Below are 283,544 nucleotides of genomic sequence, written 5' to 3' on the forward strand. Positions count from 1 at the left end.
TCTCTCTCTCTCTCTCTCCTTTTTTTCTCTCGCGCTTTTCGTCTGCTCGTTTCTGCCCTCCATTTTTTTTTTCATTCTCCCTCCCTCCCTCTGTCTCTCTGCAGCAGCCGCATGGCTCTTGGATTGGCTCCAAGGCCTAATCTGGTTAAGGGCTGCAGATTGGGCCGGCATTATCTCTCAGCGCTGGGTTAACTCCTGGGATGGGTCTGCTCTCTGGTCCTCCCCTCCAACCTCGCAACAGATGGGGCCTTGTCTCGCAAGCCCTCGCGCCAAGGGAGCCCGTGGCAGCACGCCAGTGCCCACCCCAGACTCTCCCGGCTCCGACGCTAGTGCCCGCTTACCTAACTCTGCCACACACAAGCCGGCCCCCTCGCAGCCTGGCTATGGGCACACAGCTAAAGAGGGAGGGAGGTAGGGAGGGAGAGAGAGAGGGCAGCCATTACGGAAAGATCCAGTCCAGGGAGCAGAAGCATGCTTGGTTGTCCACTGTGCACTTCACTTTGACTAAAAGCTACCATTCCCTGCAACGATTTGTAAAAAATCTAATATTGTGAATAGTATGTAATATTCCATATGCAATGAAAGTGGTTTGGAAATGGATTTGTGAATGATTAGGAATGGTCATATCACTCTATGTAAAAGCTACTAGCCTAGAATGCATAATTTGGCTCATGACAAGATTTTGGTTTAAGCTCCCATAATTCACAAAATGGTCTGTAAAGATGTTGAAAAAGTTCCTCTAACTCCTGGCCTACTCTTTCCTGTCTGAAATACAGAGGGAATTCAGATCTGTAGCTGGTCTGGTTTTGATCCTGCAGCAGCGTTGTGGGAGGGGGAAGCCTTGGAGAGGCCACACTGCTGCTGCACTACACCATTAAATGAGAGAATATGGGGCGGCTCTGACGTGCTCAGTATTTCTGGCTGCCACAGTCAAAGCCAGTCAAATGTATGTTGTGTGTCTGGCTGGTAGACATTTCAGTTTTTTTCCCCCTCCTATGAATTCCTGTGAAATTGCACGAATTCTGCAAAATGGTGTGATAAAATGAAAGAAAATTCATTTTCACTGTTCCCTCAGAAAACAAAAAGCATTATTACACCAGAAATAGCCTATTGTTTCACTTCTTGACGTCGAAAGCTGCGGCAAAGCTGCCTGTGAGGAAGGGGGGGGGGGGACCATTTCAACATGCAACGCGGCATTTACTACCAAACAAAAGCAGGCCTTTAGAAGGCTTTGAGTTTTACTACCTTTTTTTGTCCGTGTTGAGTGGAGCCTGAGCTGAGGCCCACTCTCCGAGCTGTGCTTCCCCCCAACCCCCCTCTCAGTTTGGGCAGACTTCCAGCCATCTCCTCCCTCCATCTGGGGTTTAGGGGCCGTTGGAGAGCCGCAAAGGTGTGGTGGTGAGCGTGTGTGTGGATGTGTGTGAAAGGTGAGAGGGAAATGGTGTCATGTCTGCCCTCTCAGCTCACACAGAGAACCGAGTGTGTGTGTGTGTGTGTGAGTGTGTGTGTGTGCGCGGCAGGGAGAGAGAGAGAGAACGAACTTTCGAGCTCCATGTCTCAGACGCTCTGTCCTCTCCATGCCCTCACCAGCACAAAGGCTCCTCTCACAACCAGCAAACTGCAGGCCTAGCATAACCCCTGTGAGTGTGTGTGTGTGTGTGCATACGTTTATGTGCGCTCACATCTGTGATTCTTCATGTGTGTGTTTACGTGCATGTGTGTGTATATGAGTATGCATTTGATGATTGTACGTGTGTGTATGCGTTTCTCTATGTGTTTGTGAGAGCATGTGTGAGCATATAGTCAGCCCATGTGTGTCTGTGTGCATGTGTGTGCGTATTGGTGTGTACCACAATGCATACCTCTCTTGCGTGTTTGGTGTGCCAAGTGAGCGAGTCGGTGATGGTGGTGGTGGTGGTGGGGAGGGTGGGGGCACACTGGTGAACAAGCCCTCTTTGAGTGTGCCCAGCCCATCTGGTTTGTGGAGTGGGGGGGTTGGGATGGTCGGGTCTGGGATGGCGTGGTGTCGTGTGGTGCGCGGGTTCCTGAGTTCAGTCAGAGGGCCGAGGCCAACCGTGTCTGCCCTGCTGGCATGGGCCACCGGCTGGCGGTGCAGACGAACAAAAAGCTTTTTATTGCCATCCGAGAACATTGCAAAACACACACACACACACACACACACACACACACACACACACACACACACACACACACACACACACAAAGTGAAAGACCGTGCGAGCGATGGATGGACAGATAACATCACACTCTCTTCATGTCATGGCAAAAGCCCTGAGCTTCAGCTTGGGGTGTCGACACGGATGAGAAATGCTTAGAGGAAAAGGAGGAAGGACTACAGAGGGGGCTGAGGAAGAGGAGGAATGGTCTCTGAAGATTTGTGGCACTCTTGTTGTTTATCAGTGTATCTGTTTCGGTGTTGTTTTGGTCGTTGTGTTGTTTGGTGCGGGGCGAGACGGGACTGCGTGTACCTTTTTCTTTCGGAGAGCGACCGAGTCGGCAGACGAGAGAGGAGGGAGGGTTACTGATGTGTTACGAAAATGCGAGCCAAAGTTTTCTGGCTTTCTCTCCCCTGAGTGCGAGTTCACCTTAGGTTTTCCCTTCGCTTTACTCACTCGCTGCACTGCGCTGTGTGCTGCATCCACAGCCAACCCTATGCTGTTGCTAAACCCCCCTCCCGGAAAATGTTTGGGACAACAGATATTTGGAACAACATGTTATCACATTCTTGTGGATTAGCCAATTACGTCATTTTGCAACTGAGACAGGACTAGGCCACGACTTCTCTCTCTCTCCCTCTCTCTCTCTCTCTCTCTCTCTCTCTCTCTCTCTCTCTCTCTCTCTCTCTCTCTCTCTCTCTCTTTCTCTGATGCCCTCTGGTGGCCAGTGGTGTATTACTGCACATCCACTCACTGTCTGCCACTGATGTATATATTTCATCCATGATTTAACACTGACATCTGTTTACATGTGAGTCGTGGATACATATTTATGATCTCTCTGGCTCTTCTCTCTTTGTGTTGCAGCTGAACTGGAGTTTCAGATAATAATCATAATTGTGGTGATGACCGTGATGGTAGTTGTGATCATCTGCTTGCTGAACCACTACAGGCTCTCAGCCTGGGCCTTCTTCACACGACAGAGTCAGGCCCGACGCCGGGAAGAGGCAATGCAGCCGGTAAGACAAAGTCATAAACATTTTCATCTGGTAACAGTCCTCCTATTTGTATGCATGTGTGCATCTCTGGGTTTAGCCCTTAGCTTTACATAATAAGATTTAACTGAGGCAGTTAGATGATGACCAAGAGGAAGTCCGTTCTTGGTGCCTACTGCACATTTCTCCCATGGTCCAGTTAACTGCAAATGTGCACATCCATCCATATATGCATGTGCAGAAACATTTGCCAGTGTTAGTGCCAATGTGGGCGAGTTTTTTATTTATTTATTTTAACCTATGCTTAATGTGTAAGCATCTGTGCTCGTGTATTTTTGTGTTAGAGTGAGGAAGGGGAGCATGTGTTATGTCTGTGTTTATATGTGCTGTGTGTATAATATGTTCTCGTGTGTGTGTGTGTGTGTGTGTGTGTGTGTGTCTGTGTACATGTCCATATGTTATGTGGAAAATGCCCCTTTGCATATGCTTTGGGTATGGTTTCTTTCTATGTGTATGTGTGTTATACATGTGTGCATACGCAATGTGTAATATGTATACATATGTGTGTATTTGTGTTTTCAACTGTGTGTGTGTGTGTTGTCTAATGTGTGCATCTGTGTGATGTTATGCTCCTGCGCCAGCTGCTCTCTGTAACTATCGCCAGCACTCTTCGTCTCTCTCTCCCTCCCTCCCTCCCTTTCTCCGTCTCTCTCTCTCTCTCTCTCTCTCTCTCTCTCTCTCTCTCTCCTTCCTCTGCCTCATCTCTGTCTAGACGCTCAGACCATTACCTTCCCCCACAGAGATGCATCATGGGAAAGAGACACCGCGCCAGGCGCAGTCTCTGCTCTCATGTTTATTGATGAGCTCTGTGTCTCTGTGTGTAAGTGTGTGTGTGTGTGTGTGTGTGTTTGTGTGGGGGTGTCTTAGATGTATGGGGGGAGCTGCAAGACCTTTCACCTTCATTATATACACAAACATACACATTTGAGAGACAGTGACTCTTGACACACACACACACACCCACCCCTCCTCCTCCACCTCCCCATGCCTGAGGTCTCATTGTGCAAGTCAGACACATTAACACTTTCAGAAAATAGCCTTTTTAATGAGACAGTCTGTCTTTTATTGTCAGTAAGCTAATATCCTTTTAAAATAAAAAGCCACTCTGTAACTCTGCTACATCCTGGTTGTCTGGTGATGGAAATATTTAATGTTGTCTGGTTTCCTGCACATACACCCCCAACCCCCCACCACCATCTCCACACGGCAGGATGTCTGATGTCTGCTATTGTCAAGCCCAGGGCAGTGTGGCTGTTGAATATTATAATTTTCATCAAGGTCTTGGTTTTCATACTCGTTTTTTTAACATACTTTGAACAAAGAAGCTAACTTTCTCTCCCATCTCTCTCTCTCTCTCTCTCTCTCTCTCTCTCTCTCCTTGCTCCCTCATTCTTTTCCTCAGGAGGGGTGCTCATGGCCGACGGACAGTCTGGTGGCACAACAAGGAGCCACTGAGGTGAGTTGAGACGATAGAAGGGAAGGAGACCTGGGTGTTAAAATGTTGCTTTACACAGAACTCAGGACTCCGAGTGTAGCAGCAGTGTGAATTAACATGAGAAAGTGTGCACCAAGATGGACAGAAATTGTGCTGTTTTCTTAAAAATTTTAAAAATATTTTAGAAATGTTTCATATTCAGCAGTGTCCCTGCTGTAATAGCAAGATTCTGTTTAATTTCAGTGAAAGTTATATTTATACATTTTTAGCTTATGTGATGTTTTATCAGTGTTGATCCAATTTCATTAACATTTATAGAAAGTTTATCTATTGGTCGATATTTGAAGTGAAAAATAAATATGAGAACATGGAGACACTGGTAGAAATGTAATCAGATATCAGTTTGTGTAGTAGTGAATTTTGCCCTGCTGCACCTCATATCGATTTACCGTTAAACTTATGAATGCAGCATAGTACTGTGACCGCCCGCATCTCATCAGCACTTTAGATTCCTGGGATTCATGGGATTCTAGACCCATGAACTGGTACCCACCTGAGCCTGACTCACCCAGCAGCTGAGAGATGGGAGGACATTTTGCCTCTGTTTATCCAGGCAGTGCTGACTGAGCACACTGTCTGTTAGCGCAGCAGCATCTTTACACTGCATAGCATAATAAATTGGCCATTGTCCAGCCACAAGGCCTCAAAATGCTAATGGTGGCAGAGTGGAATCTAACCAATGTGTGCTTGTTTTTCCTTGTCCTCTTTCTTTCTCGCTCTCTCTCTCTCTCTCTCTCTCTCTCTCTCTCTCTCTCTCTCTCTCTCTCTCTCTCTTTCTCTCTCCGCTTTCTGTCTCTTTTCTGTAGGTGATGTACGGGCCGCGTACGCAGGAGCGCTTCAACCCGCCCTCCTTTATGCAAAGGGACCGATTCTGCCGCTTCCAGCCCACCTACCCCTACCTGCAGCAGGACATCGACCTGCCGCCCACCATCTGTCTGTCGGACGGCGAGGAGCTGCCTCCCTACAAGGGGCCCTGCACCCTGCAGCTGCGTGACCCCGAGCAGCAGCTGGAGCTGAGCCGAGCCTCGGTGCGCGCGCCCCCCAACCGGACCATTTTCGACAGCGACCTCATAGACGTTTACGTGCACGGTGGAGGCGGGGGCACGGGCCCGCGGCCCCCCAGCAGCAACTCGGGCAAGAGCGCCTCCAGCGCCCGCATGGAGGGTCCGCCGCCCACCTACAGCGAGGTCATGGGTCAGATGCAAGGTCAAGGGTCGTCCGCCTTCCTCCACCAGCACAGCAATAACGCGCCGCCCTCCGCCCAGCGAAACGCCACCACGCCCACGCCACAGCCTCCGCCGCCGGCGGTTGTGGGCATCCGAGTCGGGCACCAGCAGACTGGTAGCAGCAGCGTAAGCACAACGGTGCCCGGCAAGGCAAAGGATAGCCAACGGGACTGATCCCTTCCTTTCACTCCCACAAACAAACAAACAGACAAAACAAACAAACAAACACACACGCACGCATATATACTCCCATACAAACATGTGGCGGTGAGAGACACAGGGAGGCAGAGAGAGTGGGGAAAAACTGAGAAAGAAAAATGAAAGCGAGAGAGCGAGGGAGACTGAAGGAGAGAGAGCGAGCGAGCAAGACGTGGCACTCTCTAAGACTGCCCCCTCCCCAGCGCTCCCCCTTGCACAATATGAACAGAATCGAGGAACCAAGCTTACAAATTATTATTTTTTGTATGTTTCTCTTTTTTTGCTAGAAACTGTGGGCCTTGTGTGGATGTTTTTTGGCTTAATAGCTATTTTTTTCTGTTTGTTGTCTGTTTTTTTTGTATGCTTACTTTTGTTTATTTAAAAGAGAAAAAAAAAAAGATTGTTGGCACAGACTTTTGCTTGAACGGCCACATGGGCCATAGGATTGAGGATCTGTCTTTCGTTTGTATTTTTTTTCTTCCTTTGTTCTCCTTTTTTTTTTTTCGCTTTTGGGATCTGGGCACAGACAATTACCCGAGTTCCAAAATTTGAGTGCCATGATTCACGCAGGAGTGAAACCACCAGGGGGACGTGAGGGGACAAAAAACCCGTAAATATTAAGTTGCACTAACTTAACTGTTTAAAGAGAAGAGCATAAGGCTACCTTTCATTTGGTTGTTCTCGTGCATCGCTCCCCTAAATGTGTTTTTTTAAAAAGCAACTAAGCATTTTGCGTTTCTTTTTCTCTTCTTTCTGTTATCTATTAAAAATACAGAGGGGATAGAGAACTTTGATCCAGCCTAAATCTATACACAACTGAACTGCAAAATGGCACTTAAGGGGTTAATGAAATCTGTTCAAATGTCCATTTCTCTTTCCTCTGAACAACTGAATTATACTAGCACGGAGTCTTTTGGATGGAAGTCATGATACACACACATATATCGCTTTCATCCTGTCAAGTAGCACTTTATACTTCCTGTCACCTCAGAGTTGTCGTTGGGTCCAAGAGCAGGGGACTTGTGGGAAATGTAGTCTTATGCACACCCATTCACTCACTGTCATGAGTGTGCATCTCCCCCACCACTATCCAGTAGATTATACACAAATCTTTTTCAGTTTTGTCCACCTATTACTTTCCGTTAGGCAGTCCTCTTGCTTACTTGTGTTGCGTTAAGTGATCATCTAGAGAGGTGTATGAAAGATGGCTATTACCTGTGTAAGGTTTGATCGAGGGACTGTGCCCCGAAATGGTGTCACCACAAATCGTGCATCAGACACATTCCCTTGTTGCTTTTCTGTCTGTCTGTCTGTAGTCTGTAGATTATTTGTCATTTTTAGCATTGCACCCGGAAAGAACCATCTAGAGACACAGACGGGGGGGAAAAAAGCAACAAAACTGAAAAGACCAACATACTTGTTTATGATTGTTAAGACTAGGTGATTATTGTGGACCCAAGGCTGGATGGTGTGGATATGTGACCTAATGATTAGAGAAGGACAAATCTGAGTTGACTCGAAAAAGGAACAAGAATATTTCAAAGAACAAACATTTACCCAGAACACATACAATGAAAGTTATGTGTGTCCCATCCAATGCCAAGAGAAAGTGTGTGTGTGTGTGTGTGTGTGTGTGTGTGTGTTTTTCCCCCCTCTGTCTTGAGTTTGTCTGACTTGTTTCTATTGTTTGTTTTTCATAGTCCCGCATATGCCCATGTCTATCAACCACATTCAGAATGCTTTCAGACGCGCTGATTGTTTTTGATCTGTACTTTGAGAACCACTGGTCTTGGGCTTCCAATCGATAAAAAAAGGCCCACAGAAAAAAAAAAAAGTTTTATCAAAGCTGAAGGTATTTATTTTGTTATGAAGTATTTATTTGTATGTACAACCTTTTGAGACAAGTGTTTTTTCTCTTTCCCCTTTCTTCCCCTACCAATGGCAAAGCCACTTTTGGTATATGGCTGTAGGCATAGACAACAATACAAGCTCCTGCATTGTTTTAAAAAAAACAAAAAATCCATATTTTGATGAGTGATGTTCCCATTTTTTCCCCTTACCACCATCATTGACAAAAACACCGATCATCTTATCCCCCACCTTTTTAAAAGTCATACTTAGGAAAGCCTGGTTTTGCTCCGTAAACTGACTGACTCCTCATTGGTTCTCCTTCCTGTCACTCATTCTGAGCGCACAGTCTGAGTTTTTTTGTCTGTTTTGTGTGTTTCGCTGCTGCTCTGCGCTGCTACTGCTGCTGCTGTGGTCAGATGTCCCATGTGTAGCCCTCTGTCCGCCTTTTCGCACCCCGCTGCCCCAAGCCCACACACACGTACACACACACCTCTTTAAGTATTTTACTCTATACCTTATTTAGAACGAGAACTAGCTCTCACGTATGTTTGTCTTTTCTTCTTTCTTTTCCACATTTATCTTTCTTTTATATGTTCCCTCATGGCTCTCTCCTCCCACTGTCGTAGCTTAGACCAGACGGGGAGTGTGTAATTATAATTTTTTTCTTCCTACAATTTTTTTTTATGTTTGTCGACCCGAGATGATTGCATGTTGTCGTCATTGATAGAATTACGTGAGCAAATTCCGTGCCTAATGGTCAAGTTTGAGCAGACATAGGAACCCACTTGCACTCAAAAAAGCCCCCACCTTCGTTGTGCCTCACTTTCAACGGTGCTTTTTTCAGTAGTTTGACTCTGTTTATTTGTACGGTGCTGTATATAACTTGAATATATTATGCACATATCCTACCCAATGGGTAGACAACCACAAGAGAACATGTTAATACTGTAATATAATGTATAGATGATATTAAAAAGAAAAATTTAACACGGTGGCATCGAGTTTTGTGAATGCCCTACAATTGTGCTTTGTCTTTTTGTAAAAACAGAGTAAAGTTTGCAAAAATAATGCTACGATATGGTCACATAATGAATACGAAAAATACTTCTTATATTTTTTCCTATACAGTAAATGCAAATCTGTTATGTGATGAAAACAAATATTCTGATATAAGGCAGTTGTACACAGGATAAATAGCTGCTGCTTTTGTTACTTCCAGAGAATAATTATCGATGCCAGCGCTTGCCATTTATTTATTTGACCTTTTTTGTGACTGCTAGCTGTTTGGACTTGTATTAACCACGCTCGAACTACAGCAAAAAGACAAAAAAAGAAGAAAAAAAATAACACAAAATCTATGAATGAATTGTACCATAGCTGATGGAATCTAAAATCTTTATAAAAAGGACATGACATGGGATTGAGGAAGGACTTCTTGTGAGATGGTGGACAATATCATAAATAGTTCCGAGGGCTGGTTTCACCCCTTTTTTGGGTCTTAATGGATTTTTGAACCAGCCCCTCCACAAAAAAGGGATTTAGATGATGCAAGACATACTACAGTAGTCAACAAGTTTTTAAAATTTTTATTTTCTATTTTATTTTACACATAATCAAGTCATGTGTGATGTGTAAACAAGCACTGCGATTACCTTTTGTGCGAATGATCCACAGTCCATTATTGATACTGTGCATGCTGATTTGTTCATTTCCTCTGAATCATTTTTTTTTGTTTTGTTTTTTGTTGTTGCAACCTTTCAGCATCAAAGGTTTCTTTTGTTATCTTTTTTTCTAATGCCAGGCTGTTGCATTTCCTTTATACAAGCTTGAATGAACGACACAGGCTGTCTGAATGGTGTGGTTCTTCTCTCAATTCCATGGATCAAAAGATTTTTTTTCCCGGAAACAAAAACAAACTGAAAGTCACAGTGCTGTGTTTTTATCTATTTGCCTTCATCATCATCATCATCATCATTATCACCACCATCATCATCGGTCATCATCTCTCACCACAGGACTGTATCCAACCTGGACTGAAAATAAAAACATGTCTGCTTTCTCTGCCAGAAGGAAACCAGTGACTGAGGAGCCACTGCAGTGTTCTTATGCCTTTTATTATTAATATTGATGATTATTATTATTAATTATTATTTAAGCAATTGTGATGTCATCCGTTTGCAGCCTGAGGTTTGTCACTGCAATACTTTTACAGGAAAAGGTGACTTTAAAAAAATACGAAAAAAATGGAGAGAAAAAAAATAAAACTGTTGCTCAAAGTACTGTTGTAGTCCTTCATGAAACAATTCCATGCTTGTTCTTTCGCTGTGATAAAATGGCTAGAGAGCGATTAAAGTTGGGGAAAAAAGAACTATTAGAATGGGTGTCTTTTGTGCTTTTGTGTGTGTGTCAACAATTTTGTTTGAGCCATAGCAGCATAATACTGTATATCAGCTTCACTGGACCTGTGCCCAAAGTTTTCAGCTCATGGCTGTTTCTTTGAGCTATAAGTACCTGACAAGAAGTGAACATTGGAATGTATGTAGCACATGACATTTAGATCACAAAAAGAAATGATTGTGGCATAACTAAAACCTTCAAATTGTGAAAAAGTCTTCAGGATAAATAAACATATGTGATTTAAGTGTCCCAATTCCTTTCACAGGGTATTCTCCTGAAGGGTTTGAAAAACTTAAATTCATATGACTGAAAGGGACAGAAATACTTACTGCTCTAGTACTTTCTAAACAAATTGTTTGTGTCTATGTCAAGGGCATTACTTCTGTTGTCCTCAAAGTCTAATATTAGGTTGTTGCTCTTTGCTTTGACAAGCAGCCTGCTGACATATTATGTTGGGGCTACATAATAGAATGATTTGTGCTTTTAACTTGACACAGTCATTAGGTAGGCATGTTATACTTGGTCTTAAGTGACATTTGTGAATACCCATCTTCACTTGTCTTCTCAAGCAGGCAGTTTCTGTTAGTAAAAAATAAAGAGGCAGGTAAGGAATAATATTAAAAACACTCCTGCATTTCAGTCTACTCCATTGGCTGATGTATTTCTTTCAGGTCTTTTATGCATTTATGCACCTAGACCTGAAGTAATACATGTGCTTTAATATCTGAGCCAGAGAAGCAACTGCCAGAGTAGTTTTTGAATTAAATTATTCATTAGAACAAATTTCTCTTTATGTCTATAAATTGTTTTATATTTAGACATACAAAACACCATCTCCACCTTTAGCTGCAGCAAGGCCATTCAGCTGGTAAATACAGCAAGGCCACAGATCAGTTAAAATGAGTAATATTCACACATTATTAAATGTTATGTGACTAGAGAAATTAATTCAGAACCCCAGTACATGTAGGTACTTTATCTCCAGAACTTTGTTAAACTCTGGTTTTCCTCTGGCTCAATGCAGCTTTCACAAACTCCCGTGGCCCACAACAGGTGTTCATTTGTGGCTCCTCTCGCCCATTTACCGTGCCAGTCATTGCTCCTTGGACTCAAATGAATAAAGGCTTTAGAAAAGGACCATCAGGCAGTGATAAAGTCTTACTATTGATTGAATTGTCGCCTGGGACATTCTTCTGTGGCCATTAAGTGTGTTTGTCTTTCCCTAGTTCCCTTGTGAAACCTGTGTCCAAAAGAGGCTGCTCTTTTCACAATCTCACCTGGCCCTGTGTGTCAGCCGTCATGCATCAAGAAAGAAAACCGTGGAAGCTTTTGTGCATCGTTGATCTTTATTTAGTCAGGACAGACCACATTCACCTGAACAGATCCCTGCATGGCAACTTGTCAGCTGTATGAAACACCTGGCTGGCCAGGCCAAATCGGCCATTCGATTTAAGCCACGGCTCATTCTCTCATAGGCAAACCAGCTGGGAGGGTTGTCATAAAAATGGTAAAACTGACTAAAATAAATAATTGATTTATTTGTAAGGATGTGGAGACAAAAATCATAAACACGGATATAGAAGGCTTAGAAATTGAAGGCTAGGTAAGAAATTGAAGGCTGGGTTGCCCTGACGACCTCAGTGAAACACCGTTTTGCCACAACTAAATTAACATTTGCACTCACAAGACTTTATATGGCATCACGGACAAACAGAGTACAATTTGGGCTATGAAAGTAAACATTTGGGCTGTCCATAGTTTAAACCCTGTTAGCAGAGAATAACTGTTACAGTAAAGAAAACAAAAAATCATTATTAAACATTTAATTGGTAAATTAAGTAATTTGATAGTAATTCTGTGGTAAATGGAAACTTACTGTAACTCTTTTATAGCATTTAAGAGATACGCAATCTTGTGACTACGGCACACCATTTACTTACACTAATTCAGTACATCTGAAGTTTAATTCTGCCTTATATTATTTTCATGAGTGAGAATTCTTGAAGAACAGGACACAAATGGAGATGGATTCAATGGTTCGGACCGTCACCGCACACAAGAAAAAAACGACACCACGGTCATCGCTTAAAGTGTGCAATATGTACCATCAAAACATGGGAACATCTCACACACACACATAAACACACAAGCTATTTTAATCATCTGGTTCCAGACATTAAGTCACTCTCTTAGCTTGTTAACAAACACAAATAATAATTCTCTGCCTTTCAAATATATCTGAGGACAATCGCACTTGTTGTCTGCTCAAGAACAGGAGATCTCTGAAAATGTGGTGTGAGCACCATAACAGACCTGTTTAAACACTACAGCTGAAGTGAATAGTGACCATGAAAGCACTTCCTATGAATGAGGGTGCAGGATTGGAGGGGGAGAGAGGGGCAATCTTATCAACATGACTTCTTAGAAGCACATGTAGCAATTCCTCATAACTAACTTCAATATTCTTTCCCAAATGTGCCAAGTGAGCAGCAGTTTTGCAGTAATGTGTCTGTGTGTGTTTCTGTGTGTGTGTGTGTGTGTGTGTGTGTGTGTGTGTGTGTGTGTGTGTATGTGGTTTGACTACTGATTATGTTGAGGCATCTGATTCAATTCAGTCTTTATAGTGCAAGGTTCTATAGCCTTCAGTCATTTTTTTTTAGTATGGCCTTCCACAGACCAGCACAAGAAAAAAGACGGAGACCTACTCGGTTTTCTTACGAAAAGCCACTTTGTCTTTGGTCTCTTGCAGTCTCTCAGAGAACTTCTCCTTGGTTTCTTCCATCCGCTCGGAGAAGCGATCCTTGGTCTCCTCCATTTTCTCAGAGAACCTCTCTTTTGTTTCCTCCATCTTCTCCTGAAGGTATTCCTTGACAGGTGGAGGAGTGGACATGTAGCCTTGCATCCGCAGATACTTCACCGAGAGTGATGTTCCACCCAAAGTCACGGTGTATCTCGCTGGAGTGGCAATCTGCACCAGACATAGTAATCATTGAAAACATCAACACACAGACTGTAAGCCTTTTTTTCCTGCTACATCCAAAAAAAAAAAAAATAACATATTTCTCTCTGACACTGATGCTAAAAATAATTTTGAGCCAAGGTCACATGTGTTGGATAAACTCTTGGTTTGACGTTTGGTTTGGTTTGATTTGTGTTTACATTGCTGAGGACATCTGAGCCAGACCTATTATGGTTTGTTAACAAACCTCAGACTAGATGCCCAGGAATGCCTTACCTTGTACATTGCGTATGCAGTCAGAGCGTAGCCACTTTGAGAATTTTCTAGAAGTTTAACAAGCTTGTCGGGAAATCCGATATACTCCAGAAATGGCACTACATTCACTCCCCTGTGGATACACAACAAAGACAAAGATAAGAGGTAAATAGGCATGTAGCATTTCTTTATTCCTACATTGACACTTGTTCATAGATGTTTTTAGGATTGCATAACCACTTCCCAAAGACAGTGATAAATATTAAATATTTATTTATATATAATTTTTTCATATCCTGGCACTAAATCTCTTAGCCTTACCGAAGTTTGCATGATTGAAGACAAACATGTTTTCTATATTGTAGATTTTATCTGGCAATATTTGAGGTCTAAGTAAGTATAAGTATATATACTTTTTTGATCCTGTGAGGGAAATTTGGTCTCTGCACACAGTGAACACACAGTGAGGTGTAGCACAAACTAATCCTGGCTACAACGGCGGCGCCCGGGGAGCAGTGAGGGGTTAGGTGCCTTGCTCAAGGGCACTTCAGCCGCGGCTCACTGGTCGGGGCTTGAACCGGCAACCCTCCGGTTACAAGTCCAGAGTGCTAACCAGTGGGCCACGGTTGCCCTAAGGTCTGTTACCACCAATGGATATGAACACATGGTAACACTTTACTTGACAGTATCGACATAAGAGTGACATGACACTGTCATGAACACATGACACTGTCATGACACATGAACCCTAACCCTAATCCTAACCTTTAACCCTAATCCTAACCCTTATCCTAACCCTAAACCTAATGCTAACCCTAACTTGTTATGACAAAAACCGAATGACACACAGAAGCATTATGTCATAAATGTTTATGACTTGTTTATGACACGTTGTCACTTATGTCGACACTGTCAAGTAAAGTGTAACCGAACACATAAATAAAACAAGGCGTAGTGGAATATTTTGGTCATTTTCATAGGACCAAAATGGTGTGTGGAGTACGTAGTAGGGACATAAAAAATGTACGCCAAGTAACCATACATGAAGATATAAAGAGTTTGGTTCCAAAACGCTATATATCTCCATTTTTGAAATATTTAATTGTGTATCTCTATTTGTTAGTTTAATATTTAATTGTGTATCTCTATTTGTTAGTTTGGATTGAGTAACGATAATTCAAATAACAATAACTCAATTACAGTTCCACTAAAATTACTTGGAAAACAAAATAAATAAAAAAAGATTTCATGAAAATTCATTAAAATGGAGGATATAGCGTTTTGGAACCAAACTCATATTCATATTTCATATTTACACATACATTTTCATGTTCCTACTGGCTATCCAAACATACAATTCTGGTCCTATGAAAAATGCTAACACGCCTAGTTTTAGTCTTATATTTTCATAACCACTTGTGGTAAAGATGTCAAATATTAACTGACATAATCACTGACACAATGACCATATGGGTGAATCATAATGAGTTTCTAACTCAACATTACTCTTGTTTAGCAATTTTTAAAAGTATATTTTTTTGGCCTTTTTATGACTTTAATGATAGTGACAGTGGAGAGTGACAGGAAGCGAATGGGAGAGAGAGCAGGGGTGGGATCCGGAAAGGACCACGGGGCGGGAATCGAACCCGGGTCGCCGGCGTACGGTGCAGGTGCCCCACCCAGTTGCGCCACAGCTGGGGCCATTGTTTAGTAATTTTTGATTTTTTTTCAAAAGGTATGGTTAGGTCATACTGAGAACATGTTTGCCTTGTATCCTTTAAAGTGGTGAGGCTTGGGACAATATTTGTCAATATATTAATGTCCAAACACTGCTTCTCAGATTTGTAAAAATATAAAGTGCTGAAGAAAAAAAAGGAACTAAACAGAAATTTAATATTACACGCCTTGGTGTTGGAACCCATTCGTGATGTGATTTATGGGAACAAAATCAGAGATACCGTGCTGCAACGACCTTATCTGATCTGACATGAAATGACCCATTAGGTGCAGGAAACTACTCAGAATGCTTTACTCAGGCACTGATAAAATAGTTGCTGCCACAGAACAATATACAGATTTGCATGAAAGCATCTCTTGAAGGCTCTTAAGTGGAGTGTAAATAAGGTGTAAATGGAATTGGATAGGCTACCTCTACTGCTATTCAAAAATGTGTCATACACCTGTAGATTGAGGGCCTGTCCACCCGGAGACGCTTTTTAGGTTAAACGCAGAGGTTTTGCTTCGTCTTGGCCGAGCGTCCAAACGAATCCTGTAAACGCAATGGATTTCCAGAGAACTAACAACTAATTTCCTAGCAACTTATTTATATGGAACTGAAGTACCTCTGCAATCCCATTCATCGTGTAGCCTTCCATTATTTAAGCTGACTGTGGGCGTGGTAGCATAGTGGTTAAGGAGTTGGACTAGCATGCACTAGCCAGAAAAGTTGTGGGTTCAATTCCTGGCTTCCAATGTTGTGCCCTTGTATAGTATAAGTATATATACTTTTTGATCCTGTGAGGGAAATTTGGTCTCTGCATTTATCCCAATCCCAATGAATTAGTGAAACACACACAGCACACAGTGGACACACAGTGAGGTAAAGCACACACTAACCCGGAGCAGTGAGCTGCCTGCTACGGCGGCGCTCGGGGAGCAGTGAGGGGTTAGGTGCCTTGCTCAAGGGCACTTCAGCCGTGGATGTGGGCATGGGAGAGCAGTGCTCAACCACTTCCACCGCCCACATTTTTCCTACTGGGTCGGGGATCGAAACCGGCAACCCTTCGGTTACAAGCCCTAAGCCTTAACCAGTAGGCCACAGCTGCCCTGAGCAAGGCACTTAACCCCGAGTTGCTCTGGGAACAATGGCCCTTGTACAGTAGTATAAATGACATGTGTAAGTCGCTTCGGATAAAAAAAAGCGCCTGGGTCCATCACACTTTTGGACTGCATCGGCACAGATTTTAATGAAATTTGGACATGTAAGAAAGCCATGAAACTGAAATTGCATGTGTTTTGGATCAATATTAAGGGAGATTTGGCCTAATGAAGTTTGAATAAATTAAGGGGGGGGGGGGACTATGACTTTGACTTAATGTATCTCCCTCAATTCTGGCTTCCACCGTTGTGCCCTTGAGCAAGGCACTAAACCCCGAGTTGCTCTGGGGACAATGGCCCTTGTAATATAATTGACATGTGTAAATAAGTCGCATTGGATAAAAAAAGCGTCTGCCAAATGAATAAATGACTGTGATATAATGTATTGTGATGAAGTTGGAGCTATTACGCCAATCTGTCCTCCTTATAATATCACAGCTTTTACTGATAGGTTTACGTCTATGCTCTCTTACATAACAACCCCAGAGTGGCACCATTTATCGCAGCATAGGAAGTTAGGCCCCATAATAATAAACTTGAGCTGTCTAGAGGATTTGCTTTGACGAAAGTGTGCATTCTCAGGAAATAATTAGCTCCTCCTGTCTTCCGTTACTTTCTGAGCTTTATTCTAATTCTGGGGTCACACTCACAGCAATAAGTTCCTGTCGCATCTTCCCAGACAGTTGTGTTTTTCAAGCCTGTCTGCCCCAGATAAGCCCTGACACGATTACGGAGTCAACTTTCCACACTGTGCCAGTTACTGTATGTCACCACGCACTCAAGAAAGACATGAACAGATGAAAAAAGCCAATTAGCTACTTAAGGCCTTAGGTATCAAGAGACAGGTGAACGTTGCCTATTCACTGCCACGGCAAAGCTGTTAGGGCGTCACAATAGTCAAAGTAAAAGACAAAGCATGCTTTCTCCAAAACAGGCTCTTGTCAACTCTGAGATTAGCAATAAACCGCCTAGACTGCTTGACCCCCTTTTCTGATGGTACACAGGATCCTACTTACTTCATGGCAGCATAGTAGAATGTCCCGAACCACACAGAGGACGTCAGCAGGTGCACAGGTATCATCACCTTGCCGTACTGCTTGAAGGTCCTCTTGAACCTCTGCACCAAGCCCATGGACTTGTCATGCAGGGGGTCTGGTTCTGGTTCTGGTTCCTGCTGTTCGGGGGGTTTCTGTGGCTGCTCGGCCCCACCCGAGCTGGCTTTCTGCGGGGCTAAAGTCCAGGCCGCCGCTGTCGTGTTTACATAGCAAGGGCTGCAGATCAGCCTGGGAGGGACCCGGGGTCTGGTCAGGGATCTGCTGGCCCAGGATGGAGGCCCTAGGAGCAGGCGGTGCAGGGCAGCAGCCCGCGTCATAGCTCTAGTGCACAAGAACCTCTGCATTCTCTCCACCTGCTATTGCCTCGTCCGGTCTCGGACCTGGCCAAATCAAAAACCGAGCATGGCCAGTTACAGCCCACATGTGGCATGGGTGCTATATGTTTCATTCACAGTAACTGAAGTAAGATTGGCAAGGAAACTAGGTCATCATAGAACTGTTAAATAAGGCCACAACTTTTTTTTGGTTTATTTTTTGCCAAAATCAAAAGGATAAAAGAAACTCTTAAAAGTACTTTTCAAGCAATGATCCATATAAACAATGCAAAAACATCATCACAGTCAATGCATTTGAGTATCCATACCTTATAAACGTATGACTCAAAGATGTTTCAGAAGTTGGAAATGCGTCATCCTATGCGAGGGTTTTATCCTGCCGGACACAAGCAAACAGGAAAACTACAGTAAATTTAAGCATTCTGACTTTCGAGGAAAGATTGCTGAGCTTGAGTTACTTGCCTATTCTTACCTAAAATAGCTTAATAAGACATCCGCGCCAAATCATAACTGTAACTTCCAGCAAATAAACCAAACAACTCTACAACATGTCTGTCAAGGCTAACTATGTCTGGCTGATCAGAAAAACAACACTTAGCCAAACAAACCAAGCTAGTCTGACCCTTGCCAAAATACTGACGACAGACAAGCGACCAACGTCAAACGCTGGGTGGCCTTAAACCTGGATCTGTCATTTAGCTGACTAACGCTACCGATACAAACTAGCAATAGCTGGGCGATTAAACGACCACCGATACTTTGGCTATCAACTGGCTACGAAAAATAAACAAAATAATATCTTAACAACACATACGTGCATGAAATGAACATGCTAGGGCGGTCATTCCATTGCGGCAAACTCAAAATAACTACAGGCCATGTCCTTCTGTCATTCGAGAATTCCACACAGGACGCGAACTTATTACACATGGACCTAGGACACCCAGTGCAGATATGGAGATGTAGTGTATTTTCATCCGGAGTTTCATTGTTCGCCTTATTGCCCCACATTGTACAACTACATCTCCCAGCTGGCTTCTCAAAATGGAGACGGTAGAGCGTCTACGGCATGATCTCTGTCTATGCATGATCTACGCATGGTCACGCTCTGCTTGTGGTGTGCAAAATCTACAACTCAAACAAATCTGTCACAACACGAACAGCTGTAATTGAGTTTATAAATTGGACATATTTCAATGAATTGACCTTGGTATGTTCTGGTTGGTATCCATATGCTTTCCACCGCGACGCACGTCTTCTTTTATTTTTCTGTGTGAACATCCAAGCCAACAGAGGGAGCAAGCTTTACATCCAGTGTCTTAGAATATGCCAACAAATACGCAACAAGACTGAACTCTCCGCTCTAACGTGGGATGCGTAATGGCGGAAAACTCAAGTTGTTAGCTACGAACCCAGTATGTGAGATTAATGCTTTTATAGATAACATACACCATGCAGTGCGAACACCGATTGCGTGTACTGTTTACCCATAAGCAGCGCTGTGTACACTGTCTGTACATGATGGTAACATTGTGCTTGCTACTACGGATGCTGTAACAAATGTAGTTACTCATAGGTCAGCTGCATAATGTGACAGGTTGCTTTCTGTTTGGTAAATTTCAGACGGCAAACTTACATCTTTGTTGACGGTCTGTCACTCCAGCCGTTTATCTATCTTAGTGACCAAACATTTCTCAACCCTGTGTATTAGTTTGCACGGTTTAAATCGTATTAATTTGAGTAGGGATTAGTGCGCGTAATGTGTCAAGAATACAGTGTCCAACAAAAAGACAAGGACGATTTTAGAAGTACTGTGACGTTAATTACCTGAAGCGATACTGTCCAAATGTTTCCTAATATCCTTGTGTAGTGAATAATTTTGGATTGCAGGAATTTCTATGCATTTGTTTTATCCTCAGGGCCAGGATATGTAATCACGTGAAATACCTGTAAAGAACCCGACGAGATATATGAAGCATTTAATTTTGATTCTCATTCCTATTCAGGAAACTCTGCTAAAGTAAAAAAGAAGACTTCTCTTAACCCCAACCATTAACCAAGGCGGATACATCTACATTAGTTCAAAAAAGCAGAAATGGAGCAGTTATCAGACGCTGATCAGTGTGCAGTTGAGGAACTTTCCAAGCCATCAGAAGCAGAAGGCAGTGGCAATGGATCATGCACATCCACCGAGGGCACCGCAGGTGACCCCAGCATCAAACAGTCACCTTTGGGCAAAAGAAAGCGACCTCAGGAGGAAGAGGATGATGAGGAATCCCCCTCTAAGAAACTGGTAGGAAATGGATTTCTTTCCTTGTAAGCAAAGGCCAAGGTAGTCCTCAGTACTGGGGCGACACATACTGCATGGTCAGTTTTTATTTAATATTAACTAACATTTTTTTCCTTCTCTTTCATTCCTGTCCTTTTTCGCTCTATTCTGAAGGTCACAGAGGAGGGGCATCACAGCAAGAAAGTGGCTTCCCACTATAACTCGCTGCAGGAGTGTGGTTTAGCCGAGCGAAGTAGGAGCAGAATTGTCCACATGCGGAACTTCAACAACTGGCTGAAGAGTGTCCTCATAGGTGAGATGGACAGTTTGTGTGAAGTCCAACAGTTACAATCAAATCTCAAGTCAGTTCAAATCTAAGCTGTCATGAGCCTATATTCAGACACCCATCTGAATCAGTTTAGTCACCGCAGCTGCTGTTCTGGGGCGATCTATCTGAGTGCATCTCTCAGTCTAAACTGCTTTAATCAATGCCCACTGGCTGTCCCTGTCAGCTTAATGTCGTCTGTCTGTGTACTTCTCCATCAGGTGAGATCCTGGATAAGGTGCGTCAGCGCCAGAGAGAGGTGTCTGTGCTGGACCTGGGCTGTGGGAAAGGAGGAGACCTTCTCAAGTGGAGGAAGGGCCACATCAACCGACTCGTCTGTGCAGGTAACATTACAGCAGAACGTTGAACTTGCCTCTCCGTCACTCTACTGCTGCCTCTGTGTCTCTCGTTGTGGCGAAGTTTTGAATTTGGTCTGTTCGTCCAACATCTGCCAGACAGTGACTCTTAGAGATGTGCTGTAGTGGGGTAATTTAAAATGGGTATTAATACTTATGTAATCATGTGCTCTGCTGGTCCTTTACTGACTGGTGCTCAGGACGATGTGATTCATAGGGAGTGCCAAATGATGGTTAGATATAATTATGATAACCTGTAATTTTACCAAGTTAACTTTGGTATACACTTCACTTGGAAGTAATTATACTGCATTTGTTGGAGGGTTGTGACTGGATGGTCATTCAGACAATGGTCTTTGATAATCCCATGGAATCTGGTGAAGGTGTCCAGAATGAGATTGTATGAAGATGGCGTTGCATTTTTGACCTGGCAAAATGTACTTGTGTTACTAGCAAAATGTTGCTTGGTATTTGCACAGAAGGTCGGGCAGTGATCCGAGTATTGTCCAGTACTATAGTAGTATGAGCTGTTTACATTGACCTTTTTCAAAGCAGTTACATCATTATTCTTCTGGATATAAGGCACAGGAACACAGGAATTGTATGTGATTTTTTACATAGATCTCCGTTTCTCAAAGTCACCGAGTACTGTTAATACAAAATAATACATTTAAAACAAAATTGTTGCTAGTTAGCTGGAGTTGCTGAATATGGGGGCTCACAGACATGCCCCCAGAGTGTAGCGCTGTAGCTGCCTGGCTGCTTTAGCTGTTGGAACTAGCAACTTGAGCTAGGTAAAACAGATTGTTTTCATTTTTTTTAATACTGACAGTACTCTGTGACCTCGAGAAACAGATCTATATGAAAAATTGCCAGATTTCTCCTTTAACATAAATATCATCTGCACTTTCTCTACACAACACAGAAATGTCCTAAATATCCGTAACCAAATATCTCTGGGCTAAGATAAATCCATTCTGATCACAAAGGCATCCACACTTCTAAATACAAATTCAAATACAATATCAAGTGTCAATGGACAGTTTCAGATTTGGAATGTTTGAATACCTCTCAATGTTGTACTCCTCTGTCTGCCTGTCTCCAACTTTGTCTGTAACCCATCAAACATTACAATATCAATACCAGGTATTAAGGGATTGGAACACTTTTGAGTTTTAAAAGTCCTCACTTTCTCAAGGCCCTAGTTTTTGTACCTCACAAATAGGTGCTTTCTAGAAAAGAGCTGAGTAATACCAGTGGGTAGGGGTATTGACCAATACAAAAAGGCATACACTAGCTATGTCTAGACAGCCCTGTAGAGTTTTACTTGAGAAATGAATGCATTGAATAGTGTTAAGGTCATTCTGCATTTTGGACAGATTTTTTGTAATCTTCTTTTGTCGCTGTCGTGTCCTTCATGATTCGCGCAAAACACCTTAGCATTCCTCTGTTTCAGAACTTGGTTTGTTCGGGGGACACTGCAAGTGCTGTTGAGATGGATGTGTGACGTGTTTGTGTTCAACAGACATAGCAGCTGTGTCGGTGGAACAGTGTCAGCAGCGCTACAATGACATGAGGAGGAAGTGTCACCCCAATGAGCGAATATTCTCCGCCGAGTTCATCACAGCCGACTGCACCAAGGTGAACACCCACCCACACACACACATATATATACACACACACACGTAACAGAAATGTGTAGATGCACATAACTGTCTTGCACACATGTACATACACCTACGCAGACAGAAGCACAGTGCCTGTCTGATTAACACATGTGGGTTGAAATCACTTTAATCCACCCACTGAGTGTCAAGTGTGTACGTGTGGGGACTTTTTTCATTTGATGATTATATGTCTCCACCCACTTCACGAGCCACTAAGGCATGAAAATATAAACGCTATCATCATTAATAACTATTGCTACTCTCACTGAGATGGAACACACACCCATACTCACACACACACTCACTTTTATGCCAACGTTTCTGCTAATAACAAAGTCTTTGTTCAGGAGCTGCTGTCAGAGAAGCTGTCGGATGAGAGTCTTCAGTTTGATGTGTGTAGCTGTCAGTTTGTGTACCACTACTCATTTGAGACCCAGGAGCAAGCTAACACCATGATGCGCAATGCCTGTGAGAGGCTCCGGCCCGGGGGCTTCTTCATCGGCACCACACCCGACGCCTATGAATTGGTGTAAGTACGCTTATTCGCTCCCTCGCTCGCTCACTCACTCGCTCGCTCCGTCCAAACTGAATGTCTTTGACGTGGGGACAAAACAAGGCTTTTGAGGACATCGCTTTTGGAAACACTGATTGATATTTTTTCACCATTTTATGGACCAAACAACTGTCAAGAAAATACAGATTAATCCATTATTAAAAGTGCTAGTTGTAGTCCTAGATGCCTGTTTCTTGTCATGTAGTTCAAGGGCTTGGCATGATAAAAAAAAAAACATGTTTAGAGGATAAAACATTCAGAAGTTATGTATTAAGTTATGTACTGTAATGTTGTTTTTCTTGTTTGTTTTATTCTATTCAGAAAGCGTTTAGAAACATCCGACACCAACTCGTTCGGGAACGAGGTGTACAGAGTCACTTTCCAGAAGAAAGGAGACTACCCTCTCTTTGGCTGCCAGTATGACTTCAATCTGGAGGGTGTGGTTGATGTCCCAGAGTTCCTTGTCTATTTCCCAATGTTCGAAGAGTGAGTGTTGACATAGTAATATTTATTTGTACATTTCTACCCAGTTCTAGCCTGGTGAGCCAGACCCACATTAAAATGTAGGGTCTGGGCACTCACCGTTCGCAGTGCTCAGTCTGCGGGGCGGGATAATCAGTTGTCTTTCAAATTCCCTCTGCACGCAATAGGATATTTGTTTTCAAGTAGCAGGGAATTCAAGCCAAACCGTTGCAACTCTGCCCACCAAACGACTCTATACACAATTTCAATGACCTAATTTCAGTTTCGATTTCTGGAGCTCACAAGCCAACGGAGAGTTGCTAGACTAGCCCTGGCAGCAAATGTAATAAAACGTCTAGATTTCTAGGCTAACCCAGTTCCTCTTGTGAGAATAAACTGCACATATTTACCAGCAGAGGGCACAATAATCTAAAAAGTCACTTCTCAATGACTTATCAGTTATTCACAGCCTCAAGCAAGGAAATAACTACTGTGAACTTAGAACACTTGCCAAAATATCCCCAGGCAGTCTAGCCTCAAAGCACATGTGATTGTTTAAGTATGCACTGACTTGTTAGTGACCTTGTTAATTCACAATCCCTGTTTCAGGATGGCAAAGAAGTACAACATGAGGCTAGTGTACAAGAAGACCTTCCATGAGTTTTTCCAAGAGAAAATTCAGAACGAGCAGAATAAATCCCTGATGCAGAGGATGGGGGCACTGGAGGTTAGTTCTACACACAAACCCACATACACACACTCTCTCTCTCTCACACACACACACACACACACACACACACACACACTCTCTACTTACACTGTAACTCACTCTCACAGTCTCAATCACACACTCACTCTCTCACTCAAACACTGCTGTGTATTATCTGAATTTGGAAGTCAAACCATTATTCATTCTCTAGCTTCTACACCTGATAAGTTGTGCTTGCTGGGACACCAACTTCTGTAAACAGCTTCAGCCCTTTTATCCCTTTGAAAGCCTCCCTTTGAGCAGTGATGGTTGACATGCCTCTGGGAGTGTTCGGTCACCAGCTACTGATGTTGGCTCTGTATAATCTTGCACAGCACACAAATACATACACTCACACACACAGAAAGGAGTCACTAATTAACAATCAACAGACACTTGAAAGAGAAAAACCTGTGTCTACCTTCACCCTCACACCACGTTAGAGGATGTTCTGATTGAGGTGCAAGTCTTGCCAGTAAACGAGGTTGGACAGATTGACTAAAGTATGAAGAATTCTCATTGATTGTGTTAATGGCTGCCAACAAATCAGTCAAATCACCACGCAACATGATCTCAATACACTTTGAATTATCCAATGATTAAATATAAAGTCTGTAATTGGTTAAATAATACCCAGTGTTTGGAAGTGATAATGCGCAAAACGTCCATTGGGTGATAAAAAAAAAGTTTTAAAAAAGAACTTTGAGTGCCTTCCTTTATTCATAGTTTATTTGTTCAAATGATGAGTCAGCATGTCCCTGGGTTGGCGATGATGGTGAAGGCTCAATGCGGATGGTGGACTGATTGGTGTTCCAAAAACTAACCTGGCAACCCTCTGGCCTCCAAAAGAGCCTCATGGTCTTCCAGCAGAGCTCTGGAAGTACAGATCACTCTTAAGCAATCTCACTGACGCTGACGAGAGTCCAGTCGTGCCGGTGCAGCCCTGAGATTTTTCAGACCAGAAATTGTAAGGACTGTGCAGATCAGCAGCTTTGAGGGAGATTTGTCGCTACCAGAAGTCCAGAGTTTCGGCACCAGTCATGCTTGGTCTTGTAGCCTGACGAGCCAGACCCACATTAAAAATGTAAGGTCTGGGGACTCACCATTCGCAGTGCTCAGTCCGAGGGGCAGGATAATCGGTTGTCTTTCAAATTCTCTCTGCACGCAATAGGACTGCGCTACAACTCTTGAGTCCCATGCGTTTTCCCACCAGCGGAGCTAGTTGGCTAGTTCAAACTTTTGCCAACTTAAAAAAAGCTTAACTAGTGTCACACTGTTCGCCAACAGCAACATCCACCTTCTTTGTTTTCAAGTAGCAGGGAATTCAGGCCGAACCGTTTCAACTCTGCCATCAATCATTATGTTAAGCCTGTCTAACGACTATACACAAAGTTTAATTTTTCCAGCTCGCAAGCCAACAAAGTTGCTAGACTAGCCCGGGCAGCAAATTAAATTTGCTGCCACTAGGGTGCGTCTAGATTTCTAGGCTAGCAGTCTTGGGATCAGATGCTGGAATGACAAGTTGCAGGTTAGCAGCTTAATGGACCTCTGATAGCATCAGATGCTAGAGATATGGTGCAGCTCTGTGAAAGTGAGGCTTTTCACACCATCAGTAGCTAGGCGAGGCGGTGGTGTTCATGAAGCCTTGGTAGCTTGGCTGTAGGCTGCCTCATCCATGGAAATCTCCAGTGAAGTACCCAACCACCAGTATTAGATTGCCAGGTGTGCTAACATCAGTACGTATGATGGATGCCGTGTTACCGTTAATGTTCTCAATAGGCTGACATTCCATGTTAACCATGTTCCATGTTAATGACAGCAAAAGAAGCAAAAGAAAAGCACTACCTAAGGCAGTATCACCTAACTACTCCATTACATGTGAAATATAAAGGAAAATGTAAATAATAGATGATTCATGTTCCAAATGATGAAAAAACAAAAACAATCTAGATTGAGCCGTGTCCATGTTTGTAGGTACTTGTGGTCTCACAGTGACTTAGAAGTACTTTATCTCCTTATCTCTCTTTCTTTTCTTTTATTATTATAGCAATACCCAGGTGGTGATGGGGGTAAGCTGGCTTCTGATAGGCCAGAGGAGTATGAGCACGCCAAGATGCACTCTGAACAAGAAAACACCAGAATGCCACTGGTAGGGTGATGTAGTGCTGTAGCAACAGTATACCTAGGCCATACTTGGTTTTACACAAGCTTTGTATGTAATTACTGTTCATTATTGGCCTTGAGAATAAAAGTAACGAAAGTGTGTGTCTAGACATTTTTCAAATGGACATTTTTCAAATGGCATGCTGCTTTTTGTCCATTATTCATTACTTTGTCTGCCTGAGTTATAATGGAGAAAAAGCATGGCATTAACAGTGTAAGCACAGTAGGTATCATTGGCTAATCTGTGAGTTTGTGGACTTCCAGAGAAGAAGGACATGATGCCTAAAAGCTGTTTGATGATTTTGAACTTAGATTTTGTGTGACTGAGAACCTTTTCTCAATGGATAATGGCATTTCTTTAAATAATGCATTATCTGTGTGGGGGGTCCTGAAGGGCTTAGGTAGTGGATGAAAATTAGAACTTTTATTGTGGTGACCTAATAATAATCCATTAGATGTGATGCCAATTTCTCCTTTTCTTCACAGGGAACTTTGAGCAAGTCTGAATGGGAGGCCACAAGTAAGAAACAAATCACTGTACCTGTTCACATTCAGTCATGTAGTTCTTTAGCTGCTTGAACCACTCTTTACATGTTTTAGCCCAAAGTCATCTTACTAACATCAGACTAATCTTTTTTTTCTTTGTTCTTCGCTCACATGTGCTTTCTTTCTTACTATGTTGTTTTCAGGCATATACCTGGTGTTTGTGTTTGAGAAAATGTCCTGAAAATGGAAGAGCTCGACAAGTGGATGATGCAAGAGGACTGTACTGATTTAATTTTTCTTTTCTTTTAAAAAAAGCAGCAACTTTTCTCTTTTCTTCTTTAGTTGATGTATTTGGCTTGTACAAAGATTGTCTGCACAGTGTTTACCTCGAAGAGATGGGGTCAAAAACATTTTTGTACGAAAGCCATTGTTTTTTTGTGTTTTGGATTATGGTTAAGATCATGACATACCTCAAATGACGATAAATAGCAAATATACTGTATATGTAACTTTCGCATGTGTATGGCATATGACACACACACACACAAAAATCACACAAAATGTAACTCCTTTGAGCACCTCTATGCTACCAACATCAATGCTGTGAGTCATGTTCAGCTGATGCTCAAAGACGTAGCAAAAATCTTTTGAAATCGTTACTGATTGCGCAGTACGCGCTCTGGGCACGCCACATTAAAATCAAAGCAAACCTATATGCTTTGTTGCGAATCAGCAAATGGTAAACACACAACGTGGTGGAGTGTGAGCTGCCCTCGGCCATTTATCTCATGGTATCTCATGACCGAGTGCATTTTCCATGGTCATCATGAAGTGGCCCGTCTTCGTCAGAGCCACATATTTGTTTTCTATGTCAGGACATAAACGAGATTGTGAATAAGAAACATGTCTGGGCTTCATTTCAAAGGATGTGTTTGATGCCTCTAATGTGTTAGTTGTTTTCCAGGGTTTATTGACTGTATGTATGTGGGAAGTGGGATGACCTTGCTAACAGGTAAATTCAAAAACAGTGTTTTGTAGATGTACGTCATTAGACTGTCAAGATCCAATTAAATGACTAATGCCATTTAATATACCAGCCACATGTTCTCTGAGCAGTTTCTTGTTTCAGAAGTCTCCTGTGCATCACCAGGTAGTCACTTGCTCAACATAGTGATTTTCTTCATCTGTACTGGCCTGTTCAAATAGACTTCAGGAGACGAGGCCCTTGCCTGGTATTAAGGCTAATATCCACCCAAGCTCCACTCATCAGTTAGGCTTGAAATAGGTGCCTTGGGGCTTTGGCGCAAGCATTGATGTTTTACCTTCAGTTCCCTGAGCACAAAATCAATACTTGCTAATCTGTTGTGCCCAATGAATTTGCTCTCAAGGAATTGATGAGGGAACATTATTGATAATGGTGATGATGGAACGACAAAGGCACGAACGTGTTATAGTTAGGTCTGTATATTCTGAACCTGCCTGGTCGCCACAATCCCATCCCTGAGTAACAATGCTAAGGTTAGCTTGGACAAACTAATTTGTTTGTGTGGTCGATAAGAGTGCTCCACAGCTTTGTAGGCTGTGTGATTAGCAAGAAGTAAATAAACCAGCCTGCGCCACGGAGCTGTGAGAACAACACCTCTCTGCTAAATGACCTGAACAGTTTTTTCGCCCGTTTTGAAGCACAAAATGACACTCACCCACAGAAAACCCCACCTCCCCCCCACGACCAACCCCTGTACCTGTCCTCTGCCAGCGTGAAGAGGACACTAGCCACCATTAACCCACGCAAAGCAGCAGGCCCAGACAACATACCAGGCCGAGTGTTGAAGGACTGTGCAGAAGAGCTGAAGGATGTTTTTACAGACATTTTCAACACCTCTCTGGAGCAAGCAGTCATCCCATCACTTTTCAAAGCTGCCACCATCATACCCATGCCAAAGAAATCATCACCATCATGCTTCAATGACTACCGTCCTGTAGCACTCACGCCCATATCATGAAGTGCTTCGAACGGCTAGTCATGTCACACATCAAAGCCACCCTACCCCCCACCCTGGACCCCTTCCCGTTTGCATACCGAGCCAAACGATCCACGGAGGATGCAATCTGCTCTGCCCTCCATCCAGCCCTCACCCACTTGGATAATAAAGACTCATATGTGAGAATGCTGTTCATAGACTTCAGTTCAGCATTCAATACCATAATACCACAACAACTCATCAGCAAACTGGACAAGCTAGGATTCAGCACCTCCCTCTGCAACTGGCTGCTGGACTTCCTGTTGCAGAGACCACAAGCAGTACGTGTCGAACAACACCTCAAGCACTCTGACCCTGAGCACGGGGGCCCCGCAAGGGTGTGTGCTCAGCCCCCTGCTCTTCACATGACTGTACAACCACTCACAGCTCCAACCATCTGGTGAAGTTTGCGGACAACACAACACTGGTGGGCCTCATCACTAAGGGCGATGAGGCTCACTACAGAGAAGAAGTAGACCTGCTGGCCAAATGGTGCAAAGACAACAACCTCCTGCTGAATGTCAGCAAGACCAAGGAGATTGTTGTCAACTTTCAGAGAGGCCACAAACAACTGCCACCACTGTCCATCGACGGAGATGCTGTGGAGAGAGTGAGCAGCACAAAATTCCTGGGGGTGCACATCAGCGACGACTTCTCCTGGACCACCAACACAGCATCACTGGCAAAGAAAGCCCAGCAGCGCCTCTACTTCTTGCACAAATTGAAGAAGGCAAGTGCCACGCCTCCCGTCATGACCACATTCTACAGAGGGACAATCGAGAGCATCGTGTCCAGCTGCATCACAGTGTGGGGTGGAAGCTGCACAGATCAGAACAGGAAGACCCTCCAGCGCATTGTTAACACAGCTAAGAGGATCATTGGAGCACTACTCCCCTCCCTGCAGGACATTTACACCACCCGCCTCACCCGCAAAGCACTAATGATTGTCAAGGACACAACCCACCCTGCACACGAACTGTTCAGCCTCCTGCCCTCTGGAAAGAGGTACAGGAGCCTCCGCTCCCGCACCACCAGACTTGCAAGTAGCTTCATCCACCAAGCAATCAGGATGCTGAACACTCTACCCACTCTCCCATCACTGACAGCCCCCCCACCCACCAGCCAGCCAGGAACCTAGGAACCTAGGATCCTGTCTACCCTAACCCTAGGCTCTAAACACTAGGCTTTTTAAAGGCACACATTTTTTTTTTTTGAAAAGCGTGATTTCCGCAAGCCAGCCACTTATTAGTTCCAAAAGGGTTTTCCCAGAACACAGGAGAGTTAGCACTGGCAGTCTGAATACAGATTTACAGTTTTGGACTACCTCATTCAATGTTGCTGTTGATGATGCAATGTGATATTCTGAAACTCATTTGATGTGTCTTTGATTTCTACAGATCTATTGGAGTGTGAAAAACAGAAAAATGCTAGAGCAAAAAATGGAGCTCTGAATTGCAGATAGAGCATTAAAAAAACATGAGGTTCAAATGCCGCATTAAACCAACATGAGTGGAAGACAGAAAATCAGAAAAATGAAAGCAAAAATGTGCAGCCATTAAGTGTAAACTGCACAGACAAACCTGTCGTCCTGAGGTTCTCCTGTTTGTTGCGCTGTAATGTCTCCATTCCCCAGTGTGCGGCCTGCCCCACACTTCGAGAACCACTGCTCTAGGGTAACTTGCTCAGCTTTTTCACTTGTGGCCACTGTAGATAGCATGTTTACATGTTACAGTTCACAAAGAGTATCTATGGTAGGCTACATACAATAGGTCTTTTGCCTTTCATAACAAATGACAAATAACCCACTTAGAAAAGTAAATGAGATTTTCAACCTCAAGACAAAATATATTATACCTACATTATGGGAGAATAGATGAAAACAATGTCCTGATGGCGGTGACAGTTTGAAGGTCACTGCTGTCCAATTTGCTCCACAGAATAATAGTCCAGCAAGGTAGCTGCAGCCATTTATCTAACTTTCATCTTCACAGCAACTTTTGCATATTTGCATTATGTGTACAACAACCAGTGGTGTCCCCAGCGTCTTCATTATAGCTCTGCCAATGAGTTGAATTTAAGGCTACTACTGACATTTGTACTGATATTCCCAGGTGGCATGAACGGACCATATTTGCAACCAGAGTAGGTGAGAACGAGGAGAGAGGAAGGTGTGTGTGTGTGTGTGTGTGTGTGTGTGTGTGTGTGTGGGGGGGGGGGGATTATCAGATGATATTCATATACAAGTTATGCTTTCAAGAGGCATTTAAATGGTTTTTAACCACAAAACCCCTGAATGTGCTTTACAACAGTGTTGAATATTTTAATTTATTCTCATTGTGCAATATTAAGAGTTATGCACTATTGTAAAGACCACACGCTGCTTACAATTAACAGAAAGCTGTCCAGTCATTTTAAGTGTTTTTTTTTTCTCATTATTTAAAAAATATATATATTATTCTCAGAATTTATTGTTTTCTCTAATGAAAAGATAAACATGAAACAAGCAATAATGTCCCTAATTGCTTTGGAGCGATAAAAATATTTATTATATTTTCTTAAAGCAAATTAAAGTGGCAGTTTTTGTTTCCTAATTGGGAGTCTGCAAACAAGTATTTGCCTGTAGGGCCTGGGCTACCTTTCTGCACAGACAGTATCGTTAGAGTCAGGTTCTAATTACCCACCTGTTGTCAATTATTCTGGTTTGTAAAACTGCAGTCAAACAGCCCACTAAACAGCATGTACCATCTGATGCATAGTCAAATAGCAACATCGCACAATGGATCAGTTTACTCATACTTTTATGATGGCACCCACAAAGATATATGTGTACTTCAGTGCATAATCCTTTCGGCGAGATTATTTCATGAGAGAAATACTTCATGGAACAATGGCACTGAAGGTACATCTGGTGATCCAAGTTGAAACAGCAATGTGTTCTACATTTCAATAAGGTAGCCTATTTCTCTCATTCCAAGAGGGTGTGAGTGAGTGTCTTTTGCTTGAATTTCTTCACCAGGATGCAGCTGTCAGGTGTGTGCTGGTGTGTTTTATAAGCCTATGGCCTTGCTTCTCTTTCACTTGACAGCTCTGTTGTGTTTCCCATTTTTACCACTGAAATCCTCCTGAGTCCTGCTCAAGACACCTCAAACTAGGGTGGGAATTTGACTTCCACAAATTGATTTCACAGATATGGACAAAACCCCTTCTATTAATACACATTGTCGACACAATAACATTCTTAATCATTCACAGGATCAAACAGTGAAAAAGGTTGCTCAGATGGATTCAGATGGAATATTAATGCAAACATTTGCAGAGATCAGTCCAGAGTGTCTTGTGTAAGGGTGAGTCAGAGTTCATTTTTGGTAAGTTGCTATGCAAGTCACTGAGCAGAAAAGCCAGATTGCAGTTTTTCTGCGTTGACCTTTTTGTCCTTACTGTCACCAGTGTTCATTATTCAAATACTCACACTAAACACAGAAACTTGCAAAAATGGAATGAATGTTCTGTGGGTAATCCTGAATCCATCTGAAAAAATACTGGACATCTTTGTAAGGTAGCCTAAATTTCAGAACTTTATATAGGGTTGATATCAGGTTTAATACATCCATATCCTTAAAGGAGAATTGGCATGAAGTGTAGTGAAGTGTTGTAATAACTCTTGTGGGCGTCCTCCTGATGTTTCTCCAAATTGACACCATGTGTGGGTATTTCTTAGCCTGACGAGCCATAGCTTTCTAGGCTAGGTATTTTTAATTTCAAGTGCATATTGTGCAAGTGAAACTAATTCTGAGAATTCTACATAATACAGCACACTTTAAGGAAGAAAGGGACTTAGTCTCCACACAACTTATCTCTGCTTTGGAGAAAATGTGTGCTGTACTTGATAATCTCCTTCATGTAGAGGTTCAGATTAGGGTTAAAGAACACCTCTTTTCATATGCACATAGAGGCTTTGTACAATGATACAGCTCTTTTTCAAGGACAAAGTTTAACGGGATTCATACGATTGAATTGATTAGTATAAACTGCTATTTTTAAGTACAGAATAACCTGCTAAGAATTTAAAAATTAATTATATTATTCCCTTACTTTGAAATAATTATGCTGTTACATGTTGTGTACACATCACAGTTACAGTGAGGCTCATACGTTTCTGAGCCCATGCTAAAGTTGACTAAAAAGAGGAATATAAAATCATCTTTTGGAAATTGATCTTAATGCCTTGAGGAAAATCTGTGGATGGACTTCCACGTCCATTGCCGTTCCCCACAGAATTTGACTGAACTTGAACAATTCTGCTAGAAGAATTGGCAAATATTCCCCAATCTAGGGGGAGTGCAAAGCTACAGTAATAGAGACATATCCAAACAGATTGATGGCTGTAATTAAAGCAAAAGGAAGCTCTACAAAGTATTAAATCAGGGGGTTGAGGACTTCCAATCCTGTTATTCTAGTTTTTCATTTTTTATACATTTTCAGAACTGTTGCATTTTTTCCCATTATTTTGATGTACAGCTAAATTTGTAAATGAAACTGGGTTTTGATTTCAGGCTGTATGACAAATAAAGTAATTATTTCAAAGGGGTATGATGATTTTTATAGGCACCGTAGTGTATGGTTTTGCAGATTTGGGTTATGGTATTATTTGGGGTAATGGGGTTATAGTGGCATGTTTACTGTAAAAAGAAATATATATGCAAAGATTTTGTGTGTAAGCAGTACAAGCAGAAGAACTGTAGTGCATTTCACAATGTGGAGAGAAAAGGTCTGTTCTTATGTGTCCTGTTTGGTCAGTGTTGGTAAACGTGTTTGTATTGAGTAATATGATTCAAACATAATCAGATTATATGGATGTGTTTGTGATAAGATAGCAAAATAAGAGTTTTTATAAAAACTAGATGTACCGCATAGCGGTACAAAATATGACCGCCGCTCAGTCCTGTACATCCATTCCGCAAAAATAAATCACATTAATCAATTTGTCTCCATCTTCTACTCCATCCCCCACTCTTGAAACTTTTATGTATGCTTGTTTGGCATGTGTGTTTGCAGGCCACACAGAAAGTAGCCTACTGGCGCTGCAAAGGTGAATAGATTTGTAGCTCTTGCCAAAAAAATTGTAGCATTGTTATAAAACCTTTAAAATCTCTACATTACATTACATTTAGCAGACACTTCTTGACCAAAGTGACTTACATATGTCAGCTATATTACAAGGGATCACATTGTCCCCGGAGCAACTTGGGGTTAAGTGCCTTGCTCAAGGGCACAACGGTGGAAGCCGGGAATTGAACCGTCAACTTTCAGGCTACTGCACGCTAGCCCAGCTCCTTAACCACACTACCACCACCCCGGTGATCTCTAAACAATCACAAGTAGGGCAGTTCATCACAGTCCATCCATTACAACTGGACTGATGAAAGGTACACCTGTAGGCTACATTGTATTTGGGAAAAGCAGAAGGTAGCATTATGTATGTATGTGTATGTATGTATGTCATCTAGTTCATATGATATTCAACTTAATTGTCAATGCACAAATTAAATACCAGTAGTCTAAAACAAAATGCAGTTTTACCCAGTGGTGCAAATAACTGACTAAATAAATAAATGTCCAAAAGGGCCTTCAGGAAATGCGTCTCTAGATACACATTTTAACGGGCTGCTGCTGCTGAAGAGCTGCTGTTATTGTTTGTGCAAATATAGGCTGATTCATGTTCCCTTGCATTTTGCAACTGTGAGGTCCATTGTTAGTCTGGTTTTCGCCAGACCAAGCTCAATCTTTTAAGAAATCGCCGGCAGATCAGGTTGGGTTCACCCAGCCTAGTCCATGGTAGGCGCCCGAAATATTGTTTAATTTTGCGATTGAGATATCCACGCACTGGCGCCAGGTCTGTGAAGTCTACGGCTAAAGCAGCCATAATGAAGAAAGTGTTATCGTTGTTTGGATAGGCTACTTCACACACACATGCTTTCAGCGTCTCAGTCTCACGGTAGGCTATAGCCATAGGCAAAACTGTATCGGACCGGTGTAACGTTGGTACTAAATCATCCATCGCAAAGAATGATTTTTGTAGCACGTGCAACAAATAGGTACAGTCCTGCCCTGGATACATCTCTCAACGTGCGCTCTAAAATTTGGTTAAATTTGGTTTAATTGGACATGTAGATCGTCACGGGTGTGTTGTTGACACAAATTATTCACTTTGACGAATTTATGTTTCAGTCCAAGTTACTTTACTTTATGACTGCTTCGCTAGCTTCGCTAGCGGCGGTCATAAATAGTTTTGACTGAAGTGTTTCATTTTGCAAAAGAAAAAGGGATTCTGCTAATTGTGTGTGTTGTGTTATTTGGGTGTAGTGTTTTTTTAGTGATTTGAAAAAAAAGGGCCCTGTTTTCAAAATTGTGCTTAAGCAATCGTAAAAAAAGAGTTTTAAACTAAAACTGCTTTAGCTCAAACTGGTCACAAGTGAGTGTTCATGCCATGTTCAGGTCTAAGTGGCCACAGGGACTCAGGTTTGTGTCCTGCGGTCATTTCCGGATCCCCTCTCTCTCCCACTTGTTTCCTGTTTATCTTCACTGTACTGTCTAAATGCAAAAAGTCCAACAAATATACTTAAAAACAAAAAGAAAATTTGATTATTTTTTATGAATGCACCACTGAGACAAATAGTCACAATAAGATATGAACATTATGTAAATCTTCTGTTGTAACCTATTTACATCTTTTCCCATTTAATTGTTTTGTGCTAAGAGATTTCCATGTGTGAGTCAGTCCTGTCTGTGATTTGGCATAGAGATAAAGACAGAGAGAGAGAAAGCACTTTTGATGGCCATAACAGGCAGACAAGAGTGTCAGCACAGGATTTGAAAGCTGATACGGAGGGTTGGAAGAAAGGCATTCATCACTCGGTGCTCAGATAACAATATTTCAACCTAATTATAAACACAGCTTACCGGTATAAAAAAGTTCAAATTATCACCACCCCATTCTTATTGAAATATTGTGATGTTTTCTTCATATTGATAGCGCCCTGGGGGTGAAGGTGTTTGCTGAACATATCTCATTAAAAGAGCTCTCAGACACACTTCATCTGCCTTTGATTTCAAGTCCCTTTGATTTCAAGTTGTGTATTTTAATTACCGGTAAAGTATGTGAAGAATTTGTATTCTGTTCACGATTAAGTCCTGCAATCAAGAAAGGGGTTCAGGTGTGGAGAAATCTCTGTATATGACAATTAGGAAAATTGTTTACTTATTGCTTATTTCTCCTAGTCTTTCCTTATGAGACAAACAAATCTACAGTATGAATGTCATGTTTAGCAAACTGGCGATTTCAAATGACATTTTATTTGCTGTTGTGAAGGGTACCATCCCACTAATTACATATTAGTGACACATTCATATGGATATTGGAAATCTACACTGTTAAATATCGTGTTATTGTACAGTTATTGTGTTTTTGAAGAGTTTTAAAGCTGAAAGCAAACATCAAATCAAGAGGTTCAGCAAAGACAAGACAGTTTGATTAGCCTACTGTACATCAAAAAGGCGAAAGATAAGAGGATTTAAAAATGCTGTGTGACAGTAGGTAGTATTGTACACAAAATTATACTTAGCACACCAGCCAAACATATCATGCAACCTATGGTATCATAAGAACAGCTCTGAGATATTATTGTGTACTGTGTATTGTGTATTATTGTGTAATACTGAGTAATGACATTTGCTGTATTAATATACCAGTGGAGCACTTTCTAAGTGGGAAGAAGATTGAACGTCTGGCTCCTGATATACCCCTTACTAAAGTACAGTGTAGATTTAAATGGTCAAGTATATCTCTTCCAGGTCAGGAAGTGATTGCACTTTTGTGACCGAGCACCACAAATCTCCACACAATCTTATTACTCTGATATCATCAAATCTTCAGAGTTTGGCAGTGTAGTGTAGAGACTCAAAAATATCTTTCGCCTTCCATCAATAAACTACAAACAGCTTTCATTTGCTCTTCTATGTTATTTGTTTTGCCTGGAGCCTGAAATATGGAAATGAAATCACTCGCAAATCCTGGAGCCCTCATTATTGGCCGGCCTCTCTGAAAAGAGCTTAGAGTCAGCTGCTCCACATCCTGTTCCAGGTCTAGCAAGCCTGAGGCAGGCACGACTGACTAAAACTTCCCACCGAGTTACATTCTAGATCCCTCACCTAGGGAGAGGCGTACAAAATCCAGCAAACTAAGAATAACAATCTGACATGGTTTTTTTGTACCAAATCATATAAGATAACATGTAAAATGGTCCAGAATAATGTATATTCTTTATTTATAATAATTAAGATGAAAACAAGTAGGGGTGTCCCGATTGTCCAAATCCTCGATTCGATTTAATTTTTGATTTTAAAGTCACGATTCGATTCGATTTTCGATCTTTTTTTTAACGCATTCCTTATGTTGTTTACTTTTTTTCCCCCATTTTCCTACTCTGTTTTGGGGGTCTTTTATTTTGAAACCGCTCCAACCATGAGGTTGTAAACAGAACAAACATTAAGAACACAGAATGATAATTAGATTGTTTCAGCACACTCCGAAGAGACCCAAGGTTGGTGTTCATGGAATATGCAAGATTAAAGGGATACGCCACCATTTGGGGAAATACTCTTAAAACGAATGTGTTGTCCCTATCTGGAAACAGAGATGTGTAAAAGAAACAACACAAGTTGTGTTGTTTTCGACGCAAGTTGTGTTATATTATTTTCAACACATTTTGTGTAACAAATAAATAGGCTAAAGGAAACAACACAAACTTGTGTTGTCCCTATCTGGACACAGAGATGTTTTCAACACATTCGTTTTAATAGCGTACACTCATTTTACACCTCCCCTCGAGTTAAACAATTGAGTTTTACTTTTCTCCAGTTCATCCAGCCGTTCTCTGAGTCTGGCTATACCACTTTTAGCCCCAGCCTAGCATAGATCATTGAATCAGATTAGACCATTAGCATCTTGCCTGAAGATTTCCGGTAATTTTCCTATTTAAAACTTGTCTCTTCTCAAGTTAGATAGTGTAATAAGATTAACGGAAAAATAAAGATTTTCTAGGCTGATTTCACATGGAACTATACTCTCATTCCGGCGTAATAACCAAGGAACGTTGCAAACTTACCATGGGTTCAGCAGCACATCACACAACACCTGAAAATAGTCCCTGTAGGCTATAACTTCCAGCAGCTGCAGCAGAATTTCTGCATGCCTTAAAGGTGCCATGTGTAAGAATTGAGGTAAAAATATCCAAAAAAATGAGCTACACGCATCAAAAGAATGAGAAGAAATAAGGGTGATGATGTAATTAAAAAAAATGACAAGGTATAGTGCTGCAGAGATATCCACCTGAATTAGCATGCTAAATTACTAGCCACAGCCCGACAGGTGTATACTCTTTGGTTCAAGTATGCCCACAAGCCGTGCGAGTTATTCGTGTATGCAGTTTGGCTGGCGGTTATGTTGCCTGCATACCGCCTCCCATGGCAGAAACTGGTATTATGACACCTGTCGGGCTGTGGCTAGTAATTTAGCATGCTAATACCTCAATTTTTACACATGGCACCTTTAAGGACAGTGCAACCGGAATTTTTTCAGACCCTTTCAAGTTTTCCACATTTCTCATCAATCTACACACAATACTCCAACACTCCACAAAAAAGCAGGTGTTTTGAGTGTTTTATAAATTTATGAAAAACGACTGAAATATTCCATTTACATAAGCATTCAGACCCTTTGTTATGATGCTTGCAATTGAGCTCTGGTGCATCCTACATCTATCAATGGTCCTTGTGATGCTTCTACAACTTGATTGGAGTCCACCTGTGCCTAAATGAATTCACTGGACATATTAGGAGATATAAGGTCAAACAGTTGATGGTGTATGTCAGAGTGAAAACCAAGCCACGAGGTTGAGAGAATTGTCGGTTACACTTTACTTGACAGTATGGACATAAGAGTGACATGACAAGTGTCATTCAGTTTTTGTCATAACAAGTCAGAGTTGGGTTTAGGTTTAGGGTTAGGGTTAGGAAATTAGAATTAAAATTTATTTTGCTTTGTAGTTGTTTAAACTATTATGCACTGGCCAGTTGTTCTCGCCCCACTATTCCCATCTAAAATTCAAATAAAATAAAAGTTAAAAAAGAGTAGATATGAAAAAGACAGAGTGGTTTAAAACTTTAGTTTAATTTTTCAGTCCAGTTTCCTCTATGTACAACATGTGACAGTGAGTGCAGGTGATAACATAAACTAAATTGGGAGTGTCTAAATTTAATGGGTTAGTGGGTGCAGAACAGTGACTATGGATATTGGTGATGAATAAGTGAGGGGTGAAATGTAGGTTTTCTTTAGGGGGTGGGGGTTGTAAGTGACGGGTGAAGGTGGTGCGTATGAGGAGGTCTTTGAGGTTTTTATTGCGTCTAAATGCGGAGATGAGTGTGTGGTGTTGGAAAGTGGGGTGTGTTGTTTGGAATTCAGTATAATGTTGTTTCAGTGTGTGGTGTAGGTGTTGTATGTTGTGTGAATAGGTGCTAATAAGGGGCAGGAGATGGGGTGGGTCAGGGTTGGGGTTAGGAAGAGGGTTGGGGTTAAGGTTAGGAAAAGGGTTGGGGTTAAGGTTAGGAAAAGGGTTGGGGTTAGGGTTAGGAAAGGGGTTGAAAGAGGTGAAAGAGACACAGACAGAGTAACACAAAACACTTACACACTCACACAAACTTAGACTTAGGGTTAGGGATAGGGTTAAAGGTTAGGATTAGGAGTAGGATTAGGGTCAGGGTTAGCATTCATGCGTCATGACATTGTCTTGTGTTCATGACAGTGTCGTGTCACTCTTATGTCGATACTGTCAAGTAAAGTGTTACCGAATTGTCTGTAGACAATGCAAGACCAATGCACTGCAAGACAGGGTTGTGTGAAGACACAGATCTGGAGAAGGATACAACAACACTTCTGCAGCATTGAAAGTGCCCAAGAGCACGATAGCCTCCATCATTCTCAAATGGAAGTTTGGAACAACCAACAGCCTTCCTAGATCCGGCCACTCAGCCAAACTGAGTAATCCGGGATGAAGGGCCTTGGTCAGACAGGTAACCAAGGACCCAATGGTCACTACGAATGAGATCCAGAGTTCCTTTGAGAAGATGAGAGAAGCATAAAGAAGGACAACTATCAGTGCAGCACTCCACCAATCAGGCCTTTATGGTAAAGTGGCCAAATGGAAGCCATTTTATGCCGGGAGTTTGCCAAAAAGCAACGACTCTCAGACCATGAAAAGTAAAATCTGGTCTGATGAAACGAAGACAACTATTTGGCCACAATTCCCAACGGCGTGTGTGGAAGAAACCAGACACTGAGCTGTACTGATGGTTATCCTTCTTTACGCTTCTCTAATCTTCTCAAAGCAACTCATCTCAGGATCTAATTCATAGTGACCATTAGGTCCTTGGTTACCTATCTGACCAAGAAGCTAGTAATCAAGGATCTTTGCTATAGTCACTCGTATGGTAGCTGAGGTAGAATATTGAGAATGTGCAGAGTGCTTTGTGTTCAAATGCAGCTTTTTATAGGTGATTTGTTCCGAAATAGTGCCAATCCAACAAAACATCACTTCATCCCCCCCCCCAGATGCTTTCCTGTATAGTGTTCCCCAGATTGCCTTTAAGCTTTCTTTTCAGACAATACACTTCTCTCCTGTATGGTTTACAGTCACATGTTCAGTAAGATAGTTATGGAAATAATCAGTGGTCATATAAAGGTTTAAAATGCTTCAAATGTCAAGTTATGTTATGTCAAAGTGACCCCAGAATTAATAAATCAATAGAATGCTAACTCTATAGGCGGTCACATATTAGACGTTACCATAGTTGGTACGTTTTCTGGACATTTGCCTACCCCATTGCTATTGCCCCAGTGTGTTAGCATTTAAACAAAATGTTTCAGCCATGTGGATAATTTCATCAAGGGTAATTTCTAGCAAACTATTCAATTAAACAAACTCAAAGTATATTTTGTGAGAGCCAAGTTGGTGCAAAACTTTAGACAAAGCGTGAGCATAATAAAATGTGAATAGAGCAAAGTACATCCACATTCCCAGCAGAACGCTACTCTTTTCATCACCCAATACTATGCAATTACTTTTTCCCTGTAATCTATCCATATTTGCAATTAGCTCCTTTACAAGCTAGTGTATGAATGAATACATTTTAATCGGCCATTTATCAAACAAGAACTATGCTGGCACTGCGCGCTGGCCTTTTTAGTTTTTAAATGGCTATTTTGTTAGCATTGGTAAATAAACACTTCATTAACATTAATTATCACCCGGAGAGAAGAAATACTCTTTTGTGATTGACTGGTGGGGTGGCTATTAATTCTGAATAACGGGACACCTATGAAGTAGATCTGGTAAAAAAAAGTTTAATCACCGTTCCATATTAATGCTTATGAATGGTAATCATATGTATGGTCATACAGATGCCTCTAAGACTGATGTTACTAACATGATGACTAACAATATGTTGGAGTTACACAGTCACTAATGATCTGTCTCTCTCTCATCTTAACATAAAGCAGATGGCATAAGACAAAGCATTAAAGGACATATACTTACGTCAAAGCCCAGCTCTAGCAGGGAACACGTGGAAGGGACCCCCGCTCACTTGGTGTCTCAAGCACTCCTTCTTAAGCAAATCACAAAAGGTGAACTGAGTGCTTTCAGCTCCATTCTCACATCATCAATGCTTTTTACAGATGTGTAGTCTCCCCCCCACCCCACCCAACACACACACCCGATTCAACAACAGCTGTTTCTATAGAGCAGGTAGATGTCAGGTCTGCAAGGCCAAGTTGGCTGACCTGGCTGATCTCAACATGACAACGACAAAAGATGTGCACAGAATCTGAGACAGCATTTACAAAGGGTCTGCTCAGTTTCTTCATTCGCTGAGCGCGTCTGAGTCAGACGTAACCTGGGCTCGACAGCTGCTCTTCTGCCAGGTAGCCCTTTCATCATGTCAGATGCCTCTACAAATTAGGCCCAAAATCACATTCATGTGACCATTTTCAAGACTTTTTAAATTAAAATTAAAAATCAAACCTTTCATGACCTTATTTCTGTTTCTTTAAAAATAAAGTTGAAGTGAAGTGTGTAGGAATCACAAGTAAATGACTAATTGTATTAATCCCCCCTCACCTCACTATTTCATATTGTTGCCAGGAACACACACTGCATCTTAGTTGGGCATCACAGTTCGAGCTTCTTTTTCTCTGAACCAGTGATAAAGCTAATCTTCTACCCTAAGAAATCCCCAGGGGAGTCTTAACAGAGAGCTATTGTTTGTCAGTCTTGGCCGCCAATTGTAATAACTTCATTAAAACCAGTGTCAGAGCACGCTCTACCCTCCATTAGAACACTTAGGTTTGATAAAGAACTCGACAACAGGAAGCTCACAGTCTTGTCAGTTTGAATAATTGCCGACTTAATGTGTGTGTGTGTGTGTGTGTGTGCGTGTGCGTGTGTGTGCATGAATGTCTGCATGTGTGCCAGGGATGTGTGAGCATATGCATACCTGTGAATGTGTATTTGATATTGTGTGTGCGTGTTTCATTGCTTCATTGCATAACTATGTTGATATTTCTCTGTGAATGCTTGTGCCCCTTAAGTTGTTTTTTGAGCGTTTGTGTTTTTTTTTTTTTTTTTTTTTTTTTTTTTTTCCAAGTTTTAAGCATCAGAAGTATCATCTAAAGCATCGGAGGGCCTTGTGATCTTTAGAGGCAATTTTAAATTCAGCAAGAGCTGTGGGTTAAAGCCTCTGGAGTTATGGTAAAAATATTTCTGTGGGACAAAGAACAGTTTGCCACTGCGCTGCAGTCACGCACGGCTCTGTGCGGTGGACCGCGTGATTTCAAAATAAAAATGCGGTTTCAAAGTAAGTCTTCCAAAACAAGGAATAAAAAACTTAAGAAATATATTACAGTTTTTCTCGATTGTTTACACACATTTTTCTGAAAGCATGCCTAATACTCTCAGAACTCTGCACACAAATCAAAAAACACACACACAATGGGCAAAACCCCTCAATTCTCCTGCAAAATGAACCTTTACATTCAAAACTATGTTATTTCTTCTCAAAATGGTATTTTGTTTTCAAATGACAAACACAAACCATCATATGAATAGACATTTATAAGAACCAGTTGAACACTGACATGCTCAATGTAAAACAGTATGATGAATGGCAAACACTTCTTCTCCATTCATCATAATGGCTTAAGCCTTTTTTGTTCAGTGTTACACTTACTACAGACAGTACATACATAAGTGTGTTTTAAAATATTTAAGAATATTGTTTTTATACTCAGAACACACAAATACACTAACAAATATATTTAATTTTTCCCCACAAAAACAATGTATACAGTGTACATCCCAAACCAACATAAAGTTGCACATACAGTGGTCTACAGTATAAGTATATGTTCTCTTTTGATTCTGTGAGGGAAATCTGGTCTCTGCATTTATCCCAATCCGTGAATTGAAACACACACAGCACACAGTGAACACACAGTGAGGTGAAGCACACACTAATCCGGAGCAGTGAGCTGCCTGCTACAGCGGTGCTCGGGGAGCAGTGAGGGGTTAGGTCAGGTCAAGTCAAGTCAATTTTATTTGTATAGCGCATTTAACATGCACAGAGTGCAACCCAAAACGCTCCACACATAAGACATTGTCATCGACACATAGACTAACAAAGACAATAGATGCCGGACGGAGCGGCGTAGTCGCCAGCGTACCCGTGACACCAAGACATACATTTAAGAAAAAACAAACACAAAAAATGCCGGATGGAGAGGCGTAGTCGCCAGGGTACCCGTGACACCAAGACATACAAGACAGACAACAAACAAATTAATAAATAAAAAAAATTAGTCCAATTTCGGTAACACTTTACTTGACGGGTGAGTTCATAACACATTCATAGCAGCTGTCATAAACTGCACATAAAGCATTCATGACTGTTTCATGAGACATGACTCAACATTCATACCAAATCTTTCATGAATGTGGAAGACAGAACGACAAAAATGTGTCAAAATAAAAGTCCAACAATTGCAAAGCAGCATTGCCGTTTTTGTACCTGATCACGTCACATCTGAGTCAATGGGCTACTCCAGTGCCAAAAAGACAGAACATGGTCAAGCAAATAATTTTTGTTTCATAAAAATGTATTTGTTTTATGATACCTTTGCAGATGATTTCTCATCTTTTGCTACTGAGAATGTCCAACCGTTCCAGGTTACACAAATACGGGTCAGCTGAATGTAGGCTAGTTTACCTCCCAGTGTTAAATTCAGTGATTATATAATATAATATAAGTGACATTCGATGTAGACTTCATAAGATATTCATGAAATATTTACAAAGGCTGGAGAGAAAAACGGCAATGCTGCTTTGCGATTGTTGGACTTTTATTTTGACAAGTTGTCATCGTTCTGTCTTCCACATTCATAAAAGTTTTTTTGTCACCAGACTTAATCATATTTTCATAAATAAAATTTTTCAGTAATGAACTTGCAAAGCAAAGACACTTAAGGGAATATGATAGTGTCATACAGTGCAGTACCTATGGCTTTCATTTGTTCTTCTTGCCCCACTTCACACTATAGCTTCTTAATTAAACAATTAAAAAATGTACACATGCCTTTTCCATTCTTGGTTGACCATGGTTCTCTGCTGTCCTGCAAAGGAAAAGCCATTCAACAAGTTGCGATATGTTTCCCACCAGACCACACAATGGGTTCTTTGTTTCAGGTATATGAAACAGTCATGGGTTCTCCATACCTGATCTAATTCTGCTTTTCTGGATGTACTTGTTGTGCATGTGTTATCTTGCCTGTCCTGGAGGTCATGGCTCGCACTCTTAGAGCCATTTTCTCTGTGACCTCATGTGTATAAACGTGAATATATGAGGCACTGAAAAACCAAACAAAGTGAAGTAGCCTATTCTCACATGCTTGTCAGCTACACTAATGGTGGTCATAATTAGGCCTAATTTTTACGTTCTTCTTAAAGTGACAGGAACTCAATTAGACCTACACACCACATATGTAATGACATTACAGACAAGTGTAACTTAAAAACCAATATGAAGTATTCAAATTACTGAATATTTTTAGCTATTAGTAATTATTCAGATCATGAATACTATAAATGATTAACAAAATATATAAAGCTTAGTGCATATGAATAAAATATTAAACCTAAGAGATAAGCCATCACTTTCTGTGTGTGTGTGTGTGTGTGTGTGAGAGAGAGTGTGTGTGTTTGTGTGTGTGTGTGTGTGGGTGGGTGGGTGTTCAAAGTTTCAAAGTTTAGGATCAGCACTGCACTGATGGTGTCAAGGTGGTGGGGGCCACCAAATCAAATCAAAAAAATCTTCACTTGGTATTGGTATCGAAACAATAATTTTGGCATTGTAGCAACACTAGTAGTGTGTGTGGAGGGGGGGGGGGGGGTGGTGGGTGGGGTGGCATGTCCACACCAAAGCTGGGACCAAACCTACCTGCTTTTGATTACAGAAAACAAAGATTTAGATGTGGGAAGTAGAGCATCTGTCACATGTTGTTTATTCATGGTCACATATAAGAAACAGACAGTCTCACAATTTAATCGCACAGTGACAAATCTAGTTTAGTCTAAGTAATTGAAACCATATAATTCAAGATGGCTAGGGAGGCAAAATGTAATTCTGAAGAGATTCTTCCTTAGAGCATTTCTATTTTTAACCAGAATTCTACCATAATCATTATGACCGCCGCTAGCGAAGCGGTCATATAGGGATTGTCAAAGTTTTTTGAACCGTGGCACTGAGGATGAAGAATCTTTTATGGTATGTTGGTCTCAAGGGCCCACATCAATCTGGCCCATAATCAGTCATTTGTGATTTGCACCCCGATTGTTCACAAAAGTTTGTGAAAACATGCACATCAGAGTACTGCTTAACTAATGTAAAATATAACTAGATGTACCGCATTTAGTGACGTACACCAACAAGGATTCCCGGGACACTGAAAGACCGGGGTACACGAAACTTGGTGGGCATGTAACCCCACATGGATAGCATGGAACCATCGTTTTTCGTTTTGATCTGTAGCCCCCCCCCCCCGCTGGACTGCACCCCCCGAAAGGAGGGTAGGGCAGACACAGTTTTCTGTGAATATCTCGAGAACCGTAGGGTTTAGAGGACCATTTTTTTTTTGTATGTTGATCTCAAGGGGCCATGTCAACCCATTCCATAACCACTCATTTCATGTATAGCGCCACCTAGTTAAAAATTAAAAAGCAAAAAATTAGGTGTTTTCATCACAATATCTCTGGCTGACACCCTACACACTAATCGCAAAACACCAATCCAACAAAACATTATAAATTACAATACTTGCAAAACTCTTCAGACTTACGCTCACTCCTCACATGTGCAAACACTAATTTCTTTACTGAACATCAATCAATCATATAGTCTAGGCTTACATAGAAATAAGCCCCCCCCCCCAAACACACACGTATGGAAATATATATAGAGGCTATGAAAGATAGAAGAGCTTTAGGTTTAGAGCAGCAGTGTACATTGGGAAAACACTTATTCAAAATGCAAAACATATCTGTAATTGAAAATACCCACACACATAGCTGAAAGCACAGAAAACTGAACACAAATCAGTTTGAGTCTTACACTTTTTGCCCATTGCTTACACACTAAAATAAAATGCTTAGACCAAAGCCTCAATACCTAAACGTCTTGTAGCATACTTTAAACACGGTGTAACCATACCACATTTTTTGCTTTGCACATTGTTTGCAATTCTGCAACACACTTATTGCGAAACACTACACACAATTCCTTACATTAGACATTTTGTTCAAAAGTGAAATCTCCTGTTATCATTGAGAAAACACTTACTGAGAACACTGAACACCAATCAGTCTGAGGCTTAGCACTACAAATAGACTTCAGGTATATTATATTGTACTGGTTCAAGTGTGCACTTTTACCGTCTTTTACGTTGAATACCCGTTTACAGTTCTGTATTTGCCCCTTTACTCCCCATTTCTAACACCTATCAAAGAATTATTTTCACTGGGCCAATGAAAAGTGTGACCACTAACCACAAACCTGTATGCCTCTTTTGCAAGCAATGGCAGAGACATTGAGGTGGGGTTGCTGATTGCTTTTTTTAACTTTTGTTTTGTTGCTTTTTGTTTTGTTTAGAGTTTATTCACTTACTGTATTGCATTGGTTAGTCTGATCCTTTTTCCTTTATTTCTGTAAGAATGTTTGTTTTTTGTAAAACCTTTTGTTGCAAAAAATGTCAGTTGATTACTGCAGAAATTGCTTTTGAGTTGCACAGAAGACTGAGTCTGAGAAAATGACAATAACAATAGAAACACAAAGACTAAGTATATAAAGTATAAAACATATCAGTGTGTTCCTGTTGATTTGGAAGAGTAATTCAAACGGTGCATGTGTGTATGCAATAATTACATTTTTAGAAAGGATTGTTGAGTTTTGATTGCAGTGTTTCATTTTGGCATAGATGTGAGTTGTTTATTTCCAAGTGCTATGTCTTATATGTGTGTAGAGTTTTCATAGCCTAATGAGCCAAATTTTGCATTGTGTGTAAGAAGTATAGGCAAAAACTGTAATAGCCTACTAGATCTCAGGTTAGCCACAGATGTACCTGTTCAGTTACCTGTACAATGTGTAGGCCTCCCTGTACAATTTCATAGTTTTACACTTCCCCCTTAGCCCCCATGTATAAAACCTATTGAAGAATTATTTTCAGTGTGATATGACTGCCAACCACTTGCCGCGATACCTCTTCTGCAAGCAACGGAAGAGGAATGCATGGGAAGACATTGACATGGGGTCGGTTCAAGGGTGGATATAGCACACAGGGCAATATTTCCCCTGTTGCTTAGTCTGAGAGGACATTGTTTGTCATGTAGGTGTGGTTATGTGGCCAGATCAGAGGTGAAACTTGTAGGCCTATGTATCTTGTATGTGTCTTGTATGACGCCCTGGGCGACCACCCGCCTAAGCGGGTACCTGATGGCTTGACCCTTTCTTGTCCTGTGTTTATTTGGCACTCCAGAAACAAATGCACCTATCCCTCAACACAGTCAACCATTTTCAAAATGAAACCAATTACTTTTGTTGTGCAGATTCGTTTTGTAGATATCTTTTTTTTTTTTTTTTTTACTTTTTCATAATCCAGAAAAATAACAGGAAACCAATGTTATGAATGAAATGTGCTGTTTTGGAAGCAATTCGTAGTATTGACTTTAGCATTAGTTATGCGATATTCCCCGCTCCAGTAAGGAGACGTGCTCAAGAGTTGAATCCCCCGTACGGTGTTCATTTTAGGACATCCTCAGACTCAGGTGTCAGACTCAGAAAAACATCGGTCATCTTCAGACAAAACTGCCTCAGCGTCAGAAAAACCAGACTCAGGTGTCAGACCCAGAAAAACATCTGTCATTTTCAGACAAAACTGCCTCAGCGTAAGAAAAACCTAGCTGTCATCCTCAGATAAAACTGCTTCAAACTAAACTGCCTCAGAAAAACATCTCTAAGGAGTCAGGTCTCAGAAAAGTATTAAGTATTAAATAAAGACAAATGTGCTATGCCATGATGTAATACCATATGATACCATTATAAAACGTTAGCAGTTGTCATTGTCATTGCACAACAATAATAGACAGACATAAAGATAGACAGGTACTTGAAATGTAATCCCCAGGGGACAATAACTGCAGCGTTGTTGAATTCATTTGATATGAGATATTATCTTAACTTATTTAGAGAAATGTGCCTTGTTGTTGGTACCTGCTATTTCATGTATTATCATAATGGTATTATATGGTATTACATCATGACATAGCACATTTGTCTTTATGGGGGTTTAGGAATAATGATGTGATGATAATGATGCAGGTTTCTTACTGGGGTAGTGTACAACTGGGAAACGGTTAGCAAAAGTAAGAAATAATGGTCCAGGTGTCGTTCTGGACTTTCGTGGTGGAAAAATGTTTAACCCACTTTTCCCTAGCTCATTGAATGTACCGTAATCCTACGAAAAACAAATTATTTTGCTGTATGTAGTACGTAGCTTACTCCGGTATGTGCCTTACAGCTGCTGCTAATGTTACTAGCGAAGTGAGGTTAGCTAAGTTACATCCATGGATTTCCTACAATGTGTATACCATTGGATCACTTTCTACCTTTACTTATAATTTCTACATCTAACCAAGCACCAAATATAACATGCCAGTGACCAGGCTTGGAATTTCACCATTCTGGGGGCAAGGCCACTTGGCCTTCAGTTGGGCATATTTGGTGGGGGGCACAAAGGCCACATGGGCACCAAGGCCAAAGTTAACTATACAGTAGTAGGCTATAAAAATGATGTTGTATTTAGCCTATTCACAAGGATACAAGGATACAAGGAAGTTTATTGTCACATGCATATAGTTACTGGAAGTAAGAAATGCAGTGAAATTATGTCTGGTGTCAGCCTAGTAGATTAAGTGGCAAGGGCTGCATAAAAAAGGTGGGGGAGGATTGGGATTGGGTGGGGGGCACCAACAAGGAGCACCCAAGAGCAACAGGGGCAAGGAAAAACTCCCTTACCAAGGAAGAAACCTTGGGCAGATCCACGGCTCAAGGGGCTAACCCAGCTGCCAGGGGTCTTGGTGTGTGTGTTGGGTGGATGACGGGGGAGATGGGATAGTGTGCTGTGTATGTGGGGAGAGGGCAGTGTGCAATATGTGTGTTGGGGAAGCTTCCTCATGAGACAATGTGCTGTGTATTGGGGGGGGGGGGGCAGTGTGCTGTAAGTATGTTGGGGATGTGTGTTGGAGAAGCTTCCTGATGAAATAATGTGCTGTGTATGTAGGGGGGGGGGGGGGGGCAGGGACTTACTATTGCAAGCAGAGTACTGTATGTATGATGTATGTGAGTGATGACAGTGAAGATGTGTGTGTGTGTGGGCGGGAGGGGAGTGGAGCAGTGACTGTGTGTGTGTAGTGTGTAGGTGGGGGCAGTGTGCTGTAAGTATGTAGAGGATGTGTGTTGGAGAAGATCCTGAAGACAATGTGCTGTGTATGTAGGGGGGGGGGGGCAGTGTGCAGCAAGTATGTAGAGGAGGCTTACTGTAGCAAGCAGTGTGCTGTATGTATGTGAAGTGATGACAGTGATGATGTAAGTGTGTGTGTTGGGGATGGGGGTGGGGGGGGGGGGCAGAAAGGCTAGGCAATCAAGGACATGGGTAGATGGAGGAGAAATCAAAAATAATAAATAAAAAGTTCTATGGAGATGTGCAAAAGTTGGAGAAAGTCAGATATGTGTGTGTGTGTGTGTGTGTGTGTGTGTTTTGACGTGTGATGAAATAAGAAAATAAATAAAAGGTCTGTAGCATAGGGAGAGGGATGTAAAAGTGCTAAAAGTCTTGTAGGTGTGTGTGTGTGTGTGTGTGTGTGTGGGGGGGGGGGGGGGGGGGGGTCATGAGTGCTGAGTAGTGAATGAGTGCAAAGTCAGTATAGTGTGAGTTCAGAGTTGGGGAAATGTTTGAGAGTGCCGAGGAGTGAATGTGTGCAAAGTCAGTATAGTGTGAGTTCAGAGTTCGGATGGCCTGGGGATAAAAACTTCTCCTGAGTCTCTCAGTTCTGGCTTTGTGACTACATAGGCGTCTTCTTGATTTCAGCGGTAGGAATAATCCATTGTTAGGATGAGAAGAGTCCTTCAGAATCTTTTGGGCTCTTAGGAGTACTCTTCTGGAATAGATATCTTGTAGAGCAGGGAGTTGAGTTCTTATAGTACGTTCAGCTGAGCGCACTACTCTCTGCAGAGTACTACAATCTCTAACTGTGGAGTTCCCATACCAGGTGATGATGCTACCAGTTAGAACACTCTCAACCGCTGAAGTGTAGAAGGCCTTCATGATGGATGTAGAAACTTTGAATTTCCTTAGCTGACGAAGGAAGTAGAGTCGTTGTCTGGACTTTTTCAGAACATATTGAGTGTTAACAGTCCATGTTAAGTCTTCAGTAATGTGGACACCAAGGTATTTAAAACTTGTGACTCTCTCTACAGGTTGCCCGCTGATCATTAGTGGGGTGTAACTGTAGTTCTGCTGCTGCCTTCTGTAATCCACTACCATTTCCTTGGTTTTACTGATATTCAGTGTCAAGCTGTTAGATTGACACCACTGTGCCACCTCATCAACCTGATCCAAGTACAGCTGTTCATTGTTGTTACTAATCAGGCCCAAGATCACTGTGTCATCTGCAAACTTGATGATGGAGGTATGACTACTGTTGGCTTTGCAGTCATGTGTGTATATGTTGTACAGCAGTGGACTCAAAACACAGCCTTGGGGAGCACCAGTGCTGATGGTTAATGAGTCAGATGTCAGACCCCCCACTCTAACCACTTGTGAACGGTTGGTGAGGAAGTCAAATATCCAGTGACACAGGGTGGTGTTCAGTCCTAAGGCCTTCATCTTTGTGACCAAGGTGAGAGGTACTATCGTGTTGAATGCTGAACTAAAGTCAATGAACAGCATCCTCACATAATTCCCATTCCCCTCCTCCAGGTGAGTTAAGGTGGTGTGCATAAGGTTTGAGATGGCATCCTCTGTAGACCTGTTGGCTCTGTAAGCAAATTGGAGGGGATCGAAGAAGGCAGGGAGGGATGAGCAGATAATGTTTTTCACAAGCTTCGTCAGGGCTACTGGGCGGTAGTCATTCAGACATGATGGACTTCTGTTTTTCGGTACTGGAACAATAACAGACTGCTTGAGGCAAGTAGGAACTGTCTCTTGAGCCAATGATGTGTTAAAGATATAAGTGAACACAGGAGCTAACTGAGCAGCGCAGGATTGCAGTAGACCTGCATCATTGTATGAAACATTACAAAAACATGAAACATGACATATTACATATAACTGTAAATCATCTGATCATCTAATAAAAACAGATATCTAGGCTATATATAACATTTATTTTATATTTGGCCTGCTATGAAATCATGTATTGAACAATTTAAATTTAAGCACAGCTCATCTTTAAGAAACTCAAATAGCCTAGATGCATGCTTAGCATTTTGTGATCAGGCTACTTTCACAAACTCTTAGTCAGCTGTCTTCTGATTTACCAATATCTAGGCGATATTTGTAACATTTATTTTGTATTTGGCCCGTTATGAAATCATGTGGAACAATTTAAACACATTGTAAAACTTAAAGCCCAAATTTGGAGACATCAATGCATGTCGAAATTTACTGCAAATTCAAAACTGGATTACTCTGGAACGGCTAACTGTACAGGGGACTGCTTTACACTTTTATGTTCGGTAAGGTCTGCTGTTTATTCTGATATGTGGTTTGTCATGTGTTAAAAGAAGGGTTCGTAATGTATTCCACCGAGATGAATGGGTAGGGAGATCATGGACGCAAAACCTTCAGTAGAATGTATGATTAAATTGAATTATATTATTTACTTTTCTCGCGAACCGTTCAACACAGCAATTATCGGCTAACATCGTTTAAAAGCTGAGAAAAAGCTCTTCCATGTGACATCACTTGTGATGTCTGTGTGATGAATAGGCTACTTCGCGAGAAGTTCAACTGAGAAGAATGGGTGAATTTGGACGCACTTTCTTGCGATGTCACTTTCTCCACTGCGTAAAAGACTCAATTAATTTGCGCTGTGAATGCTAAGATTATTTTGACAGGCCGCAGGCTAAATAAAAATCGCTATTAGTAGGACACAAAGCAGAATAGGAAAGAAGGGGGCACCAAGGCCACCGTGGCCTGTAAACCTATGATTTTCAAAGGGGCTTCACGGCCAACGCAAGGGGCTACCACGGCCGTTGTGGCCGCCGTGAAATTCCTACCCTGCCAGTGACAGAATAACGTATGAAGCATAATATTAAACTCACCGTTCTGTATCCGTCGTCCTCTTCTGTCCCCACAATAACTTTTCATTGGAGACTTTTTCGTCTGACTCTGTTTTTTCTGACAGCGTTTTTTCTGAGACCTGATTTTCTGAGACCTGACTCCACTTTTTCTGACAGCGTTTTTTCTGAGACCTGACTCCACTTTTTTCTGATAGCGTTTTTTCTGAGACCTGACTCCACTTTTTCTGAGGCAGTTTGGTTTGAAGCAGTTTTATCTGAGGATGACAGAGGTTTTTCTTAAGCTGAGGCAGTTTTGTCTGAAGATGACAGATGTTTTTCTGAGTCTGACACCTGAGTCTGGTTTTTCTGACGCTGAGGCAGTTTTGTCTGAAGATGACAGAAGTTTTTCTGACGCTGATGCAGTTTTGTCTGAAGATGACCGATGTTTTTCTGAGTCTGACACCTGAGTCTGAGGATGTCCTAAAATGAACACCGTACCCCCGGCCGCCCCTCCTCCTTTCCCTTCTATGTGTGAGACCTCAGAAGCAAGCGATTGACGTGCAAACGAGCGATAGAAAACTGATTAGCGCAAATGAAAGCAAAATACTCCAATTTATTTTTGTAAGTGTTCGTGCCGCTCCCCATGTGTCATGAAAAAAGCTCCCATGCCAAAAACCACTACTGACACTGCCTTTACCATTCCTCCAGAGAAATCAGCTTGCACAGGTGACTCAGAAACAGCGCTGACTCGGAATTAGCCCTATGTGTCTTTTTGCCAGTGCTTTTTAAATAATTAAAAAATATATAGCCTATTTACTCTTGTGTCTGTTTCAAGTCTAATCAACTGTGTTCTTGAAAACTGGTAGGTGTAGGCTAATGTTTAATTCCTTTAGATCATTTTAGACATTCCCCTTCAGTCCTGACCCCCAATACTTCAAAGACCTGTTATTTTGCTGTCAGTTAGACAATATGCAGATTATTTTAGACTATGTTTTAATTAGACAAACTTGTATTTTTTCTCCAAGATGAATAAACCGCCTAGTCCTGACAGAAAATGTTCTTCTTTGCACTCCCACTCTTGGATAGGAATGTTTATTGTCAAAAGGATAACTGATCCGGACCTATTTTGGGACGATTACGTCGTAGAATTGATATTTCACAACACCAGAAAGGTAAATTAAACATTGTGCACCACGAACGCTTTTGCAAACTGGCCGACTTCTGTTATGTTTCACTGTTATGCGGACTATGCTGTTGGTTTATCTGTGCGAGTGTTTAATCGACTCCAAGATGCGGGAGGTGGGGTTACACACGCACTCCGCTTATATAGGCTACCAGACCTACGCAAGACCACACAGCAAAGAGGGTTCATTCCCTTGGAAGTCTAGCCTACGTTATCTTTGAGAAGCTGCTCGAATTACTGACTAGATTTCTTGCTCACGTTCCGCTCATCAACAGGTGCTGGAAACGTCTCGTTCTCGAGGGAAACGGTGAGTGCTGCCGACCGCGCGTGGCTTTTTAGGTGGCCGTTGGTCTTTGGGTAGGCTACTTAATTCTTGTTGTAAACCAATTACCTACACTTATTTTGAAATTGATGCCTAGACGGAAAATGCCATTACCTGCTGCAGTCTAATCACATGGCTTTTTCAAAATCATAGATTGGAGTGAAACCCTTACGTTAGATGAAGTGTTTAATTTATATGGGCGCTGTCCATTGTCCGGTACTGAAGTACAATACGAATTTGCAATGATGTCGGTGAACTTAGAAAACCCAATTAGGAAATGGTTTAGAAAACTAAAAGTAGAAATTCAGTTGAGAGACACCTAATCACAGACTATTTCAAAGAACGGTCTTTGACCAAATTACCTCCCTGAGACCATTAGGCTATTCTTTGTATCTTGAAAAGCTAGAAATAGCAAATGTGAAGCAATCATTCAACATTGTTTTAGTGCGTGGGCTCCTCAGTGGCATTCTATAGAATTATTGGTTGCATTCCCCATGAATGACAAAAGAGCTCCTGGGCAGTAAAAGGCATCTTCGCAGACATGAACACATTCCTCAGTTTACTTGAGAATCGGCCTACAAATATATCATTCAACTGGAACATGACATGGTTATGAAATCAAGTCAAATGTGGCTTGGAATGGCAAAGTAAACATGACTCCATCATTTAAATTCAACAGGAGGATGAAGAATGTAAGAACAACCCCCTTGGAGCCAATTCCTTCTGGACTTGTTAAAATAAGACTTGCTTTTTTCAGTCTAAGAATACCCTTTCTATCTTATCTCTATCTGTCATTTCCTGTCTAACTCTATGTACACTATGTATGTGGACATACATATTCCTACTCACATTCTTTCCCTCTTTCTTTCCCTCTTTCTTTCTCTCTCTCTTTCACACTCTCTGTCTTTAACTCCCTTTTCTTTCTGTGTATGTGTGTGATGCATTTTAATAATGTTTAACAGTTTAATTAATGAGAAGCTATGCAAATCCCTTTGCTTGGGTAAATAGCAAGTCTGTAATGGGGCTATTCTTGCAAACTACAAAAAACAGGTGCTATACTGTTTTTTGAGCAAAACAGCGTCTTGGTGGTCCTCAAGGCATGGTTTAAAACAAAATGATGATTTTCAATATAATATGTCCATTTGGACTATACATCTTGCTTCTTTGTCAGTAGTCATTTTAGTATGTGTGTTCTCTTGACTGGAATTGAGACAGCGAACAAATGCAAGAAAGGCTCAAGATCTATTGCTCCCATGGGGTTAAGGCATGGCAATTAGAGTTGCACCAGTACTGTGCTGTAGATCTATACTTAGATCTGTGCTTTTTATAAAAGGAATAGCAATGGCCCTCCTCAGCATGTCGCTAAACAGGAGGCTACCCCATGTAGCCCCAGGGCTTCTTAAACGCACGGTCCGTGTGATGCTGAATGAAGGGGAATCGTGGGTGATTTGATGCTGCTGAGAAAGACTGCTGCTACTGCTGGGGCTGCACCAGCAGTCCGGTCTGAGTCAGCCCTGTGCGGGGGCGTGAGTCAGAGCCGGCCCCTGATATGTGGAGGTGCGCCACCGCATCGCAGCCGGCAGGGCAGACAGGATTGTGCTGGAACACGACATGCCAGGGGAGTCAAAGAAGATCATAAAATAGAAAAGGACTGAGAGAGAGTGAAAGACAGGGAGGCAAAGAGAGAGATGTGAGAAAGGCAGAAAGAGAAAGAGAGAGAGAGAGGCAGACAGAGCACATATCCTTCTGGGGAGTGACCTACAATACACTAATGGAAAAGACATGAGTAACAGGAAATTGATGGAACGAATGTTAATATATGAACATGGTTGCTACTTTAGGTGATAGGTGAGCACACAGAAGGGAATAAATTGTGGCTGCAGGTGGGTGGCTAGCCTGGCCCCACCCGCCAAGTAGCTCTACTCATTTTCATCTCGCTGAGATACTAGTCTGGCTCCTGTCCATGCGTTTATGTTTCCCCAGCCAGCAGGATGGTGGGCCAATCAGTGATGAGGGGATGACATTAGTTTTGAAATTGAAAGTGGCTGTGGGCAAGGTAAAGAGTAGTAGCAACACCTGCAAATGTAAAAAAATGCAGTCAGAGGAATATGTAAATGTAAGCAGCAAATGTAAATACATTGTTCTGCTGATGCTTTATTAGCAGTTCCGCCACCTCAGATGAATTAATAATAAATATATTCTTTCATACCAACGATATAGCGTGATGATATTGTTAAAATAAATGGTGAGTTAATTTTTCGCGTGTACAGAGGTGACCAAGAAGCTAGCAATTCTTGTCCAAAAAGTATTGCTACACCACAATACTCAATATGTTGTCCAACGGTGAGTCATTTTTCCCCATCGCATCGGCACTGGGTTCTCCCACCTGCCAAATCCCACTTTAACCACTGAGAGCACCCATACACTCTTCACAAAGTGAGTGAGTCTTTTGAAATCAGGCTAGGAAGTGACAGGCAGGGGTTCAGTTATTATACAGTAATAGGGCTGGGTTTATCCTTATGGACCTTCTATAAGTAGCCTGAGAGCATGCAGGGTGACTATATCCAATCATACTGTGTATGGGCTTTCAGAATCATGATGAAAGACATGCTTATTATTAGACCCATCATAAAAGCAAAGGAAATAAAATCCTCTTAACAGGCTTGGGTGAAATAGACAGCCATATGCAACCCGGAAGCCCATGGGCCTGAAATAGCACATTGAGATCCTACATAGATTTGTCATGGAGGTATATCCTTGACAAGAAAAAAACATATATAGCATTTAATGCTTTGAAAGGTGCATGCATCTTTTCATGTTGGCCGTATATAATTTCCCATTTTTCTGACAACTTGATCTATTAAGATTGCAGATGCCTGCCTGCCATCTGGCTTGGCACTTTCGTTCATAAGATAAGTTCATAAGATTCCCCAAAAGGTGCTTTCAAATCCAGGTTCATACAGGAATGACAAAATAATCATCCTCCATTAATGAAAAGGGGCTTCAGAAATCAGAAATGAGCTTTAGCTAAAAAGCCTCTATCAGAATATGAAAGCTGCCACACAGTACACTGGGATGAAGGCTGTTCAGTCGAACACCATTGGACCTCTGTCTTCTAATGTTTCTTTAATTAGTACAGGCTTTTCATGTTGCTATGCGTGTCCCCTAGACTACCAAATCCTGCATTTATATTTTTCCTCTCTCCTTTTTATCTATCAAGGTGTAGCTTGAATGACATTAATATCGAATGTAACCCCCAGCGCCCCAAAAAAAAAAAAAGATGCAGAGTTAAACTGCACTCTGAAATCCCTTCAGCAAATATCATGGCTTTCAGAAACTCCTCTCTCTCTCTCTCTCTCTCTCTCTCTCTCTCTCTCTCTCTCTCTCTCTCTCTCTCTCTCTCTCTCTCTCTCTGTTTTTGTCCACTTTTAGAAGAGTGCGCGTTTGCTGATAATTACCTCTTGTCCCTACTGTAACTTCTGCAGAGCCTCCATCTAGATCAGTGCTAGTGGACAGACAGGAACTTTTCTATGACCAATTCATAAAGACCTTTTTTTTGTAAGAGCCACTATTCCAATTCACCATTTAAGGCGTGAGCATAATAACCAATGACAATGCTTAGATTTCAGTAGAAACTGAGGTCATATGATTGTACATAATGATGATAATCACCTTCCTTAGCGCTCTGTAAATACATTGGAATGCATCAAATCAATATGGCAGCCTTTCATACTTGCTCTAAAATGGCAAGATCTCAGAAGAAAGCTGTCTTGAGAAGGAAATGAAACAAACTCAGTTGACACTGTGTATGACTTTTTCCTGTACACACACGCACATGCACGCATACACGCACACACACAAGCACGCACGCACGCACGCAAGCAAGCACACACACACACAAATGACCACATTGAATGCACACACTTGTGGACGCACGGGTGTGCTCACATGCACCCTCATATAAACCTGCATGTTCAAAGAATTGCACTCTGTGTCCACTCAACATACCAACTCCAATCTGATTTCAATTCAGCCTCTCTACTAGAGTTGAGTAGCTTGATTGAACACAGCGGGTTGTCTTAAAGGTGCAATCAGTGATTACACATGACGTCACATTGTTTATGTTTGGTGACAGTTATGGGATTTTGGCAGATGCCAACACAAGGCAAAGCCCTGCTAATAGGTTCATCAAACTGAGCCCTTATTTTAGCAACTATTTCAATGAAAAATGTTGCAAAGTAATCTGCTGACAGTGAAGTATTTGATAGCGTTGGTGGAGGATTGAGAAGAGCTCTACTCTACCTGTGATCTTAATTCATCCGACCCAAAATTCACATCTTTATGCTCAGTTTGCAATTTAACAACACACTTCTAGCAAAACTGTACTCATTGGTGTCTATTATTTACACTAGTTGTCTTCCCATATTAAAACACTTTTAGATAATGAGTTCAACTAGCAATCAGACCAGGACCAATCTTAACAAGGACCAGGCGATTCCATGATGCCTAGCACCAGACAACATTGTATGTAATGTGGATGAGATCTTATGGCCATACCTAGACAGAAGGCCTAACTGGATATACAATTATGGATCACATGTGATGTGGTGTTGCTTGAGGGAACAGGTCATGTCCTCTGTACAGCACATCTTTTGTTTGTTCCATTTGCACCATTTTTGGCAGTGATAGAAACAGAAGCACATTGCACTCAGCACAGAAGGTGGCTGCGGCTCAGGAAAATACATCCCATGGGCTCAAAGTAGACCACACTTATCTGGACAGATATTTGGTGTTGATCTGTGAAGGATATGATGTGTCAGTGCAGTGCACTAGGAGTTGTTGTCAAAAGCCTTTTTGTTTTGTTTGGTGTTTAAAAGCAAAAGGAAAAAAAAAGAACGACCTCAGATGTCAATTCAGCATTCTCATTGCAAAATGTTTGCTGCATCACTGAAAAGAATGGTCTTTGTTTTTAAAATCTTGATTTGTTTTCATCACTCTTCAAAAGAAACTTTGGGCTAATTTAAGCGGCAATTAGGGTAACTAAAACACCCCCCTTGCGCTATGACAGAACTCCACACATCAAATACAATTAAGATTACAGGCACGGCAGGCAGCTGAGGTGGTGAGCCGGCTTGTCGATAAGGAGTTGGCATTGCTTACAGCGTGAGCGTGAGCTGCCTGTCACTCATTAAGCGGCGAGCTCTGGCGGTGGCGTGACGCTGGAAATGCAAATGAAGTCTGTTTGCGATGCGATTTACTCGAAGAGACGAGCGGCAAGGCCTCATTAGAATCATTGGCATGTGAGCTTCGGCATCAGCAAGCGATAAAGAAAAATGGCATCTGTTTTTATCCAGAGAAGAGCGGCATGGCACAGAGTGTGTGTGGGCTGTCTGGATGTCGCTGTCATGCTGTGAAGTGGCCTTGTCTTTAGGTGCTGATAACAGGAGCAGGCTGACATTGCCATGGATGTCTTTAATTTTTACAAGCAGGTTATACATATTTATATGCTGCTACTTTTAATGGGATTTTAACCTTCTCTGCATATTTCTTTCAGCTTATCTAATAGCAAATGAATATAATGTTATTATAATAAATCATAATTTAACCTACAGGGTGTTCAATCTTTTACTGCAACAGTTAGTGAATGGAAATGATTGGGAGAGAAGGAGATGGAGAAAGGCTATGATTGGGTAGGACTGTTAAATGGCCCACCATTTGCTGAAATGGAAATAAATACATAAGCAATTATCTTGTTACAACTTTGTTAGTGTAAATAATCCACTGTTAAAACATCCTGAAGACAAAAAATTTGATTATTTTTCTATGCAAGATAGTTTACCTCACTTTGAGGGTTTAAAAGTAGTAGGCCAACATAAACTGTTGTCGGAAACATAAAATAGCATATTGAGCCGGTCCGAGGTAAAAGCAAACAGTTTACTTTGACATTCACACTTGCTCCACTGGATTCCATTGTATAGCCATTTTGCACTTGACAATTGGCATTCTACCTCAATGCTAGAGATATTTTCACAGAGTTTTCGTTGCATAATGCAACTTGTTTATTGTATGATGGTGTCTTGGATGCGGTTGTACCCTCTTTCCATTCGGGTCCAAACTTCTGTCCGTTTTCTCATCCAAAATTATGTCGTTCCACCCCAGTGCAGAATCCCTGGGGTGTAATTATAGAGGGCCTGGAAAAGAAGGCACTCTGGAGCACAGGCCTCCACTAAAGCTCATCAGAAGCTATCCTCTGCTGAACAGAAGGTCCCAGGTCATTTGAAAGAAACGTTCAGCCTGCAGGGTTCCCATCCTTCTGAAAAGACAGTTTCAATCCAGAAGAGATGTGATGGGGAATGAGATTTGACAATCAATCTGTGCCATATCATTCCCCCAATAGATGAAAAGAAGTGCCCATTATCAGATCCAAATCATTACCCTTTGTTACAGGTAATTGCTAAGTAATTGCTGTAGTCATCACTTTTAGGTGAAGCCAAAAGCGTCTCCATAGGCATGCATTCAAGAGTATAGCACTGTCTAAAAAGGACTTCCAGACAGAGGAATAAAACTTTCTTCTACTTCTTCTCTTGCTATGGATTAGGTACCATGGTAACCATAGCACCATAGCTGTATGAAGCTGAAGAAAATGTATCGTAAAACCCCCAATTATCACCACTTTTGTTCAGAAATTCTAAAACAACAATGTTTTTTAACACTTCAAAATAACATTTGCTAAATGAACCTTACATTTTTCAGTAGCCATAGATGTGTAGATTTGAACAAAATCTGGTTTGGTTCTTAACAGGAGCATTTACTGCCTGAAATATCCGATTTTGTTTACCACGCTCGGAGTTATAGTGCTGGCCTGATGGGTCGCCTATTTACGCCGTTTCAACAGCACATGAACAGTTAGACCGAGAATTCTCGTCATGAAATTAAAATTCCACTGGGGCTCCAAGCCTTACAACACTGTTTACAGCTCTTCGAGTCACGGTAAAATGTCATTTTTGGTACATAGCTAATTCAGATCAACCTATCGTGGGTGGTTGCGTTTCTTTAGGAGTCCGCCGTCTTGGTTTGTATAGAAATGGATATTAAGTGACACATACACGCAAGACAGCGGAAATACGGGACCGACGGTAATAGGGGGAGTTCCGATAGTGAGCAAGTGTGCGTGAATGAGCAAAATCTGTGGAAACATAACTGTGTAGACCTACTTTTTTCCCTAAATGTAAGGTGGATTTTACAAAACAAATCATCATGATTATTAAAAGTGCTCTAAGCAATGTTGGTAACGTCACTTCTGTTGACGTTCAAACAAAACTTCCTTCCCCTCCCTCCCATGCAATGGAAACACGCATCTCGTCGGTGATGGGTTGGAACAGTTTGTTATGTTTTTGGTTGGAGGTTGGACCAGGTTGTTTTTGTTGCCATTTATTCAGTGCACAGGCAGCTAGCGGATGGTGAGGTGATGTTTGCTGTATGTGACAAAAAATGTTTTAGCTTAGAAACTGTGTAACATTGCTTAGAATACCTTTAAATAAAAATAACTATCCCAGTGATGTCATGTGACCCTTTTTTATGATGAGTTGTTAATTAGTTTAGAAGTTGTGATGTTTTAAGTGTTACAGTTGTGTCATTAAATGAATCATTTCCCTTTTTCAGTTTGCGGTTGTTCACTGGACAATGCTCTGCCTACATCAGTGAGAACTGGAGAAGAGCCCCAACGCTGTGTCTGTTCCTGTTCCCCCCCGCACTTGACCCGACCTGCGCCCGAGACGCAGGCCCAAGATGAACGCCTCCGAGATCACCACCCTCCCCCTCCCCCATTGGAGCCTGTGGCTGAATGCCAGTCCCGTGTACTCCCACCCCAACGCCACCGCCACGTCTGCGCCCATGGCCAAGCCCAAGGCGTGCGAGCAGCTCAACATCGCCACCGAGGTCTTCCTCACACTGGGCATTATTAGCCTCCTGGAGAACATCCTGGTCATCTGGGCCATCATCAAGAACAAGAACCTCCACTCGCCCATGTACTTCTTCGTGTGCAGCCTGGCCGTGGCCGACATGCTGGTCAGCGTGTCCAATGCTTGGGAGACCATCGTCATCTACCTGCTGGCCAACCGGCAGCTGGTGGTGGACGACCACTTCACGCGGCAGATGGACAACGTCTTCGACTCCATGATCTGCATCTCGGTGGTGGCGTCCATGTGCAGCCTGCTGGCCATCGCTGTGGACCGCTACGTGACCATCTTCTACGCGCTGCGCTACCACAACATCATGACGGTGCGTCGCGCCTCCTTCATCATCGCCAGCATCTGGACCTTCTGCACGGGCTGCGGCATCGTCTTCATCATCTACTCGGACTCCACGTCGGTCATCGTCTGCCTCGTGTCCATGTTCTTTGCCATGCTCGTGCTCATGGCGTCCCTCTACAGCCACATGTTCATGCTGGCTCGCTCGCACGTCAAACGCATCGCCGCGCTGCCCGGCTACAACGCCATCCACCAGCGGGCGAGCATGAAGGGCGCCATCACGCTGACCATCCTGCTGGGCATTTTCGTGGTGTGCTGGGCGCCCTTCTTCCTGCACCTCATCCTCATGATCTCCTGCCCGCGGAACATCTACTGCGTCTGCTTCATGTCGCACTTCCACATGTATCTCATCCTCATCATGTGCAACTCGGTCATCGACCCGCTCATCTACGCTTTCCGCAGCCAGGAGATGCGCAAGACCTTCAAGGAGATCATCTGCTGCTACAGCCTGCGGAATGTCTTCGAGAACGTCCTCACGCTGCCTATGACGGACCGGACGGCCAGCAACCAGGTCTACGACACGTCTCAGGCAGCAAGGAACGCCAAGCGGTCATAAGCTGGTGTAAGTCAATGCTTGGAGGATTTCATATCATGTGATAAGCTACACCTGCAGTGCCACTTGGACTCAAAGGATGGATGGATGTAAACAGGACTATTCACTATCATGACAGTCAATAAAATATTACATTCTTAAAGGTTGTCATTTGATAGATCCATCAATTCATATTCAAATACTTTTAAGAATATGGTGAAAAAGATCATTCTGCCACATCTTACAGACTATCAGTATCAACTGTAAATATCTAAAATAATGTCAACATTAAAGTTGAAAAGAGCTATCTGAAGGCATAAACTATCATAGTGTAATACTACTGTAAATGTGCTACAAGACATCAGGACTTCTTATAAATGCGTGTGGTAAACTAGTTGTAAATAAATGGTGTACATTGTTATAATATGTAGATTGTAAGATTGATATATCGTCACCTTGATATGACACTAATCTACTGTGAGCTATCTTGAATGTAACATATTTTTTCATGCATATCCATGCATGTTTATATTTCCTTCTGATCCCGTCAGACGACTCTTTCCTGGGATTTCTCTGGTCCATGTACACTTAGGTGCGCACATTGAGACCAAACTGCAAGTTTTCTTCATTTAAATAGGCTGAATGAGTGAATACAAAATCAAATACGTCTGTTTTTAGGGGTACCAACAAAGTTATATCTTTGTAATGCAAAAACAAATCACATTCTTCTTTCTTCACTTTGGCCTATTCCATAGGCATGCAGCTCTTACATGAACAAAAACATTTGAATTTCATCACTTTTAAGATAGATTTTTTAAGAAGATATAAATGAGGAAGTCTCCAAGAATCACATAATCACCTTTCCCAAAGATGACCACAAGTGTGTAAGCCCCAACCATTCCATATCCAATATCTGCCTTTTTTGTCATTGCATGACATGTGCCTATACTTACACAAATGCAGATAAATGCACAGAACTACCATTACTTGTGGGATAAAACATTTTATCAAACACTTTATCAAAGCATTATTCTCTGAGGGCAAGATAAAAGGACAAGGACAGCTCATCATGGATAACTGAGAGATGTGGGGTTTTAATGACAGCAATTAATTATATTGAATGATCCCAATGTTATTTATTCTGCAGTGTTATCACAAATAAGTGGGGAAAAGCCTATATAGCTACAGTACATATTGATAATAAATATAGTGGAAACCATTCAACGTCACCAAGAAACTACCAAAGATTTGAGTATATACCTACTATAATAGTTAATAGTTAATTAATAATAGAAAAATGATGACTGTGTCAACAACATCTTGTTTTTGGAAAATAACTTTTACAAAGTCTTGAAGTCTTAAAGTCTAAATCATATTTATAAGCTCTCTGACAGAGAGGGTTTGTACCTTAAGGGATGAATGAAATTACAGGTTGTCATTTTACCACTGCTGATGATGAGTTACTACCTTTTAACAATGAATGGCAATTTTGGTGCTTTTGATGCCAAGGAGTGTCCACTCTGGTATAAGTGGGATGGAAGCGTAGGGAGGGGGTCAAGCTCTCAAAATGTTTTTTTTAGAGAGAAAAGTGATAGCTTAAATAACGGTGCTTTGCACTCCTTGTCCAGTGGGGAAATGATTCACTCTGATTACTTTGATGCGTGTCAGAGTTGAGATGCATCTGTTTAGTGATTTCCATATTTATGAAACGTTTGAAGTGGCACTCTGCTCATTTTACCGGTCTCACATATTCACCCAATGCAACGGCCAAGACAGGAGCGGAGCTGATTGGTGCGGCTCCTGTCACAAGTCATTCATCCATACTTCCCTGAAAACATTTTGCTTGCTTACTCTCTCCAGGTTCAGCAGGTTTATATGTGCATGAGGGCTTTGCTTTGAATGTTTTTGAAAGGCGGCCACTTGTGTAGCATAAATGTCTGCTTACGCATGAGAGCATGTGAGGAGCTTGACTAATCTAAGCATGCAACGGGGAAAACACACTCTTGTGAGGGAGGATGGCTGGAAGCAGTGGCTGAACAAGAAGATGTATATATTATAAAATCAACACGAGGCAATGACTTAGCACATGAGGACAGTTGACTTATAGCTGCACAGCAGGACAGCAAAAACAGTCTGAAAACCTCATTAAGTGTATATAACGGGAGAATTATGAAACAAAGGAAAGTATGCATAAATGTATGTATTGACAAAAAGCTATACATTTTTAATATTCATGTGCAGTTTGTGCTCTTTTGGTCTGTAAATCCAAGTGCCGCATACTGCTTACTTGTGATTTGTAAAGGTTGGGTGGACTGGGCATGGTTAAAACACTTGCTATGTACAATTTTAATACGACCTTGAAAGACAACAGTGAAGAAAACAGCAGAACTGGGCTTTGCGCTCGTTATTGCTTGTTATTTGTATTGATTTACAGCTGACATTTTTATATTGCCCGTGTTTTTTGTGAGAGAGAGAGAGAGTGTGTGTGTGTGTGTGTGTGAATGTGTGTGAGTAAGTAAGAGTGTGTCTGTATGCGTGTATGCATGTGAGAGAAGGGTGAGTATGTATATATGTGTGTGTGTGTGTGTGTGTGTGTGTGTGGAATGAGGGGGGGGGGGGGGGGGGGTGAATGTCCTTCATTGGAGTCTGAACATGCTCCTGCAGCTGGGTCGCAGACCTTGTGCTTATGTTATTGCTCCTCTTCATTCTGATGAAATTGGACTTCATAAGTTCAATTCACTACGATAAAAAACAAGACCCAGACCCAAACACAGGAAAGGATAGAAATGGAATGATGGAGAGGGAGAGAGGGAGAGTGAGAGAGACTCTCAGAGGACACAGTATCTACAGTTCATCTTTCCTGACCTTCAACTGTGTTGATTGATTTGACCATCTGTACTGTGTATTAAATGTGATCTCCTGATTGTGCTTTAGTGATTTCTATTGTACCTGATATCTGTGCCTTGTATCTTCTTGCTTGTTTCAGGTGCTGGAGACAATAAAGAACATAAAAAAGCTTGTCATCACCCCTCATGTACCATGTCTTGCTTGTCAATTAACACACACATTATGGAAATCATCTGTTTTAGTATAGTAGAACTAATAGTTCTGACAGGGCATCAGGGAAATATGTCATGGTGTTCCTCCCCTAGGATCCATCTGTGCTTCTGCTTCAGTACTTTCTGGTCAAGACTTAATTGACAAGTAGAAAGCATGGTTGTTATGGAAGCAAGATTACTGAGAGCGTCCTCACTAAAACGATTTTTCAAATCACCCTCGACACACCCCACGCACCGTTATCTCCGCGCAACTAAATGAACACATAGGGGACACACATGTGACAGCTCAGAGCAACATACACATTATCTTACATAACCCACCATCTTTTAGTCTGAGGAGAACCATGTAGAAGTGAAATAGTAATTAATTTGTTTTTACATTAGCTTGTCTGATCATTGCTATATTAACAATGTAAAGAGCGTAGGCCTAAAGAGAAATTGCACACATTTTAATTACCCGGCTAAATCTATTCTGCTTGGTGCATCTATACATGTAGTATTGTATAGCATTTGTTTGGTTAATGTATGACAAACAAGTTGGGGAGTACGATGAGAAGAAGTAGGCACATTTGATTTCTGTGTTGACTTATTTTGCTATACAGCTTGTTATAATTTCCTATCATGCACCTTACCCATTTAATCATTTCTTTACAACATAGCTTGAACTAAATTTAGCTTCAGTTTTACCATTCTCACAAGGGTAACTTTTACAGTAGTTCAACTTCTTCAACTGTGAAGTTATTGGTAGCTAACCATCAGTGGACTGCCAAGCTGTCTTATTACTGAACACCCTCTTTCATGTTTGTCTTTGATAGGCTGTCTGTGTGGCTGGTGTGTCTGTGAAACCTCGTCCTATTATCCTTGGGAATAGTATTGATTCTGATAGCCGTGCATTTCACAGTGGAAATTAGCATTAAACCCGAGGAGAGTTCTATTACAGTCAATAAGCTGAGGAGGCTGTGATGTGATGTCACACCTTATCCCAACACACTGTTCTGTTATGATGATGATGCATGCTATGTAAGGTCTGTATAAAAAATGTTTATATAGTATATATAGTTTTTAGTATTTTAGTATCATGTTTATCGTCTACTGCCTCTATTGTACAGTAGAGTTTTTTAATTTTTTTATTTGTATATTACTTTTTCTGCTGTAAGTGCATGTTGTGTGTGATGTCTGTATGCTACTGAGACCTTGAATTTCCCCTTGGGGATCAATACAGTATCTATCTATCTATCTATCTACCCCTCATGCATCGCCCCCTCCCTAGGCGTGTTCAGAAAAAGCACACCTATTCACTGAGGCCTTTGGCCTCTAACCCCCCTTCCCTACCCTTCCTTTTTTGTTTTTGTAAGCAGCCTTGGGTCAAGTCAAGTCAAGTCAAGTCAAGTTTATTTATATAGCACATTTCATACACAGAGGTCATTCAATGTGCTTTACATAAACAAAACCAAACGATAATAACAAATAAAAGCATAGAAGGGCAATATAGTCAAAGAATAGTTAAAAGGTAAAGATCATAATAAAAAGAAAACATAAAACACAAGGTAAAATCATTTAAAAATAAAGAATAATTAGTAAGCAAAAACAAAGGCAAAAGTAGTAAAAAAAGTAATAAAAGACAAAGTAGAATAATTATCGAGGCAGATTCAGAATTTGTAACTCGGCACAGTTAGCAGAAAGCGTCTGAGAACAGTTTGGTCTTAAGTTTAGATTTAAAACTGGCTACAGTTGGGGCCTTTTTAATGTCATCCGAAAGTTGGTTCCACAGCTGAGCCGCATAGCAGCTAAAAGCTGCTTCACCATGTTTAGTTCTAACTGTAGGTTTTACTAGCAGGTTTTTCACCTGGGACCTGAGAGGACGAGAAGGTGTGTACTGCTGAAGCATGTCTGACAAGTATTTAGGTCCTGCTCCATTTACTGATTTATAAACAAGCAATAGTGCTTTAAAGTCAATTCTGTGACTTACTGGAAGCCAGTGCAAGGACTTAAGAATTGGAGTAATGTGGTCAGTTCTTTTAGTTTATGTTAGAGTCCTAGCTGCTGCATTTTGTATCACCTGAAGCTGTTTAATAGTCTTTTTAGGAAGGCCTGTGAACAGTCCATTGCAGTAATCAACCCTGCTGGAGATAAATGCATGAATGAGTTTTTCTAAGTCATGTTTTGACATCAGCCCTCTGAGTTTGACAATATTTTTGAGGTGGTAAAAAGCTGATTTAGTTATCGCTTTCATGTGGCTGTTGAAATTTAGATCACTGTCAATTAATACACCAAGATTTTTAACAGTATCCTTTGCCTTCAACCCTTTTGTGTCAAGGAGAGTGGCAACCCTAAGTCTTTCCTCATTTTTACCAAATATAATTACTTCAGTTTTTTCTTTGTTCAGCTGAAGAAAATTTTGAGACATCCAGGTGTTGATTTGTTCTATACACTGACACATAGATTCAAGAGGACCATAGTTGTTTGGTGATAGAGCTAAGTAAATTTGTGTGTCATCTGCATAGCTATGATATGAAATCAATTCAATTGGGTATCTTGAAAGGCGCTATATTATTATTATTATTACAGTTTTTCTCAGTTGCTTTGGTGCTTTTCTCACATCACTATTAACATTTGCACAGCAGTTAGTGCAATTCTCAAAACAATTAGTGCAAACTGCAAAACCTAGTGGATGACCTGCAAAAGCACGTCACTTGCTCAAAATGGATAGTCCATTCCTCAAAAGCAGGTATTCATGTCAATGAAACTGTCAGTGTCATCAAAATTAGAAGTCTTGACACCATCGTTTATGAACAAGATAGTCAAATGGCTTTGTCATGTTTTCATTATGACAGTTCTCTCAGTGTTTTCCAATGCAAAAAAAGGTCAGAACTCGGTGACACTACCTGAACATGCTCAAGACAGCACTATACAGCACTTGCACAGCCATTTGAAAACTACAGTAAAGTTACACATTGCTGTAGTTAGGTGAGTAAGTGAGTACAAGACACTGAATACGTACATTTTTACTGTATACTCTTTGCAATTCTAAAGCATTGTGACAGAATTTGATAACTAGTTCAAAAATGTTGTATGTAATGACTCAAGCAATGAAATGAAGACTATTAGTTTTATTTGGAACGACTATTCAGCATTCATAAGTATAGTTCATTTTGACTGACATGACATAAGCAAATGATAATGTTAAAAAACAGCAGAGAATTGTATGAAAGCAACTGATACATGTCCAAAAGTATTTGCAATTTGTTCAGAGGAAGGAGAAATTGCTACTATGATGTGCACAATTGACTAAATGTTGTGGAGGTTGAACTAATAGTTATGAGAATTTTCATTCTGATCTGAAAAAAGCACCAAAGCGACTGAGAAAAACTGTATTATTATTATTATTATTATTACGTAAATGCATAGGAATAAATATGAATGAGTAAGTATTGGCCTGTTATGTTTGCAAAGACCCCATAGCTCATAGCTCAAGCCAATCAAGCTAACCAAGTCAACATCATGCTGCCCACAACTTTCTCATGGCCACTGCAGTCTCTCTGGAATTGGCTCCCAGAGGTCTTTCTCTTCCATCCCCTGACTGAGCGATGTGCTTTCCAGAGGAGCGCGGCTCCTCGGGTGGTCTCATAGACGTAATCCATCCCAGCCCTGCCTGGTGAATCATATGTTCGCTGTTGATAAAGCGATGTGTTGTGGCTAATGCCACGCTGCTGGCTGGGTAAGCCCCACTGCCATGAGCAACGGCTGGCCCACAGTGTGCACAGTGTGTTATTTCATGTGACCGCCTGTAGCCGCGGGTGCACAATCCACTTCACATGCAAAGTTTGTGTCATTACTGGATGGTGCGTGTGGCACAGAACCAAATTGATTTCAGCAGCAAGCGCTGTTGGGTCAATACCCCCTGTGCTTCTTTCATGGGCATAAACATAGTTTTTACAAAAAAGATACAAACCCAGTTGCCAACAGTTCATTACAGTCTGCCTAGAGAGATTCTTTGTTTATTGACAAATGGTTTTCACTCAAGAACTTGTTGAACATTTACTGAATATCACCTTAACCAAACTTAAACCCTAACCTTAACCATAAATAGTTGTTAACAGTATGTCAGTACATTGTTTGTTTAGAATCTGAGCATCTATGGATAGTCTATAGGAGACCATCCAGTATGAGACTTACCTCTTAGCTCATATCCATATGCATAGGAATAAACATACCTCCCAAAAAAAATCACAATTTTTGCCAACCAATTCCTAGGCAACATTAATATCTCAGGTAGGTAGGTAGGTTTCCCTCCCCTTTTTAAAAACCAAAGTGAGTATGGGAATAGAAAACAATCTGTTTCCAGTGTAGAGCCAAAAATGTCAAAATGTTATCAGTCTGGGGGATGATAAGCAGAGAAAAATCATTTGTGGAAAACCATGTGACATCCTGCGGGCATTAATGGATGCGAGGCTCATAATCTAAACAATGCCTCTTCTCCCTGCTGTCTCGAGGAGAAGTAGGCTAAATAAAAAAATTAAAATAAAAAAATAAAATAACAGAAAAGGCTTCCGGCTCACTGAATGCATTAGTGGAGAAGCGACGTGAAATAAAACCATCTCACAGCCTGTCATGGCCCAGCAGTGCATGTGGCGTGCTATTGAGATGAGATTTTTAAAAAGGATCAGAGATATAAGCAATGTACTGTACCGGCATGATTACCCATGGTGATATTTATCATCAGTCCTGCCGGTTATTAAAAGTCCTCATCATGTGTTGGCAGAAAGTTCAGAGTGCTGGATTCAGATGCCAGCGTGAAGTGTCTAACCGGAAGCCTGCTGTGCTCTTGCTTTGTTCTGTTTAGTCTGCCTCTCTTTGACATAATGTGTTTTTATTTTCTTTTTACGTCATCATCAGTATTCTCTCTCTGTCTCTTTCTCTCTGTCACTGATGTGAGAACCACTTTTCAAAACAAATGAAGGAACTGGAAGTGGTCGAAGGAAATCGTGAAGCTCTCTGCTGCACTGTTGAAAATATAACAATTAATTATAGAACCCCGGGAAACCGGGAATATCAAGACTCTTTACACTGACACACACGCACACACACTCACACACACAGATACTCACAAATGTTCAATGTCCAACAGGTATTTCAGTGGCCTAGATTGTGTTGCCACTGTATGTAGTGAATGTCCAACATGAGTCACATCACATGAGGTGTTTATGGAAATCATGTCAATTTGTGGCAATTCAATATTGTTGCTGTCACCTTTCCTAATTGGCATCCGCATGTGCCTATGTACTGTGAATAATAACATAACATGTCAAGGCTTTGCTTATGTGTTACTGTGCAATCAGGTATTCTAGTTACAACATGCTCAGCATTGGCCCGTGGCAGGTGCTTCTGGAGCTGTCATAATTGGTGAGAGCTCTCCTGCCATTGTTGCCATGAATATTCCTCTCATCATGAAGTTCATGACATGAGAGATGCAGGGCCCATGACACAGATAGTCAGCCTCCTCACCTTGCCAGTGGCACCATTATAAATAAATCACTCCATTCGTTCATTACTGCCACCATTGCAGACTTCCTTGTTACCATTCACCATAAAAAACAACAACAACAACACTCTTTATTCAGATCAGTGTGACCCTTGGCACGGAATTACTGACTGGCTAGCTGGAGTGGCCTCATTCAAACCCATCAACCAGGTGTCAGCTGTGCACATGATATGCAGATGTCTACACACACCCAAGAGAGGGGTGAAGTCCTCCATTCCTGCCTAATGATGATCTTCACTTGACCAGAATGCCAGTATGATTTGATGGGGCCAGTGTGCGTTGTGTTCCCTTGATGATCCTCTTCAATTCAACTGGCTGACTAGTGATTTAAATGTGCAGATGAATTGGAATCTTTAATTCCACATACTTAGCATGTGAGGAATACTGTCTCTCAGTCATGCACCCATTAAAACCTCTATATAGAACCTTCACGTGAAGGGTTCTACCTACTGTAACACACAAAGGTTCTTGTGCAACTTTAACATATGAAACGAATGGCCTCAATTAAGTATAATTTTTTTTTACATCCCTGGCAAAAGTTTATAGAAGACTTCTTTTTGAATCTTGCTTTATGATTGTGTCATGAAATAGTGGTCATTTCCTCAAGCCACTGCTCTGGCTAGACTTAAAGCACAGCCTCTTGATTGATGATGACAGCTAATGCTTTAGTATATTTTAAAAGACCTGCAGGATATGCACTGATCAAATCAGAACAGCCTGTTGTGGTATATATGGCTATGGCTGACATCCTGTGGAAGAGGACATCTTTTCAAGTCTAACGTTGATGGACACATTATATCAAGATGTTTTCTTCATTTAATCACCATCATTAAAGACAAGGCATGCACTGGTTGTACAGTCCTATCAGAATGATGTCATTAAAATAACATGAAACATACAGTATGCATTGTGGATCCAGTAGGCACACAATATAGTGGCTATGCTCTTTATACCCTTTCAACAATAAAAACAAAAACAATGCTTGAACGTTCTATTTGGGCCCCAATCTACTTCCTCTGCATTAAGATAACATATGGAATGTTAAAAAGGAAGTCTTGTGGGGCCAACTATGATGCTGATAATGGAACTCTCTTGAAAGGGTCCATATGCCCTTCAGTGTGTTCATCAGGGAACTCATCATGAAAGGAAAAGTGCATTATTCTTTTTCATATTCATTACGGGAATAAATAAAACATAACACTAACGGCAACAGAGGAAATGCGAACAGAAACAATACACAGAAATACAGCATGCCAACGATTTAGTGCCACAACAGCAGTACATTCATCTCACAAGTAAACTGAATTCATAACCTCAAACAATCATTTAAAATATTGATGAAAATGTGCCACGATATGAAATAGGCAAGGACATGTATTAAAGGAACCATATGTAAGATTGTGGCCAAAACTGGTACTGCACTCACTTTCAAATTACTGTAGAGCGGTGTATCCCTTCCCCCCTGACTCGAGGTTGCCAACCCGGATGCCAAAACACTACTGACTTTAGTAGATAGGTAGAGGGTGGCGCATCAGGACAAAACACAACATGACATGACAAAACACAACATCTACTCTTAGTACTACTGTTGTCAGTGATATAAGTATTTGAAATGAACATGATTTCCTAAATCTTGATTCTGACCTCTTAGCATTAATTGGTGGTCAGCACAGCAGGCTATCATCAGAGGACCGCAGTGGGTTAGAGGGGATGTAGAGCTTGGTCATATAATTCAAGTGGTGCAGATCCAGTAGACCAGAGTGAGGGATTGGAGGGATTCAATTCTGGCTGCTATAGGAAGCCCATGAAGAGTAACTAGCAGAGGAGTCTGCTCTCTGGCTGAAAGACCAAACATGCTGCAGTATTCTGAACCAACTATAATGGTCTCACTAGATTCTGATGAAAAGCTGTTGATATTTTGAGTTCAAGAGCCAAATGTCCTGATACATGTTGATTGGCTGGAGTTGTGTATAGTCACTCAGTTCACGTCCAGAGCCAATCGTGTGAGCATGTACAAATACCATGCGACCTCACTTAAACGATGAAAAGTGCAAAGTCTTAACCCTTACGAGCCCGACCGTTCTAATTTCGTTACAAAAGTAACTATGATGACTGATTTTATTTCTGAAATCTTCCCCGTAATGCTGACAACATAAGTTGCAATTTGATATGATTGGTTAACCCTCCTGTTATCCTTGGGGTCAATTTGACCCCAAGCAACGTTTAACATCATAAAATATATGGTTCACTTTTTTTTTTTTGCTTCATGTTTCATGACTTTTCCTCAATTGAAGGGTACAACAGAGTTAGCATGAAATTTGTACAATAATATGTTTTCAATGTCCTATACAAATATTTTGTACATTGATGTTCCTTGGGGTCAGTTTGACCCCAGCTGTATGAAACATAGGATACATGAATATTTGACACATTATGGATATTATTATTTGAACATATTGTTATTATCATTATTACATACACAAGTACTTATTACATATAAGTCATTTTGGCAGGACTGTATAAGTCAAAAGGGGAAGCAACAGCAAGCATTTGGGCTGCTGACACTGGATGGGCAATATTGCCAGCCAGGGTTCCAAGGTTCATAAAGGGGGGTGGGATTGTTTTGTAGTAATAATAATAATAATAATAAAGCTTTATTTGTATAGCACCTTTCATACACAGAATGCAGCTCAAAGTGCTTTACATTTGAAGCATGTAACACAATAGTAGTCAGTCAGTCATTATCAATCACTTTTCTTTGCTGTTTATGATATGCTCAGCAACATATCAAAAATATAGAAAATGACGTCATAAGACTGGCAGCCTTAACCCTCTTACCCCCCACAAGCACGCCATATGGCAACTGTGGCAAGGAAAAACTCCCATATTCCAGGAAGAAACCTTGAGCAGAACCTGACCTAATAGGGGGAGCCCATCTGCTTCTGGCTGGCTGCGCCCTCCAATAGTAGCAGATGTAGAATAATCTGAAAATGTAGTCTACAGGATAAGATGAGTTAACTAAAAGCTTTCCTGTACAGGTATGTTTTCAGATCTTTTTTAAAAATATTTACTGAACTCGCCTGCTTGATGTACAGAGGCAGGGTGTTCCATAGTTTGGGGGCATAATGGATAAACGCAGCTTCTCCACTTTGTTTGTGGAGCACTTTGGGTACGATTAAAAGATTAGAATTGGATGATCTAAGTTTCCTTTGTGGTTGATAAGATATTAAAAGCTCAGAGATATATGAAGGTGCTATGCCATTCAGAGCTTTGTAAGTAATTAACATAACCTTAAAATCAATTCTATAGGAAATAGGGAGCCAGTGCAGTTCAGCCAACACAGGGGTGATGTGTTCTCTCTTCTTAGTCTTAGTTAAAAGTCTAGCCGCAGAGTTCTGTATGAGTGCCAATTTCTTTAGATGTTTTTTGGGAAGACCAGTGAAAAGTGCATTGCAGTAGTCTAACCTGCTAGTGATAAAGGCGTGAATTAGTTTTTCTGCATCTTGTTGAGTTAAAAAGGGCCGCACTTTGGCAATGTTTCTCAAGTGGAAATAGGCTGTCTGAGTAACTTTACTGATATGGGGCTTAAAACTTAACTCTGCATCTAAGATGACACCGAGGCTTGTTACTTTTGGTTTGACCTGGTGTGCCAAGTTCCCCAGATTACTAAGAATAATATCTCGCTTTAGTTTTGGTCCAACCAGAAGTACCTCTGTTTTGTCATCATTTAGTTTCAAAAAGTTTTTGCTCATCCACTGATTAATGGAGGTTAGGCATGCAGTGAGGGAGCAAAGGCCATCTGGGTTAGTTGGCTCAACAGAAAGATACAATTGGGTATCATCTGCGTAGCTGTGGAAGTTTACATTATGTTGACTTATGACGTTTCCCAATGGAAGCATATATAGAGAAAATAGCAGGGGACCAAGGCAGCTCCCCTGGGCCACACCAAAAGGCAAGTCATGTTTTTCAGATACATGATCTCCTAGACTGATATAAAAATCTCTGCCAGTAATGTAGGTTTGAAACCAGTTTAGAGCATTATCAGAGAGACCCACCCACTTCGCAAGGCGGTGAATTAGGATGCTATGATCAATGGTGTCAAATGCCGCACTCAAATCCAGAAGAATAAGGATTGAGACTTTGTTTGAGTCAGTAGCTAGTCTGAGATCATTGACTATTTTTACTAGAGCCGTTTCTGTGCTGTGATTTGATCTAAAACCTGATTGGAATTTTTCAAGGATACTGTTTTCGTTGAGGAAGGTATTTAACTGATTACAAACAACTTTTTCAAGTACTTTGCTCAAAAACGATAGATTTGATATAGGCCTGTAGTTGCTCAGATTGGTATGGTCAAGATTTGACTTTTTAAGTAAAGGTTTCACAACAGCGGTTTTAAAAGCAGTTGGAAATATACCTGTTTCTAATGAGGTATTTATTACCTTGAGAAAAAAGGGAGCTAAGCCATCATATACTTTTTTGAGGAATGTAGTAGGGATTGGATCTAAAACACATGTTGAGGAGCCGGTTTGAGTTATAATTTTACCAAGCTCAGATTGAGTAATAGTGCTAAAGGACCTTAATTTTGGGGGGCTGTTTTTGGGTGTACTATCAAACATATTACTTGTGTTACCAATAGCCTCCCTTATAGAAATGACTTTGTTTTTGAAGAAGTCTGCAAATTCTTCGCATCTTAGAGAGGATGCCTGACTGAGTGTATCAAAAGGTGTTTGATGCAATAGCCTATCAATGGTAGAGAACAACACCCTAGAGTTTCCACTGTTTTCAGCAATTACCTTAGAGAAGTGGTTCCTCCTCTCATTCCGAATAGCTCTATTATAATTTGCAATTTTTTCTTTTAGAATGGCACGGTGAACCTGTAACTTAGTTTTTCTCCATGTTCTCTCAGCTTTCCTACATGATCTTTTTAGATCATGGATATTTTCGTTCATCCAAGGTGTCAGTTTGCTACAGGGCCTTTTTTTAGTCTTTAAGGGTGCCACTCTGTCAAGCAGAGCGCCTAATTCACGATTGAGAGCCTCTACCATTTGATCAATGGGATGATGTAAAATATCTAAATTTATGGAGTCTATAAGAGCTATGAACTGCTGTTCTGCTCTAATGTCCAAGAGTCGCGATTTGATTGCAATTTCGGGATGAATTTTTGGAGTATGTAGTACAATATTAAAAGATACACAATGATTGTAGGGCTTTTGGTGGTGGCTATTACACTCTTGTTAAGAACCTGTCACAAAAAAACTGGGTAACAATATGAATTATAATCATTTTCTGAGGGTTTATTTAGCTGGGGTCAAATTGACCCCAAGGATAAAGAGTGTCGGTAAGATTTGAGGATAACACAAGGGTTAAGGTGTTTATGGCGCGAAATGTTTTGGATACCTGAAGATGAGTCTTGAAAAAATATTTTCACTTGAGTCGGTGCATTTGACGTGGACAGCCGGATGCCACCTGCACTTAAGTTGGAGTTTACCTCGACTGGAAACCACACAGCAGTTCTAGTTATGGTTTATCTTAATTTGAAGGGGTCTCAAACTCAAATGAGCTGGGGGCCAATTCTGCCAACGTCATCTGATTGGAGGGCCGGCTATTTCTGAAAATGCGATGTTCTTTTTTTCAAATACCACACAAAACTGCAAACAGAAAGTGCAAGTGTTTTTATCTAGTTTTAGACACCTGTGCTAGCAACCTTAGCTTATAAATAAAAATAATGATACAGTAAAATAAATATTAATACAAATTATAAAACGTCAGGGTTAAGAAAGCAACACCATTGGATTTTTATATCAAAATTTCAAAAGGCCATGGCTTGAAAGTGGTCAGAGATAAAGTCCTACTGTAAATGTAAAAATCTTTGAGTAAAACAAAAGTTTATAAAGGGGGTAAATTTACCCATCTAATTTGCCACTGGATGGCAAGCACCTCAAATTATGCACCTTTCAATAAATACTGGATGAACATATTTGAGCAGGTTTACTTTACTTTTTTCATATTACCCACATAACAAATTAACAGGAAAACACCTAAGATGTATACCAACACCTAAGATGTATATGGTTTCTAAACCACAAGGCCTACTATAAAGTATTCTGGTTAAATCAGTTCCTATCGCGGGTAATCTGAGTACCCAGAAGTTTGCATCATATTGCGGGTGACTTTGTAGTTTAGAGCCCTATTTCTACTAGCCCTGCTGTCTGTACCACGTCCATTACGGACACTATCATCACGATTACCACTGCAACCTCCAAGCTATGTTGGGCAGAGGGTCGAAATAAGCATGGTATGCTTAGTGGACACCGTCGTATACACGCAGACGCACCTCCATTCAATAGACGATCGATCATAATCTCCAAAAGGATATTCTCCTTCAGATTTAGAATAGGTGAATAACATAGCCTACCTAAGACTTCATCACACGTAAATGTTTTTCAACATTTGGTGTAGGCCTATTTCTGCTTCATTTCTGCTTCAATTTATGCAACACTATGGTCTGCATCGCTTCCGCGTCATTACAAATGCACGTCTTTGTGTTTCTCGTGTGTAATACAAGTATTTCCTAAAAACTTTGCGCAGCGATTTTGGGTTTGAATGAAGCTCTGGATGTCTAGCACATAGTGGAGCAGAGTACAAATGAGATGTCGTCACCGTACTTGGAACTATCGTCTATTTTAATCAGTATCGTTGTTTGTCACAATTAAAAAGTCTCAAGGGCCGGATTACATTATTATTTTGACATACGTTGCGGGCCGGAATTGGGCCGGACGCGGGCCGGGTGTTTGAGACCCCTGCCTTAAATCATGTTATTTGACAGTAATATGCTTTCTCATCAGCGTCAACATTATGGCTTTGGCATTATGGGGGCTAGTGCATCATCACTTAACTTTAGCTAGCTGTATAATTCTGAACTGCTTGCAATATTCTCGTTTGCTTTTGATGTCAGTTATTAGTGGGTTTGATCCAGTGCTGTGGGCTTGCGGAGAAAGCCCATTATTGTTCTTCTTAAGTTTTCTTATTATTAGTGGGTTTGATCCAGCAAGCCCACTATAATGTAATCCAAGCACATTATCGTAGGAGTCGATTGCCAAGTGTGGAGTAACACGCTCTGGAAATTCACAATTTCGTCGCCGTTTAAAAAAAAAAAAAAAAACATAGCCCAGTATTTCTTTTGAAATTGAAATGAAGTTGTATGGACTGGACTATGTTTTTTTTTTTTTTTTAAACGGCGACGAAATTGTGAATTTCGGCAATCGACTCCTACGGACTTTCCCCTAAAGATGGCAGCAAAGATGGCCAGCAAGCCCACTATTGTTTTCTTATATTTTCCTATTCACCCACTTTTTGTACCGACTACTGCTCCAAGACCGTTTGAGCTATCGACGCGGTTCGAACTCCAAAAATTCAGGCCCGAACCGGTGTAGCTTGTTTCTTACTTTCGTGTCGCTGGCCCTTGTCGTTTTCGCGTTATTCCCGTTTTTCTGCGTTTTTGGGCCCCATTGAAATGAATGGCGGAATGTTCAGGATTCTAATTTCGATTATGACATCACAGCTCTAATTGCTTAACCCTTAAAGGAGTACCGTCACACCGGTGTGACGGGAATGTTGGGAAATGAACGTTCTAAAGAATATCTGGGTTCAAATAGAATTTTAGAACCTTCAATTGTTGCGGAACTTAGAATGTTCAAAAACCTACACCCAGAGAGGGTTAAAGCGGAGCGAGAGGCGCAAATGTTCGACAATTTCCGCGTTCGATTATTGCAAGGGGGAGGGGGGAAAATCCCCCTTTATGCAGACCAGAGTAAACCCTCGCTGCACTAATGTCAATGGAGAGTTGTGGAATTTTACCAATAAATTGGTCATTATGTCTTTCTGGATTTGTTGAGGGTTTTTTGGAAAATTTTGTCATAATCTGTAAGTGTTTGGGATCATTTCAAGCCTAAAAGTGTAATTTTTTAGCGTTCGGATTTGTAATAATATAACTTAATATCAGACCATGCTGCTGCCAGTTACTGTCCGGTTGTTAGCATGCTAGCTAGCCTCTTAGCTAAGGTAACATTTTAAACGGAGAAGTGTAATTTCTTTGAAATGATAACTAGCTGAATAACATTACTGACATTAGTTAAAGTGGATAGTTTATACTCAAGTGAATTTGCAACAGTATATTAAGTTTAAGCGAAGTCCTTCAACTACTAGTCACTTGTTAGCGCATAGCTGTATTGCCATAGCTACTCCCATCCACTTGTATAGCATTTTAAGCTAGCGTTAGCTAGCTAGCTAGCTCAGTTCACATGACTAATTAAATTATTCATATCATGTCCTAAAGAATGATTCATATGTATCATACATGATTATAGACAATAATACTGTGAACACAATTATGTTTATCTGTTCTTATTGCTTATTAAGAGAGAAAGTTTATTTAGTGACGTAAGGTGACACTCCCACTTATGCAGACCAGAACTGTCCCGTTTTGCTCCCATAGTAACGAATTACGTTGCTCTATCTTGCTAGTAATCAAGGATCTTTGCTACACCTTTAAGGGTTAAGCTTGCACCTGGCAGAGTTCTAAGCCATCTGGCAATGTCTAATGGGCTGGGCTGGGCTGTCTGTGTATATGAAGGTGTGTGCATGTAACTTTTGACCCGCATATCCGATTTTCATAAATGAGGTACCGTTGGAATACTTGGATAAGGCTGAGTTCCATGCCCTTGATCAAACCCACTCTTGCAGTTCCTCGGAACCGCAATTCTAGTTTTCATTTGACAGTTTCATTTAAAAACCTGTTAGTATATAACCTGTAGGTAAGTTTGTTTTCTAGTACCAATTTGCTTGTTAGGTAAGCATTATATTGACAAGACAGTATAGCAAACCAAAGCTGAATAAATCAATGGGCGCCGCGTTTCAAGTTGCGTTACGTTCTGACATGAAATAAGTTGAGCAATATTTTTACTCCTCTCAATATGTAGTTGTAGAAAATAAGATGTGAAATCACATATTCTGTCAGAAATGTAATGAACTTTTTGCCTTTCCTCGGGTTGTTACCTGTAGTGCAGTCTGTAGTGTGAACTATTTTAGCTTGCTAACTTCTAAATGACAAACATCAGATGTGCTTGTCTCAACATTTTCTAAGATGGCATGACTTGAAATAGATGAAGCACAACTCTTCTCAATATGTAGTTATAGAAAACATGATGTGAAATCACATATTCTTTCTGAAATGTCATTATTGCATTTCAGCAGTTTGTTACTAGATGAAATGTAATCTGTCTTTATCTTGATGCCAGCCAGGCAATCAGATTTAGGGTAGCTAAACCCATGTGTTATAAAATGACTTTTCATCCTTAGAAATATTCTGAAGTATTTTCTGAGGATGCTTCAATAGTTTAGGCTACCTCTTCTTTTGTGTGCATACATGCACAAATCTGTAGTTTTGTGATTTTAATTTTTACATTAATAAAGGTATTTGTAAGATTTCGCTGTTGTTTCAGATGGAGGATGACAAGACCTACACAGACCTACTCGCAAGCCTGAAGAGGTAGCCGACTGCTCATGAGCTTGCGCTCACAATGCTGAAGACAATGAGGGGATGGAGGAAGAAGGTATAGATTTATGTGCCGTGTGTAGGATGGTGCAGACTTCCACTAAAACACTGTGTGAAATAGACTTGTTATGTTCTTTTTTACTCACATTGTTGTCCCAGGCATATGTGGTTTTACCAACCGGAAGGAATGGGAGCTTGTGCTTAGTAGGCCGTCGTATGCAAACAGTGCAGGGGCATGGGACAAAGACCTCAGAAGAGTTTCACAGGTTTCTGGGATTGATCATTTACATGGGGTTCACTTCCCTCCCTAATATCCATTGCTACTGGGGAACCAAGTCTTGGCAGGGATCAGGGGACGTTGACCAAATGATAAATATATATTGTGTACTCCAAAAAAACGCAGAATACCAGAAAGCACTTTTTCTCCATTGGCATTGCCGTTGTCAGTAGCTTCTTGTTATTTCAAGTTTGACAATGCAATGCAGAATCTGGTGTTGAACCTAGGTTTTGTAGCTACAGCCAGAAAGACTTTGGAGGAAATCTATCACAACAGCCGGCAGGCATTTCCGTTGAAATTTCAGCCTCACCTTCAGCTGCTCCAACTACTACTCTAAAGTAGCTTGTATGGCCCTGGAGTGTAACGGTAGGCGAATTTGTTTTATTGATAAACAAATTGCTGTCAGATTTGGCATTCTGCAAAAGTTGATGCGTTTAGTAATGAGTCATAGCTCTTCTGTGTTCAACCTTCAGGATCCCCACCCCACCTTTCCCTATCCTCCTCTGTAACGGCTCGTGTCCATTATCGCGGCAAAGCCCACCGCGCCGCACATAGCCCATTGATTTCCTATGGAGAGCAGCAAGGCGTGGTTTATGCTTTCGCAATGCACCTTGGGAAGGCGGTGCGCCCATTCGAACAGAGTCAAGAAGTTGGGCTCGGCTGAACTTTATGCAAATGAGAGCGGTTAACGCGAGGCGGTTAGCCAATGAAAGTACATCTTCGGTAAACAAGTTCTGTCCTTTGCTCTAGTCTTCCGGTCCGGAACAATAGCCTGCCAGAAATATTTGTTCCGCCTGATAATCGTGCTGGTTTTATGAAAATATATTAAGCTATATAGTGGCGAAGAAGTTACGTTTAGAACAAGTTCGCCACTGCACCCTATCAAAAAGACCTTGTTGGTGACTTGAACCAAGACAGAATGTGCTTTGGAGGAACATGTCAGTGATATTTATGAGTGTTTCAATAAAATAATATTTTGTATAATATTAAAATCATATTACGTTAACAGTAGTAGGCTACCTCCACTTTAGTAGCCTACGTTAGCTGGCATTGTGTAATTACAAAAAATAAAACATTACACTATACACTTTAGCCTATACACGCCCACAAGCGGCGACGGGAGAGAGGGCTAGGCGTCTGCAAGCGTCTACGCGCCGCAATAATGGACACGAGCTATAAGTGTGTGTGTATGGGTATGAGTTTGTGTGTATATGTGTGTATGTGTTTATTCTCCACAGGCTTGTTCTAAGTATGTAATCCACTTTCAAATGTTTAGAACACATTGAGTTTTGAGTGATGTTGATTGTATTCCTAGTTTTTCATAAATAATAACAAATGTATTTTATGTCTCTTTTCCAAAATGGTCTTCAACGAATACAGTATACTTACTTCCTGTATTACTGGTAAGGTACAGTATGTTTTTTTATGTCATTCTTATTGACTGTAGCATTTGCTTATATACAAATGAATGGTTTATTCTTATAGACCAAATAAATCTAAACCATTGTTTCTGACTTGATTATTAATTTTTTATGCTTACTTGCGTTGTTGGTGAGAAAGTGAATCTGAATTCTGTCAACATTCTAAATCCCGTTTCCTGCATTTTTTTTTACACTGATCACTAAAATTATCATAACTTTTGAAAGGTTGATGATATTCCAATACAGTCTTTTTTGTTAAATAGTCCACAACTTGCTGAACATTTCATACCCTCTATATTTTTCTCTATCTTGTAGAGAAATATGATGAAAATTCATTTTTATGTGAATGAAATTAAATTTTGACAAATTCCGGATATACATTTTGAGAGGATTTTCAAATACTGTTCATTACTATTTCAACATTACCATATATATTTTACATCATTTCATAGAACTGATCCTTCTGATTACAATGGTATGTATATCCCATTGATGGTATGTATTATACTCAAGAAATACGTTTTTTTTTGTGTGAGGAGGTCATCCAGCACCAAAAATGGAATGTTCGGCATGGGCATGAAAGGGTTAAGTCTAACCAAAGCTAATTTTATAAAAACAAGTTGCTTATTTAACATTGTTGGCAAGAGCTAAACAGCAAACACTGATGAGTCAGCTTAATGCTTCCTCATGCCACACAATAGCTGCAGCTCATGCACAAGAACTTTCCTTGTTAAAAGACATTGCACTCTGACCTCCATTTATTATACAGCTTTATAGAGGGTTTTCTTTTTGGCACACACACTGTCAGCAAGAGGATTGTAAGTGGTAGTTGTAGTTGTAGTGGAATTTGACAACAGGTCAGGTGTGCTGTATTAGAATCACAGACAATAATACACTTAAGTTTGAAATTCAAACCTATAACAATATTATGTTTATGCTTATAGTTCTTAGACAATTTTTTATGTCAAAAGCAACTTACAATTACATTTATAAACACATTGACACTAAATAAACAGTTTAAAAACCATAAGCCCTATAGCCTAAATAACACAAAAAAAACCCCATCAACATTAATAAAACACTCAAGAAAAAATCTAACAGAATAATAACAATAATTGCATACTTCGACCTGTAAGAATGAATTAGTTAGATACACATATGAGTCTAAGTCTGCGTGAAGATCGCAAAACTATAGTTAACAAAGAGCATTAGATAAATCATTAGACCAATGAGGAATCACTATGGCCTCTTACTGTTGATGGAAGGCAGATGGAGGGTGATATCAGACACTCATCAGAGGATCTCAGTGGGTGAGAGGGGATGTAACACTGGCTTCATGGATAGACAGGTGCAGATCCAGTGTCACTTACTTAATAATAATAATTTAGATTTACAATATGGTCTGGTCTTTAATCAGCCAAAAAAGACATGCAACTATTCTGTTACTGCAATTAGTGTCACTTACTGGATCTGCACCTGTATATCCATGAGCCAGTGCTACATCCCCTCTCGCCCAACAGGACACACACACGCACACACACACAGAGCTCTACACAAGCATTGCACACTATAAAAGAGGGCATCATGATGTTCACAGCAGGGATGGCTGCACAGTATACTGCAAGTTTTCAGGGGTTGAGGAGACCTTTTTGAGTCAGGGATTTGAATTTAATTCTGGCTGCTACAAAAAGCCATGGAGAGTAATTACAGTAACAGAGGAGTTGCATTTGTCTTTTGGCTGATTAAAGACCAGACCATATTGTAAATTAAAATTATTATTATTATTGATAATAATAATTATTATTAAAATGTATTTTAATGTGACCATAATGTGAAGATCAAAGACTGGTAGTTGCAACTGCATAGCCAGTTTCAAGCTCCTGACTCAAAAACAGCACACCGATGTGCATCACAGAGGAAGCAGTAAACATGAGAGGAGAGAAAGCCATCAGACATAAAAGGTCTCCTCAACCGCTAATAACTTGCAGTATAATGTGCAGCCATCCCTGCTGTGAACATCATGATGCCCTCTTTTATAGTGTTTGTGCAATGCTTGTGTAGAGCTTTGTGTGTGTGTGTGTCTGTGTGTGTATGTGTGTGTGTGTGCACACGCGCATGTATGTGTGTGTTTGTGTGTGTGTGACAATGCAGTGGGAGTTGAAACCCCTCCCATGATGATGATGTGTGTTCATGCAACAGTTGAATATACAGTGTAATGCTAATGCAACAGATCTGCAACACTTCATCATCACACTGCATCAGCAGCAGGAGTGAAAGGCTACTTGGGATTAAGTCAGAACCTCATTCCATAACTCTATGAAATTAGTACACTTAACTAAGGACAAACAGGAAACTACTATCAATCCTGAACTGTACTATTTGAGAGAGAGAGAGAGAGAGAGAGAGAGAGAGAGACAGAGAGAGAAAAGAAAGAGAGAGAGAGAGTGAAAAGAGAGGTGCTCTCTCTTCTGTGTAAAATACACACAGAAGTGTAATGGAATGTAACATCGAGAAGAGGGGAAAAGGCAAGACCTTCCATGGATCTTATTAGGGATGACACCTCTGGTTGCCATTGTATTGTTCAGCAGAGGTACAGAGCACATTTCTACATTACTGTTTTATCAAATTAATCAGGGATTTCAAATACAGTTTTTGCTTATTGCTTACACAGTTTTTGCAGAATTTGTCTCATTATGTCAAAACTCTACACACAAGTCAAATAAGACATAGCACTTGGACATAAACAACTCACATCTATGCCAAAACGAAACTTAACAATCCTTTCTAAAAATGTAGTTCTTGCAACAAAATGATACACATGCACCATTTGAATTACTGTTTCAAATCAGCAACAACAAACTAATGGGCTTTATACAAAACACTGCAATCTTTTCTATTTTCTATTTCAATTCAAGAATAGAAAGGCTTCAGTAATCATCTTACAGTTGTTGTTTTTTTTTTAACAATTGCAACAAAAATTATATATATAAAATTATATATATAATATAATATATATATATATATATATATATATATATATATATATATATATATATATACACTCAATGTAAAAGTACACAATTGAACATGTACACAATGGCTTACCTGAAGTCTATTTTTAGTGCTACAAATAGACTGATTGATGTTCAGTTTTCTCTGTAAGTGTTTTCAGGTATGTGTGTGGCTGTGGGTATTACCAATGACCAGATTTGCATTTTATAGAAGTGTTTTTTTCCCAATGATTAACGTTACAAGAGATTTCATTTTTGAACAAAGTGTCTAATGTAAGAAACCATGTGTAGTGTTTCGCAATGAGTGTGTTTCAGAACTGCAAAGTGCAAATCAGAACATGTGCTTATGGTATGGTTACACTGTGTTTAAGATATTCTAACAATAATTTTTAGTGTGTAAGTGTAGCGGTTGATGAATGTACTAACCCTTAGCCCCCCCCCCTTTCCTTTGTGTAGGTACCTTGTATTAGCATGCTTTATGAAGGTTTGGGATAAACTGGTATTTGGTTAATGTGGCAAAGCATTTTAGGTCAACTCCAGTCCACTAGGGTGCAATGGGGTGTGCCAGATCACACTCACCAGGGTAGGCAGGATAAGATAAGGAGTTGGGGATCTTACTTTGAACTCCATTCGCCTTATTCCCCCGGCTGCCATAACGAGGCTAAGGGGTACACTTGCCATTACACCTCAGTCCAGCAGATGGTGGCGGTAATGCACTCTGTTTGCAAACTGCCAAAAAAACCTCACAGATTAAAGAAGAAGGGTTCACTGGCCTGTTCTTCTTCTTCAGTGAATTGTTTTGTTTGTTTGTTTAGCAGTTTGCAAACGGAGTGCATTACCGCCACCATCTGCTGGACTGAGGTGTAATGGCAAGTGTACCCCTCAGACTCGTAATGGCCGCCGGGTGAATAAGGCGAATTGTCTCCATGCCTGAACACCTGCCTTCTTTGTTCTTTTCCTTTCAAGTGTAAAGAACTTGGTTTGTGCTGGCCCAAGTTCCCCTAGGCTTGAGGTCGGCTACATAAGCAACTGTATTACTTTCTACTTCGTACTTTAGCTACTTTTGTTTTCAAAACGAACAAGAGAGACTTATTTTTGACCAACTTATTGCTACAAAATATTTGCTAACTTGCGATGCATCAACAGCAAACGTGCAGTAGTGTGCTTGTGTCGTGTGCTGCATCTTGTTCTCTCGCTGATGTGGTTGTGGTGTGACTAGCCTGACTAGACTTTTTTATAGGTCAGTACTGCAGCATTATGCTCCTGGGTGCATGCTGTGACAGAGGAGTGTACAAGTGTCTATATTTGTCCACAACAAGGCACAAAATGTACGGTTACACATTTGCAGAATAACCAACAACAATAACCAATACTTTGTGAATAGAAATACGGCCATATGTTAGGCTAATATGTTATATTTCATGTCAAGAAATTATTCTAAGATGCCCTCAATTCAGTCGGGTAAACTCATTTGTCATGTTTGTAAGCATACTAGTTTTAGATAAAAATACTCTTTAATCTGCGTTATGACTTATAAGGTGACACAGTACCAACTGCATGCAATAATGTATCAGCTCATTAACATGAACGCAGTATGACCTGATGCACTGTAATGTGTCTAATTTGTGTTGCACGCAATTTGTGTTGAACGCAGTATGACCTGATGCACTGTAATGTGTCTAATTTGTGTTGCAGAGGGTTTGGGCGTGAAAGTGTTGTGAATCAGCCTCATTTCTGTAAATGAACATACTGCGTACTTCTTATGGTCATCTGTGATTTTTGTACCCATGTGTACCCTGTGTGTGTCTTTGGTCTGTATGCAAGCATCCTTTGTTTATCCTCGAGTTCAATGAAAGCCTGTCTAGAGTCCTTTGCCTATCACCAGGTGTGAAATGTTAATGTTTGTAGAACAGCATGTGTCCAGGCCTCTGAGGAACTTCCCAGGAAAGGGGGTAGATTTAGGGGCCGTGCACACGACGCAGGTTTTTGTGAAACCGGTGAGGTTTTGTTAACGGTTACGCCTTGCATGTACACGACGCCGGCAGTTTAGGAGACTGAAACCGACAGCTTTTGACACCGGCTTCCGAAGTGGGAACTTTTGAAACCGCCGGCTAACTTTCGCTGTGTAGACGCCTGTAGGTGCGAAGCCGGCAACTTTATGACGACATAGCCCCACCTCTCAACTCAGCCACGGCACTCGACCTGACATGCTTGTCAAAACAAACCAAACCATTTATTTATCATATTAAAATGTTTTTCTTTCCCCTGTCATGATTTATGTGCACAATGTAGCCTATCAGCCTTTAGTGGCTAAGTTAGAAGCACACGTGAGCTTAACTTAGTTAAACATTAGCTTACTGCATGTTAGTGTTTTCTCCAGTGGTGCTCAGACCTAATGCAATGCGTAGGCTAAGCATTTGAAATTTTACATAGCAGTCACCTACCTTGAAAATGAACTTTATTAGTTTAATAGTTGAATTGAAAACCGAATTGTCTGTAGTCTCCTTATTTCATGCGACTGCTTAACCAGAGCACTTATTAGACATTCTCTGGCTTAACAAACCATAGACATAATATACATAGACGCCGCATTGGCTGCTGGAAACAAGAAATGCGGCCGCCATCTTGGACCGGTCATACTCCTCATTGCGTTGCAGCAGAAAACACAAGATGACAGCACTGTGCAGCATGTTCCTGCTCAAATCGGCGGACCATACTCGGGGGATTTACTTTTCACAAGTAAGATTTAACATTACCGTACTATTGGTTGTATTTTGTATTTTCGAACAATGTGGCCTGTATCATAGCTACATGTATGACCTTTGCAGCAAAAAAAACCGCGTGAAAATCTGTTCGGTATTCAGTGAGATATGATTAATTAAGTGTGCTGACAGCTCATTGCACCGGCCAAACAGATTACACTGAGTGGAGTGGATGACCGGTCCAAGATGGCGGCTCCAAATCTCGTCAGCGCTAGTAGGGAGCAGCGGTCGATGCGGCGTCTATGTATATTATGTCTATGTAACAAACTGTTTCAACAATGTTTTCTTCTATGCGATTCACACGAATTTATCGTGAAGCTTCTGCACAGCGGCGCCATCGACTGGTCTGGCATATGCACTACAGCACATTTAGCCGGTTACACCTCTGTGTGTACACGCGAGGTTTTTTCTTGCCGGAGTCGTTAAAGGTGTGAAAGCGGTAAGAGAAAATCCACCCGGCGGTGTCGTGTAAACGGCCTCTAAATTAAAAGACAATAGAAGCTGACCAGACCTAGGCCTAATCCTCATCCTCCCTTTCTATTGCATATTCAAACTGGGTTGGACCTAGAGGTCACTCCTTCTCTTTGTGTGTAACTTTAAATATGGTAGACTGTTTCTGTATAGGCAGAGAAGTTAGAGAATACTGAGAATCTGGTGAAATCCATGATGGGGTGAAACAAACATGTACTTCTCTCCCTTGAGGGCCACTGGCCCCTCATTGAAAAGAATAAATGCCTGGATCCTGATCTTGCATCGTCCTGATTGAGTCTTAAGAGAAATATGGTAGTAAAAAATATACCATCAGTTATGGAGGTTCCAACCGTGAGATTAAAATTTTGGATTTAAATTGGATTAAAATTTTGCTGAGAGATCTTTAACATCGTGTTTGACGGCACACTCTTAAGGTAAGGTAATTGATATTTTCTGGTGGTGAGATATTAGGGAGCTGAATCCTAAATAGTTCTTGTCAGACTATCGGGTTCCAGCAGGGAGCTCTGTTGGGCGTTAGTAACAAGCTTGTTTCGCTCCTGTAAATGGCCCGTAAGTATCACTGAGAATACTTTCGTCTCTATGAGACTGGCGTTAGAACAATAGTTCTGGAAATAGCCATGTATGTTTTAGACAGAAACATATTCGGTCCTATGGACACAATCTGGAGCTTATCGGATTAAGCTTTTCAGGGTAGCCAGGGTCTTGGCCATTCCCCACTTTACGGCTACATTTGGGGGGACTGCTTGCCTAAGAATCTCTCACATAAAAAATGAAATTGCATAAGAGGGTTGCTGGTCATAACAGATGTATGAAACCATCTTTAGATTGTGTAACTAAGATCACAGGTTGAAGTAGCCTATAAAGATGTTGAACTGAAAGTGTAATATTACAGTTTTTCTCAGTCGCTTTGGTGCTTTTCTCACATCACTATTAAGATTTGCACAGAAGTTAGTGCAATTCTCAAAACAATTAGTGCAAACTGCAAAACCTAGTGGATGACCTGCAAAAGCACGTCACTTGCTCAAAATGGATAGTCCATTCCTCAAAAGCAGGTATTCATGTCAATGAAACTGTCAGTGTCATCAAAATGAGAAGTCTTGACACCATCGTTTATGAACAAGATAGTCAAATGGCTTTGTCATGTTTTCATTATGACAGTTCTCTCAGTGTTTTCCAATGCAAAAAAGGTCAGAACTCGGTGACACTACCTGAACATGCTCAAGACAGCACTATACAGCACTTGCACAGCCATTTGAAAACTACAGTAAAGTTACACATTGCTGTAGTTAGGTGAGTAAGTGAGTACAAGACACTGAATACGTACATTTTTACTGTATGCTCTTTGCAATTCTAAAGCATTGTGACAGAATTTCATAACTAGTTCAACAATTTCGTATGTAATGACTCAAGCAATGAAATGAAGACTATTAGTTTTATTTGGAACGACTATTCAGCATTCATAAGTATAGTTCATTTTGACTGACATGACATAAGCAAATGATAATGTTAAAAAACAGCAGAGAATCGTATGAAAGCAACTGATACATGTCCAAAAGTATTTGCAATTTGTTCAGAGGAAGGAGAAATTGCTACTATGATGTGCACAAATGACTAAATGTTGTGGAGGTTGAACTAATAGTTATGAGAATTTTCATTCTGATCTGAAAAAAGCACCAAAGCGACTGAGAAAAACTGTAATAGTTGGGCGTCGAATGACGTTTTCCACCGTTTAAAGTAAAGACATTGGAGTTGGTATATGATACTGTGTTCTTCAAATTGATAAAAGTACAACTAGTTTGAAATTGGATTGATAATGCAACTTTTAAATTATGGAGACTTATGATGGATGATTAGGATCCAAGTAATATTTGCCCCATCTGCAAAGATGGAGTTTTCTATGTTCAGTGTTATGTGTTGCAACATGATGAGTTTGTCTTGTCTTGTCTGTCTTGTCACTGCTATTGTCAACATGGGCCCTAAATAAATGAATGAATGTGTGAGTGTATGTGCTGGCCAGCATGTGTAAATGTGGAAACTTAATTCCAATGGTAATAGCTTTGTACCAAAGGGAACTTTTTATAAATGTAACACAGATTTAATTTCTTTGGTGATCTACAAGGTCATCATCATGGTCATGTTTTTATAATGTTTTGAATATTGTTTTATGAATTTCTGCCATGTCAGAGTGGCTTTGTTGTTTGCTTTTTTTACCTTTGTCTTCCACACTACATGATTGCAAGTCTCTTACTCTTTGCTTTCTTATAATATGCTTATAAGACAAATTGATTTCCAGGTTGGCTGGTGATTTCTTTAATGGTGAGCCAATGTTTAATGCAATCAAGACTGACAATTGTTGTTATTTCTGTTTGTTCTATTTTTTTATGTTGTTGTTGTTGTTTTGTTTTATTTTTATTTATTTCTTTTCATGTCTGGCATTCTGACCAGGGCAAGTCCAGATTACTGTTACTTTCCTTATCTTACTGTATTTTATTTCTATGGTTTATATGGGGAACACAATGGTAAACATTTGCAATGAGCATGTATCTAGTGTTATTGTCTGTTCCTTTACACACTTCCTTTTCCCCTCTGTAATACTAAGTTTGACTCATGATTACTTAGTTTATTTTTTCTCTAGTCACTTAAAGCTGAAGATAATAAGTTATGTACTGGTTTTTGTTGTATGCTCCGGTCTAAGAGCACTCTGTAAGTTTTTTTGTTGCTTTAAAGCACCTAGGCTATACAGATGCTGGTAGTAACTAATATCATTTCTATTTCTTTGATTTGATTCTCTTTGACTTTGAATTTTATTTTTTGTTATTCTGTTGCACCTTTATTTCTTTATGTTACGGTTTATTTCATTTGATTTCCTTTTCAGTTTGTCCTGACTAGGAATACTTGTTGCTCAGATGATATGGTTAAAGATTTCCCAATTCCATTATAGGTGCTAAGATAACAGGAGGATCATTTTTATATAATCCCCATTTAAGCCTTTCCTGGCTGTGTTGTTATTTTATTTTAATTTTATTTTTTTTCCTTGTTCTCATTGGTTTAATTTCTGATGGTCTGTTTGCTTGCTTAACTGCTGATATATTTTATTTTCATTAGAAAACCTATGGGTTGAGATTTCATTTTTTATGTTGTTTGTTTGTTTGTTGTTTTGTAATGATTTATTTCATACATTAACAAGCTTTGCTCCTAGCCACCCATCACTGGATGATATTTGATGTCTACAAGCAGAACCGTACCATGTTATTTCATACAATGACGTCTTCCTGTAGTTTGTTTTGTTATCAGTTTCGGAGGCGGATCTGGTGGACAAGGGTGTGCCACCGATCCGAAGGCGGATGGTTGATAACAATGGATGGTTGACAACAATGGTGATGTGTGTAGATAGCCTGTTACATTATACAGTAGGTTGAGGACTTGGGCTCCTCAAGAAACTTTACTTCTCAAGAACACTGTTTAATAGATTTGGACGAGATGTTTTGTTACCACTGTCATAAGAAATGTTTACATTATTACTAGGAATTATGTTCTGAGGCATCACAAGCCTCAAAGTTCATGTGCTGTATTATTTGCGTGTTTGGAGGTATAACTGAGAGGTCAAGACAGACCTCACTGCAGCTGACGTCATCTTTGAAAAATGTTGAACTCCACTGAATGATCATTTGCTTATTAGTACTGGAATGACAGCTAAAACTTCTTGCTCCAAGACATGTATTTTCAAGATCTGTTTACAGACTCTGAAGTCGCAGACCCAGAGACATCCTAACGACGCATGTCTCACTTCCCCCGCTGGCTTCTCATGGGACAGAAGTGTGATGGATGGGACAGAAGTGTGATGGTGGAAGACACAGCTTATCGAAAGGGGGACAGCCCTTTGATCTGATATCCAACACCACCCCTGAAGACCCCAGCAGCACAGTGTTCCTGGGAGAGCAGCATTTGGAAGCCTTGTGTACCATCCCACAAAAGGACCTTGGTCAGAACATCACGAGAAAGATTGGATCAATTTAGAATAGTGGACCTGCTGTGGGCAGAATAACCCCCAAAAAACAGCAAGGATCCGAAGGTTCCAGGTAGTCGACCCTGACCTTCAGACTAGAGAATTTTATTTTGTTGGTATACTTTAACTGGAGAAGGAAAGATTGAAGAAAAGAAGAGGAACACAGGGTGTGGGGGAACGCCCCCTATTAATAGAGCCAAGCGCCGCCTAAGCACATTTTGCACACACATACACATTCTAAACATTGTGCACCACATGAAAGCAACCCACCTGTGATTTTATTCTATTGCATTGTGCACCACAAGAAGAATGGAAACTGGCTTTGGTTGCATTTTCTTAGCTGTTTCTATGGTAGATGATGTCAGTCTTTCTACTGTTGTTATTTTTATTCTCCCATGATCTGTAACCTCCTTCCACACCCTAAAAGTCCTCTGTTTATTATAAGCTGATTCATATTTTATGTGAATAGTTTAATGATTCTCCGTATTTATTCTCTTTATGACTTGAAAAGGGGGATTTGAAAGTGTTGTGAATCAGCCTCATTTCTGTAAATGTACATACTGCGTACTTCTTATGGTCATCTGTGATTTTTGTACCCATGTGTACCCTGTGTGTGTCTTTGGTCTGTATGCAAGCATCCTTTGTTTATCCTTGAATTCAATGAAAGCTTGTCTAGAGGCCTTTGCCTATCACCAGGTGTGAAATGTTAATGTTTGTAGAACAGCATGTGTCCAGGCCTCTGAGGAACTTCCCAGGAAAGGGGGTAGTTTTAATTAAAAAGACAATAGAAGCTGACCAGACCTGATGAAGGCCTAATCCTCATCCTCCCTTTCTATTGCATATTCAAACTGGGTTGGACCTAGAGGTCACTCCTTCTCTTTGTGTGTAACTTTAAATATGGTAGACTGTTTCTGTATAGGCAGAGAAGTCAGAGAATACTGAGAATCTGGTGAAATCCATGATGGGGTAAAACAAACATGTACTTCTCTCCCTTGAGGGCCACTGGCCCCTCATTGAAAAGAATAAATGCCTGGATCCTGATCTTGCTTCATCCTGATTGATTCTTAAGAGAAATATGGTAGTAAAAAATATACTATCAGGCGAAAGGTGGACATTTACGTATGGCCCTACACACATCTGTGCTCTGGAGGGATCATCAGTTAACCCTCTACCCGAAAGTCACAAAATTGCGACAAACAACGTCACTGATTACAGTAAAACAGACGATAGATCCATGTACGGTGACGAATCTCACTTGTACTCGCCACCACTAGTTGGCAGACATCCAGAGCTTCGATTCAAGCTCAGAAAGTTTTAAGGAAGCACTAATATTACACGCGATTACACACAAGAAAAACACAAAGAAGACATTTCCTCCATAACGCGGAAGTGATGTGGGCCATAGTTATGCACAAATTGAAACAGAAATACACCAAATGTTGAAAAAAAAGTTCACGTGTGATGAAGTTATTCACCTATTCTGATTCTGAAGGAGAATATCTGCATTTTGGAGAATATGATCGATCGTCTATTGACAGTGATAGTCACGGTGTGTCTGTGAATGGAGGTCTTCACGTCTTTGTGACAGTGTCCACTAAGCATACCAATGTACTAAGCTTATCGACCCTCTGCCCAATATGTGTCAGCCCCCCCCCCCCACTGGAAGGAGGGTAGGGCGGACACAGTTTTCAGTGAATGTCTCGAGAATTGTAGGGCCTACATTTTTTTGTATGTTGGTCTTAAGGGGCCATGTCAACCCATCCCATAACCACTCATATCATGTATAGCGCCACCTAGTTAAAAATGAAAAAGCAAAAATTAGATGTTGTAATCACAATATCTCTGGCTGACATGGTGAAAACTGAAAACACATGTGCATAAACAGATACACAAGCACACGCATACATTCACAGTAATCATACGTATGACACATACACACACAGTAGACATATGTACGCATGCATGCACATGCACACACACACAGGCGCATACACAGGCACACACACAAGCACATGCACGCACGCGCGCACACACACACATCCACACACACACACACACACACACACACACACAAACATAAACACATACACGTACACGCACACAATTCAAGAATTTCTCAGAATTATGAACAGGCAAGATGGGGGTGGGGTTGTATAAAACGTATTTTAAATGTGAAATCTATAAACTAATCATGTGTAGGTACCTTGTTGTCTAGCAGATACCAGTGAGAATTGACTGTGCATAATGCAATTCAGTGTTACAGTTAGAATCATATATGCCTTTCACCTTTTGTTTTTAGCCAGACCAGCAGATACCCTGACTTTGCTGAATTACTGAAGCTAAGCAGGCTTAGTTAGTACTTGGATAAGAGACCTCCTTGGATCCAAATCAGTCTGGGTTCAAAAGCGGCCACTCTACTGAAACGGCTCTGCTGTCTGTAACAGAAGCCTTAAAAGAAGCCAGGGCGACCGCTCGGTCATCAGTACTCATTCTGCTTGACTTATCGGCTGCCTTCAATCACCGTATCCTTCTCTCTATACTCGCTGACATGGGAATCTCCAGTTCTGCTCTCTCCTGGTTTGAATCCTACCTCACAGGACGCTCGTTTAACGTATCATGGCTTGGTCAGCTATCTGCACCTCACCATCTCACCACAGGGGTCCCCCAGGGCTCAGTGCTGGGCCCCCTCCTCTTTGCTATCTACACCACCCTCCTTCTCATACCACTGCTATGCAGACGACACACAGCTCTATCTGTCCTTTCCACCTGATGACCCCTTGGTTTCAGCACGGATCTCGGATTGCCTTTCAGACATAGCTACATGGATGAAGGCACACCACCTCCAGCTGAACCTCTCAAAAACGGAACTGCTGGTCATCCCAGCTAAACCTACCATACACCACGACATCAACATCAAATTTGACTCCCTGTCTGTTTCACCGACCAGGACTGCAAGAAATCTAGGAGTTGTTCTCGACAACCAACTAAACTTCTCAGATCATGTTGCCTCAGTCGCCCGGTCATGCCGTTTCACACTCTACAACATACGGAAAATCAGGACTTACTTGACTCAAGATGCTACCCAACTTCTGGTTCAGGCAATAGTCATCTCACGACTCGACTACTGCAATGCCCTCCTGACAGGTCTCCCAGCCTGCGCAGTGAAACCACTTCAGATGATCCAGAACGCGGCGGCGCGCCTGGTCTACAACCAACCCAAAAGGGCACATGTTACCCCGCTGCTCATCCAGCTACACTGGCTACCTATGGCGGCCCGCATCAAATTCAAGTCTCTAACGCTTGCCTACAAAGTAGTCTCCGGTTCTGCTCCCACCTACTTGAATGCCCTCATACAGACTTACACTACCTCCAGACCGCTGCGCTCCTCTGATGAACGACGTCTAGCTCTACCACCGGTACGCTCAAGCCAATCCAAACTTTTCTCATCTGTTGTTCCTCATTGGTGGAACACACTGCCAGTTCCTACAAGGTCAGGGACATCCTTCTCCACTTTCAAAAAACTCCTGAAGACCCAGCTCTTTAGAGAACATCTACTCTCATAGCAACACTTACAACAAGTCTTACTGATCCTAGCACTCACCAGCCGTTTTAAACTGACAAGTAACTGTTAAAAACAGCACTCACCGACACACTTATTCTTACTGTACTCTAATGTTTTTTAAACTGTCCTAAAATTGTGAGAATTGTTCTAAAACTTACTGTTTACCATGTTGTTAGTCGCTTTGGTTAAAAAAGCGTCAGCCAAATGTAATGTAATGTAATGTAATGTAAAAGAGTAGGTTCCTGCTGGAAGTGGTGTTGGTGGCTGGCCAGTAGGTGGCACTCTTCCCTGTGGCCAAAAGCCACCAAACAAATATCAATCCCAATGCCCTATTGCAGTGACAGGGACACTGTACTGCAGGAGATGTTTTCCTTTGCATGAATGTTAAATTGAGGTCCTGACTCACCATGGTTGTTAAAGATCCCATGGCACTTATCGCAAAGAGTAGGTGGTTCCCTGATTTGTTTTATTTACGTACACATACATAAAGAAACACACACACATACACACACACATAAAAACACACACACAGAAAGACACGTAAACACACACACACACACTACACATGCACACACACATACATGCCCACACACACACCCTCACACATATGCACCCACACATACAAACACACCTACATACACAAACATACACACACACACCAAAAAACACACACACAAAAAAAACTAACTTACATGCAGGCACACACTCAATAAACACACACAGAAGCACACATATACACAAAAACAACCACACACTCTGCAGACACTCAATTACAAACACAAAAAAAGGAACAAAGTAGGAAATGAGCACAATTTCACAAGTGTGGCTTATTTTTGTGGAAAAAATGTGCTGGAATGGGCGGCGGTCATGTTTTGTAGTGCTCTGCGGGACATCTAGTTCAAATAATACTTACGGGCTTTTCCCAAATCACAGAAGTGACGTCGGCATAGCGGTAGCAGCAGAGCAGAGTCCTGGTGTAGGCTACTTACAAACTTTCCAATGCCTCATTTTATGAGTACAGACCCTTTTTGTACCACTGTAGAAGTTTAGTAATATTCTGGACATTATTAGTGGGGTAATTTAAGAGATACACTTCTGGTTCCAAAAGTGCTAATGCCAAGCCATTGGGCTGATACATAGACTGATAGCGCTAACTCGACCATTGTTCGACCAAGAGAAAAAAGCTTCTGGGTGTGCAATCTATCACAATCTTCACTACAGCAGTGGGTCATGTGGAGCCTCTTGTTGGAGTGTCAGTCTGTGGAGTTGTGGGTCTCCTGTGTGTCGTTTACTGGCTGAGCTGAGGAGATCACATGAGACAAATGTGGTGGTAGAAGTCGACTCCACAACAGTATACAGTCTTATGGCGTTGAAGTTGTTGAAGGATCTGACTTTTTAATACATTTTTTAAATGTAATGTTATTATTTTTTTTTTTAATGTTTAAAATATTTCAAATGTTCACACAAGGGAAACAGTAATGGGACACAAGAAGGAGACAATGAGGTGGGATGCCTCCTACTGTCAAGTAAACCACATGCTATTATGTTGTCTCAGTGGTCAGTTTCTGACAATCAGCAATACAGGTTTTGAACTCATACAGTTCTGACTTTGATGACCTATCTGTGAGGTCTGGCCAGAGAAGAGCTGCTGGTCTTCCCAGTGCTGAGACTGCAGAAGGAGCTGAGGATGATGTGCAGTACGCTAGTCTGCCACAGTGAAGGGGGGGGGGGGGGGGGGTAAATAATGCATATAGTTAAGATTGTGTATGTGTGTGCATGTGTGTGTGTGTGTATGTGTATGAGAGTGTGTGTTAGGGTGTCGTATGTGTATGGTAGGCCTATGTGGATGAATCTTCACATGTTAGATCATTTTTCTTTTTTCATTTCACATTTATCATGAGGCTCAAGAGCACTCAAATAAACTGCCAGCATCATTTCATGCTATTTCCATGGCAATTCATTTGTCAACACACTTTATCTGTCTCTCGGACTGACTTGACATGCTTATAATAAAACCATATATTACATTTCGATATATAAATTTGAACAGACTCCTTTCGTTTAAGACCTCATGATCAAGATCACAGTCCAGCTTCAAAAGCTTTTACTTTTAGTCACATCAAATAACATGTTTACTACAGAGTGTTATCTCTCTCTCACACACTTTTTCTTTTTCATTCTCTCTTCTATGTGTTATATGTCTTATGTAGTCATATTCCACCTTTCACAATCCATCTCCCCCTTCTTCTTCTTGCTCTCTCTCTCTTTCTTTCTCTCTCTCGGCGTGTTCTGCAGTGGCAGTAGCCCACTAATTAACTCTGTTGCTGCAGTCGGCGGCGGTGACAACTCCTCCTCTTTGATGTGTGGTGTGAGCACGGCAGTTGCAGGCAGCGCTTCGCAGCAGCCCCTCTGCTGGTAATTGGACATGGCCAGAGGATGTTAATGCATGCCCAGAACAATGTACTGCCCAGTGCTAGCTCGTCCAGCCCAAGTTCCAATGGCTGAGTCAGTGACTCCTAACACCACCACTTGGTCCACTGGGAGCATATGGATCATGTAGGATCCAGAAGCAAGGGTCTCTGAGACAGATACCTGGAGGTAGAGAGATGTAGGGTCTAATTCTGGATTCTCTCAGGTGTGTGTGTGTGTGTGTCTGTGTCTGTGTTTGTATGCTTTGTTGTTTTCATTTGGTCAGTTTGATTTTAACTCACGCAAGTCACCTAGGAAACTGGTGGCACCAAAAGAATTCACACATTGTGTAAAACCAGGACCCTTTGACAAGCAATGTGTTTAATCTAGTGCTGCATAAAGCACACAATGATCAAGCATAGCTTTCTTCTCACATTAATTAATTCACTGTCGAATGAACACCAACTTCATTACAGTGATAAGGCTTTTGTACACTACACAATGGCAACACCCAATGTTTTTTTTTTTTTTTTTTTAAATCTGTTTCAAAATGAAACAGCACATAATTCCAGCACATAATTGGTCCCAGGAACCAAAACACTTGTTCCTTTCAGGATTATAAATATTAAATAGAGGAATTACTGTTGTGGGTGTCTGTGTTGTCACAAACAAAAGAAAATAACAATTTGTGAAGAATGAATTTATTTACCAGCTGAAATATGTAAGCTAGTGCTTGGAGCTTCCCATTTGAATGGGCCTCTTTATCTTCTAAACAGATGTCCACAAGGATGCGTCTGCCTTGAGGTAGCCTATAAAATGTCAGATCAGTATTCATTTAACTAGATGTACCGCAGAGCGGTACAAAATATGACAGCCGCTACAGATCAAAACGAAAAACGATGGTTCCATGCTATCCATATGGGGTTACATGCCCACCAAGTTTCGTCTACCCCGGTCTTTCAGTGTCCCGGGAATCCTTGACAGAAATTTGGACATGCAAAAAAGAAAAAAAAAAGAAAAAAATCTGACTAAACCTATATGACCGCCGCGCAGCGAAGCGGCGGTCATAATAAAAAGATTGTTCAAAACTTACCCACAGTCTCTTACAGTAAGTGGACTAGCCAGTGTTCACTTATTGGGCTAACTGATGAGCTACCCTGCATGAGTCTAGCCTATTATTGACTTATTGACGACCTTGTTATCACAGGACTACAAGAAACAAGCATGCTTCCATTTCTTTTATGACTCACACAACACGTGTGATCCTCTTTGAGTCGATATAAAACAGCTTTGACGTTTACATCGATCGTGTATGTCCGTGCCAGCTTTCAGAATAGCGACATGCAATAGAATAATTACGCCCCCTGCAGGTGAAAGTCCCCCCCCCCTGCAGTTCACTGACTCATTCAAAAGGATTGTGAACTGATGCTCAGTCTGTTGGATTTTGAAATGTTCTGAAGTTGTTTAGCCCTGTTTATTTGCAAATGTTTGTAACCTTTTAAAATATTTGAAAATATCAATCTACTTTGAAACTGTTGAACAAATGTATTTCCACTTATTTCACCATTGTGGTATTTTAATGTATTAATGTATATATTTGTATATCATCTGTATAAATATAAATCCTTTTTATCCATTCCTTTGGCTTTTTGGCCTCTTTCGCCAGTCTGTCTAAGCTCATTTGTTTGTCTGTCTTCTTTTCTCTCCACTTATACAAATAATTTGTATCTACATGGCTTGTTACCAGGGGTGTAGTGATAATCTATGAAACTAGAGGTGAGTAAACTATGAATTCTGTGATCACAGTAAGGTGGACTGTGCCATTCGGTATCAGATTTTTAAAAAAAGGCATCAGAACATGTTTGATGATGGTGGAGGTTATTGTCCAATGTTTGTAAGAATACCAGTGGTATTAAATGGTTCCTAGAGTGTTGATGAGTGTACATATTGAGAATGTGGATAAAACAGTGTGATTTTTACATTTTAAAAGTTACAATTGGGGAATAAACTCTTTTGAGAGGTGGATAAACTGTAATAAGAGGTGGATAAACTATATTTCTGAAATTTCAGAGGTGGGTAAACTGTGTTTACTTGCGTTTAGCCTCCACTACATCCCTACTTGTTACCTAATGCAGTCTGCCATCCTCAATTGACAGTGTAACGTAGGGCAGCCTCATTGCGTAACAGAGTTCCCCATTAAACTGAGCCCACTTCTATCTCCTTGCTGTTTTCATTTGGATGGAGTGGAGCCCATTAGGTCTGCACACTTAGAATAAGCTACTCTAAGGTCAAAGAGCTAAATTTACTGAGTCATGAAACCAATGAGAGTAAGACCAACTTCCTTGTATCAACATAACCTCTGGTTGTTCTAATTAAGGAGTGAATAGCAGACCTGTTGACTTACAGGGGCCTCATTTATAGGCTATGGAAACCTAATGACACTTATATTTATTAACTGTGTTACAGTAAAAGTCCTGTAAATGTAGGTGGATGTTGCTGTCTGTACTTCTCATTGTATTTATAGTGGAACGAATGAAGGAAATGATGATGTTGACGCGGAAATACTCGGCCTCCGGGTGAGAACCTCAAAGAGTTTGTTTTTCTCCCCCACACTGGCCTACATGGTGCCCTCTGAGGTCAGGCCAGGGAAATGAAAATACACACAGAATGTGTGAATGGCTGTTCTGTTCCACTGGTGGCCAGCCCTTAATGGGTGTCAGTCATCTTATAATATAAACCTGTGAAAGCTCTGGGTGTTTACATCAAATTGCTGTGCCATCCAGACCACAATGAGTCTAAGGTCCAGTCTATAGTGAAAAATGTTTGCTGAAGCCCACTCATATCAGCCATCCTTAACAATTTGTATGGGCCATCCAAAATCTACAAAAAGCATGACAAATATGCAGAACATTTACTGTCATATTTTTAAATCATTATATCCCATTTTCTACAATTGGCCACCATAGCCTTTTAATGTTAATGATCTATATCTTGTACCACTTTGTTGATTTTTTTTTACAGCCAAGTAGTATACCATGTGTGCCAAGTACCACGTTTCTTTCCAAAACTACAATTTTATAGTTAAGAGCTTCCTTTGACTTATCAAACATGCAAGCCATGTCTCAAAGCCAAATCAGAGGAAGTGAGTTTGGCAGGAGTGGGGTGAGAGCGGACGATAGAATCCGGAATTCCCTGGGGATTTCTGTGGATTCACAAGTAGGAAACTACCTCAGAGCGCACATTTTGGTTCCACTCTTGCAAACTCCACGGAGGCGCGCACACACCACGGACCTCTTCAGCACTTTTCCACAAGTATGGGGTCCATGCAAGTGGTGTTCTGGGCTTTGTTCGTTTTTCATGTCTGCGGATCACAGAAAGTTAAACGACAAAAGGAGACAGAGTTCGTGGACAAGGTAAGTGGTACTTGTGTCTAATTATAATCAAACAAATGACATAGCCTACTTTTAAAGTCGGTTTTACCTGTCCCGTCATTAAAGCCCTATAGCCTCCTTTGTTTAGAAATTCACACTAAATTCAGTAACAGCCTAACAGGTAACATCTTGTCTTTTTAAAATGTCTAGTGCCATTATCTACGACATGTATAACGGTTGCCAGATGCCAGCAGTTATTGATTGCGAGGTTGAGGGTATACCGCTGCGCTGGTTATTTTATTCGACAGCAGTGACGGCCAAATCGGGTCGAAGATTGCAAGTCTTGCAGTCTGCGCGCCAGGCTTAACGGGTAACCCGTGATTGCTATCTGACTGAGTAGGCCTATGCAATTTGCGTAATGAACAGTTGAGTGTTAGGTTTAATTTTCCTGTCCTTCATTGACCCCCTCATAATCCAACTGGAAGTCTTAAAACGTCATGGACTATGCAACAATATATTCAAATAATGATGGGCAGTAGCAGTCATTCAAACTGGATTCGCCACAACATAAAGAATGTAAAATGTAAGATGTTGAATTCATATGGGAGAAATTAATATAAAATGCTCGCACGCCATTTTTCACCAAGTCCGGCAATTCTTTTCTCACAGTAGGCTCAAAAAATGCTTACATCATGCCTCGCAAGATATGATATTGTTGAACTGTTTGAATTGTATTCCTTCCAAGACCCTGATGGCATGTCTTCAACGGTGTCTGTCTGCTAACCTTCCATCGGCCCTGCGCAGATTGCATTAGATGCCATGCGTGGAAGTCGAGATTCTTTCAAGATCAGTCCATGAAGAGAATGGAATCCATGTGCTTTGGATATCACCTAGCATCTGCGAGATGAGTCCAAACATGTGTGGAGAGTTTTTGGTTATGATTTTTTCTTAAAAAGGGGGTTGGGGGTTTAGTCTGACAGTGCTAGGGCCTTTGAAGTGCCTCCGCACACAGGGTGCTGTGTGCAGAAGAGGCTTCCTGAATGAAAGAAAAAAGAAAAGAAAGGCAGCTGTGCATCATGGAGAAGGAACAGGGGCTTCTTTCATGGCTTCAGAGGAGGTCTCCTACTCTTGACAGCTAAGCCAGATGAACGTTTCCTCTTTGGGTCACGCCACCGGTAGAGACGTCTGGACGTGGAGGTTGCCCTGAGGTGTTGAAAGATACATAACTTCTGTTTGGCGCAAACCTACATTAACTAAAACCATTATGTGCAGTCCACATGGGTTGGTTTGCTAATATGCGTTTTTGCTTCACAACCCAACAAATCTGATACTGGCAGTAGCAGCATAGTATTTAAAAAAAAATAAAAAAAATTATTGCACATCCATGATCCAGTTGCTTTACTCAAACCGAGTGGGTCATTTGTAAAAAAGAAAAAAGGTTTACGTAAACAAGCCTGTGGTGTGGACTGAGTCAGCAACCCCACCAGCATGGCCACCACCACCTTTAGCTTCCATCGGAGAAGATTGCCCAGCGCCATTGGAGGTTTCGTGTCTATCCACAAAGCAATCTCCACAGACCACCGAGAGCACACAAAGCCACAAAAATGTGTGAAATGAGAAAGCACAATGTCGGGAAAGGGAGTGATGAAAGTTTCATGAGGCTTGTGCCAAGCGTACCGCAACGAGATTCATTTGGCTTCGACAGATTGTGTTCACTCTGTGGAAATCAACACTGGTTGTTGCGCTGTGTGAACTATCAAAGTATTTCAGCCTTTTAACTTACTGTAAAGAATTATATTACTGCCCATGAGACAAAGATGGCCAAAAATGGTTCAATATCTTTCCTCAGGAGGTGGAACTGGAACGGCACATAAATTGAAGATGAAAACTCCTGTCGTTCTTCAGTTCCAATTTATAATAAGTAGGCCTACATAATAATCATATTTGTATATTACTCATGATTATGGGTTTTGTACAGTATGAACATTTAACCGTTACATGTTACAGTCACAACTTTATCATTAAGACTTTCTTCTTTTTCCCCAAAAGCTTTTTCCTTTTAGGCACTGTACAGTATTACATCACTGTGCGGCTCAGTGGCAGAGTCAGGCACCACGTGAGAGAGCTGGTCTTGGCAGCCGGTTGAGAATTCTAAAACTGATGTGGTGGCGCATGGCTGAATTTCAGCGCACGCCTTTTTGCATGTCCTTTGAAATTCGGTCTGGAATTACGGCATTGTATAAGCTTTTCCATCCCTTGTGCAGGACCAAGAGATTAAGACTCTGGCTTTATCCAGATGTCTCTCCACCCTCACTCTGGCTTCCCAAACATTCAATTATGAATGTTTTTTACTTTATTTTGAAAATGTTTTCAATTAATTTCTTTTATAATACCAGCATAATAGTGGGATTCATTTCAATGATCTTGAAACAATTTATTGACTAAAACTATCTAAAATTCTTTATTCAGTCTGTCCAAGGTTGAGCATTAGTACGATTAGGGCTTTCCCTTGTACAAATTAGATGAAAGCCAACTTCCCCTCTTGTACAAAACAGCCATCAAAGTCTCCTGACTACGCCCCTCAGCCCACTGATTTCTGCTCTTAATGATGCTCACACAAGCTCCAGAACTGGTGTGTCACTGTCTACAGTGCTGGGAAGTGGTCAGGGGATTTCACCAGCTGGTCAGTCAGCGTGTGAATCAGAGCAGGCCTGCCTCGTTCCATTTCAACAAATATGAACAACGACAACCTTGCACCGTCACTGTGCTCTTTAAACCACAGGCGGACTTGGGGCTGAATCAGGAGTGTTCTTGGAGAGTCCTGACACAGCTGTTTTGAGATGAGTGATGCTCAAAAACAGGAAGTGAACAAAAAACAGGTTTACGTAGGCTAACCAAGACAAAAACAAAATGATATGGTTCGTGTGAAGGTCACACATCACAGAAGGAAGCTGTTTGTGCTCCTGAGCCACACACTCTGTTTACATTCCTCCTTTTACACAAAATGCAAATGATGAATCAAAATAAGCCATCCAGCTACAGAACTGGTTCCTAATCAACCACTGAATTCCTAAAGCAAACAACTTGTTTTGAGCAAAGTATCATCAGAACATTCAAAGTACACTATGCATTAATCACACAAACACAACCCCCTTTAGATATATTAAGTTACATTTTAGTGTCTGTTTGCATGTTATCGAGATCAACAACTGTAATGTATACTGTGTACATATGATACTGTGATATATCTTATCCTGAGAAGGACTGGACATGCTGCTTTTATTTCTATTTTAGTATGGCACGTGTCTCCAGGGCCCTCCTGGTAACCAGGGGAGGGATGGTAACCCAGGGGTGAATGGCATCCCTGGCACCCCAGGTATCCCTGGACGCGATGGCTTGAAAGGAGAGAAGGGCGAGTGTGTGAGCGAGAGGTTTGAGGATCCGTGGAGGCCAAACTTCAAGCAGTGTGCCTGGAACTCGCTGAACTATGGCATTGACCTGGGAAAAATTGCTGTGAGTAGCCAACACAACAAACAAACACACGGACAAACAAACAAAGAAGGGACAAATTGTTTCAGTACAAGTAAATCCTTGTCCAAATCCTTTGTCTGTACGCGCCCTTCCAAAATGAACATCTATAGACATACTGTGTTGCTAAGGAGTTTTAAAGAATATCTCATAAAACAGCATGGCAGTAAATAAAGAATGTATTCAGTCTCCATGAATAGGATATGACTAATAGTCTGTATGTACGGTATAAAGGCTGTTTCTACCACTGTGAGTCCAATAGCAATCACAGCTGTGTTTTTATTACTTTAATGGGAATTTTATGACACATCAACCATATGAATGAACCATTGTGGAGACAAGTCCTGAAAGACGAAGTACTCGAAATTGGTTGCACAGTTTGTGTGCGAGAGTGGAAATGTCAAATGTGGAAAATTTCATTCAAACGCAACAAAACCAATTATTTAAAGAAAAGAACTATAATTTCTAATACATCGTACTTCTAATACTACTTTGCCCAAGTAGTTTCTATGAATAATAATTAAGGGAGCATGAAGGACAGAAAGAAAACAACTTATGCAGTGCGAACTGTTGAAGTGATTTATATTTTCACATACATTTTCAAAAATCGAGTCCCATATGGCATTCCATAAAGCAGACATCAGAGCATGGCACGTCACGAGAATAACCTAAGTCAGGTCCTGGACTCAAGTGGGTTAAAGCTGCAGTTGGCAAGTCTGACAGATTGAGGGGACCAAAATTTTGAATGTTTACAACTCTCATGCCCCTCCCCCACTACCACCGAGCATCCTCTCATCGAATTTGTGCTCGTCAGTGTGCACCAGACTACACCAGACTGTGATTGACAGTCAGATCTCACACTGCCCTGCTCTGATTGGACCAGAAGAACCAGGAGCTGTGGATTTTTGCAAAACAAATAACAGGCTCTAGGTGGAGGTAGAAATGCTGTTTTAAAAAAAAAACAAACAAAAAAAAACGGCTGCTTTATGTTGTTCTGTCGGAGTATAGTGTCGGTTTCAGTGAATATGATCAAAAAAATCTTGCCAACTGCAGCTTTAAGTAGTCGTGGGATGACCTGTGGGATGCTGTGTGTCGTCTGACCATCTGTCATGGTGTGTGCCCCCTGCAGGATTGCACGTTCACCAAGCTACGTTCGGACAGTGCCCTGCGCGTGCTGTTCAGCGGCTCGCTGCGGCTCAAGTGCAGGTCGGCTTGCTGCCAGCGCTGGTACTTCACCTTCAATGGAGCCGAGTGCGCTGGACCGCTGCCCATTGAGTCCATTATCTACCTGGACCAGGGCAGCCCGGAGCTCAACTCCACCATCAACATACACCGGACGTCAGCAGGTATCCCTAACAAGAGACAGCCAATTAACTCATTCCGTTTGCATTGAAAGCTTATCCTCCTGAGAGATTGTTTTGCAGCACACAGTTGCATACTAATGCATAAACACACACTGGTCAATTATGAATAAATTAAGCATAAGAGATACATAGCTGGCATTAAAATCAGCCTTTCTTTCTCAGCACACACATTTGAATTGGCCATGAGCTGGTCCAGGGTATGGATGAAAATATTAGCCTTCCAAAATTATGAGTTGTTTTTTTGTCATCCACAGACATTCAGTTTCTCCATGGCACATTCTTTTTTAGCTTGTTTTGGCATATCACTATAATTCCATAAAAAATGTGGCTGAAGTGAAACTATTCCAAAACAAAGCTGGAGATCTCTTTGTTATTGAAACCACTGTGCAAAATATATTTGATAACATTACTGTATGAAGGGGAGAAACCCATTCAGTTTGGGCCACAGTGGACAGTAGATGGCTTTCTCAATTCTTTATCTGCATGGAAATCCAGCAAAAAACTATAACATCAAGGAATGAGATGTCGTCTTGTGTGCTTGGTACAATACAGAAGACAATAGATACATCATAAAGTTCTAGAACAAACAGCCGAATGAGCTTTGCGGCAGCAACAGGGCTGAGCATGGACACCAGAAATAGATTAATTTGCGGCTTGTAAAAAAAAATTCCATCCCTTTTGCCAAAAGGTCCACGTCCCTGACCTCCCTGATGCCTCACCATGGGGGTTATGACCGCCACATCCTGCAATTATCCGCCAGCCCCAGGGGTATTTTAGAGCTCAAGGTGGTTTTTAGACCATAGCAGGTCACGGCACTTTCTCTCAGTAATTAACACCATTTCATCACATACAGGAAAGGAGGAGAGAAAGAGAACACAGACAGAGAAAGTGACACAATATGATACACAAGAGTATGGCAAATGTTTCATTCACGTTTGCCTTCAGTATATTTAGTAATTGATCTATTTGTTTGTGTGCTTGTTGATTTATTTATTTGTTTGTTTGTTTGTTTGTTGTCTTGCAGTGGAAGGGCTTTGTGAGGGGATCCCTGCCGGCTTGGTGGATGTGGGAATTTGGGTGGGCACATGTGCAGATTATCCGAAAGGAGACGCATCGACTGGGTGGAACTCCGTCTCTAGGGTGATCATCGAGGAGCTTCCCAAATGATCCTGTCATTCCTCCACAAGTCCCTCTCACTGTCTGTGACTGTTAAGTTACAGACAGCGAGATGAGAGAGCTTAAACACCAACCAGTCTACCGACTGTATTCCAAGCTTTTCTACTTTCATGTAGAAAGGAAACTGCATTAAAGTACCTCTATAATCAGACCAAACTCACCCAATTTTAGTACACCACAATTTCCCCATTAAGAACCTCTTAAACCAAATTGTAGCCTGACTCAGCTTTGCACAGGGGACACTACGTCTCTGACTCCACGTCTCTAGGGACTAGTGGCACTTATCGCCTCCAGTCTCCTGGCAACAGAATTTGCATTTTCATTTTCAAATAGTAATAAATAGAACTATTAATGCCCTCCAGTTTCAACACTCCTGGTGTCACTGTTAGCATTGATGCCTGACCATGATCTGCTTTTCTTAAGCCTTACTGTATATCAGACTAGTCTTATGTCAGATATTTAGTCGTTTACTTTTTGTAAGGAAAGTTGAGCCACCGGAAGGGGCACCAGTGTGCCACATCTCAATGTATCTGTATATATGACTGCTCGGTCCAAATGGAACTGTGTAACACATGTTCTGTTCTGTGTAATCCGCTGGGGAGAGAGTACAGGAACACCTCCAGGGAGAGTGGCCCTCCGTGAAGGAGGGAGGAGGCGGATCTGTTTTCTTTACTCCATCCAACAGCGACTTTTATGGTGCTCAGTGATGTTTGCATGGTTTAGACAAGTGGTTGCATTGTTTTCTTTTTTCTCCTTTTTTTCTATATCTTTTGAATAGGACGACTGTTGTCGGAACTATGCAGGGGTATGCAGTAATCCATGTTTTTTTATGGGGCTTTCATTAGTTCACAGTGTTCATATCATGTCCTTAAAATTGCATGAAGGAACAAAAAGGTGAAATGAATACAACGTTAAATGTGTTCGTCTTACTTGCTGGAGGACCCGTGTTTGTCCCAACCTCTTCATTTTGTTCAGCTTGAACCGGTGACCTCTAAATCCCTGCATATGTATAACATTCCTCCGTGACCATTGTCAAAATGTTATTATAGTATTTATATGTACAGCTTTAGAAAATAAAGCCCTTTTTTTACACAACCATGACTTTGGCCTATTGAATTTGTCTTTCTACAAAAACTTTACAGTGTATTTTTCACAAACACAGAAAGGTGTTATGTTTATCCCTGATTAATACATGAGGCAGATGATAACCTTAGCTGTTCACACATCATAAAAATGTAGCGCACATACTCTTAACCCCCCATCTGTTGTGCAAAAGGAGACACTACCAGACATCGAAGGTGGGACAGACATACTTGGTATCCTGTATGACTAATGCAGGGAATGTTTCATCGAGTCCGAGAGGGTGTGCTGAGTGCTTTAACAGCTGCTGTTTAGACATATGTAGAAGTACAGATACTTCACAGCCACATTAATCAAGGCACATGGCCAGTCTTAAAGGCACAGACTCTAAATCAACACCGGAAATGAGAGTCAATGACAGTTCAGCACAAGCAAAATCAACTCCATAAAGAATGATAATATAAACCCTAGAAAGAATTTGTTTTTCTACATTCTTTATGAACCAGGTCCTGTGCACTCAAAGGCATTGACACAGTTTCTGACCAGTGGTTTGAAGGTTAAAATACCTTTGGTTCCATGAATTAGACTAATACAAAGTATGCCAGTAATACTGGTTCTGTTCAGAAGGCTTAGCAGTTATGCATAAGAAAACATTCTGTTATGAATAATGAATGCAAATGGGTGATACAACACTTTACAAAGTTAAAATACACTTTAAGCATAAAAATCACACAATGTTGTTTCCATTCAATGTCTTTAGAGCAGTTTCATCTTTAATATAATACTTCTTTATTGTGAAAAAAGTTGGACTTCAGGGATATTTTTATATCCTGGCAACATCATTACGATAAGCCTCTATTTCATTAGACAGACGAGGGAGGAAGCCAACATGGCTTTTAATTTGTGCACAAGTCTAGACACACATAAACATTTCCAATCCAAGGACAAGACTGCACCCTAGTGGTGACAAAGACATCTAGCATATGGACTTACTGTACGCTGATAATTAGAAAAATGTCATAAGCAATACTATTCGCACGTGTCAATAAAAACATAAGATGTGATTTTTTCCACTTTTTCCATGAATATGTCCTATATAGTTTTTAGAGAGCCACTTTCTTTTCAAAACTATCCGAAACATAGGATTCATGATCGTTTCCCCCCCCCCCCTGAGCAACTCTTTCTAAGACTCCTCATTTTTGGTTCACACCTATACAATCTTTTTCTTTCAGTCTCTCTTTCAGTCTTTTTTTCTCTCCTCTCCATGTGACCGTGTGTCTCCATGTGTCTTTCCTTAAGGGACGTCCAGGCTGGACTGTCTGAGCCCAACAAACTCAGCAATGGAAAGTTGCTGACGTCATCTCCTCCCTCCGCAAAGCATGAGAGGGTAGATGGGTTTGTCCACCCCTCCCCCTCGTCTCTCTTATAGGAGTCAAGTGCTTCAAATATACAGCAGTCGGGACAGTCTAATGCGGCACTCCCTCTCCCTCACACAAGTACAAGCACAAGCACGTGTGTTTAAGTTTTCCACCCGGAGAGAAAGGTCAGTGTGCGAAAAAAAACAGAGGACAAACAATGACAATGACCGAGGTGTCAAAACATTATCTTGGTTGTTCTACATGAGAGTTGTAGTTGAAAGTGTCACTTCCCCTTAACGTGGCCGTTGGCCCTAGTCCTTTCCTCCATGTTGTGTAACCTTCTCCAACAACTCATAACAGAAACTTCAACACACATTGCTTTCCACATGGTGCTACTCTAATCACTAACCAGCAACAGCAATGGTTTGGGTCGTCCCTCATCAGAGACTGAGGTGGTGTGCTGTCTTCAACCTCCAGTGAAACTATGCTGCGTGATCCCCCAAGAGTTTGTTGTGCATTGAAGTCTCCTGGGGGCCACTTGGAAAACAAACTGGCATTGCTGCCCTGCTTGTTGGCTGTCATCTCCATCCTGTTGGTCCATTTCAGTGTTCCTGAGGTGTGTGTATGGGTGATTTTGTGTCAGTGATCATATGTGTGTGTGTGTGTGTGTGTGTGTGTCGGTGTATGTGTGTGTCGGTGTATGTGTGTGTCGGTGTATGAGTGTATATATGTATGTATGTATTGGTGTGTGAGTGTGCGTATGTATGTGCGTATCGGGGGTGTATGTGTGTGTGTGTGTGTGTGTACGCGCATGTTTGGGGTTTAATGATACTCCCCCAGCAGCAAGCGAGACACGTTCTCGTACACCAAGAAGGTGATGCAGCAGGCTGGGATGACGCGCACCAGGTTGGGGACCATTCCTTTGTAGAAGCCCTCCACCCCTTCATTGCTGCAAAAGGGAACATCATATACATTCCTGACATGAAACATACTGCATCTAGTGTATATGTATATTCTATATAATCTCAAATGGCTAGCTAGACCATTCAGTCCTTAAAAACACATATGTTTAAAATGAAATTTTTGGCTAAAAATGTAGAATCAATGGAGTGTCCAGTGCTTATGGCTACCTCCATGTCCTCCTTAGCACGTCCACAAGCCCACTGTAGTTGTTGTGCTGGTCCTGTAGGCGAGCTCGGACAACCTGATACGGGTAAGTTACTGCCACAGCAAATATCTTGGAGATTGCTGCCATGGCAATGTACTCAAGTGGAGACTAGAGAGAGAGGGGGAGGGCGGCGGAGGAGGGAGAGTGGGAGGGAGGGAGAGAGGAAGGGAGAGAGAGAGGGAGAGAGAGAGGGAAGGAGGAAGTACCCACCAAGAAAGAATTACTCTCTCTCTCTCTCTCTTCAGTGAACAGAACATTCTAACTCGTGCTTTGAATTAAAGAAATGAAGACTGTACTGTTGCTGAAACTAGGTTTTTCCTAATCCATTGCGAACGGACTCTTGTGATCCAGGCGTGATACCCTGCCGCACCTGGCATCCTTATCTTAACTTCATCAGCTTTACTTTGCACAAAATCATGACACACTGAAAACTGCAAGCAGTTGCAACTTTCCAGAACAGCTTCCTCCTTTTCGCTCTATCTCTCATAATGCACGTGTAGGCGTATATTTTATGGCTTTGTTATTTTATGTTTATGAAGAGGAAGTGGTAGTGTAATTTGTATTTCTGTTTTATGCACCCTTGTGAATGAGATTGGTTCCTAGGTAGAGGGTAATCAAGGGTAACAGGAGTTAGAAGTGTGCAGACTTGCTGAATGTGTTCAATGAATAAAAGATTAAATAAAAGTAACTGTAACCGGTCTTCCTTCCAGGCCTCAGCGAGACTGGATAGACACCCATATTTACCCAAAATATTAGGGTTACACATGAGTGAAGACATTTCTGAAACGCATGAATGATCTTACCAGCAAGGCCTCTGAGGGCATCTTCCTGGACTTGTTGTAGTCTCTCTTGAGGCTCTCATAGGTCATGAATTGCAGCGCAGAGTGGGAAGTACCCACCAGACCAGGCAAAAAACCCTGCAGTGACAGTGGACATGAATCAGGAACTGGCCAACCTTACCCCTCATGAACACTGACTAAAAGATCAAACTATCAAGCTCTCTGCACAGAGAAAAAATCCATTCAGGGTGATATTATCATGTATATCAGAAGAAAAAAAAACAAGAAGATAGCATTAAGAGACAACATACGTTTACCATTACAGTTAGGTGTTGAGAGATGTGAACTGAATTGAAAGAAGTGTAGCAAGTGCTGCATGTGCTTTTGGGATGCATATTTTCCAATACAATATTTATGCCAAAGTGTTGCTAGCTCTGCTAAAGCAAATGTAATGAGGCCCTCTGGTGGCAAACCATAACAATATCATCTGGAGCAGAAACAAGCTATCGCTGCTATGCTGACTGCTATGAAGCCATTGGGACTAGCTCTAAAACTACAGTAAAATAGAGGTATGCAGAGATTTGAATTGAGCTGCAAAGATGTAGTCAAATGCAGTAGGCTATGCTCTACATAGGTGCACCCAAAACAAAGCTAAGCGTTTCAGAGAGGATTAGTTTAGATCCAAAATGTACCCTGTATAATCCTGGGATACCCTCGTGACGGTATATTTTCACGAGGGCGTCCAGCATTCCCTTGTACTGCTTCCGGGATGGGTCTGCATTGTACTGCAGGACCAGCCGGGTCTTTGTCACCCAGACCGGATTGGTCAGGCAAAGCGTCAGCATGCCTGGAAACGCAGGGGAACAGGGAGGGAAGAGGGGGTTCCAACAGCAGCAGGGCACCTTCAAAAACCTTCAAACCAACACTCTAAAGCCAAAAACAAAAAGGGCTCATCTACTGTACAGCACAACCCGGGGGGTTAGTATTTCTCTCTCCAGGCTAGTGGTTCTAACAAAAATAGAATGTTCCGGAGGCTTTTGGGAGTTCTTGCTCTGGCATAAAGCAGGCAGCAGGTTGGAGAGCTCCTGAAAGCCTCCTCGTCATCTCTGGCCCTTCCACACTGCTCTTTGGTGATGGAGGGGGCATACAGAAATGAGCAAAATCAGAGTCTCTAATATCTTGTGCGTGTGGGCCAGCCAACCAACCAACCTCCGACCCTTCAATTTCGACTCAAATTAAAAATGGAGTGTCCTGAGGGAAGTGAAGTTGAAGTTGAACTGAACCGAGGCTCTCAGTACCCCTGCTGCAGCATGTCCTCTCGTTTCCTTGCACCAAACGTGCTTCCCAAACAGCTGCAGCCAGAGTGCTGAGCAACCCCCGGAGGCCCCAAAGGGTCCAATGGCTGACAGATTATTGCCCAATCATCAAGTGCTTTTCCCTTTCCAAAATACGCCCAACACAACTGCGTCCAACCTCTTGCCACAGATATCAGCTTACACAAACACACACACACACGTTGAGGGGGGCGGGAGTGTTAAGCTAGGTCGCAAACACAAACTGACCTGCTTCGGCTGCGGACACCAGGTGCTCAAAAGCACTAAGTTCAGTCTGGCGGCCCTCCTGGGTGTACGCCTTGATGGCATTGTAACTGTAAACAGAAAAAAACCCATAGCTTAGATTACAAATACACACACACACACTCTCTCTCTCTCTTACTGACATACAGGCACAGTCTGTGGAAAAAGGCTATGAACAATCTTCATACAAATTTACTTCATATAAAATTACTTGGGGGTATTACAGGGAGTATTATATATTTGGATTACAGTCACACTTCAAATACCTAACTGATCAAAAGTATTACAATGCAGTATCAGTATGTATTAGAATCAGCTTGTGTGAGGCTCTGGCATGCTGCAACTGCTGCATGTTGCTCTTCCCTGTTGTTTTTAGCTTTGTGGTATGGGTGTGTCTTTTTCAAAAGGGGCTAGCTGTAGCCCTAGCAATAGCCTGGGCTTTTGTGCTGCACTGCATAGCTCCTCACTTAACGAAGTTGCACAATGCACACTCATAGTCTTGTGCCATTTGAGCATGTGGGCCCTGCCCTGTCTGGCATGCACAAACACGAATTGTGACAATAAATTCACCCACGCACACCAACAACAACAACAATAACAACACACTCACAATAGGAAGTAAAGGCCCCAGGACGCCCCTGCGCCCCAGATGTTTGGGGTCACTCCTTGGTAGAGACCCCGAATCCCCTCCAGCTGCCAGATGCTTCTCATGCAGTGCACCATTCCATCATACTGGGGTCTCATCTGCAACCCGTCACTCACTACAAGGCAGCACAAAGAGGGGAGGCCGTGTAGGGGGTAGGGTGAACAGACAGAAGGACAAGAAGCACCGTTAAAGCCCTGAGTCATGCCAACTACAGGCTAAACACTAATCGCCATTCACGTCTGTCATGGTTGCAGGGCACTCAAGTATGCGCCATCTGCCCTGACGTTGCTTGGTAGGATATCTGTTTTTTTGGCTCAGTGTAAATACCAAATGTAGGTCACCTAGAAATAAAGTAGCTGAAGCGCTCTCTGCAACGACCAGCTAGCTATACACCAAACAGAATGCTGTGCAGCGCAACTCATTAGTTTTTATAAACAACGCGTTACCTGCAAAGCGTATTTTCACCAGATCCAGGGGATGAAGCACCATTGTCGAGATTACTCCCCCGCTCAGTCCGGCTGCCAAATTCTCATATTTGATGTGACTAAAAAGACGCAGGAGGTTTGCAGTTAAGGAGAAAGGTGAGCCAGAAGAATCCGGGGAGACGGGGATCGCTGCGGCTGCAGTCTGGCGCTGTCTCGAAATGGTACTCATGCTTGTTTACTTGCAAGTCGGCCACACAGTCAGTGGCAGCGAGACGACACTAAAAACGCACGGCGCAGCGAAGTATAATTTATGGGTGCAGACAGCGCACTACTAACCCAGAATTTACTGCAATCAGGTGACTCGTAGCCTGCCATAAATGTTACAGCCATCGAGACACCGATCGATAACGGAGATAGTACTTCATGTGACCTCCACCAGTGCGTTCTTCGTATGTAACATAGGATAAGCGATCATGCAGAGAAGACGTTAGACAGGATCAGCGCAGCGCAGCAACTTTGCATTGACGCAGATATTTTAACTATTGAGATGTGCCCGTATATGGGCCTCGCTCCTCACAGGGACACGGTATATGATATACAGATCGGTGAAATGTACACGCCTCCACACGTTTTTGACCTCATTGAAATGACCCACAATGCATTGGCCTTTAAGCGCTCCAGAGTGAAGGGGAGCTGTTTACTGGGCTGCGATTGGTTAATAAAATCTTAACTGCGATGAGCTCAACACTTCTTTCTCTTCTCGTTAAGGATGAGCAGTAGAGAGCGGTAGTGCGTAGTGTTGCTTTAGTGAGTCAGCAGATTACTTGTTCTATCTATCTATCTATCTATCTATCTATCTATCTATCTATCTGTCTGTCTGTTTGTTTGTCTGCCTGTGTATAGCTCCTTGATTTTTACTACACAATTCTCTGTCGTATCACATATTTAAATGCACAAAATTCATTTAAAAATAATCTTTGTTGGAATAATAAAAAATGGTTGTTGCCAGTCTTTGTGTTGTGGTGTGGCGTTGTGGTGTATTCAGTTCTAAAGGCTTGTACACATGACATTAAGATTTACTTTAGGCCTAAATCATTACAGTCTCTTTTGGAGGAATGTGGAAAACATTAAATTCCAGTAATACCCTTCGCATAGCTATCATATTCAGACACTATCATATTCAGTTCAGGTAAAGATAACAAAGTAGACGTCTGCCCTGGTTGGATTGAGCAATGTACCTTTCAGTCAACATCTGGGTGAAGGTAATATGTCGATATAGGTCTAAGGCAAAAAGAGGGTAACAATGAAATACTTTGGAACGAGAATGTGGTCACAGCCTGGAGTCATATCAGCCAACATGAAACATGCCCTGCATGTGGCCTGCATGACACAGGGTGAAAAGACATGGAGTGCCGCCTAAATAAACACACACACACACACACATACACACACACACACATACACACACACACACACACACACACACACACATCACGTCACATCATGATAAAGTCCTATTTCTGTAAGTGAGTGTTTAGAGTTGTGATGGCTGTGGGGAAAAAAAAACTCTCTGCCTCTGAATCTGGATGTGCGGGTTCTGACAGACCTGTAACGCCTTTCTGAGGGGAGTAACTGAAAGTGTTTGTGGCCTGGGTGAGAGGAGACCTTGATTATGTTTTTTGCTCTGCTGAGGTAACGGGATGAGGCAATGCTGTCAAGTGTGGGCAGAGAGCAGCCAATGTTTTTTTTTTCTGCAGAGTGGATGACCCTCTGCAGGGATTTTTCTCTGTGCCACAGTGCAGTTTGCATATTCTCTGCAGTACGTCAGTATGCTCTCTATGGCAGAGCGATAAAAGGCCACCAGCAGCGCCTCTCTTAGGTTGTTTCAGGAAGTAGAGACGCTGCTATGCCCAATCTCAACCCTGTAGTGTGTCTCATCACTCTCTACTATATGACCGACGACTGTGGTGTCATCTGCGAATTTAAAGATTGTATTGGTTGGATGAGCTGGGGAACAGTCGCTGGTGCACAGGGAGTATAGCAGAGGACTGAGAACACACCCCTGCGGTACTCCTGTGCTGAGTGTGATGGTGGAAGAAAGGTGGGGGCCCAGTCGAACAACTTCTAAGCAGTTGGTGAGGAAATCACTTATCCAAGTACAGATGGGGGTGGAGGCCCAGGTGGAGCAGCTTGTTGATGAGGATGTCCAGGATGATGGTGTTGAATGCAGACCTGTAATCCACAAAGAGCATCCTCATACCATAGGTGTTGGGGTGTTCCAGGTGGTTTATCGCCGCATCGTGCGTCGTTATGGCACACCTCCGTGGACCTGTTTCACTGGTATGCAAACTGATGGGGGTCGAAAGAGGCTGGGAGGCTAGATTTTATGCACCGTAGTACCAGTTTCTCGAGGCATTTCATGACAAATTATGTCAATGCAACTGGTATCACGAGAGAGAGAGAGAGAGAGAGAGAGAGAGAGGAATGCATTCCATCCCATGCCTTGCCCATAAACTGCCTAAAAATTAAAGATGATGTCTTGAAGCGATAACATTACATTATTTTTTTCTTTGCCCATTTCATTCTTCATTGGTGAACAAAGATCAGGTGATGTTGAGTAATTCTGAAAGTACCCATCACCTATGTACAGTTCAGTTTCAGTTTATTGTCCCCTAAGGGAAACTTGTCTTGCAGCCAGGTAAACATACAGGTAGCACAACAGGTAAACACTACTTAATATACACATATACATAAATAACACAAACTACTAGTTAAAACACTGTTGCACATGTACATGTACATGTATGCACAGTTCATTGTCAAAAAAGTAAACTGTCAATAGAGATGTGCTACAGCATCATTAAAGCAACACCAAAGCACTTTTCCTCTGTCCCACGCAGGCTTTTTGTTTATCCAGCACTGGCTTTGCAAATAACGATGTCCACAGACAAGGTAGAGTATGTTGCGTGATTTTATGAAAGTATGATGTACTGCGACATCAGAAGCAAGTCAAATTTGTAGTTTCTTATGTCTCATTCCATCGAACTGAGATCCGCTACCCGATCTGGCAAACTTACATAGTGCAATTATAGCCGATAGAGGGCCGCAAAGCGAATGTAAAAGTGCCGTTCACCCTGTTACGAGTTGATGAACCACTGAAACGATTTTGGAAACATTATTTTAAGCTACAAAAAACTCTTTGGTGTTGCTTTAAGCAAGGCCGTAATCATAAATAATGATCTTAATATACTTTGAGGGGGACATGTCCCCCCAATATTCAGCTATGCTCATATGTCCTCCCATATAGATACAGATGTACATCAATTATTTAATATCAATATCAATCAGTCTGACACTCACTGCTGTCCAAAATAATCACTTGCTGCTGTAGCCTAATCACAAATTGTTAGATCTGAATTTGAATAAGTTCTATACATAACTAGCCACCAGCCCATCACATAAATTTAGGATCTGTTAATGTTGATGGGAAATTTAATGTTGTAACACCATACCAATACTAATACTTATACAATCTGTAACAAACTGTAAAAACAACACATGCAAGGTTACAAAACTGGTAAAAACAGGTGTTGTTCTTTAAAGGGACTTCATCATAACTCACACACACACACACACTCACACACACACACGCACACACACACACACACACACACACACACACACACACACACACACACATTTACAGTTGGCTTTGGGTGTTGCCATATCTGAAGAAATAAAAACACAATAACTGATTATCACACTCTGGTGCTCTGAATAGATTCCTCTGCCTTTTGCCACAGTCACAGACACTCAAGCTGACCTATCAGTCACTGGCTAATCATCTCTGTTATGTACATGAGTCAGTTATACTCTAGAACCTTCTGTTGTCACTGAGGAGATGACAGATGACAGACACAATTAAAGGATAATTCCGGTATTTAGCGCTTTGAGTCCCTTTTCTGGTTTGTTTTGGATGAACTAGGGTGGTGGACACTGAAATGTTGACGATAGGTCCTGTCTCGACTTTCTGACTCATTTTGAATCGCCTTTGACTGTTTCAGAGTGGCTGGCCATGGGCATGTACAAACATGTCCTTAAAACAACCCTTAATGTTTGTTTTTTAAAACTATGCAACTCACCGACACAACAACAAAAGCATCCACACACACACACATTTATGTTACCTGGACCAACAAAGTGTTCCAGCCAATCACCGAAAAGATGTGCGTTACCCAACATCGCTTTGAGTGCCTTTAAGATAATATTATTAATATTCTTATTTTTTAAATCAATGTTTTGAGTGACCTGTGGTACCTTCCAGAGGGCAACATGGTTAAACAATCCAGTTCAATCCAGTCCAACCAGTCCCACCATCTCCCACCTGCATGTCATGTATGAAATCACAATGTTATATAATTGACACTGGGGTGGAACCACTGATCTCATGAACACATTTTTTTTGTTTTGTTGTTTTGTTTTGTTCTTCTGAGATCAGTGGGTGAAACTGTGTGGTGACGTCTTTCTCATAGAGTGGTACTGTATATAGTGATACTTTCTTCAGAAGACAGTGGCTGCATTGGCATCAGAGCAATAAATCAGACAGCTTTTAGAGTTGACATCAGAATGGCCATCCCTGGCATAACAAACCCTACATGAAGAAACAAAGGAAGTCATATTTGCGTGTTTCATAATACATAATATCGCGGTGGTAGCCTTTGAATAGCGGAAGAGGCCCTCTCTATCTGTCTTGTTAAAATATCTCAGTTCCTCTCCGCACATTAAATGTCAGCAGACACACAGACAGTGCTTATAATCAGTGACCTGCATGTGCAAAGATAAAGTAATTCAATGTGAAAAAATACACTGTACAAACTACTTCCCTGACATTTGTGACATGCTTTCCTAAAAATTAAATCTTGACAGTGCATTTACTTTTTGCTTCATCCAGTGCTTCCTTTGTTTACGCACCCAAACCCCTCTTTTTATGTTGAGTTGAGCGCACCTATTTCTCGCCTAGAAACACTAAAAACGTGTTCTGTTCTAAAGTAGGCCTAAGTAGAACCCTCCTGATAGTGGCCTACCTAACACCAATTGGCCAATAGGGGGCGCTCATTTCACTTGTAATTCCATTTAGGACCCAGTTTATGAGTCGGCATAGAACCATTTGGGTGTGCAAAATAACTTTTGTAAAGTCAAGTGATTGAAACCCAAGTCTCCATCTCACCTGGCAACAAAATTGCTGTGGTATATATCCAATTTATGATTATGTATCTAAAAGTAAAATAATGTATAGTGTCAGCTTCAGTTTAATGATGTCCTAATTCAGCTGTGCAATACTCTGGTGCTTAAGGTCTAAACTGTTGGCATTTATCACCCTATGTATAATTTCTCCTGCATACACTATTTCTATTATTTAATGTGAGCAACTGTAACCTGATCCAAATTGCCCTCAGGCAGGCGTCAAGAAATTACTTCTGATACTGATATCCAGTAACAAAGCTTTAGTTGTCATGTTTTCCAACTTCATTAGCTCCATGGAATAGGCTAGTAGAACACCGCGTTCAACTTCATTGAAACGCAAATAAATGGTTGGAAGCAGAGCCTTATAGATATATCTCTCTTTAGGGCTCTGGTTGGAAGCATGTAGAATTACCCCAGAATTGGAAGCATAAAGAAATAGTTTTGCGTTAAAAGTGTTGGTTTGCATTTTGTTGCCAACATATTCAAATAACCCTTTGTTTCTGTAAACAATGTATGTCTGACCTGGTAATTATCTAAACTAGGCCTATATTATTTTTTACGTCTTGCTTTATTACTGGAAAAACGGTTCAAAAACGGCATTTATTTTATGAAAATATAATCTGCTGCTGTAAAACCCAAGAATTTAGAGGAACATTGCTCCATGCTGCTACATATTAATATTATAGTCCCACTAAAATTATACCATCATTATCAGGGGTCGGAGTATTTTGTTATTTCAGAAATGTTTTAGTTTTCACATTAAAATCGATATAGTAGCCTAATTCGGCTCTTTGCAACAGTGCATCTCCAGGGTCGTTTTTAGACCTGTTGCTCGATAGGTTCGGATGTTTTATAAGTCCATTGCTATCTTTATAAAGTTGGTAGCCTAATCAGCAAATTATTCATGAGGACCTGGATAATGTTGCTTATACTATGTTTGAATAGCGATAGGCAAAGATATAATCCAGTTCATGTTTTGAAAATGCTGCCGATAGGCTACCTTCTGTCAATGAACGTGCCACAGCACCGATTACTTCCGCCCCCTCCCGCTGGGAGCAGCTGATCTTTGTTCTACGCAAGATCGTTGCTCCGCCCATCCATCCTATCGGGCTTTTACCCTATTGCATCCATTTTTGAGCATTCAAGAAATCTCCAAGAATTATCCACCAGGAGAGAACCAGGGGGAGCGAGAGAGGCAAGAGGACGCAAACAACCGCCAGAAGGGAACGAGGGCCCTGCGTTTGAAGATGCGGCTGACCTCTCCCTAGAAGGACCAGCTATGGGTTAGACTGGATTTATCATGACTGCGAAATAAAAGGCAAGAATTTGATCTCTACTCCCTCTGAACCCATTCGAATGGATGGCTGTTGAGTTGTGTCATTGTAAGGCACCCAGCGGTTTGTGCATGAAACAAGGGAGCTTTTGGCTTTCAGCACCTTATATCCCGTTGTCTTGATGGGATGTATTTCCCCCCCTGAAGCCGTGCTAAGAATCGCAGACAACATCTCAGCAGCCGCTTAGCAACGTTTACCGCCTGCTGCAGCCTATCTACAGCATTGGACTACTACGATATGTCGGTGTATGATCATGTAGATTTAAGAAACTATACATCAGGCTTATCAGTCGGATGCATATTGGCTTCTGCCAATAGACGTGATAACGTTAAAATACAATGGCTACACGCATTGTGGACATTGAAGGCGAACGCTATAAAGCATTTAAACTGTACAGGTTTTATTGCATTCAGAGAACACTAAATGATAGTGGTGGAGACCGTATGCTGACAGCATAACCTGATGAAGTTGTTTGGACCATGATGCATGTGTTCTTGCTTGAATTGCCTGCTCAGATAGGGTAATGCATATATATGTGTTAACACTATAGAAATAGCTAAGAATATAAGTCTTTATGCTTAATGTTGGGTCTTTCTTTAGCAATTCCATCTAAAGATGTCTGCTCCAGTCGGGCCCCGGGGCGGCCCGACCGCTCCTCCTGCGGCGGATGCCCAGCCGGACATGCCGGACCTAAGCCATCTGACAGAGGAGGAAAGAAAGATCATCCTCTCTGTCATGGATCGACAGAAAAAAGAAGATGAGAAAGAGCAGTCTATGTTGAAGTAAGCGCCCTCAATTGCCTCAATTGTTGAATAGAGCAGACAGGGCTAGCAAGCAGCTAAGCACTGTGTGGGGCTGAGAATCGTCCGTGCTGCAGTGTGGTGCTGAAATTGGTAGCTGCATTTCAATGTGCTCATATCAATGGTGTCCATTATACACCGGTGTTATTTCAAGAATAATTGTCACTGATAAGTCAATATCAGTGCTTACGTGGGCTGTCAATATTATTGTTGAGTGAGCTGAGCAAAATATCCTGCCTAAACTTAACACAGAGGCGTGGGCGTTTCATTGAATGACAAAGCGCCTCGGTGGATTTTACCGCTTCTCTTGATAAGTCGGCAGTGCATTTACAAATGGTGCTGCGATAGTATTGTCTGTTACTATAGGGGCAATTCCCGTGCCAGCTGACAGCCGTTCCGCGCGGGCCTAGCTCTGTCGCCTTTGGGTTGGGTTAGCTACGGGCGCCATCTTCGGCTAAAAATCCCGTCAACCGCCTTTTATCACAGATTAAAGACGTTTAACTGCCCCCAGTCAGACGAAATGCACTTTGAACAGAAGACAGACATCTTTCATTTCATATCTACCTTTAGGCTTAACATTTAGATATATTCCTCATTCATGGTTTATCACGCGAATTACACGGAGGTTTAGCTGTTTCGCGCGCTGCACACTACTGTGTTTTCAGGACCACGACGCTGTCCGTCAGAATGTTAAGGTGGAGATAGATTTCGCAGCCGTCGGTCACTTCACATTAGAGCTGTCAGCGATGTCAGGAATGGCTGTGTGGCAGGCAGCGGTTTACTGATTAGCTCTAATGCTACTAACGTATCGTAAATTCAAAGTTATATTCACCTGAATTAATTTGGCTGTATTTGTCATAGCACAGCTTACTATTCATTTTACTACGACAGCAGCCGGCTGTCACAGTAGCCTATTGGCCATCTGAGCGAGTTTTAGGTTGGGTGACTCTGCTATCAGTATCGCAGTGATAAAGACTAACTAATAGATAGAGCTTTTTCAGTCGTTTTGTCTGGTAGAAGAATAAGCTACTGACAAATTAGAACTGACATTGCCAAATATGATCAAAGCCCATTCCACGTTACAAGCAAACAGCCTATAACATGGGCCCTCGTTGTCAATCCTTTTCTTTGACCTAAACTCCTCATAGCTTTTCTTGTGGACAGTTGACGTCGGAAACCATATAGTCTCAGGCAGAGCCATAGAGTGAACGTGCATCTGTTTTACATGGTGAATTGGACTGTGCAGGAAGCATAGCACACAGGGCTAGTCCTACAGCAAAGGTCATGGTAGCTGAAAGTGTCTGCCCTTGTTGGGAATCACACTTAAGCTAAAGGGCAGTTGTTTTTCCTGGGAGTTTTGAGATCTGAGATTTGAGGTTTGTCTATCATCCTTTCAAGGTGGCACGTCAAAACATGTAAACCCCCCATTCCCCATCCGCATCCCTATCCTTCCCCCTCCACCCAGCTGCCGTCTTTGTATTTGTTGTACTGTCTTGAACAAAAAGGCAGTAAGTGGGGGTGGGTGGGTTTTTGTAGTTGTTTACACCCATCTTGTGAAAACAAGTTTGTCTGCGGCTTTGAAACTTCCCTGCCACCTGCTTGTCAGTGTGATGGCGGTCTATCTGGCAGCAGCGGTATAAAGTGGCAGGCGGCGCGGCGCAGACACTCCCAGCAGATGTGTGTGTGTATGTGTGTGTGTGTGAGAGAGAGAATCAGGGAAAGGTGGCAGAACATGATGTGCCGGGATGCCTGCTTTTAATGAAAGCGGCAGCAGACAGGTGAACAAACTCATCGCCACGTTACCTGCACTGCCAGTCCTATCCTAGCAACCCACGCCCTTAATATTTACATTAACGTTAGCCATTTAACAGGTTCTTTTATCCACAGCACCATTCAGGGAATGCACACTTAGCACTGTCATGATAATGCAGGAAAGCACATAGATTAGAAGCCACACTGTAAAGATGTTAAGATCGTATAGAAGTTATATGTTTTTTAAGGTTGAGGCAAATATTTATGCCTAGTTTGTTGTTACATTGTAGTTGATGGGAAGATGAGCTCATAGCTTGCATCACTATGGCATGACTATGCCTTTACAAGGGACCAACGTTTAGTGGTGAATCTTTACTGCCTGAAAAGAACTGCCTACAGGGATTTTGCTGCTGAGGTAATTTCTTGGGAGCTGGCTGGTTTTTCTGGTTGGGGGAAAAGAAGAAAAGCTCTGACTCACCAGCCACCTGCAATAGCTGTTTTTGGTGCTATGCAGTACATGTATGACATAAGCCACCTTCTGGAGATGAGCCGTCACAAACAGGCTGACTTAGGTTGTCTCTCGCTGTCCTGTTGTCAAACTCTGAGACACTTTACGATTTGTGAAATTATGCCTGTTATTTTCATTATTATCTACTGAATTTGTGTCAGTCGGAGATTTATTGTAGTCAATGAACATTGTTGCTGAACGGAGTGAGATCAGCCAAGGCATTTTTCAGCATTCTGCCATTTCAGCATTAGATTTCAAATCATGGCATGATGGTGCACCAGTTTTGTTTAGTATGTGGACAAAGGCTTTGATCGTTGTAGCGTGTTTGTAGGTTACACTACACTACTGTGATATGAATTACATCGAACTGGAATCTGCTAGTGGGTGTCTCATCCTGAGTATAATAGGAGTACCCTGCAATTACTGTACCCCATCCTGTTTGATTTTACTGCGGTCCTACACAAACTGTTCCTGAGTCAGTCTATTTTGCTTTCTCACAGTCCCAATGTAACCATTCCTACAGTAGGCTATTTGTTGAACCTCCCAGTGCTCCTCTGTCCGAATTGCTCATATCCGTTATATTTTGTTGATATTGTGAATGTGGCCCCTAGTGGTTCAGGGTTGCTGTTGGGAGCTGTTCTGATGAGTGTGTGTGCTGTAGCCTGTGGGAGCCTGCTGGTCACACCAGCCAGCCGGCCAGGCCAGTGGTGAGAGTGGGAGGTGGCGAGCTGCAGAATGCCTGACACTCTTTATGGATCACCTCATTAACCTCGCGTCACTAGCGAGAGCCAGGGGGAACATGCAGGGGCCACGGCACCTGGGAGCAATAATGCATGTTACGTGCACTGGTCTGGTTTATACACTAAGCTAAGGTGAAATCCGTGTGTGTATATATGTGCTATACATGTGTGTTAGTGTGTGTGTGTCTGTGTGAGTGTTTGTTTGTCTGTCCTACAGCAGTTTATACCTGGGAAGGATAAAAGAATCCCACCAACAGTATGCATGGACCACACAAATTCAGGTTATTTTGTTTGAACCCCTTAATACAGGGCAATATGTGAGGTCTCTGAGGCAGCCTGTCTAGTGTATATGTGTCTTCCACCATAATTGTTTTCATGGCCCCAATCGCTGTGGGTGTGATGAGATTTGATCTGAAATGTCATGGCCCTCGTGCCAAAGAGAGGGAAACCACTGGCCCACTTCCTGTGTGATGGGCTTTCCCCGACGGCTACTGTTACAATATGCAAGCTGGATCTCCCTTCTTATGATTAATTACACCATTTTAGTTGCGGTGCCATACTTCGCTGGCTGCACTTGGCTTGCACTGGGCAGTTCTTCTGTCGTGGGAATGGAGTGTGTTTGACAGGTGTTTGTGTGTGTGTGTGTGTGTTTGTTTTCTCTCCCGCTGGAGCCTTTAAAATCACACACACACACATACACGCACAGACACACTCCGGGGCCGAGGCCACTGACAGCAGTGTCACTTTTCATGAGCCAGCCTGTCACTCTGCCATCTGAAACTTTTTACGTGGGCCGGCCAGGCTTCTGATGTCACTCGGACCAGACTGAAGTGAGGCGTTTTCTGCCGCAAAGCAGGCTTTTGTTTTGTTTTGTTTTGTTTTGTTTTTTTACCTGGTCAGCACTGTTGCCGTACATATGTCAGCGCCGATGTTTGGGTGCCTCTTTTTTTTCTCTCGCTCAAAACAACCACTTTGTCGGACTCTGTGGTTATGAAAGGCCAGTGCAATTCTTGGCTGTTACACAATGCTTCTCCGGCTGCCTAATATGGTGTGTGCCCGGCGAGGCAACAACTTGTTTATCGAAGTGAACACACACCCATACACACACACACACACACACACACACACACACACACACACACACACACACACACACACACACACACACACAAACACACACACACACGCACACACGCACAGGTTCAGCTCCGTCTCATCGCGTCTCCAACCTCATCGCATCCATTCTTACTAGAACAGTTTGGCGAATGTCACAGGTGTGAATGAGCAACACTGGGGTCGCTATCACTTTGATTTGAGCTACGTGACAGCCGTCGCATTATGAAGCACGCGAGGCCTCCTGCGCTCCGCCCGCTTGGTGTTAGACCTCCCGGGGGGGGACTATCCGTCATGTTTCTCACCCTCAGCCAGCGAGCAAGTCGCACTCCTCCAGTTTTTAACGTTTTTTTTCCCCGTTTTTTCTTCCTCCTCCTCTTCTTCCCTCCTCCCTCTTATCAAGGACATCTCCCATCTTGAGCGTGGCAGCCGTGACTCCGCACCGCTTTCATTTCACGCTGCACGCCTGTAAAGAAGAAAGCACTCTCGCAGAGTGCCAGGCAATAAATAACAAGCCCCTCCACCCCCCCCACCCCCCCCGTTACTGCTAATATTGGGATCCAAGGTGCCAGATGTAGAGACAATACAGTTTGGATGGAAACATGGAAATCTTCCTCTTTCACCCTCTCTCTCTATCTCTCTCTGTCTCTTACAAACTCTCACAAACATGCCGGTTGTTTCCTGTTGAATGGTAGGCCTATGCTACTTTTTCCATGAAGTGTACCGAAGTTCCCTTTTTTAGCCCACAGTAAACACACTGGATCAGTGTCCGTTTAGGTCACTTTGGCCAGTGCACTCAGTGTTGGCTCTGGCACTCGATACTATGGCCAGGTTGTGAGAGCAAGAGAGAGGCTCCTTGCAATACAACACCTGTTGCATGTGCCAGTCAGTGGCTTGTCCAGTCACAGTGACTGTGTAGAGGAAGATAGCACCATTCCTGGAGAGCGCTGGCTTGTGACCTCTTCATTTACCACATTACTAAGTGTTTACACGCCTCTGTGTGTGCAAGCCGGTGTGGCTTACCTGTATGCAATGCAGTTGTTGCATTTCTTTGACAGAAACTCCATGAACTGGGAATACCAACTTAAATACAGGATGACTCTACATATAGACTGGTGGACACCACTGCTTCTTTGAAACTACATTACATTACATTAAAACTAAAGCGACAAAGCGATACATAGTGACATCTTAGAATTATGGAATCATATGCTCTCTCAGTGCTGCAGAGGGTGTCAGTGTGAAATTCAGAGAGTGCTGTACATGCATACATCTGTTGTTATATTCTAAGGAGAGCTGTGGTTTCCAGAAAGATTTGTTATGAAGGTGGGACTTTTGGCTCAGTAATATCTAGGTTTTTACATTGAATAAAAGAATGTCTCTCTGATTTGCTACAGCAGTGGGGTAAAGAATCCTTGCTGTATGACCAAATCTGTGTCCCCTGTGTGTCCATGCCACCCTGTGTCATGTGCCTGAGCACTACTCACTACCTCATATGTGCTACGCTCTCTCCCTCCCCTCCTGGCTTAGAACGGGCCTCTCTTTTGGTCGCACGCAGTGACACGGTTATCTGAGGTGCCAGCCACCAGAGGCCCGGCTGTGATTTTGGCACGGCAGCGGTGCCCATCTTGCCCGGTCTCGACTGGATACCGTGGCTTATTGAAAATAGAATGGAACCGAGGCTGTGTTTGTGCTGGGGCCCGCGGCAGGTGGAGCACTGTTTTTTTTCCGAGGCCTTCTGTTGGCACGGCAGGGGTCAGCGGGCCTGGCTGCCCCGGTAACTGCCCATTCATACAGCACACACTTGGCAAGTTCACATGTCCATGCTGGACTGGGTAAAGTGGCCTCCCTGGTACTGTGCCGTATGCTGCTTAGTGAAACAGGAGAGCCCAGAGTCCCAGCGAAGGCCTGAGGAACAAACACACACACACACTGATTAGAACAGGATTGTGAAATAAAAATTCAGATTTTCATTTGCCTTTGAAGACTTAAAAGTAAAAGCATGTTGATTTCAGCCAAAAGACTTTATTAAAATGGACTGTAATTTAACTTCTGTTAGATTACTTTTTTTTGTCTGGTCAGAATCAGAATCAGAATAAGAATCAGAATCAGCTAAAATTAAAATGAAAAAATTATAAAATTGTGACTAAAATTACATTACCCCAATAGTGATTGTTCATTGTGTTGTTGGTAAATGACCATAATGACCTGTCTGCCCTCGGCATGAGGGCACTGCCCGATAGCTTTGTGTGTCTGGCGGTGAGGATAAGGATCTGGTGGAGGATCAGCAGGAGGGGGGATGGCGCTGTGATGGAGATGTCTGGGGAGGGCACTTCTGGGCATGGCCCTCCATGCCCTTACCACCACCACCACCCCTCACATACACAGATGCCAGTCGTGCCAGGCAGCCTCTTAGGTCAATGACTGTTTGTTGTTGTGGTTGAAGAGCAGGCTTTTCTGAAAACACAGAAATGTTTTAAGCGCTGTAAGGCCACACTTGGCTTGATCGGCTTGGTGAGACTAAAAAAAAAAAATGCATGTTGCATTTCAAAAAATTGAAAACACGCATGTCAAATTCCTCAACCAGACACACAACCCCACCTGCTTTCACCTTGTTTTCAGTTTTGTTTACATGGGGAATCATTTGTCAGAGACATCAGTTCATATGCAACTTTAAGGCACTGGCAGATTCACAGCCATGCCAAGTCAAATCAGAGCAGAATTCATCTCTCCATGTCTGTCATGTCTCTCTCAGTCTCTCTCTCTCTCTCTCTTTATCTCTGATTTTACGTTCTGTTGTATGCCACTTCAGGAGTCCCAGCAAGGCGAGTCAACAGTCTGTCTTTTCTTTTTGGGAGCCCTCTTGAACCTAATTAGAGCAGCAGATCCTATTAGCCCAGTGGCTTGGCTGCACTTAACTGGTGCTCAGTGGAGCCTCTGCTCATGGGACCCGAAGGCCCAGTCAGATTCGCACACTTGGACTCGGCCTGGGTAGTGGGTACTCCCATCTCTGATTACTCCGAGTTATGCTGCACCGCATTACATTCAAGGACATTTCTGCCCAAACTCATGACATGTCAAACGCTGTGCATTTAATTTTGCTCATGGTATGAACGATTCTATTGACATTTTTAACTGCAGTTACTTTCTGTGTCTGTTTTAACTGTGTGTTGATTGAGGAATATGCTTTGAAAGATTCAGTCTAGTATCTAGTATAGGTTAGCAAAAGACACCAGTGCTCTGTAGTCAGATGGTACCAGTCATTAAGAGCCCAATAGCTCTCTGTCAAATATGAAAAGTATTTCACTGCAGTCAATGAGTGACATCAAAAGATGCTGTCTGCATATTTATCTTCCCTGACTGCAAATCTATGTAAGAAAAGACCCCCCCCCCCCCCCCCCCCCCCCTCCTCCATCACACTCGTGGTCACATCTTACAGGGAAGACCTCAGGTTCCTGGGGAACAGTGGACCTTTGCCACATACAGTGCAGCTGCTGGAGCTGATGTGCATAGCAACTGCCATGTAAAAGCAAAGCAATGTACAGTATGTGAAAGCAAAGGCTGTTTGAGAATCAGCTTTAACTCAGAAACGACTGTAAGATCTCTGAGGCTGTGACAGGAAGACCACAGCAGATGCCTTCCAGTTTTAGAGGTGAGGTGAGAGATGGAGAGGGGCTGGAGGGATTGTTCCACACCCTGGTGGCTTCTTCCACGAGGAAGACTTCCCTCTCTCTCGCTCCGCAAAGCAGGTGGAACATCAGGGCCACAGGCCTCCTGGGTTTCTTCCTTCCCTTCCCTCCTTCCTACAACCCCCTCCATGCATCCACAACTCTCCTCCTCCCTCTACATCCACCCCCCTACCCTGCCCCCCCCCCCCCCCCCCCCCCAATATCGCCTCCATGTCTCTTGGTTATGTAATCATACGCATGACATACTGTCCAGGCTATGGAGCTCGAGGAAGAGCCTGTGTGGCGTGAGTAGCCCAGAGAACACAAGTGCCAGAGGAGGAGTCCTCTCTCCCTCTCTCTCTCCCTCTCCTCTCTCCCTCTCTCTCTCTCTCTCTCTCTCTCTCTCTCTGCTGGAATCGCACGAAAGGCCAAGGCTGACAAGCCCAGCAGTTTTTACAAGACCCATGTGTGTTGATGATCACGATGATATGTATACATCATGTATACATGATTGCTGTGAGTCTCTGCTAGCCTCACAACACACAGGCCGCAGTCAGTGGTATTGTAAAAGGACACCTCTTGTATGGTCAAGTGTTTTACTAGCCCTATGTAGCCCTGAGTAGAGTTATAAAGGTCAATGTCTATGGACATACTGTCTCTGGACAGTCTATGCCATAGACAGTCTTGTGTTGGGAGATGACATGTTATGGCATGAATCAATCACAAGAACAAGTAATATGGTAATTTGGCTGTTGGAAGGAACATTGAAAATACACCTGCTAGTGATGCTGGACACAAAGGAGTATTCCACAGCATGGAAATTAGCTCAAAGGAAATCGGGTCCTGGCAAAGCCTTCCTCACCCTGGCCCTCCTCCTCCTCCTCCTCTTCTCGTCCTCGCTTTGCTCTCCTCTCTGCAAATATGGGAGCAATGGGCCAGAATGGGTCCTAAGCTCCTGTGGGTTTAAGTGGCTCTCTCTGCTAACAGACAGAAGCGTCTAGATCCATATTAATTCCGTTTGGTGGTTCTGCCCAAATCCCTTGCTCACGATGCCCAGGCAGCTTCCAAAGCTCGACCAAATGTCTGCGCTTTTCAGCTGGGAAGCTGATATCTATGTGGAGTATATGTGTGCCTTTCAGATATTGATCGAATGTATGACGTGCTCATGTGTGCAGTTATGTGTGTATGTGTGTGTTTTATTTGTGCATTTGTGTTTTTAGGAAGGTGCCTCTCTCTCTGTGTGTGTGTGTGTGTGTGTGTGTGTGTGTGTGTGTGTGTGTGTGTGTGTCTGTGTATGTGTGTGTCTGTGTGTGTTTGCGTCTGTGTGTGTGTGTATCTGTGTGTGCACGCATGCTTGCAAGAGTGTGAGCATGACACAGTCCATCACTTTACTTGGTGTCCTTGCTGCTTTGTTCAGTGTTTGTCATACCTTTTATCATTCAATAAAAATGAGAAAACCGGAAACTCCTTTGAAATCCGTCATTCTGTACACAGCAGAAGGTCTCTAGAGTGTCACTGACGTCTGCTTCAAGTTCAGGAACCGTTCCGTTTGACTTTCGGCATCACTTCCTCTTCCTACATGTACTCCGAAGCCGCGTGGCTCGGATTCCGCCCTCCTCTGATCTTTGCCCTTTGCGGTTGAGGTGAGAGCAGGGTCCAGTCAGCTGAATAGACAGAGCTGAATGGCTATTCAGAGTGGCTTAATCCTCCGTTGAGTACATCTAACACTGCTCGCTGTGGCTTTTAAACTTCAGCACTACAGCGGCCTAAACGTCAAGACACCTGATCCAGCACATTGACCGCCCATTGATTTCACACCTCTATTTCAAGCTTGAAAGATTAAACACAGTTGACTGTGATGCATTCTGGGACTGTATAGTACTCCCATGCTAGGTATCTAAAGCAGGTAAAATATGAAACCTGACAATGGACACAAGCAAATGTTAACCTCACTGCAGTGCTGAATGACCACACTCAGCAATATGGTCAAGCACATGTCCATACTGTGCTTCTGATCCCAGAGTGGCCGGTACAAATAAGGCAGCCTGTTGAGTGGTGTTTAAGTCTAAGGGCATCATTGTGTAACAGGATTGTTGATTATAGTAACTAGCTCTCATTGGCTCTCGTAGCTTTCACTCATCCTCTCACACACACACACGCACACACACGCTCTCTCTCACACATGCTTGTAGATTATTCTTAGCGCCTCTACCATTGACTGTCTGTGCTTGTTGTCTCAATGTTAAATCTGTACAATCCAAACAATCAGTTTGCAGTGCTGCCCTGTTTTCGCTTGTTAAATGTGATGGCTTTGATGTGAATAGGGTGCCTTCGCCGCTGTCGTTTGTGGTTTTGCCTTTGCCCCACTGCGCTTTGATGTGAATTTGATTTAGGAAAGCGAGAGGATCTGAGGGTTCTTGACTACATCTCTTCTCAGTCGATTCTTTTTTTTATGTTGCCAGGCAGAGCTACCAGTAAAACTTACGTCATCTGTGGCTTCTGTGTTCAGTTATTACGCTGAAAGGAGAGAGGAGAGTGATAGACAATTGAATCTTTTCAAATGCATAAATAGTAAAAATATTCAGTGTGCACACACCCAATGTCTATAAAGGCCAGTTCACCTACATCTGCTGTCTTTCTACTGAGCGAGCGATGATTGGCAGCTCTCTCTTTTATGGGTCATTCCGTGCCAGATCACCTAGAAGTCTCCACACGACCCCCTCAGTTTTTCTTCAGATTTGTATCTGTGCTTCAAATATGGGCGCAAAGTTATACCCGTATATAAATACCAAAAGATAACAAATTGATGATAGTTTGAATTAAGGTACACACATATGAATTTTCCCAATGCACTCACTGTAGCACTGTAGGTTTTCACTGTAAGTATCAAGGTTTGTCCCAATCTCAGCTTAGTGTATTGGAAGATTCCACTACAAGCTTGAAAGAAGGAGTTGATTAAGATGAACCATACTTCATGTTTTTCTTAACTTTTAGTGCTGGCCTGTGCCCGTATCTGGTGTATGGGTTTACATGATACAAGTCTGGAGAAAAAACTGAGGCGGTCATGTGGACATTTCCTCAGCTTTTAGGTTATTTTAGCATAATGTAACCCTTATTCACTGTTTTGCTGTCAGTATGGTGCTAAGCTGCAAACCTGTCTTTATAGGGAAACAGAAGAACCAAAGCCCCAGACACCTCAGTAAGTAAAGAGCAGCAACTCTCAGAATGCCCTGGGCTTTGATGCTTGTAGCTGTCACTTCAGACAACGCCCTGTAACTACTGTAGTTCCCCTCTGCTCTCTGTGTTGCCTAGAGGTCCCATTTGACTCAAAACCCTCATAGAGCTCGGTGGTGGTGGTGGTGGTGGTGATGAAAGAGTAAAAGCGCCACTCTCCTCATGTGGGTCTGTGCAATAGACTGCAATATTATGTGCAATACCCTTCTAGTCTGTTTTTTGGTAGTCTTACCAAACAAAAGCTGTGTTGTCTAATTGTATAGCTGTGTTACTATGTCTAGTCATTGTAATCAGGCGAAGCAAGTGATATACTGTGATATAGATTTCCACTGGTGCAGTTTAAATATGCTCAACAGTCATATGTCATATCATTGACTCTATGAGTAGTAAGCCCTTTTAAAAACATTTACAAAAACATTGACAGTCACAATCTCTGGTAGCTTTTCAATTTCCTATGATGTACAGCTCTATGTGTGTGGTGCTGAGCTCCAAACCTGTCTTTGTAGGGAGGGAGAAGAACCAAAGCCTCAACCACCTCAGTAAGTAGACACCGTTATATATAATACCTCCATGGTAGACACCAGAGACTCCCAGTGACTCCCAGAATTCCCTGGGCTTGGGCGCTACTCGCTGTCACTCAGACACCAACTTCCTGTCACGGATGTGACACTCCCTCCCTCCCTGCTTTCTCGGTTGAAGAAAGAGGTCCTGTCCCATTCAGAACCCTGATGGTGCTAACCTAGTGGAAGCTAATTATATTGCCTCATAGCAAACCTCTTCCTAAAGCAGATGGCTCCAGAAATACACTCCCCATTTTAGGCCCTGTATGTTCATCAGATCCTGATGGAGTTGGGTACCCCCAGATTTATTTCCCCGCCAAAATTAGGAATGCATTAGAAGGTAAAGAAGTAGAATTGTAGGTGTTTGGGTTCCTTTTGCTACAGGACCACAAATGGCCCTGTGTGCTGTGTCCAGACCGGTGGCACCATCTAAACCTCCACCGTGCACACAATCCACTCCCTTTTTCATGCAGTGGAGGTGTATGACATGAAGGATCCTATGGAATTGATTTCTCTGTCTATCCAACAGAGAGGCAGAGGGAGTGCTGTATGGCTCACCCTGAATATTCATATACGTAGTTAATTTGTTGTCTCTCACTGGGGGAGATGACCCAGAACATATTGGAATCAGGAAACGCCTTTAGATCTTTTCTTCCCTGGTCTGTAAGTCATCATAAAAACAATGTGTCATGTCATCATTCAATTATTCAATAATCATGTCATGTGTATTCATTTTAGAAATTGAATTGTCGTTACTTTGTGTGTTTTACATTGCCATGCTGTTATCCTCTCCTTTATCATTTTCATTCCATTATAGAGGGCCATTTTTGGACTTTGGAATTTCATATTTGTGAATCAACAAATTTCATAATGAAACACTTCATTATTCATAACGGCTCATGAATAAATAAAAACCCCTGTGGCTTATCCCAAGTCCAGATATAGCCCATGTTGTGAGTGTCATTTTATTTAATGCAGCACCAGTGTTATGTGTTACTGTGTGGTCCTTTGTTCTGTCACCCATCTGTGTTGTCCTGAGCTGTGTGTGACCCGTGTCTTTCTAGGGAGAAAGAAGAACCAAAGCCTCAGCCATCTCAGTAAGTAAACTTAGCAGAACCTGGGCTTTGACACTGCTCTCTGTCACTCAATACTGCTGTACCTCCTGCTTCACAGTAGAGCTTCCTTCCTCCCTTTGGCTCCTTTTTCTAAAATGTAGAGAGATACAGAGGCCTGATTCCATTGACGCCGTCACATGGGCAACAAGTAGAGTCGGGCAATGTGCAAAGAGTCTCCCACATTGGTGTGTTGGAGTGTTGGACTGACCTCCTTGATGGTCTTCATGGTATTAAATTAACAAAATGATTTTACCTGGCTGTTAGATTAGCTTCAGTTTACTTTTGCTCATTGCCCTACTTTGCATATTGTCCATTAATGAAATTAAGGCCCATAGCATACAAGTGTTCTGAGTTTTAGATCTTGGGAAATAATCGGGTGTTCTAGATCAGAATTTGCAGTTCCTTTGCCTTCTCCATTACTTTCTCTGCTTCACCCTCTGCTTTCTCCAATGGTGCCGTTATGTCTTGTATTTCTCTTGGCTTTTCTATCTTTCTATCCCTAATGATATATGGGGGATGCTGTAAATGTAATTGCAGTAGCCCTAACCCACCCTTCTTGAATTTCCCCTGGGGATCAATAAAGTATCTATCTATCTATCTATCTATCTATCTATCTATCTATCTATCTATCTAGAACAGCTCAATCCTACAGTAATGCTCAGGCTTTCCTATCTGGTGGCATTTCTTCTCCCTCCCTTGTGGTACTAATTTTTGTAATTTTTGTAGTCCTAAATGGTTCCATCACTCTCCCTTCTCTGCACACTTCCTGTCCTTTGCAGCCTGTATGGTCTCATCACTAACAGACCCCCAGAGTGCTTTTTCCAACGCATACTAGCGATCTCCATGCCCTTTTACTACTTGCTGATGATCCTTCCTCCATCTTGGACTGTTCTATCTCAACACCGCCACAGTGCTGCTGTCTTTTTTCTTCATGGAGTGAATGAACTAAGAATAGAATGGAATTGCATATACTGTAGGTTGTGCTCATTGAGAGAGAGCGAAAGAATGGAGAAAGAGAGAAAGAGAGAGAGAGAGAGAAGAGTAAGAAAGAGAAAGGGGTGGAAGAGGAGGATGAAGGAAAGGAGGAGAGCGTTTCTCCTGCGGTTTTGTTCGTGGCTTGACGTGGCTGTGCCTTGTTCGAACAGATGGAACCCCTTTAGTGGGATCACTGAGCTGGTAAATAACGTCCTGCAGCCGCAGCCCCAGTCGAAGTCTACCAGCGAGGAGGAACGCAAGTCGTAAGTATGGCGGAGAGGGGATGTGGTGGAGGCGCAGGGAACGTGCACCCTGGGCTGAAGCTGTCCATGGACACAGATCCCAGATCAGTTTCAGGACTTTGGTTTATGATGTGTAACAGCTGACCGCCAGTCAAACCTTATCTTAACATTAACAAGTATCAACCCTACTGTTACTACAAAACGATTCAATCTGGATGTAGGAAAGACTGCATAGAACTGACCTGGGATCAGTATACATGTCCAACCTCAGGCTCCACCGACTCCCAGCCTGAGAGTCAAACTCCTGACTCTTTTAGCGCTGTAGTCTACTGACCTAGTGACCTCAGATTCTTCCAAAAAAACAAGACTGTTTTGCCTTTTACTCACGATACTATGAATAGGTTTACTTCCAAATTCTTATCACTTTGATTTTTTGTGATAGTGTATCTGCAGATACTGTACTGTTGGTGCTGTACAGCCATAGCAGTTGTGTGTAGTGTTAGACTGTCTATCTGCTTTGTCACTCTGGTCAGTGTGATAGACTGTGTTCTACAGATACCAGGTCCCCCTTGTGGTTGGTTTTGTGTACTGTAGGTGTCGAGGAAACCCATGTGTGAGTGAGTAGTGCATAGGTGTGTGTATGTAGGTTGTGGCTTGTCACAAAGACATTCTCGGAGTGTTAGAGAGTAGATAGAGAGTAGTAGTTGTTAATAAGAAAGTGTCTGATCTTGTGCTATATTGGATACGGCCTATATTGGATACATATCTACATGATAGTTTATTCAAAGTAACTTGATAAGTTTGATTTAGTATCACAAAACGCCTTTTATAGGTATGTTGTTTATCATTTGACTATCCTTTTAAGGAGCTTGTCTGCAATATGCCTTTTTTACCAGGTCAACCCCATCTCCAATTGATTTAGGTGTTGCGTAAGTATTTGCCCAAGTTCACATTTTGTTTGTGTTGTAGCCTACTCTTTCTAGCGATGAGTCTGAGGAATTAGTCTTAGAAGCACCGTAGTGTTGTAGAGATCCTGCTGTTCTTTAATGTGGACATCTGCTAGACCATACTCCAATGTATCTGGTGATGGACTTCAGGGACACAGGGAGAAGGGTCCTCTACACCAAAGCTGTGCAAATGTGCTCACCTCTTAAAAGGATGACATAGGATATTAATGCAGAAAAACATCAGACATTTCTGACAGGATCAACATTGATTTTCTGGACTGAACAACCTGCAAGTGATGTAAAACAGGGTCTGCCCCCCCATATTTCATCCTTCCTGCATGGGTTTCAAAAACAATGAGAAATGCCCACTGGGATCAATGAGGTCCTGATGACCATGCAGTTCTTGGCAATAGCTATTGATTGAGAGGCCCTACCCACAACTACTATGTGCTGAAGATGTTAATAACAGATGTGTGCACTACCCACCAATCTTGTATGCTATATTAAATGTGCTAACACATTGCGGCCGTGGGCCCTACTATTAACATTGTCTAAAGAACATATTAAAAAGAGGACTAATCTTTTAGACTCCTCCATTTGTAGGACTACTAATTGTGATATCATCCAGATAAGGGAAGTACCATCATCATCATTGTATCGCCATTTGTAGATGTTCTGGAGACATACCACTTAATAACATACGTATCCTCCTGGGTACAGAAATGTATGATGCTGCAATATCGAAATGAATTGAAGTGTTTCACACATGATAACTAAGACAATGAGGATTGTCCTGTAGATTGCGTGCTTCTTTTGAGCTGATGAAAGATATTGTGAGGAAAAGAAAAACTGCTGTGATGTTCTATTTCTCTGGAGTGAGAATATGAATAGGTCACATCGCTGGCAGTCAGGTCTATTGTAGGATACGGTCCCCGAAAATAGTCAAACCGACTCTCTAAAATAACTAAAAAGGGATTCAGAGTTGTTCGAATATGCACAAAATGTAGACCTTCTTGTATTAAGTCAGGAGACAAAATGTAGACCTTCTTGTAGACCAAATGTAGACAAAATGTAGACCTTCTTGTATTAATTCAGGAGACAAAATGTAGACCTTCTTGTAGACCAAATGTAGACAAAATGTAGACCTTCTTGTAGACCAAATGTAGACCTTCTTGTAGACCAAATGTAGACAAAATGTAGACCTTGTATTAATTCAGGAGACAAAATGTAGACCTTCTTGTAGACCAAATGTAGACAAAATGTAGACCTTCTTGTAGACCAAATGTAGACAAAATGTAGACCTTCTTGTATTAATTCAGGAGACAAAATGTAGACCTTCTTGTAGACCAAATGTAGACAAAATGTAGACCTTCTTGTAGACCAAATGTAGACAAAATGTAGACCTTCTTGTATTAATTCAGGAGACAAAATGTAGACCTTCTTGTATTAATGAAAGAGACATCAGTAGGGTAGGACAGAGGCAATGCAAGTTTATTTCCATGTCTGAATGAATAACCACCAAAACATCACAACACAAGGTGCAGAACGAAAACATGATAGCTCTACGAAAGACAATAGTATTGATTCTTAAATAAGATCACTTTTTGGTGTGACTGCAATGCGGTAGTATGTGGAAAGTTAATTCATTTTCATTGACCAGTTTATACCAAGGGGGTCCCTCAATTAGCCCCATGTCACCTCTGCTAAACCCTCATGCTCGCTCCGTATCCCCCCCCCCCCCCCCCCCCCCCATAGGAAGTTGCACCAGCAGTTTGAGATGTACAAGGACCAGGTGAAGAAGATCGGGGAGGAGGCCAAATCCACGACGGAGCAGAAGAGTGACTCGCCCACCTGCGGCATCTGCCACAAAACCAAGTTCGCCGACGGCTGCGGCCACGTCTGTTCTTATTGCCAAACCAAGTTCTGCGCCCGCTGTGGAGGACGAGTGTCTCTGCGTTCCAACAAGGTACCCAGAACCCCAACTCCCCAATTCCCTTCTGCATGGCTGAGTCCCAGTGTCCACTGTTCAGAATCAGAGTCAGAGTAGGTTCACACATGCAAGGAATTTGGTTCCGACTGTTGGTGTTACTCTAGCAGTGCAGTTATGTAGACAGTAGACAGGGATGGACATACAGTAGATGTGTACATACAAATACATACTACACAATATCAAGAATATAAATATGCATTAATACATACATGCATGCACACTGACATAGATACACTTACAGTAGGCTATAAATACATCACACACAACATACACACAACATTCACTGCCAGAACCATTCCAAGTCTTGTTTGCACTTATGCCTATGAAGGTATGCTTGGAATGATAATTCAATTCAAAATGTTAATATGCACTGTATATAAGAAATTTTTTGAAATGACAAGCTATTGAGGTGTTTTATTAGTCAACTGAAAGATCAGCTGAAGGCATTAAAGAACCACAAGAGGGCGCTAGCATCCAGCTGCTGTGAGCTGCAGCCCTACAGTGCAGCAGTGCCGGCAGCTTTTGAGGAAGGGAAAGGAACACAGTGTATTCAGGAACTTGCCAGGCGTCTCTCAGCCAGGAAGTCAGGAAGTGCTTGCTAGGATGCTGGAGCAGCCGCCTAAAGACAAGTGGCCTCAATAGAATTAATCTATTACGTGTGTGTGCTGGTTATTAATGTGACTTATTAGAATTCTAGGTGGCTTGTTCAATGCTACACCTAAATGTATCTTGGACAGTCCTGCTGAATTATTCTTTTGCTTGGGATATTAGTTATATGATATGTAGTGTTGCATTAGTTCTCTCTGCCACTAGAGGCAGTATATATCAGGAAACGATTCATTATTGCAAAAGATGCCTTCCAAGTAAAAAGCAATATGTGTCACCACTAATGTCATGACTCTTTCCCCTTGTTTTGTCTCTATCTGAATGTCTTTTTGCTGCTGCTGTCTGTCTCTGTCTCCTGTGCTTATTCTGTCTGTCTTTTTCCATTTTACATGTTCTTTCTTCCTCTCTTCCTTTCCCTCTATTTCTCACTCTTTCTGCATCTATCCATTTCTCACACCCATCATCTCTGCTGCTGTCTTGCTTGCATGGACTTGCCACAGAAGGACAAAGTGGTTAGCAACCTCTTTTTCTACTCGTCTCATATCTAGTAGTCTAGTAGTCTTTTTTTATGATTTTAAGTTTGTTCTTTGTTAAAATAGAGCATCATCACCACCATCAGACTGAAACAGGATACCAGCTACACAGACTATGTCAGTGGTTAAACGTCAGCTGATGCGTCTTGATACGTGAACTCACTACGTTATTGCCTAAAGCGATGTGCTACGCCCCCGGAATCCGCTGTGTCAGGTGTCAATTCTGGAATGAGCTCATGTCTACTACAACCGCAAAGACACTCTAGACGATAGTGAACATTTCTAAAACCAAAAAAGAATGAATCAAAACAGAGATGAGACAATAGCAAATTCATAATCTGAGTAATGTACAGATATCCAGCCGCATTCGTGGTTTGTTTGTTTGTCTGTATGAATATGCAGATTAATGTGTAGGAGAACTTTACCTTTGGTCAATGGTTAATCAGTGACTAATCTGCAATTCAACCTCCATGAATAATTCAGAGGATGCATCACACACACAAACACATAGGACACATCTGTGAGATAAGGCAGGCGCTAGATTTTCTCATCCTCTCCAGATGTTCCAGATATCTTCAGTGCCTGCTGCCATGGGGGATTAAGTCCAAGTCCACTGGACCACAAGGGCAATGAGTTTGTTAATCAGGGACAGTGAAGGCACTTTTTACCTTTCATTTGACTGTCTACTGACTCATTAGTTGAGCCCCCCCCCCTCCCCTCACCACCACCATCCTCCGCTTGGCCTGATGTAAAGGCCGTCCCAGGATGCACCTGGAGGCGAGGGAGGGTTGGTTGCCGTGGCGATGGGGAGGACGGGGGCCAATGTGTCTGGTTGCGGTCTGAATGGCCCGTGGTGTCTGCTGGGAGCTTGGATTGGGTTGCCCCAGCAGTGCCGGGTGACCAGATTCTTTTTCAGCACTCAGCGGGTGACGTCATGGAGCACTCACACGCATCGGTCCCTCTCTCTCTCTCTCTCTCTCTCTCATCTGCCTAGGTCATCACGCATTCTCTCTCTCACTCATTCTCTCTCTCACGCACGCACACACACACACACACACACACACACACACACACACACACACACACACAGAGGTATATAGTTCTTGATCTTGATTATTGTGTTTCAGTACTTGAAACAACTATGCCAGATATTGAAAATGTAAGATCTAAAATGCAGATAAATATCAAACATTCAGTTTACCCACATGGTTGGGTAACAGCTGTCTTAATTCAGGTGCAATTTGGTGAAGACATGCTCCGAAATTACCTGTGCTATAAATAGATTTCCCCTCTCCGTAAGCCCTGTAGGGTACCAATTTTTTTTTTTGGCCTCGTCTGTGAAGGCTCTCGCTCTAGTCTCGTGTGCGTGTTTTTCTTTTTTTGCGCGTTGCTGCTGAACATTGTGGTGCCACTGGGGACGATCTGCATTCGTAATGAAGCGGATTCAGCCTTCGCTGCTTGATCCTAGCAGCATCCATAAATAATGTAGACATAACTAGAAACGGAATTCTGCTGAATGCATTCTGCCGTTCGCCCTACTTATTTTATGATATTTTTTCTTCTTTGGCAGCGAGTGCCGCATAAAAACGGACTTAGGATGTTCAGCCTTTCACCTTCAGAGTTGAGTGGAGTTCCTTATACATTTAGATTATTCACTGACGCATGAAGTCTGTTTTGATATGTAGTTGGGCGGGGGCAACATGGACCTTTCTATAAAAGCGAACGAAACAACGATATTGTCTTTTCTGGACTAGAACTGTTCGTGGCGCTGAAAGTGGATTTTCTTTGCGCACAATCGCCTCACTGTCCCTGCGCGGGCAGGATGACTGAGCCAACGATAATGGGTAGGAAATCTATCTTTCACTATGTTTATACAATATTTAGGGTAATAACAATGTCACAATTACAATTTAGCCTACATCATGCTACATCTGTCTCCTTATGCCTGTTCTCGGCAAGTTTCACCATCTCGTTCTTGCGAAACACTTTAGTTCAGGTGAGCTTTCTGTAGGTAATCAGGAAATAAATCCACTGCATAGCTCAGAATATCGTGATTTTGAGTGAATGTCTGTCTTTACATTATTTTCTTCTCTAACCTTTGTGACATATATTCAGTACATTTTTGATGTGATTTTTACCTTAGTGAAACAGCCTATTATTTATAATCTAAAACATTTGATCAACCATGCGTAGAGTAATTAAACCTCACGTGTAAATAAATCGAAGCAACCTGCTGTTATATGTTGGGAAAATGTCCATCGCGCGTTTTTGAAATTAAATATAGCCTGCATTCTCTAATTAAGACAACGGCGATGACAAGATTATGCATCGCAACGGTTAATGCGTTTCCGTATGGGGGCGCGCCGTTATCTCCGGCTCCCGGCTCTCTCCCCCGTGGCAGGCCCACTTTGAATTCAGGGAGGCTGAAGTGAAAGCTCAGCACTGAATGTAATAGCTGAAGGCTGCGTTCCGTCTGAGCAGAGCCATTTTTTCCAGAGCCATCAAAATAAAAAAGGACAAAACGTAAAGCTGCAAACTGAGACGTATGATCTCGAAATTTTGGACTAAACTTTTAAGTGGGGGAAGAGGATTGAATATTGAATAGAAAACCGGTGCACATGGAATCGCTGAAAAGGATCGAAATTGGTAAAGACTTTATTTTTAGCTTTATTTTTAGTATCATAGTGCTTGTGCTTTATTTCTGTTTCGAATAGAAACAGAAATCTGTGTGTATTTTGTGTGTATAGATGTTTGTGCTGGGAGAAAGAGAGAGCAATCTAATATATTAAGGATTCCTCCTCAATAAATCACTCTTTTGTAGAAAATAGAGGACTCTAAATAGGCCATGCGGTATGTACACATTTCTTGTCTGCTAAGATAGCAATAAAGAATTAATCACCACTAGTTTTTTGTAAAAAGCTCCCTCTCCCTTTCTCCCTCCACCTCTCCCCTCTTTCTCTTTTCTCTCTCTCTCTCTAGCTTTCTCTTTCCCTCTCTTCAGGCTGTCACTCATTCTTTCATACAATGGTGACTCAGCAACTCCTGCTCTCTCTCTCTCCTCTCTCTCTCTCTCTCTCTCTCTCTCTCTCCTCTCTGGCGCAAGGCCGTGGTTAGTGGCCTGTATTGATTTCGCTGTGCTCCTCACTCTCCTGTGTGCTGTTGAGGCTAGGGGCTCATTGCAGGAAAGTGCTTTAGTGCAGCCAGCTTCGTGGGACTCTGAATGCTCTCAGAAAAACACCCACTTACAGCACACAAACCCATGCAAAGACGTACAAACCCATCCACCCCTCTGCACACACACACACACACACACACACACAAATACAGAAGAGGCACATTCATGTACACACAGGAGCAACACTTTAACATGTGTAAACATACTTAAAGACACACCCATTGACCCCCCCCAACATACACACGATCATACAGATGCACACACACAACAGTAACTTTGCCTACAATTGCATAAAATAAAACAGCAAAACACACATGTGAGACCATTATAAGGCAATGATTCCTGCCACCTTCTAGTTCAGAAACTTAAGCTGAGCAGTTATCTGCTCTGGTGCATTCCTAATGTGAGAAACAGGAGAATGAGGAGTGAAGGGAAATGTTTCGTATTCCTGGCACAGCAACGCCAAAACCTGAGATGTTTCACCTAGTTTGTCTGTCTTGTTTTTTCCCTCGTTTGCAGGTGATGTGGGTATGCAACCTGTGCCGAAAACAACAAGAAATCCTCACAAAGTCCGGAGCCTGGTTCTACAGCGGCCAACAGCAAGGGGGTGCTGAGGGGCACCGGTTAGGACCTCAGGTCCGACTGGGTCCTGGAGGTTACAGTCCGGACTCGCTTAGGAACGGCTCATCCATCGACAGGTGCGTCGCTGTTACTTCCTGGCGCTGGTGCAGTGTGTTCATGTCTCTCTAAGTGACCTACTCTGCTGCTGGACGTAGATGACACCCATGCTCTTTTTGGGGGGATCAGGACCTCATATGGGCTGACTTGTGTCCTAAGTGACTGGCTGTACTGGGTTGGATGGGAATATGCCATGTGCTGTATGCCTTGGTCTCACCTGGCATGATGATATTTGGGTGATGGGTGGCAGTTTTTTTTTCTGAGATTTGAAGCGAAAACTAGCATCTAGCAGGCTTGGGGATTGGGACAACAACAGCAGCAGCAGCAGCAGTATCTCCTGGCCCACCACCACACTTCCACACCATCCTCCCCCACACACCCCACCTTCCCCTGTATCTTATTATTAATCATTAGGGCTGTTTTGTGTCTGGGCCACTAATGAGGTGAGGGCTGTTCTGATGTCCGCAGGCAAAGGCCCAGACCGGGACTCTGGCTTTGCAAGGCTTTGCAAAGTGTGTGTGTGTGTGTGTGTGTCAGAGTTCAAAAGCAGAGTGCTAAAAGTGATGGTGGTGATGATGGTGATGATGATGATGGTAATGACGACAATGATGATGATGATGATGATGATGATGATGATGATGAAGTGTGTGTATAGTGATGAGTAATGGGTGGGATGGGGGTTACATGAATGCTGTTGCTAGTGGTGCATAAACCAGTAGTCACTGTGGTGGTTTTACGCCAAGTCATGATGATATTGATATTGTTGATTATGATTGTGTTTATGATGACTGATGGTTGTTGGGAAGATTATGGTATTTTGGGGACTCTGGCACAGTCATGCGGATGTTGAAGATAGTGTAGGTGGTCATATCTGACAGATGGCTGGTGGAATATGGTGAATAGTGATTATGATAGTGATTTTAGTAATGATAATCATGACATTGGATTGCAGTGAAATTGAAGATGCTAATTAAAGTAGTACCCATGAATGACTGTCAATAAAAATAGATTTAAGTGCCACAAGACTTCATATTGATGATTATAATGATGAAGAATTCTGCTGAATGTATGCTCTGTGAAATTTGAGGTCATGATGATGATGGTGCTGATGGTGGTGTTGGCGCTGATGAAGATGATCCTATTCTTGTGTGATTCTAAATTAGATAGAAACTTTATCCAGACGTGTGGGCTGCTTATGATCTGTCTCACAGTTTATACAGTAGTGCTGTATAAAGGAGAGGTGAGAGGATTTGATAGTTATGGTTTCTAACTTTGTACAAAGCAAATGGGCTCTCTCAGGAGCCTGTAATCAGGGGGGCTATTAAGGCCGGATGAAGCAGACTGTTTTTGTGGTTGTTTATCGAGCATCACAATACCAGGAAAGGAAATGGTGGGATTGCCAAAGTGGTGGTGGGGAGTCATTTTATTATCTTTCATTTTTGCTGAATGTCAATGACACTAGAAATAGCACCCCTCTTTATGATCTGTGCTTGCCAAAGCACTGATGTGTATGAATTAGTCTGCTGTGTTTATTTTTAGGATAAAGTTAAAATACCATCAGTTCATTGAACTCTCGTTCCAGACTTTTCTTGCGGTGCATACTTAAGTAGGTAGCACAGAAAAAAAGAAAAAATAGCACTGTGTTTTTGGGTCTGTGGCAAGAGTTCAAACAAGACTACCAAATGCATAACCATTATCCTTTCGAGTGATGCCTCTTATTTGGGAGAGAGAAAAACTCTCTTTTTTGGATATTGATTTATTTATTGAAGGTAGACTCAGCCCCAAAGGCATTATGTTCTTCACGGAGAGACGCTCAGAAGATGAAAAATGTTCATGTGCGTCGGCAGATTGAAGAGGCTACCATTTAGTGCTGTCTTTTTTTCTGCCTGCTTTAATGGCATGGCTTTGTTTACTGGGCTCAGGGGTGATTTTTCCCTTTAAAAGGAAAAGATGGAAGGAAGGCAAAAAAGAGAGAAAAGGGAGAGATGCGGAGAGTGAGAGTGAGAGGGAGAAATGGAGTGGTGAGAGGAAGTGTCTGAGTGTTTGTGTGTGTGTGTGTGTGTGTGTGTGTGAGAGAGAGAGAGAGAGATGGAGAGGGAGAGAGAGACTAAGAGAGGTGAAGTGTGTGTGTGAGAGAGACCAACATGCACAAAAATACAAAGTGTGAGGCGGTGCAAAAAGGGTGGGAGGGGTAGAGAGAGAGAGAGAGAGAGAGAGAGACCCAGAAAATGAGAGAATAAGAGAGAAACAGACAGAGGAATTCACACACATGCACAGTGAGCATGAGAGAGGGACAGAGATAGAGACATGCATACAGACATACATCTACATGCAGACAGAGAGAGAGAGCGAGTTAGAAATTGAGAAAGTGAGAGATAGAGAGTTAGTGTAAGAGTGATAGAGAAAGAGCAGATAGAGAGAGAGATTGACATAGATACATGCAAAGTCCGTGCATAAGAGTGAAGGAGTCAGAGAGAGAGAGAGAGAGAGAGAGAGAGAGAGAGAGAGAGAGAGAGAGAGAGATGGACAGAGAGAGGGATAGGGGTGGGGAGAGCTGAGAGCTGAGCTTGCCACTTTAGCTGCAGCCCGTTGCTGCTGTAGCTTATTTGAACTTTCCTGATGGTGTCTTCCCTGAGGGCTCCCGTGGTTTTATAGTGCTCGTGGAAGAAAAGGAGTGAGAGAAGAAAAAACGAAACGGTAAAATGGGAGCGGGTAAAGCTTGTAGTCTACTGTACACCCTGCTGGGGTGATAGAGTAATACATTAATTTGAAAAATATGTATGCCAGTATGCATGAAATTATGTCTTATTGTGTTGTGAAGATTAAGGTAGGCTTATTGGAGACCTACAATTTTGCTGAATTCTAACCACAAGGTAGGTCTAAAGTGAATGATAAGCCATCTTAAGACAAATTATTATAATAACTAAGAACTTGTAGCTGGTGAAAATATTACCTGTTCTGAAAGTGCCTCCTAAACAAAGATATTCACTAAGGCAAACATAGTCATTAATACCTTGGAGAACCTGGAAGTGTCTTGAGATATTGTATAAGATTGAATAAGTAGAGTGGCAATACAAATTTATTCTTAAAGTCATAGCTGATATGATAACTCATTATGTTTAAGATTGAACAAATTGAGAAATAATGATGATGGTGGTGGAAGTTAATTAAAATAAAATTAGGAGCATACTTGGTCTGGAGGTGATATTGATAGCTATTTTGAATGACGCCTTATTACAACTGATATGTACCCATTTTTGTTTAATCTTTTGTTGAATTGTATCGTACTGTGCTTTTACCAAGTTGCTCAAAAAAGTTTTACGATGCGTAATGGAGCTGCTGGCTAGGCTATCGGTATGTTGCGCTTGCTGTGTGATAAATGATATACGCGGTCCTCACATATTGTATTTCACCCCCAAATCGTCCCAGTTCGGTCTCCTCCCACCCATTGTTTACTGGTCCTGCTTCGCAACACTGGTGTGTTGACAGTGTATGTAGGCCTTCTACTAATGCACATGCATGCAGGCAAAAGGGAATAGACCGCTCCACACATAGTTATTTTATGAAGAACATTTTATGCGTGACTAGAAGTGTGGTGAGTGTATCTATGCTGTGTTTTAGTACGTCTCTGACTGGCGGAGGAATAGGAGTTGTGCATGGAAGCAGTCTTCGGTGTAAGTGCCGAGGCGACCGGTAAATATGCGCCGCTACTTCTGCTCCTCTCTACCTCCCACGCCACGGGCAAACTGTCAGTCGGAAATTTGCTGGTCCTCCCGGGTCTCTTTCAAGTTTGGAGCATGAGGGAGACGTCTCCGACCAACCGTCGCTCCGTGAAGCACTTCCTCTGCCGAAATCGAAGAAAATATGGGACGTGATCGATGCATCAGCGCTGAATGTAGCCGGTGGATGTAGCGGTGTTCCGTAAGGGTGGTGGACTGTCGTTTCCTAAGAAAAGGACCATTACAGTGAGACGCACAGTGAGAGGGAGAGGGGCTTCGGGGAGAGCCAGAAAATGCAGTTCGAGACATTGCGACAGTTCTGTAGCTCTGTGTTATCTCATTTTAACGGAGCTTTCACACCCCCTCACAACATCCTGCAGCCCGAGCTGTTGGAGCAGGCGCTGAACATCGGGTGAGTGGCATCCGAAAAGGGACCTAGATGTAACTCTAGTCTTCCCTGCTAGCCATATGCCGTGACAGCTATCGTGCAACGGTGCGTTAAAAGTGTGGAGATCTGGATATGTGTTGCCTATCCTAAACATTTGACATCCTAACACTGCATATGCTGTTTAAGGCGTTTTAATTATAAGATCCTTATTACACCGAAAGAGGATGCATGACAAGGAGAGCTCCTTTACTGCATCCTAAAAGATAGTAAGCACGTCCCACCCGCATAGGTAGGAAACTAACCTCTTCCTCACCGTAACAGATTATGTAAGCAACCAACATTTTTGTGCTGGATCCTATGGTTAGCTACAGGGAAGATAAAAGGTGCATATATAGGAAATGCGTTTTCTCTTTAAGCTTTACTCCCTTTAGCCACTATTTCGAGACACAGTTGATGTATTTTTAAAGATCTTTACATCACCAGTACTGGGACATAGCCTACTTGGGCTATAGAAATGGTAAGGGTACCACCCTGGCCCTTGTTGTAGCTATGACTGTGACATCCATATGCTCACTGTCTTTCAGAACATCTTCTTTCACAACAACTTCTACTACATAATTTGTGTCAGTAATAGTCTGTAGTATGTTCATTTATGACTCCGATGTTTGACTGGTTTTAATATGGTAAAAAAACAATTGTGTGTGTGTGTGTGTGTGTGTGTGTGCGCGCGCGAGCATGCTGTATATAAGTGTGTTTGAGGAGGGAAAATATGTGTGAGAGTGTTTGTGTGTTTGAGGGAGAGTGAGAGAGATGGATTAGGAAGCGGGAGGGGTCGAACAGTGGCCAAACAGCAAAAGTACAGGAGCACATTTCTCTAATGCCTACACTCAGTCATTTGCCAACTCAACAGAATTTGGAGGCCAGACTGCAACCGAATCCAGACCTGGACCTGAATGCTCCCTAAAGCAATTATCCAGGTGCCTTGGTTGGGGAGGGAGTGTGCGAGTGTGTGTGTGTGTGTGTGTGTGTGTGTGTGTGTGTGTGTGTGTATGTGTCTGTGTGTGTGTGTGTGTGTGTGGGAAGGAGGGGTGTTCTTGATACAGTCTTGGTGCCTATTTAACTCTAACATATCTGCACTACAGTTCTATCTACAGTAACTGTGATATTCATGGAGATGTTTTAGCATTGTAGGATAATGGCCATGGCGTATGGTTAAAGAGGGAGGAACACTGGACCATCCACAAATCAATATGCCTCTGTCAAAACAGGAGATGGCACAGCATCGGAGCTGTCTAACGCCGTATGCTTTGGAGTGACAAATGAACTGTCTTGGGAGAGTTTGCTGTGTATTTGTGTGTGTGTGTGTGTGTGTGTGTGTGTGTATGTGTGCGTTTGAGTGTGTGTGCTTGTGTGTGTGTGTGTGTGTTTTGCCAGTTCTTCTCATGTATTTGTGCGCATGCATGTGTGTGTGTGTGTGTTTGTCACTTCTCGGCTGTCAGCACTTCAGTTTAGCGCGTCTTTCCCTCGGCTGGCCATGTAGAAACACTCCAGATGTTTCAGACCTACACAAATGCGTTTGCTGTGCGTCTTCCCCACCACCAAGCCCAAGCTTGCACCAACACAGCAGAAGCCTGGTGCTGGACTCTCCACCGCAGGCAGAAAAAAAAGCATAGTGGGGCCTGGTGTCTTTGCACAGTGCATACACACGGACTATGCATTTAATTTGATTTTGAGAGGAGGCAGAGCATCAGCAGCCACTGCTTATTCCCCCCTCAGAGAGTGAAAGCAGCAAAGCATGTCCCTTGACCTTCCCAGAAATTACTTTTTGTAGTTTGATAACTTGGGTCATTGAAGTGTAAATAATTCCAATTGGAATTTCTCTCCTCACTCAACCCTGCTTACCAGAGAGTATTTAAGGAACACTGTGAGATGCATATAGTATGCTTTCAAATAGTATACACTATATATACTATATACATATATTATATATATGTATAGTATGCTTGCATTATGTGGGGAGTGTGGACCCTTTGTAGAAGTGTGTGTTCTTTAATGCTATTGTGCCTTTGGGTGCCAGCAAACACCATTTAATCATTAAGGGTTCAGTTTTGCAAAACTATCAGCCTTTGTCCCAAAACCATTAAAAGTAAGGTTAATTCAATATAATGATAGAGTAATTACTAATTGCTTTACCCCAAATATTTGTATAGATTAAAAAGTTAGAAGTAAATTATCCCAAATCTGAAGAATCATCACAGTAATGTCATTGTAGGGTTGTGTTCCACTTCTTGGCTAATGGGTTTGACTGTTATTACTTGTATATTGATTGCTGTCAATGGAGGGTCAAGGATTTTAGTCCTGAAGTATGGATTACTTAAAGGAGAGTTCCATGTCTGTCAATTTGTGATAATAAAGTGGTACTTACAGTCAGTCGGTTTTATGGCAGTTTCTGAGAATTGCACCAGAATTAGGTTTACTGGAAGAGTGGCAGCACTTGCGGGAGTGGTGTGGCAGTTTAGAGAGAGAAAATACACGCAAGTCAAGTTTTTGTGGAGTATTGTAAACACACATTGCCCAGTTGGATGATACATTAAGATATTCCTTGATTTATGTGATAGTTTTGTGTTGTGGAATGGTCAGTTGAGCACAATACTATTGGACAATGATACCGTGCCACTTTAAATAACAGGCCTTACCGGCCACTTGATCGTCTGGTCTCTTGGCCTTCCAGTGTTTGTTCAGAGCTAACTGAGATGCCTTTGGCATGGGCTAGTTTACCGGAACCTGACTCTTTTGGCACGACAAAGCAGTATGCTGTCTTTCCTTTTCTTCAACTTGCTTAAGCATATTTTGGTGCTGTAAACTCTCTACCTCTCTATCTCTGAAACCTAGGACATCTTTCCACAGCATTTGTGGTCTTTCTCGCTGTTGTGAATTTTCTCCAGACCAGGTGTCGGGCTAATTTGTTGTTCACTCTGCCATTTTGCGATGTGAGCTCATTTTCATGTTACCCGGGCCGGGGGGGGGGGGGGAAAGCAGTAGAGAGAGAGAAAGAAAGAAATGACAAAGTGAGAGAGAGAGAGAGAGAGAGAGAGAGAGAGAGAGAGAGAGAGTGAGCATCCACGCAAAACTGGCATTCTCCAGACGACATTCAGCGGTGTCTCTCTCAGGAAAAGCTTTTTTTCCAGGCAAAGAGTTCTATTCAGCTGTGAACCAGATGTCTCTGATAACGTTTTCAGTTTTTCTCTCTCTCACTGCAAAGGTGAAGGACGGATGAATGCAGCTTGATAATGCGTACTTCTACATGCAGTGCTCCTGACAAAAAATAGATACATTTAAATCACACATTTCATAAAGTTGGTAGCATATTAATGCTGTGGTTTGGTCACTAAAAAATCTCCAAAACAGATTCTGTTTTGTTAGCACTGATATTGGTTGAAAACACCAGTACTATCAAACTAAGGTATAAAGTAGGGCAGACCTTCTTCAGAGGATTTTTGTGGCCAATATCCACGCTTGGGTGTGTATTATGTTGGTTGGTCCACTGCTCATGTTATCCTATTTGGCAGATATATGTTACTTAGAAAGGTTGCTAAACAATTCCCTGAATGATTTAATATGTATTGCAATTTGTTTTTTAATGATTAGACAATAAATCACCTGTCCTCCATCGCCAATTCAAGAGAGAACACTGATCACTTTCCGCCAGCTGTGTATGCATTGGTTTGATAACTTTGCTGAGGTTTTGGGTTAATCTGCAATAATTTGTAGAAGTAAAAAATCTGTTAAAGCCTAACAGAATTGATCAGCTATTCACCTCAAGTACGAGGCTAATATTGTGATGCCGTTATGGATGCCTTTTTGAAAGTCTTGGCATCACTCCCTATTTCCTGCCCTTTTTCATGGCTGACACCTGATGGATGGAGATGTCCCAATTAATTACCTTCCAGAATCTTCCATCCTTCACTCACACTGATTTACATTCTACGTCCTTGATTTTTCTTTTTTTGGGGGGGGGGGGGGTTGGGGGGCTGCCTTTTCTTTAGTGTTTATTCCACTCCAAAAGGCTCTTGCTTGAAAACAACCAGCCTCATGCCAAGTCCTTTTAATGAAAATCCAAAGCAAATCGATGCAAAGTCTGACGGACTGCTCTGCTCTTCTCTTGGTCTGGCCTGAGATGTAAATGGTGGTGCTTATGCTTAACTTGAAGCAGTCTGTTCTGTGCCCTCCTACAGCCAGAGAGAGAAAGGAATAGACAGTGCTCTCAATCTGAGAAGAAAACAATACATGTAGAACAATAAGGGTGTTCAGTTGGGTAGTCTTTTTTTTTACATATTTGCATATTTGCAAAGGTTTGCTATTTGCTGAAGTTCTAATCTTGGTATTTTCAAATCTTCAAATGTTAAAATTGATTTGATTTCATCTGACAAATAGCATGGAATCTTAGCCCATTTCTCTGATGAAGATGATAATGATGACGGTGATGATGATGATGATGATGATGATGGTAATGGTGATTGGTGATTGGTGATGGTGATGGTGATGGTGATGATGATGAGACCATTGTGGTCTAATTGCAGAGTTACAGCTCTAAAACATGCTCTGGAACCAAGGACACCTAAATGGTCTGAACTACGTGTGTCAAATGATCAATTATCTCAGACCCCTCCCCAGAATTCCCCTTTACTGATGCACCATTGCACTGGTTTAATGGCTGACCAGCTGCCCCTCCTGGTTGTGGGTCACAGCCTCCAGGTCAGCAGTGGAGTTTGCCATTAGTCAGTGATAATCGGGCCCTGGGGACCTCTAACGGCCACCACATGCACAAGCTAATGGTGTGCTTATTATCAGCCTGAGTGTATGGGATTTAGATCAGTGCAGTGACTTCATTGAGTTTCATTTGACATCTATGCAATAGACAGTGGTTTGACTGGTAGGTAGGCTAGGTAGGCTACTGTTATATTCAATTATGTGGGTATTTGCTTTCAATATAGGTCATATATTTTATTTTTGAACAGTCCGAACAGCTCACTGCTAAACTGTTTTGAGCAATGGACATTCTTTAATAAGTATATTCACTAATGCACTCACTGACGTTTCAGTGTAAGGAAAGAGGCATTTTCTTCTTTCACTGTCCTGCTGTATTTTTTCCTCTCTCTCTCTCTCTCTCTCTCTCTCTCTCTCTCTCTCTCTCTCTCTCTCTCTCTCTCTCTCTCTCTCTCTCTCTCTTTCTCCGGTTTTGAGTCATGCCCCACAGAGGTGCAGTGCTGTGTGCGTCAGTGGAACTCCACCAGCCCCTCTGCAGATTCTTATTATCCCAGAGTGTGTCAGTATCAAAGGCGCAGCATGAAAAGCCCCAGTATCACCCAGCGGTGCTCGCAGATGCTGAAGCACACAGTCCACAGAAGGAGAGGGAGACGGCTAGGGGAGAGAGAGGGGATGGGGTGGAGCAGGGGGTGACGGGTGGAGGAAGGCGGGGTTGGGGGGGTCGGGGGAGTTTGGGGGGGGGGCGAGGATTCGTGAGTCAGAGCAACCCCCGAGAGTTTCATTTCATCTTACCGCTGCCGAGCTCCCACTGTTCTGATTGGCTGTCACCACTCCCCCTCAGTTCTGCTTCCAGTGTGCCTTGACAGAGCTCTACCTTTGATAAAGGGTGAAGAAAGTCACTTCAGAAGATTTTGGAGAGAGGGAGAAAGAGAATGAGGGGGAAAGAGAGGAGATAGAGAGAGAGAAAGGGCGAGTCTGAAAAAAAAAGAGAGAGATTTTGTTTAGAAGATATTCATATTCCATTCTTCTACAGTACATGAACATCTTGCTTAAACATGTGTTTGTCAACTGTATGCTTTTCTTATTGTCATTTTGTTGCATTAATTATTGATGCAAGACGGTTGTGTGTGATTCGTAACAATTGATTTCCTGCGCAGCCCTTTCATTTGGCGTCTGACTGAGGAATAAAAGATGCCAATCACCACAATCGCCAGACTACAAAGGCCCATAATGATAAGTGCTCGAGTTGTTGCTCACATCTAACACTGGGGATGTTATCGTGTTTGTCCAGGGTTAGTCACAGCTCCTCTGACTCTCTTCTTCTAGAGAATGAAAGACAGACTGTGATTTGGATGTGGCAGAGCTGAAGCACAGTGTGTGTGTGTGTGTGTGTGGGTGTGTGTGTGGGTGTGTGTGTGTGTGTGGGTGTGTGTGTGTGTGTGTGGGTGTGGGTGTGGGTGTGTGTGTGTGTGTGTGTGGGTGTGTGTGTGTGTGTGTGTGTGTGGGTGTGTGTGTGTGTGTGTGTGTGTGTGTGTGTGTCTGTGTGTGTGAGTATTTGTTGTTGTCATATGGAAGCTTGTGAGCATCAAGATAAATATAGTATGTGCACGTCCTGTGATCAGAGGGCCTGTTTACAGTATGTGCCACAGCGGCAGGCAGCCATCCAGTTGGGGCTCTCGCGGTCCCAATCCCTCTTTAGTGGGAGTCTTGGACCCATGCCAGCAGAGCAGGGCAAAGCTCAAGTGGTCTGTCATGAGCGGATCCGATTTACCCTCTATTCTTAATGTCTTGGATCTGCCTCTAAAGCCTTAAAAAGGCTGGTGAGACAACTGGGTATGTTGGATGCTTGTTGATGTTAAGTAGTTCTTCTGAAGAGAAATGATAAACCTTGAAACCTTGAATATGATGATATGATGATGTGCTAAGCAACACCTTATTTGGTCTTCTGTTTGAAAATGTTTGTTCCATAGAGTTCTATGTGATAAATTCTTATTTGGATTTTGCTCACTTAAGTGTGTCACCATGTTTTTGTCTGTAAGGAAAATGGATGAAATGTTGAATATATATGTAATCTAAACTTTCCGAGCACCTTGAGTTGAAGTTGTTTTGTCCTAGCCATGTTGGGTATTGTTATGTTTATTTGTCAAAAAGGCAGCGTCAGCCCCCCTCTCACCCATCGCATCGCGAGTGATGGAGAAGTCGACACAACACAGATATCAGACTCAAACAGGCTTCACCCAGCCCACTCAGACAGGGCTGTGACCTACTTAGCAACTTTGTACGCATTTGTTCAGTCTTTTTGCCTTATTTAAATGCAAGGAGGTCAGATGTGTTTTCGACACGACCCCACACACATCCACACACCCACACTCACACACACCCACACACACACACACACACACACACACACACACACACACACACACGCACACATACACACACACGCTCCCCCAACTCTGTCTGAGTGGGGTGGGGCTGCTGCTTGGTTGAGCTGTGTCTGTGTGGGGGCTTCTGGGTGATGTTCTCAGGGTGTGTCAGTGCCCAGGCTTCTGGAATGATCTGTGGCCTACGCCAGCGAGGGCAGGCAATGCCGGACAGAGGCTTAGTTGGTGCCAGCTGTCCCGAGACTGAACCCTTGTGCTGACGGATGCCATGTCTGTGGCTGAAGAGGTGTTTACATGACTGTGTGTGTGTGTGTGTGTGTGTGTGTGTGTGTGTGTGTGTGTGTGTGTGTGCGCGCGCTCATGTATGTATACTAAAATGCATATGTGAGTATCCACTAAACATACACCAACAAGGTGAAAATAAATAGGCCTACAGTGTAAGCTTTATGGTTTCGTTTTATTTTACATTGTTACTGATTATGACATCACACATGGTTTTCTTCCCATGTTAAACAACATAAATGTTAAACAAAAAATGAGCATTTTTAGCTGTCTCTTGTGATTGATGCAAGCAATTTGCCTTCTGGCACTTCTTTGCCTGTAGGTGGCGCTGTCCTCTCATGCATGGCAGGAGCCCTACCCCTCTTCTTTCCCCTCCTAATCTGCTCAGCCTGTCAACCATCTTCCTCTTAGCCACTCCTTTGCTGCTGATGCAGTTGCCGTTTGAAGGAGATCAGACAGGGTTACCCTCGCATGACTGATGTGGCTTGTAGATACCCCCCTTCCCTGTTGCCAACCCCCCTGACATACCACTCTCCCACCCTCAAATGCTTACCAATGCTTACCAATGCCTTATCAAGTTATCACACACATTAAAGTCTTACTCTGTTGACCTTCCAGAAAATCTAATGTCTAGCTGGTAAATTCTGCAATGGGGTATTTATGTAGAGGGAGTAGCATATGTGTGGGGAGATGGGGTGTCTGAAGGCAGGCTTGCAGCTGTTAAGTATTCAGATGAAAGGCCATGAGTGTCTCCTAGCGCAAATGCTAGCGTTACATGTGAAAAGGGCAGTTCCCAGGGCCTACATTTGGTAGGCAATAACTGCCAGGCAGTCAGTAATCAGCTAAGTACCATAATCCTCCTTGCAGGGTAAAGTCTTGCTTGACCTCCAGCTATATACAGCCTGTGTTAAAAGCATTAAATGGTAACACGCTCCACTCCCAGCAGCCCTTGCTCTCACTCGGCTGTTCGGCAATTCTCGGGCGTTTTCACGAGGAAGGGAGGGGGTGAGCTGCTGCATCTGTGTGTGTGTGTGTGTCCTGACGGCTTTGGTGTAGCACAAGTTCAGGTGAGGAAGGGCGGGGTGTGGATGGGGAGGATGAGGGAACCCACAGCATTAGATAAGGCTGTGGCTAAGCTAGGCTAAGTTAGCCTCAGCTAAGCTAGTTATGGTTGCCAAGTGCTGACTGGGCTGCAATGTGCATGCGGAGCGCTGTGATAGAGGTGTCCTCATTCCCACCACCCCTCCCCTCCCTTCTGGGAACAGACCCCTGGCGAACGTAGCCGTGGTTTTCACCGGTGCCGAGAGACCGCGCACGGGTGGATTTGGCTTGGATGCATTCGTCTGTCCAAGGGGGTCGCATAAGACCAGATGTGCTGCTACTAACTGACAGGTACTGTCCTGCTTCTTGCAAGCAATAATAGAATGCTCTGCAGGAGAAAGAAGCATGTTTACACCACACCTTTAATGTCTGTGGCTTATCATAAAGTTATATCAACTTTCAGCTGGGCATGCAATTGCACCCTTGCTGAACCCTTCCAGAGGTGCAGTTTTTTATTTTCTAATGTTATTATAGACCAAATGAGATATATAATGTTGCATGTCATTTGTTGTCATATTACATGTGATGGTGGTACATGTTGGGATCTGGGCATCACATTTCCCAGTTTGCCCTTTTTCTTTTTTTCCCAAGTGTGATTTGATTGCAATCAAGATTGTATAGGAGAGACATTGCCTTAAATTGCCCTTATGCCCTTATGCCTCCCCAAACTCATATTGGCCTAACTTGAGATAATTAGTCCCCCCTCCAATCCCACAACATACCCAGAGGAGATCTCTTTGTTGTCATTACAGCCTCAAAGAACCCAAACACAACACTGGATTTCTGCCTTACTGTACGTACGCCCCTGTACCCTTTACATGCAAAGCGGTTTCCATTCTTGAAAGATAATGAAAAACACTTTCAGTTCAAATGTTAAATTTTACCTCTATTATCCCAAAATGTCTCACTTACGTGTTCAAAGAGTAGTGCGTCCATGGAGCGCTAAGAACACCAGTGGCAGGTAAACATGCCACAATATTGGATTTGCATGCAGTACGCGTGAATGATTACAGGACGTGCCGACATTCTCATGGAGGGATTAAATGGTATCCAGTATTATAGGACTGGCAGCCCCTTGATAATCTGAATCACTTTAATTGATCGGACACAATACAATGGGGGGGATAACACCAGCAGGTCATGTAAGCTCATTGCCAATATTTACAGAATAACTTGAGAGGTGATAAGGATTATGGGCTAATGCCAGAGTGTTGAATTGCGGAGGGAAATGGAATATGATTGAATCCGGCTTTGTTCGCACAGCAGCAGCGGAAGGAGTTTTTCAATGTAATACTGGGACAGTTATTACATAAGAGTTTTTCTTGCCAGATTTGTTTGTACGGCCCTTTCTTCAGTGCAGGATAGAATGCAATTTTTTTGAAAGGTGTGACAGTTTTAAGAGCTGCATGTGCGATATTAATAATACACCATAATACATCAAATATACAGGTCCTTGGGGCTTCCACATTTAAATATACCTCTTCACACCTGAAACTGTGAACCCAGACAGTTTTACAGGTCAGGGTTAATTGTTTAAGAAAAATGATGCCAGTTGACGTAAACATTGCAAGTATGGCAAAAAACGTGGTGAACAGATTACAACCCTTCATTCTGTTTGGGTCCAAAACGTGGTGGAGAGATTACGAGCCTTCAGCTCGTTTGGGTCGGTGGAAGTGGCTCTCTTATGGCCCTCTGAGCAGCAGCTGTTCTCAAAAGGCTTAGGGGCCTTCCCTCTGGTGGACGCTCCGTTCCCAGTGGCCAGTGCATGCTGTGTGGCCTGGGGCCAGGGTTCACACCAGTTCCTGGGCTAATATTGTGATAGTGCTGGCATGGTGTCACACCACGCGGAATAATCCATCAGAAGGGCGACCGTGAGGCTGTGTTTATCTCCCCTCCGTGGTGGTGCTCATGACACAACAGCAAGACGAGATGAGGACATGAAGTGAGCTCGGTGTCAGTAGTAGGTGGGGAAGGGACACCTTCCATGCAGACTAGAGAAAATGAGACATTAATGGCAGACTAATAGCAGTCTATGAAATATGACATTGTGAATATTTTTACGAATGAGCATTTGTTGCCACTTTATAATATGTAATCTTTTAACAGTTGTATGGTGCAGCAGACTCAGTAGCTCTACTATAGTAAGGCTTGAGTGGTCAGTGCTGCACTAGTTTAGTGTGGTCCCAGTACCATTCAGATGTGTGTTGACAGTAGCTGGGAAATGGGATGCTCCCTTCCCAGAGTACCAGCCATAGACTGTACCATCTTGATTTGAATGTGAGATCAGTGAATGGTAACGGCTGAGCATGCCCTCTCTTTACAATCTCTCTCTTCCTCTCTCACGCACTTGCTCACTTGCTACATCCTCTCTTCTCTCTCTCTCTCACTCTCACTTGCTCACTTGCTACATCATCTCTCTTCTCTCTCTCTCTCTTCTCTCTCTCTCTCACTCTCACTTGCTCACTTGCTACATCATCTCTTCTCTCTCTCTCTCTCTCTCTCTCTCTCTCTCTCTTGAAACCTTGAGGGCAGGAGAGTAGCAACATCTGTTTCAAACTGATTGAGACTGGCCCGCAAGATATGACACAGTAAACGAGAGCAAGGCAGAGAGAGAGAGAGAGACACACACACACACATTTAGAGTGGGAGAGAGAGAGAGAGAGAGAGAGAGAGAGACGGAGAAAGGGAGGGATGGAGAAAAAGGGGGAAGGGTGGGATGTGGCCAGCTCCCTGTGACAGTGCTGTTCTCTGCGGCGGTGCGGCTGGCTCTCCCTCTCCCTCCGCAGAGTGCGTGCAAACGCGATGTGACACGCCCGGTCATGGTAAATCACTCTGGCAGACTGGGCGCTCTGGCCCAGAGACCCAGGGTCAACCGTCCAGGAAAAGCTCGACAGCCCCCGGGGAGTAGTGGCCTCTGCACCAAGTGGCTCTCTGTCCAGCACGGCCTCTGTGTTGCCACAGTGCCTGCTCTCAGCCCTGCACCGAGAGCTGCCACCTCTGACACCACCAGTGTCTGACAGACATCAGCCAGAGGCTAGTGTGTATGTTTGTGTGTATATGTGGGTGTGCCTGAGTGTGTGTGTGTGTGTGTATCAGAGGTAGAGAGAGAGAGAGAGAGAGAGAGAGAGAGATAGAGAGAGAGAAAGAGAGAGATAGAGAGAGAGAGAAAGAAAGAATGTGCATATGTATTTTTGTTTGTAAATGTGTGTTTGTGTGTGTGTGTGAGAGAGAGAGAGTGTGGAGAGAGAACGAATGTGTATGTATATATACGTATTTGTCGAGTGTGTGTAGGGCCGTGTGACTCCTCTCTGGCACTTGGTGTCAGTTCTGGACGGGCTCAGAGGGCAGATGGCAACAGAGCAAGAATGAGATCTCATGGCATAAAGCTCAAGGTGCCGTGAACGCCAGACACTGTCAGGGGCAGCTCTCGATGCTCTATCTCCGGCTCAAGATGTCACCCACCAACAGCGTGGTTATAGAAGGCTCTGTCGTCAGAGCCAAAAATGGCATTTTAATTCCTGTAATATAAAGATAGCAATGGCGACATTACAGCTAAGGTGTTAGTTCAATGAATTACATTAGCACGTTCCAATGTTACCATTTTAGCACATTTGGCACACAACCTTATATATTAGCATGCAGCCAAGTACATTGGCTCAGTATGGAGAAGACGTTTTTGAACGATTTGTCTCTGGATTTATCGATCTGCATTGTCCATTTGCCGTTTAAGATATTCAGTTTTTTCAAATATGTCTTGCAAGTCACTTTGGGCAAAAAAGCATCTGCCAAATACTGTACTATAACCACAATAACCAAAATCATAAGTATAACAATGTACAGAATACATTGTCTTACACTGTATGTTTTCTTTGCCCTTGTGGTCCTTCTGTCCTGCTCCTCAGGAAACGAAGCCCCTCTGCATCCAGGGACCCCAACCAGGCGTACAACCAAAGGGAGGGGGGCGAGCACCCGCAGTATGCCCCGGTGGACGGCGGCATGCCCCGATCTCCGTCCGACTACGGGCGGGACCCGCGCCGCAACCCGCGGGGCTCCAGGATGCATGACGGCACCGGGGGCTACCGCGACAGCCGTGGCCGATGGCACTCACAGGTACAGGCTGGTGCCAGTTGGCTCGGCCTTCATACCACGTACCTTAGCACACCTTTTATTTTGCACAATTAATTGGTGTAGTGTGTAACAATTAACTTACCTGTACCGGAATCCTAATCCCAATTCTAACCTTATAATCGAAGTACATAGTATCAGTGTGCTGTTGCTGTTGATAACATACAATACCCTGCATACTGTACATCTGTGTACATCTGTACCATATTCTAATAACAAATGGCACAGTAATATACTGTAATATAATATATTATACAGTAATATAAAGAGGAAACCGTGGGCCTACTGGTTAGGGCTTCGGGTTTATAACCGAAGGGTTGCTGGTTCGATCCCCGACCAATAGGAAAAATGTGGGCGGGGGAAGTGGTTGAGCACTGCTCTCCCATGCCCACATCCACGGCTGAAGTGCCCTTGAGCAAGGCACCTACCCCCTCACTGCTCCCCGAGCGCCGCTGTAGCAGGCAGCTAACTGCGTCGGGATTAGTGTGTGCTTCACCTCACTCTGCGTTCACTGTGTGCTGAGTGTATTTCACTAATTCACAGATTGGGATAAATGCAGTGACCAAATTTCCCTCACGGGATCAAAAGAATAGAATATATATTCTGTACTTATATACTTATACTTATATAAGGGGTGGTTGTTTGTCTTTGACAAAAGAAAAAAAATATTACAACTGTAGTCTCTTTACAAAGACTTATTGTGCATTACACATAAATAAAAACAGTGTGCAGCCCGTTTTGCCATTGTTTGATTTCTGTTTAATTGTGTTGTTTTGATATTTATTGATTTATTTCCTGTTTACGTCTTGTTTACTAGGACTATCCTCTGGATGCCGAATTAGACGAGTACGAGCTGCAGCGGCGGCGTGAGGAGGAGTACCAGGCCCGTTACCGCAGCGACCCAAACCTTGCACGCTACCCCGTAAAGCCACAGCCCTACGAGGAACAGATGCGCATGCACGCCGAGGTGTCGCGGGCGCGCCATGAGCGTCGCCACAGCGACGTCTCGCTCGCCTACACTGAGCTGGACGAGCCCGGCTTCGGCCGCCAGTCCCGTGCCCCATTGGCCGGAGGACCGGGCGCACGCTCCTACTCAGTGGACCGCACATCGCCGGGCCTACGGACGTCCAACCACAGCCCCCCCACGCCGCACCGGAGCCCCGTGCTGGGCGGTGAGGGAGGGGTTGGCGGCCGGCGGGGTCTCGGCGACCCACTCCGGAAACCCATGCCGCAACCGCACCACCTGGACCCCAGCTCGGCCATGCGACGGACAAGCCGCGACGGCAAGGCGGCCGACGGCATGCTGCGCAACGACTCGCTCAGCTCGGACCAGTCGGAGTCGGTGGTGCGGCCGTCGCCACCTCGGGCGCACCGCAGCAAGCACATGGGCAAGATGAGGCAGACGGGCAGCTTCAGCAGCTCTGAGGAGGAGCTGGCCACCACGCCCGAGTACACCAGCTGCGAGGACGTGGAGCTAGAAAGTGAGTTGATCTGGCAGAGAGCAGGTAGGCCTGCGGTTACCTTTGCTCACAAGCTGTACCGGTACTCACAAGCTGTACCAGTACTCACAAGCTGTACCAGTACTCTGGTGGGATGTTTAAACATTTCTTCATATCATTGTGTCTTAATTATGTAGCAAGTAAATCTAGTGAATTCTATTGTTGGATAAGTTTAGTAGTTTTTACAGTGCTAAGTATATTCAGTAAATAAATCTGGCTATATTATGCTGTGTAGAAGCTGTTAGCTTTTGTGTCTGTGCACAGACCAGAGTATGCTAAACATTATGGAAGTGAAGGAGGTAGAAGTAAGTATGCAGATAAGATAAGATTTATCACAACAAAAATGTTTGTTGCTTATGGGGTTTAATGCTGGTGATGTGATGACCTCCTTGTCCTTTTGGAGAAATTATAATGTTAAAGATAAAGGCTCTTTTGTGTGAATAGTTGCTGCAGCTAATTGATATGAGTGTCTTGTATGGTATGCTGATTGTTTACAGGAATAGCTGTCTCCTAAACCTGTGACCTTCTGTGAATATGTTGAGTTGGGTGAAAAACTGAAGCCTACTTACTATCATTTTCAAATATCACAGTCTCTGCCTCCCCCTCTGAGTGTAGTGTCACACATGTCTCTCTCTTTCTGTTTATTTCTTATTTTGTGTGAATGCTATTGATTTATATTCTTAAATTCATGTGATTTGATTGACTTTTTGTGGAGAACACTCAAAGGTTCCCTTCTGTTTCTCGCTTTAACAATTTTAGAGGATTGGATTTTGGTGCATTTAAAGTTCATGTTTGGTGATTTGGTAATTCTTTGTGTGGCCCTGCTATTAATTGATCAAGATTGAGGAAAATTGATTGATCAATTGAGAAAGTCTGATCAGAGATTGCAGTATTGGTAGTACCCATCTCCACTGTCTCTGCCCCAGCCAACCCCACCCCTTAGCCACTCCTGGTTTCCTGAGAGTGATTCCTTCATTGCCCGGAACTTTCTATTCCACACGGCTTGCCCAGCTGCATGCTCCAGTGTGTCGGATCAGCTCGGTAAATGTGTTTTTGCGGGTGGCCTGAGGCAACGTGGGTATGTGAAGCACTTTACCAGAGTGGAAAGACTCTCCGACAGCACAGAACAGCAGAGCAGCGCAACCAACCCACCCACCATGGGAACCGTGTCAGGAAACACACGACTTGTGAGACACACTGCGGCTTGACACGGGGAGTGTCAGACACAGGCTGTACAGTACTGACTATGGAGTGTTAAGTAGCTTTGCATGTGTTAAATATACAAGGGAGGTTCTTCTCAAATGTCGATTAAATATTGTGTTGTGTTAAGACCAGGCACTAGATTTGGACATTGGCCTTTTTAGTCTAGTTAAGGTTTTTTCAAAGCCTAAAACACTATGTAGATACAGTATTTGTATGTATTCAATTTGAATTAATGTAGGCCTAGTCAGTTGCCCTTTATTTAAGTCAATAGATAATCAGGCAACCAAATATGGGCATGTTACCCAAGAGCTGATGAAAAGGATTTTATTCAAATTAAGCCATTCAATCATTTGTTTATTTTTGTTTGTTTGCTGTGGCCCATCAGTGACATACTGCTGAGCTGGTACGTGTGGAGTAGTAGTATTATTAACCTTGTTTGTCTCCAGGCTCCATCCTCTTTATCCCCCTCTGCTTACTGTGCCAGAGAGAGTGATAGAGGAAGAGAAAGAGAGAGAGAGATGAGTTAAAAATCGCTTTCCCCTCATGACTGCAGATCAAAGATAATCCACCTATATAGACTTGTGTACACCGCTGGTGCTGAGGCTCAATCACATACCAGCAATTCACTGCAACCAGCCCGCCAGCCACCCAGCCAGCCAGCCAGTGAGGCAGCTTGGCGAGCCAGCAAGGACACTCCCTGTGGTCAAGTGGACTTAATTATGCAATGGTGAGCAGGCTGCAAGTCACAGATGAGTGGACCCAGCCGTGCTGAGGTGCTGGTTTGCACTCGGCTGTAATGTTGTGGACTGTGGACTAACCAGGTGGGTCAGAAACAGAGCCTCAAGAATTCCATGATCAGAATAAACGATGTGATGTTGCAGGGTGGATAAGAAGTTAGGGTATAAATAGTGTCTTGATGTGATGTGGATCATTTGAATTCAAAGAGCTGTGATGGATAACAGTGGAAACGCTTGGTTGCCTAAGGGACCAGCTGTTTTAAATATTTCACCTATTGTGTTTGTCATTTCTGGATCAGTTTAGAGTGCTGTTCACTCTGCATATCGTAAACCCACGGTTACACTTGAGATCTTTCTTACACTTTATTTTTTCATTTGATATTTTGTCTCCTTCCTTGCTAACTCTCCCTTTAACACTCTTGTCTACTCCCTCTCTCTGACTCTGTTTTCTCTCTCCCCCTCTTCCTCTCTCTTTCTCTCTTGCACCCTCTCTCTCTTCCCCACTCCTCCAGTTTAATGCATCCTCAATCAGTGTGTTCGGCTGATCTGGTTATTAACTGTTGTACCCTGCATAAGTCTCTAGCGGGCTCTCGTGGGCCTGTCAGCCTTATTCAGATGCTGCTGCCCCTGCCACTGCTGCTGGGTGGGCCACCACTGAGCTCTCGCCTCACGGTCACCCTTGTCTGACCCGGCACAGCCTCTAATCAGCCGGCACTTTGCTGTTGTTGACCTGTAGGGCGGAAACAAACAAAAAATATATCTATCAAACGGCTGTTTGTTGGTGCATCTCTGCTGCAGCGTCTGTTGTCTAGCATATTTATAGAATAAATTACGCTAGTTAATTACCCTTACACGCTGATATTTTAAATTGTGTCATAGCCCTGACATGATGTTAAATATGTATTTTATGGAATAATTATACTTTTGAACATAGTGTTGTCTTAATTGGAATAGTAAGTTGTTATTGGCATAGCTGGAGGGTCTATTGATGTCTGGTGAAAGGTGAGAAATAGAGGAAGATGACAGAATTAGTTTTAACATTGACATCCTCTTGTATCTACAGTATGGTAGCAGTTGTAGGCCCGTATGTGTTTGTTTTGACTGACCCTAAGATTCTCGGTCGTGAAGCGGATAAATTACAGCATGGCAGGCGTGGCTTGGTGTGTCCTCTGGCAAACTCTGATGCTTTTAACGAGAGCCACTCATACTGTCCAGCGCAATCCTCTCCCTCCCGAATACAACGCAGCTTGCAGCCTGGCCCTGCACGAAGGATGTGTGGTGAACCCGATTCCTTCTTTTTGACTACTACCGACGTTTTATCAGCATTTAATATGAAAAAACGTCAGGTGGTACTTTTCCAGTGTGCCTTTAGGGCTTGTGCCCTGAATAAGCTAGGGAGAGAAACACAGAGAAAAAGAGCCAGAGGGAGATGATAGAGAGAGAGAGCACCATTCAAGTTTTTATTTTTTATTTATTTATTTATTTTTGGTGACTTTGGGGACACCAGCGATGTGGGATTGGTCCAATTGGCCTGTTCACTGACAACCTTCCACTTGGCCCTATCTGACTGGTGACAAGGACTGCCTATCCCGTCCTCCCTCCCTCCCTCCATCTTCTGTGTTGTCAGAGCCTTAATTAGCTCAATTTGATAAGCCTCTTTACTCCTGTGGGTACAGGAGCTGCCTCCTCGCGAGGTCTCTCAAGAGCTGAAGAAGAAGAAGGAGGAGAGTGTTCTATCTTCCCCTCTCTCTCTCTCTCTCTGTCTTTGTTTTTTTTTCTCTGTGAAGACACTTTTTTTTCCTCCTTCCGTCTGCCACTGAGGGAGCACTGCGTGGCTCCACCACCCGTCTGTCTGCCGGGAGGTGCCAAGGAGAGAAGAGAATGGCACTAGGGGGAGGAAGCATGCGTCATGACCACTTCCTGGCCCAGCAGCTTTAAGCTCACAGGACGCGGGACAGAGGCGGGGTTCAGTGGAATGTAGGACGAAGGCTGACCCAAGGAGACTCACTTTCTCTCTTTCTCGTTGTCTCTTGGATTTCTCTTTCTCACTTTCTCTCATTTCTGTGCGTGCTCTCTCTTTCTTGTTCTCTCTTCATATACACATACACGGACACATGCATGCTTTCTTTTATTTTTCTTTTATATATTACTGTGTTGTCATTTTGACATAGTCTTGCTGATCAATGGATACAAATAATATATTAACTCTGTAAGAAATGGCTATTTTGACATATCATTTTGAAAATCATTTTTGAAATTGAATTGATATTTCTGTAATCAGTTTAATAACCTTTGTTTCTTTTTTTAGAATTATGAAAATATGATAGTAGATTTACTCTGATTATATCATATCACTATCCACACACATAGACACACACACACACACACACACACACACACACACACACACATATACACACACACTCTTTTTCACCCGCAGACACACTCTCAAGCACACACACACCTTAATTTCCTGTCTCACCTCTAAACAAGTGCACTCTCTCCCGTGCGCTCATGATGTCGGCAGACAGGAAACCAAGAGCAGTGATGTGATCTCTGACAAGCTTATCTCCCCCCGGAATCTCATTGGGAGAGGGCCAGTCTGTCACGGCTTACTGGACGCGATAGGTTTAAAGTCTCACAGCTCCCTCCTCTTGGGCGACTAGAGAACAGGTCTGTAATAAACTAATTGAAGCGGCTGAAGAAGCCTTGGGAAGTCTGCACTCTCTGTGACCAGGGGGAGAAGAAAAATATGGTGCTTCTCCGTCCACTTTCGATGCCCTGACTCCATGGATTTAAATTTGGCTTCTTTTCTGCACTTGGATTATACAATCCTGGATTACGCTCCGTGCTCAAAGAAGTGCTGCTTGTTTCGCCGCTCTGCGCGAATCTGTTCTCTCGTCGCTCTGTTTGCTTTTTCTCCTGGTCCCCTGCGAGGTTGCAACTCACCTCAGTGATCTAATCTGACCTAATCTGGAGTAGTAACGTTTTTTTGGGAATAAACTTTCATCTTCCTCACCACATCATCTTTCACTAACCAAACCGCCACCCACCCCCCCTACCCCCACCCCCCGGCGCCCATCCCCCCTCCTTCTCCAAGACGAGTGGCATGAGTGGACCTTGCTTGCTTGGGTCGCTGGAGGTTTGTCTCGGGGCGAGGGAGAGGAGCAGTGCTGCCCAGGCTGGAGGAGCTCACTGGGAGTCAGCCGTCAACCCTGGGCGTCTCAGGGGAACAGCCGGTGGTGATGTGTGGATCATGTAGGGCAGAGTGTTTGAGCAGGCTTACAAGCATAAAGGTAAGCTCATTATTCCAAGGCATGAACTCCCTCGTCTTGGCTAGGGCAAAGAGCGAGCGCCGGTTTTGCATAGAGACAGATAAAGGGGTGGTTTTGGTGGAGACTGGGTTTTGTCTTGCTGAGTTTGTTGCCCCACCTTGTTGAGGGCTTGGCCTCGTCCAATGAGTTGTTGGGTGTGGAAGTTGTACGTTTTGGCATGCATCTTGTCTGTGTGTGTGTATGTGTGTGTGTACGTTAGCCAGAGATGTTGTTTTTGTCCTCCTGGCTGCTTGGCTCATGCAAATCAGCTTTGCGGAAGTGTAGCTAACTCGCCAGGGCTTGGAATGGGGTGGTGCTGCAAAGACGGATTATCAACAATATATTTGGACCACACGGGGCGGATCCTCTTTCTTCAAGAAGCCGCATGCTGGCTGGACCTAGCTTTTTAGCAAACCCCCCTCGGCCTCCCCACCACATCATAACTCACCAATGTCTGGAAAGCATATAATTAAAGCTAGAGACTAATGCTCAAAAATCATTAGTCGCCCCGGCTTCATTACACAGGGGCTGTTAAGTATTAGAACCATAGACTGTATAAATATTAGAACACAACTACGGTTCTCTTTAGTCAGTTGTTGCAAATGTGTGCAGTACACTAGTCCCTTTACCACTCTTGTTTTCTTTTGAATATTGACATTTTCATTGTTTTGTGAGAGGATTGTGAGGCATAGGGTCAGCCAGGTTAATATGTATGTATTGTACAGTATGCATCTGTTGTCAGTCTTGCATATTTGTGCATAGCACATGTCTTTCCTTATTGTACATGTAAACTGCTCCATAGATACAATAGGTGTCGTAAGGGAAGTTCAAATGAGGTAGTGAGCAAAGGATTGCCTTAGTAAGGTCAGCTGTTGTCAACAGACTTTCTTTGCAGGCTGGTCACCACAGTCCGTTCAGGCACACATGTCTTACAGAAAAGTCAGCAGCGTTTCTCTGTTATTGGTGTTTTGATGTTTCAGATGTTGTTGATAGTGTCTGGAGGTCAGCTGTTTGATCATGACTGGTGATATTAAAGAGGAGGTGAAAGGAGGCCAGTTTCATGCATTCTCAGTGTCTGGTCTGTATCAGTGATGTGCAGGTCCACTCACAAGTGACCCGACGTCACTCAGTGCTTTATTTCAACCCTATACTGACATAATTGACATGATACCCCATCCACAGTTTGCTCTCCAAAATGTGTGGGCACATTAGTACTTATTATTGCATTAATTTGTGCCTTTTGGGATAGGCACATCTATTTTTAATGAAGATCACAATGCTCTGTCATACATTAGATAAGCCCACCTGGAGTATACTCAGCATCCTTTGGTCAAAGAAATACGGCACAAAGAGTAAACATTCTTGTGAATCTGACTACTTATCATCAAGTACTGTGTTAAAGGAATTATCCGGAGTAAAATGCACTTTAGATCAATTTACGGATGATTGGGAGTACATACGTTGAGTTGACATCCAAATCATGTCATTCGGATGTGTTTTGAGAAAGTTCGATGTTACCGTTTTTAGTCAAAACTCGTTAGCCTGGAAGTGACGCGGGCATGTCATTTTGCCATTACAAAACGCTATTTTTATACCTCTTCTACAGTTCCTAACAACATTACACTTACGTGGTAGTGAGTAGAGGGTCCCTAAAGCCAAACCCGAGGTCTTTATGTGGTCGGATAGAGAGTCCAGAATGAATTTCATCAAGCCAGTACCTTTCCGGAAATGTTGCCATCTTTGCTGCCATTTTTGCTGCCATCTTCAGGGGAAAGTCCGTAGGAGTCGATTGCCAAGTGTGGAGTAACACGCTCTGGAAATTCACAATTTTGTCACCGTTTAAAAAAAAAAAAAAAACATAGTCCAGTATTTCTTTCGAAATTGAAATTAAGTTGTATGGACTGGACTATGTTTAAAAAAAAATAAATTAAAAAAAACGGCGACGAAATTGTGAATTTCCAGAGCGTGTTACTCCACACTCAGCAATCAACTTCTACGGACTTTCCCCTGAAGAGGACAGCAAAGATGGCAACATTTCCGGAAAGGTACTGGCTTGATGAAATTCATTCTGGACTCTCTATAAATAGCGTTTTGTAGCGTCGAAATGACATGCCCGCGTCACTTCCAGGCTAACGAGTTTTGACTAAAAACGGTAACATCGAACTTTCTCAAAACACATCCGAATGACATGATTTGGATGTCAACTCAACGTATGTACTCCCAATCATCCGTAAATTGATCTAAAGTGCATTTTACTCCGCATAATTCCTTTAACACTTATTTATTTACCGTGTCCATGTCCACTTACACACAGTGGTCTAAGCTTATCCTGCAATTGAATTAGTTATTCTGACTTATGACTACACTAATCTGCCAAAATGTAATTTTAACGGACCCACCTGCAAATAAATCAAATATTATTGGAAATATATATATTTGACTCTGCACATGACGCAGGTGTCTGCAGGTGACCACAGATGTCCAGAGCACCTGCTCATTTCAGTTTGGCCCGCGCATCACTGGTCTGTATGTTTGGATCATCACATGTTGTTGGGTTTAGCTCAATGAAGTGTCAACCTTCAAGTAATTAGGCAATAGGTAGAAGTCATGGAAGGCCATGGTGCTGTGCTAAGGAGTAGTGACAGGAGTGAACCAAGCCAGCATGCTGGAAGAAAGAACTTCTGCACCAGTTTCTTCTTGTCGTCAAGCTAGAGAGTGTACAGACAATATAGACATAGGCTGCCGTGGAAAAGTCTTTGTATTTTCGTCTGTGCATTTTGCACAGCTCAGGGTGCACCATGAGGAAACGACAGCACAATAATAGTGCTAATGGATTGTAGTGCTTACACTATACAGTGTAATAAATCTAAGGGTAAGCAGAGATGTAACGCTGTTATATATCAGGACAAAAATATCATAGCCTGTGTTCTTTGTTGTAATTTATTTAGTTGAGGTACAAATTCCTCCAAATCGTTATATTTAGTCATGTACAGATCAATGAATGTATATGTCATAGTGTATCAGTGGTGTTGGTGGTGGTGATACAGTAGCTCAAGGTAGACATTAGAGTGTAACAGATGGGTATTAGTCAAGATCAGTGTGCAATGCATCCAGTAATAAAGTATTTGTGTCTTTGTAAATACTCATCAAGAGGTGTCAGTAAGGTGTGTAGAAAGGTCAGCCAAATATCACTACAGAAGTATTGCATCAGAATGCTAGAAAATGTTTGCCTTTATAGGCATTTTATAAGCAAACGATTTAGCCTATGCAAATATGTGAAAGTGTCAGAAACTCAAAACAAGCTTCCCAATTTGAACCATCATGTAACCATGCTTTTAGTACTGTATCTTCAGCATTCCTGTTACTAGCAAATATTTAAGGTTCAGCCACCTGGAGCCCCAGAGAGACAGGAATGGTGTAGCTGAGATTAGCTTTCTCCAGACAGTGGCTAGCATTAGGAGACGCAGCCTACCTCAGCACATGCAGGCCCTCTTCAGCCAGACTTAATCAGCCGCCTCTCAATTAAGCCAAGTGAGGCTAATTCAGGAACATGTCTTCCTCTTCTCTAGCCTGACGAGCCAGAGCCACATTAAAATGTAGGGTCTGGGCACTCACCGTTCGCAGTGCTCAGTCTGAGGGGCGGAATAATCGGTTGTCTTTCAAATTCTCTCTGCACGCAATAGGACAGCGCTATGAGTCCCATGCGTTTCCCTCCAGTGGAGCTAGTTGGCTAGTTCAAACTTTTGCCAACTTAATAAAAGCTTAACTCGTGTCACACTGTTCGCCAACAGCAACATTATCTTATTTGTTTTCAAGTAGCAGGGAATTCAAGCCAAACCGTTGCAACTCTGCCATTAATCATTATGTTAAGCCCGCCTAACGACTCTATACATGATTTGATTGGCCTGAGAGAAGTTTAATTTTTCGAGCTCACAAGCCAACGGAGAGTTGCTAGACTAGCCCTGGCAGCAAATTTAATTTGCTGCTGCTAGGGTGCGTCTAAATTTCTAGGCTACCTCTTCTCCATAGCTCTTATGACTTAGAACACACAGACACATACACTCACACTCACACTCACACACACACACACATATACTGTACACAAATACAGCTAAGAGCAAAATTTGACAGATGATTATGTCAAGCGGTACTATTGATAAGAAACTGCGCCGGCAGGTTACAATATATGTGAGATTTGCTCCGAAGCTGGATTACAGAACTGCCTGATTTAATTTGAGGTTGATAAAGTGCCTGTTTGTTTTCAGAACTTATTCTTATTGTGTGTTGTCAAAAGTGTGTGTGTGTGTGGCTGTGTAGGGGAGGAAGCAGGGGTGAGGCATAGAGAAAAGATCATCTTCTGCTGGTACATAAAATGTCCAATGTCTGTATTGTCATAATTTATGGCTGTGTGTGTGTGTGCGCATACATGATTAAGCTACGTTCTTGTCCTTATTTGTCCTGTGCTGTCTCTCTTTTTCTCTTATGTGTGTGTGTGTGTGTGTATGTGTGTGTTTGTGTGTACTGCTTATGTGTGCTTGTGTATGTGTGTGTGTGTGTGTGTGTGTGTGTGTGTGTGTGTGTGTGTGTGTGTGTGTGTGTGTGTGCACGTTGCAACAAGGAGATATGGATGGCCACTGGTGGGACCATGCGTCGTGGCATAGCGACGCACCCCCTATGTCTATGGTGAGACTCTTCACCATCAGCTAATTTCCTTCCATTTGACTCACCTGTGCATGTTTTCTTTTTTTTTCTTTGTTTTGTTTCGTTCTTTCTCTCTCTCTTTGTTTTTTTGCTTTGTTTGTTTGTTCATCCCACCCCCATAGGCCACAGTCAAAGGGGAAAAAGACATACAAATGAACACGAGACGTTTTTTTTGGACACAACGTACGGCCTGTGTGAGAGGCAAGCGAACATGGTGCGCTTCGGCGAGCGCTCCCTCGAAGAGGACGCAGAGTGGTGCGAGCCCCAAGTCAAAGATTCAGGCGTCGACACGTGCAGTAGCACGACGCTAAACGAGGAGCATAGCCATAACGAGAAGGTACCACGGCTTATCTTGTTTATCTCCGAGTATGCAACTCTGCCCCGTGCCTCTCCTGTCTTTTTTTTTTTTGCTCTTCTTCAACGACCTCTCTCACTAAGACTGCTCCACTTGACATTTTTTTTCGCAGCTGGCTTCCAAGCAAGCTCAGTCCCCCTCTATCTTCTGCACAACCCAGCCTCCACTCTAGAGCATCACTTTCTACACTGTCTGGATGTAGTAGACCTTCCTTCTTGCTTTCTTGCTTGCTCCTCCCTTTTGCTTCATCTGCAGAAACGATCACTTTTCAAATAGGCTAAACCTTCAAAACTCTTCTAGTGTTCGGCAGTGCTCGCTCACTCACTCTTTGCTGCATGATGGCTACTAGACTCTCTGCTTAATTGGTCACCTGACCTATAAGGGTGGGGGTTGGGGGGATAGGGTGGCTTTTGACACAACAGGCTTTGCGCACTGCCATGTGAACCCTCTCACTGTCCTTTCCCCCTTTGCTCTGGAGATTTCCAACCTCTCGCACAACGTCTTGCGTTGAAAGCCTTCGACTCGGGGGTTTTAGTGTAGTGTGGAAGTCGAACTTTTCACAAGCAGGTTTTTTTTTTTTTTTTTTTTTCTTTTTCCCCTTTCACTGTCGTGGTTCTTCGTTTCACCTCTCTCAAGCCTCTGTCCACCTCTTTCTTTTCAGTTTTTTTCTTTCTTTCACTATCGCACACCCTGTTCTTCTCCTAGCGTAGCATCCTCTCTTGTCTTCTCTTATCGAGTGCACTTGTGTGTTTTCTCTATGCAGATGAGTTCACGCTCATGTCCTGTGTGTAGTGCTGGGGTCACTGTGCTGATTATCTCTCTGCATGGATCTTTCACACATTTCTCACATTGTCCCACAACAGTGATCATGCAAACATTGTAAACATGCACCCAACTGCAGCAGACTAACTCCTCCAGCTAATCTACTGGTACTTGCCGTACAGTGTTTCAATATTTGCAAATGGACAACTGTTGGCTCTCAAGCTATTTTATTGTGAAATGCATCAAATCTGTAAATGACAAGTCACTGATTATTCAGGCTGACCAGTCATAATCAAAAATAATGGATAGACAAATGTTGTCCATCTACTGTTTGCCACTGAAAATTCAGTTATTCCGCCCCTGGAATGTGAGAACACCAACAATTTGGGCACATTATTAAAATTACCTAAAATTTGATTGGTTCCATATATGTAAACAGAGGCCTGCTTTATATGTCACAAGATTCAGCTCTGTTTGTTTAGTCCGAAACTTTTTTATCCCATCCTGCAGAACTGAAGGAGTGGTGTATTAAAAGCTTTGTGTAATCACTGTTGCAGTGAAACCACCTGCTCTGCCTCCCTCCCTCTTTCTTTCTCTCTCTCTCTCTCTCTCTCTCTCTCTCTCTCCACTACCCCTCCCCCTCCCCCTCTGCTCTCCTCCACTATGTGTACTTGTACATTCTGGGATGTGTGTGCCACAGACTTGTTATGAAACAAGAAGTGTGTTGTCACTCTGACCTCATAGCACCCGGTGACATGGCAACCGTCCAAAGATGGCGAGCGCCTAATAGGGCGGATTTTGCTAAACAAGCGGATGAAAGATGGCACCGTGCCCAGAGACACAGGGGCACTTCTGGGCCTGAAGGTAAGAGACACCATGGCACAACACCATGATATGACTTCAACCATGATCATGGGAAAAGATGGCTGCCTATACAATGTGAAATGAACATGATGTTCATTAATATGTCTATTAATTGGTCAGTGATGATGTGCTTTAGTTGCATGCTGTGGGTACGCGATCTGTGCTGCCTGCACGATCCGACATGCGCATGCGCAAAATGTTCCCGCATAATCCTGTTTTACGACGATTCACGACACTGCATGATCTGTTCCACACTTGCGCACCTTTGCTGGATTGGATTGGCAACCACGTAAACATCTCGTAATGCATAGCGTAGGCCTAAGCTACATTTAAAAACATTACAACATCCCCACACGTCACAAAATAACAATGCCTCCAAGGCGTTGTACACGGACGTTGATATGTGGTTTTGGATCAGTGACAATAAGTACTTCATTGAAATATCTTTATAAAACAAACCCGCCCTGAACTGCATAATGAATTGTAGGCTGCATAAAATGTAGCCTACAAAAATATGCCACCAGTTGTGCCACCTGGCCGTCAAGTGTTTCAACGCATGCACAATAAAAATAGTGTAGACAAACTGTCACGTTTTCTACTACATAATTATGCGCATGCGCTTTTCGGATCGTGCAGGCAGCACAGATCACGTACCAACACATAAAAGTATAACCTATGTAGCAACACAGATACTTTTTAAAATGGTTTAGATGAAAGGAAATGTTAATGTTGTCATGTTGGACTTTAATAGTTGGTGCTATGTAGATGAGTATTTAGTTGGATGTGCAAATTGTTTAGGTTGTCAGAGGTCACGGGGTAAAGCTCACTGAGGATAAATGAGTGCGTGTGTGGAGTCATAGGCCTAATTACTGTAACTGTTGTATGCGTAGCTACTGTGGAGCTTAGCTAGTATTAGTGTTAGCACTTCCAGCTTTGCTTCCACATTCAACTTTGACCCCGTTTGAGTGGACCAGAGAATATGAGAACCTCACACACACAAAAAAAGATGGGATCTCAGACTGTTGATGTGTCATATATGAAAACCACTAGGCCTATATCCCCCTGATGAGGAAACAGCACCAGCAACCCTTGTTATTGAAGGATCATACTCTGTACATTCATCTTGTCATCCACCATAGCAGGATATATACAGTAATGGATAAAGGTGCTATTATAGCCTGTTATAGCCAGGTAGCATGCAGCTCTGTAAATGTTTGTGGCCTTGCAAGGCAATGTGTGAATATTATCTGCATTTTTCTGCCGTCATTTGTTTTCACCATTTCAGATTGCTTAAGACTTCTTCTTGGAAGGTTTCTTGAATGTTTTGTGAACATGTATATTTTGTAGTGCCATGGCCAGGTCTATGTGTAAAAATGTAAATGTAAATCAGGTTTGTAGGCCAAATATACTTGCGTATACAAGGAATTTGGTCTCTGCATTTATCCCATTTGTGAATTAGTGAACACACAGAGCACACAGTGAACACACAGTGAGGTGAAGCGCACACTAACCCGGAGCAGGGAGCTGCCTTGCTACAGAGGCGCTCGGGGAGCAGTGAGGGGTTAGGTGCCTTGCTCAAGGGCACTTCAGCCGTTCCCACTGGTCGGGGATGTGGAAGGACTATTGCACAGCTCAGTAATGTAGAAACACGAGTAACAGCTACATAGTAATATTAGTCACAATAATGTATCATATTTCACTGTGCTTATGGTCAGTCAAATTGATATCAGTTGAGACATTTTTATGCCATTTGAGATGAAGTCAGTGAAGTCATGAATGAATACAAGTGTCACACCATTCCCTAGAAACGATGTGAAAGCTGTGGATGCTGTGAAGAATCTGATCAGAAGTTGCTTTGACATTCACCGAAATTCACTCCACTTCCTTTTTGACAGGTGGTTGGAGGGAAGATGACAGAATCTGGTAGACTTTGTGCTTTCATCACTAAGGTGAAGAAAGGGAGTCTAGCAGATACTGTTGGACACCTCCGACCAGGTACACCTACCTTTCATATCCACAGTAGCTCAGTATGCTGTGTTCTTTGAAAAGTTTTTATTTTGCTTTATTTAGTTTTTAATAAAATTAATTTCCAAAACTTCAACTGTTGATAGTTAAAGCTAAATATTTGTAGGTTGTGTTATATGTTTCTTTAGTATTTCATATTTTTTAAGCATATCTGTGTAATGTAACTGCTGGAAACCAAGGAATATCTTGGGTAGTTTGGGTAGTTTTGTTTTTGGACGGGGGGAGCTTAATCTCACTTTTCCCCCTCTGTCCACTCTTTTAGGTGATCAGGTTCTGGAGTGGAATGGACGGGTCTTGCAAGGCGCCACATTCAAGGAAGTTTACAATATCATTCTCGAATCCAAGCCAGAGCCCCAGGTGGAGCTGGTTGTCTCGCGGCCCATCGGGTAAGCCTCCTCGCCAGCCCGCTAACAAACGACCTCCCCCTCCTCCACGGGGGGTTTGCAGCCTGCCCTGTGGCCTGCATTCAGTCCTCAAAGGAACTTTGGGCTTCACATTAGAGAAGAGAGGTGAAATATGACCAAACCTTGAAGCTGAATGGCCCATTGAGATGGATGTGTAGTAGTGTGGTCATATACTGTAAGGAAAGATTTCTTTTTTTATGTGTCCTTTTTTTCCCCCTGCTGGCTGAAGCTATACATATACCATCCCAGCAGGGGATAAAACCTGCAGTAGCAGCTTAAATAGTTGCTGAGCACCGTATAAAACAGCCCTGTCTTGATATTACCTATCTGTCTTGATGTTACCACCTGTGAAGTAATACACGTGAACCCTCCATTTTGTAGTTGACCCATGGGACTCTAGACTATAAAAGTGTTGAGCAGCAAAGACACTAGTTTTTGGACACATTGACATTTTTGAAACCGTATGTCCTGTTGGACAATATTGAAGACAATATGTCCTGATAAGATGTTAAGATAGCACATGTAGAGGGACAATTTGTGACTGAGTGACTGTTTCTGTTTTTATAGGGATGTTTCTAGAATACCAGAGAGCACACATGGACAACTTGAATCAAGTGAGTGACTCAGAATTTCTGTTTATTCTCACTACTGGATGTAGTTGCTGTTGTTTGGCAGTACTCTGGACTCCCAGAAATTAGGTCATACAAGTAGTCAATGTTCAGGCAACCAGACAGCTGAATTCTTGTAGTATCTGCAGTGATGCTACTTTGGCCACTTGAAAAACATATAAGCGTTTAAAATAGAACTGAGATGGAGACATGTGCAAACTTCACTGGGATTTGTGTGTGATTGTGTGTGTGTGTGTGTGCATGTGTGTACATGTGTGTGCATGTGTGTGTGTGTATGTATGTGTGTGTTCATGTGTGTGTGTGTGTGTTTGTGTGTGTGTGTGTGTGTGTGTGATCCACCAGGTTCCAGTTCTTTTGAATCCCAAAAGATGGGCCCTGCCATCTCTGTCACCTCCCCCATGAGCCCTGGGATGCTCAGGGACGCCCCTCAGTACCTATCAGGACAGCTCTCAGTAAGTAGCCATGGCAACCGCCGACGGCGCTGATTGGGATGATTGTTTATGGGGTTCTATTGCTAAAAAGTGGAATTTGTATTGTTGTATTGTTTTTTTCTAATTTACTCTCATGTTGTTTTATAAAGTCAGCTATGTGGTCAGGAATTCTGTGTGTCATTTGTGTGATCTAGTGGATGCAATGGAGAGGTTTGCTTATTCAGTAACACAGATTTTTCTAAACTGTTGTTTACATGTTTCTCCACTCTCTATAGTTCAACTTGAATCACCTCTGAATCGCATCAGTTGGTTGAATGAGCTGAAGGCTAGCGTGTTAGCATACTTTAGTTAAAGCGCGCTCTGTGATGGCAAGAAAGGGAAGTCTAGCTCATTGTTTATCCCTCCTGGCTCTTGGCTTAACAAAAAAATGCACCCGACTCGGTCGGCCTCACCGCCTGTGTAGTGACACGGAGGCCTTAGACTGAATCCCCGAATGGAAAATGTATACTTAGTTTTCAAGCTCGTTACAAGATTGGCGCGAAGCTGCTGCTGGAGGAGACGTGTGACACACCGGGGAGATAAGGCCTTGGATTCTCTCCACTCGGCAAGGCTGCCTAAATTGGAGTTGGGCCCAATTTGTCACAGGGTGATATATCATGTTACCTTGTGTGTCGGTGTAATTAATTGCTTTAGGTAAAATTCACGCCTAGGGAAGCCAAACTACTGTATTGGTCGTCTTAGCTGTTGTGCCTCTCTGTGTGTGTTTGTGTGTGTGAGTACAGTTATTCTGTTCAGTGAGAGGGTATTTAGTCAACAAAATATTGAACATAAATTATAAAATTACACAGTTGTCAGTAATGTTTTTAAATTCAGTCTGTATATTTTTACATGAGAGAGGATGAGGAAAAATGCAGTGTCAAATTAAGCCACGCATGCTGTTTGGTCAGTGAATGGAACGTCGCTTGGAAATGTTTTTTCCCCTTTTGTCTGAAGACAATTCTAATTAAAATAAATTAAATTTATCCTGCAAAGAGACAGGAGAGGATAAAGTCTAGTCTTGGCAGATGTCTTTGGAGCTCTGCTGCCATTGGCTCTTGGAGGGGCCATGAGTGTGTGTGTGTGTGTGTGTGTGTGTGTCTATGTGTGTGTGTGCGTGTGTGTGTGTGTGTGTGTGTGTCTGAGGGGAGCTTTGATGATTTCACTCGATTTTTTCCTTTCTTGTAGATTTTCTTTTTGTTCCTTTTGGAATGAGGGAGATTTAATCTAAAATGCTGAAGTCTGCAGTCGTGTGTCTGCACCCGGATCAAAAGTGCGCATGTGTGTGCTGTGACGCACGCACGCATACACACACACACACACACACACACACACACACACACACACACACACACACACACATAGAGGGCTCACACACTGTTCAAAGAGGGGAATAAGACAGTTATAAGTAGGCCAACCTAGCCTATAGGGATACACAGAGACAACCTGCTTTAAATATTGCATTGCTTCACAGTAGCAGAGCAAACAGCAGACACAGGAAGAGACACTGATATACGACACTTTCACCATGACATTGGTTATACTAACAACACCAGATGCAGTGTTTTTACCGCATTTACATGCATATCAGCAGTCCTATTTGAAGCAATTTAAACAAGAAAATGAGTGAAATATCATGACATTGTATTCTAAGGGAAATTATAAAGGAATTCTCTGTTCTTGATTCTTTATTCCTGACATGGAATAAATTGATATGTAAGTAAGGAGAAAAGAAGGGATTAAAAGGGCATGAAGAGATGGAATCTCCTCTCGGTTAAGTGCTGTTTTTGGTTTGTTGTGTCACTGTGAGTTTTGGGGGTTTTGGTTTTTGGTTTATTGCATATTTTTTGTTTTCTTTGTTAATTTTGCTTACCCAGAGTCCATGCCTTAGTAGAAGAACCACGCCTTTTGTCCCTAGGGTCCAGGTAACAATCTGCCTGACAGACCTCTGTCCACTCTCCCTCTTTCTTTCTCTCTCTCTCTCTCTTTCCCTCTGTCTGTCTTTCTCTACCTCTCACACTCATTATTTTCCTCTGAACTATTTGGAAAATGCATAGTAGGAAAATGGCTCCATTTCAGTCTGACTCCCTGGCGTTATTTTTGAACTTCTTTTTTTCCCCCTCTCATTTTGTCAGACTGATTCTTATGCCCCCACTATCAATAGTATGATTTCCAACGGCCATTGCTGGCATTCCATTTGCCATTTGTTTTGTATTTCCAACGCGTTTGATGCCATCTCGCTGCGGCCTGACTTGCAGACTGCATGACTAACTGACCTGAATGGGAGTGTTTAAAGAGACAATCTGCTTGTGACACTGCTGTAAACTCTCAGTGCCATTCTTCCTTTTGTCTTTTTTCTTTTTTCAAAAGATGCTCATTCAATGCTCTGTCTCTTTAAATGTTATTTTTACACTCATCTGGGACACGAGAATTTGAATCTTCACCAGGTGATATGGACAGAGTGAAGTAAAAAAAAAAGCTACAGATTCATGTGACTGGTGATTCATCTTTTTGGGCTTTTGATGATTAATTAATGGAGGGAAATAAAACAAATAGGTAACCAAGTAAAAACAAAGGTCCTTGTTTCCCTGGAAAGATGTAAAAACTTTAATGTCCCAATTTAAAACACAAACAAACAAACAAACAAACAAACAAAAAAACGTAAATTGCATTTTCCAACAAAGGGCAGCATATCGATCATAGTGAATGCAACAAATTGTACCAATGGTGGAGTGTGTGGGCAGTTAATCAACAGGTATTAGATATTCCTCTGGAAAGATTGACTAAGAACAGCTTCTCAGTAAATCAAAGTGTATTGCATTCACTGAAAAAGTGTTTCCAAGTAATGGTGTCTTTTAGCATTTTCCTAAGTATACTGTACCTTTGTGAAGAACACCCTGTGAAACACCTTGAAAAGTAAATGTATAGCATAAGCTATAGGCTTAGGCTCTGGGAACCACAACCAAGAGAAATAAACACTTTGGGGGGAAAAGAAACTCCACCAAAAACATTTTTGAAATAGTATGGTACAATTTGTTTGGATTTAGTTCTTAGCCCATGACCGATGGGAAGTGATCTGCATTGTTCTAGTTTGCAATGAATGCCTTCTTTTGCATTGCTGCATGTGTCTCCTGTTGCCCTCAGACTAATGCTGTAGAAAAGCAGTTGGGTTAGCCTCCCTAGCCTAGTGATCTTCTGCCAAGGTTGGGCAAGAGCTTGCAAGTCCTCATTACAGTAGTATGTTTGGTGTCTGGACCACCTCAACTGCCCCGGCTTCTCAGTGGCGTCTCAGTGGCGCCCCATTGGCTTCAAGCTTTTGCCCATCCTTCCTGTTTGATTAGATCTACTAGATGTGACACTGACTGTGGTAGTCCAGTGGATCAAGCATGACAGAGATGTGCTCAAGTGGTTTTTGGGCCACGCAAATGATGAAGCCTATCCAGCTGCAACTTTTTAGACTTTCAAAGCTTTATTATTTCCTTATGATTTCCTTTTCATTTCATATGTTTTTATTTGCTGCTGTGAACATTGAAATGTAATGCTCCTTTTGAAGATTTTTTCACTTTGCTCTCAGTGGTTTTGTTTAAACCATTTCTCTACCAAACCATTTCACCCTTTCCAAACAGTATGCTTTTCTTTTAGTCATTATCTTTTCTTTTCCCATTTTGGACTGTTAGGCTTTGAAAGTGTACCATCTCTGTTTGGGTCGATCAGGAATTACATAGGGGCTCCTAGTTTGGTTGGTCTCTGCGAGTGTCATCTCCTATGCTCCTGTTATGGGGCAGAGGAGCCAGAGATGGCCTGGTGAGACCCACAGACTGACCAGGCTAAGCCTGTAGACTGCTAGACACCTGGTAGATTGCCCTAAAATGTCTTTGGCTAAATTAGTCAGTGCTGTGTATTGTTAAGAAAGTATTGCACCACCTTATAGAGTAGCTTCAATAGAATATTAAAGTTAATATTGTAGTTGTTGCATTTTGAGTCATGTTGTAGTTTAGTAGTCTATTGTGATTACATTTTTGGTCTAATTGTAGGAATTTAGCTATTTTAGGAGGACCAGTCTAAAGATAAATAGAGCAATTAAATCTAAACAGTATTTATTATTGATAGAAATGCAAATGAGCTTTGAAGATCTTTCTGTAGCATGCCAGTGGCAAGTGCCAGAGTTTAAGACTGGGACTCGTGCTATGCAGTGGAGCTTAGCTACCTGCTACTACCTGCTGCACTCCAACCTTCAGATCCTTACCACTCTGGTCTGCTTTCAGGTGAAACTCTGGTACGACAAGGTGGGCCACCAGCTCATCGTCACCATCCTAGGGGCAAAAGACCTGCCTTCAAGGGAAGACGGGCGACCCAGGAATCCCTATGTGAAAATCTACTTCCTCCCCGACAGAAGGTAATTACCATGAGCAAGTCTTGAACATCAAAGTTGACACTCATGGCCTGATTCATGGAAGAAAAGATGACAGTGACTTGTGTGGGTGATAATGCACTTAGATGCCCAATAATACAAAACAAAGTAGATTGTGAGAAAGTTCTGACATTTTCAATATCTAATTGCACCTAATGCCTTCTTGTCTTAAATCCAACTGAATATGGTGAAGGAGTACCCGGATTAGTGTGCTTAAAGTCAAGTACAGATCATCATATTACTGTACAGTTATAATCTAAAATACGTCTTTTTTTTACTTCTTCTTTTAATCGACCTCAGTGACAAGAGCAAGAGGAGGACGAAAACAGTGAAGAAGTCGCTGGAGCCCAAGTGGAGCCAGACGTTCATGTACTCGCCCGTGCACCGGCGGGAGTTCCGCGAGCGCATGCTGGAGATCACGCTGTGGGACCAGGCGCGGGTCCGGGAGGAGGAGAGCGAATTCCTGGGGGAGGCACGACATGTTCCGTTCAGACTCAGAGAGATGCTTTCTTGGATATATGGATTAAGCCTAGTCCTATAAAAAAATATTCTTTTTTTCAGTAAAAATCTTCATTAATTAAAGTTAATAAGTTACATTAATATAGTGCCTTTCTTAAATTCAAGGTTGCCTAAGTTCTCTTTAAGTCTAGGTCTTGGCTTAATCGATGTCTGGGAGAGACTAGTTTTCAGTTCAGTTCAGTTGTATACAGTGCCAAAGTTAATTCACAGTTCACAGTAGTCACAGTTCAGCTTTGGCTCAGTTCATTTGGCAAAGTTAGCTTTGGCAAAGTTAGCATTTGCAATTGTACCCCAGTCTATAATAGATAAAACTTAATTTGAACCCAGTCTATACCAGTCAACTTTAATATATTAAAATTGCACTTTGCAGGATCTTATGAGTGCCTATGATCAGACTGTGTTGAGAATCTGTCTGTCTGTGTTTGGTCAGATTCTGATTGAGCTGGAGACGGCTCTGTTGGATGACCAGCCCCACTGGTACAAGCTGCAGACGCACGACCTGTCCTCCATGCCCCTGCCCAACCCTTCCCCCTACATGCAGAGGAGGCTCCTTCAGGGGGAGAGCCCCACACGCCGGCTACAGAGTACGTGGACACACGCACACACACACACACACACAGCAACACATCTACGTGCTTTCATACATCTTGCACAGACATGCTGTAAACTCAGCTTCATGTTACTTGTACATGGCATGTCAAATGCTTTTCCAATGTGAAGCTGTGGGAGCTGTTTTATGTTTGCTAATGTCTTGACTGTTTTCATTTCATTTGACTTGGTTTCTTTGACTTCATTTACACTTCACCCAGACAAAGGCCCATATTATGCCAATTCAGGTAATGCTATATAGCTATTGGAGTTTGTGTGTGTGTTCCTGTGTGTGTGTGGCTTTACACTCTAGCTACTTTGAACCGTGTTTGACTCCCTCCTGAGCTGTCCAAAGGAGATGTGCTTTGTTGCTCAGTCCACTCTGATACCCCCCACAACCTTACGCTACCAGGCAATTCCTACTGATCTTCCAGAGATCGCATAACGATTGCATAACGATCCCCCCCTCTCTCTTTCTCTCTCTCTCTCTCTCTCTCTATATATATATATATATATTACTCTGTTCACTCAGTACTTCTTACTTTACTCTAATAGACATTCTGTCTTAGTGGGTCTTTTTCTCTCTGTCCATTAAGCCATATCAGTCTACAAACGAATAGTCTTTATTAAGCCAGTCTATTCCCAGTATTGACACACATGTGTGTTGTCACCCGTGTGATGTGTCTTCACTTGTGGAACCCATGTTGTTGTGTCTTTCTTTTATTATTAATAGCTAACTGCACATATATTGTCAATGTTACCATAATCCACTCCTTGCTACACCTGCTTGCTATATCAAAACAACACCCTTTTCCCTGGTCAGCTAAAGCCCTAACTAGCATCTGACCTGTAACTAACAGTGTGTTCTTGCATAGAGAAGGATGTAGATATTTTTGTCAGTGTGGAGTTGTTTTAAATACTATTTTTCCTTTCATAATTTTAGTTTATGAATAGTAAAGTAGCTCCTAATAGTTGTGTTGTCATGGTACACTGGTGACAAATATTCCTTTTATGAAGAAAATTTCTTTTTGTACTGCGACTTTTGCAACTTTTGCAGTTCATCTTGAGGTTGAATACTGGATGGACACTCACACTCTAGTCAGTGTGAAACGTGTTGTTCACGTTCGGTGACGCAAGTAAACCCCCCTGCTGTCTCGTGCAGAATATCCTGCCACCTGTGTTGATGCAGATTAGCAGCCCCTAGCTGAACCAGGTCTGGATTACAGTTGAGGAGGGGGTTAGAGGTCAGGGGTCGGAGGGAAAGGAAGGGCGGAGTGTTCTTAAACCACCCTGTATTCTAAACTAACCTTCATATATAATGTCTCGCTCCTTTCTCTCTTTTCTCCTCTCTCTCTCTTCTCTCTCTCTCTTTCTCTCTCTGTGGTTCTGTTCCAATAGGATCCCAGCGAATCAGCGACAGTGAGTTCTCTGATTACGACTGTGAAGACGGAATTGGTGTAATCTCAGGTAAAGTCAATGCACAGACAGAGCACAGAATTCTTTACTGATTTCTGTAGGTGATCTAAATATAGGAATTCATTTAACAGGATTAGTTTTAATTCATGCATAGTATTTTGTTGCATTTTGTAGTATTGTATAATATTAGTAAGGCCTAACAGATGACACCTCCATACCAGTATATTTATGAAATGGTAAATAGACATGTTCAATTTCCAATAATTCACAAATATCAAAACATTTCATACAGGGTCATTAAGAACTGAACACCACCTAACACAATCAAAATAAAAGTCAAAATACTTTTCTGAAAGATTCCAAGCCAGGTATTCAGTCAGAGAAGTTTCTTGCCGTTAACTTGGGTGTACATGTGTGACTGTTCAAAGAGGGTTCTAAAAAAGTTCAAAGAGAATAGGCATGCATGTGTGTAGACCCATATTTGAGTCTTGCGTATGCTCACAAGTGTGTGTGTGTGTGTGTTTCAGTGCTTATGTGTGTCTAGTTTGTACATATATACGTTCGTACGTGTGTGTGTGTGTGTGTGTGTGTGTGTGTGTGTGTGTGTGTGTGTGTGTGTGTGTGTGTGTGTGTGTTTTCACACTTCCTGACCAGCGGAGCGTCAGAGGCTCAAATCAAATTAAAGGATATTGCTAGAGAGAAGATTAGTCAGTGATGCGCCCGGGCCAGTGCAGGGGAACGGCCTCCAAAGCTGAGAGGACAGAGAAATAAAGCAGGAGAGACAGAGAGAAAGAGAGATCATCTCTTGGACTGGAAAACACAACTGAAAAGTATTATCATAAAAGTACCATATTCATCAAAAAAAAGGAATAGATACATAAACACATAAAAACATACTCTGATTCATGAGAGTCTTAACAGGCACCCATACCAATGTTTCCATAAATATGATTGATATCTGACTGAGCTGCACCTGGGGCTTGTGAGCATCATTATAATAAAGTTTTGAGACTCATCAAGTCGGGACATGAACTTAAACATTAGGTTCCTCAAGAGAGCCTGTAAAGTGCTTAGCCCTGAGTCACAGAAGAGCTTAGGCTACTTGCACTGGTTCTCCTGGGCTTTTTCAGCAGGATCCTCAGGCAGTCATTATATGCTACCTGAAGTGTTTTCCTCTTAGGTTGTATTCATTAGATGCATGTTTATATAGACTGACGTTTTTATTCTTGTCTGCACTTTGTTTCTATGTGTCTGCAGATTATAGACATAATGGCAGGGACTTCCAGAGTTCCACTCTATCGGTCCCTGAGCAGGTCATGTCCAACCACTGCTCGCGGTCGGACATGATCCGTACACGTTCACGGTCCCCCAGTGTCCCTCCACCCCAAAGGTAACCATAGCATGCTACGTCTGTGGTACAGGGTCATGGGAGTTGTATTAGCAGCGAACAACTGTATTTAAATCAGTTAGCCACTATACACATTGCAGTGTAAAGATGGTCTATGGAGCTAGTTTTTTGTTCTCTGTTGTGGTCAAAGAAAGTTGATATTTGTAAGAAGAATCATTAGAGAAGTCAAGAGGAAAAGGTTTACTTTAATCGTCTGAGTGACTTTTTGTATTTCCTCTGACTCTCTCTTTCTCTGTCTACTTCCTTCTGTCTCCCCCTATCCACTCGTATCACTCTCTCTGCCTTTGTTTCTCTTCCTCTCTCTCTCTCTCTCTCTCGCTTTCTCTCTCTCTCTCTCTCTTTCTCTCACACACACAGTCGGAGTTTGGATCATGGCGTCAGAGGGGGGCCTTCGCTATACGGCACTGGCAGGATGGACCGGCATCGCTTGTCAGAAGACCGGTACTCGCCCGACAGGTAGGGCTCACGAGCACACAGCACACCACACCTCAGACCAGTCATGACAGGGAGCACCGTGTGATCCTCCAGGAATCAGTCACAAATTAGTCAAGCACCGTCGTAGCTCCCACACAGCCATAACTGATAGTCTGGAAATGGCTAACTCTACTGTGCACAACTTTCGTAGACAACTTCAAGTTAGGCCTCCTGTTACAGTGTTAGCTTTCTATTGAACACTCTAACATAGCATATGTTGCCCAGATGTTATAGGCCATCATAGTTTGCGTGAAACTATGAAACAAAAGACGTCAGCTAGCTAACTGGCATACTAAACATGCTAGATATGGAAAAGTAAACATTATTTACTTTATTCATCCCAATTGACCACTCCTACTGGTAGCGGTACTAATACCCTTGAATTATGTACAGTACTACTGCACCTACACCAAAGACTATGTTGCTACATTTTTATTCGATTTAGTGAGATAGCCTTGAAAGGTCACATTTTAGAGCACTTAAGAACAACACCCTGATTTACACAAAAGCCAATTACAAAACTGATGTTTTAGGTGAGGTCACCATCGTGTTATGACATTTAATGGAATAGATCTTTTTGTCATCACTTTACCTGAAATGGAATTGTTAATAAAAAAGCTGTTTGGATTCTCCTGAACTGCTTAGCTTAGGTAGATTGCTTTGTTCCTATACCCGTTTCAGGTCACGTGAAAACAAAGTTATAGAGGTGCATAGGGACTTAAGAGAGTGTGATAGTGCCTTTCTTTGACTTTTACCATTGGACTATTGGCATTGCCATCATTTTGTCCCTTGTCTCTCTCTATCACTCTCCCTTGAACCTGGGGATTTGTCTCGTTTCTTTCTCTCTTCTATCTATATTTTTCTTCTCTCTCTCTCTCGCTTTCTCTCAGTGTCTCTTTTCATTTTTCATTCATCTCTTAGTCTCCTTTTCTTCATTCATCTGTCTGTTCTCTGTTCCTCTGTGGTCGCAGCCACTATCTTACCCTACCTGCTCGAACCCGACACAGACCGTCAAGCGTCGACCCTTTTTATCAGGATCCCAGGTATACTGAGCATGCCTTTGAGCATGACTGAGGACTCCCAGCATCCTTTGCGCCACCCCCCTCCTAGTTCACCAGGAGCATTGTCCTCACACATTTCCATCCACCTCTCATATCCACCCACACCCACCCATCCACCCACCCTGGCGCTTTTAGAGGCACTGTAGTCTTGCCCCACAGCAGGTGTCTGTTGACACCCTGAGTTGTCAGTATTGTCTGAGTCACACCTCAGTTGCACCCTTGTCACTCTCCAACAGACAGGGAGAATGTTCTGGAACTCTTGTCAGAACTTTGGCAACACTGTTTTTTTTTTTCTTACTTTCTTTCTTTTTTTTTTTTTTGGTCTGTCAAGCCAGGGAGACAGAGCAGGTCTCACCGTCTCCATGGATACCGACAGTCTGTGATAATTCCTCAGATCTCCGGATGTCTGTGGGGATATCAGTGGTGTGTGTGTGTGTGTGTGTGTGTGTGTGTGTGTGTGTGTGTGTGTGTGTGTGTGTGTGCTGTGCTGTGTTTGTGCTCCAAATACTCCTCTAAATATACACATGCTGACCTGACTCACACAGTTGTGTTGTGTTGCATAAGATGCTTAAATACCGGTCTGTCTGCTGTACGTAGATCTGAGCCGTTTTAACTCGATTTCAGTTTTTGGCAACAAGCAGCACATCGCATCATCTTTCTGTTATTTTTAGAGAAGTGCGCGAATCTACAGGCTGACTCACACAAACTGCATTTAAACTGAATTTGGTGAGATTGCACTAAATAGCCTGACAATCTGAGGGGCTGTAACTCGCATACTGCAATAATGACAGAGTCAAAAGTACAAAATAGTGCAAAACTCACTCCATGCTTGCTGCTTGGGGCCTGTAATATGCAATGGAAGTCATCGGTTTTGTGTGGAATGGTGCAGAATGCCATCCCCTCACTCAAAACCCTTGACATGTATGATGGGGTAAGGGCTCGTACAACCATAACGTCTCCCTTGTCCATCCAGTCACAACTCACTCTCTACTGTCCTCTTCTGTCCTCTCGTCTTTCTCTTCGGCCACAGCGGCGCATCCATGTATCCACTGTTTCGGGAGGACGCGGTCAGGTTACTGCGTTCTACTAGGATGGCCCGCGCTTATTCGGAAGGGGCGTACAATAGTATGGAAAGGTAGAGGACAATTGTGGCTAACCTCCTGTGCTCTTAAAACAAAAACCTATCCATCCCTCCTATCCAGCCCGCTCCCCTGATGTAAATGTGATCCAATCTCATAATTTTGAGAACTGTAGCTGGTGGTTCCCTTTGCTCCTCGATGCCCCAAGTGATCACGCCTGACCTTTTGAAGGAACGTTCGTAGAGCTGTCCTGAGATTTAGTGTATTGATTGGATGTTGGTGTGTTTAGCTCTTGGTTGCCTTGATGGAGAAAATGCTTGTGTTTACACCTCATGCATGACTATTCACCTGGTTGTACTCTCACCCACCACCCCCTTTCTGAGAGTATTTGTGAAATAGGTTGGATAGCTTCTGAAAGACTTTTCCCCTCATTTAAAAAAAAAAAAATAGCATGAGATTGACTTGGCTGCATGAAGCACTAGTTTCACCCGCCAGTCCAAGTATGAGTATTTCCCTGAGGAAGCCCCATTTAGCTCTGTATGTCCTTAGATGCACCCACTCTCTTCCAAACCCCACTTTGCTGTGTAATGAAATATGTCTGCTGTACAGTACTGTTCCTGTGGTGACTGAGGGGATGTGTTTGTGTTGTTTTGATGACTTGGCATATCTGCTAGCTACCCCCTCCCACCCCACCGCCCACACACACACACCCTTGTGAGCCGAGTAGCCTCGTCTTACCCCATTTTTGCCTCTCAACTCTCAGGACACCCTCTGGTACCTGTAGTTTTGTCATTTGTGAAATTACTCAGCAGTTACATAGAGCTCACATCTAGATCTGGAGCTAGATCTCGTTTTGGCATAGATTTGGTGAAACTGATTTCTTGCAGTTTCAACCAGAGCATATCTTCTGACTATCCCATATTGTACTCCCTTCATCTAGGAGGAGAATAAGGGACAGGAGAATGTCGGTTGCTCCCAATTACTCATTTGATTCTCCCGAGAGGTAAAAACAGGCTGTAGACTTAAAAAAATTAGAAAAAAATTAGACATTTGTTATCCTATACATTAACCCTCACATCACACCTCTCATGGTGTAATGTTAAGATGGTGCAATGGATTTGCACATTGTTGCCTAGACAACATTGGAAAACAAGTAAACAAGCGTTACATTTTGACTTTCCTTTGCTTTCCCGCATATGGCCATGATAAGGAATTATATGGTTTCTGGGTTGTCTTCAGTCATTGCAGATAAGAGTAAGTAAGAAGTTGTTTAGGTAGTAGCATTACGTTCTAATTTACCTCTCTTTATTGATGTCTCCCTTGTTTGATCGAAAGATATTACAATGGGCCCAGCCATGTACCCACACCCTGGCCCAATCACGTCATGAATGGTACCTGTGATGACTATAGGTAAGTCTCCTGAATAGAAAAATGATAACTTGTAGAGTAGTTGTTAACAGAGTAGTCTTGGTCAGTACAATAAGCAATGTTTTCATCATTCCACACCACTTATACATTTACTTCATTCCTCCATGTCCATTAGCCAATCACTTAACTTCAAAATGACAAAGTATCTACATTAAATATATACTTTTCCATAATGTTCCTAAATGAGGCTCTTCAAATTTAACTTACAGCAGATATTTTGATTGTGCTTCTCTGCCTCATGTTACTATAACTTAGACTTAAGATATGAAGATGGGCATATAACACTAAGGAAACCAGGAGTATTCATGGCTAAAGCATAGCTTCATGGCAGGAACATGCTATATGCTAATCATTGCCACATGTACTGTAGTATTACTCTCCCTGATCAGATGTTAACTTCAGGTTGATCTATTCAGTAGGGTCCCCAGGATAGAAATTCAGCCTTCCACAGATACAGAAAGGTATAACTGCATCAGCTAGCGCTAGCCCTTATAGGTGTGTTTGAGTAGATTCCAGAGGCTAGTGTAGTTCTTTACATTGTTAGCAATATACGAAACTCTGGACCAGTTCTCTCAGCATTGCGTCCACTCTTTTCATTCCCCCATGCAAAGAGAGGAACACATACCAGAGTTTCCCGCCTGCCCAGGGGCCTTTGAGGAGGACTTAAGGTAACATGTTAGTCCCGACAGTAGCATATATTCATAGTAGAATATAGCATAGTCAACGTGGTCAGTAGAAGTGCAATTAAATGCCAGTGCTATTAGTTGTGGAATGGTATGTTCTTTGTAGTTTTGAGAGTAGAAGTTTGTGGTTTTGCTTTCAAGGATCACTTTTACCCCATTCAACAGTTTTCTTCTCTCAGCAACAAAACAAGTCAGATCGCTCTTGGAAGGAGATGGGCTGCTTGGCTTTTTTTCCTCTTTTTTTTCAGTAGTGTTGAGCCTAGGAGTCTATGACGTGCCAAACATTCAGTCTTTTCTTATGAACCTGTTTTATGTGTTCTCACTTTTTGTTTTACTTTTTGTCTTATTGCGTTGCCTTGAATTGTATCATATTGATAGGGAAAGCCCACAGTTTTTCAACCGTCTAGGTGTGGCCTTTGAAGTGCTCTGTTGCAGAGATTCGGGGTGGACTCTGCGTCTGTGTGTTAGTCTAGCCACTGTCTAGCATACGTAATTCTTACAGGAACTACAAAAAGATTTTCCCGTCCCTGCAGTGCTGCTACAGTACATCAATCGCTCCCTCTGAATGGAGACGCAATCCCACAATTCTCCCCGGGCGCCTTCCTGGACGAGCACGTTTGACTGCTGTGTGTTTCGTTTCCTGTCTCGTCTCTCTCCTGTCCGATCCTCTCTCGATGCCTGTCTGAGTCGAGCTGTTTGACTAACGTGTTTGCAGGTATAGCCGGGGCATGGTGGACAGGCATGATTATCACAGGTCCCGCTCCGCCGACCAGCGGCCCATGATGGAGAGGCCCGTCTACACTCGCTCCCGGTCCTCGGAGCGACCCGACTCCGGCTACATGAGGTCCATGCCGTCCTTGCCTTCCGGAAGATCTGCCCCTCCCTCTCCCGCCCTATCGAGGTGACCCAGCCCAGTCGCAACGACTGACCAGCTAAAAAAACTAGAGAAATCATTAATTATACCTCAAATCACCCCCTGCCCTTCTGCCTTGCCTTTGCTGCTGCCAAGTTGCATTTTAATTTCTTTTCTCCCTTCTTGTGACAGTGCTGTATTTTTTGTGTCCATCTGTAGACATAGATGAGTAGAACCAGCAGAAACTACTAACGTCTTCTTTTTTTCTTTCTTTTCATTTTCGTTTCGTATAGACACACTATTTATATTCCCGAAATGGGATGTAATGGTGTGGGTTTTGCCATCCTTGGTTGTTGATCATTTTTTTTCTTACTAACATTATTGTTTGTTGTTTAACAGCATCCCTCCTTCTCCCCACTTTGGTTACCTTTGGTCCTTTGGGTGTTGGAGGGTGTGGGCTCTTCCTGCACTCTGACACCTAACGCTTCTCACTCTTTTCTTACAGCCTAAGCAGCAAACCACAAGCTATGCCTCTGGCTCCACCCTTCCTACAGACTTCATAATACCTTTCGAGAAGCGAATGAATGTGCCAAATTTTAATGAACCCACAAATTTTAATGAACCCCCTATTACTGTTGGTGTTTGGTAGTGAGTAATTTGTAATATATGGTGTAAACAGTCATATTTGAAGATGATTAGCCTCTATTTCGATTACTGATGAGTATTACATTTTTAAAACTAAAAATTTGTTTATGAAATAGCAGTTGGTATACCATGAAAAAGGTCATCCTCATTTAATAGACCAAAACAGTTTTACAGTAGTTGGTGACATCATAGGCTTTATTCATTCTGAATGCCCATAGTCTAAAATTCATCCGGCCAAAGAACATTTATATTCTGCATTGCTCCAAAGGTGCTATGAAGGTTGTTGTATTAAATGTTGCATGGTTAGTGTGCATTTTCAGCTTGTTACCTGGTGCTATAGCTAAAATGCACATGACCGTTACATATTTACCAATAAAATGCATGTGTTACTATGGCTAAATATGTGAAGGTGACACTTCAGTGCTGTTTTTTATGTTCAACAAAATCTCACAAAACCTGGTATGGTGTATCGGTGTATATTTGATATATATTATGTGTTGATTACCCTTTCATATGTGTTTTGTACTAACTGTCTAATTGTGCAATTAAGTACATGACAGTGTCATTAAAATTGTGAACTGTTTTCTTAATGTTGTAGTTCAACCAGCCATGTTGAAATGGAGTCATACCTCACCCCTAACTGCATGGCAAAGAGTGTGTGCCTAAGCAAAGTATTCTTCAGTGTTAGATCCTGTACAAGAGATTTACAGCACTGCAGCCTTGTGATAGCTCCACCTGCAGTTCAAATTGTAGTCACCACCAACCGGCTCAACGCCAAAAACTGACAGTTTAATGTTTCCAAGACAATTAATATTAAACATTTCAAATATTTTCTGAAATCCTAGACCTCAACTTTTGGATTTTCTTTTTTTTGTGAGGGACCGTTGTGTTTGCATAGTCATCCCTTTTGAGGCCCTCTGTTGGCCACTTCAGGCCAGGCCCTACATTAACATCTCTGTGACCTGCAGGGCGAACCCACGTGCCGGATCGGTCCAAACCAGCCCCTCAGGGACTCCGGTGTCCAGTCGGAGAGGTCGGCAGCTACCACAGGTCCCGCCAAAGGGGTCTTTAGACAGAAGTAAGTCTATTGATTCCACTCCTACTGTCTGTGTTTTTTAAGGGTTGCTCGCATGTGTGGTATTGAGGTATATTAATGTTAAGCATATACTATACATGGTGCAGCTGGAGTTATTCAAGTTGAGAAGTTCAGCTTTCAGTTTCAGTATAACCTTGAATTGACTTTAGTGAGTCATCAGCGCAACACAATTCGATGTTGCCCATCCACAATTCCCTTTTCCAGCCTTTCTCTTGCTCCTGTTCTCTCTTTAATCTAATGGCTTGGCTCCTTGTTGCCTTTTCCCCTAAAGGTGGAGAGGAAGTGATTGAGCCTTATGAAGGTGTGTTGTTAATTTTAATCGCTGTATGACGTGTCCTAGCCTGAGTCTTGCTTGCAGAGGTGGCTAGCTGCTCACAAACCGTGTGGCTTCATGTTGATGCTGTGTTTGTTTAATGTAGCGCCATTTTGTTGGTTAGCAGTCTTGCTCTGTATGTTCATTAGTAGCATTTGACTTGTGCAGTTGAGTTGTCTGGCTTTTTGCAATTATATGTGTTGTCGAGTTCTTGACTAATAGCTGGAAAGAGTTGTATAACTGTGATAATAGATTGTGTTGCAATAGTACTACTGAGATCACAAGCTTTCATGTGGTGACTTAGCTTCAAGGAAGATGGCATTTTGATGGTGCTCAGGATTTTGCCACAAATTCACAAAAAATAATAATAATAATAATAAAGAACATAAAAAATAATTGCCAGTTCTGAGAATTTCTGTTTTTTGCTGAATTTTCAGTCTCGTTTGGCCATAACAAAGCCTTGCAAAGTTCCAGGAAGGACAGATAGCTGAGCTGAAATTACATTTAAGCAAGTAAAGTATACTGTAGTTGTACCTTAATGTTATTACATTAATGATCAGATTGAGACAGACCATGCTTGTAAGATCAAGCAAGTTGATCCCAGCTAAGGCCTAAGAGCATTAACTGAGAGTTTTTCCTCTGCTGATACTGCCAGCACATTGGTCAGGCCTTTATTGGAGGCAGCAGGTTTTGGCCCAGGACCCAGTCGGTTCTGATGACAGTGTCAAAACTCTCTCCAGAGTTCTACATCACTGTCATGGAGCATAAACGCCACGTGGGTCAGTCTGATTAGCGGCACTGTTCAGGACAGACAGTACCTCAATGGAGATTTATCTGTGGAGAAAAGCAGCCGTGAGCCAGCACACTCTGCCCATGTAGGTGGCCTTGACACTCACCAGCCATCACCCAGGCTCAGTCACATACAAAAGCGTGGTGTGTGTGTGTGTGTTTTGTGGATTGAATGTGTGCTATGTAATAGCACTGAGTCACGGAGATAATGTCAATTGCTGTAATGTGAATTGTGTTTACGGCAGGTATAGTAGTTTGTCTTAGTCGTAGTCTTGCTTCTTTGTTTGTATAATGCTGTCTGGTTGTTGGCTGCAACCAGGCCTCTGTTGACGTCTCGTCTGGTCTTGTTTCTTGTCTGTGTCCACTCTCTGTCATGTGAAGCGGCCACCAGGGTGGCATCTCAGCCCCCTACGCCCCGGCCTGCACCCTATCCAACCCCCTCACCAACCCCCTCACCAGCCCCCTCACCAGCACCCCACCGAGCACCCCACCGAGCACCCCACCGAGCACCCCACCTAGCACCCCACCTACCTGTGTATCAAACCGCCACCACTACGGGTAAATTTATTATGGGAGCATAGTAAATCAACACTGCCCCTGTGTGGCACGTGCAGTAACGTTACTGCAAACGTTACTACAAACTTTAGGTCTGGAAGCCTTTAATGGTGCACTCAATGTCATGTTGAAATTTATGCAGTGAAGGTGAAAATTATTCACATCTGCTTCAGATTATTGGTGACGACGTCTAGCACTCCTCTATAGATGTTTACGATTTAGTGTTCTTGTATTTTAATAGGATAATACTATCTTTTGATCTCGCTACATTTTGACAGTGTTTTGTTTTTTGTCCTCAGGCTATGTATTGACATTCTGTTGACCACAAGGAATACCAAGAAGCTTAGATGTAGTATTAGGTCTTAGGTTAGGGGGCAATTTGGGGTTAAGGCTTGAGTGAGGTAATTGTTTGGGGTAAGGTGAGGTTATGGTGTGAATTGAGGGTTGAGGGTTAATTAAGGCAGCTGACTGGGAGTTCATATTTAGATTACTTGCTGACTGTAGAACAGTCAGTTCAGAGGTCCTACAGTATGTTTCCATGAAACATGAAGTTACCGTGCCGATTTTCAAAGGCACACATGTTCTCAACATTGGGTCTGAGAGTTTGCTAATGCAGCCTCTGGGCCCATCTTTGGCAGTCTAAAACGCATTTGTCACTGGCGAAAAGCTTACATAAATTTAGGGGTTTGTCCAGTCCACATTGGGGGTGGTTTTGTTATCAAATGTCGGGTGCCTGGTGCAAAAAGGTTGGTCTTATGTTTCTTAATCAGTCATGGGTGTGTTTTGGGCATGACATCCTTTAAACCAATGAGAATGACATCTGTCATTCCCTTTAACAGCAAGCAGCGCAACTTCAAACAGCACATCAGTATTTTGATAGTCAGTGACGCATTTGAAGGAATCTGCTTGCACGCAAGACCGTATGGAACCGGTATTCCACTAAACCATGCATCTGCACTCGTCTATTATTCAAACTCATAGGCAAAGTGAAACTAACTTCACCATGGTGTCATAGTCAGCGACAAAACAGTTATAGACAGTTAATTACTTTCACTATTGATTGACAATGGGAAAAAAGCAACACTTATCCCAATAATGTTCAAATAACTGAATAAAAAACCTAAGGACATTTATCCTGCAGAGGAGTTGCTGCTTACATCTCGTGACAGTATGTCTTCAGCTGTGCTTCATATGCACCTTTCGCTAGATCAGGACTTTCTTGGTTAGTGCCGTAATGCTTTTTAGATAATGGAAGAGAACGATTTTTAGATAATGCGCCAGACTACACCTTAGGTCGTTAATTGCCACACACCTGGGCGCATCGTGAAATAAAAGAGTTCATGCCGATAAACTCAAGTGTAAGATAGGAATACGCTTTGCGTCGTGATAACAATACACTATGCGCTGGGTTTTAGATCGCCAAGGCCCTCTGTCTTCATTTGAAATTGTAATTTAGCTGGTGATCTATTTTTTAAAATACATATAATGATGACATTTTTGTCATTTACCTTTATTATAAATTGCTATTTTTTTGTAAAATGTAATAATGATTTTCATAATTTATAAGTTAGGATCATTTAAAGTATTTGAAAATGGTCTTGTGTGAGACCACTTTCCACTTTGCTGTATATCATTTCATTTCACCATGACATTAAACAACATTGGCTTCTTGACTGGAATTTACTAATAGCTCTTTTAGAAAATTCCAAACATTAGGTAGGTAGTCTGGCTAGTTCTTATGTCTGTAATTGATGTTATGGTATGTGATTGTTGCTGACTGTGTAACAGTAGATGTTAGTAGATGACTATGGTTGCCTACAGTAGGTTCTGTGATAGAAGAGTTGGCTTTGTAGTTTAAGATGCCTTTAAAGTCCTATGGTCCTCATATCTTCACTATGTTCGCTATTTCAGTTATCTGACATCTTCAAATGGTCTTATTTGTGACTATGTTTGTCTTTTGTCATGTCTTTACTTTTTGTCATTGCTGGGTTTTTTCTCTAAGGTCTTTCTTTTTCCACTTCTTTTTTCCCTTGTTTGCTTCCTTTGGCCTTTCTCTGATGCCTGCCTTTCTTTCTTTCTTTCTTTCTTTCTTTCTTTCTCTCCTTCTTTCTTTTCTTTCTACTTTTCTTCTCTCTCCCCTATTTCTTCCTTCTTTACATCTCTGCGTCTCCTCCCATCCTAAGCAGCTGTGGTGGGAGCAGCGCCTCCTCCCGCCCCTGCCGCAGCCCCTCCCCCTGTTGCTGCTGCACCCCCACCTGTTGCTGCTGCACCCCCACCTGTTGCGGCAGCCCCTCCCCCTGTTGCTGCTGCACCCCCACCTGTTGCTGCTGCACCCCCACCTGTTGCGGCAGCCCCTCCCCCTGTCGCGACAGCCCCTCCTCCTGTTGCAACAGCCCCTCCCCCTCTCTCTTCGGTCCCACCTGCTGCAGCTGCACCTTCACCTGCACCTTCACCTGTACCACCACCTGTCATTCAAGCAGCTGCCGGTAACCACGGTGACATATCTTCAGTAGCTCGATTAGTGAAGTAGAAGTAGGAGCCAGGAACCTTAGGTCTAGATCATGATCTAGAAAAGATCTACATCATCGTAGAACAGTCTGGTCCAGTGGTAGTTTATCTGAGGTGAATTGGTAATCAGTGTAACATTGGTTGGTTGGTTAGACTAGGTGATTAGTTGGTTGATCAGTTGTTTGGTTGGTTGATTGACATCTTTGATTTCATACGATTGTATTGCCCATTGTTAAGACTTTCATGTCCTTTGTGTCATTTTGTCTTGTCTTGTCCATGTCTGCCCTTTGTCACCATACCACCATCATTTTCCATCATCATTATCATCATCCTCCTCTTCATCGTCATCATCATCTTCGTCCACATCATCGTCATTGTGGTCATCACCATCTTCCCAAAGTGGTGACAGCAGAGGAGCCTCCTGCCCCTGCCCCTCCTCCCCCGGCTGCCTCCCCTGTCCCGCCCCTGACAACACAGGCTTCTGTGCCAGGTGTGTGTCTCATAGGATCTTTAGCGTCATGATTCAGTTACCATTAACCTCAACACAGAAGTTATATGATTGTAGCCATCACAGCAGGTTGATTTGATATTGCCGCAAATAAGGGCATATGCCATTATGTTACCCCAAATCTGTTTGAAAGTGCTATCATTGTCCCTTCAAGTAGATGAAGTAGGGTGAATCCATCATGTGATTGATGTGGAAAATGGAGGGGTTTTATGGCACAGCTGCCATGGTATTTATAATTAAGTCTCAGGTTTTATGGTTAAGTATCAGTTCATCTTCAGCTATGTTCTTGTTTTTGGTGGAAGTCTGGTGTGGGGCTATACTTTAAAAAGTGCCATAAGTCCACCACAGCACAAAGAAACATAGCTGAAGATGAATTTACATACATTTCCAAGTATACTAAGCAATACAACTTGAAGCTAAATAATTAATACCATGGCTGTACATTTCTCAAAAATTGCCCAATTTGTTATGTTAGTCATGATAGATTGGCCCAGTACTTTAGTTGTTATCAGTTATGTGTGGTGTGTGTATTGAGTTTAATTCCAACATATGACGTCCTTTCCAAGGATTTATTTCAATCCAACTTTTTTTTTCCCATTTTACCTTTTATGTTAAATATCACACAAAGTGCATTGTTTTACTCTACATTATGCATTGACATTATGCATTGAGATATTTGGTTATTTGTTCAATTTCATAAATCCAGATAATTAAGGAAAACCTGTTTCCTGAACATGGCTCACTCAACTGGCAGTTTGGCCAATATGTTAAATTATATTCATCTTACCTTGATTTCACTATGTTCCCTTTTGTGTGGTGTTGTGTTGTGCATTGCCCATGTTGCGTTTTTGTGTGTGTTTGTTGCATGATCTAATATTAATGTCCATTCATCTGTCACCACTCATCATAAAAGAAACTGAGGACAAACCTGCAGCCCCACAGCCTGTCAATGGGAGAAAAGGCAAGTGTGGCCCCAGCCCTGTGTGCTAGCATGTGACACTGTGTGTGTTGGTGTGTAGCTGTGTTGGGTGTAGCTTGTAGCCTGGGATTTGACGTTGCTGTGTGTTTTAGGTTAGTGTTTTTTTTTAATTATCAAATGAAAGACAGAGAATAGACTAATGTTGCTGGCTTAATGACATTCAACGAAGTCAGTAACCTTTGCTTTTAAGATTTCTTTATTTGACCTGTCTTGTGGTAGCAATGGGCTTAGTCTAAAGATGCTGCAAGCTTTGTGAAGTTCCATTGTTGACCTATAGATGGCAGTAAGCTACTACTGATCTTGAATCTTAGTGTGAAGACGCCACTGTTCTCAGCTCTCTTTATCTCCATAATGAGTCAAGAAAAAAAAGACTGATCTTTAAAAAAAAAAACAGAAGTGGGGAGAGGAGTGCATAATTCTGTATTGATTATTTCCCCTCAATTATATATGCTGCTGATTTCTAATGAGTCGCAAAATCGCTGGAGAGAATGAATAGGGTTTCAAACAGAATAACAGAGCTGGAACAGATGCTGAACGTTGCATTTGGAGGAGAAAATAGGCTGAGAATTGGCAGTTGTATCAGTTAAATCAGTTGTATTCATCAGGACTTGCTTTCATAAGCTAATTCATGACTGACACAGCCATCTTATGTCACACGTCTTAGTGTCCTCTTCCAGTTCCCCATCACTTATAGTTGACACATTGATGTTATGCAATGCAAAGAGATGTTCATAGGCTCCAGTCAATTAGAACAGCACAAGAAAAAAAGATGCAGAGTTCTTTATGAACTTTGGTATGGCAGTTATGTCATATCAAACAAATGTATGCATTCTCTGTGTGGTAAAATATAGTTAGTGATAGAATATATTTGGTGCTATGATCCTTTGTATATAGTGCACAGAGGTTGCACATGTTTGCTTTATGGCAATTAGCTCTTGCTCCTGACAAACAGAATGATCCGCAGGTGGTATTTGTGGCTTTGAGCTCTAAGTGAGTGACTGTCTGTGTCTTCCTTTGGCCTGGCTATAGAGGTGACGTGGGAGGACCAGCAGAGAAAAGCCAATGGTATGGAGATGACCAAGGCCCCTTAGGGGCCCCCGTTTGCCTTTGGGGCCCTATATGCCCTAAACGGGCCCCTGTGTGTTTGGTTGCACTAGACTAGGTCTTCAATTTGTAGTCCTTCTAGAACACAGTATGTAGTGTCAGTGTGTTGCTGTGTGGAGTCAACTCTTCCTTGCTGACCATTGCAAAGTCCATTCATTCACACACAAGTGGAGCCGTGGCCAAGTAGCCGATAAACTCACCCGGCTTTAGTCCTGTCTGTGTGTTTGTTTTGCGGTGGTATTTTTAGACCGCCCCGGGAGCTCATATTTCCCCCGCACATGTAATCAGATGCGGAGGCCCGTCGAGCCAGCGCTACTACCCTTTCATTTAAGGGTGCTCCACACGTGTAAACAGGCTCTGATACAAAGCATGCGTCAGCCAGCGAAGAGTTTGGAGAGTGTGAGACGCCCGCTCTCTCGCTCTCTGTGTGTAGAGAGTGCTTGTTATCAGTAGTGATTATCAGTGATTATCAAAAGTTGATTGTTTTGAGCTTGATTTTCCTCTCTTAGTCTTTCTCTCTTTCTGTTTCCCTCAATCCCTCTGTGTCAGTCACGTAGATGTGTGCACACTCACACACACACAGTCACGTAGATGTAGATGTGTGCACACTCACACACACACAGTCACGTAGATGTAGATGTGTGCACACTCACACACACACAGTCACGTAGATGTGTGCACACTCACACACACACAGTCACGTAGATGTGTGCACACTCACACACACACAGTCACGTAGATGTGTGCACACTCACACACACACACAGTCACGTAGATGTAGATGTGTGCACACTCACACACACACAGTCACGTAGATGTGTGCACACTCACACACACACAGTCACGTAGATGTGTGCACACTCACACACACACAGTCACGTAGATGTAGATGTGTGCACACTCACACACACACAGTCACGTAGATGTGTGCACACTCACACACACACAGTCACGTAGATGTGTGCACACTCACACACACACAGTCACGTAGATGTAGATGTGTGCACACTCACACACACACAGTCACACTCACATTGTTTTCCTTCGCCTGACTTATTTTTCTGTGCACCAAGGAAAAACATACTTACCTGTTAATCGTTGCTGTGGTAACCTCCTCTGCGGCCCTGAAGCTTCGACAGCGACACAAACATCAGCCCACACGACCACTCACACACACACACACACACACACACATACACACACACACACACACACACACACACACACAGAGGAGGAAACTTGTTACAGCATGGCTATACAGTAAGGGACGTCGGAGGTGGGCGCAATGATGAGCTGTCAATCTGCGGGAAGTTTAGACAACAAAGTCTTAACTCTCATAAAAAGAATCTTCTAGGAGAAATAAAACAAAGTTTGATAATGGTGGTGAGTTGAGTCATGCCTATTCAAATCGTCAAGGTGGAACAGACGTGATTCTTTTTCCTTCCTGAACTGAAAAACAGGAGTAAAAAAAACTTGTGTAAGACTTGTGTAAGAAAAAAAAAACGAACCAGACGTTAGAAAAATAAGTACAGGAAATATCACATATACAGTATAATGATAGGATTTATATTGCTATTAGGCACCAAATGCTTTTTATGAGCAGACATACATTGCCAGCAGTCTCACAGAGTCCAAAACAGCATCTCCTCTGGGGAGACTCTAGTTTTACTTGCTCGCTTTAAATGTAATTGCTTTTAGGAAAATTTGAATGGGTTATTCCTTGTCAAAAGAGAAGAGGTTGTCGCATTTGTTATATATCAAAATCTGAGATGGTGCAACAACCATTTTCCCGAATTCTGTCTGATTTGACACGTAATGACCCTAATGTAGCCTTTAATAGCAATTCATTAAAGCTCTGCAACACCAAACACACTGGCGTGGCTTGTCATCATGTTGTGTATATTACACAGACAAAAATAAATCACCAATAAACCCATTCATAACAAATCAGCTCTTTGTCAAACATGGAGGAAGAAAATTAAAATCATGGGCCTCTGTGACACCTGTGTTTTGATATGTTGATTATTCTGTTCAACTGTATCCATAACAAAAAGCATCATCAAATCAACCAAGTACAAAGCTATGAATACAATACTAGGGTACTTGTTACTCTTACGCACTAATCTATTCCATCAATAATTCTCCATGTAGTCTTTGTTAGGGTACACATGTCACATCCACTTCTAAACTGACCCTCCAAGTGACCAGGTTTGCAGATTTAAATGACTGTGTAAGTGAATGAGAATATTGTTCTGGGCACCTTAGGGCTGTGCCATCCAGGGAACGGCCACATATTAGCACTACTGTAAACAGGAATGACTTGCTGTGACATTTGTCACAACATGCGCAGCCTCCAGTGCTAGGTTTCAGGGCATCTAAAGGCTTAGTGGACCAGCTTCACTTCACTGCCTTGGCCAGCACACACGCAAACACACACACACACACACACAAACACACACACAAACAAGAGAGGGAGAACCTTTACCACGTCCTGTAATCAAGCTCCTATCAGGGCTAAAATTCAGTGAGCAGAGTGACGTGAGATTACAACAGGCCATACATTCCCTGTGTCTCCTCTCTCTCTCTTTCTCTCTCTCTCTCTTTCTCTTTTTATTTTTCTATCCCATTGCTCCATCTCTCCCTTGTTCCGCGCCAGATCAGAAGTTCGCCGCAGCATATGATTTGTGATAACAAGATGAAAGCGCAGCTAATCAGGGGGAAAAGACGCACACACACGCACATGTACATACCCACGCCCCACTTCCTCCTCTTCCTCCTCCTCCTCCTCCTCCTTCGCATCCCCCAAAGCTGCACACACAAACATAGCCGCTTTCTCCCCCTCAGAAATGGCACACTGAATATGAAGTAACGGAAGTGACTAAATTAAGTGGGTAAAGGAGGTTTGTGTGTGTCGGGGGGTAGGGTATCGAGGCAGCAGGAAGCTTAGAAGTTGCCTGAAGAACAGAGTTACGCAACATCAACACACACAAACACACGTAAACTTAGGCAACAATGGCCACTCAGCTGTCCCTGGTTCAGCTCTGGAACCACTTCAGCTGAGAGCTGCAGCTTCTGTCCTGTTTACGTGTGTGTGTGTGTGTGTGTGTGTGTGTGTGTGTGTGTGTGTGTGTGTGTGTGTGTGTGTGTGTGTGTGTGTCATGACAAGCGTGTGTTGATGAGGATTCGTGTTTTTCTCATCCGTCTGGTCTGACGCTAGTGAGGCCTTATTAGCCCACAATATCCGCTCTCATCTCTGCTGTTTAGTAATCACTGTCCCCCTTTTTTCCTATGGATTCTTCTAGCCTTGCTTTGAAGCATGACCTTTTGCATTGTCTTGGGTAGCAGAGCCAGAAATGTGTGTGCCTGTGTGTGTGTGTGTGTTCATTCACATGCTCTTCCCCATTGTCTCATCAACTGGTCATTGATTTGTTGTGTTGATGTTTGTCTCATAATGTTAATATGTGTGTCACTGTTGTTTGTTTGTTTGTTTATGTCTGTCTTGTCCATCACCACGGTGTCTGACCCTCACCTCCATTTCACTGTGAAAGCAGAAGCTGCGGCTGAGAATGGGGATGCAGGTATGACATCTGGAACCTCCATCTCACCCCCGACCCCCCCCCCCCAACCCCCCCCCCCCCCCACCCTTACCATAATTACAGCCATCATTCAGTCTTTGCTGGGGAAAAAAATCCTTAATGGATGCTCCCTAGTACAAAAAAAACAAAAAAAATATGCAGTTTGAAGAAAGGCTTCTGAGTTCTGTGAGAGCATGCTGCTGTTAGATTTAGCCTTTCATGTGTTATTGTTGGTTCTCTGTGTTGTGTTCATGAAGTGGAAGATTTCTAAGAAGCTGGAGAGATTTCACCTTTGGGGAGAGTAGTTAGAACTTGAAGCTGACATGCCTGAGAGGATCTAGAATGTTCAGTGGTCAATGTCTCTGTGTTATACGGTTCGGGATTGTTCGGGATTAGAGGATCTATATGCTTCCAGTTACCTCTATCAGAAATAAATATCCCTCAAGCACGGAAGATCTTGAACGTCACCGAAGGGTCAAAATCTCAATGAATATGTCCTTGTTTTTGCCTCAATAGTTAGGAATATTTAATGTAGTATAGCACATTTGCTCTGCCTGTTGATATCTAAAGAACTAAGCTTCTGTGTAGAGGAAATTGTGTGTGTCTTGTTTTTCCTTGTCCCGTACCAACTGTGGTGTCTATCGGAACAGCTGATTGTTTTCAGTCAAGCAGTGGAATTGTCTTGCTGTAGACTGGACTTTTCAGTAATGTGTCTTCATTGTCTGGGCTTGCGTGTAAAGCTGTGTTACGTTCTGTGGTCGTCAAGGAATAGTTTTTTTGTCTGCTTCACTGTTTACACTGTCTTTGTCGCCGATAGTGGTGGAAATGTATTTTAGGCTATATGACTTTGCTTTAAACTGCTCATTTTAATGTAAATGTAATGTTTATTGATGTCATTGTAAGTCGCAAAAGTGTCTGCTAAGAATTATAAAATGCCGCCTATAGTGGATTGACTGTGTACATTGAAGGCTGCTGTTTGTATGTTATCTGTCATTCGCTTAGCTATAATTAAGTGCTTTCATACTTTTCCTACAAAGAATTACATTGCATGGTTGGCATAATAATGCTAGGCAAATTTGTATAAACACAAACTGAGATATCGCTTTCTCAGAATGCTATGGCTCTCCTTGTTTCTAACCATTCTCATTTTTTTGCATTTTCCAGGCGGCTTGAAGGATCCACAGTCCAAGGTACAGTAGACAGTCTTTCTGTTTCACCGACTACATACTAGCCTTCAGCATAGCCAGTGGTCTCAGTTGGAGCTGTAATTGCTTCGATGGTCTAATTTGAATCATCAACACGTTTCATAGTCCCTCGCAAGAAGACAGCCGTGAGGTTGGAGCATGAGTCACGTCTCTTATGTAAAAGCTTTAATGATATCACAGAAGAAAGCCGCACAGCCATGCCACATCCACTGCCCAGCAGGCGGAACTATTTTCTACGGGACTAGCAGATATCTTAGGGGATGATGGAGTGGACAGACAAAAAGAGAGAGAGAGAGAGAGAGAGAGATCCAGAAAGAGAGAGATCTGTAAAGAGAATATAGTGACAGATGCCAGCCAGAGTCATGTAGACATGATGAGAGAGAGGGAAAGAGAGAGAGAGAGAGACATGTAAGATAAGAGGAAAGAAAGAAAAGAGACTGAGATGGAGATAAAAAAAGAATAATTGGAAAAAGGTTGCGAGGTAAAAAGATTATAGGTTTGGAAGACAGAATTTGGAAAGGGGAATTCTGTGGTGTCTCTGGTTGGTCATATGCCCATGGCAATAATAAAAAGGTAACTGGAGTAGCTCTTGGAAGAACATCCCCAAAAGAACCTCCTGTAGGATTCATTTGATATGGAACAACTACAGTAGGTTTCCAGTGGTATGCATGCTATGGTACCATCTTCTCATGATGTGCAGGCTGCTCATTTTTATGGTTACATAAAACTGTGCTATGTCCTGGGCTTGTCTTAATAGTAGGGAACAATATGAGAAATGCTATATTTACCAAAGCCAGCAGTCGCACTGAGAAACCTTATGCAACACAGTCGCTATAATCGATCTTCTCCCTGCTGCTCCGTCTTGTGTCCTTCCACTGTCTCAAGGGGTTTGAGAGGAGAGGACCTCTCTTGTTTGGATTGTGAAAGAACAGTCTGGCCACAGTAAACTAGATGAATGGCATAGACTTCACAGGCCCTTAAGGCTTTACCAGTGATGTTCAGATGTAAATTTTCCATACACGGTAGGATGAGACACCAATGGCTCTTCTTCAGAGGGAGCATATAGGATGAAATATGTACATAAAGCGTCCTAGCATAGGTCGGACTCTGGGACATTAGCAATGTTACACTGTACAGGACAAAAACATAGTTCACTGCAAATGCTAGCATGAATCATTTTGAAATTCTTTTTCTTGACATTTACTGGAATGCAGATTGTGTAGGTTCAGCTAAGGAGACACCCTGCCAGAGAGGCAAGTGACCAAGGATAAATGTGGCTGGGTTTTGTTCTCTGAACTTTGACATAGTTCGTTATTAGACACCTCTATGCTACAAGGGCAAATTGTGTGAGAGAGGGGTTTCTTGTGCTGTAGCCCAGTTAAGGTGTGGGTGCGATATCACGGAAAACCAATTAGTTCGAAGCAAGAGAACAATTATGTAATGACTTTTTGACAGAGGTCAGCCGGTTGCTCTGTTGCTGTTTGTATGGTATGGAACAGGAGTAAGGGAAGGAGCACGTAAGTTTTGTCTTGCCCAGAACCTTCAGGAGTTTTCCTTTGAGCACAAGCTGTGGAGCCATTGTGTCTAAGACTGTCCAGTGTCTCGCTTGGTGATTTGTTTGGCACTAACCCTTGTCCCCCCCTCCTCTCCTTACAGCGTGGCTTAGACACCCTGTCCATGAAGTCCTCGGACAGCGATGTAAGCGACGTGTCCGCTATGTCGAGCGCGTCTCGGCTTAGCAGCACGAGCTACATGTCTGTCCAGTCTGAGCGGGCACGGGGGAACCGCAGGATCAGGTGGGACCTCCTCTCCCCCCTCTTTCTCTCTCTCTCTCTCTCTCTCTCTCTCTCTCTCTCTCTCTCTCTCTCTCTCTATCTGCTTCAGCCTGTGTCTGCTATGGTCAAATCCTATATCCACTGTCACTTTCACATTCTCTCTCTCTCTCTCTTTCACTGAATCTCTCTGTCTGTTCTTTCTGCTGTCTCTCATTTCGTGAGTTCTGGTTTGGCTCAGTCTGTTTGGGAGCCAAACCTCAGAACTTCACATCTTTGTCCAATTGTGGATTTGACCATAGCCAGAAAGGCACCCTGTTGCTTCATGTCTTTCATTTATTTATTTTTACTTGATCTGTCAATCTTTATTTATTCTATAATTTTTTCCCTTTTTTGGGGAAATGGTTGACAACTCAAAGCTGAGGTGGAGCATCGTGCCTCTGCAGTTTTAACCACCACAAGCAGAGCTTGAGTTGGGGTCTTCTCTCTCTATGTTAACTCCTTTTATGTTTTCATTGTAGCAGCACGGCACCTGTTCCGACGCGAGCCCTCTCGTTCGCCCCTTTTTTGATTCTTTCCTCAGCTCTTATTATTTCCTCTGCTCGCCTGGCACGTCGGTGTTAACGTGTGTGTGCGTGTGTTTGACTTCTCTGTCTGTGTGTGTGTGTGTGTGTGTGTGTGTTTGATGTGTGTGTAACTGCATGCCTTCTCTGGTCTTCTTCTTTTTCCTCTGTGTGTGTGTGTGTGCATGCCTCTCGTGGCTGCTGCCGCCGCCGCCGCTGCTCTCTCCGACCGTTGTGTGTGTGTGTGTGCGCGCCGCCTGCGCCTCCAGCCGCGGGGACGCGCTCCAGGGGAGCCAAGGGGACGATCTGTCCCTCTCCGAGCTGGTGGAGGAGCTCACAGGAGGAGCGGCGGGGGGAGGAGAAGGAGGAGAAGGAGCAGGAGGAGGAGGAGGAGGAGGAGGGGAGGGGGGAAGTGCGGGGGAGGAGGTGGTGGAAGAAGAGGAAGGGGCAGTGACTGAAGCCGAGAGGTAAAAACCCACCCAGTGACCCTCACACTAATGTCTAGCCTTATCCAGTCTAACTTCTATAACCTCTGTGGTGACGTAGACTTAAATAATTCATTTCAGTCCCTCCTAACTCCCTTTGAGGTTACTTTTTGGGATAGGCTCTGGTTTCCAATTCCAGAAAAGATTTGTCCAGGAATATATTTTCTCTGGCTACCGAAATGGCATGTTCAAATACACCCTTACACACTTCTTCTGAGAAGGAGCAACAAGGGCAAGGACTTTTCTTCTCAGGAATTGGAACTCTTGTCCATATCCCATAATAATGCTTCTTAGTGTAAACAGACAGGCCTGTAGTCAGCACCCTCTGGTCCTCTAGGCACTAGCTTGTTCCCGTGCATGAGCTGTAGATCTCCCCACTGCGGAGTAGTTTGGCCGTGACCCTCTGTACCAGAGTTGATACTTTCTCAGCTCTGTTAGCATCAGGTCTCACGGTGGGGGAAAGAACCCGCAAAACACGCAATGGGATTCGCAAAAAGCTTGATTTGTAAAAATATACAACAGCATTGAAGTTTACACAAGAGCCATTAAGCCTCACATTTTTATACATCTTATCAAGTGTTTTGATTACAGTGATTATGCGTGTCTCCTCATATGCCTCCCTAACGCTGTGAGTGCGAAGAGCAGGGATACGGACTCTGCTTCCCCTCATTGGGTGTAGGAGGCTGAGTAAGCACCCTTTAATGGACACACGTGAATCATGTGTGGTCTTCGTTGTTGGCCCGGTCCGAATCCCATTCCGTGTTATTACGCTGAACGGGCACTGAGTCACTTTTTGGCGCTTTCGGCGTGACGTAATGCGGCATGCAAAGTGCGCCGATCGCACCACACACACGGCTCACTCATTCACAAATGCCACTAGCGCACGAGAGTCACAATGTAAATGAGTTAGGATACATCCCCCTTCTCCTGGTCTAGCTGGAATTACATACTGTATGTAAGTAAAATATGAATGTATATTGGAATGTTTTTGCATGTTATTTGCTTGTGGTTGCTTTTGGGCGTGTGTGGAAAATAACTTTGAGACTGCATGTTCTGTGTGTGCTTTGGTGTGCAATAGAATTGTGTTTATATGAGGGTGTTTGTACTTTCTTGCTATCTATCTATCTATCTATCTATCTATTTACGTATCTATCTATCTATCTATCTATCTATTTCTCTATTTCTCTGTCTATCTGTCTATTTGTGTGTGTCTCTCTCTGTGTCTCTACCTCTCTCACTTTCTTCTGACTTTGCGTCAGCCGCCTCCTCCCTACATCCCTGATGTGCCTGTCTCTTACATAATCTGACTGTCATACTGCTCGCTTCTAAACACACACACACACCCCCTCCCCCTCCTTCCCAATTTTGTACATGTACTGGAAGGTCCGCTGTTAATCAACCTAGCCAATTAGACCAACAGCCACCCACCCCCCCCCCCCATCCCCCACACAACCCAACCCAACCCAACCCACCCCCTCAGTCTGCTCAGCCCCCTGCACATCTGTTGCAGACACACACACACACACACACACACACACACACACACACACACACATGCCTCTACGCATCCTGCTTCCAGTGATCAATCAGTCCCTTTCAGGTTCTCCTGCTGCAGTGCAGCAACTGCATAGTTATGAAACTATAATTGATCCAATTTTGTTCCATTTCAGTTTTCCTACATTTTGACATCAGTAAACTCGTATGCCGTATGCTTTCAATTCAGTTAAATTGAAAGTACTTTATTTTCCATGAGGGACTTCATTTGTGCAGTGGACATTCAAAACAGATAGAACAAATACAACACTTACAGAGTAAAGGTCAAGTAAAAGCCGATGGCCCCAAATGCATAGTGTGTCTATAGTTCCACATATGCTATTAGTACATATGGGTATTACTGGTCCAGAGACCCCTCCAGTATCTCTAGATAGTCATTAAACAGTTAAAACTGCCCCTGTCTATCTGGCTGTGTGCTCCCGCTAATGAGAGTTGACGTGCATAATTCCCAAACTACTGGGGTGAGCGTCCCGACAGATGTGGAGTCCAGACGCTGAAACCACATGTTTGCCATGAGATGATGCGATTCTCAGGCTGCAGGCAGGCCGGGCAGGCGAGAGTGGCCCGCATTCTAATATGGATCAGGTTGGACCGTTCAGACGCCAAAAATTCCCCGGCGCTTCGCTAAAGGGGACAGAGTAGATGCTCGGAGGCACAGTATTTAGTTTCCATTTGCTGGGGGAATGAGTCATTCACTTCAGATTTGAATGTCAAAAACAAAAGGTTGCCCCAGCAGATGCACTTTGGCCTACATAAATTCCCAGACCTGTTGAATTCATGAGAATACTATCCCTTTTACCACATCTAGTTCTGGTCAAATCAGAAACGGCAAGAAGTGAAAGGTTTTGGTCGCCATTCCTCCTCCGCTTGCCGGCTTCCGCTCGGTTTCCACAGAAACGGCGTATCTGGGTACTTGAGCTCTCGATTAAGTGGTAGGAGGAGAGGAGAAGAGGAGGTGGTGGTGGCGGCGGTGATTCAAAGAAACAATTAGCCATCCTCCTTGTCCTCCTCATCCTCTTCCATATCCCTCTGTACCAACCAGCTTGTGAGATGTGGCTCTTGGTGTCCATTAAGTCACTGTTCCTCTGCTCTCAATGGGCTCAAGTAGTCCCTTAGTAAATCTCCAGCCCATTAGCGTCCCATTCTGCTTGCACCAAGTGAATGAGACGTGAAGATTACGCTGAATTCATCGAAGTGTACTTTTAAGGTACAGATCATTAAAATGTGAAGCTCCTGTAAGGCAATGGTCCAATGTGAACCTAAAGTGGCATACTCTAGGTTCACGTTCCCTTGGCAACAGATGATTCTGCGCCATCATAGCTCCCTTGTTTGAAAGATGTTATCGGCAGAGGATTTTACGCCAGTAAAAATAGCGTTCAGAAGGTTTATTATTATATATTCATTTTATTATTTGAATGTTATTGAAACACCTCTCAGACAAATCCTCACTAGTGGTTTCAAAAACAGATTAAAAAAAAGTAGCCTATTCAGTTCTCATTCAGTACAGCTTGCATCCAATCCACTCTTAGAGACATCGCTTCATTAAGCAACTGTGCTGGCACAGGTGCTCTGGAGGGGAGAAAGTGAACTTAATTAAAAGCCTCCATGATGTTCACTCGTGTGGCAAGGGAACAAGTTGTCGTTATAACAGTGATTATGTAAACACTGTGATATCATGATGTGGTCCTCAAAGTTAGGAAGCAGTTGTTTTTTGTTGTGGTTTGAAATGTATCTCCCAAATGAGGACACACTGTACAGGATGGAGGAACAGGCTGGAGAAGGAGGGGCAGAGAGGAAAGAGGAGGACTGAGAGAGATGGCAGGGTAGAATACATAGTAAGAAAGAGGAAGAGGATGAGAGATGAAGAAATGCAGAGAATGAAGAAAGGAGAGAAAGAGAGAGAGAGAGAGAGAGAGAAGGAGGTCTCAGAGGAAAACATCAGTTGTTCTGTGCCATGTCTCTCAGCTCTCCAGTCCAGACAACCCAAAACTCCACAGAGGTGGTGTCTGTTGGACTGATCCTATGGCCTACACACATATACTGTATGTACACTCACTCTCTCTCTCTCACGCACACACACACACACACACACACACATACAGTACACACATACACACTTATAGGCACACACACACACACACACACACACACACACGTGGGTGCGCGTGTCCCCAGCGTGTGTTTCTCATTTGACAAGAAAAACCCTGAATCCACAGGCCCCGGTTGTGCGTTCCTCGTCGAAGCCTCAGACAGTGGCTTGTCTGGATGCCTTTTCCATGAGCAGAACCGCATCATTTCGCCTTACGTGCTGAGCTTGAGCAGTCCCCCCTTAGTGACGCACCCAAACTCCAGCCAGTGGCGGGATGGAAAGATCCCCTCTGATAGTATGGCGGGCGAGCATAAAAAGCCGCATGTCTGGAGAAGTGCATCGCGTGTAGGTTTGTTGGACGGCTTCCTACTCTACTGATACCTGAGGTCAGCCTAGAAAGCTGTTAATAACGTGTGGGAAGCCTAACTGTCATCCACCAGCAGGCTGGGACTCAAGTAGAACTGGCACAAATGTGAATGAAACTCAGTAATATATTAGATATGTGTATTATAGATACTAAATATACACATATATATTAGATATTATAGATAAGGCTTCAAAACCAGTTGGATATTTCGCCACCTTTAAAGGAGGTCTGAGCTGTCATCACGTTGATGGGAACTGTTTAGTATTGTGCAAAAAGATTGCAGGTTTGAAATAATACACTGTGGTATATCATTTACATGGGACATAGGAGTTGATGACAAAGAGAAATGCCACATTTTCCAAGCAGATAGGAGACACATAGACAGGATTTGATGTGTAACTGGAAACTGTATTCTCAGAGGAGGGGGTTTCACAGGGCTGGCCATTTTCAGTGTGGAGCTGCTCGGTATAATGTGATCTGTTTAGGGTCTGTAAGAGAGCTCAGTTGCATGTGCACTATACTTCCTGACTTACACGCTAAAAGAAGAACCAAATTGGATTCCAGGTCTTCGTGGATTTGTGCTGAAAAAAACATTATAATGGAGAAAACATCTTTGGTTTACTGCATGATTTTTTTTTCAAGCACATAAGCATATTCATAAGTGCTTATGGAGGTAGAGAGATTGGATTATGGTTGTTGGATTCCATCCTGCCTAGCTAGCGTTTTAGGACAGAGAGATAGTTTTATTGGCACACCAACACAGGTTGAGTGTTTGCTGCAATAAATGTAATTCTTTTTTTATATATGTAAACAAGTTAGTAAACCATTTTTGTTTAATAAGATTGATTTCTTTACAGAAATTGCAGATACATATGACAAGTATGTCAAGTTAGAATAAATCCAGACAAAAAAACATTTTCCTGCAATGGCTCACTGAATCCATTCACTGAGTGATTTCAATAATAAGGACCATATGGTGTTGTGAGTCTGCGTCGTGGCACTTGTGCTTCTCTCTTTCTCTCTCTGTATGTGTGTGTGTGTATTTGTCTGAGAGAACCAACAGAAAATAAGAGACCTCATCAATCAGAATTTAAAGCATGCAAATACATTACCTGCACAATGTACCCTTTTTATCATACCTAAATGCACAAAATCTGGTCTAGGTCTTTAAGAATGGGCTGAATGGGCCCTCCAAAAATGATGATCTTTACAGAATTCTACACTGTCATTAGATTCTCTCTCTCTCTCTCTCTCTCTCTTTCTCTCTCTGTACCATCATAATTTGTGCTTGTGGTTGCATGCATGTGACTCGTGTCTGTGCATTTTGTGGTGTGTATGCACACGTGCATGTGTATGGGTAGCTTAAGACGCTAAAAAAATGAGACGCAGATTTATTTTATTTTTCTTAACCACATAGCATCCTTAAATCCTCACTGAAGCTTCACAACTGCACACAACACAAGCCTGTGTGTGTATATGTGTGTGTGTACTGTCACAGGTCTTTCACTGGCGCATAGACCTCCAGTAGTTGCCACCTGCACAGTAGCATCTCCATACAGGCTAAATTAAATATAAAACCTAGTATGAGTCAGTGACCTCACTCTATTTGAGTGTGTTAGACATTGTTGACAGAAGGGCTTGGACCTGTCTCTCTAGCTTAAAGAGGTGGATGAGACAGCCAAGATCAGAGAGTGAACCTGCCAAGAAGGGAAGCAATGACAGATCAGCTCTGTGCCACACACATGACCTTGTGTAGGTGTCTCATGTGCAAACAATACAGACATTTCTAGAATGAAGTCTAAAGCCAAAGGTGAAACCTAGAATAGTACAGCAGTAATGATTCATGCCAGAAACTAGCCTGGTAATAGATGATGATAAGGCATATAGAAGCCAACACAATACACATGCGTTGTAAGTTGTTATTTCTTTATTCTGCCCTGGAACAGGAGAACCTAGTTTTTCTTAGTAAATATCTTAGAGGCAATAGTATTTTAATTCCTCCTTGTCTTTTACCCAGAAGTTTTCCTCCTTTCTTCTTTATATGTGTTTAACCAACCTGCATACTGAACTAGTGTTCCAGTAAACCCATATACTGTCCCTCTGTGTACTGTACCTGTGATTGTGTATCAGATATACCTGTATACAGACCTCATAGTCATGTATACCTTCCTCTCAGGTGTGCAGATGTATACATGTACACCTATAGCCTGTATATGCCTGTGTGTATATCATGTACACCTATAGCCTGTATATGCCTGTGTGTATATCTGTCCTCTTGACTCCCATAGCTGAGGCCTGTCCCTGTTGTCTCTCTTTCGCTATCCCTCCATCCGTTCCTCTCCTTTATTCCTCTCCCAACTCTTCCCTACTTTGTCTTCCTCTCCCCTCCGTCTCTTCCCTCTCCCTTTCTTTCTTTCTTTCTTTCTGTCTTTCTTTCTTTCTTTCTTTCTTTCTTTCTTTTTTTCTTCCTTTTTTTCTTTCTGTCGTTCTTTGTTCTTTGTTTCCTTCTTTCTGTCTTTCTTTCGTTCCTTTCTCTGTCTCTCTCATTCTCTCTCTCTGACCTGTCCATTTACCAACTGCCCGGCCGCTGCCACCGGTGCTGACAGTGAATTTACGTCCAAAATGAAAAACAGGCAAGCGGGCGCCGGCAGCAGCATGACCAAGAGCTCCAGCGTGGGCGGCGAGATGTGCTCGCTCGGCCGCAACGACGAGGACGAGGACGACAAGAAGCGCCGCTCCAGCTTCGGCGCCCGCATGGCCGCCATGGTGGGCCTGGGCAAGAAGAGTCAGAGCACGTCGCAACTGGACCCCGAGGGTAAGACACACAGGGTTTCCTAATTCTACACCTACTCAATTAGCGGACGCTTTTATCCAATGAAATGCCTCTGTTTAGAATATGCTTCCATCAGTGTGTGTACTCAGTGTGTGTTATTACACAGTGTGTGAGTGAGTGTATGACCTATGACCTCATGGTGTGTTGTTGTGTGTCTTGCTGTACAAGTTGGGTTTTGGGGGGGGGGGGGGGGGGGGGGACTCAGCTTGTCCGGTCCGGTTCCAGCACACTTCCAGTTAGTATTGCGTTAGTTGGGACTGCTCGTGCAAAGCGGCCGTAAAACACGCCGAAAGCACGACGAATGACAGGAATGTTTCTTAGTCCTGGCAAGAGTGTCAAGACGCGAGCGATGGCAGCTGAGAGAGAAAGTTGGTCAAGGTTCAAGACTCTCTTGCTCAAGGGTTGGAAGCCGGACGTGCCGCGTGAGACGCTCGATGTTAGTCAGCTGGACGGACGCGCAGCAGACTCCGAGCCACATTCCACACAGGGATAAAACACACACTCACCCACAGAGAGAGAGAGTGAGAGAGAGAGAGAGAAAGAGAGAGAGAGAGTTCTCAGGGATGAATGGCTTCTGAGCACTGAGCATCAGATAAGGTGACCAGACAAGCTAGCCTAACAAGCCCATGCTCTGTCCAGCTCTGGACACATAAATCTGTCGGCTGATAAATCTGCTGCTCCACTTCCAGCTCCAGCCTGAGTCACCCTCCTTCTGTCCGCTTGCCCAGAACTTCCCCCCACTCATTTATTTAAGTATGACCTTTCTCTCTCTCTCTCTCTCTCCCTCCATCTCTCTCTATCTCTCTCTCTCTCTCCGTCACTCTCCCAGCGGTCTCAGATATTGTGAAGTGGGTCGCGGTAAATCACCGGCGGAGAGCCATGTGAGTTCCTCCGCAGGTGTCCGCGGTGTCCACGGCCGACGCTGCTGGAGAGTAAATATGTTTTAAGCCTCCCCGCCCCTGCGTCTGCCCTCTGTGGAGGACCTCCATTTAGCTGCCTCCAGACTCGGGCGCTTGCTCTTTATGGTTCCCGGTAGGGAGGGTGTGGCGGTGTGGAACATATGCATCCATCAGATGAATAGTTAATGAATGGCTTTCACAGTCTGCCACCCGCCACACACACACATACACACACACACACACACACAGACAAATGGGCTCACACACACACATACAGTCATATATACACGAATATGCACGTGCACAAGCACAGGAACACACACACACACACACACACACACAGGAACACAAACCCACATACACACAAGAACAGACACACACATACACACACTCACAGTCTGCCACCCACAGACAGTTTGCCACCCAATACACACTGAAACACACACACACACACACACCCACACACACACCCACACACACACATTGACCACCGACGCACACACTCATAAATAGCTGAAACGTCTGCACGTGAGTTGGCTATGCATGCAAGATGCTCAGTTTACAGTGTTTGCCAAAGTCACTTTGAGACAGTTGGTCAATTCAATTTCACCAATTAAGCTAATGAACTATCGCTTGGAAAGCAGCCATTTTGAAAAGTTCTGTAATGTTGCTGAGTAGCTCGAATGCAAACCCCACTTTTTCTTTATCCAAATCCCTCAGTGCTAAAGTCCCGCACTGAGACCAAAGTGATCCACTTTTCCCATCCCAGGTCCACCTTGATGGGAAGGGAAGCGAGTATGAGAGGGGCCTGGTTTCTTAACACGTGCCTGTTGGGCTTAGAGTCTGCTAAGAGCCTATTTGCATTCTTCTCTTCACCTCAGTCTGTCGCCAGTGCATTCAAGTCATTACTCCCAGGCGCAGGTGGGGTCTGCTTTAATTAGAGATGAATAAACATGCCATCTCAGTCCCTTGCGAAGGGTAATGGATGTTCTGCACGTGAAGGACAGTCGTCCATTTATCCGTTTTTTTCCAGATACAAAATGTTTCCCTTGGTTGTTGTTGACAGCAGTGTCAATGTCACTTGTATGCAGCGGTACTGTGAGTTTAGTTTATTATGAACATGTACAGGGGTGCCTGCCACTGACATGAGCACAATAAGCCGCATTTGTTCAATGTGAGGGACATATTCCATTTTTCAAAGTGATGGGCCATGGCTGGTCATTTTAGACTGTTAATTGATACAAGCTGGGAATATGTTGTGCTCAATACATTCCTTCTAGTTCATTTTTAGCATTATTATTTTCCTTGTCCAGTTATATTCATAGTTTTCAGGACGATATTTTTCTTTCCTATTCCATCCTACCTGACTACACTTTATACTGTCTGTTGAAGGTCATTGTTATTTTTTGAACAATTTATGCTGCACGCATCTCCATAAATTGTTACATTCCAACTGGTCTGTATATTTGAATGCCCACTGCACTTCACAATCAAAGTTTTAAGAGTGAGTGAGTTGCGTTGAAGAGTGAGTGACCGCATTGACAATGTGGATTCATCTTTCTTTGTTCTCTCGACCCTGCCCTTCTCTGACCTGTCTGAGTGTTCTAGATTATTTGTCATTTCCATTCCTTCTATCTCTTTCTCTATCTTTCTTTCTTTTATCTCTCTCTCTCTCCCTTTCTGGAAAACTCTATTCTTAGTGTGTTTTTGAGGTCACTTATATAGGAGGTCAGCTAGTAGTGGTGGATGTTGGATCATGGAGGTCTATCAGGGCTTCGGCAGGGTTCCTTTGGTGCTTTTGGTGCATGGGTGGCGTGCAGAGAGGTCATCCCAGGATGGACACGGCCAGGGCTCACTCTTTGTCCGGCTCAGATGGTTGAGGCCAGACCAGACGTGGCCTACTTTTTATACAGTACATTTATAATGCCACTCCATAGGAAGCAGATTGACCAAGACACCAGCGCCCCAAGTCTTGCCCCAGATCAAGACTTCAGTTGAGATGTGCCTGTCAAGTTTTAGATTACTTACGCTTTTTAATGTTTAATGCCAAGTCCCGTCAAGGATGTCTAACAGTGGCATCTGAATATTTTGTTAAGAGTGGATTCAAGAGTGAGTTGTTCATTTAAGTGTATGTCTGTTTTCAGATTGCAGGATGCAGGGCCTTTTATAGTTGATGTTGCTGTTGGAATTGTGTTTTGGAAATTACAAAAACACATAAGAGCTGCATTTGGGATTTTGCATGCAGAAGCTACAAATGATTAAATAATAGAATAAACTGTGAGTAGTCACTGACAATATGAAAATAGCATCCAGGACAAAACATGTTAATCCAGTTTAAACCCAACTGGGTAGTGCTGTCATTGCATAATGGAAAAATAACCAAATTATGCTGATAGACAAGGCTTATTGAATATAAAAATGGAACGTCTTTATGTCACACCGACTTTGTTCATGAAAATTCATGAAATTTTAAGTTGGTTCTATTTTCCTGAAGCTCCACTGAATTGCGGCAACTGAATGAGATACAGGCACAATATATTAAGTGGTTGTGCATAAAGATCTATCAGTCATCTACCATCTACCTGCAGATTTCTATTGATGTTGTTTGATATGTTTGTTATTATGTTGTTTATCCCCTCACCAAAAATATATTATCATGAATTGTCTGTACTGGTAGATAAGTTCAGTCATCAGCTGTTGCCTGTATAGACCATAGAGAGAGAGACAGATTGCTTACTTTAAAACCTCTCAGCTCCTGCTCTGACCTCTCTAAGCACAGACACTGCCATTGAGTCTGTCCCTCTCTCTCTCTCTCTCTCTACCTCTCTGTCTTTCTCACTCTCTCTCTTTCTGCTTGGTCCGGCAGTAGTCTGGCAGTGTAGAGCTTTAATTAGCCAGCACCATGCTGATTTTTCCCCGATACGCCGTGCTCCAACTCTGCCCCGTCACGGTGGGAAGCCTGCGTCCTGCCCGGTCAAACGCAGGCAGGGGTCAGACGACATGCCGCGGCAGCCATGTCCTCGACCAGCGTCTAGCCGATCAAGATCTCAACATTTCACCCCGACCGCTGATCTCGGATCAGTAGTCTGCCGGTACCGGAGCAGGACGCCGGGCCGGCGCAGTGAGAGATTCTGTCGTGTGTGTAGAAAAACACCTCCACTAACGGACACTCTGCATCGATTTTTTTTTTACACGTCGAAGTGCGCTAATGACCTCCATCCAGCCTCGCTCCATGCAGTCATTATTGACAGACATGGCCATCCATGGTCTCCTCTACGACTCGACCTTGACTCTAACCAACAATTAGTGCCAGATAATGAAGCAGTTATGATGTTGAAGGCCGGGTTCTAGGAAATGAGATTCTAGGTATTTGAGGAGCACACATTAGGCTTTTGTGGAGGACATTTGCTTATTCACTGCTCGTTCTTTATGCTCCTTAATCCCAGTCACAGAAGAGACTTGATTAATGAGAGCTACCGATATAGCCAGTGTCATGTCCAGTTGATCATGACTGGAAGAATAATCTGTGATGTTGAGCCATTACGTGGCTGGTGTCTTTCACTGGAGGTCAGTTATGAAGCCGCAGTATGCCGAGTATAGAGGATGAGCTGATTCACTAGGAAGACTGGAGGTCCTATAGCTTTTGTGGAAGTGGGAAGGTTACGCACACATATACCACACACACACACACACCTATGTAACCCTATTACCTCAACCTATTCTAGTTTTTACATAGTTTTTATATTACCTTGTCTACACTATACATTACTCTCTTATCTGTCCATATATTTATGCTGGTTTCTAGACCTCTATCTATATATCTATCTAAAAAAGATGAAGTGCTGAAATCAGTAGATTTATCCTGATATTTTGTCTTTTGTCAATACTACCACACACGAGCGTGAGCGCACGCAGACACACACAGACACACACACACACACACACACATACAGTACACACATAGTACACACACACACACACACACACACACACACACACACACACACACACACAGACAGATAGACAGACACACACTCTGTGTGTCAGGAAATACTCCCTTCATTCAGAAGTGATAATTGAAATGGTCCTGTCAAGACATGCTGTATGTGCATATGTAGGATGAGTCATCTCAGACCTGGCGGATGGCAGGTGGAGGGAATAGTGAGTTGTATAAGAGTCCCCCATGTCTCCAGCCATGTAAGAGTGGGGTAAAGAAGAGTGGTGCAGTATGGTGTAAAAGTGTCCGTCTCACAGATGCTGCGCCACAATTGTTAGCTGACCTACATATTGCTCATGGAGCACAGTCAGGATGTGATGCTCGCTCTCTCTCTCTTTTTCTTTCTCTCTCACTCTCTCTCTTTCTTTCTTTCTCTCTCTGCCTCTGTACCTCTGTTTTTCTTTCTCTCCCTATGTCTCTCTCTGTCTCTCTCTCTCTCTCTCTGACGGTCTCCAAATGCAGATTTTTCAGTCAAATTGCGGAGTTAATGTTCTATTCAGATGTGTGTGAGTAACCGGAGAGCCGGGCGAGAACTGGGCTAACATTGGCGTGTGTGTTAGCACCTCATCTCTCACATCCGTCACACTGGCACTCATTTCCAAACGCCATAAAATGACCTCTGCAAACACTCCATAAATCCTATGCACTTCTCTACACCACCTTCTTAGAGTTCTACAGTTTCAGCCCTGTGGAAATGAATAGAAAGAAATATAGATCAATATAGACTTATGTTAATAATTCAAATCTGTTTGGAACGGTTTCTGATGTTACAGTTGCAGTTGGAAATGATTCAGTCAGTTTGAAATAATTGTAATATTATTTTAACTGTGCAAACCTTAATATTATTAGAACTGGGACTGGTCTAACTTAAGTCATTCAGCAAATGTTGGTCAACTGCCAAGGAGTGATATGGACTTTTGGAAAAGGAGTTTACCACATAGGATATGGATGCAATTAGTCTTTACATACTGCACTGGCAATATTCAGAGTGCAATGCCAGATCATTCCAAAGACTACACATTTACAGATGTATATCCACATACAAGTATTGAAGTCAGAATGATGCTATATGACACTTTAAAGTTTCAGAAGAAAAGGCCACTGACAAGAACATTTTTACATTGTGTGAGCAGTGCTGTTCATTTGCATAGTGTTGTCGTGAGTCTAAAAACGATGCTCCATAGTTGATAGCCTCATTTTTAGACGCATACCTTTTAAAAACCTCTTTAGAAGCCGTGTTGGTGAAGCTGTGCTCATTTTCTCACTGAAGGCATGTATTTGAGGTCCTGTTTTGTGTGTTGTCGCTGCCTTGGTTGACTCAGTGATAAGTCAGAGCTGGCAAACAGCAGGTTGTGTAGGTGCAGCTGTCTCAGTGGGGGTCTGGCACGGAGCTCAGTAACAAGGGAACAGCGAACGGGGAACGGGTCGGAGCGTAGAGGACAGCACGAAGACTCAACGCAGTTCTGCAGTGTGTCTGCCTCACTAATGAGCTGTGTGTGTGTGTGTGTGTGTGTGTGTGTGTGCGCAGAGTAAATGATCTAAAGATTTTCTACCTGCTGTGAATCACAAAAAAAATGAACACATCATACAAATACACACTCGCGTACTGTATATTCACACCGAAAAAAGCTAAAAATAACCCTGGCCATTGTTAGGAGAGGAGCAATCTGTAGGTGGGCGTTCGGGGGTACGTCAGCATGCTCTACTGCTACCTGCTTAAGATTATTTATATGTGAGCTCAGCTCGTAGCATGAATGGGTCTGCCTAAAATAGGGGATCGTCTCATCTCCAGAGCCCAGCACTGGGACTTGGAACCGCTTTAAACAGGCTCAATCTTGATTATATTTAACTTGAAGGATCCTTGCTTAGCTGTGTGTCTGTGCGTGTGTGTTTGTGTTTGTTTGTGTGTGTCTGTGTCTGTGCGTGTGTGTGTCTGTGTCTGTGTGTGTGCGTGTGTGTGTGTGTGCGCGCACGTGTGTGTGTGTTTCTCCTGCCGAATGACGACTTGTGCACTGGAGAGGCCCACTCACACGGCTCGCAGTGTATCTTTTGAATGCCAGTGTTTATTTGAATTGTCCTGTGGGGCTTAAAGGAGAATTCCGGTGTGATATTGACCTAAAGTGTATCGAAACATGATACCGAGTGTGAACGTATGTCTCATAGCCCATCTCGGCTTGTCCCCTGCACTCCAAAATCTGGCGCTAGTTAGCCGATGCTACCAACATCTTTTTCAATAGTGGTGCTTCGGCATCGGGCTAGCCATGCAAATAAATCACTGTTTTACACCCATTTACGAGGCTCAATGTATCTCCACACTTCATTGGTAGACTTCCGAGGGCCCTGACATTTAAAACGAGACATTGAGAACTTTGAAAAAGCACTGGTAGTTTACTTACAAGACGATTTATACAGACAGTATCTTCACGAAGTTTAGCGTTTGCAGCCATCTTGAATTTAGTCACGATAAGTCGAGCAACGAGTAAGAATGAACAGCTATGATAAGGGATCAGATTCCAAAAATAATTCAGTGGAAATGCATGGATTCCAGTTGCTGCTACTGGAAGAAACTGGAATCCATGCATTTCCACTGAATTATTTTTGGAATCTGATCCCTTATCATACCTGTTCATTCTTACTCGTTGCTCGACTTATCGTGACTAAATTCAAGATGGCTGCAAACGTTAAACTTCGTGAAGATACTGTCTGTATAAATCGTCTTGTAAGTAAACTACCAGTGCTTTTTCAAAGTTCTCAATGTCTCGTTTTAAATGTCAGGGCCCTAGGAAGTCTACTAATGAAGTGGAGATACATTGAGCCTCGTAAATGGGTGTAAAACAGTGATTTATTTGCATGGCTAGCCCGATGCCGAAGCACCACTACTGAAAAAGTTGTTGGTAGCATCGGCTAACTAGCGCCAGATTTTGGAGTGCAGGGGACAAGTCGAGATGGGCTATGAGACATACGTTCACACTCGGTATCATGTTTCAATACACTTTAGGTCAATATCACACCGGAATTCTCCTTTAAGTGGCCGGCGGAGTGTTTACCTTAGTCCCTCTGGCCTAATGCATTCCTGCCACAGGTAAATGGCTCTTGTGTGGTGGTGATTGACATGCGTGTTTGTCACTGGTAGAGCGGCTAATTCCTCCTTTTAGCTGATGTTTACACTAGTCCTTTCCTCCGGTGTCATCTCCGAGTCAGACGATTGGTCATCTTTCTCCCTCTCTCTCTCTTTTTCTTTCTCTCTCTCTCTCCCTCTCTCTAATCTAACATCACTCTGCCTAATCCCATTGGTATCGCCTGTTATCAGTCAAACAGTAATGTTTGGATCAGGCACTGATGTGTCACTGAGTTGTATGCACTAACATGTATCTAAACCTGGTTAATGGTACATGTAAATGTCTTCACAACTAGGAGTTGATAGCTTGACTGGTACATGTGATGTCTTATTCTCTCTTCTCCCTGATGCTGAATGAGCCGCTGTGGACCTGAGTTGAAGACAGTATCAGACATGTTAGACTCTGTCTAGGTTTCTATCTATCTGTCTGTCTGTCTTTTCTTGTTCTGTCTAGTCTACCACATCTTTTCCTGTAAGTGCTCTTCATTCTTTCTTTATTTCTTTCTTCTGTTACATGCTGTTCAGCTTCTCTCTCTCTCTCTCTACCTCCCTGCTATCATCATGGTGACAGTGTTGTTGAAAGAGGGCAAAGCTATAAAATGTCAACAAAGCATTACATATGTCGGCTCCCTAACTGTGAAAACACACTCACGTTTTCCCGTTATCTGGGTCAGTCAGGTGTTACCCTGATGATGTGGTAGTTGGGTGGATCTGCTAGATGGGTGGAAAAGCAACAACAAGACATTTTGTTTACTGAAAATAGTTGTTTTTTTGCTGGAGCAATTCTTTAAACAATTCCGCTTTCTGTTAAATCTATGTTTTATGTTATGTTATGCTGAATTGAATTGAATTGTAAATTATGCTGTTTGTATTTCAGTAAACTAGGCTGGAAAAACATTAAGAGGTAAAAAGGTTATTGTTAGCTAGTTTGTCGTGTTAAACAATACAATTGTTCTGAGAAACAACAAAAACTCCTATGAACTCTTTTCTTCCTATGAGGGTAGAATAGAATACTCCCTCATGGCCGAAATGAATGGAGATTGCTCTCTTCAGACGTTGTTCACATCATTGAGTGCTCCGATCTTAAGACCTTAGCGTACACGTACAACGGAACAATGCTGTTGGGAAAAAGAGCCCTTCAGTACCCAATAGCCTCCTAATGTAGCGCACAGTTTACAAGGACTTTTTTTCTGTTATCATACAGCTTCACAACCCACCACTGAATCTTTTCAATTACTGTCTCTGTGTTGAATAACCTTTTATATTCTTGAACTGGGGAAGACAGTAGTGATTGAGTAAACACACAAACATAAACACACACACACAGACGCACACACACACTTTCGCACACTTATGTAGTGATATATTGGGGGGGGGGGCGGGGGTCTGAAGATGGAGTTCAGCGCACCATAGCTGTGTAAACTCAAACAAAAGGGGAAGAGGGGCCTATGCTATGTAGTACATTAGGGCATGTTTACACCTTAGAACATAAACTAAAGCGTTCTTGACTCTGCCATAGAGGGGCATCAGTTGGCTGTAGGACTGCTCTGTTTAAGAAAGACCCCCCACTTCATTGTGTGCTGCTTCCCTCAACCACCCTCGTACCTCCCTCCACCCCCCCCCCCCCCCCTTCTGCCCCCCCCTCTGAAGAGAAAACCAGCCATTAGCTCATTCAGTGCTGAACCTTTTTGGTGCTGCTGTCAGACTCTGAGAGCCAGGACATTTGTCAGTGCAAGCTGCTGTGGTCTGCAGTGCGTTACCGGTGAGTTGGTGGTTTACATTATCAACATTTCAGAGCCAGTTAAAATATTGCCGGCACGCAACACACGTAGGATATAAATCATCCCGCGTAGACAGTGTTGTATTATAAAGCAAGAATGATAAGGTGAGTTTCTCGTGCCTGGGACTCTGGATGTTCAAGGTGAATGGGTGGCGGTTCATATGCGAAATATGGCGCCGTTCTAAACATAGAGGGGAAAGTCAAACAGTTTGGCTTGGGCGAGCTGGGATTTAGGGGTTAGTGTTTATTTTTATTTTTTAAGACAGCTCCGCACCCTTGTCCTCCAGGGAATGACCTCTCACCCACCTTAGTTTTGTTCTTTATCTCTGTGACTGTGTCTGTGTCAAACACATCCTTCCCAAAGGCCTGTGGAAGGAGGCTGCGGAGTGTCAACAGTCGAATGCCATATCAGAGTCAAGACGGATGTCAGACTGTAAACTAAGCTGCTGGATCTTCTTCAATGGACACACACAAGTTGTGCTGACTTTGCAGATTTTCCATTTGTTGCAAAATCAAAGCGAAAACCTTTGTGTGCACTAAATGCGATAGCCATGATTGATAGTAATTGGTTTTCTATTATCCTGTCCATAGCCCACTCATACAGCACATGTGTTGTCTGTAGTAGGCTACCGATTACTTTTCATTGTGTGAGTCAAACCTGAAGCTTTTTCTCTGAAAGTGCTTACACGTGCCACCATTTGGCGTGTGGATCCGACTGCTGTCTGGACAATAAAGCAGCACAAGCCAATGACGTATATTCTCAATTGGCAAAGGCTGGTGTTCGTTATTGATTAGCCATGCCACCGCTGACCAGCATTTCCTGTGCCCGAGATGCATGCATCAAGCCCCAAATGACCCCAGTGAGTGAATGTGTGCAGGAAGTCATTTAATGAGAGCTCAATTGGACACATGAACAAATGCACACACACACTCACTCTATGAAAGCAATGTGTGACAGTCACTTGGCCAGGCTTTCTTATTATCATTATCATCGTTATGATGGCTGAGCAAAGTCATTCTCCATCTCATTTTCTCTTTGGAAAAAGAAGGAAGTGAGTGTTTGGCCCATAATGCATCTGTTGTTGTGACACTTTTGGCTTTCCCGGAGATGAGCAGCGATTTGCAGTAGAAAGGCACTTGACGTCCTCCTCTCCGTGTGGTGATTTACTCCATATCCACTCATAAGGTAGCACTTCATTGGAAATCCTAAACAATGCTGCTTTTGGTAGACAGATGATAAACAAAAAATGTTAAAGGATTTGTCTGTGAATTTGAAAAGCTGGTTCAGATGAGGCAAAGCTGTAGCGTCCACAATGTGCATCAGAGTCCTCCGAAGATCAAGAAAATCACACATGCTCTCTCTATCTCAGTCTCACTCTCTCTCCCTCTCTTAGAGTCACTCTATTTTTCACACACACACCCACACACCCACAATCACATACGCATGCATTTTTTTATGCTTGACACTTGGCTACTTTTAGTCGTCCTCCCAGTCTTGTATATCAGGGCAGCGAGTACTAATCACACACACACACGCACTCTCTCTCTCTCTCTCTCTCTCTCTCTCTCTCTCTCTCTCTCTCTCTCTCTCTCTCTCTCTCTCTCTCTCTCTCTCTCTCTCTCCCCCCCTATTCTCCATCATCAACCTGTATTTCTAAAGACCTTTCTTATCAGATGAAGGCTCTGATATGGCATGAAAGCATTCATGTGGGGGTAACCATGATGACAAAGCATTTTTGAAGTACTCAGACTCTGATATTCATCTGTTTTTTTTTTTTTTTTTTTTTATCACGGCACACTGGATTTTCCCCTTAATGGAGTCAAGCTACACAACAAAACGATTCAGACGAGAGCAGGAACCCCATGAGCCAGTTGGCTTGTCCTCTGTCCAAGTGTTATGGTTCACCCCTGGCCTTACTCCGTCTGGCTCTTCCCCCCACCGAGTCCCTCGGCCTCCGGGCAGTCAGAGGCTAATGTCAGTGGTCACTGTGCACTGTTAGGCGCCCGTGACATTTGGAGAAGGTTTTAGCATGATCTCTGTGTCTTAGCAAAGGGAGCTGACTGGTTTTAGATGGGATGTGAGAGTGCTCATTGGTAGCTCTGTCTCTCTCTTTCCCTGCTTTCCTGAATGCCTGTCAGTGAAGGAGCTTGGAGCATGACCAGTCAATGGTTGTCATGAAACTGGCGGTGTTAAAGGTGATTAAGCGGTTGCACATTCACTTCAATCGACTGTTCACCTGCATGTATTAGCTTAATTTATTCCACTGCTTGGTTGAATTTCCCGTTGTCATGCGTTCTTTAGAACGTGCATTAACATATGTTATTACACGGGTGCTTCTAATTAGAGATGCACCGATAGATCGGCTGGTGACCGGAATCGGCCGATTTTCACGTGATCGGCCATGACCGGCCGGTCAGTCTGAGACATGCCGATTTTATGCCGAATACACTCAAATACACTCGTGCGCCGCAATTGTAACAACACCCATCTGAGTTTGCAAAGTTTGAAGAAGCTAGCAACCAGGCCAACACTCAGGGCTGGAAGTAGGGCTACAAAGAAAGCGCTAATAGGCTACTGAGTTTTTCTATGTGGCAAAAGCTTTACCATTGGCCTACTGCGTGGAATTTACTAAGCTGTCACTTCATTAGGCTACTTAAACATCGCTCATCACTGCCCGTCACTGCCGCTAATTGCGTGCCCACAGCTGAACCACAAGCCTGCTGAACGGAGATAAACGACTGCGACATTAAAAATAATCAAAGATGTCAACAAGCAGCGACATACAGTAGCCCTAGTAGTTATACTCCACTGAAAAAAAAAACTATGTACTGCACGTAGACTAGGGCTAGACCTATGCCTTAAAATACCCTAGTCTAGCAGATTGAGAAGTGGATGTCGTGAAAGTGAACAAACGATAGCCTATTAGAAAGGCAAACAAACGTTAAAGTTGCTTTTGACATAGTAGCCTACAATGAAGAAAACTGATGCTCTGAATACTAAATCAGTCGTCTCTGAAAGTTTGTATAGCCTAATTGATGCATTTAACCGGAATTTGGATTTAATTTTTTCACCGCAAAACAGACGTGCACTGTTTTCATATGGTGAAGCACCTAATCGCTATTAGCACTTCTCCCCTGTGTTTGCGTGATAAATTCATCAATGCGTATGAAAATATGTTACATGGTAGTATGTTCAAATGTATCATGAAAATTGTTCTTAAATCTTTAGTTGGATATTGGAGCCTTCCTTGAATTTCCCCTGGGGATCAATAAAGTATCTATCTATCTATCTATCTATCTATCTATCTGGATGTGAGAAGCATAAAATGGGTGTTCCATAACTTAACTTAATCCATAATATGATACTGCATCTGAAGTTAGACTTGAAAAAGAATCTGTCTGCTCACCGGTTCCATTTTTTTTAAACAGCAATTTCATCATTGATAAGTTGATTACACGTCTATATTAACATGTTCTATCAAAGAAAAGATAGAAAATAACTATTTGTGTGTGTGCTGTAAAATGGTTAGAAGAAATGAAATAGGAATCGGCTAAAATCGGTATCGGCAGGTCAAACTCTATGAAAAATCGGTATCGGCCCAGAAAATTGCAATCGGTGCATCTCTACTTCTAATTCACGTCTTTCATAGCACTCAGCAAGTAGTCAGTTCTTGCATTGGAACTTCATTCAAAAGTGAAAGCAGACGGTTGTGTTCTAAAGAATGTTTGATTCAAGTTCAGTGTGTGTTGTGAACTATTTGTTTCTCAGAAAAAGACAAAACGATAAAATGGTAACAAATAAATGTAGTCATATCATGTGGAGTTTATTTTGTCAAGTAGCCATGTAATAAGAGGGATAATGTATATAACACCAGTCATTATCGGAAAATAAGTCCCTTCACAGGGTGTCCGCGGGGTTGTAAAAGGTATTAAAAGGTAGTAAATGAAATTAGCCAAATTTAAGGCCATTTAAAAGTATTAAAAAGTAATAAACGTCATCTGATGAGGTTTTACATTTTGGAACCACTATGAGGTTTTCCATTTGTGTTAAGTGCAGGCCTATCTCCTAAAATTTGCCTGAATTTATTTATATTATATTCATTTTATGTGCAAGTAGGAGCTGAGCGATATGTCAGTGTGCGTTCGCAGTAAAAAACTTTTAGCGCCCCCTCAAACTGGATATACGGCTGGCTTGCTGCCAAACTTGTTGCCAAAAGTTTGCTACTATTGACGAAGTCATGGGAAAATGTAATTTTTCGGACATTTGGTTAGAGGACTCGAGATTCAAAGACTGGCTTAGGCTAGTTGGCAACAGCCAAGAGGCTTATTGCCACGTCTGTAAAAAGACAATAAATGTCACCTGGATGGGAGTGAATGCCGTCAGGTCACATATGGAGTCTACTAGCCAGCAAACAAGAATGTGCGGACGTAGTCAGAGGTGGAAGAGTCGACTGTCTGGCTCAGTGGCTCATCGGCCACGTAGGGCTACTGTCTCTCCACATAAATATGCATCATTGAGGCTTAATTAAAGCTATCAGTATATCTACTACCAGTTGTCATTATTGTCATCCAAAAAAGTAATCATTTGCTCCATCGCGTTTTCAATGACACAGGCAGAGCAGCAGACATAGCCTAAAGTAGGCCTACATACAGTATCACAATAACCCCTTTTCAAATTAAAAGTCCCCATGAAGGCAGAAGGAAATGAAAGGGGAAAAAACAAGAATATAACATGTAAACAGATGTACATGTTATAAGGGTTTATTTGCAATGAGCTAACCCTGCCTTGACCACAGAATAGAGGTTAAACATAGGCCTGACAGTGTTGCTTTGTTTAAGATAAGGTTTAGGCTATAAGATTTAACATTTTCTACCCTCAGTAAATGTCATGATAAGGCTAGTTTAACAGGTGTGACCTTTGCATTATTTAAAGGTTGCTCAGGAGCCATATGCTTACTCCCTTGATGTAGTATGTGACGAGATCAAAGTCCCAATAGACTTGCTTAAATTAGTTGAATATAACAACCTGTGTAGGTTTTTATAGGCTGTATTGTAATATGCTATCAATATATTATCATATAATATAATTGAAGGCAATTTATCAATTAGTTTCCACAAAATTCCCCAGAAGTCATTATTTTCCGTCACATTTCCCACATTCTCCAGCAGCCCAATCAATAATTAGTATTTTTGTAAAATGTGACCACCTATTTTTGAATATGATACCTTGACTGGCAAAGTATATGAGACAGCAAGGGTGTGTGTGTGTGTGTGTACTGCGTATGGTCGTGGGCCTATTTGGAAGAAAGTCCAGTAAACCTTTTCTGATTTTCATTTGTCATTTTGTCTTGATTGAGATAGAATGATAGTGAAAGAAAGAGTGTAGTGCTGGAGAAGTGGTGTGTGCTCTTCCTACACATACAGTAACAATTAAATAACTTTTTATCCTGGGTTAGGATTAAATAACAAATAATTGTGTATAGGCCAGTGTTTTTATTGAAGCAAAAAAGGAACAAAGTATCCAGTAACTGTAATAATAGATACTTGATTTGAATTGTAAGCATTGCTACACTTTCTTACTCAGAAAGTTATATAACAAAATGACAGTAATCCGTTACTTTATAATTAGTTACCCCCAACACTGAATTTCGAAAGGTTGCTGCTAGTTGCAGCTCGAAGTCGTGTTGGTATTAAAAAATATTGTGAAGGTATTAAAAAAAGGTATTAAAAGGTATTAAATTTAACTTAAGAATTTCTGTATATACCCTGCTTCAGGACGAAGCAAGACCCCTCCACTGGCGCGTCGGGGTCCTGTTATTTTCCGATAGTGACTGGCGTTATATACATTATCCCTTACTTATTTGAACATCTATGAAGTAAATCCATTTTTTTGCCCGTATCACACTCGTTGTGAATTTTAAATGAACGTTGCATGTTGCATCCAAGCTGTAAAATACAGATGTTTAGAACATAACAACATTTAGCATATGACGGTGGTGGCTTTTAGCTAGTTGGATGGCAGTAGGCTAAGTAAAATAGCGATGTTTCAAAGATAAGGTTTATCAGAATCCTGCGCGTCGGGGCCATTTTACAACCTTAACCGTGCATTAATTTCTGTTAATCGAACGCCGTGTCATCCATTATCCCTTACATAGTTTTGTGTGTACATATTTAGCTGTATATGTCTATGTGTTCATCTACGTATCTGTGGATTTCCTCTGTGTGTGCGCTTTTGTGCATGTTTATGTATACCTACAGTTTGTGTGTGTGTGTGTGTGTGTGTGTGTGTGTGTGTGTGTGTGTGTGTGTGTGTGTGAGTGTGTATGTATGTCAGTCTGTCTTTACATGTCTGCTGTGTATATGAGTGTGTGTGAAAGACTATATGTCCTCTGTGTGTATGCATGTGTGTGTTCAGTAGGAAAAACAGAAGCAGTATTATCTCTAGGTAGAGCTCCTTCAGGAGACCCATTCAGCTTGCCTCTCTGCAGCACTCTCTCTGATTGGCTACAGCTTCTGTGCGCACACACACACACACACACACACACACACACGCACGCAAGCGCTGTCTCCCCCCGCCCCTCTGTGCGGAGTGTATCTTTGAGAGATGCAGCGGAGCAGCTCAGTGTAGACAGAGACCCAGACAGAGGGAAAGAGAAAAAGAGACAGAGAGAGAAAGAGTGAAGGAGCAAGACTGTGTGAGAGAGAGGAAAGAGAGAGAGAGTCGTAAACTAGCCGACTGCCCTCCTTCATCAGTCCTCCAGAGCTGAATTCCTCCCATCGTTTAGTGAGACGTGGTAGACTGACTGAAACCCCCCCAAAAGGGTCCAGTCATTCCAGCGCTGCTGACCGGAGGTCCGTCTTCGTCTCATCTTCGCGCCGTCCGTCTGCGTCCTCTTGCGTCTCTCCATTTCTGCCGCTGCTGCCAGCATACTCTTTCCTGTACAGCTCGCAAAAAAAGAAAAAAAAGGCGGTTAGTTTCTAAAAGGTTCTATAGCGTCGGGCATTGTAAAAGCGGGCACGCCATGGGCAGACAAGGGCATGACACCAGCGCCGCCGCCACCACCCCCGGCATGCGCATCCAGCGCTCGCAGAGCAAGCTGAGCCTGTCGGCATCCTTCGAGGCGCTCGCCGTCTACTTCCCCTGCATGAACTCGTTCGACGAAGGCGGCACAGGTGAGACCACGGGCCAACGACGACACCACACCGGCATGCGGAGCCGGGCCTCTGAAGGGTGTGCGTGTGTGTTTGGGGGGGGGGGGGGTCCTGTGTGTGTGTGTGTGTCAGTGTGTGTCCGAGTTTAGAGGATTTGTCAAGGCACTGCATCAAAAAGCTGCTGAAGCTGTCGGCAGAAATATTGAATGTGGCGTTTAATGGTTTTAATGGTGTAAGAAAAATCTGCGTGGGGGGTTCGGTGGCTTCTGTGGTACTGTTGCTGGGCTATGCTTGTTTAGGATGTTAAAGATTGAATTCCACTAGGGTGAGTAGTTGACATACGCAGGCAAGCGGACACGGTTTGGCGGCTCCGGCTGGATGCGCTCTCATTTGACCTTGATGACAGATGCATCCGCGAGAATTAGAACTTGTGAAAGCAAGCATTTCATCTCTTGACTGAATCTTCAAAAATATTTCTGAAGCATTTCTGCCAGTGGTAGTTAAATAGACAGTATATTCCAAAACATACATTTTCTACAATTGAGGTTTGTTGTACATTTATGTGGCTCTGTTGTGGCTTCTGACGGACTGAGTTTATTCTGAAATATTTTTTTTACTGTGTTTAGTGCTAGTTTAGTGCTTTTCAAAAGATAAAGTAAAAACATTTACTGGTGTGGAATAATCAACCATAGTTGCAACGGGGGGGGGGATAAAAACGAAAGGAAAAAAATGAATTCTTTGAGAGCATTGTCGTGATTTCGAGCAATTAAATCTGCAGCTGCAAATGTACTTCTGATAAATGATACAAATCTGAACTGAAAAAAAGGACCTGAACACATGTGTTTTAGATCAGGTGACCTTGGCGTTAGACCAGCGACTCCCAAGATTGCTCCATGCATTATACTCACAGAGACTGTTGATATAAGCCAGAGCACAATCTGCTGATGTAAATGCTTTCACATACACCAAAAATATATGTTGGATATATAAACCACTCCAAAGACTGTACACATTTGTGCTAGATTGATATCTTTCCAATCAGTTCCTGTTCTGTGCTAAATTCAAAATGACAGCAGGAGAGTGTGAGTATCTTGAATTTCCCTACATAAAATGTTTTACCCTCCTCTGACCTGTATGTTCATATGAAGCAACTTTATTTGGATACATGCAGGTAAAAACCACACACATACACACACACACACACACACACACACACACACAAAGAGCCAGGTGTGTGTGCTTGCTACAGTCTGTCGCTCACACTGATGGGATTTAGATTAGCAGTGGGGCCGTATGGGCAAAAGCTGCCTGTCACCTCTCATCAGCCGAGGACACCACCAGCCCTGGTGTCCAGCTCCGTTTTTGCTGCCCCCTGCTGGTCTGACCACGCACATGCATAGGCTGACGCAGACAAGCAATGACCATGGTTCATTAATTAATCATGGCCAAGTAGTGATGGATGGCGTTTCCCAAAATGTTTGAGATGAAAGCATGAAATAAAAATTGCAGCACTGATTTATGTGACACCTGATACTTATATGATAAGTATTTTGATGATAACTTTCTCTCTCTCTCTCTCTCTCTCTCTCGCTCCACAGAGGAAGAAAAGAAGAAGAAGGCGATCCGTTTGCCCATCCAGAGGAGTGTGGAGACGGGGCTGGCCATCGAGTTCAAGAGCCGGATGACGAGGCAGCCCAGCGGGGAGACCAACGATGACAGCGATAAGGCCAAACCTGGAAAGTAAGAGAAGAAGAAGCTCTCTTTTTCCTCGTTTTTTTCCTCAAAGTTCTCCTCGTTCTCCTCTCCATGTTATGACAACCAGACCATATCTTAAACATACCTTGGTAGTCACTCAGTCACATGGAGAATCTGCTTTCTGTAGAGAATTTGCTTTGCTAGTAATGAAACTCAGTCTGTCTTACATATTTTCTTATTTTTACGTGCACAAAAGGGAATCAAGATCTTTGAGAGGTTTTTTTTTCTTGCTTATAAAAAGTTAACCATCTCACACAAGCCTGCAAAACGAAATGAAGGCAAAAAACATGTTGACCGTAATGGATTTACTGGCAGTAAAAGATACATGTACACACACATACATATAGATTCAGTAAAAGGGTTACAGTCAGGTCACACTTATGGCTTGTGTGTCAAGCTTTGTATGACCACAGGCTGCAGAACTAGAGGCAATTCTGTTTAAAATGACAGTAAACATATTTGTATCGTTTTGGTTGTACTAACACTTGTCTTCTGTCTCTGTGAATCTTGCCTCCGCAGCCTCATCTTTCCTGGTGTCAAGATCTCATCTGATAGCCAGTTTACAGAATTCCTGGATGGACTAGGCCCCGCCCAGCTTGCCGGGAGGCAGACTCTGGCCACACCCCCAATGGGTAGGCATCTTGGGTTTCAACCACGACCCTGAACACACAAACACTCCATAGATCTCTTAGTAGTTAGATTTTTTGTACAGTAGTTTAGACCTGATGGGAGACGTACAGACGTGTACAGTAAACAAAGCTGTGTAGAACATTCTGTCTGACATGCTGGACTTGTCCTCTCACTGCAGGTGATATCCAGATCGGCATGGTGCACAGGAAGGAGAGGCTGGACGTAGAGGTCATCCGAGCCAGAGGCCTGGTGGGCAAACCAGGCAACAAGCAAACTCCTGGTGAGTGAGGAGTGAAAACAAACAGTACAGTTAACTTGTCCCTTCAGAAATAAATACACAAGACACACACACACACACACACACACACACACACACACACACACATACACACACACACAAGTTGATCTAGTAACAATGTTGCAGTTGTTTAGAGAAGCTTTTATGTCTGTTTTTCTGTCTCTCAGGCTTTTGTCCCTTTCCCTGACCATCTAACTTTTTTCCTGGTTCAACAGCTCCCTATGTTAAAGTCTATCTGCTGGACAATGGGAAATGTATCAACAAGAAGAAGACTAGACTGGCCAGAAAAACTCTGGACCCACTGTACCAGCAACAACTTCAGTTTGAAGAAAGTCCCGAAGGGAAAGTTTTACAGGTGTGCCATCTTTATATACACTTATACCTGCCATGTGTACTGTTATTCAATGTTTATGTCTGTAAGTTCTATAAGTTGATGTGAATTAGTGATAATAAACAATTTGATGCTTATTATCACTAATATTTTGTGCTCTGCATTGACATTTATGTAGCTCACTGCCATGTGAAAGTGGCACATGTCATTTATTTTTTACCATGTAAAGCACTTTGGTCAACCACAGGTTGTTTTGAACTTATCCCTGACTTTTTTATGTTGACAGATTATCGTATGGGGAGACTATGGACGCATGGACCACAAATCCTTCATGGGCGCCGCCCAGATCCTTCTAGATGACTTAGAGTTGACCAACATGGTCATTGGCTGGTACAAACTGTTCCCGCCCACCTCGCTGGTGGACCCGACCTTGGCACCTTTGACCAGTAAAGCAGCGCTAGGAGGCGCGAAGGAAACCGGTTCCAAGGTTCGGTCGTAGCGGCGTTGCGGAGCGGGACAAAAAAAAACCGAGCGGTTTCTAGCGTCGCCGTAGTAGCAACCAGCAAAATGCGGAGAGGGGAGACAAGTCTCGGCGGGTCGCGCTCCCCCCCAACCCTGCTCACACTGCATGCTTGATGTTGTGTCTTCTGAGCCCGCGTGAGAGGAGTTTGGGAGAAGGGGGGGGGGGCCTCCCCGATGCCGAAACGGCGGGGTCTCCCACTGACGGAGACAACAAAAAATAGAGCGCCACCCCTCCCGGCCAAGCGTCCCCGCGCTAGGGGGGCACTACTCAAAACAAAAACGGAAAAAAGATGTGGGGAAGAGGCCGGCGCGCGGGAAAGTGCCGGAAAAAAATGAAGGACTCGAGAGTTGGGGGCGCTTTTGGTGGCATTCAGCGATCACTAGATTCTACATGTCTAGTCAAGAAGTCGGGGAGGGAAGTGAATAATAGAAAACAAAAAAAAGAGACACAAAATGAAACCAAGTGGAAAGAAATGACAAAAAAAAACAAACAAGCAAACAAAAAAAATACTACTGCAAAGAACTGACAAACGAATGAGTTCTACAAAAGCCCTGATTTGACAAGAAAAGGAAAGGTATCCTTTTTTTTGTCTCATGTTACTCAAAACAGGGTGTCCGTGTTCCTCACCCCACACATTTGATCCAGTGCAACCACATCTGCACGCCCAGCTGTGACTAAGACAAGAACACAATGTTCAAGGCCATGTGGACAATTCACAGAAGGAAAGCCGTGGATCAGGCAAGGAACAAAACACCCCGAGTGAAGACCCCAGCAACACAGTAACCATAACGTCCCTCTACACACACACACACACACACACACACACACACACACACACTGCCCACTGGAAAGTACAAACCTCTAGAAAAGTTGGAGCCCCTTGGAGAAGAGTCTGAGTCCAAACTTGTGGCAGTTCTGAAACAGCCATCATTCCAGTGTCATCTGAGAACAACGACTTGAAAAAAAAACAAGGATGGAACGCCAGTGTTCCACAGTGACTCTCTCTGTTGATGTACTGTATGAAATTCATAAAAAGAATTTCCTTTCTTTTTTGTTTTTCTGTTTTCTTTTCCTTTTTATTTTTTGTTTCTTTTTGCATGGATGAAAAGTTACCTGTGCTGAAAAAAAAGTATACGAAAGAATATTTTCCTTGAGGCTGCAACTTGCAAAAGAGAAAGAAAAAATGAAAAGAAAAAGAAAAAAGATGACAAAAAAAACAGCCATTTTCAGTTGTCGTTTCAATTGTTTTTAATAAAATAAGAGAATACTTCAACAGTGCATGGTTATCAAGGAGAGTGAATGCAACATGGTAAAGATGTAATTGTCATCCTTTAAACCATTCTTCTGTATTTTTACAGATATCTGTGACACTGCAGCCTGAGGATGTTTCTAACTTTTTTTTAATGACAAAAAAAAGCCTATTCATGGGGCAGAGAATAAGAAACGATAAATAAATGTACATTATATATCATGTGGCAGAGGAACAGGCCTTAAGGTGAAACATTGTGTGCAAACTGTACATTTTAATCCGTTCCTTTCAATGGCCATTTTTAAAAACAATACCTGTCACAGCCTCATGGTGAAAAAAGAAATCAGATTATCATGTTGTCCTGTGCCCCAAACTCCTTGTTCGTTTTTGGAGACACCATTCCATTCATTACAACCAAGCATGTTGAGGAAAAAAAGGGGGGTTGCAACATGGCTTGAAAAACACTTTTCCAGGTTAACTCAGCATGTTTTGATAGAGACGATGTTTGGGAAATTTTTTGCAGTTTCTTGTACAGTGCATGTGAACCTGAAGTCCTACAATCCCGCCCCTGCCCACAAACAAACACACAAATACACATATACATAAATTCATACATATATACCCACATGCATACACACAAACAGCCATATATATATATATCTGTACACACACAGACACACACACACACACACAGGTCTCCCACTCCCAAATTCTCCGATTGTAATCAACCACCGATTTAGTTGGGGTTTACATGGCTGAAGGTTCAGACATTCAACACAACATTCCACCTCCTGGTACTCATAAAGGAAAAAAGGAAAAATGAGAATAAAGAAAATTTTATATTTAATGGAGATTGACTAGGAGAAAAAATACATAAGGTTGCAAGTATATTTTATTTTAATATTGTTATAAAGAAAATTATAAAATATAAAAAAAAAGAATGGATCCCATGGTTCAGAGCCATAGAAGGACTGAGATGTGAGGAGTGAGTGGACTGGGTAGCGTTCTTTCTTGCTGTGATGTTCAAATGAACAGGCGCTGCTTGTCAAGGAAGAAACAACGCTCACTGTATGTTTCATGGGATTGAGAAAAATGCCACACAATATGAATTTTTAATTGTTTCTTGTTTTGAGAAAATAAAATACATTTACTACTTTTGTGTCCTTCCACTCTTTTATGTCTATGTTGAAAGTTTTTTTTCCCCCCCAATGTAAGTTAGCCAAAGCTTTCTGACATGTAATGCATTTACACAACCACAGGGTGGTGCTGTACATACACGTTCACATGTACACGTTTCTCTATATGTTTCAATAATTGCTAAAATGCCTCTCAGCAATGTGACTATTGTATTCATGGGCCCTTAAACATCTCAAGAAATAATTAGAGTCAATTGACTCTCAATTGAAATGATTTTGTTTTTCCATTATTTTTTTTACCATTGTTTGGGGAAAATATAACTATTTTAAATACTGCAGTACAGCAAATGCAACATGAATGAATGCTACATGCAGGGTTTATTGATTTGGAATTTGAATGACTTCTTACATTTTAAAACATGTTACCTAAAAATTATTGCCAAATTCACATGCCAAAGTTCTCTCCAAATTCCTTTCTAAAACAAAAAGTTGCATAAAGTTTAAAAACAGGGGTTCTGCATCATAGTGAAACTAGTCAAGGGAGTTGGTCAGTGTGATTGAAACACTCAGTGGACAGAGGATGTTACACAGGCTATCTCAGAAACCATGAAACCGATTCCTCCATCTGGTATAACCCAACCTGAGGTAAGTGTGGCATTTCACTGGGTTTTCACATTCAAATTCACTGAAGGATATAATTTGGGTACATTGCTCTAAATTATGTATGACAATTTAACAGGAAGTGTCCTTTCAATCTTAAATATACTGCTAAAATCTAATAAGCTGTGACAGTAGTATTGGACACTAAATCAATGTTGGTATAGAAGCAGTGGAAGTTAAAGGAAGGAGAATGTGCCTGAAGTCTTCAAATGTTTGAAGTCCTGATATATATTATAAATGATTCATTTTCAAATCTTAAATAATGGAGGCCATGCTTGAATTCTGGCAAAGTGCCTGAGAGCTCTGATAGAGGTATAGAGGTGTCTGATCGTTTTCCTTTAGTTCAACAATGACACAAACAGACCTAGATCACCAAAATAGGGCCCATTATGTCTATTTCATTGATCCAAGCACTTCAATACAAAAATGAAAAGTAACTTGTAATTTGAGTAGCTTAAAAAGTACTTTTTTACTCAAGTAGGTTTGTCCAATTGGAATATTTACTTTTACTCAAGTAGATTTTGAAGGAAGTAATGTATTTAGTATGTAAGTAATGTATGTAAGTTGTATTTGTACTTGAGTATAGATTGTCAGTACTCTACCCACCACTGGTCTTAAACCTCAAAGACCAGATATTCATTTCAGAAGGTGTCTATCTCGCTCACCACCACAGAGCTGCATTAAAGGGAGTTGCATTACATTTCTTGACCAATATAAATATCAATAATTGGCAATAGGCTGAAATTTGATGCAATATTCTGAAGCTGTCTGCAAGAAAGGACAGCAACGTCTGTACCTCCTAAGGAAGTTAAACATGTTTAATATAGACAAGGAAATTATGTCACTATTTTACAAGTGTTTTGTTAAATCTGCTCTTATTTTTTATTTTATTGCCTGATATGGAAATATGAGCATTAAAGAGAGAAACCATGTGCGCCATATTGTGGGAGTGGCTGGTAAGATCATAGGCACCCCTCAGACTCCCCTGAAGGTTATTTACGAGAGGCAGGTCCTCCGTAAAGCTATGTCCATACATAGATTTTACAAAGCTCCCCATCCATTAGTTTCAAACCCTCCCTTCAGGCCGAAGAGTCTTGTTTTGTAAGTGCAATAGGACCAAAAAATCCTCTGTTCCCAGTGCAATAAGTTTGCTAAATTTGCACACAGTGTGGCTGACCTCACAGCAGATACATTGGCTAGTGTGTGGTGATCTCATCTTGTACTGTCCTGTTGTCCACTGTTGCTTGTCGGTGTTCTGTACTGTACTGCCGTATCTTAAATATTTTTAATATATTTTGTGTAGCCTACCTGTCTGCAAGATAAGTTTACCTTTGGGATAATAAAGTTGAACTGAACTTACTGAACAAAACTGAATTACATCTCATGGAGACATGGGCGGATTATGAACTTTCGGGCCCCTGAAGGGCCCCTGGGCCCTGATGTATTAAGGGCCCCTGGGCCCTGATGTATTAAGGCCCCCTGAGCCCAGATGTATTAAGGGCCCCCCACTAATTGTCGTATATGTGGGAGGGCGGGTTTGGGGGCCCTCCCCCAGAACATTTTTAATTTGTTTGATGTGATTTCCTGTATTCTGGTGCATTTTGGGGATGGCCAATACTAAATTTAATCAGATTCATAGCCTACATCCTGATTTGTTGATACTGAGGCAATGATTCCATGCAAAGGCTTCAGAATAAAATGTGTTAAAACTGGTTGCATTTCAGAGTATGGGTTCTATACCCACACATCTGGTGAGGCTTTTCACCACTGACCACAGGACAGGCTGCAGGGACGTCTCCCTGCACTTCCTCTCCTGCCTCCTCTTCAGCCTGCTGTTGGGCTCTCTCCTCCTCCTGGGTCTCCGCTTCTCCCTCCAGTACAGCCTGTTGGTCTGCGGAGTCATCTCAGGCTGCACCGTCCTGCTCCTGACCTCGTCGCTCTTCGTCTCCCAGCGTGTGCGCTGCTTCGCGCTCCTCTTCCTCATCTCCTGCGCCCTTCAGCAGGGCTGCAACCTCCTCCTGGTGGCCGGCATGAGCATGGTGCTCCTGTGGAACGTCAGCAACACCTTCCAGAACCTCCACCGCGTGGCCCAGAGCATCGTGTGCAACCTCGAGAACCAGGTGCACCTTCCGGATGCGCCCTCCTCGCCCTTGCTGACCCAAGTGAACATGATCCGGGAGACGTGCAAGAGAATGGAAAATTTCCTTGAATTTGTTATCGTTTCATTCAAAGTGGACATTAAAGTGTCCGGTCACGCTGAGTCAGAGGCGGCTCAGGAGAAGCTCCAGGAGGCCACACAGATGCTGAACGCCACGGCAGAGAAGGCAGAGGCCATCTACGACACGGTGAGCACCATCAGAAACACGGTGGCACCGGGTATCGGTGTCCTCATCCTGGCCTTGATGACCATCCTGTTTCTCAAGATGCACAGACAAAACAAGAGGTACCTGAACTCCTACATCACCCCTGAGTTTGTGCGTTACGACGAGCAACAGAGGGCAGAGGGAAGGCCACACGTCCTGCCACTGACCAAGAAGGAGGCCAAGCGTCACCCATCCATCCCCTCCGCTAGGCCGACGCTCAGTGACGGGAGGAGCGTCCTGATATTCTTCATCCCGGTGGTCGTCCACCTTCTCACCTGGTCTGCACTCATTGGCCTGGACGCCCTGCTCTACTGGATCATCCAGACGGTCAACAGGCACATGAGACAGTTCAGGCCCATTGATGTCCCACTGAGGGTAACTCTGAATGTAAGTAGGCCAGCGAACATAAGTGCAGGGGCCCCAACACAAGGCAATGTAGATTTGTACTATAATTTTTCATGTGCACCTATTCCTTTACATTAACAACACATCTATGTGCAGTTTTTGTTAGGTATGCTATGAGGTGCATAAATGTGCACAACCAAGGCATGATTCAAAGGGAACCATTGGTAGATAGATAGATATATACTTTATTGATCCCCAAGGGGAAATTCAAGACTCAACTACTTAGTAGATCTAAAGGAAAGTTACATTATTGAACAACGCATTGAGGATCTAACGACACCCTTTTCTTTTTAGGGGTCTCCAAAGACCTTCTCCTACTCCATTGAGATGTTCAAGAAAGAGTGCCTGCCCCAGCCCACCATCCTCCTCTCTCAGTCGCTAGCTCCGCTGTCTGTCATCCTGGTTGTCCTGGCAATCATGGGCCTGCTCTCCCCCAAGTTCCTCCAAGCCAAGATACTGCTGATCGAGAGATTCTATGGTGACTCCTCAGCAGATAGGGTCCAACACCTGCATGCTAAGATTGTTCGCAAGAGGTCCAAAAAGAAACTGAAAGCCCTCAAAAGTACTCTTGTGAGCTATGCAACGAATGTAAGTGCCTTTACAGTAATTAGCTTTCACAGCAGAAGTCATCCCTAGGTTTTAAGTATTACAATTGCATTTCTCAGAAGCTTAGCAATGTATTATTAGAATTAAAGTATTGGTTAAATGTTACATTTGTGACATACAAAGGAAGGGATGAGGACAGCAGTTTAATTACACTATTGCCATTTTTACCAATTATGATGGCACTGCTTTATTTGTATATTTATTGTAATTGTTTTCATTATTGATCATTGTTATTCTATTGACATTAGTGTCATCATTACTATCCTTAATGTAACATTAACAACTTTCTATAACTGTTTATTGTTCATTTTAACTATTGCATTGTTGTAATAAGTTGCTTTGGACAAAAGCATCTGCTAAATTACATAAACATAGACATAAACAAAAACATTTCTGTCAAACGTTTTTTGTTTTTTTTGCAGGTGAAATTCTGGTTTCCCATATTTTTTCCAAAGAAAATGGATGATGGTCTTCAACTTCGTGACAATCCAAGGTCGTAGCCATGAAGTCAACATGGGGGGGACAAAATGTGCATGCCGTGTGAAATCAGTTTCTGCGATCCTATTATATGCACAGTTTCATGGGGTGATATGTTTATGTTTTCTTTTAAACAATAATGTCTAATAATACTGTTTTTCTCATTTTCATGTGCCATTATATCTTATGCCATTGAGGACTGAACAAATTACAAACAAAACGATAATCATATGAACATAACATAAATCTGTGCATTGGAATAGAGTCCAGACATTTGGTCGAAGTAGCAAATATTCAAAAACTTGGTTGTGCAACATCTGCATGTGCTTTTTGGGTCTGCTTTTGTATGGCTATATTGCCATGGTTCCATGTGATCATGTAATGCATTCAGAGCAAGGAGAAGGGGGGGGGGGGTGATGATGCCAATTGGGCAGGGATAGACAGTGGCATGCTGTGAGTAAAGGAGCAAAAATGTACTTATCTAGTTACATTTAGCTTAGTCTAGGGTGCCCTTGTTCATCTTAAATAGAGCACTGATCTAATGCTACAGAAGAGGAAGGGCGGAGAGAAAAGGCAGTGCATAATTTCTCAGAATTATTGACCTGATAATGATCTGTACATCCACTTTTGTATTCTACAACTTTCACATATGTTAAGTTATGGCTCAAAAGAGGATTATTGTGCAAGTCAAATCAGTGTTTTTCTGGTAATTCTCTGTAATCAAGTTTCTTCACTTAACCATCATCTCTCACCTCTGCATTCCGTTTCTCTGTCAGATGTTTAACCATTTTCCAGTTTGTTAACAAGTGATTATTTTGCACAACAGTGAGTGATACTACTGTAGCCTGCCAATTTATGTCTTGATATTGTGGGGGACATTTTGAGCATTTTTTAATATTGGGGAGATGTGTCCCCCTCAAAGTAGATTATGATTATGGCCTTGTGACAATCTATAGAAGATAACTGCATATGCATTTGCAATAACATTTTACATTTCTGCGTATACTTTTTGCTTATAATTCTGCATGTTATCAGTGGAAGAGTTCAGTACTAACAAACTAACTCATAAACATGTTTAACTTTGTATGACTATGCTGTCTGCATTTATTAATTTAGATAGTAAATTTAGTCCATTGTCATGCCAGAAAATTCTCACTTTTGTAATCGCATTAAACTTGACATCAATTGTCATCGTCTTCTTTGTCTCTGTATTTTATCATTTGACAAATGAAGAACTGAAATTTTAAGAAAAGAGAAGCCATATCCAAATATACATTCACCCATCTACAGAATAATGTGCATTGTCCTTCTGCTGGTGTGCTAAGGTTTCTTCTTTGAAGCATTCAGACCTGCAAGAAATTAAGCTGTAGGCCTATCCACATAATCATTGTGAAAATGACTGAATTATACGTCCGGCTATGCTGATGTTTGCTGCTATAAGAGAGACGCTTTCTAAAACTGGCAACAAAGACAATTTTGAGCGTTGGAATGATAAGCTGCCCGGTTTAGCTGCAGTGGTGTAAACGTGAGGCAATAGGTACACAGTATACACACGGTGTATCTGTGGCGAAGAAGTGTGCATCTGACACTGTTTGGCTGGCTGTGCTGGAGTGCAATCTATAGATAGATGAAAATAGTTTACTATTTTTCCTCAGCGAGTTCCTCCCATGCCGTTCCTCTTTATCCTTCAGCGAACAGCAAGATTTCCACACTGCAACATCCGTTTTTCTAAAAAAATGGACATTGAAGTTGATGATGAACAAGAACTAAAATGTGTTTAGAGGCCCACTGCGTCCAGTTGTAAGTGGTGTTATGACCTTGTTGTCTAACAGTTGATGAAAAAGGATTGCATGCACAAAGTGACACAATAATTTGCACAAGTTCACAAGTTAACTTGATTAGCTGGTCAAAACACGGAGAGTACTTCCAGATCTGAGATGAGCTTCTCCATCACACCACAGAGTGGCGTCTGTGTACCACACATCATCATGGCCGAAAAACAAGGCCCTCTAGTGTCAAATATGCACAGAACACTGTGGATGATGTGTAAAGGAGTAATATTACGTTGAAGGAAAAGTAACTCCCTCACCGTCCATGTTTCTTAAGCAAAATGTTTGCTGGAATAGTGCATTGGCTCGGTCCGAGCCACTTTCTTTCATTAGAACCTATGCATGACCACCAGGCAGACACACATACGACAGCCAGAGGAACATGAGAAGAGCTTCACTGAATATGAGGAAGTGTAGTATATTATAATCAAGGACTACACTGTTAATGTCCATTTGCTGATGGAAAAAAAAAACATGAAATATTGCAAAGTAAAGTTGGGTCAAGGTAAAAATATTCAAATTGAATCATTTGAAAACATCTTAATATCATCTAGATACCCCTAAAGGAGAATCCCACAACATAACTGATTTATGAATGCTGTTTTTATTTCCTTAGTGCAGTAAACAATTACATATATATATTTATTTATTTATATTTATTCATATTGTATCAACACCATATCACTTAACAAAAAAGCACAAGACAGTTAAAACATGCTTCTCAAGTAACCGCTACTGAAATTAAAATTAATAAGAATAATAAATATACACACACTCACACAATTGTTCTCAGTACCAAAACATTGAGGTTACCAAACAGTAACAAAAACAAACAAACAAACATAAAACAATAAATACAACGGACATCGGTGGCCATTTTGAAAACCATGTAAAGTCCTTAGAAACTGTATTTTCTCAAATTCACTTTTTTCCCTTGTAGAAACAGAAATGGCTCCACACCGTGTGATACTGCGTAGGGCAGGGCTGTCGTTACCTTTCAGGATCACGAGACAACCTCCACGACACCGAAATGTAAGACGGCGTGGTAGCACAGGGAGGCCAAGATCACACAGTGCAGTTTTCCCCCACACAGCTGCCATCTCGTACCTTGAAATACAAACCCTTACCTTTACAGTTAGAATGAAATGTGAAATAATAATTTAAAATGGGAGGGAAAAAAATAAAAGGAAAACAAAATACAGACATGTCTCCCAGGTTCAACTGTCCTAATAGTACCAACTTGAGTCGTTTTGGCTAAAATCTCTCTAAACAGTGTTAAGGACAAAATTGAAAGAGCAACACAGCCTTACCCCTCATCATACGTATCGGTCCACTTAAGGAGTTTCAAACCCACCTTGACCTAAGCTTCAAACTTTTCCGTACATAAGCTGTCATTCTCCACTCAAGAGAAAATACTCAAAAACACTCAAATATTGCACAGTGGCTTGTAGTGTTCAGGGCTAGCAGAGAGATTCTGGGAATAAGACGGTCACTGAATATGGGTAATCTATCATCTGTATCGTACCAAAAGTTCCGAAAAGACATTTAATATCCTTAATATCCTTACATTTCTTCTTAACTTTCCTATAGCTTTGTCACAAATCACTGGGCACTCTGAGCTTCTCTGACCAGTAAGCCCACTGACAATGCCCATCAAGGCATTAGGATAGGGAGAACTCAGAGAAAGATAGAAGAGCGAAGCAGAGGATTAGGGGTGGGGTGGGGTGGGGTGGGTGTACAACTGTATGGGACAGTCAGTCAGCCAGCTAAGCTGAGTTGGGGGGGTTTCAGCAGAGCAGCAGGGCCTCGTCGTCGCTGGTCTCCGTCTTGGCGGTGGCCTCCAGGCAGGCGTCGGGGATGCGGGCGGTGTGCACCATGCCGCAGTGTTCGCATGGCCCGTCCCGACCCGCCAGCGGCCGGCCTCGGAGCGTGGCCGAGGCCAGCGCCGGGGACGAGGCCAGCAGGGGGCCCACGCTGACTAGCTCGGAGGGGCTGGACAAGCCCTCCAGCAGGGGCCTTGAGCAGTCGCCGCCGCCGCCGTCCGAGAGCGCCACCGAGGGCACGTCGGCGACGGGGATGAGCAGCTCCACATCGTCCTCCTCCTCCCGCTCGCTACCGCCACCAACGGAGGTGACGGAGCCGTGCTCCAGCTGCCTCAGGGGGCTGTGGTTCGGCCCGGCGCCCCCCGACCCGCTCCGGCCAGAGCCTCCGCCACTGCCGCCGGAGGAGCGCGTGAGGGAGAAGCGAACCCAGCGCAGGCCGCGGGTCATCCTGCTGAGGGCGCTGCTGAGCTGGCTCCGGCTGCCCGGACTGCTGCCGCCGCCGCTGCTGTTGCTGCTGCCGCTACTGCCGCTGCTCATCGATGACGTCGAGATCGAACGCTGGGGCAGCGCCGATGTCGTTATCGTCCCGGAGCTCTCCGACAAACTCTCGACCAGACTGCCCTCCCGACCGGACAGCTGGGGCAGGCTGGTCGTCACGGATACGATGGCCTCCACGGCAGTGGTGGGTGGGGTTTTCTGAGGCAGGGGAGCCGCGGGTCCAGTTCCCCCTCCGCCGCCCACTGCTCCGACGGTGTCGCGGCGCTGAGTCGGGTGCTCACTCTCCGTGTCGGTGTCGTCCGAGTCGAGGGGCAGCAGGCCGCGGTGAGAGCCCAGCAGGGCTCCGGGTTCCCGGGTAGAGCCTGCACCATTGCCACTGCCACCGGTCCCGGCACCTGAGCCATCGTCCGTCTCAGCGGAGACCAGCGCCAGGGAGCCGGAGCGCCGCGAGCGCGTGAAGTTGAAGAGGCGGCGCCAGATGTTGCGGTGGCGGCCGGAGGTGGGCAGGCGGATGGAGGTGAAGCCGAGCTGCGAGCGCACGGCCAGACGCAGGTTCTCCAGGACCGAGGCCTACAGATTAACACACAACACACGTGCAGATTAACGCTAATCCCAGTCCCATACAGCACATAGATGAGAGTTGAAGAGCCGGATGATGAAGCACTCAGTTATATTTAGATACAGATCATGAGAACAGCATTTGCCACAATAAACGTTTTGTACTACAGCTAAATTTATCTGTTCTAATTTAATGCTACATTAACTTCATACCACACTCAATGATCTAGATTAATTATTGGAAAAAAGCATTTATTGTTGAAGTGGAATCTGAGCTAGAGATGTGTGTACATATAAACTCACCTGGTTGCCAGAGCAGACAGGGAAGTCCTCCACGGGTGGGATGAGCCCCTGGGCAATGAGCTGACCGTAGGACGGGGGCGCCTCTCTCCTCAGCAGCTCGGCCTCCACTCTGGACAGCTGTGTCTCAAAAGACCTGAGGGGACGACAGCTGGGTTAACCACATGCCCGACTTCCCCCACATTACTCCCATCTCTCCCTGAACGCTAAAAGCCTGAGAGCTTTTTTTGCTCATTTTTGACATTTTCCACAATCCAAAATGCCACACTACATATCCCACATGCACGCTTTCCACTTGCGCATTCATTTCAAAAAGTCTCTCACAGCCCCTCTCAAGAGTGCAGAGTCCTCTGCAAATCCATACCAGATTCTGTCATGTACAAACAGTTGTGGACTACTTTGCTATTTCCATTCGCCAAACAACCATAGCCTGTCACATCGGTCAGTGTAGCGCGTCCTCCCACCCATAGGTGCTGCATATTCCAGCTCCATCTAAGAAACCTCATAGGCTTAGGTCCAAATGGGCCAGCGACAGGCCAAACTACTTGCCTGGCATATTTGTTTTACTTGTACACGGCCATCAGGCCATTGCTTAATGCTTATGCTGCACCATGAATGTCTTCAGAACTGAAATGTCTCACCTGCGCTCGAACATGCGCAGCGAGTAGAGCTTGCAGGTGCAGCCCAGCGCGATGACCAGCAGCAGGCCGCAGATGAGGCTGCCGATGACGGCGGCGGTGATGACGCGCGTGGGCACCACCACGGGGCAGCTCTCCTCGTCGCTGCCGTCGCCACAGTCGTCCTGCGCGTCGCACACCCAACTCTCGAACACGCAGCGGTTGTTCTTGCAGTGGAAGTTGCCCGGCTGGCAGAAGAAGCAGTTCTTCTCGTCCGAGCCGTTGGGGCAGCGGTTCTGGTAGTTGCAGCGGTCCGAGCGCGGGTAGCAGGCTCCGTTGCGCGAGCACGGGAACTCGTCCTCCTGGCACGTGCTGCAGTTGAGCTCGTCGCGGCCGTTAGGGCAGTGCCAGTAGCCATCACAGCGCTGCGCCTCCGTGTAGCAGCCCCAGTTGCCCCCGCACGGGATCTCCCACGGCAGGCAGAAGCCGTCCACCTGAAGGAGGGCAAGAAAGAGAAGAGATAAAGGAGAAGATCACTATGGCTGACAACACAAAGTGTTGTAAACACAAATGCCAATACACATTATTCACATAATATGTGTTTGGGGGACAGACTAAATTCAATGCAAAAGTCAAAGTCTAATGATAACGACAGTTAAAATTACCTACATGCACATTGTGTGTTAACAAAATGCTCTACACTGCTACAGTACCTGTAAGTTAGCATAGTCAGTCAGAGAGAATTCTTGAAAATGTCTAGCCTTAACAAAAAAATGAGTTGCGAATGAGTAAGATAGCCTACTAAACATCACCCTTGGGACATGATACTATTTCCGTGAGCTCTCAGGTCCCAAATCCGTCTGCTCTCGTTCCGTCGCAGTCTGCCCCCTTTTCCCAAAAGACCAAAGCCTCACGAACCACAACCCACACACACGCTCTCAATCCTAAAACACTGGCTTATGCCTGTAGCCGTTTCTTCCCCTCACTCACCTGGTAGGTGACGTTGAAGCCGCGCGCCGCGTTGACCTTGTCCGCGTAGAAGTGTATACGGAGCTGACCTGACGACGACACCACGGAAAGCGGGGCTCGGGCGTCGAACGCCGTCAGCACGCGGAGCAACCGCCGTGGGTTCTCCTCCAGGCCGTCGTAGACCTTGACGTAGTCGCCGTAGCCCGTGCCGTCCAGCTTGAAGTCGACGAAGCGCAGCACCACTTTGCGCCGGTCGCCCGTGTCGATGAGCCACGTGCAGTTGCTGCCCGGCGGGTAGAAGTCCGGGTAGTTGGGCGAGCTGAACGCGCCGTAGAAGGTGCGCAGGCGCTCGCCGCACGCCGGCACGTCGCAGTCGATCTCGTCGCCCAGGTCCTGGCAGTCGATGCTGCCGTCGCACTTGAGCGACTCGGGCAGGCAGGTGTAGATGCGCGTGTAGCGGGACAGGCACGGGAACTGGTTGTAGGCGCACGGCTGGAAGGAGAAGAGCGCCGACGGGTCATTGGGCGCTGCGCACAGCTCCTCGTCCGAGTTGTCGCCGCACTCGTCCATGCCGTTGCACTTCCACGCCTCGGGCAGGCACTTGCCGTTAGCGCAGTGGAACTGGTCCGGCTCACACACCAGCTCCTCAGACTTCCCTGCGAGTGTGTAAAACATTGGAGTGAGGTTTAGTGGATGTGGGTGGAAAATCTAAAATTGCTTTCTTTTTTTATTAAGTCTCAATCTCCCAGGCACGTCCCAATAAAATAAATCTACAGCACTATTTCCTATTTTCCTTCCTGAATGCAAATGAAACACAATATTTCAATAACATTTGGTTTGAACTATGGTATCATTTCCATAATAGTAACATTTTTATTAGTGCACAACAGTAACCTCAATATGAAGCTCTCCAAAAGCCAGGAACACCCATGAAGAAAGAGTATGGCTTCATATTGCATTGGAGTTTAGAGCTTAATATATTGCTGTATATCAAAATTAGATTTTATTTTCTACGAAGCTCTAAGCTTCCAATTAAATTGAGTAATCTCTCTTATTTCTATTTGATCCTCAGGCTAAATCCAAAAGCCACAAACATGTTGGTTTTACAGTAAATTGTGGAACTCACTGCTATGTGAAGCTCTAAAAAAAACTGGGTGGCTTTAATAGAAAACATTCTTGCTGACTACATAAAAAAAGAAAGTTTTTTAACTCCAATTTTAATTCAACCAAAATGTCAGAGCTGTAATTGCCATAATTGCTATAAATCTGAGAGGGTAGCATTTTAAAAGCGAACTGGCATGCACACTTTTGAGAGGTCACCGAGTTTCTGCCGCCACAAAAAGTGAAAAAGTGACATTTGTTTCTTCGCATTTGAACGCATTTTGAACAAAAGCTTTATTGTGCTGCAGTTCTCAAAAAAGGTCCTTTTTCAGCTCTCTACAAGAGCATCTTTGTGGCCGCGTAATGATGATGTACAAAATATTTGTAGGCAATTATTATGTCGCGATGGGAAGAATAACACTCTAGACTGTTGTGCTAGTGGAACTGAAATAAGGAAAGGAAAAAAAAAAAAAAAAAAAAAAATCACTCAACATTTCTAATAGGCATGTTTCTGTGCACAGGCATAGCCTGTCATTATAGCAACCACAGACATGTAAAGTTACAAAAAAATTATTGGCTGTCCTGAAAACAAGCGAAAACAACTTGCTAGAGAAATATATAGTTTTACCCTTCCAGGCTTCTGTAGTTTACTGGTAGTGTGGTATCAGTAATGTAGTGGAGCGAGCTGCCAGTGACGGTTGAGTGAAGGGAGGAAGTGAGGGAAGGAGAAAGTGGGAAAAGGGATAATAAAAGAGAGTGGAACTGGAAGAGTGAAGAAAGACTGTGATCTCGGTCTCAGAGAGAGAAAGAGAGAGAGAGAGAGAGAGATGAAAGTCAATGGCATGTCTGCACTAAGAGAGGTTAGAAGGTTAGAGCAGGAGCTGAGAGATGTTGAAGTTGAAAAGCAAGGAAGGTAGCAAGAGTTAAGAGACAGCAATGTGTGTGCGTGTGTGACATAGAGAGAGAGAGAGGGAGAGAGATAGATAGAGAGAGAGAGAGAGAGAGAGAGAAAGAGAAAGAGAAAGAGAGAGAGTGAGACAGAGGGCAAAGCAGAAAAGAATGACAGAGTCAGAGAGTGAGAGAGACAGGGTGAAGTGTGGACAGGACACCAGAGGTTAGACAGTAGCAGCCACCGGCTCACGTGACCCCTGCACCGAGAGATCGCTGGCCATTAGGGACCTATAAATAGAGTCAGACTTACCTGTTATGTAAGACAGCCTGAAGCCCTTCCCGGTTAGACTGTCGTCCGAGTGGAACTTGATCCACACGTGGTCCTGAGAGGAGATGTATGGCGCCGGGATGGACGAGCCGCAGGCCCGGAAGCCGTCCAGGTTCTTGTAGGCGCCGATGGAGATCCAGTCCATTCCGCAGCGGTGGGAACTCTGGATCTCAAAGTCCTGAAAACTGGAGAGGGAAGATGGAGGGCGAGGGGCCAAATCACAATATTATGATCACATTCCCATCAACAGCATTAGTGAATAAGCATGCAATTTCAATGCAAACACCGTGTAGTGATTACATTACATTTCAATTCACCCATTCAGTTTGCCATTACTACTGTAGTCATAATATTTACCACATCCACATCATTTCAAGCTGACTAGTGAGAATATAATGTTCTGGAACAGTGGCAAACCAGACAACAAAACATGCACGACCCCAAACGTTTACTAGCATGGCTGGGTAGCAGCAGTACCATTTCACTGTGCAACATCTCAGATTTATAATTGATTAATACTACAGCCAGAGCCAAGCCCATGCCTGTTTATTCCTTCTAGTCACTCGCACTGCAAATAATCAGAGTAGTGAGCTGACGTTTAGTGTGTGTGTGTGTGTGTGTGTGGCGCTTTTTAAATGATGCATCACTGATGACAGGACTGTAAATCCACTAATGAGTTCTGTGCACTAATGGCCAGAATAGCTGAGATTGAGACGCCACGAGCGCAATCAAAACACTCCTTGTTTTCCGCTCAGTAAAGACAGTAAAGCCACAAAATAATCATGTCCTGACCAAAAAAATAAAACCAGGGATCCTATTTTTATGTCGGTAACCATGGACACTGCCTTACAACAGAGAGGGAAGGAGAGAGCAACTGAGACACAGAGACAGACAGACAAAAGGTGGAAGAATACAAGATAAAGACAAAGAAAGAAAGCAAGAAAGATAGAAAGAAAGAGAAGACAGCAGCGTCCAGGTAAATGACACTATGCTTCTATCAAACGGGAGCAAGAGCGTTATGGAAGTGAGGCACACATCCTGGAGAGCACCAGTGGCGTCACTTCCGCAAGCCCAAATAAGCCCAGGGACAGCTCCCATCATCAGAGCTCTGAGAGGCTTTTAAAAAATAGAACAGAACAGGCACAGCGGGGTGAAAACAAGCTCAATCGTCTGCGCTGAGACAGAGAGAGACAGACAGAGAGAGAGAGAAAACGATGTATTGAAAAAGAGTGCAGCAGCCAGATAAAAACCCATCCTTTCCATGTACTGTCAGGGGTTGTATGGTACATAATGCATGTTATGGCTCCAACCCAACATTGCCCGGAGGATCACAACAGTCATGTCAGCATTTGGAATAAGGCCTCGCTACTACTATGGATCTGGCTACTGAAAAAAAGACCAGCATCATCGCTAGCCGAATTCATGGACATGACAAGTCATGTTTGCAACTCATCGTTGAGTGAAATGATATTGCCTTACGTGCCATACCTTCAGGACAGAGTGGGAGGAAACCTATGTAACAGTGATTTGATAGAACCCTCAGCAAAATGCTTCCAGTAGGTTCATTAGGTATGTCCATGCCTAGTGTAATGTCAGATGCTCTTACCTGATGGTGATGATCTCTCCAGGGTTGGCCCTGATGTTCCAGCTGCAGTTGACACGGGACGGGTACTCAAACGGCCAGCCGGGACTGGTGATGACCCCGCTGGACGCTCGGATCAACTCGGCCACATCGCCACAAGCTACACACACACACACACACACACACACACAGGGAGAGAGGGATTGAGAAATACGAGTTAATACCTCAGCTGTTGTGACAAACACGTTCACAAGTCATATTCATGCAGACGTAACTGACGTAATTCTTCTAACAGAGGGGCCCCATGGTTGGGTGACTATGTTTGTCTGGACTGTCTCTCAGCACCTCTGGACAGCAACAGCTTGAGCCCACAGTCCCACTGACAGTGGAGGGGGTTGTGTCAAAACATCCCCTCCAGGGAGTGAATGTGCAGGGCTATCAATAGCACACAGCTGCAGAGAGCCAAAGCTCTTTTCTCTAGGTTAACAACAAAAAACCCATTGCTTCAGGGCTGCAAATGGATCAACAGTCACCAATTCCCAAGCTTGCCTCGCAAAAGAGTCTAACTATTCATGGGTGATAACATTATGAATCAATTAGGCATCAGATATGATGATAAAAGTTTACAAATGTACAAGTAATATAATATAATATAATATAATATAATATAATATAATATAACAATATAATAATATATGTGTGTACGAGATAGTGAACTTCATGTAAAATGAGAAAGAAAGTGGGCTCAGAATTAGATTAGATATGGATGCTACTTTATTCAACCCGAGGGAAATTAAAGCACTACCTAACAAAGGAGGGTATATGGGCAGTAATGACTGAAACAATGTGTGTGTTTAACGTACCATTTGAAATCCCTGATACATAGACGTTTTCATTGTGCTGGGAGCAAACTGCGCTTCCTGCAAAAAGCAGCAAGGTGAGAGAGAGGTGAGTGGAGAACATAACATTAAAGACTGCATTTTAGATACATTATTAAGCATTCGTTGTTTAATACAATGCACATTCTGCACAGAGCCTAATGACACGGGGCCTGGGGGATGCCGTGTGGCTTGTTAAGGAAACAGAGTGGTTAAGTTGCAGCATTTGTTACTCTGTGTTTGGACTCCACACAAAACGTCACCCAGGAGTACAGGCTGCTCTGAATCAATGAAACTTGACACTGTGTTGTGTCTTGTGAAACACATCGGCAGTTTGAGCCCTTGGGGGCGGCGGTTGAAATTTCACACGGCTTTTGAGTTGGGAGGCTCAGGAAAACCAAAGATTCGTGCGGGCACTGTAAACCCAACGAGCAGCGATAACGCTCGACACTGGGACAGTAACACTTAGGGTAGTGTCAGGATTAATACACACATCGTCAGTGTTATCATTGCTCTCTGTTTGACGCTGTGTGATAATGCTGACTTGGCTGAACCACTGTACATTGAGATCAGCAGCAATTTTCTAGAAAGCAGCTCATTTTCCAAGGGCAAATCGAACAAGGGACGGTTCCCCCGATTCATTCCAAATGGAAATTGCTTGCAGGAAATCAATGCTAAACCACGACATGTCTTAATCACTACCTGAGGCCCATCTCAAACCAGTTCTTTTAGAAAATGACTTAAAACCACCTTCCTTAATCTAGGGGGACACTTGACAGTGAACTGCCCCTGCCATAAACCCTTGCTTCTTCCTTTGCCCCTTGCCAGCCACACAGCTCTGGTTAACACACCACCAGTCCAACAACAGCATGGGTCTCACATAGGACAAGGCGTTGTGTCCCCACGGACGTGAGCTTGCACATTTCAGCTCCACGCAGGGATGTTATTTTTTTATTTATTTTTTTAAACCGGGGAGCCGCCTCTGGAGAGCCCCTGGGCAGGAATGCCGATGAGACGTGCTTCAACAAGGGGAGGAGGTTGTGTACGCTGGGTTATTGATGTGATTACACCCCATTCAGAGCAGCCACTGCACCATGCTCCATTTCGTTTTTGTCGTGCAAATCAAAGGACAGATAAGGTTGAGTCAATTACATGAATATGGCACTGATGGAAAAAATACTATTTCACAACGATTAGCCACCATTTCACTATTACCTACAGAAAGCTTTCAGTGCAAAACAGCAAAATACAAACAGTGTCTCTTGTAAGCAAGTGTGCCTGCTTGGAATCAGTTTTTATCTAGATTTTATATCAGAAGTAGCTAATGCGTTGAAAAGTTTAAAAAAAGAAGAAATAAACAACACTTTCCAATCCCACAGAAGCCATCTAATGTTGCTGTCGACTTTAAAGACCTGCGGACGGTTTCATATGTCAGGCTCAGCGGCATGAGCCTTTCAAGTCTGCACATGCCTCACTGGCTTGTGCTGCTGATTCACCACCAAGTGCGTCAGCTGCTATAATTGACACAAGCCTAGCACCACAACTCTAGGACACCTGCCCTCTTCAGGGCCGGCAGGCAGCAGGAGCCAACCAATTCAAACCAAGGGTTTCATCTCCTCCCCATTCCATTCAAAACCACAGGGTTTATCAGACCTGCTATCGACCGGCCAACAATGACTAAAAAAAAGATCTCTGGGAACATTGATTTCCTTGAAACAATTAATAGTCTGCTCACACCTTCTTCCTCTTTCACGGTCTCCTCTCACCGTGTATCGGAAACTTCCCTGTCCTGGCCCAGACTTCTCCATGCTATTGCAGCACAAAGGGGCCATGTGCAGTCTAGAGAGACTGTTGGTCAACTAGTTCAATGTGTGTCAATGTCTTGCCATTGATGCACTGACTGTGCATTGAGCACTGTATAACAGCCAATGCAACCATTCGTATTGAAAGTTGACACTGAGCATGCATTGGCTGCACCAACCCAGTGTGCTTCGTGTCTGAAGAGGATGAGTTGGGCTGATGTCTAAACATTCCTTACATGTCCTCATGCAAGTGGTTGACCATGGCCATGGTAGGTTGTTGGTGAGTGTCCAGAGTCCCAAAACACACTGAGTCGAGGGAGCTCACGGACATGGTCCAGTGCTCCAATCGAGAAGCAGCTGAGAAGGGGTTAAATTATGCATGGTAGGCGAGCGAGCGAGCTGGCGGCTGGTCAGGGGAACAGCCAGAGCGCGAGTGTCACGCTCAGCTGGTCACGACTAGGGCAGGCCCCTGCTGAGAGGATGGGAAGAATTGCGCTGTTATGCTGCCTGTGCAAGACTTTGGGAGGGAGGGAGGGAGGGAGGGGGCACAAATGGCTTCTGACATTCCGGTGAGAGCTGCTCTCAGAAGTACTTGGGGGAACATGTGTAGTGCAAGTGGCGAGGAAGAAATAGAGATTGTTTTGTGCTGAGGGCATGACTGGACTTGGAAGGGAGGGGGCAGTTGAATTGAATGAATTAATTTCCCACTGAAGTCCTAGTTACATTCATTTGTCAATTCATTTTCTCCCGAAGCAAACAGCAGTGGAGAAAAGAAGGTCTCATTTAAATCACCTAACTCAAGGTTCTATATCAAACTCTTTTCACGACAGGGACCCTCTGTCAATAAAGGATGTTGTGAAGGGGTTCTTTGTTGCTCTGAAGGGTAAATGGAGTCTTACAGCTCAAAATAGTACTTGAAGGACAGTACAAGTCCTGTAGGCTTACAGCCAAAGCACCATAAGAGCTGAGATTCTAAATAGAACATGAATTCTACAAAGCAGCCCTTATATGGGAGTTCTAGAAGGAATCATGAGGGGTTCTCAAGGGGCAGCAGAGCAACTCTAGAATTCACCAGGAATTCACCATCACAATAAAGAAAGAACCCCTCACCTGGATGGATTAAAATACCATCACACTACACCAAGTTGATAATAGCCTACAGGAAGACTACTTTGAAAAATCATACTCCATACTACTATTAAATTATATTATTATGTAGGTTATCTCAACCAGAATGAATGATCCTCCATCCCACTCTTATCCTTTTATTTGTTTTGGAAAATGATACATAATAGGATTTCTTTCTCAAAGACACACGGCCACCACCCCTGGCAAATGGGCCCCCACCCCGCACAAAAGGATTAAAGCCACGGGAGGACGGCCTCACAGTTGGAATCAACACTTGTATGACAACAGACCCAACACATGTGATGTGCCCATCAAAATTAATTTTCAACACAAGTGGACATGGAGCTTAAATGACACTTCAATCTAAGCTAATGGGTAGGACAGACAAAGTAACAAACAGAAGTGTAAATACCAGCCATATGTTGCTTGGGGGGCGGGGGGCAATGGGGGTGCTGTGAAACAATGCAGCTATGGCTTCCTTTGATTGAGTATCAGATAAAAGTGAAACCACCACTATCATATCGTATAGGAAGCGTAAGACTATGTTAAGAGTAAAGTTATATTCAATCAGAACATTAAACTAAGGAGATTCTCCACATAGGCTGTAGCCTCATATTTTGGGACAATTGGCTAGAAGTTAAAAAGGGGAAATCAAATGTTTTACTTATGGTTTTAGGGTCCCTTTCTTCTTCTACCCTATCTATCAAACAAAAGGCTTTGGCTTAAAGCCACAGTATCGTGAGTCTTTGTTTCAAGTATCCGATCAATGCTCAGAGATCAAAACACTTTCATTAGATTGTCCCAACAGACTGGAACATCTTTCATAAATGTCGGGACATCGGAGCTACTTGTGAACTTCGTAGTAGTCAAGCTAATGGACATTTCCCAAAGGTCTCCAAGTCTCTAGGCTTCCTACTGGCCATCACTTTGAGAACATTTTGTGAATCATTGTCTGGGTTTAGCTTTGTTCAGAACAGACTGAAATAAACAGAGACAAATTGTTATCTAGCGTTATCGTTGTTACCATGTTGAAGCACACATAATACAAAAAATAATCTGATAAGTTAAATCTATCACAAAATACCTTGCTTTGTCTGTCTCTATGTAAGAATGAATGATCCTCCTGAACAATTAAGGGAAAACTAATCTTAACCTAATAAAGTTTTTGACATTATATTGCAAACTTACCGACAAAAATGATGCAGACGAGAGGGTGTAGTAATATCCATGTCCAGATCTTATTTGAGCCCAAAGTGTTGGCCATAATAGCTAACATCTGTGAACTGAAATGTGTTTGTAGCTACTTTGTAGCTGATGTATTCACCATGTAATTCAGACTATCACATTTACAATCAGTTTGGTTTGCCAACAAATAACGTTAAATGGTGAAAAGCTGCACAACATTAAAGGACCAGAAAAAAAACAACGGTATGCTAGCCTGTAGACTAGAGACAAGCTCCAGCACGCAAGAGTGCTGAGTACACAACAAAGAGAAACTCGCTGGCTGTCTACTAGCTACCTAGCCTAAATGATTGAACACTAAGCTACGTTTGTCTACACATTTGAGATGAATATTAGTTATAGTTAGTAGCTGTGTTATCTTTCTAAACTTTCATTTCCATACACTGAGAGGTAAATGCCATCACTCATTCTCGTAAAAGTGAAGGCAGAGACAAAGACACTGAATTCTCATCCAGCAGTCTTTCTAGCTGCTCCTTTGTAATCACTATTACTGGTAGCTAGCTACGTTCATACATGGCTACGAAGACATACGCTTCTAACCAGTTAACGGTAAGCTAAACAGAGACCTTGAGCTTCAACGAGGAACCCACACGTCACCACACAGAAATTGTATTCTAAAATAGCCCTACACTATCTAAAATCTAAAAGCTAAGCACGCATGACTGCGCTGTCCTTTTACTGTTTTATTTGAGACGCCTACACAAGCTGCGATTCCACTACACTCCAAGCTTGCTAACACTCTGCAAAGCTAGCTAGCTAATGGTTATGCTAACGAAGCATCAAAAATAACAGTTCACGGGACAGTCTGTTCCTGAGATACTGGCCCCTCCAGTTAATACCTAACGATTCCGACACCGCCTTAAGCGAAATTGGTCCTCCTCATACAGCCATTGCCACATCGATGTAATATTCCCAAACATCTACAAGATACAAGCCCGTGATTTTCGGGCCCCAGCTGCTGCGGCCATCTCTTCGTGTATATGGCTGATACTGTGTTGTTACAGCCGGGTATCAACACCCCCCAACACTATTCTTCCACTCCCCCCTGACCGGTTGTACAACGTCAGGCACTCGCACGTTTCAGTGCATTGGGAAACGCAAGGACGTTCCATCTGTCTGGTTAACAATAGTTACAGAGGGAAAAAAAGTGTGTCGAGTAGGCTAGGCTAATATTGTTACTTCGACGGTAGGCTTTGGGTTTTCTTTCTTTTTTTTTTTCAGTTTTTCCAACCTTGTTATCTTAGTGGCCACCAAGAGATGAAAACACAAAAAAACTGTTATGTAACATTTTTGGAGTGCATCTTTACATAATATAAGCCTAAAGTCTGTGGTGAAATTAATTCATAGGCCTATTCTCAATCGGATGATGTGAGCCTAAGTGAAAGTGTCTAGAAGTGAAAAGGGATTTAGCCTACTGTAGCCTACCCTGGGAATTGGTTGCCATTAAAAACATACGGACAATGATGTCGAGTAAAGTCTATATACTTAAATATATATATATATATACTTAAATATATACTTAAAGTCAACTCATAAACAACATAAAGAAGTTTAGAACATTAAATAATTATATATTATATAGTATAGGCCTAGCCCTTTTTTATTTTTATTTTTTTTAAAAAGTGAAACAAAACAACCAGCCGAGCAAAATGATAACAATGGGCGATGTAAAAGCACACACCACATTCTCAAAAAGAATGGTCTTTCAAACGTTCATTGCCATTATTATGCAGATTGTCAAAGCCCAATTGTCGAAGTCCCTTACTGAATAACCAACAGGTCCATCTGTCCCCGCTCAACGTCCGCGCTAAGCTCCGCTATATCTTTTGGAATGATGCTTGTTGGACTCAAAAAAGCGACAGATGTTGCGTCATGTACGCATGCCCCAGCCGCTGCTGATTAATCACAGCAGAGACCGCACCGAATCCAGCAGTTAGAAAGAGAGAAAACAACTAGGCCCGTTGTCGATGTAAGGGGACTCTGGTTTCCAGAGATAGCCAGTCTTATTGTTGTTCTGTTGAGAGAGGCCCATGGCCCATATGGCTATATGGTATCGTTTAAGTAGGCAATACATACGCACTTCATATCAAAAAGTGTATTATTATCCAGAGTAGCCAAGCCTACAGAAAGTGTAAACAGTGGAACTGTTTTGTATTCATTTTTTTAGCTAGTCTTAAATAACATGTTATTTCTACTTAAGGTGTCTAATGTGTGTGTCATTAATTATTTGATTTGATCTGAGATATTTTTGAGATAGCCTATCTACTGTCCCTCATCATGTGAACACGTTGGCATAGGCTTTATTCCTATTGCAATGATACAAATACATCCAGTTAGCATTACATCTATTTTTTAAACCAGTGATTCTACTTGGTTTGTGTTATTTTATCATTATTTATTATTTACATAGTAGAATACCTGATGCATAATATCTTTTCTGAGATGATCATGCATTTGAATGTTTCCCCTAATTCTCAATGTCTACTGTCAGAGGACATTGTCTTGCACAAGGAGGTCTTTCAGCGCTGCCCTCTGTTATGGAGATGGAGGTCCAAAGACAAAGGCAAGTTACAGTTAGCATTACATCTATTTTTTAAACCAGTGATTCTACTTGGTTTGTGTTATTTTATCATTATTTATTATTTACATAGTAGAATACCTGATGCATAATATCTTTTCTGAGATGATCATGCATTTGAATGTTTCCTTCATTCTCAATGTCTACTGTTAGAGGACATTGTCTTGCAAAAGGAGGTCTTTCAGCGCTGCCCTCTGTTATGGAGATAGGGGTCCAAAGACAAAGGCAAACAAAACAAAGCAGGACTGTATAGGATTATAAAGTGTGACATGATAAATTGTGTACATCGAAAATTAGAGTAGAAAGATCTAACAGTTTTTCATACTGTAAGCACAACAACAGTCTAAATATTTAACAGAACCCAAAGCCAAAAACCTGAGCACAGAGTGGAGGAAACCAGCAAAACAAAGTTCAGAGGCAGGGGCCATCTACTTGAGGCCAACCAGGTAGAGGGAGAGATAGGGTTGTGATGTACAATGTGTAGTAGAACTTTGGATGCGGTGGGTGGGTGGTAAAGGGCAGCAGAAAGCAGGAGACTTTTGAGTTATTTATTTATAATTGCATTGCTTCTAGCTGCTGATGGTGTTTTTAGGTCTGTTTTTATAGTGGTCCTATGCAACACAATTTTCGTTCTATAATGCACTTCCTGAAGTGTTTTTTTAGAACGACAATAAATAATCTAGAATCTTGAATCTTGATTGGGAAAATGGGCTGCAATGGGAGAGGAAGGAACGAGACTAATTTAACTAATTTAAACACAAAGTGTTTAAATAGCAAAGTGTCTTGTGCATGAAAGAAAACAAGCATGTGGTGGTATGTGAGAGCTCTGATGTCTTTGACCCACTGATGTTATGCTAAGGATCTTCCTCATGGTATTAAATTAGCAAATACACTTTGCTATTACATTAGCTTAGATTTTAGCTTTTGCACTTTGCCCTTCATTTTGGCCCATGATGAGACAACGAATAAGGTATTTTAATAGATTGGTTTGTGCACGTTACCGTAAGTTATAATGATGGAGAACAGTTGTCACAGCCGTCAGCATTACAAGAAATTGTCCTAATATTGAGAGAGAAAAGACACATGTTAGATGAATTAAACATGACATTTTACCAGACATCAAAGAGATGAGAAAGAGGAGAAAGGAAGAGGACATATAGCATGAAACATGAAAGAGCAGCGTTGGCAGCCTGGGTAGGCCTAGCAGCATAACTAAAGGATGGCACAAGCTGGTCCAGCACCATCATGAAGATGGACTGGAGTTGACGATGCCGACTCCAACAGTCAGGTCAGTCAGAGAGGTGCAGCAGCTAAGACCAGTCAGACAGGCAGCCCTTGATGGCACATAAAACTACGGTAAAATGTACTGTTTACATACACAGATTCTATATTTATGTGCATATATACCATTTGCAAGTTGTTACCCCACCAATGCAGAGTCAGAATGTTCACTGATTATTATGACCCTTGACCAGGTTGACCTTTCACTTGAGCCTAAGATTTAAATTGCTACCCACCTCAATCCTCTCTGGTTCTCTTTTTCTCTCTGGTTTTCCTGTAACATTCAATCCTTTTTCACAGCTACCAAGCAACAACTAATCCAATTTACCATAAACAACAAAATCACCAGCAAAGTGAAAGAATGCTTTTATCAACATAACTAATTCCTACTACAGAACATTCTACAACATTTACAACATTCTCAACACCCCAGTGTGAGTGTCATACACATAGACATCTTAAAAGACCTGGCAATTCTTCACATAGATCTCCGTTTCTTAAGGTCACCAAGTACAGTTGGTATGAAATCAATAAAGTATCTATCTATCTATCTGAAAAAAAATGAAAACAATTGGTTTTACCTGACTCAAGTTGCTGCAGCCAACAGCTAGAGCTACCAGGCAGCTACAGTGCTACATTCTGCGGCAGCCTGATCCAGCCCTGTGGGGGGCATGGACATGGGGGCTCATGAGCATGCCCCCAGAGTGTAGCACTGTAGCTGCCTGACATTAAATGATCTTTCTAGGTCAGTGGTCATACATGGGATTATGACATAACCATTGAAGAGTCCAGAATTACAAAATAATGTAGGACCCCTAGGATTTTCTAATTGGGCTTTTCCTTCTCTCGTTATCAAATGACTGCATCATGCCAGAGCCTACCCTATACTCCCACCTGTGACATTTACATTTTTAGTTCATTAAGACAAAAGGAATTGACAACGATTTCACATTGTGTTGAATGCAGTGCATGATTCAACACAATTCTCTTTCAGAAAAACGGAAAAGAAGAGGATCAACCATGGGCCAACTGATTACTGGTCACAGATGAGTCAGCGCCAATCTGCTGCTTCACTTTATGGAAGTGCTTATGCGTGGGCGTTGCATTAAGAAAGAAAAGAAAACCCTTCATACAGGCAAGAAACATCTGCGTCTTTTTGCTACAATCACTCTGCCAAAAGACAGATTTGAGTGAGGTGTATACATTCAAAGGGTTGCATAACCTCTGCATTGCAGCTTCGCAAGTACTCTCAAAAGATATCACTTAGTCATCACAGACGGCGTAGCTTGAAATTAGAGTCCCATTCATCTCCTGATTCTCATAAACATTGTCTGTGCCAGTATTAAACGGAAATATCAGCTTTATTGACCAAAAAATCTTTAACAGTGAAATTATTTATCCACACATTTCATACTGAATGACTCAGTGATTGAACTAAGAAAAAAAGTTTCATTTGTTCTTTGCCCGACTTCACCCTGTTTTACTTATCCACAATGGAGAAGCGTATTGGCAAAATAGGTCAAAAAATGCAAACCTACCGCCCTTGATATATCTGAATGTGTTTCAGGAATTAAAACACACAGGTATCACAAATATCTGTGAGGTAAGATGGACACACACTGTAGCTGGCTAGTCTTTGCAAGTTCCAATGAATGGCTCACTGATTACACAAAGGAGAATTGCTCCATGTCAAACATTGCCAAGTTACTTGACACATCAGACAAGAAACAAAAACATTATTTGTTGTAGATGTTTGTACATGTTTGTGCGTAAGAATATTTCATAGACATATTTGTGAGATGCAGTTAGCACTAACTTTCACCAATTGAAATGTCAGGCAGAGCAGACCTAAAACCCACAGCAACAAAATAACTGGTTGTCTTGGAGACAGCTGAAATTGAGGAGGTGTGTTGGATCGAAATCATGACGCACAGATATGGACCACAAAACAGGTCACCCATTCACAGATCATGCATTATTTTGCATCCAAATGTCCTCCTGTTAGAACAGCATTTCAAGTACTTTGTTGTAATCCACAAGAAACTGTCTTAGCAGTGAATTATGTTGTAAAATGCTGGGGCATATTATCAAGAAAGGTTTTAATGCACCTTTCTTATTTAAATAGAAACTGTAAATTACTTTATCCATTTACTTCATGTTAAGGATAGACAGTGTTGAGGAAGCGTTGAAATCATATTTTACAAGTTACCAGTTACATACTGGAAGACATTGGTTGACAGCAAAGATGAATTTGAAATAAAATATACATTAAAAATATAAAATACTTAAAAGTCACATGGCAGCATGAATGCCACTCAAACATTGTTCACAAGTGCCTACTCAGTGGTCAGGATGGAAGGGAAAGGGAGCAGAGCTGGTCTGATTGAGATGAATTACTGAAGTCAAGCAATGTCGATTGTTCATTACTTTCCAACACCGAGATTAGGAAATTCATCGAGAATACATCTTTAACAACAGCAGGATAGTGGCTATAATATATAAATGATGGTGAACTTAATTAACTGAACAAATGCCCCAAGTATCCACTTGAAGAAAGTTTTCAGTGAACATGAACATGTAGGCTACTGCAACAGTTTTGCTCGGTCAACTTCATTAATGTGCCCAGGGCATTGTCTGCACTCTCCCATCTAGTGGAGACTGCGTAAGAACTGTTGTGACAGGAGACCTCTAGTGGATAGCCTCATACAACATGAAGAGGAAAAAGTGGTACCCTGGTAGGCTAGCCAGTACAAATTCAAATAAATATGGAGAATAAAAGACTTAAAATAATATTATGTGAGATGGATAACAATAATTTTAACACTTGGACATGTCCATAAACAGTCCATGCCAAAATTCATCCCAAGATACATTGGAGCAACTGTGTGCAATGAATATTAATTAGTAAGTAATACTGTGTGCAGTTATTTTCATGTCTAGTATAGACTAAGCAGCAAGGGACTTTACATAAGTGTGCAAAATGGAGTAGCCTTTTGCCTTTCTAAAAGACTTGAATTTCCCCTGGGGATCAATAAAGTATCTATCTATCTATCTATCTAGCCCACATTTGGTTATTTTTAGTTATAACAAGGTTTTTTTTTAAATGGGATGTCAGAAATGAGCTACACAAATACACATGGTAAATATCATCATATATACCTCTGTAGTAGGTAATGATGTCTGTTGATGATTAATGGTTTGTTTGAATAGATGAGGTTTTATACATAAAAATAGACAAAAATACTGGGGTTGGGGGGAAAAACATAATGAATTTCACTGCATCACTAGATGGCAGTATTGTGCAAAAAGTCAGTTACCTCTCTCCAGTGACTGCAGTGCTCAGATGTCCTCACAGACGCAGTCACCATGCAGAATGATTTATCACTGCCTTATCATCACTTACACATATGATGTGACTATTAGATAATTCCATTAGGCATACATACATCAAAGTATACCTGACAGATAGTAAAATCGTGGAAAGAATGATATTTTCTCTTATCACTCAAATTATCATGGGCATTTTCACAGCAATCTGATAACATTAGAAGGTGCTTTTCTCAAGAACCACTATCACCTTCACTTTCTTTTGTTTGTAAATGTCATTAAGAATTCCGTTTCCTTTAGAGAGAAAGGCAGAGATAAATCTGACACAGAGACCTTTTACACACAGCAAAATCTTTTGGAAAAACAAAATTTTGAGTAGTTGTGAACAAACTAACAATAGTTGACCTTTGGTGAAGGTCTTAAGGACTTGAAGGAAGGTCACCAATTAAATCACTGTTAAACTAAAATGCAATGTGACATGAGATGCCTATAAATAGGTATAATTCTAGTTACACGTCTAACTATGAAGATTTATGGGGGGAACATTTTTTATCATGTACACAATTCATATAAAAAATGCAAAGGATGAAAGATGATAAATATGGGAAAGGCTTGATCAAATATGATGTACATGTGTTGGTCCCCTCCCCCAAAAGAAGTGCTTCGAAGGATTCACAAATGTATCTTTGATAAGACTGTGAAATGCTCTCTGCATCACAGCTTCCCTTTAGACTGGTGGAGTTGCTTAAAATGTCACTTCTGTCACATCTCAATGTTTCTACATCCTTGTTAAAGACAAACGGTCTAAAAACAGTCCACCCAACACTCCACCCAGTATGACGGATATGGGAAAGCATGTTATGTGTGCACCCTGTGAGTGAGGAAAAGAGAGAACAGCGATCTGATCTGTTTGACTGTGAATCTGTGTAAGACAAACAGAACTCCACACATAAGGAACTGAGACTTGTCATGTGATATGATGTATCATATGGTTTTGTAGTATCATATGGTATTTGTATAATGTGATTTATACATATGCCATATGTGCTTCTGTTTCATTCTATGTGGCCTTTTTTGGGCACTTTACTGTTATGTCAATGCACTTTCAGTCTGTGTTTAACCTTAAACTGAGTTTGCCCTGAGATAGTAAATATTATTGTTTGCGGTGAAATTGAATGTCCTGTGTGTCAAATACAATGCAACTATACAACTGAGATGATCTCAGCGGTGTAAGATTTCATAAAGCGATAACTGACTGCTATCAAACCAGCTGATTTAAGTGATATCGCCATATCCCATCCTATCCCTCCAATTTAGAGAGAAAATGTCATGCACCACACGCAAGACTGATAAAAGTGCGACAACCTGAAGGAACTCACTCGATGAGGTTGATTGACAGGCTTGGAGTCGGCCGCCGTCAGGACATGCCTCTCCAGATGTTATGCAGCCTTCTTTCCCTTTCTATCGACAGAATGGAGGGCAGATGCTGGAAATCCTTAAAGGCATGTAGCACGTAAATGAACATGAGATGATGGGTTTGGGCAGCGTGCTGCCGTGTCCTGCCTTTCTGACAGCCATCTGTTTCGCAGTGTGGTGACAGGAGCAGAGACAGAGGAAGCCTTCTCTGAGATACCGCGCATCTCTTAATTAGGACCAATTGGTCGTTGAATATGTGCATTTCGTAAACACGAAAACGGGCTTTTCTGGCTAGTATGCATTTCTGTCTATGTTAGTTTTGTTGTTTATGCAAGGCTGTTATTATTTCACAAGGTAATTTAAAGGGGCCGGTGTGTGTGTTTTTGTGTGTGTGTGTGTGTGTGTGTGTGTGTGTGTGTGTGTGTGTGTGTGTGTGTGTGTGTGTTTGTGTGTGTTTGTGTGTGTGTGTGTGTTTAGTTTCTGTTTGTACATGTGTATGTGTAGGGGGGTAGGGAGAATGATAGAAAGATGTGTGAGCGTGTGTTTCTGTTGGTATGTGTGTGTGTCTGTGATAGGATAGGAAGAGATAGAAAGAAAGGCAGTGAAAGAGAGAGTTGGCTGAAGAAAAGAGAAGGGATTTAAAAAAAAGGGCTGAGTTGAAGATATTTCGGTACAAATTAAAAACGAGAGTCTCCCCGTCACACTTTTCAAACAACCATCACAGCCCTGTCACAGTGGAAGCTGTCAATTAAACGTCACAAGCATCGCACACACGCTGTGTGATCACTATCTCCTCCTCCATAAGACAGCGGAGAATGAAACTGCAGAATAAAAATATGATGGAGAGCATCTAATCAATGTCCCACAGGAACCACCAGCTGCCGCACTCCTCCTCCCCCTCCCTCTCCTCCTACTCTTCTTTTCTTCCCCTGATTTTTCTCCATCTCTCCTTTTTCTTCCTCCTGCATACAAACCATTTATACACAGGAATATAAACCATTATCTCTGCAGCCAAAGTATGTGGAGATTCTCCACACCGGCATTTTTTTCCCCTTTTCCCTTGTCCCTTCAGCTCGAAGATCAGAGGAGAAGGGGCTAAAGTTAGCGCAAATATTTCAGCTGTAAACGCAGGGTCCAATGTCATTCTAATTACTCTCTCTATCTGCTGATATGCAAGGACTATAATCTGTCTAGGGAAGGGGAGAAGAAAAATAACCATTTCTGATCACTGGTGTGCCACTGTGGAGCTGTTTAGGAATTCAGCGCATTTTGATCTAATCACCACATCAAAATATTCATGACACACAATGATATCTCCCAGTGGCAGGCAGACAGCCATTAACTGGAGAAACATGGGTAATTTATTAACACTTATCACAACCTGAAAAGGCCTTTCCACCGTGTGTGCCATCCGAGCGAAGGAGTGAAATAGTTTTACGTGATACCAAATGATTTATAATGGTCAGTTCGTATTTGCACAGGAAATTTAATTAAAATGTATGTCCCAATTTTGTCCGGAGATCCTCAGTTAAAAAGTCCCGGGGGAGGGAGGGACAGAGAGAGGGAGAAAGAGAGAGGAGGAGAAGGGGAGGGGAGGTGGGTGGGAAGAAAGAGAGAAAACATGTGATGTGGCTTCTTTTTAATCTACACTGGACATGCTTGCCTAGAATGGTTGCCCTCCTTTGGGAAAAGTCAACTGCAGTCAGCAAATCTGCATTGATTCAAAATGGCTTAATATTAGTTGTATTTTGAGGAGAATTTGTTTGCATGCTCTATCAAAAGCAAATATGGCAATGAGAAAAAATCCTACAGATGTCTCAAATACATCTATTTATATTTGATGTGTCCAGCTAAGCACTTACAGTTTTACATCCCACTCTATATAGAAATATGTATCACTACATATTATCATGTCCTGGCTAATACAGATACAGTATAATTACAACAAATGAAGGAAGGTTTGGCATGCAAACAGTAGTATGAGTTTCTTTGTCCTCACTGTGGCGTTCAATTAACCCAAACACCCAACAACGACGCCAAGCTCTGGGCTCTGATCTCAGCTTTGATAAGCGCAGAGCAGATCAATACGAGCATTGTAGAGGTTAAATGATGTTATGTTGTCTGTTGTTACTACACTGTGGGGTGGAATGGACACCTCACCGCCTGTGAAGCCACGTGTACCACAAAACAAGACTTCTTGGGATTCTTTGAAGTTTTTTGTGTATGAATTTATTCCCTTTTTCCGAACTGTAACTAAATCCGTCAGATTTATCCATTCCTAGTATGGGTCTTTACAGCATGGGACCTAACCGCCAAGCAATTAGTGCCAATCAACAGTCTTTTTTCCGCTTAGAAAATGGCCATTTTGAAGATTCCCAAAACCCCCACTTTGGTCTTGGAGTGGGCGTTTTTCACTGAGTGACTTGAATCCTGCAATGGCCACCGCAATCTTCTGACACAGACACACTGTGACACTTTCAAAAAACAATTAAGCCAGTGCCATCTCGGTAATTACGGTAACTAATTACCACCCCTCGCAAACAAACAGCTTAACACAACACACAGACTCCAAACAGTTTGAGGATGGACCAACTCCAACTCGCTCAAAAAAAAGAGAGAAAGAAAGAAAAAAATGCAAAAAGAAAAGCAGCAATTTCTGGGAAACTAGGAGGAGGACACAGAAAAATAGAACACTTTGTTTAACCCACACATAATTCCAGGCGTATATCATAAATATTTGCGTTCAGTTTCTTATCTCTGGATTTGCATTTGTGTCTTATCAGTGTCTGTGCCAGGCCTGCCTTGATAGGGAGAGAGCGAATGAGCAAGCAGGAGAAAGAGAGAACACCAGAGAGAGAGGGAGAGAGAGAGAGGGAGAGACAGAGAGAGACCGTATACACATAGCTAATGAATCTCCTCTCCAACTGATGTCATACTTTGGTGAGAACTTTATCACTGTCGAGGATTCAGCCTTCCGCAGAGCCCACTTTGAATTTGTCGCCTCTCATTTCTGATAGATTCTTCTTTCTGAGGGAGTTTAAAGGCGTCTTAAACACTTCAAAGGCCACCGGTGAAATATCTCGAAGGTCATATGGCAGGAGCTGCAATCATAATCCAAGAATGTCGACATTGTTGTCATACGACAGAATGTTTTAAAGTGGTGTAACTGGCTAAGTCATCAGATTTGTGATGAAGACTACTGTAGACTGCATGAAAATGGTTTGCATGTCAGCACTGGCACAGAACCACAATTTTCCTTTAAAAAACTAAGCTACAGTGTATGTGTCTCAGCAGTAGATAAATGTTTGAATGGTACAAATTAGATAACTTGTCCAACTCATTAGACCTGTAATTAATTACATACTCAAGTCTGAATCAGCCTCTAAATCCAAAATATCGTCTGCAATAAACCCAAAAGAGAGAGTCTGACTTCCAAATCTTTCATTACAGTCCAAAGAAAGACAGGACTTTTAAAACTTTTGACTGATACTGTGGCGCACATTTGGTGGTATTGAATTTGCATTTAAAGCAAGGATGTGTGAAACTTCTGGGGATGTAGGCTATAATTGGGAAGAGTTGCTCAAATGTAGAAACGTGACAGGTTTAAAATGTCCCATTGCTTCTTATTGCTTAACAAAAAATATATGCAGCTCAGCTCGTTGTTTCAGTCCTGTCAGTGATTTACTATGCTTACGGAGAAACAAAATGATTACTATTGTATTCGCGTGGGTGGGATATTTCATTGAGGAAAAGCGCAGAGACACTGGGAGGCATGTTTGCAGCCCTGCGTGGAGCCCTGGCCCACAGCCTGCCTCCTTGCTTGTGGCATGACCTTTGGGTATTTACTGCAGGTCCCATATGGCTAGGCACAGGGCTGCTGACAACAGCCTCATGCTATTTCACCCAGATAGTCTCCATCTTTATCTCCCAGACACTCTTTCTTTCTCTCTCTCTCTCTCTCTCTCTCTCTCTCTCTCACACACACACACACACACACACACACACACACACACACACACACACACACACACACACACACACACACACACACACCACCCCCCATTCCCCTTCGCCAGTCATCTTCTTTATGAAGCCTCTATGCAGACACATCCTGATAGGAAGGAGTGGGTGTAAATATAGGTATGATTGAAGGCTTTACGTGGGGGTGGGGGGTGTGGGGGGTGGAGGGGAGGGGTACAGAGAGAGGGGAGTCATACTGATGAAGCGATCGTTGCACTCATTCACCACCAAGTAGGATCCGCAGGGTTCACCCGATGACCTTATCTCTCTTTCTCTCTCTCTCTCTCTCTCTCACTCACACTCTCCCTGCATCCCCTCTGCACTCGTTTGAAAAAAAAAACTGATTCCCCATCTATCTCTCTCTCTCTCTTTCTCTCTCTCTCTCTCCTCCTCCCTCGCTCTCTCTTTTCATCACGGGGTGTCTGTCTGTTCTCCCCATCTGCCTCTGTGCGTTTCATTACCGCCGCTGATCTCGCCGAGCCAGCCCTGCTGTCACTGTCACCTCGCCGCTTGGCAGGGATTTGGAGATTAGCTTCCTCCCATATACTCCTTAAGCCTTTATCACAAACCATGGGGCCCTGTCCCTCACTCGCGAAAGGCCAGTCAGGAGAATGAGAGCTGCACGTTTTTATTTCAGCCAGGGGGCCAATTAGCAATAAGACCGATATCAATTAGGAGCCGTGGGTGGAGAAGGAGGGTTGGGGGTGGGTGGAGGGCTGATTTGATTTCTGCTCCCGTTCTACTCTGTTTGTGTCGTTGCGCTTTTGACGACAAAAAGCTATCTGCATCAGTGCATAGCGTGTGTCTTTTAGGGATTAATTTCACCCTCTGTGAATGCACGGAGCGGAGACCCTACCTAGAGAGGGGAAAAAAAGACATTGATATTTTAACTTCTCTTTATTTTCTGCTTCCAGTGAGGCGCACGAGTGCCATTTCAGGGCTGACACAAAGAATGGGGCTCACCTCAGCTGCTCACTTCGCTTCAAAGGCAACTTGTGGCGTTTATCTTTGCATCTACAAGCCTTCGGTTGACACCGTCACACAGCCGACACGAATATTGTCTGTAATTACAGTCGGGCTTAATTAGGGTGCCTCAAGTGCTGCTCCTGCCACTGTTACAAAAAGAAAAAACGCTCTCCATTGGGGGCAAGGGGGTGCTATGTGTCGGCATTTATCAGGCAGATCCAAAAAGGGGCGTGTGTGTTAGAGTCAGGGTACTGTAGATGCCACAAGATGGGGAAAGGATGACAGCCAAAACTAGTGACAGGTAACCCACTACCCCCCCCCCCCCCCCCGCCCCATGCTGCTTCATGGCATGTGAACTATTTTAACCCCTTGTTGCCCTTTTGCTCTGTCTCCTGTCTCTCTCTCTTTCTCTCTCTCTCTCTCTCTCTCTCTCTCTCTCTCTCACTCTTCTCTTTCACACAAACAGATACACACTCTCTTTTTCTCTGTATCTCCCTCTTTTACTCTCTCCTTCACTCTGCGCCCTCCTCCAGCTACGTCTGTCACAGATGGCATGATGGCAAAGAGAGGAAAGAGACACCTCCCATTCGCCAGCGGAGCCGCTCTCCTCTCCTCTCCTCTCCTCTCCTCTCTCCTCCTTTCTCTTCTGCTCTTCTCTCGTCTCTCCTCTCCTCTCCTCTCCTTCTCTCCTCTCGTCTCCTCTCTCTGTACTTTGACTGTGCTATGTTCAGTCGTTAAGGGGCTGCTGGTGTAATTGCGGGGCTTGCTGGCCCGTCCCGCAGGGACCTAATTACAGTTAGGGATCAGTCATTAGAGCCCCACCTGTCTGTCAGGAGCCTGGGTCGCCCCCCCCCCCCAACCCCCAACCCCCAACACCCCAACACCCCCACACCCCACCTAACCTGCACCTCCACCACAACCACAACCACCACCCTGCACCCTCCCAGCTGGAAATATCACTGGCAAAGGGGGGGAGGGGAGAGGAGAGAGGGAGGGAGAAAGAAGGGGTTGCTAGGCACTGCCTTAAAGACACGGCTTGGTTGTGGCAATGGAGTTTCACCATCACGCTAGAAATCATTTCGAGGGGCTGGTTTATAAACGCTTGTAGGGGTGGCTGTAAATGTTTCTCCTTGTTCTCCTTTCTTACATATACATAACATATTGTACATAGTCAGGTCATGTAATGCCATAAATCTAACTCTGTTTAGTGAAGTCTGTTGCGATATTCCGTTTGCAAGATGGACTGCTGTTCATGTCTGGGTGTGGCTCTGAGACTAGTTTTGATCTCTTTCAATATATATCTCTCACATGTCTATATTTTATTAGTCTCTAATGATGCAATTATAGAATAAATCCATACTGAATTTTGAAAAGCCACATGACTTCTGTCACCAGTGTTCACAATGATGAAAAGACTCTTGACTCTGCCTCCCTATTTGCCTTAGTTAGACTCTACAGAACAACTGGGATGCTGCAGACAGTCACTAAATACCTCATGGGAAGTCTCTAGGCTTCTTTTATGGACCCTTTCAAGAGAGTTCCATTATCAGCATCATAGTTGGCCCCACAAGACTTCCTTTTTAACATTCCATATGTTATCTTAATGTAGAGGAAGCAGATTGGGGCCCAAATAGAACGTTCAAGCATTGTTTTTGTTTTTATTGATGAAAGGGTCTATAAGACTGTGGCACTGTAGCCCAACTCACAGAGATCTTTTGTCTCTCCTTCACTCTGCCCTTCCTGTCTGTGTGTGTCCAGGTGAAAGACACGCGAGTTGTCCTACCCTCATGATTAATTGCCACATGCCAGAACAGTGGCAATACACACAATACATTCAAAGTGACACACACACACACACACCACACACACACACACACACACACACACACACACACACACACACACACACACACACATACACACACTGCATGCATGTGAACCCACTGACACACACAGAATATGCTCAAGTGCATGCACACACACCTACATGGCATGCTTATACACACACACAGAGAGAGAGAGAGAGAGAGAGAGAGAGAGAGAGAGAGAGAGAGAGAGAATACGCTCAAGTACATGCACACACACCTCCATGGCATGCTCACAGCACCCACACCCACAGCACAGACACACACACACACACACATACACACACACACACACACACACACACACACACACACACATACACACACACACACACACACACACACACACACGCCACACACTGAGCTGTCAGGATGTTTGTGTGTGATTAGCACCCCAGCCCCTGGGGGCTCATATTAATGAAGGTACACACAGAGTTAACAATTCATATCAAAATTTGTAATGCTCTCCCTGAATTAATTACGCCTTCATTTATGGGCACGCAGGAACTCCTTCCTCCTTCGAGTTTGACCTGATGAGCGCATGTTAATGATTTAGGGTAGAATTTACACAAGTAATTAACTCATATTAATGGACAGATAAATATGACACATTCTGAAAGCAGGGAAGAAGTGATGTCTTAATAAGAACAAGAAAAAAAAACGATTTTCTTACTCACTTTTCTCCACCGGGTTTTTGTGAGACGTGGTAGCTGTCTACCTGTGCTGGTGTAATGGATATGGCGAGCACCTGAAGTGAAGTCTCCTACTCCTCAACCCCCCCCTGTAATTTTTTTTCTCTCGCAGTGTTTCACAATTTCAGTGTTCCGACAACTGACTTTAAATTTGGAAAAAGCAATTGAAAAAGCCCACAACTTTTCACGACTACTCCCAATCCAAATAGGGTTCCATCCATGCATGTGTGCGTGTGCGCTGTCGCCGCAGTGGCCACTGGGGCCATTAGGAAAATGGTTTTGACAAATCACACATTTAATTGCACACAGTCTTCCGCCTGTGTCTGCCCGAAGTTTCACCCCAATGGCCGCAATATGCAAAAGGCCTCATATCACAAAGGAATAGACCCCTGTGTGTGTGTGTGTGTGTGTATTTGTGTGTGTGTCAGTGAGTGTGTGTGCATCGGTATGTGTATGTGAGTGGGTGCGTTCACATCACAGGCACTTCATTGCATGTGTGTACTGCATGCTTAAGTGTGTGTGTGTGTGTGTGTGTGTGTGCATGAACAATTGCGTACGTGTGTGCGTGTGTGTGTGTGTCTGTGTGCATGATCAAGTGTGTGCGTGTGTGTGTGTGTGCGTGTGTCTGTGTGCATGATCAAGTGCGTGCGTGCGTGCGTGTGTGTGTGTGTGTGTGTGCATGAGGGAGATGTCACCTCCACCGGTCTCTCTACCCCTGAGACTCACTCCTTCCTTTTCCATCAGCACTGGTTTTCGGGGGCCAGGCAGTAATTTCATGGCTCGTTGCGAGTGCACAGCACTTCCAGGAGCCACCACTGTTAACTTTTCCCCTTGCCTGCAGCCCTTTAATGAAGTTATTAATCCGGAAAACAGAAAGCCAACCCCCGGTCCCTCCCTGCAAGGAGGGGAGGCGCATAATTCACAGGTCCGCGCGACATCATCCCAACAACAAAACCGTGTAATGACAATTACTGTTTGTTTCCGAACAAACTTACTGGCGGGCAAGGGGACGCCACCCACACCGGTGAGTGGGACATGCCAGGCATGGGAAGAGGCCGACGTGGAGTTTGTTCTTCCCAAAACTGTTTGTGTTTATTCCCCTCCCATTCACACAGCCTTCCTCTCTCGCTCTCTCTTTCACACAGGCACACAAACTCGCGCTCTCTCTCTTACTTTCTTTCACTCTCACTCCCTCTCCCCCTCTCTCTCTCTCTCACATATATACACACAGACACACAAACTCTGCATATCTGGTTTGTTCCTTTTTTTCTCTCTTGTCTCTTATCTCATCTTTTTCACTTTCCTGTCTCCCCCTCATCTCTTCTCATCGCCTCTCTCTCTCTCTCCCCCTCTCTATCTCCCTCTCTCCTGGTCCTCCATTTTAGTTTTCCCGTGCGTGCTGTTTCCTCACCTCCATGCTCTCAAAGCCCAGCTGCTTCCTGTTTAATTGCGCTGACCCCTTTTGGAGTTTCCATGCGGCCTTGGCGCGGCTGAACATGGGGTAAGACCACAGAAGTAAACATCAGAAAGGGGGAGGGTATGTGTATGTGTGTGTGTGTGTGTGTGTGTTTGTACGTGTGTGTGTGTGTGTGTGTGTGTGTGTGTGTATGTGTGTGTGTGTGTGTGTGTGTGTGTGTGTGTGTGTGTGTGTGTGTGTGTGTGTGTGTATGTGTGTGTCTCTGAGAGGAAGCAGCCCTCGCCATTCACGCCTTATCACCAAAGTCCCACATGTACCCCCATAAATATGACTCATTTAGAAAGAGAGGGATAACATTGTCTTAATGGTGAACCTGGTCGACAGTGTGAGAGCAAAACATCCAAACGGATTTGGATTTCGCATTTGCCTGCTGTACAGTGAATTAAAGAAGGGGGGAAAAAGGGAGAGAAAGAAAAAGAAAACGGCAACAACAACATATCTCCAGCTTTGCATGTGCAGGCGCTTTAGGGAGAGAGTATCCTAAGACTACAGGGCTCGGAGAAGGTCTCTACCTTTGAGGCGAGGCTCACTCTGTGTCTTGGCTGATTGTTACGCTTGCCAAAGTAAAAAAAAAAAAAAAAAAAACACGGATAAGTGCACCTCTGGATATTCAAGGGTCGTGTCAGTCCAATTAAATTGATCTAACTTGTCTTTATAAAAAATAAGGTGGAGGAAGAAGCAAGGAAGAAGCCAAATCGCCAGTATCAATGCCACAGGCAAATAGTGAAATTAAATCATTTTGCAGGTTCCCTGCCATCCCATTTCACAGTGTAATTCTATCAGATAGTTGTTTTACAGACGCACAATGTAAGGTGTGAGTAAAGGCTTGCCCAGTCCTACTGCACAGGCTGAGATAATTCTCTGATTGGATGAAATATGTTCTTGGAAGTCAAATCAATCTCCCAGTCCAGATGGTAAATATTCTTAGAAATGTTTGGGGAAATAATTATATGCAAAAATGCATGCCATTCACAGAGATGTCTTTTGATTCTGCACATATCCTCTAGGGGTTTTTAGTGAAACTCACACACATTTCTCTAGGGTTAAAATTCCAGGCAGCACTTCAAAGTAATTTACTTAATTATCAAGGTAAAGGTTAAGAATGATGCCTTAGCATGTTCAAAATATTATAAGTCTGTGTAGAAAAATCAGTCCCTGCTTCTTGAGAAACGCCTGAACTCATTTGTGAAAGTACAAAATAAACCATCTAGAATATGGTGTCTGATCTGAAGTGTGTCCTTGGGTATGTTGCTTTTCAGCTCTTTACAACACTGTTGTTACTATATCCGTCGACATGGTCTGTAAACACATAGAAAGATAAGATGTTTATTTTTCTCGAAGATGTGGGCTACACTGTCCTACAGAGTGCTTCCTTAAATAAGGTCACCCATTCCTCGGTATTTCAAGAGCCCTAACACCTCACCACATTACTTCATAATTATGTACACCATTCCTTCTGGTGGGCTGAAGGAGATACGGGCATAATTGCATGTTACTTTTTAATTACAGTAAAAAATCGAACTTGTAAGACGATGGGCTGCAAGGTGCCATCGCATTGTTAATGTCTTATCCCAGTCCTCTGATCGTGTGAGCTGGGTTCCTTTGCTAAGTGATGATAAGCCCAATTTCCATGTTCAGCTCATAATTAATCCATCTCCGGCGCGCCCGCGATGCCAACTCGGGCGTTATCGCGCTCCCATGCTTGAATGTCGTTGGAATCCTCTCCTCAAATGGAACGTATTGATATGCCCTCCATGAAAGGAGAGGTGGAAATCCTTCAATTTTAGCCACAGATTGTGGGGTAGATTAACATTGCGGCAATCGCAGCATCTCTAATGTGGCAATACATAAAATAAATAGCGCCTTCTGCTTGCTTGCTGATCCTCAGCCCTGCGATGCTGAGGCTTTGTTGGCATGTTTTCTTTGCTACATGGCAGAAAATTGCGATCTATTTGCATTGCATTGGAGAAATGTCTTAGGATGTTTAATTCTGCCTGTATTAAAATGGATTGTGCCAACAACAATGAAAGGCTATAAAATGAGAACTATTCTGTGCCAGTTTTCCTCTATTGTTGGATATATTTTAAAATGGCGTGTTTTCACATAAAATACATTTATAATTTAATACAACAAAGAATGTATAGGCTAAGCCTATATTTAAAAAGCAAATTAAAACAACTATTTTTTGGTTTAGTTCCATTATTTCTCACTTGAATTTGATAGCCAATAAAATGCAGGTAAAATAGAGTAGCATAATATAGTCTAATGTATAGGCCTAAAACAAAGTAACGGGCCTATGCAGAGTGAGGTCATGGCATACAGCCGTCTACCTAAAAGAGGTAGGCTACTGAGGCTACTTCTCCTCTCCTGTCAGTTGTAGGCCTATAAAATAAACTTTATAGGCCTACATAATAGGTCTGTATAGCCTATTCAGATTCATCTTTTGTAAAAATCCATCAAATTGGCTACTTTAAAAGCCACTGATATTTAAACAAAGATATGTCACAAATACTATAAGTCTACTTGACATATAACTTAAAAAAAATGCCACACCGACACACACCGACCGGTCAGAATACAAATGCCTTATTATTGTAGAGGTGAAAGACTGTCAATTTAACGCCTACAGCTACGGCACAGCGAGAGGTTCAAACCTAGTGTTGCAACAAAAGCGCGACACGCTCTCATCTCCACAGTCAGTCCGCACGGATCACAGTCCGGTAAAGCTTAACCGTCAAGAAGACGAGTGATTCAAACCATATCGCGAGGACAGAATAAGACAAAAAACATCTATCGTGATTGAAGATCAGACTGCTTTCTATAGATTTCAGTTCCAGCTCAAGGCAATACATTTGTCGCCGTTTGGATGAATCAGAGGGTGTTCCTGAGAAAGTCTCAGAGCAAGATCCACTGAATCGCACAAACCAGGAATGTCCCGGAGGAAGCAGAGCAACCCGAGGCAGTTTAAACGTAAGTGTTTCGGATTGTTTTCTTCTCTGTGAGAATATTGGAAATCAGTTAATTTGATTATTCTTAAACAATTTTAAAGACAGCTGTAGCCTATAGGCTAGCCTACTTCTCCTGTCACAACGTTTATAGAATGGCAGTGGTAGCGAAATGGATGTAGGCTAAACTCCTATGTGGTTTACCAAGTTCAGTCATTGCCATGGCACATAAAGTTACAATCTGCTGGTATTCGACATCGACATTTTTTTTTTCATAAGAAAAATTGAACATTTGTAGGCATGTGACAGTTACTGTACACTGGGCAGTTCTTACAGAACTGGGAGATCACAGTTGTTTGGCGAGAGCTGTTTTGACATGTCAGTTGTACGCTATTGCTCTTTATTGTAACAGGTTTTCTGTTGTCATGCAGCCTACATTAGGCTACTATCACTTTTTACAACGTTTAATTGCTACGTTTGTAGCACATCCGTAAATGCGCAAACAAAACATTTACCTTGCACTTACTGTCACCATCAGAGATAGACACACGTGTGTACACAAACACTTAGACACACTCAGGCATAGAGAGAAAGGGAGGGAGAGACAGAGAGATTATTATTGAATGATCATTGATTTATAAGTCCTCTTACAACAGTCTCTTTGGATAGATTGGATATTTTTGTTACCATGCTGATCAAAATTGCTTTTATTTGTCTTTTGAAAAATGACTAAAGGGTGTAGGCTACTTCATCATAATAAACGTACTGTTTTGCCTATTTCTATTTCTTTTAGTAAGTTAATTGTCAGAGTGTCAGTCAGAGATGTCAGTGAAACTCATTTAAACTGGTTTGTGAAATCTGACTTTTTTATATTTGGGCATAGCCAGATAACATATAAGGCATAATCCCACACACAGTAAAGCGGTTAATGCAGAGGACAAAAAGGTTGTTATGGGTGAGGTACTTCTTTTTCCCCCTTTTTTTGTTCCCCCTTGAACACATTGCCCTGTTATCTGAACCCCATGCGATTCACAGAGTATTTTCATATTTTGCCTATTCCATTCTCTGGGGTGCCCTCTGTTGTAGAGATAAAGTGCGAATGCTGAAAGAGCTCCATTAATTTGCCCCGATGACTGAGGTGATAAGGGGTGATAATGGGGGAGATAAGCATGGGGAAGATACACCATCAGACACCCGATTATTACCATTAGAATTCCAGGCTGGCAGTCTGCAGCAGGCTGATAATCTCACTCTCTCTCTCTCTATCTTTCTCTCTCCCTCTCTCTCTCTCTCTCTCTCTCTCTCGCTTCCCTACACCCTCCCCTCACTCTAGCAACTCCGCCACCCCAACTCGCAGCCCTCTCACCCTCCACCCTCCGTTCCCCTTCTTTAGCTCTGCGGGATGATAAGACAAAAAAATAGTCACTCTGCAGTCTCTTTATTAGTCGGCCTGGATATTCCGATAATATGGTGATAAATTATGTATTTTATTCCCACTCCCATTCAGCGACCTCCCTCAACCCAACCGCCACCATCCCTCCCAACTACCCTCTCCTCACCACCACCATTGAAACATCACATTGGGTTCCTCCATCCAGTTTTTTTCTCCCCATGAAAAAAGATAAGAAAGAGAGTATTTTTAGGGTCATCTTTTTACTGTCCCCCCCACCTCCACCCTCCCTTCCTACCCCCCCCCCCCCCTTATCTAGACTCCCCCCAACCCCCCCCCCCCCCCCCCTCCACACACATACACAGACACACCCCTCTCCCACCCTACCAAAGTTCCATGTAGGCTTTTATTGTAATAAGAGTTTGATCTGCAGGCCTGATAAGCTGGGAGGAGGTGGCTGGTGGTGTGTGGGAGCACATATCAATGGTATCGGGCTCATCTCGCCACCCAGAGCTGGTAGCAGCTGTTGTTCCCCGGCCCCTTATCGCCCCCCCTGGCCGCAGTGCCAATAAATTTGCTCAGATTGGTGGCCAAACAATGGCAGGTTGGCCAAATTTATGATGGGGGGAGAGTCAAAAAATAGCGACTGATGCTCTGGGCCAGGCTTGCCTGTGTGCTTCTGTGATTGTGTGTGTGTGTGTGTGTGTGTGTGTGTGTGTGTGTGTGTGTGTGTGCATGGCTAAGAAGGGGATTGGGGGTGGTGGAGGGGTGGTTTGGTTCTTTAACTCTAAGGTCACAGGCTCTTTTGTCATCTGACCTGTCCATGTCTGGTGCGGTTAAACAGGGCGTGTTTGGGTGAGACTGGCCGAGGTTGGACACCGCAGCGCTTGGAAGGGGATTATAATAACCCTTTTCTCTCGAAACGGTACTGTTGTCCACGAGAAAGATGTAGATGACACCTGCTCCTCCACCGCATCAAAGCCCCGCGTCCCGATCTCGGGGGAAATCGAGCTAAGCTCATTACGATGGCTCCACAGGTTCAACTGTGTCACTGAGTTGTCACGATGACACTCGATTGATAGCCTCACGCCATCTCTGAGAGCACAGAAAACAACGTATTTTTTGAAAGAACTGTGACAAAAAAAATGACTAACACAGAACTTAGCTGCTGTGGAGTCACTGTCTTGAATTGGCGATTTGCCTTTTTTGTTTGTGAAATCTCGGGTAATTTATTTGGTGGCTGTCACGCTGGTTGTCGCCCCGCTAATGCGATGCCGTCAAAATATGATAATTTTTTGTTATTATACCCTATCAAGGATGTCAGATTTGTTGCCTCTCTTTTATTCTTTTTTTTCTCAATCCGTTTTGATTAACTTCATCTGCCAACTGTCAGAGCGAGGCTTCGCTCAGATTGCCTGCTATCTTCACAGATCAATGCAATATGAAGAGGGGTTATTGTGTGCCAACTTTCTCTGCAGCATCTGTTCCCCGCTAATTAGATATGAAGAGCTGATGCTCATTGGGCTGCAAAGTGGAGCTGCGATTCAGAGAGGAAAAAGGAGAAACGGAACCCACCTACAGTATATGCATAGTATCTAGACATATCACTCTCTTTTCTCTGTTTCTCTCTCTCTCTCTTTCTTTCTTTCTTTCTTTCTTTCTCACACACAGACACACAGAGACGCAGAGACACACTCACTTACTCAGTCGCTCTCTCACTCTCACTCGCTCACATTGTGAAGTATTCAAGGTGCTTCAAAGGCAAGATGGTGTCAAGGTCTATTGTGGGACTCCTCCTGATGGCTATCACTGCAGAGAGAAGGCATAGAAGAGAGGGGGGGCTTAGGCAGTGTGTGTGTGTGTGTGTGTGTGTGTGTGTGTGTGTGTGTGTGTGTGTGTGTGTGTTTTTGTCTTTTTTTCCGCTTTGCCACAGCAACAGTCATCATCCTTGTTTGACAGGACGAGGTGCGGGGTGCTGATTACCTCCTTCCTTTGTTTAACGAGGAGGTGTGTGTGTGTGTGTGTGTCTGTAGGTGGGGGGTGATGATTAGTGTTGCCAAAGATTAATGAAAGGTGTTGATTTTTATTTTACTGTGTCTCTCTGTGTCTCTCTCTCTCTCTTGCGTGCGTATACACTCTCTTCCTTTTTTTACTTTCCCCCCTTTTTAATCTTTTGTCACAGCATAGAGAAAAAAAGAGGAAAAATGCCCCTTGTCTAATCGCACTGTGAGGAGAAGACGAGAGTAACAAATGTTGTGTTTTGTCTTCTAATGGCATCTGGCCTCTTTGATTCTCTGTCTTTTTCGCTTTCTCTGTATCTGTGTTTGTGACTGTGAAGAACGACACCAGAGCCTGTAATGATATGGAGCTTCTCTTTGAAATCACAGCCTGTACATTGTCATGTTATATAATCCCAGTAAACTGAATCATCTTTACAGTATAATAGATAATACATACTGTATACCATATAGCCTGCTTTGTTTTTTTTTTAAAGGATCCATAGATTTTGGAAGCCATTCTTCTAAAAGTCCTCCAGAGTTATAATGACATCTCATAAACAACACAAAACCCACTACAATGCTCCTTAGGAAGTGGTCAGTCTTGTCCATTTGATAGAATCAATGCAAAGTTGAGATAAGCGAGATGTTTATTTGACCGACTTTAATCACTTGGCTTGCAGTGTTGCTTGATGCGCTATCACTGTTGTCCAGCAAGCCCCAGGTAACAGCAGGCCTTTAGTATGACTTAACCTTTATTGAACCCCGAAGCCCCAGGATTGTGATGTAAATCAATCTCTTCTTATCGCGGGGCAGAATCTCGTACCTCTTTTAAAGAGCCAATCACATTTCAATAAATTTAGATTTAGTGTTTTTATCATCTGAGAGTAGGATGTTAATGTAGACATCTGATTGGATTGAAGCAAAATAAAACGTGTTCCCCTATTACGTTAAGTTGGGATTTTCAAGGTACGTCTGTGGGCATTTTTATTTGCGTTTTTCTGTTGTGAAGCGGCAATGCATGGA

The 283,544-nt window shown here is 42.7% G+C and overlaps 10 protein-coding genes across 20 annotated transcripts in view; 7 read left to right on the top strand and 3 right to left on the bottom strand.

Annotated features, from left to right (window-relative positions):
* ldlrad4a (low density lipoprotein receptor class A domain containing 4a) overlaps window positions 1-10,376 on the top strand; it is a 64,476-nt gene extending 54,100 nt beyond the window's left edge. For all 3 annotated transcript variants that reach the window (XM_042076104.1, XM_042076105.1, XM_042076103.1), the window contains 3 exons: window positions 3,045-3,196; window positions 4,635-4,688; window positions 5,534-10,376. In XM_042076104.1, coding sequence (XP_041932038.1) covers window positions 3,045-3,196; window positions 4,635-4,688; window positions 5,534-6,127 — 800 coding nt within the window. In that variant the 3' untranslated portion in view covers window positions 6,128-10,376. The remainder of the gene's footprint in view (window positions 1-3,044; window positions 3,197-4,634; window positions 4,689-5,533) is intronic.
* Window positions 10,377-11,726: 1,350 nt separating this feature from the next.
* Window positions 11,727-19,171, bottom strand: fam210aa (family with sequence similarity 210 member Aa). 3 transcript variants are annotated; one of them, XM_042076110.1, is made up of 5 exons: window positions 19,087-19,171; window positions 18,189-18,256; window positions 17,507-17,925; window positions 13,635-13,746; window positions 11,727-13,367 (listed from the first exon to the last, which is right to left on the bottom strand). In XM_042076110.1, exons 3-5 carry the CDS (start codon window positions 17,887-17,889, stop codon window positions 13,101-13,103), a joined length of 762 nt encoding a protein of 253 aa, XP_041932044.1. In that variant the 5' UTR covers window positions 17,890-17,925; window positions 18,189-18,256; window positions 19,087-19,171; the 3' UTR covers window positions 11,727-13,100. The 3 variants fall into 3 exon arrangements, with proteins under 3 accessions (XP_041932044.1, XP_041932041.1, XP_041932043.1); XM_042076107.1 differs by lacking the exon at window positions 19,087-19,171 and adding an exon at window positions 18,695-18,857; XM_042076109.1 differs by lacking the exon at window positions 19,087-19,171 and adding an exon at window positions 18,353-18,646.
* Window positions 18,966-28,005, top strand: rnmt (RNA (guanine-7-) methyltransferase). Of its 4 annotated transcripts, none has more exons than XM_042076098.1 (11): window positions 18,966-19,090; window positions 19,887-20,173; window positions 20,324-20,462; window positions 20,696-20,818; window positions 22,356-22,471; window positions 22,845-23,026; window positions 23,372-23,536; window positions 24,122-24,239; window positions 26,308-26,409; window positions 26,910-26,943; window positions 27,113-28,005. In XM_042076098.1, the coding sequence occupies exons 2-11, from the start codon at window positions 19,976-19,978 to the stop codon at window positions 27,148-27,150; spliced, it is 1,215 nt and encodes a 404-aa protein (XP_041932032.1). In that variant the 5' UTR covers window positions 18,966-19,090; window positions 19,887-19,975; the 3' UTR covers window positions 27,151-28,005. The 4 variants fall into 4 exon arrangements, with proteins under 4 accessions (XP_041932032.1, XP_041932029.1, XP_041932030.1 ...); XM_042076095.1 differs by lacking the exon at window positions 18,966-19,090 and adding an exon at window positions 19,185-19,295; XM_042076096.1 differs by lacking the exon at window positions 18,966-19,090 and adding an exon at window positions 19,212-19,299.
* A 3,686-nt stretch (window positions 28,006-31,691) lies between these two features.
* mc5ra (melanocortin 5a receptor) lies at window positions 31,692-63,698 on the top strand. Its single transcript, XM_042076101.1, has 2 exons — window positions 31,692-31,881; window positions 62,095-63,698. Exon 2 carries the CDS (start codon window positions 62,221-62,223, stop codon window positions 63,295-63,297), a length of 1,077 nt encoding a protein of 358 aa, XP_041932035.1. The 5' UTR covers window positions 31,692-31,881; window positions 62,095-62,220; the 3' UTR covers window positions 63,298-63,698.
* A 38,849-nt stretch (window positions 63,699-102,547) lies between these two features.
* cthrc1a (collagen triple helix repeat containing 1a) lies at window positions 102,548-109,901 on the top strand. The gene is made up of 4 exons (XM_042076111.1): window positions 102,548-102,780; window positions 106,033-106,251; window positions 107,396-107,612; window positions 108,655-109,901. Exons 1-4 carry the CDS (start codon window positions 102,682-102,684, stop codon window positions 108,795-108,797), a joined length of 678 nt encoding a protein of 225 aa, XP_041932045.1. The 5' UTR covers window positions 102,548-102,681; the 3' UTR covers window positions 108,798-109,901.
* Window positions 109,902-110,632: 731 nt separating this feature from the next.
* Window positions 110,633-116,460, bottom strand: slc25a32a (solute carrier family 25 member 32a). Its single transcript, XM_042076102.1, has 7 exons — window positions 115,861-116,460; window positions 115,379-115,529; window positions 114,754-114,839; window positions 113,884-114,038; window positions 113,216-113,329; window positions 112,375-112,520; window positions 110,633-112,193 (listed from the first exon to the last, which is right to left on the bottom strand). Exons 1-7 carry the CDS (start codon window positions 116,066-116,068, stop codon window positions 112,067-112,069), a joined length of 987 nt encoding a protein of 328 aa, XP_041932036.1. The 5' UTR covers window positions 116,069-116,460; the 3' UTR covers window positions 110,633-112,066.
* Window positions 116,461-122,222: 5,762 nt separating this feature from the next.
* Window positions 122,223-238,524, top strand: rims2b (regulating synaptic membrane exocytosis 2b). 4 transcript variants are annotated; one of them, XM_042076056.1, is made up of 35 exons: window positions 122,223-122,401; window positions 123,018-123,199; window positions 139,827-140,037; window positions 144,895-145,073; window positions 161,597-161,804; window positions 162,637-163,300; window positions 173,396-173,610; window positions 175,135-175,254; window positions 177,150-177,249; window positions 177,542-177,665; window positions 178,251-178,297; window positions 178,655-178,764; window positions 180,657-180,704; window positions 183,045-183,175; window positions 183,491-183,662; window positions 184,140-184,293; window positions 184,519-184,545; window positions 185,696-185,764; window positions 186,971-187,103; window positions 187,479-187,577; window positions 189,687-189,791; window positions 191,071-191,145; window positions 192,562-192,747; window positions 194,313-194,422; window positions 194,712-194,741; window positions 201,122-201,157; window positions 204,748-204,774; window positions 205,936-205,961; window positions 207,633-207,772; window positions 215,440-215,621; window positions 234,184-234,325; window positions 234,860-234,972; window positions 235,149-235,250; window positions 235,484-235,623; window positions 235,886-238,524. In XM_042076056.1, the coding sequence occupies exons 2-35, from the start codon at window positions 123,033-123,035 to the stop codon at window positions 236,096-236,098; spliced, it is 4,605 nt and encodes a 1,534-aa protein (XP_041931990.1). In that variant the 5' UTR covers window positions 122,223-122,401; window positions 123,018-123,032; the 3' UTR covers window positions 236,099-238,524. The 4 variants fall into 4 exon arrangements, with proteins under 4 accessions (XP_041931990.1, XP_041931991.1, XP_041931993.1 ...); XM_042076057.1 differs by lacking the exon at window positions 189,687-189,791 and having other exon boundaries at window positions 215,413-215,621; XM_042076059.1 differs by lacking the exons at window positions 189,687-189,791; window positions 191,071-191,145 and having other exon boundaries at window positions 215,413-215,621.
* Window positions 238,525-239,091: 567 nt separating this feature from the next.
* On the top strand, window positions 239,092-243,407 carry LOC121695348 (dendritic cell-specific transmembrane protein-like). Its single transcript, XM_042076092.1, has 4 exons — window positions 239,092-239,152; window positions 240,892-241,917; window positions 242,230-242,523; window positions 242,964-243,407. The coding sequence occupies exons 1-4, from the start codon at window positions 239,114-239,116 to the stop codon at window positions 243,039-243,041; spliced, it is 1,437 nt and encodes a 478-aa protein (XP_041932026.1). The 5' UTR covers window positions 239,092-239,113; the 3' UTR covers window positions 243,042-243,407.
* Window positions 243,408-245,450: 2,043 nt separating this feature from the next.
* On the bottom strand, window positions 245,451-259,630 carry lrp12 (low density lipoprotein receptor-related protein 12). The gene is made up of 8 exons (XM_042076073.1): window positions 258,511-259,630; window positions 254,378-254,434; window positions 253,539-253,674; window positions 251,915-252,117; window positions 249,634-250,268; window positions 248,668-249,137; window positions 248,030-248,162; window positions 245,451-247,738 (listed from the first exon to the last, which is right to left on the bottom strand). The coding sequence occupies exons 1-8, from the start codon at window positions 258,596-258,598 to the stop codon at window positions 246,635-246,637; spliced, it is 2,826 nt and encodes a 941-aa protein (XP_041932007.1). The 5' UTR covers window positions 258,599-259,630; the 3' UTR covers window positions 245,451-246,634.
* A 19,268-nt stretch (window positions 259,631-278,898) lies between these two features.
* zfpm2b (zinc finger protein, FOG family member 2b) overlaps window positions 278,899-283,544 on the top strand; it is a 41,862-nt gene continuing 37,216 nt past the window's right edge. The window contains exon 1 of the mRNA XM_042077635.1: window positions 278,899-279,156. Within this exon, the coding sequence (XP_041933569.1) occupies window positions 279,117-279,156 (40 nt within the window). The 5' untranslated portion in view covers window positions 278,899-279,116. The remainder of the gene's footprint in view (window positions 279,157-283,544) is intronic.

This window comes from Alosa sapidissima, chromosome 21, assembly GCF_018492685.1.
Source record: "Alosa sapidissima isolate fAloSap1 chromosome 21, fAloSap1.pri, whole genome shotgun sequence".
NCBI classification, from domain to species: domain Eukaryota; kingdom Metazoa; phylum Chordata; class Actinopteri; order Clupeiformes; family Clupeidae; genus Alosa; species Alosa sapidissima.

Bases quoted from the DNA above. Each gene is read 5' to 3' on its own strand.
- rnmt (XM_042076098.1), top strand. From the start codon at position 19,976: ATGGAGCAGTTATCAGACGCTGATCAGTGTGCAGTTGAGGAACTTTCC. The intron at 20,174-20,323 runs GTAGGAAATGGA...TCTATTCTGAAG, and splicing joins AATCCCCCTCTAAGAAACTG to GTCACAGAGGAGGGGCATCA. The intron at 23,027-23,371 runs GTAAGTACGCTT...TATTCTATTCAG, and splicing joins CCCGACGCCTATGAATTGGT to AAAGCGTTTAGAAACATCCG.
- fam210aa (XM_042076110.1), bottom strand. From the start codon at position 17,889: ATGCAGAGGTTCTTGTGCACTAGAGCTATGACGCGGGCTGCTGCCCTG. The intron at 13,747-17,506 runs GTAAGTAGGATC...GTGTATCCACAG, and splicing joins TTCTACTATGCTGCCATGAA to GGGAGTGAATGTAGTGCCAT. The intron at 13,368-13,634 runs GTAAGGCATTCC...TGTCTGGTGCAG, and splicing joins CTGCATACGCAATGTACAAG to ATTGCCACTCCAGCGAGATA.
- rims2b (XM_042076056.1), top strand. From the start codon at position 123,033: ATGTCTGCTCCAGTCGGGCCCCGGGGCGGCCCGACCGCTCCTCCTGCG. The intron at 161,805-162,636 runs GTACAGGCTGGT...CTTGTTTACTAG, and splicing joins GTGGCCGATGGCACTCACAG to GACTATCCTCTGGATGCCGA. The intron at 194,423-194,711 runs GTAAGTCTATTG...TTTCCCCTAAAG, and splicing joins AAAGGGGTCTTTAGACAGAA to GTGGAGAGGAAGTGATTGAG.
- LOC121695348 (XM_042076092.1), top strand. From the start codon at position 239,114: ATGAAACCGATTCCTCCATCTGGTATAACCCAACCTGAG. The intron at 239,153-240,891 runs GTAAGTGTGGCA...GTTGCATTTCAG, and splicing joins CTGGTATAACCCAACCTGAG to AGTATGGGTTCTATACCCAC. The intron at 241,918-242,229 runs GTAAGTAGGCCA...TTTTCTTTTTAG, and splicing joins CACTGAGGGTAACTCTGAAT to GGGTCTCCAAAGACCTTCTC.
- lrp12 (XM_042076073.1), bottom strand. From the start codon at position 258,598: ATGTTAGCTATTATGGCCAACACTTTGGGCTCAAATAAGATCTGGACA. The intron at 254,435-258,510 runs GTAAGTTTGCAA...TGCTTTTTGCAG, and splicing joins CGTCTGCATCATTTTTGTCG to GAAGCGCAGTTTGCTCCCAG. The intron at 248,163-248,667 runs GTGAGACATTTC...TCGTCCCCTCAG, and splicing joins CTGCGCATGTTCGAGCGCAG to GTCTTTTGAGACACAGCTGT.
- cthrc1a (XM_042076111.1), top strand. From the start codon at position 102,682: ATGGGGTCCATGCAAGTGGTGTTCTGGGCTTTGTTCGTTTTTCATGTC. The intron at 106,252-107,395 runs GTGAGTAGCCAA...TGCCCCCTGCAG, and splicing joins TTGACCTGGGAAAAATTGCT to GATTGCACGTTCACCAAGCT. The intron at 107,613-108,654 runs GTATCCCTAACA...GTTGTCTTGCAG, and splicing joins CATACACCGGACGTCAGCAG to TGGAAGGGCTTTGTGAGGGG.
- mc5ra (XM_042076101.1), top strand. From the start codon at position 62,221: ATGAACGCCTCCGAGATCACCACCCTCCCCCTCCCCCATTGGAGCCTG.
- slc25a32a (XM_042076102.1), bottom strand. From the start codon at position 116,068: ATGAGTACCATTTCGAGACAGCGCCAGACTGCAGCCGCAGCGATCCCC. The intron at 115,530-115,860 runs GTAACGCGTTGT...GCTGCCTTGTAG, and splicing joins GGTGAAAATACGCTTTGCAG to TGAGTGACGGGTTGCAGATG. The intron at 112,521-113,215 runs GTAAGATCATTC...CTCTCTCTCTAG, and splicing joins TGCCCTCAGAGGCCTTGCTG to TCTCCACTTGAGTACATTGC.